This window comes from Oryctolagus cuniculus, chromosome 18, assembly GCF_964237555.1.
Source record: "Oryctolagus cuniculus chromosome 18, mOryCun1.1, whole genome shotgun sequence".
In the NCBI taxonomy this organism is placed as follows: Eukaryota; Metazoa; Chordata; class Mammalia; order Lagomorpha; family Leporidae; genus Oryctolagus; species Oryctolagus cuniculus.
In genome coordinates, this window is record NC_091449.1 from 47890007 (window position 1) to 48178364 (window position 288358).

The 288358-nt window shown below is 41.8% G+C and overlaps 2 protein-coding genes across 4 annotated transcripts; one reads left to right on the plus strand and one right to left on the minus strand.

Annotated features, from left to right (window-relative positions):
• Positions 1-50684: 50684 nt before the first annotated feature.
• CDH11 (cadherin 11) lies at positions 50685-215016 on the minus strand. 3 transcript variants are annotated; one of them, XM_051846856.2, is made up of 13 exons: positions 214765-215016; positions 148166-148287; positions 101861-102259; positions 96611-96905; positions 93951-94070; positions 91941-92108; positions 87757-87944; positions 80836-81089; positions 72960-73096; positions 72006-72139; positions 71655-71772; positions 54256-54507; positions 50685-52009 (listed from the first exon to the last, which is right to left on the minus strand). In XM_051846856.2, exons 3-13 carry the CDS (start codon positions 102086-102088, stop codon positions 51513-51515), a joined length of 2391 nt encoding a protein of 796 aa, XP_051702816.1. In that variant the 5' UTR covers positions 102089-102259; positions 148166-148287; positions 214765-215016; the 3' UTR covers positions 50685-51512. The 3 variants fall into 3 exon arrangements, with proteins under 3 accessions (XP_051702816.1, XP_069919408.1, XP_069919409.1); XM_070063307.1 differs by lacking the exon at positions 214765-215016 and adding an exon at positions 214133-214351; XM_070063308.1 differs by lacking the exon at positions 148166-148287.
• Positions 215007-237209, plus strand: LOC127491317 (collagen alpha-1(I) chain). The gene is made up of 6 exons (XM_070063309.1): positions 215007-218690; positions 222318-222518; positions 223024-223076; positions 231844-231916; positions 233735-233856; positions 236228-237209. Exon 1 carries the CDS (start codon positions 215157-215159, stop codon positions 216108-216110), a length of 954 nt encoding a protein of 317 aa, XP_069919410.1. The 5' UTR covers positions 215007-215156; the 3' UTR covers positions 216111-218690; positions 222318-222518; positions 223024-223076; positions 231844-231916; positions 233735-233856; positions 236228-237209.
• Positions 237210-288358: the final 51149 nt, after the last annotated feature.

Below are 288358 nucleotides of genomic sequence, written 5' to 3' on the forward strand. Positions count from 1 at the left end.
GGATGACATATGAGAATTTCTATGTTGTATTATGAAGCAATTAGCCAGAGGTCATTCTTAGATGGTTCACATTGGTGTTTGGGGTTCGTACCCCTGGATGATGCCTTCAGGAACCATACAGAAGTTGGTATTCCTGACACACACTAAGTTCATCTAAGCTCACCACTGCACTAACAGCAAACCAAAGGATAACTGATGCAGCTGGCACACACCACTTGAGGGCAGGGAGATTTTCGAGTATGTGTTTTCCCGGCACTGGAGGATTTTTAAGAAAGAATGGAGGATGGCAGAGGTGAGGAAAGGAGTTATATAAGCAGGAGCATCGCACTGCAATCACTCCAGTCTTCTGGTGAAGACGGTTCTAGATACTTCTCTAGCACTCTTGTCTTTCATAAAGAGCACATCCTTATTTGGCTGTCACTAGCCAAAGTAATTGAGGGACTTACTTTCTCCATAATCACAGTGGAGACCCAATTGTCAATATAGTAGTAACAATCTTCTCATTATTGTGCTTATAGAGAGCAGACACAGATGAGGGTCTCAGTTAATAGCTCACAACATTCCTCTCTCAGAGGTTCTAGTTTTTTGTCTGTTTTATAAAAAAGGAAATTGAGTCTCATAGAGACTCATGGCCGCGTGGCTAGTTAGTGGCAAAGCTGGGGCCAACTCCGCTCTGTCTTATGTCTGACATTGGACACACTGTCAAGCTAGAGAGTGAGGGTAATTGGCTTTAAAAGCAAATAGGATACGTGATTGAGTGAGGGCACTAACACTGATGGGATTCTCACTCTAAACTCCCATGTGCTAAAGGCTGCTTTTGAGACAATTTCATAGGATCCTGAAGAGCAGGTGTTGTGACTTCTGACTTAAATATGAGGGAAAACTGCTGTTCAGAGAGGCCTAGTTGCCAAGGACATCCTCATGGGCAGAGCTGGAGGATTTCATCACGTGCTGAATCCACGTTTGGGGAAATGTACCTCATACTTACTCTTGCTATAATTAGTCCACCACAGGGTCAGTAACACCATAAAGCATGCTGTGCATCAGAGAGGAACTAAGTTTGGGGAACATGGGGAAATGCGAGAAAACGTCTGTCTCTGTAGGGTAAGGTTTAGGCCAGGTTGGCTTGGAGAGCAGAAGCTTCTGCCAGAACCAAGCTGAGGAGAGGAAGTCTACAGCGAATGCTTGCTAAATACATGAAAATTAAATGAGTCAATGCACAAACAGATGGCTGCAGTAAGGGGTCAGGTGCAGGAGTGTCCCAATGCTCTTCCGAGAGTTCCATTACAACTGACTTCAGAGAACAAGTGGGTGATTCTCCTTGCAAGAGCAGGCTGAGAGGAAGCCAGTGGCACAGACACACGTCCTAGACAGGAGCTCAAAGAGGCATCTTCCATACGTCAGGACCCTTGATATTTAGGCGAAGTAAACTAATCTCCTTTCTGAAGAGTGTTTTGATGATATTAACCAATTATCTGGGGCTGTAGTACAAGAAGTTGAAAGAGAAGGGAGCAGAGCATCGTCAGAAGTTGGAGGAAGAGAAAGGAAGAGCTTACGTACACTGCGTCCTTGCTTGCAGCTCAGGCTACAGCAGGACTCCTCGCCCCAAAACTCTCGCAGATGTTTAACTCATGTCTTAATGATTGATGGGTTAAGGGTGGAGATTTGATCTAATTGTGGTGGCTAGGAGGTGGGGAAACTCTTTGAGTTATTGGGACATGCCCTTGAAGGGGGTTCTTGCAAGGGCTTTTTTAAAAGATTTTATTTATTTATTCAAAAGTCATAGTTACCCAGAGAGAAGAGAGGCAGAGAGAGAGAGAGAGTTCTTCCATCCGATGGTTCACTCCGCAATTGGCAGCAACGACCAGAGCTACACCGATCTGAAGCCAGAAGCCAGAAGCCAGAAGCCAGGAGCTTCTTCCGGGTCTCCCATGCGGGTGCACGAGCCCAAGGACTTGGGCCATCTTCTACTGCTTTATAGCAGAGAAGCTGGATTGGAAGAGGAGCAGCTGGGACTAGAACTAGCGCCCATATGGGATGCCAGCGCTTCAGGCCAGGGCGTAAACCCACTGCGCCACAACTCTGGCCCCAGCAAGGGCTTTGATTGAGTTCAATTCTTCCAGGGTCACCATGAGGGCAGGGCTCTACACCTACCAAGAGCAGCGGACACTGGACTACAGGATGCTTGATCCTGTAGCCCCCATCTGTAAGCTGAAATACACCTTATATTTTCAAAGAAGCACCTCTAGGCTATCTTAGATAAAGTAACAAAAAGCAGACTAATATACTTGGTGCCAGCCGTGGGCCGTGCCTGTTGCATCATGACCTCGCTGATTTGTCCAAACATTTTAAGGAGAAGATGTGTTTTGACAAATGAGGCCACCGGTGCACAGTGATTTTGCCTTTGTGCATGAGCAAGGAAGCGGGACTGTCTGACATCACTAATGTGCTTTTTGGGGCTGTCCACTCCTTCTCAAGGTGGGGGTGTCCTAACTCTCCATTTCTTGGCCCAAGCAGACTTCACTCATTTTTAATTCCTTAGAGATCTGAGCAGAGGCTGGAGACAGTAACCCTTCACAATCCCTTAGGCCAATAACATGGAAGGTGGGCATGGGATTGTGGGGAGCAACCCGGACTGGACTGAGTTACTGGAATTAAGACTTATTCTATGCATCTGCTCTCCCACAATATGGCGCTGGGAGAGGAGAAAACAGCTTCTACGCAGCTGCCTCTTGCCAACTTGAGTGATGACCTCCAGGAGCTGATCCTGCTCCTGATTGGAGGAGAGCAGCATACTCGGCGTGTGGGCAGCCGAGTTGGGATTGGTGGAAGAGGACTATAAAGGAGGAGAGAGACAACATGCACCAGGAACATCTAAGGGGAACATCTATCCGAATAACACCTGTGCAGCCCCCGAGAGAGCCGGCCGGCGGTGTGCCGCTCCCCCGCGGAAGTGGGGAATGTGGCAGGGGGAACCGCCCTTCCACGGAGGTGGAAGGGATGGTAGCCAACCCGGGAAGAACCAGCAGCAAACCCGGGGAGGGCCGAGCAGACAAAAGAACAGCGCAGGGTCCTATGTCGTTCCTCCACGAAGACGGGAGCGACAGGGATAAAGCCCAGGAGGGGCCTTTGTGTGTGCATGATTAGGCAAAGATCTGAGAAGGAGGTGGTGAAGTTAGAGACAACGGGTGCCATTGCTTGCACTGTGAGAAACGCATAGCCAGATGTCCTTTCAGGATTGTAAAGCCGCTCGTGCCTCCTGGGCCCCTGCGGCACCAATCACCCTGGTGACCCAGAAAAGAAGCCTTCTCCTCTGTTCTCCTCTGCTGCTGCTGGACCCTCCACTCTGATCTCTCTGGCTGTGGCAGCAAGTCCAGCACCAAGAGCAACTGATGAAGGTTATTGCCCATCCTAACTTCCCGTCGTTGCCCTCTGAGTTAGCCCTCCTGCATTTTTAAGATACTAAAATATTGTATGTCACAGCATTTTCTTTAAATAATAAATTTACAGCAGCGAAATTGGAACAGCCTTCGAAGCACATTTCTGGAGATGAGCCTTGGCTTGATGTATTACAACATTTAAAGCAGGAATTCCGCACACAAAGGACTCATCGGGACCTGAAATGATTAGATACGTATGAAAAGGAGCAGCAATGGGAAAGGCAGGCCCCTTGCTGACCTTCGCTTCCCACAGTCAGTGCTAACCTTGTTCCTTTTTAATGACACCCACAGCTCTTGCCTAACGAGAGTTTCCCCACTATGAGCTTCTGTCAGGAGAAGAATGCGCCAGAGCAACGCTGGCTCCTGTCCACATCTGGGGACATCCAGAGGTGCATTCTCAGAGCACAAAGAAGGGCAAACCTCAGAATGACACATGCATCTTTTCCAAAAAGGGATGTTCGCTATTCCCAATTTGAGTTTGTCTCAAGGGCAGAATAAATCATTGGCAGGTTGGCATAAAGAATAAGATTCTTCACTCCTGATTTTATAGTGTTGGGGGCAACTTCAGAGTCATAATTCTAAATGGCTCTCTTAATTTATTTTAATGCACTGTTCAGACGTAGGGAGGGAGTGGGCATTATTACCAGTTTGCTGGTGACACTTCAACATGAAGGTGGCCCTTTTGAGCAAATTATGGTTTCTTAATTCCATGCTATCACATTTTAAGTCACCTTTGGAATTTTGTAATAACCTATAATTGATTGGTTTAGTGAATTACATCCTAATTGAAAATATAATGTCGAGAAGCTATTTTAATCAGCTGTTATACAGACATTTAACAGTCGAGTGGCTGTGGACACAATGAAGATAAATAAATAACTGAATAAATAAGTACATAAATGATTTTCCTGCTCTGTCTGATGATCAGGTTCTGTTTCAGCGCGTGGAGTTGTGAGCTGGGGTTTAATGGGTAGTTAAACAAAGACTAAAAGGGGCACAACTCACATGACTTTAGTTGCAGTCCAGAAAAAGTGGCTGAGTTTTTACCCAAGTCATCATACCCCATTGAATTTTCCTTATGCATTTGCCCAGCTGCTGTTTCAAAAATACGGTCTGCTGGACAAGGCCGAGTTTAGATTTAGAATCATGGGTTTCATAGAGAGTGAAAGAAGGATGCTTCACACAGGAGTCTTCTACCTCATTTGGAAGCAGGGTTGGTGTCAGAAAATCTGTAAAAATCATGCTTCGAGGTCTGCTTTGTAAATGCCTGACTTCTCTGTTTAGAAAACGATGACTGTTGTATATACTAAGAGTCTTCAAAAAGTTCATGGGAAATGTATATTGTAAAAGATGGATTTTTTGCATCAAAATACACATTTAAAATTGTTTTTAATTTATTTATTTTCATTTACTTGACAGGCCGAGAGAGAGAGACAGAAAGACAGAGAGAGAGAGATCTTCCACCTGCTGGTTCACTCTCCAAATGTCCCTAGCAGCAACAGCTGGGCCAGGCTGCAGCTCGGAGCCCAGGAACCAAGCCAGCTCTTCCACCTGGATGGCAGCGACCCAGGTACTGAACCACCACCTGCTGCCTCCCCGGATGCACATCGCCAGCAGGAGGCTGTTGCAGAAGAGGAGCAGCCAGAATTCATCCCAGCACTTCGATGTGGGACGCATGAATCCCAAGCAGGGATCGAATGCCACACCAAATGCCCACCCCATACACCTATCTTTTAACTGAATTTCCCAAGACCTTTGTGAAGTGCTCTGTATATTTGTCAGAAGATCCAAATCCACAGTAAAATGTAAAATTTACTATGTGTAAACTATGCTAAGTTTAAAATAAATGAATATTAGGAAGAAAAACATCCAGTTTACTTAGATTCTTTTTCTTATTAGCTATTTTGATGTGGTGTCTTATTACACAAAGAAAAAGAAGTCCTGATTAAGAATGCCACTAACAGCTAAGAAGGAGATAGAGGTTTTCTGTTACTTTGATTTTTTTTTAATTTTCCAAGAGGTGAAAAGAAAAAAGGAAAAAAAAAAGAGGAGGGAGTGATAATAAATCCCAACCTGTTTATCACATAGTTAAACAGCCAATTATACTGTTAGCCCACAATGGCAAACTTCTCTCCCAATACTGCTTAGCTGTTCCTTGTTCATGGCACTAATTTTCTTCCAATTTGCCACCATCTCATAAAGTTTTGTCAATCATAAGCATTTTTCAGGAGTTTGAAATGGCAAGTTAATGGTTTACTCTAAAAGAGACAAACACCAGGGAAAAACAGCTGCAGCACTTCCACATTGATGCAGAGCGCGGATGCAATGAAGGAGCAAGCAGGCAATTACAGAGAAGGGAAAGCTCACTGAAGAGAAGTCCAACACCAGGGCTCTCCAACTCGTAAACCTATTGTTTTCTGTTGCTCAATAAAAATCCCGGTGGCTGCTGGCATTCCTGCTGGATGCCATCAAACTGGCATCTTCAAGCTGAACACAAAGGAAGTCAAGGCAGACACAGAACACCATGCACCTTGGGCACCGGTGCCATTCCTGTAAGATGTTGAACTCAAGAGCAAAAATGATGTGTGTCCTGAAAGAGGAGGGATTGAACAGACAAGGAGGAAAAGGTGTCTTAGAAGCATCCTGCCCAGACTGTTTTGTCTCCTCTACAATCTGGAGAAGGAAGAAGTGATACATGCAAGCTGAACACTCATATTTAAGTCTCTGTATTATAAAGCTTGACTTACCTAAAATGGATTGGCAAAGAAGGGTGTGTCTGCCACAATTGCCAATAAAATCTTTGTCTGCACTTCACTCTGTGTTTTTTCTGAATCCTTGACAACAGTGGGGCCCTTGCCTGATAGCATCAATTAAAAACCTCCTTTGATGCTCAGTGCACATTTTGCAGAGCCTTTGTATTAAATCACTTCACTTGGCTTAAGACACATTGCCTTTCCAAACCTTTCTCATTCTTCCAATCATTTAACGGACCATGTATGTGTGTTATGGTACTAAGATCTCTTCCTTAACTTCAGGACTATGATTCCATCCCTCCCCTCCATTCCACTGCGTTTGGCTGACATAGGTGAAGAAAAAAAAGTGTGGGGGAGGGGAGGACAGCACTGTGGCATAGCAGGTAAAGCCACCTACAGTACTGGCATCCCAGATGAGCACCTGTCCAAGTCCCAACTGCTCCACTTCTGATCCAGCTCTCTACCAAGGCCTGGCAAAGCAGGGGAAGATGATCCAAGTGTTTGGGCCCCTGTAGCCATGTGGGAGACCTGAAAGAAGCTCCTGGCTTCAGATCAGCACAACGCTGGCAGTTGCAGCCATTTGGGGAGTGAACCAGCGGATAGAAGACCTCTCTCTCTCTCTCTCTCTCTCTCTCTCTCTGTAACTCTCTTTCAAATAAACAAATAAATATTAAAAAAAAAAGCCAGTGCTGTGGCATAGTAGGTTAAGCTGCTGCCTGCAGTGCTGGCATCCCATATGGGCACCAGTTCGAGACCCTGCTGCTCCACTTCTGATCCAGCTCTCTGCTTTGGCCTGGGAAAGCAATAGAAGATGGCCCAAGTCCTTGGGCCCTTGCACCCTCCCCATGGGAGACCCAGAAGAAGCTCCTGGCTCCTGGCTTCAGATGGGCACAGCTCTGGCCATTGCAGCCAACTGAGGAATGATCCAGCAGATGGAAGACCTTTCTCTCTCTCTGCCTCTCCTCTCTTTGTGTAACTCTGACTTTCAAATAAATAAATAAATCTTAAAAAAAAAACAAACTGCCCATTTTGCTCTTATACATGCACATCTTTTGGAAGGGACATTTCCTGGTTGTTGATCAGAGAATAAAATCACAGGAGAATAATGAAAACAAAGCTCATTCCCACTCACTGTGGAAGTGGAAGGCAGATGGTCAAAATGGCTGAGTGATAAGACGTCCAGCTCCAGTGACTGCATTGCCAAGGCTTATCTTCTATGGTGGGGGACTTGGGGAGAGAGGGGGTGGGTAGATAGGAACATAGATCTATGGATAATTTATGTCATTGATTTTAAGCAGAATCCTCAAAACTAAAATAAAATTATTAGATGAGCAAAACTTTCCCATGGACAACAGAATAGAGAAATTCAAAAAACCAGGAACCTCTGATTCGACACTTTACACTGGGGATATTGAGAACAGAGGAGTCCAAAGGATGAGCCTTCTAATGCACGTGACATTACATATGCACACATGCAGGACTGACATGAACAAACAAAGCTCCTCCCTTGAGAATGTGCTCTGTGCCAGTCCCCGTGCTCCATGCTGGTGATAACGTGATAGATACGACCACTGCTCTCATGGAGCCTACAGGAAGTCAGAGGCGGTAGTCACTGGATAGCTAGCACAACAGGATGTTTGACTTTGTGTTTGAGTGTGAGAAAAGTTTATTTTAATTTTCAAAATTCAAATATCATCATCATTTTTTCTGATTATGGAAGCAATATATGCTCATTCATAAACATGGTGTTACAGCATGCGTGCTGCTCTCCAACCTTGTTTCATTTAATAGCACAAGGAGCACATTTTTCAATGTCAAAGTAAGCTTTTTGTCATCAATTTTAAAATGGCTTTGTGCTACTCCATTGCACGAAATAACCATTTTACCTGGTTATAACTTCTTTATCTCTTTAAGTCATAATATCCCTATTTCTATCACACTTAAATTTTTTTGTGTGATCTTACGGCATGATTAGGAAACAAATTTGGCTAAATATTTGAGGCCATTTTGTTAGCTATAAACACATATTGGTTATTTTGGTTTGTTTGTTTCAAAAATAATTCAAGATTTTCCTTCAAATAAACCTTGATAAATCCAGGTTCTACCAATCAAAAGGCACATTTTACTTTGTTTTTATCTGTCTGAAACACAATCTCCTCATTTTCAAAATTAGCAGTCTTCTATTACAAGGTTCTTCCAAAGATAAAAGTTTTCAATTCAAGCAGAATATAAAGTCCTCTACCAGGCAAAGTAAATCCACCAGTGGGTGTTCTTTGCTGCCGTTTTTCCGTATGAGCATCCATCACATCTTTTATAATTCCTTCTATACAATCTCTGATTTTTGTCCAATTAGTCTCTCATCACTGTACATAGGCTTAAAATGCTAATAAGAACTTTATGTACATGAGGTCAGTTGTCTTGCAATGATCTTCAGGTGAGTACCACATCATGGCCATCTCACAGGTGAAAAAGCTCAGAAAAGCTAAGTAAATTGTCTAAAACAATCCTGCCTATAGATAGAGCTCTATGAAGACACACAAACCAGAAGGGAAAGTTATGGTTGAGACTGGAGGGCCAGAGCCAGTAATCTAAAACACCCGCTACACTGCAGTATGAAACGTGGGCTCAAAGAGCTCAGTTCACTACAACAGCAGATAGTGAGAACCAAGTACAGATGATCATCCCGAGAGTGGTGAGGATGTAATTAGATGGAATACGGGATGGCTGAAAGTCATGGTATGTCTCCAAGCCTTGAAGTGACCTGACACTGTGATGATGTCACTTACAACTTATTAAACATATATGTCAAACTCCAAACTAGAAGATTGAGTTAAGATGAATCACTACAACTCAGCAGGATTTCAAAGCTACCAGCTCTCCAAATGAGCCCTATGTGAGCTACATTTGTGATTCTGAAACAGTAATTTCCATTTCAATGTGTTTGATTGGAAATTCCAGTAAGAAAAGAGAAGAAACATAACTATTTGTCATTCTTGTTATCTACACCCTGCCTTTGAATTTATAGAATTTTTTGGAAAAAAAAAAAGTTCTTCCAAATATATCAGTTGCCTTAGAATTCTTTAAGGAAGACAAATGCTGATATGATACAGTCATTTGTATCTGCATAACTTGAAAGTAGTACATCTATTTTGAATATTATTAAGAAAAACAATATATTACGGCAGAATACAACACAAGGAGGAAAATTTCTTTGCCATGCAATAACTTCTGCTCTGACAATACATTAAAATCCAGTGAGAAATCTCTAAGGAGTGTGGTTTGATGGGCTGAGGTAGAGGGAAGCCCAATATAAATAGCTATTAGTATATGAGATCACCCACCAGAGTTATTTTCAGAGGACTAAAATGGCTAACCCCGGTCCGTCTGACAAGAGAATGGAGGAGACCCTTCACAAGGTGTGTGTGAGCAGGGTCCTCAGGGGGACCCCATGCTCGTCCTGCTGATGCAGTTTCCGAGAAGCTGGAGAGAGCCTGAGTTCCAGAAACCCGGTTTTCCCATGTCTCGCACAGTCATTATCATCAAGAGAAGCCTTCACGTCTGATTGCATTTTAAGATGTCTGGTTAGCACTGATATGAAAATTTCATATATAATTCTGATTTCTTTTATGATGTACATGAGCCGACAGAAAAGCATCCTATTAATCTGGAATTTCTTTCCTTAAAAGAATCTGCTAAAAAGATCAAAGTGATCATCGTACTGAGCTGTAGTGGGTGGACTTTGGAATTCTGTTATTTCCCACCCAGTATTGTCTTTGCTTGACACAATTATCATTGCTGTGAAGATCCAGAGAGAGAAGTTAGAAATAATTTTTTAAATTCATTTATCTATTCAGTCATTCAAATATGTCCTCTATGAAACAACTATTAAGAGCTGAGTATACAAAGATAATTAAATCCTCGTTTAGTCTCTAAAGGAATGGAAAGCTCCATGAATTGGCCATTACAATACACACGATTAGTTCTATCATTGGCCTGTATGTATGTATATGTGTACATATCTGAGAAAAATGATAAAGGTTATCTTTTTAAAAATAGAGGATAAGAAGAGATAAGATCAAGAACCAGAGAGTCACTGAGGTTTTGGCTTGAATGAGCCAAGCTTCAGTATATCAAGACAAGGAAGTATGTTAGGACAGATAAAAGGAAGGCATATGTCACAAAACAGCTGGTGATTCTGAGAAAACCTTTGCTCTAAAATATGATGCTTCCTGAAAATAGAAAAGGTTTATAAAAGCAGAACTTACTTCTTTGAGTTGTGAAGACATAAGGAAATATGTATAAGATCCAAGCAAAATACCTAATGTGTTATGCATGACCAATTTTATTTATTTCACTTGCTTGTCCAGGATTCTGCAACTTGTCTAGCCAGTTGGCCACATGGTGAAATGAAGCATGTAAGGATATTAAAAAAATTTTATTTATTTATTTGAGAGGTAGAGTTACAGAAAGAGGCAGAGGCAGAAAGAAAGGTCTTTCTTCCATTGGTTCACTCCCCAAATGGCTGCAATGGCTGGAGCTGGGCCAATCTGAAGCCAGGAGCCAGGAGCTTCTTCTGGGTCTCCCATGCGGGTGCAGGGGCCCAAGCTCTCTGGCCATCTTCTACTGCTTTCCCGGGGCCATAGGCAGAGCGTTGGATTGGAAGAGGAGCAACCGGGACACAAACTGGAGCCCATAGTGGATGCTGGTGCTGCCAACAGAGGCTTAGCTTACTATGCCACAGCACCGGCTGCAACATGTAAGGATCTTTACCCATAAAGAGCCAAGTTCTTTATTTTCTACTGACTCTATATAAATTTAAAAATACATGGAAGCTCTCTATCAAAAGGAATCCCTTTCTATCTTGTACTCCAGCCTTAATTTTCTCACCTGCTTTCTACACCCACCCCTGGGAACTTCCGAGTTCCATAAACTGCTCTTCCTGCACGTGTGAGACTATCCCTTCTATTTCCCTGTACTTCAGCTGCATAAGTTCAGTTCACTTGAAATAGCTTACCATTCTATCCAATTTGTGAAACTAATGGATCCGTTAGTTGAAAAAAATATTGTCTGCAGTTTTTCCTTTTAAAATAGTACTATGGTGGAAGTCTGGGTTCTGCTACAATTCATATTCTGAAACTAACCCTCCCCCCATGTAATAGCATTAAGTGAGAACTTTCAGGGGTAATTCTTGGAGAATCATTTGGGGATTTAGAATTATGAAGGGCAAAAAAAAAAAAAAAAAAAAAGAATTATGAAGGGCAACACAAAGAAGATGGGGTCCTCTGAGTGGGCTCAGTGCCCGTAGAACAAGGACTGATAATGCTTGTTTCCCCTTCTGCCACATGCGAGTGCAGTGAGAAGATGCTGTCCAGAAACCAGAAGGTGGCCCTCACCGGACACCAGATTTGTCAGCAATTTGTTCTCAGACATCCTAACCCCCAGATTGGTGAAAAGTGAATGTCTGTTGTTTATGAGTCACCCAGTGGCTGGTATTTTATGATAGCAACCTGAAAAGACTATGACAGTTGTTATTACCCCAGTACTTTATAATGAATCAGTACTTACCTACCGTGTCTCAATGGTCCATTGGTTATTTTTATAGAATCAGTATCTATTGCTGTTTAACTGTGGGAAAAAAAAATGTCATAAATGCATCTACTTTAGAAAGGAGGCAACAGAGTCAGAGCTATAGAGGATAAACTAGAATTAAAACTTATGTCCAATTGACCTTATAGCTTGTACTCAAGTACTATTTGCCTCCCATAGCTCTAAAGCCCAGAGACTTTTGCCAGTAACTTGCCTTCCCTCTCATTGGATCTTCCCACATCATACTGGGTCATGTAAGCTACTCATGACATCTACACTTGTGTGTCATATATTTAGAAGACTAATATGCTGAGAATGCTGCTTTTTCATTAGAAAAGTTCTTTTCATATTTAGGAAATAATCAGTCATTATAAAAATATGAAATTTATGTCTCTCCTAGAGCAATGCAGCTATTTAAGTTAGCAGGTAACTTCTCTAAAGGAATTTTAAAATCTGAGTAATTATGTGTCTAAACCCAAAGACTTCCATTTGAACAATGGAAGTAAAATAAGCATTGCACATTATAGAAAAAAATGCCATTCCTGAATGCATCACATGGCCAAACTCCATCTGCCATCCTCATAGGAGAACCAAGCCTAACAAATCCTTTGAGTATTAATTCTAAAATATTATGGGAAGGAAGCTGGAAAGTACCATAGGTACCGAAGAAATTTCTAGAATTTTAAATATTGAAGGAACCCTTTAATGTCATCTACTCCGGTACCAAAACAGGACCCCATCCTGTTGTTACAAAGATAGTTTTCTAGCATTTTCTTAAAAGTATCCAGATACAGGTGACCCCATTACCTTCCACAATAGTGTACTTGATTCATCTGACAACAATGTAGTTAGCAATATTTCTATTGAGATGAAGGTTTCCTCTCTCAGTTCCAACCTTGCCTGGAATGAGTGTGATTCCACTTGATCAGACACACACCAGGGAGAGATACAACAAGGGGAGCATCATTCTCCCTTTTCTGACCCCCAGAATTTTCTCTGAAGTGAGGTAATTTTCTCAACTATTATTCAGGAGAAGGGATTTGTGGGATGATTTAGGATGAGAGAAGGTATGGGGCTGAGGAGGGTGGTGAGGAGGACTTGAGAGGATATGACTTCAATAAACCTTAAAGAAAAACAAAGTGATCACAAGTCTTTTACAATTATGTGGATAATGAAGAAGTTCAGTGACTTAAAAGATTTGTGAACCCAGCACAGATGTTTTATGGAGGTGATTTTCCTTATAGGCCCACAGTGATGAGGCAAATGGACATTCAGAGAAACCACAGTGCTGGTGAGGATGATGCTCCTCCTGCAAGCACATGCATTTAAACTCCTTTCTAGTCTTCCACGCATAAATGTTTAATTCTCCAATTTGCCATCAATCAACGAGCTATTTTGGGAAGAGTCTGTGGACTAAAAAAAAACCACCCAGTGTGGTCTGCCCAGACCTCCAGATGCACTCAAGGCACCCAAGAGCTTCTAAAGAGCTGATGTCAGGTTGGGGACCTTGATTAATGACTCCCTGGGACATTCTGACACCTTTGCATGGATGCGGGAGATAAGAGCCTGGCCCAGACTGCCAGAAAGCCCTCCTTTGGAGGAGGGAGGTCAAGGTCAGAAACATCAGAAAATCCACAGAGAAACGTAAGGCCCAGAGTTTCCACTGAGGGCAGTCTGTTGGCTTGCAAAGGTCAGAATGAGAGGGAAAGATAATTTTGCAGGACTGGAGGAGAAACAAAAGCCAAGACAGATGGTGTGAAAGGGGATACCGGAGACGAGAGGGAGAACCCACAGGTGACTGAGGCAGGAGATGCCTGGGGATCTGCTCTGGAATGCACGATTTGATTTAACAGAAGAAAGCCTGGTTTGTGTCACCAGCGTTTGGGCCTGCTTGCTTGGAAGGGAGGTGATCTAGCCATTGTAGGACTAGATTCAATTACAGGGCTTTTTGACAAAATGCATTTCTATGTTTTCAATAACCTGAAAACAATATTCTCTGTGATATGTTTCTACACAAATGAAAACTCTCTGTTCTCTTACTTAAGGGTGTAACTCAAGTCCAGGACAATGCTGTCACTGACAAACTCAGACAACTTCCAGAAGAGGAAGGGCTGGAATGTCTCCTTGATTTCACCTCTTGTACTTCCCTCCGATCAGAGACCTTCGCTCCACGCTGCTTAGTCTGGACTTTGTCACTCTTAGCATGGATTATCCAAAGGGCCTCTGGCTGACTTCCATGATATCTGCATTAATGTTCTCATGGCTCATCTGTAAAATCATTGATCCTCAGAAGTTAACAAAATATGAGGCATATGTAGGTGAATCAGACTGAGAAGGGAGAAAGGGGACCATTCTTTAAAATTCATGTTAACTAATTTTTTAAAAAGTTTACATCCATCCACAGATATATAAAATCATACAATTATGTTGATGTTTACAGTATAGGTGTGTGTTGGTGTAGAAATATGGAATCAGTCTCTCTCTCTCTCTCTCTTTCTATCTAATCTAGACATCCATCTATTATTCTATCCATCCTATTGTTCTAGTGTACTGTGCCACTTTACATACTCCTCCCCATCATTCTTAGATATCTATAAGAAGGACCATGATTGTAGGATTAGTTAAAGGTTACTCCAAGGTTTAAGCTTTCAGATCTTTTACATGTTTCAAATTACTTACCAGAGGATTATGTTGACTTTGCTGTCAGAGGACTGGAACGGTAAACACTGGATCTCCATCAATCAATTCATTCATTCCTCCACCATTTAGTAATTACTTATTTATAGGCTAAGCATTTTATGAGATGTTGGGCTTAAAATGATCAAAACGGTGTCTTTCTGAGTGGTTCCCAGCTTATTAGAAGATATAGCCAAATAGGAGGTCAAATTTCAATGTAATGGGAAATTTTTTATAGCAGGGGGTATCAAGATACTTACTGTCCACCCTTGAAAAGTTCACAGCAGCCTTTCTTTATATGCTAAATGAGATATGCAAAAGTAGAAATTGATTTTAGGAAGTTATTATACTTAAAGAAACAAAGTCACTTAACAAAATAAATGATAGCAGTAGATAGTTTAAACCAAACAGTGCAGTGTATGACCCTTCCCTTGAATACGCACATTTACGTTGTTAGACTCGGCTGAGCGATCAGCATCCCAGGTGAACCTACAAACGGGTCTAGGTAGATCCGAGACTGCGGGAAGGAAGGCAGCTCTCACCACACTTAGGAAGGCAGGTAAGCCAGCTGCACTTTGCACGTTCTGAGCTCTGGCCAGAGACCCATGGAGGGTAAGAAAATCTCTTAATACAACACATGGTAGTAGAAAGCCTATGGGAAAGGAGATTAAGATGTGTTGTTCTGCCATTAAGCCCCAGGAAATGCAAGTTAAGATCCACCTCTGATGGATCCTGTATGAGAGGTGATGAAAGAGACACAGACTACAGCCACCAAGCTGTCCAATGACCCAGCTGCTTCCAGCTTGAGAATAATCCCTTGCATGAAAGACTGGGGAGGCAGGTGCTATCTCACCCCTACGTAGGAGACACCTATTGGGGACTCCAACCTGGTAAGGTTAAGGGAGGCAGGGCAGTCAAAAGCCAGAAATAATAGAAAAGCAGTGAGAATGGACAGCTAAGCCAAAGGCTCAGTTTCATGATCTGGGAATGGTGGCTATAATACGCCCCTCTGGCTAACAGTCACCAAGGTCAAATGATGACTTCTGTAAAGCCCACCTCCCCACACTGCAAAGGAGAGAAAGCTGCTATCTGGCAGCCCAGCTTTGTGGCCACAAGGATGGTGCCTTTGCGTGGCTGATTTAAACGGTCTTGGTGATGTTCTCTCTGAATTAACGACTCCTGAGCCTCCAGCCCCACTTTGTTTTGTCTCACCTTATCCTACTGAAGCAGGAGATGGCCCAGTCCTCCCTCCGAGACTCTCCAGCTAGGAAGCCACTGAAGAAGGAAGATTCCTGACCCTAGGGAGCTGAACTACTACCCGCACCGCTACCAGACAGCCGTTCTCTCTTCCCGAGGGAATATAGCTCACCAGCAGCAGGCATTCTACAGCAACAGATCCCTCTGCCTTGGGCTTCCGTGCGGCCGGACAGGATACTCAGATAATTGCCACTCCTGCTAAAGATACGACCCTGAGCTTTCAGATCCTGGTAGAAACACGGAGAAAAATGAGAAATTAAGCTTTTGAGGAGCAACATGATATGGTTGTGTGAAGCACACATTCTCTGACCATAAAAGAAAAACACACACTGGCTAACAAGGCTGTGAAATTATTCTCAGCTTTCCTGGTAATCAAGAGCCACCAAATTAAAATAAGATTGTGCTCTCAAGTTAGCACATATGAGTGAGTGAATAACTGAATGAATGAAAGGAAAACACCCACTGCTGGTGCAAGTGTGGGGAAATGGGCATCCCATGTTCTGCAGCCCAGGAAGGAAAACTGTATCACCTAAGCTAAGCAAGACTCATTTGAAAAACTGAAAGTATATACTGTACCTATTACCTCTAGGGTTTTATGCTAAATAAACCACAGAAACATATGTTTGTATTTTTATCTCAGAATCCTTTCAAGCACAAAAAATGTTGGAAGAACAGTTTAGGTTAATCACTGTATGTTCTTAAAATAGCACACAAAGCATGCAGCCTTTACAAGGACAACAAAGATACATCTGTGCTTATTAACATAAGAAGATATTAATAATATATTGCTCAGCAGAAATGAGACTGTAACCTATTCCATTCAAGGCAAACATGCATAATATATTTGTATAGACTCTCTAAGACAATTCTAAACATGTACATAACAAAAATGTGTGTCAGGGGATGGCACTGTGGTGTAGCAGGTGAAGCTGCTACCTGCAGCACTGGCATCCCATGTGGGCACTGATTTGAGTCCTGGCTGCCCCACTTCCAATCCAGTTTCCTACTAATAGAGGATAGCCCAAGTGCTTGGACCCCTGAACCCACATGGGAGATGTGGATGAAAAACCTGTCTCCTGGCTTCAGCCTGACCCAACTCTGGCCATTGTGGCCATTTGGGAAGTGAACCAGCTGGTGGAAGCTCTCTCTCTATCTCTCCCTCTCTCTCTGTAATTCTGACTTTCAAATAAATAAACAAATAAATAAACAAACCTTTTAAAAATTTTTAAAAAGATATATATCATACTTCATTCTGAATGACGTAGAATCAGGTTTGTTTAAACGTTTTTCAATGTTTTAGAATTTGAAATAAACACATATCATTTATGTAATATAAGCATTTCTTTCTTTTTTTTTTTTTAAACAGGCAGAGTGGACAGTGAGAGAGAGAGACAGAGAGAAAGGTCTTCCTTTGCCGTTGGTTCACCCTCCAATGGCCGCCGCGGCCGGCGCGCTGCGGCCGGCGCACCACGCTGATCCGATGGCAGGAGCCAGGAGCCAGGTGCTTTTCCTGGTCTCCTATGGGGTGCAGGGCCCAAGCACCTGGGCCATCCTCCACTGCACTCCCGGGCCACAGCAGAGAGCTGGCCTGGAAGAGGGGCAACCAGGACAGAATCCAGCACCCCAACCGGGACTAGAACCCGGTGTGCCGGCGCCGCTAGGCGGAGGATTAACGTAGTGAGCCGCGGCGCCGGCAAGCATTTCTTTCAAAAAGGAAAAAGAAAGAACATTTTGTTGACAAAAGCAAATTAGTTAAAAACCACCATTTATTTACCTGATGCTAACTGCCAGAGATTAAACTAAAGAATTTACATGCCTTGTCTGATGTCAGCCCCCCAGCCTCTCTGAAGGCAATAACATTCCTATTTACACGTGAGTGTGTGTAAGTCAAGCAACTTCATTGCTCCTCATCATACAATTAAATTATTTAAAAAAAAAATCTAGCAGCCCATTTAGGAGTGAGTGTCTTAGGCAGCCTGGTTTTGTCCCAATTCTCATCTAGGAGAGGAAAACAGAAAGGAAGGGAAGGGGAGGGAAGGCAGGGGAAGAGCTCTGCATTACGGAGACTCTATAGCAGTGACCCATGACATTTAAACCCTTTCTTGGAATAAAGATTTCAATCCTGGTTGCATAATATGAAGGCACTTCACAAAGTCATGGAAATAGGATTTAAGACAAGTTTGAGGATTCTAGTTCTGCCTGTTCTGCCTCCAATCCAGCTCTCTGCTACTGTGCCTGAGAAGACAGCAGACGATGGCCCAAGTGCTTGGAACCTTGCCACTCATGTGGGGGACCCCGATGGAACTCCTGGCTCCTGACTTCTACCTGCCCAGCCCTGACTGTCACAGCCATTTGGGGAGTGAGATCTCTTTCTGTCTCTCCCTCTTTTTGTCACTCTCCCTTTCAAATAAATAAAATACAATCTTTACAAAAAGACAAGTTTATTTTGGTGCAAAAAGAAACCATGCACACTTTTACATAATCTATATTTTCCATACTACTACAATCATCTGGGGACTTCAAAGTTACAGAAACCTGTGCCTCAGCCTCAAGAAATTCTAGTTTAACGGCTTGAGAATAAAATCCAGGCATCAGTCATTTTTTTTTAAAACGAAGTTATGTATTTTAAAGGCAGAGTTGCAGAGAGAGGGAGAAACAGTGAGAGAGAAAAAGAAACAAGAGATCTTCCATCCACTGGTTCATTCCCCAGATGGATGCAATGGCCAGGTTGAAGCTAGAAGCCTGGAACTCCACCCAGGTCTCCCACATGGCTGCAGAGACACAAAGACGTTGGCCATCTTCTTCTGCTTCCCCAGGTGCATTAGCGGGGAGCTGGATTGGAAGTGGAGCAGCTGGAACATTAACTCGCAATGCCATAGCACCTGCCTGAATCAAACATTTTCAACCTTCCTGGTAGGACTGATGTGTAGCCAGGGATCCATTTCATCAGGCTATCATTTAACTCGCAAAGGCTCTGTTCACATACTGGGACCAATATCTCATAGAGTAGATGTTATAAAAGCTTTCCTCTCAAGATGTACTCCATATGCAGATGTCAGTGACTTATGCTGACACTACTTCTGCATTGGATGTTATTGTACACTTGCTTCCATTTCCCCCTGACTTCTCTTTTCAAGAGCCAGACAATTCTCCAATGACATCTGGAGACTTTAGAATTTTAATCCATTGAATATCTTTCTTAATATTAATTCTTTGCTTGGCATTTCAAAAGGCTTGGATATTTTTATGACTTTTGATGTTTTATATATGACTTTCTGAAGGGTTTTGGCTGATTTCCATTGTCCTCAATACATCACAATTTACTAGTTCACCACCAATTAAATTCATCAGATGATTCCATTTTCTGTCTTTGGTGACTACAGAAGATGACAATATGCCATCTAGTTCCTCACGTCTGATTACTTTAAGCTGTCTTACTTGAGAATTTTATTGACAAATGAATCCTTTTTAATCAGAGATAATTTTCATTATAAATGTGATGTATAAATCTCTAAGAATTCTATGTATCATTTTATTTACTAATAATTTTAAGTATTTTCTGTGAGTTTACTTTTTTAATATTTTCTTTTTGGTTTTATTTAACTTTAATGAAGTTTTACATTTTATGGGAGATAAAACTGTTGAGTATTTTTTAAACTTCTCATCACTTCAAAACTTGCAAGTATTTTCTCCTCCAAAGACTTTATAAAGTGTTAATTTTATTTTAATTTTCTGTGCTTAGATTATTGTTATATAAGCCCCTTATCCATCAGGGATTTAGATTGATATGTAGAAGCAAAGGATTTATTGAAATTTTCATTCCCTCAAAGATTAGCTTATTTTGCAATGCCATTTCTGAAACGGCCCCCTCCACCAGTCACACAATGACAATCTGAAGCCACATGGGAAGGTGCACACACAGCCTTTCCCTTCTATCTCATTAATCCACCTGTCTAATTTTGTACAGACACTGCATTGTGTTAATTTTTCTTAGTGTATAATATCTGTTCCTATCTAAAAGAGCTAGCATCCTGTAATTCTTTAAAATATTTGATGCAGGCAGGCACCGCGGCTCAATAGGATAATCCTCTGCCTAGGGGCGCCGGCACACCAGATTCTAGTCCCGGTCGGGGTGCCGGATTCTGTCCTGGTTGCCCCTCTTCCAGGCCAGCTCTCTGCTGTGGCTCGGGAGTGCAGTGGAGGATGGCCCAAGTACTTGAGTCCTGCACCCCATGGGAGACCAGGAGAAGTACCTGGCTCCTGCCATCGGATCAGCGCGGTGCGCCGGCCGCAGCGCACCGGCCGCGGCGGCCATTGGAGGGTGAACCAAAGGCAAAAGGAAGACCTTTCTCTCTGTCTCTCTCTCTCTCTCTCACTGTCCACTCTGCCTGTAAAAGAAAATAAATAAAATAAAATAAAATAAAATAAAATAAAATAAAATAAAATATTTGATGCAAAAACATTTTATAGAAATCTTAACTTGTTGCAGAGTATTCCCTTTCAGTGTCTTATCTAGGGTTACACAGGAGGGGCTTTGGAAAGTTCCCAGAAAATGTGTATGATAGAAATACTTTCCACAGATGTAAAACTATTAATTGCATGTTTGCAAAAACTTTTTGAAGCAGCTTTGTACATTAATTTGTGGACAAGGATATGTTAAGTATATGGTTTTATGTAGGACTATTATTAAAATCAGCTGCCTTTCAAGGATCAAAGCAAAGGGTGATGACCTTGTCTGTCTCTGCTCAGGACTCAATTTTTGAAGTGCCGCCCCCCCCCCCCCCCCCACCGAGGTTCTTGCCTGCAAGACAGAGTTATGAAGAAAATTCAGAGCCTTTTTTTTCTGCTTCTGACAATGACATTAAACAAACAAAGCAGTAGCAAATCAATGACTGGATTTAGATTTCACCTGCAAACAAAGCAGGCGGTGCCATGCTAAGCTTGGGTGCAAGATTTCGCCTTGTGAACAAGGAAAGGGTTGAGGTGATTATGCAAGACATTCACGTCGGGGTGCCAGCCTTTCTCCCTGCTCAGTTCAAATATTATTGCTTTTAAATGTCAGCACATCACCACTGTAAGCACACATACTTATTAAAACTTCTCTTTGCTGAGAACTTTTCCTGGTGGACACCTTGGAGCATGATATATCTTTAAATTTTAATCAGAACTCTAGGCACAGCTATTAATTGTAGAAGAGAAACAAACTTAAATTGAGGCCATACTGTCACTGTGGTACTGTGCTAGGCATAGCACATATGGTGCCACATTTCGAAAGAGAGGTTTCTAAATTCCTTTTTTTACACGTGATGAGATTAAGTTTCTGACTCAGGATTGATGTGACTTTTATTTGTTTTCTCACTTTATGTTTATTTATTTAACAGGCAGAGCAAAAGAAAGAGAAGGGAAGGGAGAGAGAGAGAGAGAGAGAGAGAGAGAGAGAGAGAGAGAGAAATCTTCCACCTGCTGCTTCACTCCTCAAATGCCTGCAACAGCTACAGCTGGGCCAGGCCAAAGCCAGGAGAGGACTTGAACCCAAGCACTTTGAAACAGGATATGAGTGTCCCAAATGGCAGTTCAGCCCACTGCACCACAAGGCCTAACACAATGTGAGGTTTACTGGACACTCAAGCCACTGCCTGGATCAGCGGCATCTTTAACATCCTGGCATTCCCGAGAAGTCTTTCTGGGCCAGGTTCCGTTCATTATCAGACGTCTCTGACCACTGAAGAACAAACAAGGAACAGGCATAGGGTTTCCGATGCTGGTTAGGACACCTGCTTCCCGATTCGGAATGCCTTGGTTCAGTTCAGAAGTCCAGTCCCAATTCCAATAGCTCCTGAGAGACAGCACGTAATAGCTGAGGTAGCTGGGCCCCTGTCATTCCCTTGAACGGTCTGGACTGAGTCCTCAGCTCCCCGCTTCAGCTTAGCAGAGCCTCAGCCCATTGTGGGGAGTCGGGGAGGAACCAGCAGAAGCTCTAAGAGCTCTTTCTCTCTCTCTCTCTTCCCCAAATAAACAACAAGTAGATAAAAAGCAAAATAAAAGTGGAAAGGACATTCTTTATATCAATCTAGATCCCATTTACTTACACTTTCTTTTCTTTTAAAAATTTATTTATTTATTTGAAAGTCAGAGTTACAGAGAGGCAGAGAGAGAGAGAGAGAGAGAGAGAGAGAGAGAGAGGCTTTCCAACTGCTGGTTCACTCCCTAAATGGCTGCTAAAGCCAGAGCTGGGCCGATCTGAAGCCAGGAGCCTGGAGATTTTTCCTGGTCTCCCACACAGGTGCAGGGGCCCAAGGACTTGGGTTATCCTCTACTGCTTTCCCAGGACCATTAGCAGGGAGCTGGATTGGAAGTGGAGCAGCTGGGTTGAACCAGTGCCCTAATGGGATGCCGGCACTGCAGACAGCGGCTTGGCCCACTATGCCACAGTGCCAGCCCCTGCCTACAATTTCTGACCTTAGGCTCCTACACGAGTCTTCTGCAATCACAGGGAAAAGCACATCCTTCCTTGCCCAGATGCAGCTCAACAGCACTGGAGGGACTGACTTTCCCACTGAGTGGCAGACTCAGCATTTTGGGAGTTGGAGAAACTGGCACCCTCTCTGCCCTCCTCCCAGTTAGGAACCCAAGTTGAGGTTGTCCTTATTCAGAACTGAATACTACCAGTACTGAAGAAATCCATTTTTTTCTCCTTTCACTTTCAAGACTTTCACTGAAAAATTCCTGGACTTCAGCCTTAGCCGAGGGGAAGCGGTGCCTTCAGCATGCGTTTCTATCCTCAGTGTGTTGCGAGAGCACGCCACCTTCCAGCTTCCTGGAAAGTGGAGGGAAGTCAGAATTTTAATCATCATTGCCATGTCTCCTTTGCAACCTTTCTGGCATAGCCTTTCACTGTCTTGTTTGATCTACCTTTGAGTCCTTTAGAGTCCCTGAGAGATGGAAGGGGTGACTTGCCCCTTAGCTGGTCCTCCTGAAATCTCATTTTTTTTTTTGGCTCTGTTTACAGGGGAGCTAGAGATCAGGCCATTCAAGGGTATACCCTCTAATGAGTGTCTGGAGTAACAGGATCGGGTGGGGGATTTGATGTCAGGAGCTATCAACGTCCAATCAGTACAAAATTATTTTCTGACTCCAGCTGACCATGCACTTTTCTCTGCAGCTGCAACTTCATTAAATAGAGGACTGAGTTTCCAACAAGAAAAGGTCAACATTTCCATTTGGGCATTCAAACATCTCCAAGATGGGTTTGAGGCCTTAGTGTTCTATTGATTCAGCCATCCCCATGCTGAGCACAGAACTTTGCCCAGAATAGATGGGCTCTGTCAGTCAAAGCTCACCAGTGGGGCTATTTATTTTCAGTCTGACTCACAGGGTTATCAAATATTGAAGCTGAAGGGGACCAAGGTAATTCTACTTGAACATAAATTTGCAAATGGAGCTTTCATACTGAAATGGAAATTCGTGGAGAATGCCCTGAAATGATAAAGTTTTTTCTACCTTCATTTGATCTGTGTGTGTTTACCAAATAATGCTTAAACATAAAAAAAAAAAAAACCACTAAAGTGGGTGTCTCCAGTGGAGACATTGATTCGTCTAAACAAAACTATTGTAGTTAGGTTCCAAATGACATAAAAGTACAACACATCATTGACTGGGGAAGAGGTGGTTTCTGATTGGGAACATAACAGAAATTGGTGGTATTTGTTCCTGGGATAACGTAGGATCTTGTCCTTACAAAAGGCATAGTCCATCTGGTAGTAGCATTTCTAAGTTACATTGTGAATGATAGCAGCAACTCAAATAAATTTTATTCCCTGCTTATATAATTAATGGCATTTAATTGCATTCTTAGATAATGCTCTTAATTTAAAAATCTATTTTATATTACACATTTAAATTTCTTCTTTCAGTAAGTAAGTCTTAATATAATCTTATTTATTAAGTTGGTAGTATGATCTCTGTATTATTGGAATATAATTTTTCCTGTAAATTTTCTTCTCATCTCCACAATGTGCATTTTTTCCTTGAATGAATCACATTCTCTCCTCACACTTATACTTAAAAGATATAAGCCTTCTCCAAATTTGCCTCTATCTTTCCATTCCAAGATAGCTTAGTTTAATTTTAAATATTTTGAATTAGCAGTGAATATACAGAATCTTCATTACATCAAGTGATTTGATCACCTATAGTCAAATCATTCACATCCTAAGGGTATTTGCAAATATTTTATGCAAAACTTTCACTTTCCTCTATCAATGTGTTTAGATCTTGACATCTCTACATCTCCAGCATCTTAATTCATTTAATAGATTTTATGGGTTTTATATGGAATGAGGCATTGATTGCTCTTTCTTTAAGCATTCTCATTCCTATTTTCTTTGTACTTTTCTTAGAAATGTCCATGTTCTTTTTTTTTTTTTTTTTTTTTTTTTTTTTTTTTTTTTGACAGGCAGAGTGGACAGTGAGAGAGAGAGACAGAGAGAAAGGTCTTCCTTTTGCCGTTGGTTCACCCTCCAATGGCCGCCGCGGCTGGCGCGCTGAGGCCGGCGCACCTCGCTGATCCGATGGCAGGAGCCAGGAGCGAGGTGCTTTTCCTGGTCTCCCATGGGGTGCAGGGCCCAAGCACCTGGGCCATCCTCCACTGCACTCCCGGGCCACAGCAGAGGGCTGGCCTGGAAGAGGGGCAACCGGGACAGAATCCGGCGCCCCGACCGGGACTAGAACCCGGTGTGCCGGCGCCGCTAGGCGGAGGATTAGCCTAGTGAGCCGCGGCGCCGGCCAGAAATGCCCATGTTCTAACTTTCCTGATTCAGGATTTAATACCAATGCTGATATAAATTATCTATACATCATCTCCTACATGAAAGATGTGTCACTATATAGTGAATCTTTACTGGTGAAAAATGGGTATCTGCCCGTGTGAAAGTTCTGTAGCAGCAAAAGGAGGCAAACCTGAGCAGAGGAACTCATCTTGTTCCTGCTGCATGGCTGAGTTATGTGAGTTACAGTGGCAATTGTTCCTCCAGACTCTATAGCTGGAAGCTGATCAATACTAGTATAGTGAAGAGGTATTCCCGGGAAACCCAAAAGATGGCCCTTCAGGAGCCAGTCCGTACTCTTCGGCAGCTTTTCGTTCTGTTGAAGGAACTTTTTGAAGTCTCTACTTGCCTGGGCAAAGCTTGTCAACGTGGTGACCCTGGCACATCACCCCCTCTGTTCTCCTGGCGATTTCTTTCTTCTAGGTCTGGGTTAGTACCTTTCTCTGAAAGCTACAGAGGGCCACAGAGACAAGGCCAGCCACGTCTGTGAAGAGTATGCTGAGGATCTTATTAGAGTGAAAGGAAACACAGCTTGGTTTTCTCCTCCCTGGGACACAGACCATGCTGGGCGGACTCTATAGAAACAAGCCAGGTTCTTCATCCCGGTTCTTTCCTGCACAAGTTGACACTTTTTCCAAGAATATGGATAGCTGGAGTACCCGCTCTTTTTAGGGAACACTCTCCCAGCTCCCCAGCACCCAGTTTCCCATTTTGTTGATATGATACAAATAGATAGATAATAAAATAAATTATTAAAGGATAATGTATCCTTATGATGGACTGTTAGGTAGCCATTAAAATGGTGCTTATGGGAAATTGGTAGCATAAAAATATATATGAAATACCATTAGAAGAAAGATGCAAGGTGAAGAAGTATGATCCGGCCACGCCCAATTTAAGAGCCTATAGTAGTACGCAGACACCAGCGCATTTCTCAAAGCTTCAGTTACTCATTCGTGCATCTCCATACCTCAGAGTGATTCAGGTGAGGCTGCGCGGGTTCTCGAGTTCTGCTCCAGAAAATCTTTACGCCAGTTGTTTTTTCAGCATGACTAAAGAGAGAGCAAACCTTGCACAGTAAACGGATTCCCTACCTTCATCTTAGCCCTCCATAATTATTGCTAGCCCAGGTTTATTGCCTTTTTTTTTTTCATATTCTCATGGGTTTTGGATATGCAGATCAAGTTCAGCAAACATTGTCGGGGTGTTGCTGATGAAGCTGGACATGAGAAGATGTGATGGGCAGGACCAACTTTTTTTATTTTTATTTATTTATTTTTTTGACAGGCAGAGTTAGACAGTAAGAGAGAGAGACAGAGAGAAAGGTCTTCCTTCTGTTGGTTCACCCTCCAAATGGCCGCTACGGCTGGCGCTGCGCTGATCCAAAGCCAGGAGCCAGGTGCTTCTCCTGATTTCCCATGCGGGTGCAGGGCCCAAGCACTTGAGCCATCCTCCATTGGGGCAGGACCAACTTTAATAAGAGGAGTCGCAGGAGAGATTCTGCAGGAACACTGATGAGGAATTTTTTCATGTTTCTCCCTTTTGACTGGAATAATAGAAGGAGTGTCCTAGAGGTGTTATTATGGAAGCCCAGTCTTTAATAAAGGTGACAATATGAGAGCAAGCACCCACTTATTACTCAGGTATATGCCAGGAATATTCTGCAGCTGAACATCATTGATAAGGTTTTATTTCCGTTCATCTCCTGAGTAATACCCTGCAGCTCATTCCATTAATTCTTACCTAGAGACTCTGGCATCCTTTCTTTCTCTGTGTCTTGGTATTTATCTTTCTAAGAACTCCCATACGCGCATAGGAATGTAAATTGATGCAGAAGTCTTGCAAAGCAATTTAGCATTAATGGATCAAGAGTCTTAAAAATGTTCATACAGGGTTATTATGAGCCAGCAATTCCACTTCCAGAAATCTATCCAAATGAAATAAGCTAAGACACGAGAAGAAATAAATGCATATAAATATACTTGCAGAAATATGGTCATCACACCATAGTTTCCCATTTTGTTGATATGATACAAATAGATAGATAATAAAATAAATTATTAAAGGATAATGTATCCTTATGATGGACTGTTATGTAGCCATTAAAATGGTGCTTATGGGAAATTGGTAGCATAAAAATATATATGAAATACCATTAGAAGAAAGATGCAAGGTGAAGAACTGTTCATAGAACATGATCACAGCCATGTATAACCTGCTTATAAAATGGGCTAAACAGAAAAAGAACTAGACTGGGAGGCAACAGGGGGAAATCGTTGGTAGCTGGATTTTATGTGGGTTGTTTTTCCCTTTGCTTAGTATTCTAGGTAGCCCTGAATGAACAGAATTTATAATATTTGTAGTCAATTTTTTAAAATGTCTTTTCATCAAAAAAGTTTCTCTTGTTCCATTCCCAGCAATGTTTTGTGCAAAGGCACACAGAACAGATGTCTCCAATTGTTTTTCTTCATTATCAGAGTTGGATCCTCATAAATTTCATGCTTGAAATTTCTCAGCCCACACATGCAACATCAGACACAGAGGCCGACTCTCCCCTTCTCACCCTCACCTCCGCCTCTACAGGGTCATTTCCATGCAGCCCACCCACAGAGCACAGAGAGGCTGGCTGTTTTAACACACAATAAACATACATATTTCTGCAACTTGTCTGGTGCTCCTAATCTTCATGACACTAAAAACAAAATCTGAGTTTGTCCAATACATGGTGTCAATACACAATCCAGCTGTCACCCTTAGCCTATCTGAATGGATTGTTTGGCATGACCCATGGTTTGATGGCCCACAAGAGTCACTGTTAGCTCATTTTGGACGTTGCATTGTAAGTCTTCTATGATCACAGCAAAGTTTTGCTTCAAGATTCCCACAAATGCCTACAATCCATACTTAGCAATGGCAGTGCTTTCTTCTCATCTCAAATGTCCTCTTTCTAAAATTTTATGGTGATTGTTACTGCACTTATCTCTCCCATGCACTGTTGACCATGCAGCACGAGATCTATTGCAGATAACTGAGATTTCAGCAGCCTTGAGCTGCTACTAAAACAATCATTATTGGATGTTGGTCTCCTTTGTGACTCTCTCCACTCTTCCTCCCTCTAGAAGAACTCCAGCATTTGCAATATCATTTTATACAATTGATCAATCAATTAACAGGAATGTGCCTCCCAAGGGAAAAGTATAGTGCCAAATAGTTGGGATTTCTTGTGTATAATTGAGGGTAGTGATGGAAAATGGTGGATTTATAACACGGAAGGTTTTAAATTCACTGCAAAGGGTTTGTATCTCATAACATGAGCAGTAGAGAATTGTTGAGAATATTAAGGGCCAGATACAATTATTTTTGATTCCAGAAAGATTTTTGTTGCAATATTGTGGTAAAGGATTACTGGTGGTAAGGAGATAGTCAAGAGGGTGCTCTAGAAGTCTGTTCACATGAGAAAATGATTGGTAGTTGCTACAGAGAAGATTCTAGCTTAAGGTAGAACTAGAATTTGTTGAGCAGTTATATAAAGGAATGAGAAACAAGAGAAGGGCCAAATAACCACAGATTCTAAGACGAAAATTCACTGTGGTTGTAAGCAAGGATCAGTCATCTGATAAAATTTAGAACTCGTTATTGGGGCCAGCGCCGTGGCTCACTTGGTTAATCCTCTGCCTGTGGTGCCAGCATCCCACATGGGTGCCGGATTCTGTCCTGGTTGCTCCTCTTCCAGTCCAGCTCTCTGCTGTGGCCCTGGAAGGCAGTGGAGGATGGCCCAAGTGCTTGGGCACCTGCACCCGCCTGGGAGACCAGGAAGAAGCACCTGGCTCCTGGCTAAGGATCTGCGCAGCACTGACCGTGGTGGCCATTTGTGGAGTGAACCAATGGAAGGAAGACCTTTCTCTCTCTCTCTCTCTCTCACACTGTCTATAACTCTACCTGTCAAATAAAAAAAAAATTATTAAAAAAATTTAGAACTCAAGAAAAATAATTAAAAGGCATAAAAGCTGAGCAACCCAATGAGTTAATTGCACACTAAGTTGAGTTCTTTTTCGCATAGCCTGAGTGTTGATCATGACAGTGTGGCTTAAAATGTATTGTCTTTCATCCATTATCTTTCTACAATGTAACTACACTATCCCCTGAAACTTTTCTCCCCTTGTTCTATCCCAAGAGCCTCATTTCTTTTCAACTTCAGACTATTCCCTTATTTTTCACCTCAAAAGCTCCAAAGAACCAGATTGGCCATATGGGCTCTTCTTTGGAGGGAGGAGGAGTTGAAACTGGGCAGCAAGGATAGAGTCTGATTTTTGGGGGGCAAATCATTGCATCAACTTGGTTCGTCATACAGGTTTCTGGTCTTCAGACTTCAGTTCTAGTCTGTCCCCTGGAACTAGTTCATATTGGCAAGTCTTTAAAAGTCCTGCAGTGATCACCAAAATTCTCCAGTCCTCTTAGAACAATGATTTTTTTTTTTTTTAATCTAAGAAAAGCAAAAGATGTGAGAGTACAGGCACCCACCCATAGACAAAACATTCTTTTCTGCCTACATCAGAATGCTCCTGAGTAAAAACCACGTGGAGACAAGTTACCAGTCTGAAGAGCAACTGCACAAACACACAAGGAAAATGCACGTTTATCAGCCACATTAGCACGCTTTTCTGTACCCTCACTGGACACACACACATGCCAGGTGGACCCAGGGGTGATGAACAGATACAGCAAGAAAACATTCTCTCTCACATAGAGACTAGAGGGGTCTAGTCTAGTCTAGTCAAGATACTCTTGCCATTAGCATCTTTCCAATGTCCATTTCCGTAGTTTGAGCATTTAGGCAAATCCCCCTCCAGGAAGTGTTGGACTATCTGTTCCTTAGACTACAAAACAGATGGACTGCAGTTTATAGTTCAATCAGGAATGCAAATTAAAGTCGTTGGCTTGTTCTTAATGGGATTAATGGGAGCGGAGGAATACATCCTGCCAGCCAGAGGAGCTTCCTGGTATTGGCAGGAGGCCCACCCTATGTTAAATACACATAGATGTGCCAAGTGGACAAGTCTGCGCCTTCTGGGATTTCAGATCCACAGCACTGACTGAGAGAATGAAACACTTGGTGATGCTTTTGTTTACTAAGGTTACTAAATGTTTTGTGCTTTTATATTTTCCTTTATTCTATTGAGGTGTAAGTGATCTATAGTAAAATTAATGCTTTTAAAATGCACAGTTTAGCTAGTTTTGACAAATAGTCACAAAATCTTCACCATAATCGAGATATAGAAGGAATTTCCACCACAGTCCTTAGTAATCAACTTCTCCCCTCATCTTCAATCTTTGGCAAACAGCAGTCTGCTTACTGTCTCTATGGTTCTATTTATGAAGAAGGTAATATGAATAGAAGCTCACAGTGTGTAGCCTTTTCAAGCTAGCTCCTTTCACTTAAGAATAAATGCATCTGAAATCCCCCATGTTATAGAGTATCTCAATACTTCATTTGTCTTTTAACGGATACATAAATTTGTTTACCCATTCCCCACCTAATAAACCCTATAGGTTATTTCTGGGTTTTGGTGATTATGAATAAAGTCACTATAACCATTTGTATATAGACTTTTCTGTGAATACAGGTTTTCATTTTATTTAAACATCTGAATGAGTATGTCTAACTTTATAGAAACTGCTTGAAGAGTTTACAAACCATTGGTAATATTTTGCACATAACCAGCAATGTATAAGATTTCCAGTTGCTCCACGCTCTTACCAACATTTCATATTTTTTTCTGGTATTCCAATTTTTATGTTACATATTAGAATATGTTTAGTGGTTTTCATTGTGACTTTGATTTGCATTTCCCTAATAACTAATAATGAAGGATCTTTCATGTGTTTATTTTCATCCATATATCTTTAGCAAAGTATCTGTACAGAAATGTTGCTCATTTTTAATACAGTAGATTTTTTATCATTGAATTTAAAAGTATTATATGTTTTCTAGAGTCTTATCAAATAAAGGATTTCTATGACATCATTTTATGTTTCCAACAATTTATTTTTCAGAGAAATTCTTAACTTTGATAAAGTAAAATTGGTCAAGTATTCTCCTTTAAGGAAAATCTTTGACTAACAGGAGAGAAATATTTTTTATATATATTTTCTTTATACCACTTCACAGTTTTAGATTTTTTTAAAGATTTATTTATTTATTTGAAGGTCAGAGTTACACAGAGAGGAGAGGAAGAGAGAGGAGAGGAAGAGAGAGAGAGATCGAGAGAGATCGAGAGATCTTCCATCCACTGATTCACTCTCCAGTTGGCCGCAATGGTTGCAGCTGCACCGATCTGAAGACAGGAGCCTCCTCTGGGTCTCCCACACGGGTGCAGGAGCCCAAGGATGTGGGCCATCTTCTACTTCTTTCCCAGGCCATAGCAGGGAGCTGGATCAGAAGAGGAGCAGCTGGGACTAGAACCGGCGCCCATATGGGATGCCAGTGCTTCAAGCCAGGGCGTTAACCCGCTGCGCCACAGCGCCGGCCCCGTTTTAGATCTTATATTGGATGTATTATCCCTTTTGAGTTAATTTTGGTAAGAAGTAGGAGATATGAATTGAGGTTCTTTTTTGCATATGGATAATTTTCATTACAGCTGAGTTCTTTATCTTGTCTTGATTCACTTACTCCTGTTTTTATTTACTCAATAAAAAACTGGATGTTGCGGAGTATACGGCAATCCCAGAACCAATCCTAGTGAACAGGGGTGGAGTCTCAGTGCTGAACAAACTCCCTCATACACAATGTGCTGAGAAAGGCCGCTCCAGTTGTGCCAAATAGTTGTTCTTTATTTCTTTAAAGGTATTTATTTATTTGAAAGTCAGAGTTACAGAGAAAGAGAGAGGGGGAGAGACAGAGAAAAAGAGAGAGAGACCTTCCATCCCCAAATGGTTCACTCCCCAAGTGGCCACAACAGCCAAGGCTGCACCAGGCCAAAGTTAGGAGCCAGGAGCTGCATCCAGGTCTCCCACATGGGTGCAGGGGTCCAAGGACTTGGCCCATCTTCCACTGCTTTCCCAGGCACATTAGCAGGGAGCTGGCTTGGAAGTGGAGCAGCCGGGACTCAAATCGGTATCTATATGGGATGTTGGCATAGCAGGCAGCAGCTTTACCGGCTACACCACAACATCAATCCCTGTTCTTTATTTTTATTGTTTTCTTCTCATTTTTCCTTCTTCTCCTACTTTTTCTTCTTTCTATTATTATTGTAATTATTACTATGTTTAAATGTTTAAATGTCATTTTGACCTACAAAACCAGAAAATTTAAAACCTGGTAGGTCTCTTTTTATTTATTTTATTTTTAGCAGTATATGTCAAAAATATGTTTTACACATGTTTTGTTTCCTTTTTCCTTAAATTATTTGTTTGTCTTAGAGTTCTAGCTGGAAAAGATAAACATGATTTCTACACATAAATATTAAGACTTGAAGGCATAAATTTTGGAAGAATTTATGAGAATAGGATCCATAATAAATTATTATGCAGATCAACTTACTGTGTCACTTCCATCCAAAACTACTAAAGTTAAAGTCACTGAGCAGCTATAGGTCCAAGTCTTATAGAAAACCAATTTGAAATAAGCTTCCAAATGTTCGCTTTGTTAGCAGTTTGTAAAAATTAATGAAACTGCCTGAAAACACAAGATGTACTAATTAGATATGTTCTGCAAGAGTCAAAAAGTCAAAGTGCTTACATATTTTGATATTAAAATCCCATGTGGTTCTTTTTCTACAAGAGAAAAAAATTAATTTTGCCAAAATAGGCTGCATTGACAAATTCTTTGTTCTGTTTATAAATGCAAGTACTTGGGTTTCTAATACAACAGCTGGCACTCACATCCCTTCATCTGGTTTAAGTATTTAGGACTGGTAGGAAAAAGTGATGTACCCTTATATTTTAATCTAAACCCCATGATAAACATAGACAATATCCCTAATCAATTACACTATCTCCCTAAATATTATCTATAGTAATATACTATATAATAGACTATATATTATATAATAATATTTATTTATATATTTTAATATATAATTATATAATATATAGTATATAATATATAGTGTATTATAATATACTATAGTATATCCCGAAATATTACCAGTTACATAGTGCTTATTATCTTCCAAAGATATGAATTCTGTAGACATTCCAGACACTGAGAACACATTTTTCTTATTATTACTGCCACTCACTAGCCTTCTAGGGTCACCTGGAGGCAGCTTAACCCCATCCCATAGGAAAATGTTTGGAACTGGTAGCACTAAATGTATCCAGGTAGGTCTGTTTTCTAGTTAAACAAGATCTTGACCTTTGACTATTACCAATATGAAATGATTTTAAAGCATTTTCACACTTAAAATCAAATTGTCAGTACTTTTTGATAACTGAGGTGTTCATATCTAGAAACAATGCGATGGTTGTGACGTGACTGAGGAAGAGGCAAATCTATTATGTCCCTCTTTATTCTTTTGCAAAAGTAAGACACTGTGCTTAGAAAATGCAAAAAAATTTATAGATAGATTTTTTTTTTTTTGACAGGCAGAGTAGACAGAGAGAGAGAGAGACAGAGAGAAAGGTCTTCCTTTGCCGTTGGTTCCTAAAACTGTTGCAGTAAAATATGTCAGAACTTCTATCTGCTTGACATTCCTGTCTTGTCTTCCTTATACAAGCTTTTCTTTAAGAAACCTGTTTTGGGGCCGGGTGCTGTGGTGTAGCTGGTAAAGCTGCTGCCTGCAGCACCAGCATCCCATATGGATGCTGGTTTGAGACCTGGCTGCTAATGTGCCTAGGAAAGCGGCAGAGGACGGCCCAAGTGCTTGGGCCCCTGCATCTATGTGGAAGACGCAAAGCTCCTGGCTCCTGGCTTCAGATCTACCCAGCTCCAGCCATTTCAACCATTTGGGGAATAATTAGCCAGCCAATGAAAAATCTCTCTCTCTCTCTCTCTCTCTCTCTCTCTCTTTGTAACTCTTTAATGGCTGGGCATGCTTGGAGCTCCCACACTTTGTGTGACTAAGCCTATTCCATAGCAATGCTCCAAACCCTACTCATGGGCTTGGTCCTGGGATTGCCATGTACTCAAAGCAACCAAGTCTTCCCTTGGATTCCATTGGCATCATCAAGGAGTAAGTCCTCTTTTTGTTCTCTGGTTTTATAAACTTCAATAATTATGTAAATCTGGAACTGTATTAGGCTGAGATAGTTTCATGTGGCAATTCTCAGATATTTGATATTTGATCCAAAGTGACTCTAATTGTTTCTGTAAAAGTATTTTCAGATGAGATAAACACTTAATTTTTTTTTTACATCAAGAACAATCTACCTGAAAAACAAGACAGTCTTATTTGCAATGGCTTCGAAAAGATAAAATACCTACAAATAAACTCAACCAAAGAAGTGAAATCTCTATGCACTGAAAACTGTTATAATTTGATGAATGAAATTGAAGAAGGCATCAATAAATTGGAAATAACCTATATTAATGGATTTGAAAAATCAAGTTTGTTAGAATATCAACCCTACTCAAAGCAATTTGAAGATTCACTTCAGTCACCATCAAACTTCCAGTGACAATTTTGACACCAACAGAAAAAAAATCATTTCTAAAATTTGTATAGTCACAAAAGATACCTAAAGCCAAATTGATGTTCTTAAGGGAAAAGTGGTTAACTAATTTTCAAGAAACCCAAGAAGAAAAAATAGGGAAAGGTATTGATTTATTATTTATTACTTAATATTTATGCATTTTAATAAGTGGTACTGGGAAAGTTGGATATCTATATTTAAATGAAGGAAACTGAACTTTTATCTAATACCACAACATGTATCAACTTGGGATGGATTAAAGATCTAAGCATAGGACCTAAATCACAAAGCTTCTAGAAGAAAATACCGAAGAAAAGTTCAAGGACCTAGATCTTCACAGTAATATTTTTGGATACCACACCAATGTTTCAGGCAACAAAAGCAAAAATAAATAAGTGGGACTACATTAAACTAAAAAGCTTTAGCACAAAATAGAAACAATCAAAGAAATTAAAAGATTTAGAGAAGATATTTGCAAACCATGTATCTGATAAGGGGCTTTATTCAATGTATATATGGAAATCAAATAAATCAGTAGCAAAAAAAAATACAAAAGTCCAATTACACTATGGGCAAAGACCTGAATAGATATTTGTCAAAAGAAGACATACAAATGGCCAGAAGGAATATGAAAAAATTCTCAATATTATTAATTATCAGAGAGGTATAAATTAAAATCACAATGAGATATCACCTTACACTATTAGAATAGCTAACATATGAAAGATGAAAGATACTAAGTGTTGGAGATCAGGGATCCAAAGTAAATGAAATCCATTCCCCATGCAGAGACCTGCCCTCCTGTACTGCTTGCAGTTATTCACTGTAACCAACATATGAAAATGACCCATGTGTCCGTCAACAGATGAGTGAATAAAGAAATTGGGTAATACACACATACACACACACAAACACACAGACACACACCCTGGAATATTATCTAACCATAAAAAAGGAGATACTGCCATTTGTTAGAACTTGGATGAAACTGGAGAAAGTAATTCTATGGGAAATAAGCCAGACACAGGAAAAAAATTACTGCATGATATCCCCAATCAGATGAAATATTTTTAAAATGTTATGTTTCTGGCCGGTGCTGTTAAGGCCATGGCTTACAGTGTTCACATATGGTATCACACATGGGTGCCAGTTGCTCAACTTCTGATTCAGATTCCTGCTAATGCACCTGGGAAAGCAGTGGAGATTGGCCTAAGTCACTGGGTCCCTGCACCCATGTGGGAGACCCCGAAGAAGCTCTTTGCTCCTGGCTTCAGTCTGGACCAGCTTGCTCGTTGTGGCCATTTGGGAAGTGAAACAGCAGATGGAAGATCCTCTCTCTCTCCCTCTCTCCTCTCTCTCTCTCCTTCTATCACTCTGTAACTCTTTCAAATAAATAAATAAATATTTTAAAAAATGTTAAGTAGAATAAATAGAAGCAGAGAGTAGGATGGTGATTACCAGGAAGCAGCAAGGGTAGGGGTGGGTGGGAGGAGGGTATGGAAAGAAGTATGTCAAAGGGTACAAATTTGCAGTTAGATAGGATGACTATGTCTAGCAATGCAGTACAGTTCGGGGATTACAGTTAACATTTTATTGTGCACTGAAGATTTGATAAAAGTTTCTAGGTGCTTTTTACACACACACACACAAATAACTATGGATACTGGATAAGTTAATTTGTGCTAATCATATATATGCACATATATATACACACACACCAAAAAAACCCATATGGTTCTGTCAAAGTCTGTCAGCAGACCACCTTTGGGCCTGGACTGCAACTCTTACTTGGGTCTCCAGTCTATTGGGGTATGTTTATCTATACACAACTCTATGGTTCTCTTTCTCTGGAGACCCCTGAATAATGAAGAGGCCATCATTTACCCTGCATGGAAAAGGAATAAACAAACACAGAAGCACAGGAATATGGATGTATGTGTACCTGAAAGCAAGCAGTTTGTAAACATCAACTGTTATCTGTGTGTGGTGTGTGTGTGTGTATAAATACTCAATGCTTACATCACCACCACTCTTGTCTAATGACATGTCATAAGCATTTTTTTAAGATTTATTTATTGAAAGGTTGAGAGAGAGAGAGAGATGTTCCATCTGCTAGTTTACTCCCCAGACGGCTGCAATGGCCAGGGCTGGGCCAGAAAAAAGTCAGGAGCCAGGAACTTCTTCTGGATCTCCCACATGGGTCCAGGAGCCCAAAGACTTGGGCCATCCTCCGCTCTTTTCCCAGGTGCATTAGCAGGGAGCTGGATCAGAAGTGGAGCAGCCAGGATTCAAACCAGCGCCCATGTGGGATTCTGGCAGTGCAAGCGGAGGCTTAGCTTTCTATGCCATAGAGCTGGCCCGATAAGCATTTCCTATGCCTTCATATTACTGAATTATTTTTAAATCATCATTTTAAGGGCTACATATTAGTCACATTGAGAATGTGCCATTATTTTTTGAATTATATTATGCTGTTGGATGATTTTTTTGTATCTGATACCTTTGACCAGTTTGGTGAATACACGCGTTCAGGTATTTTTCCTAAGGACTATACCACTGGGTAGATAGATTATCAAATGTAAAACGACTGTGCTTGTAACTATTTGGCTCAAGTTACTCATTGTCAAACTGATTTTCTGAATAAATATAGCAATTTACACTTCTTCCATCAAAACACTGAACTGTTTGCTTCTCTGAATTCTTGCCAATACTAGTACTATAATTTTAACTATTTTTGTTTTTATCTTGGTTTTGTTGAAATGTAGCAGTTGAAATGTTATCTCAATTTACTACACATTTATTCAGTAAAGGAAGAATTACTGAGATGGGGTGGGGAAGATCTTCCGTCAGCTGGTTCCTTCCCCAAATGCCACAGTGGTCAGGGCTGGACCATTCCTAGACCAGAAGCCTGGAACTCCATCCCAATCTCCCACGTGGGTGCAAGGGCCCAAGCACTTGCACCATCTTCCACTGCCTTCCCAGGTGCATTGGCAGGGAGCTGGATTGGAAGCAGAGCAGCCAGGACCCGATGGGATGCTGGCATTACAGGTAGCAGCTTAACCCTACATGCCACAATGCCTGCCCTCGGTTACAATTTTCTTGAAATATATACACAGTTCTTCTGCATTGTTGCTAGACAGTTTACTACACTTTTGTAGTTTGTTCATCATCTTTACTCATTTGTCTTCTTATTATTTTACATAGTACTGCATTATTATTAATTTATATGAGCTATTACGGATGTTGAGTCTGTGATATGTGATCTCTTTTCCTTGCTATATTTCAGGCAAATGCTTTCCCAACTCTCACTCTTGCTTTTCTGGGGGCAGATACCTTTATTCTTTCTGTTCCCACTGCTTGAAATATCTTTACACCAGATGTCTGGGGGATTATCTGCTTGTCTTTTCAGGGTTTCACTCAAAGATAACCTTTAATTGAGACCTCCTCTCGTTGGATCATATATAATATATACTTTTTTTCCCCCAAAAATAATCTTTTTCCACTTTTGCTTGATTTTTCTCATCCCACTACTCGTTTTTACTGTCATTAAAAAGTGCTTATCGTCTGTCCTTTCTCCACACTTGAAAAATGTATCAGACTACTTTCACTAAATACTAATTAGACCTGATTCTCCTTGTATTTTCTTTCTCCATTACTTCCATTTTAAAAAGGCTGCCAGAATGTTTTGCATTTATAGCCTTGAGGATGTTTGCCTTGCAAAAAGCAGCTATAGCCTGAACTCAAATAGTTTTTCAAATTCTTTTATAAAAATTAAATCCAGTAAACAGATAATAATAGTGGGAAGGAAGAGAGTGGATGTTCCATTTCTTCTCTCTAGTAAGAGAAAAATGGTATGACAGGCATCCGATGGAACTGGCCCACAGCACACTCTTCGGGAGGATCCCTTGGAATTGGGCAAATGCCAGAGGAAATGGGTAGGTTGGTATGTGCTCAAGGCAGAATGTTCTGTCCTCTGCATTTGACCTCTGAGAGGGACTTCATCTAAATGTAGCAGGCTTGACTGGGGATCCATAGGAAGCACTTTGATGGAATAATGGTGTAAGCCTCTTATTGATCATTTCCAAACATAAAAATACCTTGCATCTCTATGAAATAACTAATTGGGTTATTATAGCTGCATACTTACTCATCAGGGCACAAGGAAATCAATGGCAGCAAATAGATGAAGTTCCTGCCCTCACTTGGAGCATGTTCCAGTGGGGATGTCTATTTGGTGCTTAAGTTCTGACACAGATGTATAACTAAAACCTGTAGACGAAATAGGCATATTCATTGAATGATACAGACTTTCAAATCTTAAGATGAAATAAATACTTTGTATAGCCTTATAAAAAGTGAATACATTGAATTTTTCAGAAAAGTCTTCCCACAACAAAAACTCGAGGCTCAGACAGCTTGCTTGGTGAATACCAACTGACAAAGTGGGAGGGATACACATTCTACCTGAGTACACCCAGAAAACAAAATAGGAGCAAACAGTTCTTGAGGAATCTGAGGTCAGAATCATTCTGATACCACAATCACACAAAACCTGCCAACACAGAACCGTCCATACCTTTCATTAATATAAGTGCAAAATCTTCAATGAAATTTTTGCTGATCAAGAACAGTAAATTAATATCATGACCAAGTAAGATTTATCTCAAGAATAGAAGTTTAGTTGAAATTTGAAAGTCAAGCAATGAAATATTTGTACTACCTGACTCCAAAATTTTGCATAAACCAACATTAATACATTAATTAGTGTTAGATTAATAGAAGGATAGGTATATAAACCAATGTAACAGAAAAAGAATTCCACAAATAGACATGCATATACATGGTCAATTGATTTTTACCAAAGATGTCATGGTAAACCACCAGGAAAAGGGAAGAATTTAAATTTTATTTATTTACTTATTTTAATTTTATTTAAAAGACACACACACACAGAGAGAGAGAGAGAGACAGGGTGAGATCTTCCACCCTCTGGTTCATTCCCAAATGCCCACAATAGCCAGAGCTGGCCAGGCTGAAGCCAGGAGCTAGGAATTCATCTGAGTCTCTCATGTGGGTGGCAGGGATCCAAGAACTTGAGCCGTCATCGGTTGCCTTCCAGTTGTGCATTAGCAAGAAGCTGGACTGGAAACAGAGGAGCCAGCCCTCAAACCAGGCACTTTCAAGTGGCAATTTAACTAGTGAGCCAAATGCCTGCCCCAGGATAGAATTTTTTTTCAGGATAGAAATTTTAATACAATACCTATTAAGGATAATTTTAAAAGAATAAAGAATGAGGGTAGTATATTCTGACCATTATCAAACAATACACAAAAAACTTGAAATTTTTATTATAAAACCAATAGAAAAAAATCAAAAAGCAAAGTATCACAAAGGATTCAACGGAATAATTTTTCAGTATGTGTTACTAAAAACACACAGATATAAGATCCAACATCAAACTGCAAAAAATGTTTTAAGCCAATGTTAAACAACATGTTATAATCTTAACAAAAAGAACTTCAGAGAAATCCAAAACCAAAATAACCTAACATTCTTCAAAATGGATCAGAGGACATCACATAGGAAGGAACTTTAAAAAGATCATGGAAAATGACATCAAAAGAAGTTTATTTTGGTGCCAAAAGTTTTTTGAAATTCTTACATACATGGTGTCTTCTGAAAGCTCACCAAAAGAATGTATTTTGAAAAAAGCCACATGGATTTCAACTTTTTTGCCCTGAAATATACTTATCTTTTAATTCCATCTTCCATGATCTTTTTGAAGTATCTGTGCATTTAGTTATGCATTAGATTCTTTTAGAATATTATTAAAATGAGCAATGTTGGATTTCACTAGAAATTCAATAGATGAAAAAATATGACATTTTAAAATACTTGGACCATCAAAACTATGATGATGTCCTGCTGTATGTAGTCATGTGCATTTTTGGTGAAAGTATCAGAATAAATAATATTTCTAGGAAGAAACTGAAAATGTGCATTCAAAACCCCAGAGAAAATGCACTTGGTACAGTGGTCTAGATTCTGCTTGAGCTGTCAGAGTACCTGCTAATGTGTTGGAGAGCTGCAGGTGACGGCTCTGGAACTTGGTCCCAGCCGCCTACATGGGAAATCTGGTGGGCACTTGAGGAGTGAATTAGTGTACAATCTCTCTCTGTTTCTCTCCCCCCACCCTGCGTCTGCCCTTCAAATAAGAAAAATATTAAAAGATATTTTTGAAGCCATGTATCTGGCATATTATAAACAATGCTTCACATGCTTGCTTCCCAATTCTGCTTCTCAGAATTTCATTTTTTGGAATTCATCCAAAGGAAATAATCAGAGCTATACACATTACCTTATGTAGAGATACATTAATTTAAACATTATATATTACACTGTGAGGAAATCATCTATTTTCCATTATAATTATAACTGCTTGTTTCTGTGTCCTTTGTAATTGCAGGTTTTAGTTATATACCTGTGTCAGTAGTTAATTTTCCATCTGAACATCTTTAATAGAACCTAATTCGTATGAAGAAAGAGATTCGGTTCACTTTGCTGCTATTTTATTCCCTAGAACTTGATGAATATCCAGCTTACAATAAGTCAAGTATTAACTTCATAAATACTTGGCAACTTAGTGATTAAATAAATGGTGTTTCATCCACAAAATATAACACTGAACAGCAGTTCATATAAGGGTTCAAAATACTTGTCTACACTAAACACGCATCTGTGCTGAGTAAAACATACAATACATAAGTGTATGAGCAATAGGAACCGATCGATAGTCATTGCTTAGATTTCAATATTTCCATATCCTAGAAAGGAAAGTTGAGGTTGGTATTCAGAAACCAGTTTGAAATTTAAACCTGGAAAGGGGGGAGATATTTGCCTGCTGGAATATTTCTTCACGACTGAGCAGATTAAGGTTTATGCCCCTTTTCCTTCCTTCAGGAGCCTGCTTGCCTTTCTTTGGCTGCAACAAGTCTCCGTGGGCCAATGAAAAGTTACGACTCCATCAGCACACTGTGGGGGAGAATTATCAGTGGATGACTGTATAAATTATTATTCACAGTGGATGTCTTCGGATAACAAAGCGAGCAACATCAAAAATTACTCTAGAACCACAGACACAAAGTGCTTCAGGGAGACTAGAGCAAGCAAGGTGTGGCCACCGTATTTGTTAGTTATACCCATAAGAAGCATCCTGTTTCTGTTTGGTTATAAAACACAGAGAAAAATGGATGGCTCCGGGAAAGCTGCATCTCCGGGACTTCAATCACCTTTCCAGCAAAACCACAAAAGAAATCATTTCCATTGGCGCCCCGGCTCACTAGGCTAATCCTCTGCCTGCAGCGCCAGCACTCTGGGTTCTAGTCCTGGTTGGGGCGCCAGAATCTATCCCAGTTGCTCCTCTTCCAGTCCAGCTCTCTGCTGTGGCCCGGGAAGGCAGTGGAGGATGGCCCAAGTGCTTGGGCCCCTGCACCTGCATGGGAGACCAGGAGGAAGCACCTGGCTCCTGGCTTCAGATCAGTGCGGTGCACTGGCCATAGTGGCCATTTGGGGGGTGAACCAATGAAAGGAAGACTTTTCTCTCTGTCTCTCTCTCGCACTAACTCTGCCTGTCAAAAAAGAAATAATAATTTCCACAGTCAATGGTATCTTGAAATATTCTTTATTTGGAATTTTATCCGCAATACTGAACAATTCATGGTGAAATCACCGTGACTATTAAAGGACCCCAATCTCCATAATGGAGTAGATCATCGGTTAATTTTTCACTTGGTCTTTGACAGTGGGAGTGATGTGCATCATTACAGGTAGGAGCAGATGTTCAATATTTAGCAGAATTACCGGTACTATGTTAGTTTCTGTTTTATCTAGTCCAGGTTTAATAACCCATCAACGTTAAAACAAAAATCTATTGTGTTAGTTAGAAATTCACTCCATGGCAAGATTCTGCATAGCCTTGTGGGTCATTGGAAAGGGAATTTGAAGCTTACTTTCGTCCAAACACTGGACCCTTGAGCAGTAATGTCTGACAGAGTCCTTTGTGAAACTCGCCGAGATCAGCACTCCCTTCACCCAGAGTCTCTTCTTCACAGAGGATGCCTTGCTAGTGGGGCTCTGTGGATGCTGGAGCGGCTGGAGGGACATCCCTGTTCAGGGTTATGATTGCTGATCAGTGACTGCCTGGAGTGCCTGCAATGCTTTTGTCCTGGGAGACCTTTACACTGTACCCCTACAATCTTTCTTGGTTTAACATCACCACCATTAATGAACAGGACTAAAATGACAAGTAGAACAAAAAGTCTCATTCAACTAAAGCCATGAATTAAAACCCAAGTGTTGGTAATGCTTATTGACCTTCATTCATTCATTCGTTTAGCAATTATTTATTGAGCCTCCAAGATACACATTTTTGCAAGTTCTGGGTGTGAAGTGAGCCTCATGAAACTGTTAAGGAATCTCCATGATGGTGTGTGTGGAGACACGGTGCAAACAACACACAGATGCATAGATATCTATTTAGCAGAGGAAAGTGGGACGAAAGGGGAAAAAATGAGATGAAGGGCTAGCCAAAGTCTCAGGGACAAACAGCATTATTGCATATCAGGTCATCAACAGAGGGTTTTCAGAGGAGGTGGTATTTAAATCAAGCAATGGTGGATTTAAGGCAAAAGGCATGTCTGTATCTAAACAGAAAAAGTACCTAGAACAGACCCAGTTGCTAGTAACTCTCTTAGAAGCTCAGGTTTCTTAGAGTCAGTTCTTTAGAAGAGCCAGATTTTCTTTGGATACCTTCCTCTGGGTTCTTTGCCTCTGGGGGCACTGTAGCTTGCCTTTTAGAGCTGCAGTTCCCTGACTCACAAATGGCCTCATTGGACTCCATCAGTGTTGCCCAAATTCTCAGGACTCACCCGAATTCACATTCCTTTCCTGCCCACACCAACACATAGGAGTAACAGATACACTGCCTACTTAATATGTAAAAATAATTAAATGGCTCATAAACAAAGATAAATAAAACAAAACCTTGTATTTTGACTATGAGTGGAAAGCGTTCATCGGGCATGAAAGGCAGCAGAACAAACCATCAAAAAGAGCTCCAAAAATGTGCGGAAAAATGGAATGTAAATGTTTATTTTGGCACAAAAACAATTTTGAAATCCTTGCACACTGTTTTCATAATAAACATTTTCCACTTAATAGGAAAACAGTTTGCATCAAAAAATGTTCTTGGACCACAATAAGCTTCTACTTCAGTTCTTTTTTTATAAGTATTTTTGGAAGTATCCTCATAAGCAGGAAGAAAGCTACCATTAAATTATAAATATATCTGCTGCTAAAACCTTCAAATTTGAGACCTCATCTTCCTTTCAAATGGGGATTTTTCTGTGGTTGGGCATTTAACCCCATCAGAATGAGTAATAAAAACACTTCTAAGAGGTCGGTGATTACCTACGTACCATTTTCAGTATACCACCGTCTGTACTGGGCTCTGGGATTTATTGTGAAGAGAGTAAACAGTTGTTCCCATGGGGTTTATGTTCTGGTGAGAAACCAGACTGTGCATCAGTGAAGAAAGCTTTGCAAGGACAAAAATCAGAAAGAGATTTGCACACTGCAGAGGATGGCAGAAGTGCAATGCTGTGGCCAGGCACTGGGAATCTGCTTTATTCTGAGTGGTCAGAGAAAGACCGAGCTATGGGGAAGTAGATTCCAAACAGTGGCAGAACTGTGGGCACATTATGTGCCCTGAAATTCTTCTACTGAAAATGTATTCTGACTCAGTGCTACTTAAAACTCTTTCTTCTAACCATGAGAGATGCAAAAATGCATATCCCAGACCTCTTCAAGATGTTTGGTTCTTTACTGGCAAGTAAGAATGCGGGGAAATAAAGTGAGACTGGGAGAAACTCAGAGGTCACTGTCCTCACCAGTCTAAAGGCTAACCTGGGGCAGGCGGATCCAAGCCTTCTTAAGAAAAGCCGACGCAGCCTTTAACTTGGAACTTAGATCTGAGACGGTCTTCCGAATCCTTTCCAGATACGAGAAAATTGGGTTTACAGTAAGAAAAAGCCCCAATGATAGTAAAAACAACAAAGGCATTCAATTGTGCAGTAAGTAGTGCATTTATTTTTATTTTCCTATTCTAAACCAATCTTTTCTGGAATTCTTGGAGGCATGCCAGTAGAGATGAAATATTCCCACTGTACAGATAAAGAAAATAGACTCACAAAAGTGATGACCTTCCCAAGGCTAGCAAGCCATCCAGATGATCTAATGCCACCTCAGTGATCAGCTCAGTGCACTGGTGCCCAATTTGATTTCTGTGTGTGTTGGAAGAATATCCAGGCTGGGCATCGATTCATGTCAAATCTAAATTCAAAGTATCACAATAGTACTATCAAAATGTGGGGAAGGAGTGCCGGTACGGGAGGGAGGGAGGGAAGTACCCAGATTAATTCTTACCTAAATATATTTAGTAGGTCTGAATGCTATAATACCTACAATACAAAATGAAAAATGCATTTCCCCTTATCTATACCTCCCTAAATTCCTAACACTAACATTAACTCAGCACCTACCCCATCCTGAGAATCTGAGCTTAAAAAACAAAGACATTGGCATCCCACAGGAATCCATTTGCAAATCTTGAAAGTATGAACCAATTTGCAAAGTCAGTTTTATCAAACTGACCACTATTTACTAATTCATGAGAAAGGCCATTTGAAAATTATATTTCCAAGCATGACTATTTCTTCTGTATCCTAGTTAATTTGGGACTGGAAAGGGGGAAGGAGAATATTATCATAGCATAAAATAAGCCCCGATTCCCTGAGTGCTAAATGATGTAAAAATTGTGGTTAAATTAAACTCATTAGAGTTGTTATTAAAAGAAGTAATATTCTAATGAAAGCATATGTAGGAGCTTTAAAAAATTTGTGGAAAAATGGAGTTGAAACACAGTGTGCATTTTCCATGAGTGTTTTTAGGCCCCTCATCTCTCATCAAATCTAAATATTGTTAAAGAAAAGAATATTTCTAAAAATGGTCAGGGGTGGCATCATGGTTTAAACAAATGAGCAAAAGTATATATAGAATATGAAATTCCTTATACAAAGGATGTCAAAGTTTGTGCAGCTCTTGATAAGGTCATCAAATTCAAATATAATTTGAGAAAAAATCTCTATTCATAGACCATTCATAATTACAGGAATTCATTTGTCATCTGAAAATATCTTTAAAAGCTATTTACCTGTTTCTTTGCCAATATAACACATCTTTTTAAAATTTGCATTAATATAAAGAGAACAGATTTCATAAGTACAATTCTAAGAAGATAACCATGTTTCTCTCCCTCCCTCAATCTCCCTCCTTCCTTCCTTTTCTTTTTATAAAATTTTTGCAAAAAGATAATTTCAATTCACTCTATAATCACAGGCTTAATGTATCACTAAGCATAATATTCAACAAGTACAAACTAGAAAGACCACACACTACATCTTATCGTCAAACCTAACCGACTTTGTTGTCCAGATAATCTTTTTGTATTTTATTTATTTTAATATTTAGAGGTAGGAAAACTGTGGATCAGTTCTCTACCAAAACTGTGGCTCATCAAGCCATTCATATGTGTCAGGAGAGAGCAAATTGGTTACTGAAAGAAGTGGTTAGAAGAAACAGGAGGTATGAGGTAATAAATGTTTCCCTTACTTTGGGGAAGCATTGCCTGGGATTGGGAGAATAAAAGACATTAGCAAAGTAATCACTACCTTCTGGGATCTGGGACCTGCGAATGGCTCCGACAGGTGAACTCATTCGGTCACCACCACTAGCAGTGCAGGAATTGTTAGTATCATTGCACATTGCAGACAGCGACACTCAGAGAGGTCAAGATCATATTTGAAGTTGAGCAGCTAGTAGTGTGGGAGCCAGGCTTTACAGAGGAGGGCGTGGGCTGCTATGCCCCATATGGGACAGACTGTTTTTTCCTCTCAAACGGAAGTTTTGAGCCTGTGTAAGCTCAGCCTTGGACCAGTGTTCTCTGAACCTCTGAGAGATGATCAGTGCTGGCTGGCTCTTTCTTAAAGTGATGAAGCACAAAGGAATCATATTTAAGTCACCAGGAAACAGAAATCCTGGTAAGAAGATGGTAACATCTGATGATGAAGAATGATGAGCTAAGTGAGTTTTCAATTCTTACCGCCAAGCTGAGGCTCCGTCCTCAACTATGTATTGTTTCCCCACAGGCTTCATCTCCTCAAAAGCCTGGAACCCCAACTTGTCTTTGCAGGGTTAGGCTGGGTCTTCAGGGCCTGATGAGAACTCATGGTCAGGTCACATGGCAGACGGTCACTTAGAGTAATAAACTGAGCAGGCAGAGTGTACATCCCCTGCCAACATCTCAACACCACTGTCTCAGGTCATCACTGATTGCGAGGAAGTCTCGTTACGCTTAACTGCTTTAAGTTTAAGCAATATGTCTGCGGACCACCATGGAAGAAACTGGATTCTTTCCCATTCGGCTTTGCCGTCGTTTCCCGTGTTTTCTCTGGACAGATGTTTAACTTTCTCTGCTCTCAGTGTCATGTGGAGACTGGAGCACACACTTTATCTTCTGATAGAAACAGAATGTGAATCACATGTCTAATGCTTCATCCCCATATAGTATGAGATCAAAAAAGGCTCACTAATTGAAGAGAAAAATTAGTGAATTAATTAATATTCCCTTCCTATCTTTCAAAGCATTTGACATACAAGGGTAAGGTTTATGCTTATTAATTAGCATTACTAATAAAACTAAAACCATCATTACTCTTCAACACCAAAGGGACCTCACTGTAGAAATACTCTTTTAAAGTAGGGTGAGAGCAGTGAGCACTCAATTCGAAGACACACCATCACGCCTGAGCGTTCCAATCTCATTTGATGACTGCCACTCTCCAGGCCCCGCTCCTGGTTTCTGTAGTCAGCTCAGTGGAAATCTGTATTTCTGATTATCTACTTGACAGTTCTCATCTGGCTGTCACACAAACACTTCCCACGTACAATTCCAACTCAAATTCAATTCTACTTTTCTCCCGAATTCACTTCTCTGGATCCACAATCCCAGGCACCAAGGTCACAGCTGATCTGGCTTGTCAGATAAAAAGCCCAACTGTAATCTGTCAATAAATCTTGATAATTAGGCCTTGTCAGTATAGTTTTACTCACTCAACAAACACTGTGCATCTGCTGTGTTCTAGGCACAAGGTTAAGAACTGGGCACACAATGATGCACAAGAAAACAAGATCCCTGCCCTCTTGGAGCTCACATTCTGGTGCAGCAGTCAAACACACAAACACACAAAGAAAGTTGGTAAGAAAAGTAACTTTAGAAGGTGCTAATCGGTCGGCACCGCGGCTCACTAGGCTAATCCTCCGCCTTGCAGCGCCGGCACACCGGGTTCTAGTCCCGGTCGGGGTGCCGTATTCTGTCCCGGTTGCCCCTCTTCCAGGTCAGCTCTCTGCTGTGGCCAGGGAGTGCAGTGGAGGATGGCCCAAGTCCTTGGGCCCTGCACCCCATGGGAGACCAGGAGAAGTACCTGGCTCCTGCCATCGGATCAGCGCGGTGCGCTGGCCGCGGCGGCCATTGGGGGGTGAACCAACGGCAAAAGGAAGACCTTTCTCTCTGTCTCTCTCTCACTGTCCACTCTGCCTGTCAAAAAAGAAAAAAAAAAAAGAAGGTGCTAATCAACCAACAAGGGGTGGCCTATGTTACTTGGAAAAGGGGACACGATTTGTTTGCGTGAGAAATTTAAAGGTGTCCAGTGCTGCTGCAGCATAGCCTACCAAAGCGACAATGAAGATGAAGCTGGAGACGTCGGCAGGACATTCGTTATGGCAAATAATAGAGGAACTAGAATTAAAGACTTTGGGAAGCAAATCAAGAGGGTTAAGCTACAGAGTCACATGACCTAAACGATGCTTTCAAAATATCTCTCTTGCTTCTTTGTGGAAGTCATTAGGGGGCAGAGAACAGTGAGGAGGCTTTGTGAGTCCTGTGGATCAGGGATGCTGATTGCCCAGACCAAGCTGCTGACAGTACAGACAAGGCAAGCTTTTCTTCTTCTCCATCGCCATAGCTCTGAATTATCCCAGGTCCTCATTAGATCATGCTTTGACCTTCAGAAAATTCCCTCTTCTGACATGTTTCTGGGTTTGCATCTTCCTAATCTGCCTTTTATGCTCCCTGCCAGACAGAATTTTCCACTCTTTTGCTCAGAGATCCCAACTGCTCAACTTATATGGTCTTATAAAAGTTCTCACAGAAGGGTGAAAGATGTAATTCAACGCCAATGGCCAACGGCCAAATACTTCTGACCTGGTTCCATCTGAAATATAGAACACTCTCTTCGGGCACCATGCCTACGTACTTTTAATTTATTCTACAAGTGCTCTTTTTCCCCCATCGCCCCCAGGAACCCTGGCCTATAAGTTATGACTTAGCAAAACCTAGGATCTGTCCAGAATTGCTCCAATTGGCTGAACTCTATTCGCACTCAACATCTTACTATCTACTATAACATCTTTTATTTATTTTGTTCCCTTAGATCTGAAAATATCCTGTTGCCTTGTCTGGGGAGGTGGATGGGCACACACATGAATAGGGGATTGCAAAACCAAGAGGATAATATGTTGCTACGGGGTTGGGAAAATTAAAAGGTATCAGGGAAGGAGGCAATATTCATCCTGTATTCTCGAGTAACTGTCATGGGGACAATACAGAAAGTTTTTGATGGATGGATGAATGAATGAATGATGACAATAAACAATACCAATTGTTTGAAGACAAGAAGAACAGAGCACCATTCCTTCTTTTTGCTGCATTGTTATTTTAAAGCATTGAAATTTACATTGAGATAAGGAAGAACCACTTCAACTAACATTGCTTTTAAGGTCATACATTCCAAATGAAAAAGGACTCCACTAGTCGGGAAAGACATTTTATTTTCAAGCTTCTAAGAGGATTCTACAAACAATAGAGGTTTAAGGTAAAAAAAAAAAAAAGGAAGAAAGAAAAATGAAAAACAAGTATTTTTAAACTATTGAAAAGTAGACAGCCTTTAAAAAAAAAGTTAAACATAAAAATGTGAAAATGTAATTGTCAACTCTAATCCAAATACATTCCTAGAAAAAAGGATCATTCATGGTGACGGGTTACTTAACAACTGTATACTTGTTTAAGTGCTATTCATATTCTTTTTGAGTTATTTCTTCATTTCAAATTCAATTGGAGATCTGTGCAAATCTAGCAAAATATTCTTTGGATTACAAAACCTATATAAAAAATGAACACAACCTGCAATTATGGAAGCACTGAGAATGTGCAATCCTTCACTAAAATGAGAGTCTAAAGTGACATTGTCCACACAATTTGTTCCATTGAAGTGTTCAGCCCAATTTGATTTAAATGCAAAGTGAAATGGAAGTGAGTACTTCACATAAACATTTATCTTTGTATGCATTTTGACCAAGTCATAAAAATAGTATGTAGCAGGGAACCAAGAAATGCTTCACAGAAATCTTCACAACAAAGTAAGAAAAGGAAAGATAATCTAAAAATTGTCTGCAATCCAAGAGAAAGCATGTGCCCTGTGTTCAGAGGGAAAGAAGGAAAGCACTTACAGCAGGACCTTGTAGGGTCTTTCCCCAGTATTGCTACGTTTTGTCCTTTGGCCAGACACAAATCCCAATCCCCAGGAAGCTACAGGGGGCTGCAGACGACTGCAGGTAAACTCATGGGTCAAATGGCCTTGACCCTCAAAATCCCACATGGTCCCCGCCCTCATCCTGAGCTTATGGTCCGAAGCATATCCTAAAACAGAGGTTTCAAAATGAATTGCCCTTTCTGTTATCAAAACTTAAACGTCCACATTATTTTAAGAGAAGGTAAAAATTACCGGAGGAAAAATGAGCCGTTTTAACTCCCAGAGGTTTAACAATAGCCTGGCAGAGTCTACGTAAGGGAAAACAGAATAATATTGGCATCTGGGGAACATTTATATTTGTGACTCTTCACTCGCTCTAACCCCAAATGCTCAGTGTGGAACATCAAAATCTACACCTTGGAGAGTAAGAGTTCTGATAATTTCATTCCCTCGTGGATCTGTCTCTCATAACCACCAGATGACTGATATATAAGATAAATGCATATTGTACAACACATATTGCAAAATTATAGACGGATCTAGATCTCTGGCATTCTTCTTTTGTAGATGTGTGCCAAGAGAAGCCAGGAGGCCAGCGCTGAGAATGTACCCAAAGAGGCTTTACATGATGTTAACAGAATCTGGTCTGGAAACACATTTGTCAAACATATTTGATTTAAATAAACAACAAAAGCAGCAGACAGACAAAAACAGATCATAAATAGGGTTATTAAAAATCACAATCAAATTAGCAATATAAATGGATCATGAGAAATCCTTGTTTGTCAATGTTAAGAATCAAACCCAGAATTAAAAAAGAATCTGTTTTTTATTTCAAAGGTTGCTTCTTATATTGAAGCTCATATTAAAGCAACAGTACAATGTTCATAAAATATAAGTGTGATGCCGTAACATTTTCTTACATGTCAGAATACTGATATTTGTATGTATACTAAAATAAGAACTTTAAAATTGTACAAATAGATACATTAAAAATGACATAGAAATAGGGCGCTTCTCACTGAAACAAGACAGTTATATCTGGCACGTATTAGTTTAAGATGAAAGTAGAAGCAAAAAGATTTACAAGAATCAGCAGTAACAAGATTGATACTCAAGAGACAATTGTACCTTGTATTGTACATACATTGTATGGGTTTAAGCTGGCTGAATATTATATATTTCAAGTTTAAAAATGCACTACATAGAGAGTGTCCATAGTTTAAGGCGAAATTACAGCTCAGAACTGTTGTCCTTTCTAATTTTGTGGAAGCTTCTTTGACAAATTAAAATAAAAAAAGAAGAAGAAAGACTTAGATGTCCGTAACACATAAACATTTCCCTTCATTGTGAGTTCTCCATTGGACTTCTCCTTCACATAGGTATTTTGTATGCCAAGTGGTTTTTCTCCAGTGAAGCTGATAAACAACTTCAGTATTAGCCTTTTTGTGAGAAAAGGTACTTCACAGTATTTACCACTTTGATGTCCTTGCAGTGAGATTAAAGGTATCCTCTCTGTAAAACTTTGCTTGTTTTAAATGAGCCTTTCCTTGATTTAAAAAAATACCTGTTTACACATCTTCTAGATTCTTGAGAATGCCAGACACAGTTCTTAAGGCCAAATTTGTATCGTTATTGTTAAGAATCGTCATCAAAAGTGTCTTTGGAACCATACAAGTCTGCTAGTTTCTTAAAACGAGGTCCCCAGTTCTGTAGATAGTCATAGTCCAAATCTGAATCTGTGGTGGCAGACTCTAAGGAGCTCAGGGACCCGGCCACTGAGCCCCGACCTTCATAGCCATAGATTTGGATGGAGTCATAGGGAGGGGCGGTGGGGTCGTTATCTGCCTCCTGTATTCTCGTGTTGATGAAGTCGTCCACATCCACGCTGTTGGGTGCTGGCCGGAGGCCAGGTCGAGGCATGTACTGATACTCGGGCTTTATGTCTTTTCGAGGGATAAATCCGTTGATGCCATCGGGATTCTGAAGGGTGGCGATGTCAAAGGCTTCTGTGTCTTCCTCCCCACCCCCTTCATCATCATAGGTAATGATGTTCTCACGAACATCTTCTTCCTCAAAAACGATGAGCGGTTCTTTCTTTTGCCTTCTTAGAGTCACAAACAGTACTACGATGACTATAGGGAAAGAAAAAGGAGTGAGTACACATTAAGGAGGATCATGCTGGGTTCTGTTCCCGGAGGAAATGTGCGTGCAGTAAACCATGACACACTTCATACCTGGAACCACTATAAGCAGTAAGAAAGAGCTTGGCCTGGACTCTCCAAAGACAGATGTGTGGAACTGACCTCCACCTGGCTCCTCCTCTGCAAATGCTGTGCTGAGAATATAACATCTAACTGCTTGGCAGGAAGGAGCTTTGAACCTGTGAATGAATCCTGACACTAGCAGGAAGTCATCTTCCTAAGAACTAGGAATATTTTCAACATGTTCTCTGCAGTCTCTTAAAAATGGCGAAAGCCAGTTCCAATGTGTAAAGGAAGACAGTTGCCTTTCCAAAGGTCAAGGATGAGAACTTTCAGATAATTCAGGACCCACCTTCCTGTACGAGGTGATGGCTTAGCTTCTGACCAGAGACCTGGGGAACAGCATTGAGCCTACTCGATCTTAACAAGAAATGTCACTGTAAGGGTGGGTGACTCTACTCGGACCACTACATAGGAAAGGAGACATTCATGAAGACTTCTAGAACGTCTTCTCCTATTACTTTAAGGGAGGGAAACAGCATCAGCTGAAACCCCAGGTGCAGCTTCCCTGAGCAGGGAATTGCATTCAGGTTGGGCCATCTTGAGGAGTGAGCAGAGTCATTTAAAAGGAAAGCTCAGGCCCCATTTAATTCTTTATCAATACCCTCTGCACTCCACTGCCCCCAAGTGGCGTCCATGATGTTCCATTAGAAGACTCTGCTATAGCCTCAGCAAGTCTGAAGAAACAACATGGCTGTGGCTGACTTTGGCAAGTGGATTGAGAGGTCCTCTGGGTCCATGGTCGCTCTGAGATGCAAGGATGGGTGGGAGCAGAGGGGGAGAACGGGGCGAGCGTGCACTTGCCTTGGACTTTCTGATGTTCTAGAACTCTGTGCCTTGTTCTTGGCAGTACCTCCAAGTACCCACTCCTCATTTTCTCTTCCTCGTGGACTTGTTTCCTATCATGGACAAGGCTATTGGCAGCTGCTCCACATATGCACTTGGCCCTGCTCTTCCTATCATCGTAACATTTATCACATGGTTTACACATCAGTTTCTTTTGCTATTCATTCCACATGGCTCTTCATATTCTGTTCCTTCTGCATGTAATATCCATCTGTGCCAACCCCTTTCCTCCGTTGGAAAGCTTTTCCAGCATCAAACATATACGTCACAAAAGATGTCTCTGATCTCCCCGGCAATGTCAGGTGCTTTCTACTGTGTGTCTGCACCACCCTTCTGCACCACTTTTTGTTCATAACCCAATCACATCACTCAGCATGTGCTTCTGTGTATTTGTCCATGCAAATTTGCCTCAACAGACTGCAAACTTATTCAGCACAGAGGTCTTTTATAGATATCTTTATCTCCCAAGCCTAACATAGGGGCAGGTACCCAGATGATACTCAATAATTATTGTTGAGACGAACTCACTGGTCCCTTTATAGAGTTGTGCCCCATTCATTTACCCAATGGGGAAGTAAGGATTGTAGGGAAAAAACAGGTTTGATGCCAGGCTTACTTGGTTTTGAAGACTGGTTTTGTCATTCACTACTCTTGAGACATTGGAACAAATGATATAATCTTCCTGACATGGTTGATGCCATTACTATCAGTACAGAGCAGAACACAGATGTGATGGAAGTGAGCAAGGGCGATCCTTAACTTGCATAGGCGGGAACTGACTCCCAGCGGTCCCCACTTGCTGAAGCAAGCACACAGATATTACATAAGATAATCGGAGGAAAGGTCAAGGCCCAGCTACAGTCAGAGGGACTCTCACCCAGAGCCTTAAATCCTCCATGGGATGGTGACTCTTTGCTTCTGTCTAACTTGAGGGAGACAAAACTCTTGCTAATAAACTAGGTGTCTACCTAAATGTCTCATCCATAAAACCTTTTCTACTGCCCTTGCAGCAGAAGCACCACATGGCTTCTGCGACACAGTACGGTGATGCGTAGCTATGTACTTATCCAAACCTTCTCTTGATGCTGCTAGAACTGCTTGTTAAATTAACTGCTCTCCTTATTATACTAGAAAATGCCCTAGAGCAGGCATGCCCTTTTCTTGTCTTGAACTGGATCCACAGGACACAGCCTGGTCCTCTAACCAGCCTGTACTTGAGAAACAGACATTTCAAGGACACAGATCTGCAGGTGGCCCTGAAGATCCCTTACCCAAGAGAATGACGATGCAGGCAAGGATGGCGATCAGTGCCCCGGTGCTCAGGCCGGCATTCAGGATATAAGCCTCGGCATTACAAGAGAGCAGCGCCCCATTCACGTCGCAGCCACAGACTTTGATGGTGAGGGTGTTGGTGCTACTCATGGGTGGGATCCCACCGTCACTGATGACTATGGGCAGGAGATACAAATCCTGCTTCTGCCGACTGAACCCTCCGCGCCGGGCGTAGACTCCTGCAGTGTTATCTGTTGGAAAAGAGGAATAGCTGTGCTCTGATATCAAGACCATACAAATCACACTTGCATTCAGCCTGGCACCTTTGAGGGCACTTTTCCCATCACAAAGACCAACAACCACGATCTTCCTCATTTGTTCTTTGATCTAAGTATCTATAGAAGACACCATCACGTGGCATGACAGGACTACAAGGCAATTTCTTTGCTTTTTGGAACAAAATTCAAAAATCAGCTCTTTTTTGTTTGGTCAACACCAAATGCCATCATTGCCAATCTCATCATACCATGTGGTGGTCCGGTACTGTTCCATCCACCAAATGCCACAAGAAAGCAGGAACTTCAGCTACACACACTGTGTTAGCAAAAGATATGATTGAACATTTAAGTGAGTATGAGGAAAAAAAAAAACAGAAAAAAAGCCTTTAACATGTTCATACTTTCCCTTCTTCAAGACGAGGCTTTTGTAATTTTTTCTGTGTGTGTGTGTGTGAGTGTGTGTGTCTGTTGTCGTTGTTGAAAAAATTCCAAATTTACCTTTGCTCCTAACCAAACTATCAGCACACTAACGAGTCCAAAAGGCAATATCTTCTTTAAAGAGGAAATGCTTCATAACCTTTGGAGCAGATTTATTGTGTCATTGAAATCCAAACACCATCAGCCCTTCTATGAAACATGTCACCCCTTCTACTTAACACGATTCTCCATTTTGTCTGCTGCTCACAGAGCACAACCTACTCTATAAAGTGGACCACCAAGCACGTCCTCAACTACCCTTGATCTTGCCTTCCTGGCTCCCTTCTTGCCTTTTCCCCCATGGACCAGTTCAGCCCCATGAACACAACTCACTTCCATTGCCCAAGCACTCTGTGCTCTTCCATGTGCCTTGCATTTTTACCTATTGCTCTCCTGATTTTTTTTAAATGTCGTTCATCATGACATTTGAAATTCTCAAGTCTCAAGATGGAATGCAAAAATCACCTCTTCAGGAAGGCGTTTTTAGACAACTCCCATCACCTATCTCCTTGGTGACCCATTGCACTGTACGTTCCAGTAGAAATAAGTCTCCCACTCTTCTGTCATTATTTGTTGATATAACCACATTGACCTCTATGAGACTGTGAACTTCTTGAGAACAGGGGATTTTATCTGATTCGTTTCAGTCTCTGCGGTGCCAGACACACAGCAGACATTCAATAAATATTTGTTGAACAAATGGTACAACTGTGTTCTGGGGAAGGTTTAACCACAATTCCAGATGTTGGCTTTCATGTATTTCTCAATCTTTTGTAACCTCTGCCCCCAAAATACTTCCTCATCATGTTTTCTCTAACAGCCAAAAACGTTTTTCCAGGATGTATTTTCAGAGGAGAGGGAAAGCACATGGATATTTTAAAACAGTAGAATTTTTTAATATGTCCCATAAAATATGCATTTATCTACCCAGTGACCATCTGCTATGCCCTCTTTTTTGGTTAAGAATATCAATGTACAACAATATGAATATTATGACCAACATCATGACAAAATTGTTGGCAGGCGTTAAATAGGCTGACAGTACATGGATCAGCTTCTGTAGTGGGAAACAACGTTTTTGACCCAAAATGAAATTGATATACTTTAGGTTCAAGAAAATGTAACTTTCTCCCCTTATTCCCTGTGACATTCTACACACACACACACACACACACACACACAAATACATGTAATTGAAGAAATTTGTGGAAAATGGAATTAAAAGATAAATTTTACTGCAATTTTTTTTTGAAATTCATGCATAAATGGGGTTTTCAAATAGTTCACAAAAAGTGCATATTATGAAAAAAATGCATGGAATTCAACATTGATTTGCACCAAAATAAAGTTCTTGTTTTAAATGCATTTTCCATGATCTTTTTCAAATGCCGTCTACATGAGTCAGTTTCACTTAAGGATAAGAAGATGTCCTGAGCATTGTGGAAGGGAAGCTGTGCACAGTCATTGGCTTTGGTAAGACAGTGAGAGATTCACTGCCAACATCTCCACCAAAATAAGGCAGAACAGCCAGCCTCATATCTATATTTTCTGAAGTCTGCATGATTGGCATATATTGTTCCTGTCACTGGAGGAAATATATAGATATACCATAAAAAGTGGTTTAAAATATGAGCAAACTAGTCAAACAAAATTTAAGTGAGAATTTTATCACTTGATTGTTTTTCCTATTCCAGGCTACACCATTATTCCATACTAAGCAATTATTAAACAATTTACATAGACATAATAAATCATCTTGAAACACATTATTTTTCTTCTTACAAATTGTTTTGTGTTCAAATAAGATTTTCACAAATTCAAAGTTATAAAATATGTATACTTCCATTTTAGTGATCTGAAATGTCTTAGTACTATCATGATTAAAAATGAAGGTTAAAAATTTAAAGTAGAAAAGCAAATTAATTAAATTGTTTGCTCAAATACAACTTTCTTACATGGATGACATTCTCAGTAGATCATTTACTTAGCTAAACGATCAGGTCCTACTCTGTTCCCATGGTCTAATGGTTGGAGGGAATTTGGACAGAGTGTTTTTGCTTTTATAAACTTATGGGAGCCATAACTTAAAATCTATTCTTCAAAGCGTCATCTATGCAAGACTGTACCTCCAGATCACTGCAGGTCAGCCTACAGATGAAGATAACTGAAAATCAAATACTAATGGCCAGGAACAGGGCAGGAGCATGTGAATCCAAGATGTTTCATATAACAGCCGAGTCCTCTTAGACACACTGCAACTACTCCATAAAGGCTCATCAAAGTCTCTGAGTGATAGATCAGTGAAGCTCAAAACCCTTTAAAAAAAATCTGCTCCGGTAAAATATGTTTGACACATGAATTTTAAAATCAGCTCAAGAGGTGGAGAAGAGAGACTCAGGGTCTCTTCCAGAGATATTAATTATATGCTTTAGAATGAGTCATTTTCCCATCGAGAGCCACACTTGCTCATTATTATAATCTGCTTTATTTTTAACTGACACACAAAAACTGCATATATTTATGTTGCAGTTCAAGTATACATTATGCAATCCCCAATCAGGATAGCCATATATACACACTTCATTTCAAACATTTAATATTTCTTTATGGTGAAAACATTTAAAATCTTTCCTTATCCACCATGCTTTCTAGAGATGATACTGGAACTAAACAACACGGCAAAAGCCAGTGGTTGTTCTCTGTGCAGTGCTTCCGAAGGGATTCCTTCTACCAGATAACTGAGCACTCAGTCCTGAAAGCCTCAGGGATAGTGTACTGGTGAAAGTGCTAGGTTAGCAGACATGACTAACAAACTGCTAACACATGGATGGCCTCTGGCACTTGACTTAGTAAAATATTCCCCCTTCAGATTCAAGTTCTCCAGCAGCAGTGAGGAAGGCACGAGCTTTCTTTAAGGAGGGGCATTACTTTTCTGTTGATTGTATTTTGATTGAAGCATACTTATACACGTTTACGAGGAACAATGTGATGTCTTGATGTATGTATACAATGTTTGGTGATCAAGCTAGAATTATTAGCATATCCATCACTTCAGATACTTATCATTTCTTTGTAGTGAGAATATTAAACACAGGAAAGACCTTCCCGAGGATTCAGTATCAGGTATCCTGGCTTTGATGGTCTTTCTTGTGATCCACTCTGGTTAACCACCAAGGTTATTCACAACAGTCATGAACATTATGAAAAAGCAATCTAGACACACAAGTAAAAGTCGAAGCAAACTAACAAGAATGAAACCCTTTACTAGGAACCAATTTTGCATCTTAAGTTTTACTACAGATATTTTTTGACCTAAATTATTTTAAGTATCCATTCACTCCCCATCTCTCTTTGAGAAGGTTCCCTTACTTTGAGCATACGAGGGGACCACAAAAGGTTCATGGAAAAATGAAATTAAAATATCAGTTTATTTTGGTGAAAAATTTTTTTCTGAATTCTACACATAGTTTTTTTTTCCCATAATACTCATTTTCTATGAACTTTTGCAGCACTTTTCTATACATTATTCAAGTTAACGGATGGCCCAAGAAACAAAGAAATTTAATGAGACGGATTTCTAGGGAATTGTCTGATTGGCTCTACAATTGATAAGATGAATAAAAAAAAGCACACATAAATATTGTAAAAATTTGCAACAGCAGATTCCTCAAATCATTCTTCCATATAAAGACTTGAAAGGAGCAAACCACTTGCTTCTTGGGTTCAAACAGACCTTAATTTGAATCTTGAGTGTTCTAAGTATTAATTGTCTGACATTACACCTATTAAGTAAACTTCTTGAGTTTTGAGATCCTCATCTGGTAAACTTAATTTTTAGGGTTTTATTTGTCTCTGTTCCTAAAGGTACTTGGCACAGTGCCAGCCTGTTGGAGATGCTCAGTAAATATTAATTCTTTTCTGGAAGCTCTCTTCTTCGAGCAGTAGACTAATGAGGAAGAGAAACTTTTTGGCAAAGAGAGGAAAGTGAATTCTTGGAAATGTTGCTGCAGCTTTGAATGCAATTGCCAACACAGAAGGACTTGTCATCCAGAGGTAAGAAAATAGTTCACTCTCTTCAGTCCTGGGCAACACATTTACAATGATATGAAATGTTTTCCAAGCACCTCAGTTTTTCATCTTGACACTCAGTATTCTCATCCCTGGACAGACATGTAACCAGTTCTATTTTTCCCCACTAGGCAAAAATTTGCAAGCGAGGTCATTAATTCTAATGTATGTCGTGCACAAATTGTAGTGTTTCTATTAATGAAAAAATAAATTCAGATTTCAAATTTCATTACTGCAATCTGGACTCCTAATCACATTCTGTTTTTACCTGCGCACATTATCATTATGCTAACAAAATGTAAATGTTCCTGGTAATGATTGTCTCCATGGAACCAGTTTGGGGATGCAAATATAAGGATCATGATGATGATGCTGGCCAGTGCAGGGATACATAGCATTTGACATTACAAGGTAATGCAGAAATTGCTCTTGATAATTAGACTGCATTGGGAGCCAATCTTGCATAAAACAATAACAATTGGGAGCAGAGCAAGATGGGCAAAATATAGTCATAGACCCTGCTTATTAAAAACTTAGAAATAACAAGGACTTCAGTGAAGGACTAGTGCATTCTTCTCTCACCATGATGTCACAAGACAACATTGACCTGTTACATTGAGGACATTAATCACTCCTGCAGTTTCCCTAAAGCTCTTAAGATGTTCTTCCTTGCATCCTCAGAAACTAAAGGGTTCCCATCGCTTTGAAGCTGATTGGAGTCACTTCAGCCTCTGAAGACAGGTTACAGGTTATGTCTGTTTGGAGTTCTCAGGAGACTACTGAAGATTTGGAGAATCTAGGCTAAGCCTTCCTCTCAGGAGATACTTCGTTCATTCCTGACCCAAATCTACATACTCTACTATTTTTCGCTCAAACCTCAGAGACTAAGTACATCTATTTAATCTACAAAAGCTTCTACATCTGTTCTCTTCTCATTAAAGTGATTCTTAATTCAATACTCCATAATTTGGAATAGTATTTCCAAATTTTCCCTATAAATTTATATGATGCATTACATCAAGTATTGCAGCAGCGAACAGATAGTATAGCCACATGTTTGTTTTATGTGGGCATAAAATTCTAACCAAAACTCCAGACTGAAGGAGTCATTTGAAGGAAGTCAGTATGTGACATTTTAACTTAATAAAATTGGAAACAGAAAAGGGAAAGGAGCCAATCATAAAACAAGAAAAATACAGAGTCATCTTTTGTATCCCAGGTGTGGCTTATTCAATGGGCCAAATTCACTGCAGTACTAATTTCATTGAGCCTCTGCTTCAACAACATCTGTCTCAGGACAGCTCCAAACTACTTCTGTCCTGGAAAACAAAGTCAAACTCTGGAGGAAACAGCCCCATATGCTGGAAACAACAGGTAGTTATCCAGTCATGAGCAGAATAACCTTTCTTAAAAACTTTTTTCCTCTGAGTCCATTCCACTTTCCCTGTTATGATGGCAAGAGTTGTCTCATGATAATGGACATGCACACACACACATGCACACACACACACACATACACACACCCGGGGCTTCAAAAAGTTCATGGAAAATGCGCATTATCCTAATTCCATTTTGTATACACTTTTAAAATTATCCTCAACTATGTGTGCACTCGTGAATAAATCAATAATTTAAATATGTGTGTGCACTTCTCAGAAGTCTTAGTGAGGGCTGAAGCTTTAGTAATTTCAAAAAGATACATGATACACAATTAACAATGACATCATTTGAATGTATAATCATCTAGACATCTTTTATACTCATTTCAGTGTGTGCACACTGAATTTTAATGCTTGATGCCAGTGTTTTGCATCCTCAATCTAAGGAACTTTGTACATTTAGAAGTGTTTCTTGTGTTGACAGAATGAATGGCTGAATGATATTCCTTCTGACACATCTCACATCAATCTGGCCTTTTGAAAAAGTCACATTTTACAAATGTGTTAGCTTATAATCAATATCCCTCTCCATCATCTCATATAAAACAACTGATTTATTTATTTGAAAGAGAGAAAGAAAGAGAGTCAGAGACAGCAAGAGAATAAATAAATGGATCTCATATGCTGGTTCATTCCTGGAACAACTGCAAGAGCCCATTACCAGGACTGGGAACTCAAATCACGTCTCCTACATTGTGCCAAGGATTCAACTGCTTAAGCCACCACCATTGTTCCCCAGAATCTGTGTTGGCAGAAACCTAGAGTCAGGAGCTAGAGCAGAGAATTGAATTAAGAACTCTGATGTGGAACATGAATGTCTTAGCCAGTGTCTCAACTGCTGGGTCAAACATCTCCTCCTTACTCCTCACTCTTGAACCTAAACCGATCAATGTTGCCCGTATTTATTTTGTGGACATTGCTCCTGATAAGTATCCTCATCTTTTCATGTTATTCTTATTTTCTTATTACTTATATTGAGTTAGACTCAACTGAGCAACATTTATTGAGCTATTGAGCTGTGAATGTGGGCAAACCTGTTCTTTAATACTTTTACATAATTATCTCAAGGAATTTTTCCAACTACATTCAGAAAATAGAATGGTCCTTATTTTATTGGAAAATAACTGAAGAATAAATAAGGAAGCCATTCTTACAATAACATAAAAATATAAACAAGAGTAGGAGTCAAACTCCTCTAGGTTTCATTATATTTTATTGTCACAGAGCTGATCTTGGAATACTGATATTATTGCATGTCAGTAAAGCTAGTTCTTTTTTATCAAACTTCCTCAACATCATTGGTTATATGAATGAACTCCATTATAACTTAGAGCTAGAGCCAAACAGACTCAGGTTCTACCTTAAAGAATAGCTCTTAGAAGATTAAGAATTTTAATGCAGAGAGACACATAAAAAAATCAAAGGCAATAATTTAACACTGCTTTTCCACAGTTGTTACATATTCACATAAGTATTCACACATGTGCATGCACACACACACACACACACATACACACCCACCCTTCAAAAATAAAGCAATGTGCAGGAGGCAAAAAGTAATTCATTATTTTCCTGATATTTTGGAATGAAAGAAATGTTACAATGCTTCCATCCTATAATAGATAAGCTTTAATATTCTAATGGAAAAGATCGGTTGCCTCAAGATCCTGAAAGCTAAAGTGTTTCCCAACTGAATTAAGGAGATACACACTACCAAGGGAGGGGGTGATCACCTTCTCTCAATTAGGACCTTTCGTATCGTGGGATCTGCAAAGTAAAAATGCAATCATGAAGAGCATGGTAGGAAGAATGGTCCGTGTGCATGTGTGTGAAATTCAGGCATATACATATGAGGCATCTAAGTTGGTACTGTTTGCATTAATAGAATTTCCATTATGATATTTGATCATATTTCCTTCAATCAACTTTCCCTTCGGTGCACTCTGAAAATAATTTTCTCCTTGGTGGTAGGGAACAAGGGAGAAAAGAACACACTGACTATGGATTTCTTTTTAGTGTAAGACAAAGAAAAGTATCAAGGAATTCAGTAGGATACAGGCAATTGCAGTCATTAAGGTAGTTGTTAACTCAGACCAGAAGAAAACTTGAACGGTCTCCATCAGTCAAGATCCATTTCTTTTTTGTTGTTGTTGTGTACAAGAAGCGGGTCCCCCGAAGAATGGTGTTCTTTGTGTGACAAACTGCAGCAATGAATTTCAGGCAGAAAAGGAACATAATTATTTACACAAGTGAAAATGGCAGGGCATTGAAATACATCTGCCATTTTGATCTGCCAACAAAGCATCTTCCATATTGGAGCAATTAAGGGGAAAAATTTGTTCCACACAAATCTGTTTGGCTGTCTTTAAATTGTAAAAGTGAAAAATCAGAAGCATATTTGGAAGCTATTTGATGCTGCTCATAAAAAAAAGGAAATATTCTTAGTTTAGGGGGAAAAGATGGAAAGAAACAAGGACATTTGCCAAGTGGTTTAATCACAGAGAATCTGTCTTGGCTATTCTTACTTAGTCAACCTGACTTTCCACGAAAATATCATTTGCTTGTTTGTTTTTTGTCTTTTTAAATAGTACAAACTTAATTATGACTACATCAAAGCTCATATGATCAACAACTTGGTCCATCTTGGGTAAAATTATACCTGCAAAAATATATCTGAAGGTCATCTCTTCCTAGTTTTCAACCACAGGCATTCATATAACTTTGTGGAAGGCAACAAATGCATGGATGGAAGGGATGGATGATGGAACATTGACTTCCTCAGCACATTCTAGCATAGAAAGAGGTGGTGTTGTTTTCAGCCTGTAGATTATTTCTTATGATAATCATTTTCCCATATAATTCATTCCTGGGATTGCTGAAAACCATTATATGGTATGAAGTTTTTCCTACCTACCATTCATTCACACGTTCCGTAAACCTTTTTATGTCAGTATTGGGATACTACCTCACGCAGCTCATCTTCTACTGGGAAACAGATGGGGAATGCATATTTAGAATGTAGAGTGGAAAGAAAATTAAGAGAAGTTACTACAATGTTCTGAGAGCACAAGGAAACAACAAGGCTTCAGCTAAGGGACAATCTCATTTATTTTGAGAGTTTAAGCAGGAGGAATAGGTGGGGGAAAGATATCCCAAGTGGAACAAAAGTAGGCACAGGTGGGAAGATGATATATATTGAGACAATGGACATTATTGGGAGTTTCTGGGGCTTAGTGTTTAAAGTAACAAGAGAAAGGAAATGAGAGAGGCGAAGTGCACAGGGGCAGATCATGGAATATCTTGTTCACCAAGCTATGAAATTTCAGTTAAATCCATAGGAAATGGAGAGTCAGAGATTTGTGAAAAAGAGGGCTTCCTTAAGTATGTTTATTAGTGAAGACTGAGAGAAATGGGGGCAAAACTGGGCAAAAGTCCACTGTTGGGAGACCACTACCTAGTCACAGCTTCTCTGTTGATACTTTGTAATAATCAGTCCCAGCAGTGGCTGTGCTTCATAATGTAACTGATTTTGCTAGAGATGCTTTTGGAAACTCCCTGACATCAAGGAATAGGACTTATTCAGTGTTACAGCACAACATTTAGGACATTTCCTGGCACATAGTACATGACAACAGCCAACCTTTCCGTGATTATGGGAGATAGAGAGAAGATATTATGACAAGGGAACTGGAAAATACCTAGTTTTTGTAAAAGATATATTGATACTAAAAATAAGGAAGAAACATCAAAGGTAGGGAAGTCGAATGAAATAGGGATCGTGCTTGCTTCATGATGTATAAGGGGATACTCTTTTAATTTGCTGACTTGAGAATCTTGATATTTTTATAAGAGGCTTATTGCAAGTTCTTAACATTTCCCTACACTGTCCAAATAATAGAGAAGTGTTCTAATAGCCAGTTATTCCCAAGATAGGATAAACCTCCCACTTCAGTAGAGATGAGCATTGTAAAATGTGCATCTGTGGAGTTCTGGGATCCAACTGTAGTGGGAGCTTTTGGCATTTCAATGTCTTTTTTCTTAAAGTAGTAACTCAACTCATGAATTAAAAATGGTATAATAATTGACTTTTTTTAAAAAGTAGTAATAAGATCAATTACATGTCAAATATTCAGGAACAAAGATCAGAATTTTTCTCCTTTTAAAGATGAAGAGCAAAGTGAAGCATTTAATCACTAAGGCTTGTCCTTTTTTCTGTAGTTTAACAAATGATTATTTGGAATAAGAAGTTTGGAAATTAAAATTATAAGGTTCCCTATTAGGATATTTCAATTTACTTCATCAAATCATGTATACACACTTACGTATGTGTGAAATGAATGACAACATGATAGGAGAGAAAGGAGAGGTGGGAGGAATTAGGATCACTTTGTCATCCTAAGACACTTGGACCACCCATAAAGCAACGTCATGTTATTTGAAAGTGAATTGGATTTGCTGTAAAAGGGTATGTAAGCCTTTAGGACAGCCAATAGAAAAAGTACAAAAAGGAAACATAAGTGATACACTAAGAAAGGAGAGGACATGGAATTGTGTAAAATATTCAATTGAAATCACAACAGCCAGAAAAATACAAATTATAAATTAAAACTACACAAGAGCATCCAAAATATAAAGTAGCTAGTCATAACTTTATAATAAATGCATAGAATTAAAATCAAAACAGCTGGAAAGCACTCCTGATAGAAATAAAGGAACTGATTCAAAGGAAAGTCAGGCCACCTTTCTGGAAAGAAAGAATATTTTAAAATTTTAGTTCTTAAATTAACACATAAATTTTAGGAAAACCCAATAAAATTCATAAACATATTTACCAGGAACCTGAAAAATAATTCTAATTCACATCTGGAGGAAAAAGAAATTAAAAGATAGAAAACAGTGATAAAATGAGACTAATGATAAAAAACCATGTCAGGTTTTAATATCTATATGCAACCATTAAGGAAAGATATGATACTAGCACTAGTATCAGAATAGACAAAATGAGAAAAATAGAAAACCTGAAAACAGTAATCATATGTCATGCAGAATAAAGACTGTATAAAAAAGCAGCTGGAAACAACTGATTCTTTCATAAATGATGCTTATGAAATGGTCAACAAATGGGAGATGTATAATTTATATAAATAAAAGACTGAAATGGGAAAAATACATAATAGGAAGAAAAACAGATAAGTATTGATAAATACTTCAGATGAGGGAAGTGTTGCTAAGGATAATATGAAATACAGAAAAACTGACACAAAAAGTGCAACATCTCCACTTAACAGCATAATGAGAACTGAAAGGACATACATGTAGTAGATATGAAGGTCAAAGATTAATAACTCAAATAGATGAACAGATTTTACAACTAAGTTACAAACTGAACATATATAACTTAAGAAATGGGCAAAGGCTGGGGTTGGTGTCATGGTACAGAGGGTTAAGCCATCAACTGTGACACAACAATCCCATATCAGCAATGCTTCGAGTCCCAGCTGCTCCACTTTCCATCCAGCTGCCTGCTAATACACCTGGGAAAGCAGAGGAAGATGGCCCAAGTCCTTGGTCCCCTGCCACCCATCTAGGAGACCCAGACAGAGGCTCCTGGCTTCAGCTTGGCCCAGCCTTACCCATTGTAGCCATCTGGGGAAATGAGCGAACAGATGGAAGATATCTCTCTATCTCTCTCAAATCTGCTTTTCAAATAAAACAAATATTTAAGATAAAAAAGAAATAAACAGGGAAAAGCCATGTAAAGTCAATCCATGAGTGTAAAAAGGAAAAAAAAGAAGTAACTAATACTTATTAGAAGCACCTCACTTTACTAAAAATGAAAAGAACTGGAATTTTAAAATGTTATTAATTTTCAATTTTCAACTTCTTAGTGATTAAAAAGTAATATTGCTTAGAATTTGATTGGATGTCAGAAAAGGGGACCTCATTATAAATTAACATAATACTTTATTGACAATATGTTTCTGATCTAGTAATTCCACTTTAGAAATTTATCCTAAAAGAATAATCAGGTAATTGGCAAAGGTGTATGAAAATAATGTATTTACACACAATACCAACTAATATTTTACATCTTTATGGTGGCAGCCAGGAAGATAATCAAAAAACATTGCCATAAATATATTAATGCATTAAATGTGTATGCCACGGGGCAGGCATTTAGCTCAGGGGTTAAGACTATAGAATCTCCTATCAGACTGCCTGACTTCAAGTTCCTGCTTTTCTTCTGTTTCAACTTTCTGCTAACACACACCGTATATGGAAGCTGGTGAGGGCTCAAACACTTGGGTTCTTATCGCCAGCATGGAAGACAAGGCTGGAGGTCTGGGCTCCTGGCTTTGGTCTGGCCCAGTTCTGGCTGTTGCAGGTATTTGAAGAGCTAAGGAGCAGATGGAAGACATCTCTCTCTCTCAGTCAGTGTTTCTCCTCTCTGTCTGTCTTTCCTTATTGCTGTGCCTTTGAAATAAATAAAAGTAAGTAAAATTGGAAACTGGAAACTGCATATAGATTATGAAGATGGAAAACAATGGACATGCATTGTACAACTGCATTTCTTTAGAGAAAGAAATATATGCAAAGAAAAGCTCTGGAAGGATACACCAAACAGCAGTGATTATTTCTGGGTAGTATATTATTAAGTTGTTTTATTATACTTTAATCTTATTTTTGCTTGTTTGTATTTTCTAATTTTCCTACAAGGAATATGCATTAATTATGCAATAGAATAATATTATAAAATTCTTTGCAAATATATTTTACTACAATCATTATGGCTGTGATTAAAATGGAAATTGAAGTAGTTTGCCCTTCTCTGTTTTCACTTACTCTGAAATCCTAGATTGATTAACAGAATTTCAGAATTTTTCTCTTCTGAGGATTATTATTATTTGACTATAGGGCAAACAAAAGCTTTTTAAAGATCATTAACTAGAAAAGACATGAGCTTTACATGCACTGTATAGTGTGTTTATGCACCAGACAGTATCCTAAAAATACTCCAACTTAGTTTTTTAAATTTACTGGCAGGGTAAGTAACCCTGGGCAATTCAGTGACCCTGCTGATGTCTCAGACTCTTGCCTCATTTGAAAATGGGATAAAAATAAACCACAGGCCCACCTACGGGTCTGTTTGAAAAATTAGGCAAAACAATAGCTCTCAAAAGGTTTATAAACCAGTGAAGAGCTAAGATAGGAAAATGGTTATGCCAGGTCTTTTTTATTCTTGCATGTTTCAATATATTATTTGTTTCTGAGCTTTTAAACATGCCATAAGTCTGGCATTTTCAAATTAAATCTATCTTAAAACCTGGGTGGACTTGTTAGCACTTCAAACAGCCAAACAGTACCATTCCTGATATTAATCGCCAAAGATGGACTTAAATGTTAACAGTCATCCAGTGTTCTACTTTCCTGTTGCCTGCTGAGTTTACTTTGCATTTGAAGTTGTACAATGAAGTAAGATAAAAATGCAATAAAAGGCTTAGATGAATTAAGATGGCTTTTCTTCTTATATTTTTAAAGATGCTGAATGCTTATGCTGAGTTTAGGCAAACACAATCCTGATTATTTACTCGGCATAATGGAAGTAAACACTCAAGGAGAAAGCAACTTGATGCTTTTGCTCAGCATGATATTAACCATTATCTCATGTTTTCTATGGAAAACAGTCTCAGTTGAGAAATTTGGTAACTCAGTGGGCTATTAATAGGATGTGGAATGTGATTACTCCTTTTGGATTACTTCAATATGTAATTACTTTTAGGAGCTAATAGAAAGAAACTCTATTAAATGATAATTATAGGACTGTATTTGTTTTAAGGTTCTGTAATAGCTCTAAACATGAGAGTTTTTATTAATGGTTTGCCATAGTTAATAAAGTATTTTTTTAAAAAAACTTGCAATTCCCTACTAAAGTAGTAGTTCAATAGCAGGAGTCTTCTCGTTAGGGAGAGAGTGGGAGAGGTAGATTGAACTATGACTTGACTAATCCATAGTAAAACAAGCCCCTTGAAAACAGACGCATCTTGGAATTATTGGGATAAGGGAAAATACTTATACCCTCCTCGAGAACAATGTCTTAGTATAATGTTTTCAGAGGTTACCAGCAAGTAAACAAGATTACAGATACAAAGAGAAAGAAGATGAGGCCAGTGATGGACAGGAAAATTGGCAAGGTGAGGGAGTCTAATAAAGCCAGGTGTTTACAGGAGGTGTCCTATAATGAATATGGATACTGCTGAGAGTATAATCAGGTTCATGTGCTAGGAACTTGGTTTTGGGGTGCTGTTACTGGAAGGTGGTGTGGACCTTTAAGAGGTAGGGCCTAGTGGGAGGCCCTTGTGTTAACCGGGACATTCTTCCAAGGGAATCACGGGACCCCATTCAGCTCTGTCCCGCTGCTCCTTCAAGATGCAGTCACCTGCTTGCTTCTGCACCCACTGCCACCATTGCTACCTGGACTGCGAAGTGTGACGCAGTCAAGGGGTGGCCCCTGGAGAGCCTGTGCTTTGTCATTTGGACTTGGAGCCTCCAAAACCATGAGCTAAATACACCTCTTCTTCTTCTTAACTATCCCATGTCAAGTCTTTCATTGTAGTTATGTGACATTAATGCACACTTCACATGTGAGTTGGAGGTTATGACACATAGATGAAAGTTTTAGAATATTTGAGAGAATAGATAACGACATCTTCTCCAGATGTTGTGCTTAGGAAACAAGAAAATCTGTGAAAGTTCTCAGCACATAGGAAACACTCGAAGTGTAGATATTTAAGGTCACTCGATCCACTCTGTCCTTTTACAGACAAGAAAACCACTGCCAAGAGAGGAGAGGCCAACACAATATTGTCCACAAGTGAAGGGTTAAATAAACAGTGTTCATATCCTAGCTCTGCCACTCAATTGTAGGGCTTTGGACAAGAAACTTAGCTTCTCTGTACTCTACTTCCTCATCAGTTAAGAGGTATACTCATAGCATCAACTTCATGGGATTATCAATGAGGAGTAAATGAATCAATGTTTATAAAACACTTAGAATTCACTTGGTACATAGTAAGTACTAAATAAGTATTTGTTAAATAAGCCAATAAAATTATAAAGAGTAACAAAAAGAAAATGGATAATACATAAGATTCATACACAAGATGTATGTGAGAATACATGCATTTTGTGTACAATTGAAAAAAGCACCTCAATGTTGATAAAACTGAATATAGTACAAAATAGATTGTTACAAGCATTTCTTCAGCAAAAACAAATGACCTAATTCTATGCTGGGGCAGTACAGAAGTCTATCATGGATTAGAAATTAACTTGAGAAGCAGAAACTCCAAAGTGAGAAAGGGATCCTCATGAGCTCAAATACAAATGTACACATATCTTAGAAAGCATTATGCTACCTTGTTCAGTTTAGTTCAATACCCTCTTACTAAATGCTCCCTACCTGCCAAAGTTTTCTTTTTTAAAAATTCACTATTAAAAAGGAAATTTTTGTACTACTTATGTGTACCACCCCAGATGTGGGTGCTTCTGGTTGAGAAGTGCCTACACACCTTAGGGCTTTGCAGAGTTATCTCTTGAAGTGGTTTGGCTCAATGTGTACATTAAGCCAGCAGGTTCAAGAAAAATTTTAGCTGAAATACAAAATTAAAGAACACTGATTCATGTTTCCATTTAAAAATAACAGGGTTCATTTACAAAGCAAATCATGGGTTATTTGGTAGGGCTCCTTTAAAACTCATGGCTCTACATAGAACTGCCCTCATGCCTCAGCTCTTAAGAGCAAATTCATTGTATTAAGGAAGATTTGGAGGAGAAAAGCTTTGTAACACAGTGTCACTGTGTGTGGCTTGGCCCATAATAAAACACTCAGATCAGTGCAAAAACTACTAGAGTATGTCAAATTGTGTCCCCTTAAAACCCAGGCAGTGTGGGGAACACTTCTCTGTTTGTCATCAACACTGTAAATTACAATGGCTAAGCCTGTGGCATACAGCCTCTGAATGCCTGGGAGTGAAACGAAGGTCTAACTTCTGGTTTGGAGTATGTCACCCAATAGTGCTATGCCTCATTTTCCCCATCTGTAAAACGGGAATGATACTAATAATGCTTACTGAGAGTGTTACTAAGGTAACCAAGGGACAAAGTATGTGAAGGATCCTGTCATGGTGCTCGGAATATAGCATCAATGACAGTAGCAACAGTTATAGGGAATCTAATAAACAAAACTTAATAGATTTAGTTTAGGTTAGGTTCCCGTAATCCTATTCTGAGTCACTGGGAAAGTACATAACTAGTACATAACTAGCATGGGGCTAATGAAAACCCTTCTCGGCAGAAAGCCCTCCTTTTATTTCCATGCTAAACGATGGCATTTGTCTCCTGTTTTTACAGGACTGCATTGTCACGGGCTTATGTGGATAGTGTTGAATAAAGAATAATGAAAGAGCAAAAATAGAATCACAAGATTTCTTCCTTGTCCCTGAATCTCCCACCATCTTTGTCCAGGGACTGTATCCATATGAGCCTACGTAACAAAGAGATCTCCTTCAAAAATCTGCAAGTCCAGCACCTTCCTGACTCATGAAATGAGGAGCAGGCATAATATATACTTTTATAATTTTGAGAATGATTTAAAAATGCTTTGTGTCATATCTTCATGCAGCAATTCTGCAACTACCCTTGGGTATGAAGCTATGTACTTAGCCACAATGCAGTAGCACCATGCATGGAAGGGAAGGCCAGCTGCAAAATTACATTGCCTTACAAAGTTGAGATAATCTCTTTTAATACATCATTTCATATCAATATTCATAAGACCATGCTCTCCACCCCCAAGGATTTACCAATCTCTTAAAAAAAAGATAAATGGAGTTGTTTGCATATTGACCCTGTAATCTTCCCCACTTGGTTTTCCCACTGCTTCATGAATATCAAAATCAATAAAAAATATGTATCAAGTCAGCCCACAAGTCAAAATAGAAGTGGCGTTATCATTTCTTGTTTGTTCTTCAACAGGAAGGCATTATTAAGATTAGTGAAAATATTTGTGCTGTGCAATATAAAAGCCATTTGTTTTCCATTTCTACTTCTCTGAAGCATAGTAACCTTAGTACGAACCTCTGTTGTCTCTGACTGTGAAATTTGGATTGTGAATGATTTCAGGGGGTAGGCTGAAGATAAATCTTGGTCCATTGGCTGTGTCATCCTTGTCATCTGCACTAATTGTAACAATTGGCTGAAAGAGAAAGGTGGCCCATAAATAAATCATGCTGACATTGGCATATCATTTATTCAAAAATTTCTGGCTGGATAAAAGGCCTGATTTTAATTAGAGAATGTAGTTTCAGAGCAAATCTAGGGCTTTGAAACCTCCTTGGGCAGTGAGAGGTATATCCATGTGATGCTCTCAAAGCAAACTCTATTGCCAAATGGACTGCTCACAGCCAGAGGAGGGGAAAGCATCGTTACCTGGTTGGAAAGTGGCTTGGTCTGATCACTCTCACAGATGAAGCCTTCGTAAGGGGCAGCAAACTTGGGAGCATTATCATTCACATCAAGGACCCTAATGGCCACTGGGACTTTGGCTTCTTGGTGCCGGTTGTCTGGGAGGAGAGAATGCAGATAGTGAACAAATGCCGGGTAAGGATTCACATTGGCTCACGTTTACTCTTGGGAGTAAACTCCAGTCATGTATTTGGGCAGTGCAGGGGTAGGTGCTGTTGGTATAAAAGCCATCTAAGGATTGACGTGCACCAATTCAGTGGGAAGGGAATGTCCTGAAAAACAATCAATATTTGACCAGCACAAACTATACTACATTGTCAACTCCACTAAGCACTCTGTAGCCTTGCAATGGAACCTGGCTGTCCCAGAGAACAGTTGATCATAGTGGTTCTCAAAGTGGGATCCCCAGAGCAGCATCTGAGAACTTGGAAACGGGAATTCTCAAGTTCCCACACTAGATCTACCAAATCACAGGCTCTGGAAATGGGACTCAGACGTTTCTGCTATAAAAAGCCAACCATGAGATGTGTGAAAAGCTTCATGAAAGGACCAAGTTTGAGAACCATTGGTCTACAGATAAATAAGAATCTACAAGTCTTGGCTCTAAGCTTACTCCCCTGGGTTCAAGAAAACCTAGTGAAAGGATGGAGTGGGAAATCCTTCAATCCTTCAATAATGGTGCTGCCTTTCAACTATCTGTTGTCTTGCCCAGCCTGTACCCAATTCTGGTAAACATAATGAAGACATCTCTATTTACCTATATATCTTCCTAAATAGGTAAGCAAAAATAATATTAATGACCGAAAAATATTTTTAAGACTAAAAAGTATCTATTTCAGCTATTTCAGGATGTAGAGAGAGACTGAAGGATTAGTATTTGGTCAAATAGAATCAAAACCCTTAGGAGACAGTGCTTACGGATTTCTGCTGCAAAGACAGAGATGTTGAGCCAGGCGGTTTCCTCTCTATCCAGAGGTTTCGTAGTTTTAATAAAACCATCCTCTGGATTAATAGTGAAAAACCTGTCGAGGTCAGTATGACGATCGATTGAATACCTAAGCAGAATGCAAATGAGGCAATTAGACCAAGACATTGGCAGCAGCTTAATATTTGAATACTTTCTCCTTGCTATATTTAAAGCAACTTCTTCAATGAATCACTTGAGCTAGGTTTTCTTTTTAATCAAATTTACTTTTCAAACTTTGTACATGAATCTATTACAGAAATAATTTTTGCCACACTGGAATTCTTTATTCAGTACAATGAATGAAAGAACTATTTAGCATATTTGATTGAGAAGTATAATAACATGTTGTATATTTCTCCATATTTACTACAATCACCCATCTTCTGAATATTTATGAAATTGCGTTTGGGAAGCATTTGCCTTGCTCCCAAACTACTCAGAAAGTCACAAATGTTTCAAACCTTTGCCAGATTTTTGCATATGAAATATTAAGTAAGTTCAAGTTTATCTAAATTTATCATCAAGAATCACTTATAGCTCTAAATATCAGCTTTCTCTATATTCAAAGAAAAATGCTAACTATTTTGAATGAATGTGTTTATTTGGTTTTAGGGATTCTCCAGTAGCATAGTTCTGAATTCTAGGGTGCAAAATGCAACGCAGGGTTGGCCACTAATTTGTATGGCTTTGTTCCCATACTTTGATGTTTCCAGGCTGTAACAGCATAGCTCAAAGGTTTTAGCTACTCCTGCCCATTATAAGTTTATCTTTTGCCAACAGAAGATGAAAGAATTCCCAGAACATTCCTGGGGGCTGTGTTTATGGCAAGATGAGATGGGAGACGCGGGAAGAAGAGTGACCTTCATTGAGGTGCATGCCCACAGAGCCCGGAAAGGGACACATAGTGGAACCAGGTGTTCATGGGTCTGCCTCTTACCTTTTCTCTCCACAGAAGCTCAGTATGGTTATGCTAATTAGGGTAGTATTCTGAGCTCCACAATTGACTGGTTTCCTGCTCTTAGGGGTTTTGGCTGCATTTTCCTAAAACACTATGTCTGAAGGCCATTTGGGGTCAAAAATCAAGGAATTTAGAGGCAGCAAAGGCTGTGGATATCAGTGGGCTCTTCCTCCTATATTGACAAAAGATGAGAGTTGCACTTGGCCCGTTTAGTTTATGGGATGGCAATATTGGAGCCCAGATCTTTCAATCCAAGATCATGTTCTTTTAATGAAAAGGGGACCATCCATCAAGTCACATTCACAGTATACAAAACATAAATTAATCCAAAAACACAGGACATGGGATGATGGGTCCCCTTCCCCACAGATGTCAGTAGGGGCTCAGTGACAGAGTTCTTAGTAGATTGGCATTATGTGGAATGAAGGAAAAAGAGAAAAACAATATGGCTTTTTCCTGACACGAAAGAGCTTACTATCTAGCTGGAATGGAAACACATACAAAGAAAGAAAGATTATTAATACTCTGTGTGTTCTACAGATGGTGGGGACATGAATTATGGATTTGGGAAGTCCTAGGGGGAAACTCATACTCTATCACATATAATCTAAATGATAATGGAAAACCTGCTAAGATCTGGAACTTGAGCATATTTATTTCTTAAACTGAAGTACTAATAGTATACGACTTTTATGTTCTCTGAGAAAATTAAATGAAATCCTAGTTGTTCATGGCACAATGCGGTGTCTCATACAGAGTGTGATTACGATCTCCCTTGTCATTGGTGCTCCACTGTACACTAAGAACAGGTCACTAAAGCTCTCACATGTTACAGTGTGGCTTGCACCCTATAGCCAGTGAGAAATTATGTCGGGCTTTTGAGCAGAGAAGCAAATAAATGGAATCAGGTTATCAGAATGATTAATAAGGTAGATGAAATGGTTTAAACGAGAGTGGAAGTATTGCACATCAGGGTGACTACAGATAATGACAGTATACTTTATATTTTTTCTAAAAAAAATCAAGAATAAAAGAATTTAAATGTTTTCACCACGAAGAAATGTAAAATTTTTGAGAAGATAGATATGTGTACCCTTATTCAACATCACACAATACATACATGTATCAAAACCTTGCATGATATACCATAAATATGTATAACTTTATTGTACCAGTTAATAACAAACAAAATTTTTTTAAACATAAGAATGAATGCAGGAAGAGGATACTTAAAGATCTGGTATAATTTTTTATTACACAAGGATAATTAGAGAGTTAGATATGGGTGACAGAGGAAGTGGAAAACTATATGATACAGAAGGTACGGGTAGGATTCTGGATATGTGGATACCTGTGGGAAGCAGGAAGGGTCTTAGATAGTTTCTACTCTGTGTGTCTAAGAGAGGGAGACACTTGGAGTTAGAAAAAGAAAATAAGTTTGGCAGAAAGGAGACATTTGAATTCAACTATGTATATGCTGCAATGCTAAGAGCAAAAGATTCAACTCTACTACAGGCAGGGGTGTAATTAGTTGTTTGTTTTATAAGTATATCATCATAAATACGGTTCAAAAACATGCATGAATGTGTGAGCCAGTGAAGGCAAAAAGAAATGGATGAAAACACACAGCAGGGACTACAATAGATAAAGAATTAGAATCTGGGAGAAAAATCATCCTAGCAGCAGAGAATATGGAACACTGACTCAATTCAGTTACAGTGCAGGTGAAAACCCTGGAGCTGAGTGGACATAGAGAAAGAAAGGACAAAGTCAAAAAGCTGAGACTTAGAAAGTCCCCATTGCGTAAGCTGTGAGCAAAGATTAGCGGAGGCCCTGGCATGGCATTATCTGGGGCATGAAGAAATCAGCAACATGGAAGCAAAGGGGAGGGAATATTTCAGGAATGAAATGCTAAACAAAAATATGCTTAAGTCTATGAGGTCTCAGAGAAAAATATCTGCAAACTGTCCAAATAACTAAGAACTAGGGTGACATGGTAAGGCCTTACCTGTATAGTCAAGGACACAACTTTCCTTAGAGGGGAAGAGAAATAACCAGGAAATTAGGTAGTGAGGGTAAGAGGTCTATTGAATAAAAAACCTCAAGTGGTCTTTCACAGTTTTTCTGGAAATTCTAAGCACAGGGACAGAAGTGAGCAGAGATGGGGTTGGCTCAAGTAGGTATTATGCTTGCTTGGATAAATAAGGATATGGAAATCGCCTGCATACAGAGAACAGTCACTGTTGAGAACATGATCCGAGTAACCGATTGCAGCTGTGGATCCTTGAAGACAATGAGGTGTGGAGGAAATGACTAGCTGCGTCATGTGTTTTGACGTCATTGCTCTTCTAAAAAGTTGCTAAGGCACCCAATATTCTAGATCAAAGATAGCTTAATTAAATTCACACCGTGAACATTTTCAATTAGTTTAAAGCCGTCAAAGAGGTCCCCATTCATTTTGTAATGTATCTTCCTGCCCAGAGAGAACACAGTAATCAAAACTTCTTGGAAGGCTTTCTATTAGTGGCCACTGGGTCAGAATGAACTCACACTAGACAGTGCTAAATTCAGTCTCCAATACTGACAGTCTTGAGGCTCTAAGGAAGTTGCTTCCTCTGAGTCTCAGTCTTTCCATCTGTTCCGTCCTACAATAGTCACAGACTCAAAGGCTATCTAAAGGGGCCGGCACTGTGGCGCAGCAGGTTAAAGCCCTGGTCTGAAGCACCGGCCTCCCATATGGGTGCCAGTTCAAAACCCAGCTGCTCCACTTCCGATCCAGCTCTCTGTGATGGCCTGGGAAAGCAGTAGAAAATGGCCAAGTCCTTGGGCCCCTGCACCCATGCGGGAGACCTGGAAGAAGCTCCTGGCTCCTGGCTCTAGATTAGCATAGCTCTGGCAGTTGCATGGCCAACTGGGGAGTGAACCATCGGATGGAAGACTCTCTCTCTCTCTCTGCCTCTCCTCTCTATGTGTAACTCTGACTCTCAAATGAATAAATAAATTTTTTTTTTTTAAAAAGGCTATCTAAAAGAGTATCAGTGAGGATTCACTTAAGTAAAAATGAAATACCTTATCAAGGCTGAGAAAATGCTCAATAAATAGTAACTCTTTCTCTCTCCCGAACAAGACAATGTTCAAAGATCCAAAAGCAACAGAACAATACTTAATAGCTAGGAAATCCCTTAGCACTGTCACCATTTTTAAATACAACTGGACAAACTCTATTATCAGTGATTATTTTATATTCAAATCCATTTGCTTTTCATAGATAACTCCTATCACAGACTGGATACGTGTTCAATGAAGTGTTGTTGAACAACTATGTGAATGAGCTGTCATGATTTTTATCATGCATCAAACATTTTTATACTCAAAAATTGTGAATTTGAATTTTATTCAGATTAAGTGTTATTTTGCTTATCTCCATTTGATAAATATTTATTAAGCATTCACTATGGGTGTGTATTCTGTAAAGGTTCAGCTAGCAAATATTTTAGGCTATACAGGAGGCAAGGTCTCTGTCACAATTACTCAACCCTGCCCTTGTAGCATGAAAGCAACACAGGCAGCCATAGATAACATTTTAATAAATAATGTGACTATCTTCCAATAAATGTTTATGAAAATTAATTAAAGATAACTCATAGTTCCTGATTTCAGAACTGACTACAAAGCTATGGTTATCAAAGCTTTGTGGTATTAGTATATGGATAAGAATGTAGATCAATGGACTAAAACAGTGGTTCCAAAGATAAACACATACACATTATTTTGTATCTACACACAAAATAATGATATTGGGCACCACCTTCATGACATATATATCCCAAAATGGAACAAAGACCTAAATGTAGAGCTAATACCATACGGCTTCTTAAAAGAAAATACAGCTGTATGTACTTCTCCATGATGTTAGATTAGTGACATGCTCTTAGATATGACACCTAAAATTAGAAGCCAAAAGAAAAAAATTGAATTAGATTTATTAAAAGTATTTTGCACCTCAAAAGATGCTATTATGAAAGATATAATTCATGTGGGGCCAGTGCTGTGGCATAGCGGGTTAACGCCCTGGCCTGAAGCGCCGGCATCCCATATGGGTGCCAGTTCTAGTCTCGGTTGCTCCTCTTCTGATCCAGCTCTTTGCTATGGCCTGGGAAAGCAGTAGAAGACGACCCGAGTCCTTGGGCCCCTGCACCCACGTGGGGGACCCGGAAGAAGCGCCTGGCTCCTGGCTTCAGATAGGCGCAGCTCCGTCCATTTCGGCCATCTGGGGAGTGAACTAGTGGATGGAAGACCTCTCTTTCTGTCTCTACCTCTCTCTGTAACTCTGTCTTTCAAATAAATAAAAGAAATCTTATTTAAAAAAAGAAAGATACTACTCATGGAATAAGAGAAATATTTGCAAATCATACACCTAGTAAGACTTTAGCATCCACAATATATTAAGCACTCCTATAATTCAACAATAAGACAGATAATCCAATTACGAAAGTGACAATGATTGGAACAGACATTTCTCCCAAAATGTACAAATGACCACTAAACACATGGGAAGATGTTCAATATCCTTAGTTGTCATTAAAGAAATATAAATCAAAACCATGAGGACATATTTCACACCCAGGATGGCTATAGTCAAAAGACAAACAATAGTAAGTATTCTTGAGAATGCAGGGAGATTGGAATCCTCTATGCTACTGATGCAAATGTGAAATGATGCAGCCAACGTGGAAAACCACTTGACCATTTCTCAGCAATTTAACCATAGTCTAGTATCCAGAATATATAAACACATAAAACACACAAATATTCTGGATATATGGCAACTTACAATCACTCCACAATAAGAAGACTGATGATCTAATTTAAAATGGACAAAGGATTCGGATGACTCAGTGATTCTAATTCTAGGTAAACAACCCTCTCCCCACAAAAAACGTAAATTCGCACAGAAAACTCATATAGGAATGTTCATACCAGCTTTATCTATAACAGCCAAAAGTAAAAACAACTCAAATGTTTACCTAACTGATACACAGACACACTGAATATGGTATATCTATACAATGGAATGATATCTAGCAATAAGAGGGAATATTGTTATATTCTGCAGCATGGATTAACTACCACCACATGCTAAGTGAAAAAAATGCAGCTACGTAAGACCACATATTGTGTTATCTCATTTATATGCAATGTCCAGATTGGCAAGCATATACAAACAAAGTAGATGAGCGGTTGGTTACTCAGGGCTGGGGCAAAGCAGGAATGCAAAGTGACTGTTAAGGAGTATAAGGTTTCTTCTGGGGGTAATACAATGATCTGGAATTAAACAGTCTTAAACAATTCTGTAAAACATTCTACAATACGTAAACTTTCAATAGGAGAAAAAAGAACAAAGAGGAAAGGAGTGTGAGAGGGAGGGAGGGAAGGAAGAAAAGATGATGGTGTCTGAATTTTGCCTGAAATTATCTTTTGTTGGCTCCTTAGCAACTATCCAGCCCCCCGCGCATGTGCCATCTAGTGAGGACAAGACACCATCCAAGGTGTCACTGTGATGAAGTGTGCTGTATGGCAGGAGGTGGGAGCCAGTGGGGAGGGACATCTGATCTCTCCTGAGTCCTGGAAGAATTCTCAGAGGAGGTGATACCTAAATGCAGATGGAGACAATGAGTGCAATATAACAAAGTAGAAAGACAGAGAGTTCCAACTGGAAGGAAGAACAGGTCAAGGACAAGGTTCAGGAGAGAGCAGACGTGCTTTAGGGGGCGAGATTCAAGTAGTGCAGTTTGAAGGAGATCCTTAAACCAAGCAAAAGAATTTAAATTATTTGGAGAGGAAAGGCAATGTGGAACAGTTCAATAATTGATTTTTTTTTTTTACTTTTTAAATGGAGATATAATGTGATGCTTAGATATGCATTCTGTAAGGGCTGTCTGGTTACATGACTGAGAGAATGGTCAGTTGGAGACTGCATGCAGAAAAATCATGAGGAGGAAGATGCAGGGATTTAGGCAAAAAAGGATTTAAGAGAGTGGCCATGGAAACATGAATGCCTGCTAGAGTCTGATCCAGTACATGTTTCAAGCAATAATGAATTTCTATGCTGTAAATGTCTCAAATCTGTGGTCCAGAAACTTCTCAGTCTCATTCTCATTAACCTCCCATCTTCAATATCAGCTTCATTGGTTAATGACCCAAGCTGGGGACTGAAAGGAGGAATCAGGGTTCTACTCACTTTTTCCAAGTTAATAGATAGATAGATAATAAGGAGAGTCCTCTACATGTGTTTGGCACTTTGTTATCTCTTCAAAGCACTCAGCAGCAGTTGGACAGAGCTTGTTTCCCTACCCCCCCCCCCCCGCGACTACTAGCTGGGTCACCAAGAGTACAGGTCACTCGGTCTTGCACAGCCCCAAGTTGCTCTCACTTTAAGGAACAACAATTCACATAATAATAAAGTTGAGGGGAAGTTGGATTATAAGTCTAACTCATCTAGTAGAGGAACTGGAGCATAGGAAGGGGTTCAGTGAGCTCTAATTGCCATAATGATTTCACAGTCTCTACTTATAATTCATCACAGGTCCTTGAGACAGAAATGGCAAGCTAAGAGTTATATCACCAAGTAGATATTGAGAAATAAATGCCAAAGAGAAACTTTGTGTCCTGAACAGTAAATCCAAACCTTTGGTAGCTGAGGTGAAGTCAAGCTCATCGGTTATATAATGTGAATCTTGTTTACATTCCACTGAACCTAATAAACTTGAACTCTTTTAAAACTGAGGGATGTGCTGTGTGCAGGCCTTTGTCAAAATCTCTGCCTATAAAAGTCCCCATCCAGGCCCTTAAAATAAATCTGTCTGTACCTTATTGGACTGTTGGCAGCATCAGGGTCTTTGGCATGTACTCTTCCAACCACAGTGCCAGCTGCTGCATTTTCTTGGACTTCATGTATATAACTTGGGGCCAAAAACATGGGGGGCTCATCAGCATCTTCGACTGCAATCTTGACCGTCACAGTGTCCTTGAAGGGCCCATTGCTGATGAACTTCGGGTCGATGTGCACATTGGCTGCCTCCACCTTCAGACTATATGCTCTTTTGGTTTCAAAGTCTACGGGCTGGCAAGAATGAAGAGAAGTTTGACAACCAATTCCTTGAAAGAATTATAAAAGAGAAAGACCTGATTGTTTTATAGGGCATAATGAATAGTTCCTCAAAGAACGAAAATCAGCGACTATTCAATATGCAGTTACCAGAATCATTTCATCAGGAAATCAGACAAATCAATTTCTGGAACTTGGAATACGCCTAATGGATAATTCTAGGAGCATAACATAAGTATAACTACTGCATTGTCTAAAAAGAACCTAACGAAACACCAAGGGTGCCCAACCAGTCACCGAAAATTACCTAAAGAAGGTAATTAAAACACTAGAAAAAAAATTCTGTAGCCCATTCTGTAAAGTATTAAAAATTTTGCCAAAAAAATACCAGAAAATTTGTCACAGAATCACTTGCCTCATGTCTGTTCCCCGACTCTCCCACACACAGATGCATCTAGCACCCAGCTTAATCATACTAACCCCTCAATTTTTAAGGTTCTAACAGCATTGTGTGGCCCAGTGTCTGCGACCCTGATCCACAGTGACATACTTGATGACTTAAGGTGGTTAGTGGCCAATTTGGATAGATGGAATTATTTAATGACCTTAATTTACTCCTTGACAAAATTACTCCTTTTCTAATTCTCTGAATCCTATGCCCTCCAAGGAAACCATCTCAGAATAGGGCTAATTTGTAGCATATATCTTATGCTTCCCAATCTTCCTTTTGGGAGACCATGACACAATGCGGTAGCTAGCACGTAACGACATCCTTTTGTCTTGACTGAATTCATCCTTAGGTTACCTTCTGTTTATGCTAAGTGATGAGACCATGAGGATCACACATCATTTTAAGAAGAATGTGTATGTGTGTTTAAATAATATATACATCATTACTCATATATGTATCATTAAATACATATACTTGAATGGTCTAGGTAAAGAAAAATAAGTATAAGCAGTACAGATTTGACACAAGTATAAACAGTACAGTTTTTTACACAGAAAAATAATGAGGAGTAGCATCTGAATGACTGCAGTTATAGGAAAATGTATGGTAAACACTAACTCCGACTGAGAGGATATACAGTGAGTCAATCAGCAAAGGGTGAAAAGCAAGATTGCAGCAAACAACCCACCCCTAATTCCAAGGAAGTCACTTTCTAATTCGCACTCTGGATGCTGCTGAGTTACCAAATGTTTGGCGAGCGTTTGTTTTTTTAAGGCGAGCATCTGCCTGCCGTGCTGTCTTCCTGTGTCTGGAAAACGCTTATTTTGAATGAGCATATAATTATGTGGCTAAGTCCTGACCTAATTCTTCAGAACCCCAAACGGAAGATGATCCCAGTTTCAGGAATCCTAAACACATTCAATGTCCTTGGCGCTTTGCCATCACCCTCCCACCTCCATCTCCTCGGGAGTCAGAGAACACCCGGTTTTCCTAGAGCTCTATCTGCCCCCAGCCTCTCCATCATTCTGGAATACAGCGGCCACTTTATCCTTGGCTGGGTTATTGAATGGTAGAGAGGAATGATATTTATAGACTAAAGACATGACTATTTTTGAGATCAGGTAATTTGTTATCAGCAAAGGTGGAATGTCCTCGTCTCAGGCAAGCTGCCTCCACAGAAGGCTTGGGACTTGGTTTAGGCATATGCCCAAGGACCCAACGCTGGGCTCCTGCTGCAAAGCTCAGCAATTGTTATGGCTAGTGCAATCATGCTGTAGTCTGATCAATACATTCCACACGTTTGCAAAGGCTGGGCAGGAATATCAAGTGTCTACTGAGTTTTCTGGAAGTCAGCCCAAGCCTCATTGCCCTGTGAAGCCCTCCTCAACAACCCCAGGCAGATTTGTGAGGGCTCTTAGCTGCCCTTCTGCAGTGTCTCACTTTTCTCCTCCTCTAGGTGGGAAGACTCCAAAAGGAGCCTTTTGAATCTTGTTCATCTTTGCCTGCTCACCGTCCAGGAATGACTATCATGTTTTCTCACACATCAATCACCCTGACTGACTAAGCAGGGGTGAGGCATTTGCCTAGAGTGTATCCCCTTCCTTCTTCCAAAAGGGATTTGAGTTAGTTTCCTTAGTGAACATTTATATCCATGATATGAGTGCTTGAAATAATGCCAAATGAGGCCACATGCTATATAAGCCGTAAAAATCTTAATATTCCCTCGTTTACTAATCCGGCCTTGGAAAGTTCTCCCTGAGGGATTAATTCAACAGAAAATCAAAACAAATAATCTTCAAAAATGTATGATTTTTGTTGGATATAATAGAGGGTTATATCTAATCTGGGAAACTGCAGACACAAAACACCAAATCCAACTGTGAGATTTTATTAAGGAAATAATAGTCCATCAATAAGATGGGGTGTTATGTAGCCATTAAAAATGATTATGTACATTACATAGCAGCATGTAAAGCATTTATGATCTGACATTAAGTTGACAAATCAGATCACCTCACAATTGCTACCCTGTTCAATATTATCTTTCTACATCTATATACATGTAGACAAAGAATATAAAGAAAAAATCAACCATAAAATAGTTTGATTAGAATAGGGGATATTTAAAATATAATGCTACTCTCATACTGTGTTAAGAAGAGTTTATTTGATTGAAGATAAATAGCACAGAAACTATGCTGGGAGTTTTCTGTGCTAAATGGGATTCCCACGTGGTCAGGAGTGTTGCAACAGATCAGATTTTCCTCCCAAGTCCACCAAACCCCTAAAAGAATCATAGTTTTTTCTGGATTTTTCTTCAGCTAATCACATAGAGATTATCTAAATATCCCAGAGACAGGTTTTCTCTCTCTTATATACCATTAAACTCTAGCACAGTGCCAGAACTCAAGAAATGTTACCTTATAAACTATTCAACAAAGACTCTACATACTAATTATTTCTTGAATTCTTTTGCTTCACTCCCATCCTATCACTTTATGCCTTCTTCAGTTTTTTGAAATGTACCCTTTGAATTCCAACAATAGTTTACGGCTCATCCTAGGTCTATCTCAAGATCCTCAAGAAGAATGTACTGCAGTCTCTTAAATGTGTTGTTTCTGTTGACACCAGTCTCTCAAGAACAATTTTTCCTTTCCAATCTAACAAATTCCTCCTCATTTCTCAAGACTCAACGAGCACAGCCCACTCTAAGAAGTCCCTCATCACCGACAGTCAGAGGTCTCACTGTACTTTATTGCAGTTGGCTTTCATCTTGGGAGCAATTTTGCTCCCAGTCACCCCAGGGATATTCAGCAATGTCTAGAGTTATTTTTCAATTTTATTTTAAATTCAAATTTACTAATTTATTTTAGAGGCAGGGATGAGGGAGCAAGAGACATATTTCATCTGTTGGTTTACTCTCCAAATGCCTACAGCACTCAGGGCTGTGCCAGGAAAAAGTAGGGAGCCAGGAACTCAATGCAGGTTTCTCATGTGAGTGGCAAGAACTCATCCATTTAAGTCATCACCTGCTGCCTCCCAAGGTGCACACGAACAGGAACCTGAAAACAGAAGTGGATCTGGCACTATTCAGGCACTCCTTTAAGAGATGCTGGCATTAACTCCTACACCAAACGCCTGCCCCTAGAGATAATTTTTGTGATTTTGCCTGGTGAAGTGGGGTACAGCATGTGTTTATTGACCTCTAGTGAGAAGTCCGGGATGCTGCCCCACATTCTACAATGCACAGAATAGTCCCCCACAAGGAATTATTCAATCTACTGTGTCAACTCTGCCAAGGCCGAGAAAACCCCCTCTATCAGTTGTCTTTTTACTTAACTATCCTGATAAACTTTAGATTTCCAGCTCTAAGAAAGAAACTGCCTGACAAATAAGAATTCAACAGCTCTCATTAGGAAAGTTGAGGAGTAAATTAAAAAATGAACAAAAACATGGCATTAAAGAGCATCTTAAAATACAAAAATATGGGGGCCAATGTTGAGCCGCCATCTGCAATGCTGGCATCACATATGGGAGTGACTTGAAGTCCTAACTGCTCCACTTCTGATCCGCCTTCCTGCTAATGTGTCTGAGAAAGAAGCAGAAGCTGTCCCAAGTACTTAGTACTTAGTACTAAGTACAAGTACTTAGTACTGCATTGCTGTGGGAGACCCAGATGTATCTCCTGGCTCTTGGCTTTGGTCTGGCCCAGCCCTGGCTGTAAGGAGCATTTGGGGAAGGAACCAGCAGATGGAAGATCTCTCTCTCTCCCTCTCTCTCTCTCTTTCTCTTTCTCTCCTTCTGTCTCTGTAACTCTGATTCTCAAATAAATAGACAAAACAGAGAAATCTTTTAAAAATACAAAAATATATATATGAAGTCTTCAAACCCTTTTATATTACTAAATTTTATTTAATGACACCATTTAAATTCACTTCTGATTTTTTTTCCTGCTGAATGTTTGAAACTTTATGCTACAAATTTAAGCAAATGTTCTTTTACCAAGTACATAAAATCTTATGCTATTTTAAACCAAAATTTCAGTGCTTTAATAGAAGATTATTCCTTTATCTGGAATGCAAACACTGAATTGGGGGAAAATGCACAAATAAATCATACACAGAGAGTTCGATTGATGTGTGAGTTCCTGGGGGGTAATTCAAGGTTTCAGGATTTTTTTAGTCAAGGTGTTTATGCACTGAATACACTGAAAGCAGGTGACAATCTTAGCATAACCAACTACCCAATTACTAGAACAGCAGAGAATGGGAGGCAGGAAACACTGGTGTCAGTGTTCGTACTTCAGTGTCAAACAGAAGGGATCTTAATATTAATTAATGAGGAAAGTTGACAGCTTGAGGCCACACACAATTCACACAGCCACTTTTCAGGAGAACAAACCAGGAGGAATGAATTCTCCAATCTCATGTGGCAGATAGACTCAGTGATACTATTCATTGTCCTGACATAGATTTGTTCCAGTATTGAGAGCATGCCCCTCTTTCCATGTCTATTTGCTTTACTCTTTTATGAGCATCACTTCCTGACTTCTCTTTTTCCTGTGCTGCCTAAATACCTTCTCCAAGGTCATACTTTTTTTTTTTTTTTTTTTTGACAGGCAGAGTGGACAGTGAGAGAGAGAGACAGAGAGAAAGGTCTTCCTTTTGCCATTGGTTCACCCTCCAATGGCCACCGCGGCTGGCGCATTACGGCCGGCGCACCGCGCTGATCCGAAGGTAGGAACCAGGTGCTTCTCTTGGTCTCCCATGGGGTGCAGGGCCCAAGCACTTGGGCCATCCTCCACTGCACTCCCTGGTCACAGCAGAGAGCTGGCCAAGATCATACTTTTAAACGTTGTGGAAGGTGATCTGTCTAAAGCATCTCACTATTGGTTCCCTTGACTCAAAGATTCCTCCCAACGCCAGCCTTGCTTTCTCTCACCCTTGCCTCTTCTGCTACTGACCTCTGCCTCTTTGATTCCTCTAATTAGTTTTATCAGTATTATAGTCCAATCTTTCCCATCACATCAAGGATTTTAATATCCATACTACAAAACCAACTTGAAAGTGAATGCTTGGCTAAAACCAAGGTAATCCCAGCATCCAATTCAGATTCAATGCTCCATGTAGTTAATCACAGACAGGTGTTGATTCGTCTAGAGGTAGATCACAGAGGGAACCATTTTAGAATATACAGTAATCTTTTCTTCACTTGAAAATGAGTTGATTTGGTTCTTCTCTACAAACCCTTCCAGACCCAGTTACTTCCACAATGTCTCGAGATAAAAGTTTTTCCAGAATATCCCTTCAATTCCATGTCTTCAAACTGTGAGTTGTGTCATGGTAACTGAGTCAAAGTATTTAATATGAGTTCCAGTCTTTTCAAAATTCAGTAGAATGATCATTGCCCACTAGATAAGACCAAAGGTCTTCAAAGGATTTGTGAAGAACACAGAGGATGAGAAGCTATGCCTGGATTTCAAGAATTTTTGCACCAAAATAAACATCTTTTAATTCCATTTTCCCACAAACCTTCTGCAGGACCCTCATTAAAAATAAATGAGAGAATGTGTATAAGATGTTTGTTAGGCTGCATCTGTCCAATAGTTAGTATTTGAGTAAATGCTGGATTTTTAAAAACACAACTAGTTCAAATGACAAACTCCCTCACTGGAATCAATCAATCCTAGGGGCATGCTTTTAATGACAGTCTGGATGACAATGAGGGAAAATCCATTATTGTTGTTGTTTCCCAGGGTTCATTTTTGAAAGAAAAGCAAGCAAAACATGGGTTTCAGTTTCACCAAGGGTTTGGCAAAGCAGTGAACCTCGGGTATTTGAAGTAAGAGAAGGTTTTGAACAGACTGTTTTACCAGACTCTGCTGGGCAGGGCTCAAGGGGGAGCTCCAGAAATGATCTGATCAGCGCTTCTCCTCCAAAATCTAGATGAATCTAACTGTCTCTCCTTCCGGGGAGAACTGGGCCATAATATATTGGAACTCACCAGCCATCTCAGACAGGCATTGCTAGCCCTTGTCAGCTCCTGCTGCAGTAACTAACGAACAGGGGTAGAGTTCAGCGACCTCACCAGAGCACAGGGCTCCACTGCAGCATGCAGTCAGCTCCCAGCTGAGCGCATGCTCACGTCTGACCTGTCAGATCCCAGTTGCCTTCAGGGTCACTTGGGCAGAAACCACACCACTGACATACGTGGCCATTCACCCAAACTCACCTTTTTCAGCTTCACCACACCCTCTTGTGTTTCATAGTCCGTTGTGATTTCAAACAATTCCATACCATCCCCATCAACGATATTATATGTGACTAAGCCATTTTCTCCAATGTCTGGGTCTTTAGCCTTCACTCTTCCTACTTCCTCTCCAGGGACAGCTGCTTCTGACACAGACATCTGGTATACACCTAGAAGAAGAAGAGATCTATTTTTATTTTCCTTTTTATTTGGCAGCTGTAAAGATTTTAGATTTCATGGGGTCCCATTAAATTTCTCAATGGATTTGAAACTGAACTTTCTATTGATTGAGAACATGAAAAAAGCGAATGAATGGGAGGACGATCCCACATGGCCTCCTTGCCTAAATAGTGTGTTCCAGAAAAGATGATAAAACAAGATTAAGGTCCTGGGTAAAATGACAGTGTCATCGGCCACATAGAAGGAAGGGAAAAAAATGCTGTTACAGTTTCCATCAGGATTGATGGAGAACCAGGCATGCCTTCATCTATTCAAACAAATGAGACTTCTTTCCATGTGCTCAGGATGGTCCAAGAGTTAATTCTAAGGCTCACTTACAGTTCTGTCAAGGATGCACACGCACACACACAAATTTATCTGTTTAAAAGCTACAGATAGCGCTATGTTTATTTAAAAATGGAACACAAATTTTATCTTTCAAGGTCTGTATTTTCCAGCTCTATATTTGCTGCATCAAGCACTACTTCTCTAGAAAGGTTTCCCACAGGGATTCCCTTCCATTTTTGTTATATGTATATTATATATATAATATATTTTGTATTTTAATACATACAATATAATTTTGTTATATATTATAAATAATAAATATGTATATGGTCCCCTTTATGTATATTATATATAAGTATATAATATTTACTGGGAATTAACTGGGTAGGTATTGGCACAGAGGCTAAGATAGTGCTTGGGTAACCTACATCGTTTATCAAAGTGCCTGGGTTCAAGTGACAGCTGTACATCCAGTCCCTGCCTCCCATATGGAAGAGTTTGACTAAGTGCTGGCTCCTGGCTTTGCCCTGACCCGATTCTGGTTGTTGTCAACATTTGGGTAGTGAAACAGTGTGGATGAAATCTTCTCTCCCTCTCTCTCTCTCTCTCTCTTTCACACACACACACAAAATCATTTAGAAATTATTTAAAATAATATTTATTGGATATGTAATACATACTACCCAAGTCCCTAGAGATAGCAATTGACAAACAAATCAATTCTTCCCTTAATAGGGCACATTGAAGAGAAAAAGGCAAAAACAAATGTATACCCACTCTGATCACATTGACAAGAAGCAGAAAAAAAGTAAGGTAAGGGATGTAGGGAAACAAAAGACTAAGTGGGTAACTGTGTAAATGTGTGACTGTGTTTGATGGTGTATATGTGAATGTATGTTGAGCTGTGTAGTAGATGTGAAAGTGTGTGTGTGTATGTTGTGCATAAGCATGTGTGTGTGAATGTGTGAGATATCTGTGTGAGTATATGTGTGAGCATGACTGTGAGTGAATGTGTATGCTTGCACTGAATATGTGTAGGTGCAAAGGAGAAAGAGAGACAGACCTTACTTTTGAATATGGTGATCAGAGAAGACATCCTTTAGGAGAAGGTGTGTGAATTCCTCCTGAAGGTTCTGAGCAAGACAACTATGAGAATATCTGGGGTTGAGTATCACAGGGCATGTGACTGATAGAACGCTGTGCCTACCCAGGGAAAGCAGTCACTCCCCATCTTTTGTGGGACCCTATGAGAATTGATAGTTGCCTCATAATCCTTTATTTCAATGCTTCCTTTGTGCAAACTGTTGTCTTTCACTTCCTTTTAGGAGCTATTGTGTGTTACAAGGGACATATTTAGTTGCCTGCTTTGTTCTCTCATTTACAAGAAGAGCCATCTCTCTGGTAATAAATCCATAAGTTCTAATGAAAAAGAAAGATTTCCATGGTTAACACCTTATACTAATGGTACCAGCATCATTTATAATCACACAATACCTTTATATATTCCTATACACACAAAAACATATTTGTGTTCAAATTCTGGCTTTGTGACATTCTTTGGTCAACATACTGCATTTTTCATGGAGGCTAATTCTATCTGTACGATGTACACTGCTTTAGAGATTTACAATAGTAGTGATTATCAGTTAAATGGTGGTAGTTGTAATAATGGTTATTAGTAACAACCTTTCAAAATCAGCTTTTCCTTTCTGTTGCCTTGGCAATACTATACGTTTTGCAGCGCAGTCACAATCTCCCAGATAACAATGGCTAATGCTGCCTAATAATTTATATCAGGGGCTGGCACTGTAGTGCAGCAGGTTAAGCTGCCATCTGCAGTGCTGGCATTATGAACCATATGGGCACTGGTTCAAGTCCAGACTGCTCAGCTTCCAATCCAGTTCCCTACTAATGTGCCTGGGAAAGCAGTGGAAGATAGCTTAAGTCCTTGGGCCCCTGCATCCATGTGGGAGACTTGGATGAAGCTCCTGGCTCCTGGGTTTGGCCTTGCAGTCATTTAGGGGAGTAAACCAGTGAATGGAAGATCTAAATCTCTCTGTCTCTCCCTCTCTGTCTCTATAACTCTGACTTTCAAATAAATAAATAAATCTTTTAAAAAATCTGTCAGTGTAAGATCTTAGACCAGTTTGTTTCATTCTAACAATAATCGTATTAATTAGGAACTGTAGAAGACTGCATTTTCCAAAAATGACCAAAACAACATATTTGACAGTCCTTCCATTGAAGGGCGATGTCTACATGAATTCCTCTTAACTTTGGGCAGGACGTGATTACAGTGGAAACTAGACGCTGTGACTTCTGAAGTGAATTAGCAACAAACAATGGTTTCTTCCTGGTACCATTGGGGCTCTTGGCCTCAGAATCCAGCCCTGGAGAGGCCCAGAACCCACACCCACTTGCTGGGCATGTGAGGAAGCCATCTTAAGTCTGCCAGCCCTAGTGAGAAGTCCTCAGCTGATGCTGTGGGAAACCCAGACCAACTCTCTCCTTCAAGCCTTGTGCAAATGCTGGACTCATGGCAAAAATCAAAGATGATTAAGGTGTTTAAACCACTAAATTCCAGAGTTTGCTACAGAGTAGTAAACAAGGGATTCAGGTATTATCCAGATTAGAAATGAGAATGCTGAGGGAGAGAAATGTTAACAAATGACTAGATTGCATCACCAGTTTCTGGCAAAATACCTAGCAAGGCAGATTTTATGCTTCCAGAATCAGGAGAATTTTTATATTTCCTTTTTCTCCCACAGCCTCTACTCCAGTGACGTTTTTTGGTGATGTTATTATCCTGTTTGGGGGCTTGTTTTTATATAAGAATGCTCTTTTGAGTAATATAATGGCTTAGTGTTTTCTAATTATATTTTTCATACCCAGATAGATTATTCACTTAGGACAGAGGCACTCAAATAATGTGGGAAAATGATTGTCTCACAGACTGGCCAGTGGAAGGAGGGTTCAGCTCACCCAGCTGCATCAATATAATCATATAAATTAAACTTCTTATACTGACATTTCAACTATCAACATAATATAATGAATAGTAGCATAATACGAAACATATCACTGAATAGAGAGAAAATCTTACTGTTTCACCTTGGTCAAGTTACACAAACCTTCCCCAGCCTCCCTTCTTGCTTTTGTGACATGCACAGAATACTTGCCTTGGCCACCTCACAGGGATTTTTATTGCCAGAATCAGAGGAGATAACATATGTACAAAATAATATGAGTGAAAATGCTTTGAAAAACTCTATGTAAGATATTACCCATCCATAAACAAATACAGGTATATGTTTTATAAAGATGAAATGAAACTTATCTATAGTTCTATGAATAAGTATTCTTTTTCATAAGTATTAATTCTTGAGTAATATATTGTCTCAATTGTAATTGAAAATACTAATTTACCTTCAACTAACCTCAAATGTATGACGCGAACACTGAAGCTCATTGTGATTTCTTTGTAAGTCTAATAGTACAAGTAAAAACTATAATAATTAAAATGGGGGGAAAATGGTTTTAAGAGCCCCCAGTCGTCTACATTTTTTGTTTCTGAAACCTGAATAAGCAGGAATGGCCAGAGAAGACAGGGAAGTGGCTGCAGCTCGGTTGAAAAGTGAAAGCCAAGCCCACGTACTTACTCTGCGGAAACTTGGGCGGGTTGTCGTTGACGTCAGTCAGGGTGATTGTCACTTTGGTTGTCCCTGAGAGTCCGCCCATGTGCCCGCCCATGTCCTTGGCCTGGATCACCACATGGTACTCCTCCTTGGCTTCCCTGTCCATGTTGGGAAGGGCTGTCCTGATGATACCTGGATAGTGAGCAGGAAGCATTAACCACTTTGATTTATAATAACATTATAATAACAAAAGAATAGGAGACATTCAGGAAGCAAAGTTGAATAAAACAATCCATGCGCTCAGGAGCCATTTCATTAATTTTCGTTGTTTTACAAATTTTAGGGTACATGAAGGTAGTAGCTTCATTCTTCTCAGAGATAATGATACTAAAGACTGAAATATTTGAGTCCCCATGGCAGAGGCATACATGAGCTAAACCTACACTTCTGGACGTCAAGCAGACTCTTTCTGAAGTCTACTCCTGCATGCAAGTCTTAGAAACATCTCTACGGTCTACATCAGTACTAAGATGGCACCTATTTCATGCAATGCATTAACATATTAATAATTTTCGAAAAAAAGGGGACCAAATGAGTTCCAAAAATACACACAATACTTTAATGCTTTATACATATTCTTACTGTATACTGTCACCTATCACTGATGACAATGGTAAATTAATGATTCAGTTCTACATGATCCCTTTATACTGCCTCATGATTTCCACGAAAACGACGCTCACTTAAATCTCTTGGGAACATGTGGGAGCTTCTTTCTCTGTAGATACGTGACGCTTATAGCAAAAACATGAAGAAAGCACTGTGGATGCCTCATTTCTTATCACTTTCTTACTCCCTGAGGTTCCTATGTTTCTTTACGAAGCCTGGAAACTCATTTCTCTTGGTAGGATCAAAGTGGTGATTCCTAACCATGAGTCCCTGAGGAAAAGCAAGTTGTAAATTTTAACATTCAAGAGTCTAGATGATATTCCATGTTTAACCTTGGTTAACCTAGAAAGGCAAATTATAAATGCTTTTGATGAAATAGCAAGTAACTTTATAAATTAGATTCTGAAGCAGGGTAGCTACGTATATATATATATATATATATATATATATATGCATATGTGTGTGTGAAAGCTGTATTAAGAAAATGAGCAAAATTGGTATACCATGTGCACATATACACATACATATGCATGAGGCATCTTCAAGAAGTTCATGGAAATGTGTATTATGAAAATAGTTTTGTGCTAAATAATAACTCAAAAAATTTTGCACCAACATAATACTTAATTCCATGCTTCATGAACTTTCTGAGGTCCCCTTGTGTGTGTGTGTGTGTGTGTGTGTTTGTATTTGACAACTTTTAACTCTAACAATAAATGCAGATTATTTGTAGCTGTCTTTCAAAAATATAGGACATGGTGTGGAAAAAACTAAGGATCCTTAAGAAAATATTGGGTACTAGCGGTTTCAGATAATTTCAATGTTTACTGTAGTTGAGAGTTGAACTGTGTACAAATTTAGTGAAACATTTTGCTTTGGGTTGTTGTATTTATTCAATGTTTTGGTTTGCAGAGCCTTCTTTTTGAATGCTAATGTACACTGGAACTCTATAAGCACAGTATAAGGGATGGGGGAATGTGCTTCTCCCAAATGAACTTGAATGTTAACAGCCTCCCCTAACACCAATCCTTCACAGTGGGGGCTGCTAGTTTTTATACCAGTGTTCAGCTTCTATTGTATTTTCACTAGAGTTCACAGTTTCAGATATTTTTGACATTAAAGCTGAATTTTAAGATTATATTTGCTATTGTGCATTGTAAAGTATGGGCAGAAACAACAATATTTGCAATATTGCCAACTCTAGACAAGGGGCATGCATAGGGCCTAATATTCACACTATCCCTGTAAGATGTCCTCTTATTCCATATTTTTTTTTAAGAAAATTGAGAACCCAATAGGCTTAGTGAGCAGGCTTGGACTCCATATTCCCACAGGGTCACAAATCATAAGGATGTTCCACAGTACCTGTTTGTGCCTCCACTGAGAAGTAGGGTTGTCCTTCAAGGATACTGTACACTAACTTGGCGCTATTTCCATAGGTAGGATCATCTGCATCCGAAGCTGTCACCTGGATTACCGATGTTCCTTGAAAATGGAATAAATTAATGAGCCATATCCCCTTAGCTTTTCAAGTTACATTCTTATTTACAAAGTTCCATTTTAAAATTAAACTCTGAAGACAGCCCTACAATTATTCAACATGTTCTCATTTTCTAGAGTTGAGATGCAAAACAATCTTCCTTCTTACCTTCTTAAAAAAAAAATACAGTTCCCATAGTTTAAAAATAAACATTAGATATTCACAGTACGCCGTACTATTTGGTAGTTAAAATAATAATATGAACATTATTGTAAAAACATTCCAAGACCCATGCAATTGAAATGTTCAGTATATCAAATAATTAAATAAAAATCTTCCCAAAGAGTATAATAAATGGTAATTAATGATGAATTGCTTTTCATGAAAGGACAGAGTGCAATCTTCCATCTGTAGCAGAGCAATAAATACATCATTTTATTGTTGCTTTGCATGCAATAAAATTGCTGCTAATACTACATTTTAATTAATTTATGGCTATAAATATTGTGCAGAATGTTGTTCCCCACTGGCATGAAAATTGTATCTTCCCACCTCTAAAGGTCTGGTAGCCACCAGCAGACATCTGGTGAGATCTAAGGCAAGCAATCATGGTTCAGAATAAAGGGAAACTATGGAATGGAAGGAAGATGGGATTCTATTTTCCCTTAAAACAAAACAAAAAAATATCTCCTGTTCCTTGCTGACTATAAGTTAGCAAGCCTCTGGGACATGACCTATTGGAATTCAGATCTGAGAGAGAAGCAAGAAAGAAAAAACTAGCAATCATTGACTTTCTCTGTGCCAGGCATTGTTTGGGGTACATTCCTTATATCCTGCCAGCACCCCTGTAGCAGGCATGTTTTGCATCCTTTGGACTTGTGAGAAATAAGATGTGAAGGCTGGTAAAGTTTTTAATGTATTTAAAGTTATTGCCAGAGACAAGACTATAACACAACACAGCACTTCACGAAACCCAAGTTCTTTCTGTGACATTTCAGCAGAGGGGCAAGGGAGTCCATTTATGCAGACTCTGCCTATCCCCTAACTGATAAGGTTGTCAGTAATACTCCTGCGGTGTAAAAGTAAATATCGCTTTTTTCTAATGACTTTCATTCTTTATTTCATGCAAATAACCTTTTTCAAGTTCTTCCTGAGTGCCAGGCATTATCTGTGTGGGGAGCAACTCGGACTAGACTAAGTTACTGGAATTAAGACTTATTCTATGCATCTGCTCTCCCACAATATGGCATTGGGAGAGGAGGAACCAGCTTCTACGCAGCTGCCTCCAGTTTGACCAATGAACTGCAGGAGCTGCTCCTGATTGGAGGAGAGCAGCATACTCGGCGTGTGGGTAGCAGAGTTGGGATTGGTGGAAGAGGACTATAAAGGAGGAGAGAGACAACATGCACCAGGAACATCTATCTGAAGGAACACCTGAGCAGCCCCCGAGAGAGCCGGCCGGTGGTGTGCCGCTCCCCGGCGGAAGTGGGGAAAGTGGCAGGGGGAACCGCCCTTCCACGGAGGTGGAGGGACGGCAGCCAACTGGGGAAGAACCAGCAGCAAACCCGGGGAGCGCCGAGCAGACAAAAGAACAGCGCAGGGTCCTGTGTAGTTCCTCTGTGAAGAGGGGGAGCGACAATCTGAGGCAGTGGAAGTTTAGAGAGGAAACACCATCAGGGCATGGCTAGAGAAATTAATGATTTTTATATGTAATTTACTTCTAGAACTCCACTAAGTTCTTTACAAAGATTTATATTTTATATTTTATTTGTTTGTTAATACGAGGCACATTTCTCAAAAGATCATGATTATAGGCATTCTATGAAGTCAAATGAAAGTAGCTTCCAGGAGAAGGTGCTCATTGAAGAAAAACTACAATGTTATCCATTACCAATGTGATGTGTCTTCAGGCATATTGAAAATACATACTTATTTCTGAATTAATAAATGGTGACACAGTGGTTATGTGTGAATTCTGGATCCACTGGATAGCTCAGATGACTATGGACACATTATTTAATCTGTTTATGGTTTGAGTTTCCCAGATGTAAACTATGGCAACTGAACCTACCTTATTGCAAAAATTAACCTTTGGAAACATTAAAATTAAATAAAATAGTGCATAAAAATCATGAATTAGTATGCTCCTTATGTAGAACAAACATTAATACTTCTACTACTTATTAAGCCTAAGTATGTCCTAGTGACTGGATGACCAGAAATCGTTATTCCCCTTTTACAGAGGAAGGGACTAAGACTAAAGGAATGGATATAACTGGTTCACACAGCTAATAAGCATAAAGACCAGGTTACTCAGATTCAGTCAAATTCTTCCCACTCCACTCTTATTCATGCTTTACAAACTCAGATTTTAAAACCTGAAGGTCATACTAAATATTTGAAATTGCTGCATATACAATGATTTTGTTTGTTATTTTTTTATGACAATGTAAGTTCTACAGCCTGATTTGGAAAAACAGGTACAAGCCCACCCACTCACAGACATCCAGTGGGGAATTGGAACAGGTCTCTCCCACTTACGCACCCACATTGGACCTCTCGGGCACGTTGGCATGGTAGGTCTCATGCAAGAATTCTGGAGGGTTGTCATTAATGTCCTGGACTTTGACGATGAATTCTGATGGTGGCTCCAGTGGCCGGTTAGTGTCCCTGTCCACCGCCTGAGCCATCAGTGTGTACTGGGCTCTCTCCTCTCGGTCCAACGTCTTGGTTGCATGAATGTTCCCTGATTTGTCATCTATCACAAAAATGGTTCCAGCTCCTTCACCTGAGAGAATGTATTTAATGTTCCCATCACCAGAGTCAATATCGGAATGAAGCTGGGAAAAGAGAAATCGAAATTTGTTATTCCATGGGAAATGCAATAGGGAGATAGAGACTCACACACTGAGAGCTATAAATGCTGTGTGAACATGCATGCACACACATATACATACCACAACAGGCATAGTTCCACTCTCATTTTACAAATGAAGAAATAGTCTAACAGAGTACCATTGTCTTGACCAAGTTTACACAGTTGGGGAACAGTAAGACTAGGTTTCAAAAAAAAATTTAATTCTAAGAATTATATTCTTCTCCCTTCTCTGCACACATACAAAATATATACACATATACATATTTGTTAACAGCTACTTTGAAACAATTGTAGGCACATTTATAAAAATATAAACAAATATGCACTGCGTAAAACTCCCATTCCATTTTCCCTATTCAGACGTTACCATTATTGCCAGTTTCTTGTGAATCCTCTAAGAGACATTATGTTCTATGAGCATGCAAGAATATTTATACAAAACATGCATGCCATTAGCTTATTCTTATACAACAAAGTTCCATAGTGCACACATCATTCTTCTGCTCACTGTTTTCCTTTCACAATAAATTCAGGTGACTCCCACATGAGTAAAGACAGGTCCACCTCATGTACAAATGTACAAATGTGACCACTGTTCGTTTCAGCAATCCTCTTCCCAAGGACACTTAGATTGCTTGTAAGCTTTTGTTATGATAACAATTGAATTGATAAGCGTTTCCCAGAAGACCTGCTATGTGTCACACATAGTACTAGGTTCTGAGCATGTGGTCTGCCTGAAAGAAGCATTCAAACTAACCCTAAAGGATCAGAATCCAAGTCCTTAGACCCCAGAAAGAACAGTAAATATCCTTGAGTTTTTCACCTCTTTGACAAAACCTAGAGATGAGATAATGCTGAACTAATCCAAAGGAAATCATCTTGGTGCCCTAACAGCCACTCCTACCCCTTTCTGTGCTAACGTGCTCTGTGCTTTGGCAGTTGGACATTCCCCGAAGACCACATCTGATTTTCCTGTAGCAATGAACTCCCCACCCTCCTGTGTGGCCCAGCCCCAGTTTCTGCAACTGTCATCTGCATCGCCATCATCATGCCATTTGTGGGAATAAACATTGATTTTCGCTGCCCTCTTAGGCTTCAAGAGTAGCCTTGAGTCTACCCACTCCATTAGAAAACCCACTGTAAGCTAAAATGTTTTATTCAAATGGCACTTAAAATAATAATTATTAGAATTATTGTCATTTAACATGATAAAAGTAACATGATTTTACTAATACATCTCAATAACATTATTAAGGATACTGTAATTATTGTTATGAAATCAAGACCTAGGGAACTTATTCAATCACAAAGCATGGTTGCTCATATCGCTTTTAGAAATTTTCATATCGTTTCGATTTCCAAAAATATATCTAATTGATTTTCAGAGCTTCAGTGAAATGTTCAATATTCTAGTTTGGGGATACATGTAGGTACAAACTACGAAGACTGTTTGTTTATCATCCATAGTGTTTCTCTGGGAGAAAAAAAAAAAGGCATACTTCCTTCAGTATTTGCTATTCATAGCAAGCTTTGTATAGGCAACAAATTATGGCTAAAACAGTTCTTATGAATAAGACAGTTTGTGAGTGAAATATAAAGTTGTTTGAGAGCCTAAAATGGACAAGCTGAATTGCTCTAATCTTCCTACAAGTCTCCTCAATGAAGGCATGGTGCCTGCTCCCAAATCCCTGAACAACTTGTGTTTGTCTGTTTTCCATGCTTCAGACTTAGCAAAAGTTACGGACTCAGTTTTGTGAATGAGTAACAAAAATAAACACAACGCTGACTTTCAGGGAATTCCCTAGACAATGAAAGTTGCTGGGGGTTTTCTTGTGTTACATATCAATTTGGCAAATTTCTTGGGAATTAAACAGATGTATTTCACAATCAGTCCAATAACTGAAAATTTTACAAAACATACTCCTCATTATTTTTTCTACCTTGTTTTCAGATTTGAAAGGTGAACGTAAATCCTCTTTTATTCTAACAAACATGATTTATATAACTGACAATGATATTTATTAGATTCCACACAAAAAGCAGCTTGGGAACCACTCAGGGCTATCAAGGGATCTCACTGCTGAGGCTTACACAGGCAATTCCTAACTCCAAAACTGATGACTTCCCCTCTGTGTAGCACAGCATGACACAAGCTGTGTTTCCTACAGGAAACTCAAAACTCTAAGGTTTGCCAAATTTCACTTTTTTCAGGGCATCTTAAAGCACTCAACCTAGAAAGTCATCAAATCAGAGATTGTTAGGGAACGATCCAGCTACTCCATTTGCTCTATTTATGTGGTACTATCTCAGCACTATTTTGAAAGGAAGATCCACAGGATAAAACCACCTTATTTCTTTTTCTCCCATCCAACCTGACATCAGACTCATTCTCCCTTGCCTGGCTTTTGAATACTGCATACATTGAGTGACGCCAGGGTGTTCCTTTATTCTCTCCCAATCGTCTTCCCCTTGCTTTTGCTTTTGCCAGGATCCCTTCTGGTAGACAGAACAATTACTTGCTCCACAGTGGTGCCAAAGTGGTTCTGCAAATCCTGCAGCTCCACCCTCACCGCTGCCCAACATTCCCACTGCTTCCCACTGAGAAAGTCCCTAAGGTAGAAGGTTCTGTGTTCTCAGAATGATCCATGCACAGCTCTCCCCATCACTGAAGCCACATAGTCCCTGCAACTGCCTATGTCTCTTCTCTGGGCACACAGCCCGTCTTCTCCACTTTGGGAATTCTAATACCAATTATTTTCCCCTGTTTCCATTTCCTAAGTCTATTTTGCATCTTCCCATTTTGTGGATAAATTAGTTAAACTCTTATTCCTTAGGCATCTTTTCAAGAATACATATTCCCAACCCTAAATAATATTATTGAGAGTCTAACATGAACCCCCTCCAAGGGTGCCAACCACATACACATGGGGTGCTATTCTCATGTTGAAAAAATATTGAAATTCATGGGGCTCAGACATGTACACCCCTCAAATCTACTTTTGCTCCTTTTCCTATTCACTGGATAACTTGATCATATTCCAGGCCACAAGTTACTGCCATGTTCCTCACAAAACCTTCCTCCATGTTTCTCAAATGTTACCCTGTACACAAATAATCACTTGATAATGAGTTTCTTCATTACCCTACTTCTCATTTTAGTTATTTATAGACAGAGTGTTGTCATCTGTAGGTTGCCAAATGCCTGCAACAGCCTGTGTTGGGTCAGAGCAGGAGTCAAGAGACAGGAACTCAATCTAAATCACTCAAATGGGTGGCAGGGATACAACTATTTCAGCCTCCTGTTACATGTTAGCAAGAAGCTGAAGTAGGGAACCATAGCCAGGACCCAAGCCAGACATTCCAATATGAGAAGTGGGCTTCCCCAGCCATGCCTTAACCACTGTGCCAAGTGCCTACTGCAATCCTGAACTTCTTAAGCTCAGGAGTTATCTTATCTTTGTTAATACCTGCCTATCACTCCATTTGTACATGGTAAGATTTCCTTTCTTGGGGCCAGCGCTGCAGCATAGTGGGTTAAGCCACCTCCTGCAGTGCTGGTATCCCATATGGGCACTGGTTCGAGACGCAACTGCTCCACTTCTTTTTTTTTTAATCTTTAGAAATTTTGGTGTTTCTTTTTTTAAAGAGATTTATTCATTTATTTGAAAGGCAAAGTTACAGAGAGGCAGAGAAAGAGAGAGAGCGGGGTCTTCCTTCAGCTGGTTCACTCCCCAAATGGCCACAATGACTGGAGCTGGGTGGATCTGAAGCCAGTAGCCAGGAGCTTCTTCTGGGTCTCCCACATGGGTGCAGAGGCCCAAGGACTTGGGCCATCTTCTGCTGCTTTCCCAGGCCATAGCAGAAAGCTGGATCAGAGGTGGAGCAGCCAGACTTGAACCGGTGTCCAACTGGGATGCCGGCAATGCAGGCAGCTGCTTTACCAGCTATGCCATAGCACCAGCCCCAATTGCTCCACTTCTGATCCAGCTTTCTGCTCTGAGAAAGCAGTAGAAGACAGCCCAAGTGCTTAGGCCCCTACATCCGCATGGGAGACCCAGAAGCAGCTCACGGCTCCTGGCTTCGGATTGGCCCACCTCTGGCCATTGCACCCATTTGAGGAGTGAACCAGTGGGTGGAAGACCTCTCTCTCTGCCTCTGCTCTGCCTCTGTTTGTCTGTAACTCTGCCTTTCAGATAAACAAATCAATCTTTAAAAATAGGTATCATTTCTTATGCTTATATACACTTATCTCATTGTGGGTAACGTAACTGTCCTCTGAAAGACAGCTGTTTGTACATCATGAATGAATGCAATCTTTCAAACATGTTTTTGACTCCCTTTCTACACTTGCACCTTCTTGGAGGGATACACAGTGAATGCAGAACCTGAGTAGTGTTAAGAATCCGAAGCCTCCCCAAATGGCCTTTGCCATCACTATGACAATGAGGACAACAACACATCTTTGTGATGTGCATTTGCCTATCTCTTCAAATCTGAGCTTAGTACCAGCACCTGCAATGCAGTTTGGAATCTATTGAGGGAAACAGAAAAATCAGAGATATGTGTGATGAAAAAAGGAAGCTAGGAAGTAAGAGTCATCCAAGGTGAGGTGAGGGTGTGGTCAAGGACACGACCCCACTGTCGAATGGCTAAATAAATTATGAGCATTTCCTTCAATAGGCTCTTACCTAAGCATAAAAGTGCAGATTTTGTGGCACAATGGTAAGTGGAAAACAGAAGCTATCTCAACATGGATAAGGCTGAATTTATAAGCAGACCAGAAGGATGTGTGTACAATGACTTTGATATTTTGCTGACAGTAGACCATTAATACTTTCCTTCTTAGAATTTTTTCCCATAGGCTACTATTCCAGTGGTAGAAAGGGATAAACAAAGACTAAAAGGAGGTAGCATTACCCTGCCCACAAGCACGGGGTCAGGTCCGGTGTACTCCTCTATCACGAAGAACTGGTTCCAGACCCAGCCTCTCTTGGAGCGCTGCAGCACCTGGCCCTCCTTGCCCTTCTCATGGTGCCCATGGAACGAGGGCCGCAGGTGGCTCCGCCATTCTGGGCTGAATGCCTGGCTGTGGCACAGCATGCCCAGGCACACCAGGGCAGCTTGTAAACAGTAATTCTCCTTCATTTTTGGTTATGTGGTAGGCACAGGAGAAAGCGGCTGTCACCCCTTCTGCAAGCCGTGTGGCGAACCTTCCAACTGTGGCCTCCAGATGTGTCACACAGACTTCTCTTGGAACAGAATGTCTCCACTTGCTGAGCACATCACGTCAGGGGTGCCCACTTCCCCAGTCAGGTTCTGCAAGCAGAGGGAGAGAGAGGTTAGACTGACTTCAGACTCCATCCTCACCTCATTTCAGCTCTATTCAGTAAAAGCTTAGCTATAGTATCTGTTTTACTACTTGCCAGTTTGGGACAAGGTAGCTTCTTTGAATTCAGTTTGCTCATTATCAAATGGGAATCAGACTCATACATACTACAAGGTCATCACGGGAATTAAATGATTAATGCCTGTAAGTCTTTTAGCACAATTCCTAACACAAACAAATGTTCTATATTTATCTGTTATTGTGATTGATCAGGAATGTGCTTTGATATGTTTTTAAAAATTTATTTGTTTGAAAAGCAGAGTTACAGATACACAGGGAGAGATATAGAGAGAGACAGATCTTCCGTCTGCTGGATCACTCCTCAAATGGCAGCCAGGGCTTGGCCAGGCTGAAGCCAGGAGTTAGGAGCTTCTTCAGGGTCTCCCACGTGGGTGCAGGGACCCAAGCACTAGGACCATCTTCCATTGTTTTCCCAGGCCGTTAGCGGGGAACTGGATTGGAAGTGGAGCAGCCAGGACTCACACTGGCACCCAGAGGGGATGCTAGCATCACAGATGGTGGTTTCACCAGCTACACCACAATGCTGACCTCTTGATAGGTTTTTGTAATGGGAAAATGGTGCATTATGGGAGCTCAAGAGAGGGGACGGAATGTAATAAGTACTGAAGGAATCCTTCTGGAGGACAGGATGGCTCAGTTCAATTCTAAGTGAGAATTACCATAATAAGAAGGAATAAGAAGCTGGGGCTGTCATCGTGGTGCACTGGCTGCCACACCAGCATCACATAGGCATCCAATTTCATTGTGCCAGTTCAAGTCCCTACAGCTCCATTTCTGATCCACTTCCTGCCAACATGCATGGGAAGGCAGCAGATGATGAGCCAAGTATTTGAGCCTCTATCATCTGAACTCCATTTGGTCTGGCTTTGGCTTGGCTCAGACCTCAATGTTATGGCCATTTAGGGGAATGAACCAGAAGATGCAAGATATCTCTTTCTCTCTCCCTCTCTCTCTCTGTCTCTCTCTCTCTCTCCTTCTCCCTTCCTCTATGTTGTGCTACCTTTAAAATAAATAAATAAATCTTTAAAAAAAAAAAGAAGGGAGTGGGATCAGTGCTATGGCACAGAAGGCTTAGACATGGCCCACATCCCATACGGGTACCAGTTCAAGTCCCGGCTGCTCCACTTCCAATCCAGCTCCCTCCTAATGCAACTGGGAAAGCAGTTGCAGATGGTCCAACTTTCTGGACCGCTGCATCCCATGTGGGAGACCAGAAAAAGTCCTGGCTCCTGACTTAGGTCTGGTCCAGCCCCAGCCACTGTGGTCATTTAGGGGAGTGAACAAACCAATGGATGAAAAATACCTCTCTCTGTCTCTCCCTCTCTCTGTAACACTGCCTTTCAAATAAATAAATCCCTCTTTAAAAATTTAAAAAGAAGGAAGAGAAAGTGATGCCATGCAGAGGCAAAAACACAGAGGTCAAAAACACAGTATGTCTCAAAACCTTCAGCATGAAGTGGGGGGTAAAGGCAGGCAATGCATGTTGCTATAAGACAGCTTGGAACAGATCCTGAGAAACAATGGATAGTTACTAAAATATGTTGGAGAAATATAGATGAAGTTACTGCTGACACATTGGTGGGTCAGTGAAGGTTACAGTGATCATGTAGGGCTATAGTGTCAATTCAATGAGCAAGATTAGCTCTTGTCTGGTCAGCGGTTCAACAAAACCACTGAAGATCCTCCAGGAGCTTGGTAGTCTCATAAAGGATACTTGATAAGTTCTCTCAAACCAGAAGAAGTAAAATATCACAATATGCCCCAGCAGCTGGTTCAACAGTCTTCTTGGCGCAGACGTTGCACATCTACTCATCAGTACAGAGGAGGAGTTTCTAACATCTTCGCCTTTCCACACTCCTTATGGGTTTCTGAGCACGGTCATTCCTGCCCCCTCCAGCACTCTGGTTCTTCTCTCCAGTCTTCAAGTTCCTGGATTTAAGCTTTCTGGTGATGAAAGCTTAATTCTCCCCTAAGGAACCTCCTCGCTCCCTCTCAGGGAGTCCCACACTTTCTTCTGGAAACTCACCCATTCTCTCCAGAATGCCACTCAGATACCAGTCAGAGCCCTGGTGTCTGGAACCTGACTGCCTCACAGACACCCCCAGTCCCAGTGGGAAGGAATACCAGAAAATTCTGTGCATGGAGGAGGACATGTTGATAGTGAGGTGACACCTTATTTCAGCACCGGTGGTTCTAAATGAAACTAGTGAGCTTTGCACATTGTAGGAATAACCCCCATTAATGAATTCTTTGCTATGTGGTTTGAAAGAAGTGGTGCAGGGAAGAGAGGAGCAGGAAAGGATAGCATGGCTCTTGTTAAAGTGGACAGTAACTACATGTGGAGGTCAGACAGGCCAGAATCGGACCTCCACTTCTGTATCATACAATGTGGAGGACTTGGGGCATGTCCATCAGTCCCTCCAAGCATCGGTGGTATCACATGAACTTTGTGTCCACACAAGGCTGAACACATCATGGGAGTCTCCACCTGAGCTGGGGAAATGTTCTACAAGTGGCCTCCAGCACCATATTCTTGGTTAGAGTTCCAGTGAGATTCTGTGAGGTATTTCTTCAGACTCATATACTGCCTCCTTACTAGACTGGAAGCCTCATAATGGTTAGGATTGTTTCTTAGTAGCAATTATTATGTCCAATAACTAAACATATGATTTGAACCACATACTTCAGCTTCATACTGGATGTTGCCTCTACAGAAATTTAAGAAAAAGCAAGAGAAAGGAAAGAACAGATGGTGTGGCAGGAATCCTGCCCATTTTGTATCGTGCCAAGTATTAAGTGTTCATTCACATGGCGATAAATTATTCTTGCATATAAACTGTGAAGTGTATTTGAAAGAAAGGGTTTAATTAGAGTTGATATCTCTGCACCTCTTACTTCTGGCTGCCATTTTGCTGTAAAGCACAATTATTTCTGACACAGGAAGTGCTGAAACTAGATGACAACTTTTTTTCTCTTTATAAAAAAATTCTTGCTTAGTACTAATGAATTTAAGAGTTTCTGCGTGACCAATTAACAATAATCTTCACCCTTTGTTCAAAAGAAGAGATTCTCTCTTCTAATGGAAAGAATACAAAAAATCAATTTGCCTTCACTTTATTTATTTATGTATTTATTTTCACTTTATTTGAAAGGCAGAGAGAAACACAGAGAGACAGGGAGAGATCTTCCATCTTGCTGACTCAATCCCCAAATGTCCTCAACATCCAGGGTTTGGCCAGGACATAGCCAGGAATCTGGAACATACTCTAGAACTCCCATGTGAGGGTCAAGGACCAAAAATTTTGAAAAATCCCCTCCTGCCTTCCAAGAAAGTGCATTAGCAAGAAGCTGGATTGGAACTGGAGGAGCTGTTATATATATACCAGGCACTCTGACAGGGGACATGGGTATCCCAAGTGGCATCTTAACTGTTGTGTCAAATGCTTGCTACCCAAAATGCTCTTAAAAGTAATTAATCAAACTCACTAATTTTAAGTAATTTAATATCTACATATAATATGTAAAGGTGTTTTAATGGTTAATATTAGCTATGTACAAGAAGAACTTGAGGACATATTTTTGTTTGTTTACTTTCAGAACGAACATCTATTTAGCAAACGATTTTTTAAACCACTGTTCTAAAAACTTTACAAATATTAACTCATCTATTAATTTCTATATCAACCTTATGAATGGGCACCATGGACAGTCTTACTTTAAACGATGCAGAAATCAGTGGCCCAGATAGATTAAGCAATGTGTGCAAGGCTTGGTTTCTGGAGATAGCGGGGCTGACATGTGAACTGTTCTTACCTAATGAACAATACCAGCTCTTGGTGTTTGTATTTGAAGTTCAGAAGGAAACAGACATTGTAACTAAAAAATAAATGGTCGTTTAGAAGCCACATAAAGGTAGAAAGTAAGCTAATATTGTAATTTGATACATACTAATAATATGACTATGATGAGTATATTAATAAGCATTAACATTTATCAAGTGTTAACTGCCTAACACTGATGTAAGGGCTTCTCATGAGTTACTGTCAAATCTTTACAATAATTCTAAAAAGTATTGTTATCCCCACTTCGTAGTAAATAGTTTGAGGCATACAAAGATTAAGTAACTTGCCCAAGATTACACAACATGTTTGCACCCTCCATGTTTTGTTTCACAGACGGCATTCTTAACCCCTACAATTCTACCTGCACTGCCTCTCAGAGAGAAGCCGCAGATCAAATTAGAAATACATTCCTGTGCACACACAGTAGCCTTATTTACTTTATTTGAAAGAGACAGAGATGGGGACAGTGACAGACAGACAACCAGAGAGACACAGGCAGAGATAGACAGAGATCTTCCACCTGCTGGTTCACTCTGCCTGTGTCCACAATAGCTGAGGCTGGGCCAGGCTGAAGCCAGGAACCTGGATCTCCATTTTAGTGAACCACATGAGTGGCGGGGACTCAAGTACTTGCATTACCACCTGCTGCCTCTTGGGGTGCACATAATAAGGACAGGAGCATGGGAAGTGGAGCCAGGACACCATCTCTGGCCCACAGATATGGGATGCAGCATCTCAAGCAGTGTCCGTCAAACACTTGCCTCTAATTTAAGTTTAGAGAGCACTAACAGGGATGAGGGAGACTATGACAAAAAGTATCAACCAACCTGAAAGAGGAACGGAAAGGAATTCATAACAACAATGAAAGAGAAGACAAATAAGAGGTGATTACATCTGCCTATCAGTATCAGAGTACAACCGAATCCCTATGCAATGCAATACACAGCAGTTCATCTTTGCTTTTTATTTTTAAAGCTCTGTTTCAAAGTTGCTTAATGTTTAAATTAAAGAAAGATATTCAAGGAGATTATTTTTATTTTCTCCTCTCTTTTTAAAAAATGCTTCCAGGCCCAGCACTGTGGCATAGCAGTTAAAGCCACCACCTACAGTGCTGGCATCCCATATGGGTGCTGCTTCAAGCCCTGGCTGCTCCACTTCCAATCCAGCTCTCTGCTATGGCCTGGGAAAGCAGTAGAAGATGGCCCAAGTTGTTGGGCCCCTGCACCTACACTGGAGACCCAGAAGAAGCTCCTGGTTCCTGGCTTTGGATCGGCCCAGCTCTGGCCATTGTGGCCATTTGGGTAGTGAACCAGTGGATGGAAGATTTCTCTTTTAATCTCTCTCTCTCTCTCTCTCTCTCTCTGCCTCTCTGTAACTCTGCCTTTCAAATAAAATAAATAAATATTTAAAAAAAAAAAAGAAAATACTTCCAGGATCTAGAGAACTGATTGATGTATTCAGTGAGACAGACTTTGCAGGAATCTCCTATGAAAATTAATAAGAGACCGCCCTCCTAAGAAGACCTTGACGTTGGTAATAATCAGGGAAATATATCAGTGGTCTAATTGGTTTTAATAAAGATCCCCCAGGGCAGTTCTTGAACAATCCTTCCATTAAAGCACTTTTCCAGCACTATGCCTGGATACCTAAGCACTGAGGTTTCACTAAAACATACAGGAAGACTTTATTTTATGATGGGAGCATATTGCTTGGAGGGGAAAATAAATGTTGTTGAAAGTCACAGGAGTAATAACATGACAGGAAAATGGATTTGCAAAACCACCAGCTCTAAGTGGAAGGCTCACCCTCTGTCTGGAGAGCAGAGAGTCCCTCTTAAGCTACTGTGCCTTGAGCATGTAACTCTCTTGCTGTGCCTGCTTTTGTCTCCGTAAAAGAAAATGACATATACGGGTGTTTAAGTATATGTGGACTCCTGCTGGAAATTGTTATCAGGGAGAGAAAGAAAGATGAAAAGCATAGCAGAAAGCAGCTTTCTCCTCCCCACAGAGCTGCAAGGACCAGTCAGGCTGACCCGTTTTCACTTACTGGTAGCTAATTTACAGTTAAAGACAGGTTATCATTACATTAAGAGTATTGTCATAGCCCACACCAGAACTCAAAACCCCACTCTGTCCCCTTGCTGGTGAGCTCAGGGGCTCTGCTCTCTTTTTCAACAAACACAGCTTTGTAACCAATCGGATTCTATTATGCAAATTAATTCAAGCATATTTTATTCCCAGTTCAGATCTCATCACTCAGCACTGAGCTGGTCTCTCCTTTCAAATCAAATCACAGGAATTATGCTATGTCTGTGGAAATCACAGAGATTGGGGGAGAGGAAGTAGTACAAGAATTATTGAATCAAATTCCTTCTTCCTTGATTTCCACTCTTAGCGCATGGCATAAACTGGGGGTAATCAATGCTTTTCAGGTACAAAAAAAAAAAAAAAAAAAAACGCAAGGACCATGGAAAGGGTTATTGCATATACGCTGTTTCATTCTTTGATATTGAATCCAAATGTTAGAGTATGCAGAAATTAAGGCCGCTTATCAATAACCAAGACATCCTCTGAACTTGGGTGGGAATTTAAAAACTGCTACCAGTTAAGTCTGTACTTGCTTCTGGAGAAACAGAGCACCATACAGCTCTGGAAGTGGAAAGATCATTCACTACCTGTGTGCCTGGTTAACCTGGGACTGAACCCTGTTTCCATCACTTACGGGCTGCATAAAACTAAGTAGTAAGAGCAAGTACTATGCTAGCTCAGGTGCTTGATTTTTCTGGTACTAGGCTGCATGCTCAGTGCTTGATACACACCATTTCATTGCGTTTTCACCAAACCCCATATAACTATCACTCAGATTTTATCGAGGAGAAAACCGAGGCTAAGAGTGATTAAGCAACTCACCCAAGCATGCCCTGAACTGTTGGTGACACAGCAACTCAAGTTCACTTTTATATGACTGTTAAACCCAACCTTGGCTTTGAGCTGTTACTTAACTCCCGGACTCTGGCAGTCCATGTTCCTGGTGTTCAGCATAAGAGGAGCGCGTGATTCATTGCCAATGAGCAACTCAGCATTGCATTTCATACCAGACATAATCTTTGTAGATGTGAATTCCACTTATTTTTAAGTATATATAGGCAGCCTTTATAATCCTAGGGTCTCATGACCACAATCAATTATAAGAATCCAAAATAAGGCCCCAAGTTTCACATCTGTGGAGTCTTGTAGTGATTATTTCTCTCTTTGGGTAATTAAATCATCTTCAAATGATAAGATGATAAAGTACAATATGTGCAATGAAGAATTTATTATTTGTGCTGTATTCAATTTTTAAGAAATGCTTTTTCTCACTGCAATATTTTTAAATGTTAATCATTAAGGTGAATAAAATATATCAACACATACAGGAAATAACACTGTCTGTAGTGTCATCATTGGCTATGAATAAATGCTCTAAATGAATGTGTGGGAAGAGATCGATCTTACTTTCAATTTTTCTTTTGCATGAGTTAAAATACCTGAGGGAGTATCAGGGCAAAGTAGCAATGATAAACAGATGGTTAACATAATGTAATGTCATTTGTAGTAACAAATGCCTATACGTAAACCTTCCTTTGTCTCGGGGCTGTAAATATGTATAAACCTTTTTTTTAATTTGCCCAGCCCTTCATTCAGCAGTAATTTTCATGGTGCTGGGCTTAGGTGGGACCTTGGGGACATCAGGATATCAATACACCTTCCATCTGTACACTATCTTCAAACAAGGGTCAGACCGTGGTCTAAGCAGGTACATGGTGGTAAGATGTGACCAGTGCAATCATCAATACATTCAAGAGCACGGAGGAATCAATGACAATCCTTCTGCAGACAAACCCTTAACTTATCAGTGCTGTCTCCCCATACCGGCCTACTGCAGCTTTTTCCAGATTAAGAACCATATATTCAGCCTCTCCAGAGCCCGGAGCCTCCATGCCCACTCTGAGATGAATATGCCCTTCCCAGTGACAACCAAGCCATGTGCCAATTGTTGATTGCTTCAAACTGTGCAACCTGGCTCAAATGATAGTCTAGGCAAACCAGAGCCTCTTGAGAACCCGAGTGAAAGATAACAGGAACCCTCTGCAGTTAGGGAGGCAGCTGAAGCAGGAGCGTTGCGAGGCACCTGAGCAAGGCCGTAACCACTGTCTGTTCGTCTCCCTCTCTCTCTGTTGCTCAGTCTAATAAATAATAATAAAATAACTTTTTAAAGATTTATTATAATTACTTGAAATACAGAATTACAGAGAGAGAGAGAGAGAGAGAGAGAGAGAGATTTTCCATCTGCTGGTTCATTCTCCAAATAGCCGCAACAGCCAGGGTGGGCCAGTAGCCAGGGGCTTCTTATGGGTCTCCCATGTGGGTTCAGGGACCCAAACACCTAAGCTACCTTCCACTGCTTCCACAGGCATATTAGCAGGGAACTGGATCAGAAATGGAGCAGCCGGGACTCAAACTGGCGCCCATATGGGTTGCTGGCATCACAGGCGGAGGCTTAACCTACTATGCCATAATGCTGACCGTAATAAAATAACTTTTTAAAAATGAAACCAAAGAGAGTCAAATATGGTTTCTATCCACAAGCCACATAAATTGCTGAATGCACGCCCCATGCTCTACAGATCATGGCTGTCAAGGTCTGTCTACTGCAGTTTCCATGGGGCTGAGTACTACTAAGCTCACCTGCAGTGTCCATCCTCTGGATGACAATAAGCCTCCTGCACACGGGCTAACATGAGTGCTTTCTGTTAGCATCAGAACAGCCAGCCTAGGATAATCAAGAGGGAAATGGAAGCTGGTTCTCTGGTCATGAGAAACCAGAGCAGATCATTTGTTCAGATCTAGAAAATGTCATATTTGAATTTCCAAGGAAGTCTGGGACATTAGAAAGAGCTCCAGACCACGGTCACCACACATGTGTTCTGGAAGAGGCTCTGCCACTGAATTGCTGTGCAACCTCAGAAAATGCAGTTCTCTCTCTGCAACTCAGTTTCTCCTTTTTTAAAATGAAGGCTGTGGGAGGAGCCTCTCAAGAGTCTTCTAGGGCCGGCACCGTGGCTCACTTGGTTGATCCTCCGCCTGTGGTGCCGGAATCCCATATGGGTGCCGGGTTCTAGTACCAGTTGCTCCTCTTCCAGTCCAGTTCTCTGCTGTGGCCCGGGAAGGCAGTGGAGGATGGCCCAAGTGCTTGGGCCCCTGCACCCACATGGGACACCAGGAAAGGGCACCTAGCTCCTGGCTTCGGATTGGCGCAGCTCTGGCAGTAGCGGCCATTTGGGGGTGAACTAATGGAAGGAAGACCTTTCTCCCTGTCTCTCTCTCACTGCCTAACTCTATCTGTCAAATTAAAAAAAACAAAAACAAACAAACAAAAAAAAAACAAAAACAAAAAAAAAAAAAAGGAGTCTTCCAGGGCTGCAGAAGCCTGAGAGTCTGTGCCGTGCCGAGAGAGAGTGGCCTTCCCAGATGGAGGTTTTCATCTCATTTTGAAGGTTTAGGGCCCCGATGGCAGGACCACTCCGTGTGCTACAGCATCTACTACACCATGTACTACTACACGTACTATGTTAGTACTACACCACTCCATGTACTATGCCCCACTTACGTAGGATTTAACAGGAAAGGACACTTAGGGTTGGACAGTGCAAACCTGCAGACAAGCCCAGCGTCAGGAATCACACTTCACCAGATGACCCACGTGAATCCACTCAGGATTTCCCATAAGCAGATGGAAGAGGCCTGAGCTGTCAGGCATGAGCAGGAGAAACGGAGGTGAGAGCGGCAGCCCTCACAGAACAGCTAAGAGCAAGGGCAGAGGAGACGGAAGGCGCTGGAGGGCCAGCGCTCAGGAGTTAGTCCTCACTGGACACGTGAGCCAGGCTCAGGGCGCTCAGGGCGCTAGGACCGCGTGAGCCAGGCTCAGGGCGCTCAGGGCGCTAGGACCGCGTGAGTCAGGCTCAGGGCGCTCAGGGCGCTAGGACCGCGTGAGTCAGGCTCAGGGCGCTCAGGGTGCTAGGACTGGTCTCAAAGCAGGGGTGCTGTGAGGAAAAGAGGTAAAGCATACAGAAACTCTTGTCTGGTCCCTGTCACGGGGCACCTACACATACAGCGTAACCTCTGTGCGGACGCGGCTCTCTTCCTTGGTGCTCTCTACTGTAACAGAGCGCGTGGCTGGCGTGTGGCAGGTGACTGGGAAGAAAAGGAAGAGATGTTGTTCCCTCAATGAAATTTCACAATATGGGGCAGATTCAAAAAGTTCATGGAAAATGTGCATCAGGAACCAAAATAAAAGCATCTTTTCATTACATTGAAAGCTATCTTAATCATTTACATATTGATTACATATTAATATTCAGTGAATCTTTTGGAGTTCCTTGCTATAAACTGTAAGCACCAGTCACCATGCAACAAGGTATAACCCTTATAAAGGGCTCCAGAAACCCACTTTCTGTTAGAGTAAACCAAAAAACCAGTATTATAGATTGCTAAGACTGTCATAGAAATGTCTGAGGGGGGACCAGAGCTGTGACGCAGCGGATTAATGCTCTGGCCTGAAGCGCCAGCATCCCATATGGGTGCCGGTTCTAGACCCAGCTGCTCCACTTCCGATCTGGCTCTCTGCTGTGGCCTGGGAGAGCAGTGGAGCATGGCCCAAGTCTTTAGGCCCCTGTGCCCATGTGGAAGCTCCAACTCCTAGGCCGGTGCTGTGGCTCAATAGGCTAATCCAATTGCTGCGGCGCCGGCACACCAGGTTCTAGTCCCGGTTGGGGTGCTGGATTCTGTGTCATTGCTCCTCTTCCAGGCCAGCTCTCTGCTGTGGCCCGGGAGTGCAGTGGAGGATGGCCCAAGTGCTTGGGCCCTGCACCCACATGGGAGACCAGGAGAAGCACCTGGCTCCTAGCTCCTGGATCAGCGCGGTGTGCTGGCCACAGTGGCCATTGGGGGGGTGAACCAACAGAAAAGGAAGACCTTTCTCTCTGTCTCTCTCTCTCTCACTGTACACTCTGCCTGTCAAAAAAAAAAAAAAAAAAAAAAAAAAAAAAACTTAAAAAAGCTCCAGCTCCCGGCTTCAGATCAGCACAGCTCCGGCCATTGCGGCCAACAGGGGAGTGAAAAAAAAAGAAATGTCTGAGGGGATGAGGTGAAGTAGATCACTGTTGTCCAATAGAAATATGAGTCATATGTAACTGGGAGTCTTCCAGAAGCCACATTAAAAAGTTAAAAATGGGAAAATTAATTTTAAAGATAGATTATAATTCAGTATACCCTGAATGATAGTACATTACTATGGTATCAATATGTAAATGATGAAGAGAGCTGACTGAAAAATTCAGCTGAGTCTTAAAATCCAGTCTGCCTTTTACACTGAAGGCACATCTCGGTTTGGACTGGACACACTTCAAGAGCTCAATGAGGACACGTGGCTCCCAGCTACCACCGGGAGACTCCTCTACTTAGAGGAGTCTGGCGTACCTGGAAGGAGACTTCCCGGAGGCATTGCAAATAGCTCAGGTGAGAGGTCCCATGAAAAATCACACTCTGAGCTTGGAAAACAAGCCTCGAATGGATGAGAGGGCCATTCTAGAAACCGCGCAGGCATAGAAGGCCTGAGAACTGGTCACAGACAGATAGAGGAGGAGGCTGGGTTGTTTTTCCAGCCTCCCTAGGAGAAGGGGCTGATATGGGAGTAAAGGACATTTGGACTTGAACTTTTTAAATTTCCTGAAGCCAGAGGACAGATGCCCGAGTTTCAAGTTTAGAGCAGAGTTAGGCTCTAGAATTCCACCTGGAATGGACACTCTTAGTGCTGTAATTTTTGTCAGCTGTTTAGAGATTTTGCTGCATCATTGAATTCTGTAATCTCAGAATTGGATGACACTGTACAGACCTTCACCTAAGCCTTTTATTAGACAAGTGGGAAAGTAAGGTACAACTATGCTACTGAATATTCAAAATTAAAGACAAAAGGAACAAAACCTAAACCCCTCACTCTTCAGAAGAAAAACAAAAGGGAAGAAAAAAACATCAGCAAGTGAAAGATAATTCAGATAGCATTTGCCCAGCCCTCTCACTCCAAAATCTGGTTTAAAAGCAATTTTGCACTTCCAACCATTTCTATGGAAACGACCAGCTCCAGTTCTGGAAGAGAAAGGACATGGGTAAGGCAGGACCTGAGAGAATTCTTTCAAGATTATCAGAGAACTAGGCTAAAGACAATGGCCTGCGCTTTCCCCCTGAAATCTGATGTCTTCCAGAGAACCACTCTCCAAGTCTGTTTTTTAACACACAAACAAGGAGAGGAGGCATTGTCCTAAGGCAGCCTTACCAAGAACAAGAGCTCCCTGTGGTCTTTAGAAACAAATACTAAAAGGAGAGGCAGTGTCTCAAACCTCTCCTGCCCAGAAATGCATCCTGTGACCCCAATTCACTAGGTCCACCTACCTGAGCTCTACTTAAATCAGTGTGGACAGTGAGAAACGCAGGACATCAAGATGTTTCCAACTGTCAGAAGCCTGATTTCTGCCAGAATGTGGACGGGCTGTTCCGGAGGTCTCAAATCCTACTGTGCCTCCCCAAATCTCCCCCATCACATGGATTACACTAAACCCTGCAGCATTTTCAAATGGATTTTTAAAAGATCGACTTATACTACAGAAGGTATCCCCTGCCTTTATTTTTAGGAAGCAGACACCCATGATAGCCTCATAAGGAGCTCATTGTTGTTTTGAATAATCCAATCTTTGAAACCCAATTCTTTTTTTTAAGGTGTATTAATGTCATTCATCAAAAGTAATGGATTTTTTTTTAAAAGTTAAGGATAAAGGAGAAGAGGATGCAGCAAAGCAGTCAAGGATCTTGGAGACGTGTGCAGAACATTTTCTGAGGCATATGCTGGACACTCTAAGACAGGCAGGACTTTCAAAGGCAACGTTAAGTGGCTTTTGTGGGTCTCAGATAATATGGTGCACTTAATTAGATTTTCCATAATCCCAGGTTAATCCTATTGTGAATTACAGACATGAATTTTGACTTGCCTGGCAGTGACAGTTATTACTACAAATGCATTTCTGGAGAAAAAAAAAAATACCTTATTTTTAATTCATTACCAAAACCATTACTGCAGCCACCCTCGGTCTTCCCGTTTCCCTGCTCACAGGTACAAGTGGCCATTTCCATTAGCCTAGATTACACAGTCCTTGTATAAAACATAATACAGGGCGCTTTCAGTAATTCTCTGCCTCTGATTATGTCTTCCTCTTCTCAGGACACAGCAAGTTCTCTAAGATTTGGGATGAATGCTAACATCTCACTGAATTCCTTGGTACTGGTACAATGAAGTAAAGAGCTAATGTGGTTTTCGCCCTCCTGCAACTTAAAATCCATACCACTGTCTCTTGACCCTGACTGTGCCTCATCATTAACTGTAGAGCTTTAAAAATGCCATTGCGCAGACCTTATTCTGAGTCAATTAAAATCAATGAGACTCAAGAATTAGTGTTTTTTAAGCTCCTAGGTGATTTCAGTGTCCATCTACGTTATCCAATAAGATAGCAACTAGATATATGTGGCTTTTAAAATTTAAATTAAATTAAAAATTTGCTTTCTCAGTGTACTCTTACTGATCCCATTTCAACTGATCCATGGCCTTTCAACCCTTGCAAAAAGTCATGTTAGTCAGTGTTGGTCTTAGGTATGAAAATTGTTATCTAAAACATAAAAGATGTTCAATGAATAAAGGTGCACAGTGAACACCACGCTAGGCATTCAAAGATCTGCCAGTATCTCACCGTGAAACAGTCAGTAGCCTAGGCCTCAACTTTCTCAACTGTGAAGTGAAGAGTTAGGCAAGATGGGTGGATCTGAAAAACATCATCAGCAGTAGACCCTGAAAATCCAAGGGATGTGGGACCATCGTGGGTGGGATGGATGAACTCACTAGACCCAAACTCCCTAGCAAACAAGATATAATAAAATGTTTCTTTGAAATACAGCTTTCCTGCATTTAGAGAGAGAGAGAAACACTTCTGATATCTTGATGCCTAACCAGCTCCCAGTCTCAGTCCAGTGGCCGGTTAGTAAATTCCTGCTTTAATGCTCACAACATCCTAGCACAGGGAGGAAGCCTCTGCTCAGCAAACAAACTGTGGGACCACTGACCACTGACAACTCACTTCACCTCTCTTCACATCTGCTTCCTCTTAAAATAAAAAATAAAAAGAGAGGACGAATGAAGTCTGACCTCCCTGGCTCCCAAGTTAATTTGAGGGTTGAGTGAGATAATGGATTGGGAAGCTCTTTGTAAAAGCACAATGCAGGCTACGCAGGTGAAGAGAAGGATGATGGAATGTAGCGAGTAGTGGCAACTTATATTTCTCTGGGCAATTTAAAGAGTTTAGGCTTGAGCAGTATGGGTTGTGGATAAATGTAAATTATCTTTTATTATTACAGAAAGTATTTGTGATTTCTTCCTTTGCTGTGAAAAGCATTTCAAACAGCTCCCCTTGATGTACATGAGCATCCTTTTTGTTTGCCCAAAAATCCAAAGGAAGGCTAGAGCATCAAATTGTGAGGATTCTGACCACAGCTGTAGCTCCTTGGCTAGGGGAAAGTGTGTGTGTGGTAGGGGGTGCCGGAGGGTAACTGATTCCAATGAGAAAATGCGTTATATAGCAGAGCCACAGACTGAGTGAGGTATAGGTGGAGTCCCTCTGGAGAAACTCATGGCCTTTCAACTATTGATGACATAGGATGAGAATGGAGATATCAAGAAGGTAGGTGAGGCCGGCGCCGTGGCTCAATAGGCTAATCCTCCACCTTGTGGCGCAGGCACACCGGGTTCTAGTCCCGGTCGGGGCGCCGGATTCTGTCCCGGTTGCCCCTCTTCCAGGCCAGCTCTCTGCTGTGGCCCGGGAGTGCAGTGGAGGATGGCCCAGGTGTTTGGGCCCTGCACCCCATGGGAGACCAGGAGAAGCACCTGGCTCCTGCCTTCAGATCAGTGCAGTGCGCCAGCCGTGGTGGCCATTGGAGGGTGAACCAACGGCAAAGGAAGACCTTTTTCTCTGTCTCTCTCTCTCACTGTCCACTCTGTCTGTCAAAAAAAAAAAAAAAAAAAAAAAAAGAAGGTAGGTGAGTGGGAAGAGGCAGCGGTCAAAGCTCTGGTGCAGATGATGTGGAACTTTGGCTAGATGGGGTTCTACAGGTCATCTTTTCACATCATTCATTCTCCACTGAATCTCTGCTTAAAACAGCCAGTCCATTGGTGAGTGTGTCTATCAAAGAGTTGTTATCCACTGATCAGCTTCTTTTTAATGACTATCAACTAAGTGACAGACACTGGGTCACATTTTTGCATTCATTCTGATCAACTATTTCTAGCATTTCCCTGACATTGATATTATTGCCTCCACTGCCAAAATAAGTTAACAAGGGCTTGAGCACTTTCGTTTGTATTCAGTTTATTTCGTTTATTTAGCTAACTTTCAAAATGGGATTTGAAGCTATATAGGGCCCACTTGGGAGCTCTTGCCTTGCTAACCTTGGACACTGCATTAAGGCCTACTTCTCTGTAGTTCTAAATTTTGTTTTTAGAGCAGCACAACTCAGTTATTAATTTTTATTTTTTTTAAACAGTATGTATTTATTTGGAAAGCGGGTGGGGCAGGGAGAGAGAGAGGGAAAGGAAGGACAGAACATGTGTGAGAGAGAGATTTTCCATCTGAACAACCAGGGCTGAGCCATGACAAAGCCAGCAGCCAAGAACTTCACTCATCAGTTCTCTGTGATGGGTGGCAGGAACCCAAGTACTTGGTCCATCATCTGCTGCCTCCAAGGCACATTAACAGGAAGCTGGATCAAAAGCAGAAGAAGGTCACGATCCCAGGCACTCTGATGTGGGATGTGGGCATCCCAAGCAGCAGCTTAACACCCTGTGCCACAACGTCTTCTCCATTATCCTATACAGAAACCACTTACGAAATATTTATGAAGTCTAGGATTTTTACAATAGTAAATGCTAAGAATTTTTGCAAAACATGTTCTTCGCCCTTAAGATACTTATACATTGCCGAAACGTTTAGAGAGTAGACATTTCCAACAGGGTCTTGCATTCCCCTCCTCAAACATCAGCAGTTCCTTCAGAACTTGCTTAGATCTGCTCTCATCTTTCCCCAGATTTTCCACAGTCTGCCCAACTCTTCCAAATAGTCCCTGGATGATTAAATCATGATTTTCAAACTTCTCTCCTATAACACTTTTCACATTAGAACAAATTTTTGCTCTACATTGCTTCCCTGCCTAGCTATCCAAAGGATGTGCTAATAAGTAATAAAATGCAAGCCACACAGGGAATTATAGGATAGCAACCAGGTGATAAAGATCCTCAAACAAATGGAGCCAGCCCAACAGGACACAACTCTGTGAGATCTCATGAGTTAATCATTGTCAAAGGGGTTGGATAAGTTGCTCAGGGAATAAGTTAATGTGGTTATGGAGGCATAATACCACCCTAAGATAAGAATATGCATCCAGAGATAGGTTTTGCTGGTTCCAAAATGACTTCCTGGAAGGCTTAATTTGCAAACTATGGAACCAAGTGCTCTCCTGCTTTATTCCATACAGGTAAGCCTCTTTGGACCCCTGATGGCCCCATTCAACCAAGGAGTTGATGAAGAATAGATAATAAAGTAGTGCTATGTGCAAGCCATGGACTCTGCCAACAATGATTTATTGCTTTCCTGGTAAGACATTCACAGCAGAAATCCCCACCCTTACCATTTCAGGGATGGCTGCCCCTTGAGACCATAGAAATAGGAATTGTTTTCTTAGGAGAGACGATATTCCCATTTCTGAATCCAACCATGACACTGTCTTGGATTGTCAGTCTAGATGTTCATCCTCCAGGATTTAAACTTCAGCATTCTAATCTAGTCCACACAGCCCTCACAAGGCAGGGAGGACTCCCCACTTGAAATACAGTTAATTTCACAATGGTACACACACAGAAGATGGCTAACATTTCCAGAGCAAGGCAGTTCATTAAAATTCAAGATAAATATAAACATTAAGAGAGGTCAAGGACATTCAAAATAGCAAAACTACTTCACAAAGAAAGATTGGGGCCACATCTAGAAGAATCTGTATAGAACTTTAGAACACAGACATGGAAGGGAGGCATTCGGGGGCCATGTTTTCTATATTTCAAGTGTGTTCCTTGTTCCTGGGAAACCCATTGACTTGCCCTTGTTGCAAGGTGTCTGGCGCGTAACAAATCTTCCCAGGCAGACGAATCTATTAATTCACAAGCTGGGATTCTGCTCCCGCGCGAGGTTCACTAGTCCCAAGAGAGCAACAGAGCTGGGGCCGGCGATTCTGGCCTCCAGAGTAGCGGTCAACCAGATGCTTCTCCATCCATACATGCTGTCCCTGTGGAGCCCCAAGATACCCCCAGCGGGCCCCTGTAGACGACATCACCAGTCAGCAGGAAGTAGCCAGACTCATCGTTGCCCCCTTTCCTATCATCAAAAGGTCGGGATGGTAGCTTTGGGATCCGCAAGGAGAAAAGGCCTATACTTCCGGGAATGGAGAGTCCCTACCCGTACTTTCAGGGAAGAAAAGTCCTTGTGAAGGTCCCCACGGGTGCCTGAAGGTCAACCAGTGAGGATCAGACCTGCCTCAACCTTTAACCCCCATGCCCCATATCTATAAAAGAAGCCCTCCCAACCTCTGATGCGCGACTTCCCCGGTCCCCGCTCTGTTGCTCTGTTGGGACCTGTGAACCTCACCCAGGAGTGGAACCCCAATAAAAGTCTGTGGATTAATTGATTCGTCTGCCTGGGAAGATTTGTTACACGCCGGACACCTTGCACTCATCATGACTGCTGCTCTGCTTAGAGGTCAAGTTTAACTGATTAGAGCTGTGAGGTTCTACCTAAGCCACACTAGATTTTTCTTCATGGAGTTTACTCCTGCCCTTGGCATTTTTGCCACTGTTGGGAGCCCTACTCCTGCCAGAGCATAGGAAATAGTAAACAATGCTGGCTATGATATCTGTGTATGACCAATGGTGGCTATGAACCATTCAGGTGGCCATTCTTTGGATCGAAACAGATCAAAGACTCTGGGATCTTCATAGTGTCCAGCTACTCCTCTGGCACGCACACACACACACACACACACACGTAATTAGGTCTCACTTCTTTCCCTTCCTCTCCCGTGCAGTGGAGATAGCCCAGTAAGTCCCAGAACTGAGTCTCTTTACAGGAAGCTGCTGAATCCTGCTTTACATTGCATGGAATGAACTGAGCCCTCTGCAGCTACATAATATAAATCCCTTTCTTATGTCAATATTTCACTAGCCTGCATGACTCCCTTCAACAGATGCCCACCTCACAGTGCTTGAGTAACCATTAAATTCTTGCCTACTGAATATGCAACAATAGGGATGAGCCTTGAGGACATTATTCCAAGTGAAATAAGCCAAGCCCACAAAGGCAAATGCTGCATAATTCCATTTATATGAAGTATCTAAAATATTCAAACTCCAAAGGGGACTGAGGACAGGGAAATGGAAAAGTTACGAATTCACTAATCAACAGGTATAAAGTTTCATTTAAATAAGAAAAGAAAGCTACACATCTGCTGTATACTATCGTCCCTATAGTAGGCAATACTGGATTATACACTTAAAAAATAAGTGTATAAGTGTAAGTGTAAGAAGATAGGTCTCTTAATACAAACAACAGAGGCCTGCATTGTGGCATAGCAGGTAAAGTAGCTGCCTGTGGGGCTGGCATCCCATATGGGTACAGGTTTGGTCCCAGCCGCTCCACTTCCAAACCAGCTCCTTGCTAATATGCCTGGGAAGACAACAGAAAATTGCCCAAGTGCTTGGGCCCCTGCCACCCATGTGGCAGACCTGGAAAATGTCCTGGCTCCTGGTTTAAGCTTGTCCCAGTGATGGCCATTGTATCCATCTGGGGAGTGAACGGTGAATGGAAGATCTGTATGTGTGTCTTTCTCTAACTCTCAATTTCAAATAAATAAATAAATCTTCAAATATTATATATATGTATATGTATGTATGTATGCACGTATTCTTGGGTTGGTGCAGTAGTAAAACCTGCAATGCTGGCATCCCATATGGGTACCAGTTCGAGTCTCAGCTGCTCCACTTGCAAACCAGGTCCCTGCTAATATGCCTGGGAAGAAGGCAGAAGGTGAAATGAAATGAAATGAAATTTTATCCCTGCATCCACATAAGAGATCTGGAAGAGGCTCCTGGCTCCTGGTTTCAGCCTGGCTCAGCCCTGGCCATTGCAACCATTTGGGGAGTGAACAAAAGCGGAGATATCTCTCTGTGTGCTCTCTTTCTCTGCCTCTGCCTCTCTGTAACTCTGCCTTTCCTTCTTTTCTTAAGATTTATTTATTTTATTTGAAAGGCAGAGTTACAGAGAGGCAGACAGAGAGAGAGAGAGAGAGGTCTTCCATCCGTTGGCTCACTCCCCAAATGGCCACAACAGCAGGATCTGAGCTGATCCAAAGCCAGGAACCTGGAGCTTCCTCTGGTTCTCCCACACTGGTGCAGGGGACCAAAGACTTGGGTCATCTTCTACTGCTTTCCCATGCCAGAGCAGAGCTGAATCTGAAGTGGAGCATCCAGACTTGAACCAGCGCCCATATGGGATGCCAGCACTGCAGGCGGCAACTTCACCGCTATACCGAAGCTCCGGACCCTGTAACTCTGCCTGTCAACTAAATAAATAAATAAATAAATCTTTTTTTTTAAATAAGTGTTCTTACTACTGTAAAATAAATTTTTCCAATGTAAAAGGATATATAAAAAAGATCTTCCTGCTGAGGAGTAAAGGTTTAAGTGTCATACAGGATCCTAATTGGAAAGCAATGCTACCTTAAAGTGAGTGGAATATTGACTGTTTGACATAAAGCAGGCAGTGTATTGGAGGGACTGGAAGTGTCACTTTGAACAAACTCAGTGTGAAGCATCAGTGGTACCCAAACCAAAAGCCAGAGGAAATGTCCCCAGGGCCATAAGCAAAACAACCAGACATTTTGTTGAACAGATTTAAAAGAAGCAAAGTCTCCTCCAAACAATTACAAATCAAAAACTTGGCGCTGAGATTGAACTTGGAGCAGACAGATGAGAAAAGATGAATTTCTTTTTTTCTGCAGAGAATAATAAAGGTCTTGATGGAAATGTGATTTTCTTTCTCCTAAGAAGCCATCCTGGAACAAGAAAAGCATGATGAGGAAGAAAAATGTGGCTTCCAGTAGAACAGTACAATTCTTTCACTTGTAAGTGCAAAAGAATTTTAAATCAGTTCCTTAGTGAGCAGAGAGAATTGAAAGTTTATGTGAGAGACAATTGTACATCATGTATACTGGTTAAATGGATAGCTTTAGAGTAAATTGCTTATCCTTATTCTATTGTCTGCTCTGGGTTATCCTCAGTAGACTTCCTTTTGTTAGCTTTTCAATGTCCTACACAACAAAAACCTTCAGTTTTTTTTTTTTTTTTTTTTTAAGAGAGCCTTCACCTCAGTGGGAACTCACCTGACACAGTCAAGCTTGTGGTATATCTAGCTGAAAAAACTATGTCACAAATATCCTTGATAAAACTGTCTTACACTGACTCATTTCTTGGGGCTGGTGTTGTGGCAAAGTGAGCTAAGTTGTCACCTTCAATGCCAGCACCTCATATCTGGGTGCTGCTTTGAGTTCTGGCTTCTCTGTTTCTGATCTGGCTTCCTGTTAGTGCACACGGGGAGGCAACAAAGGACAGCCCAAGTCCTTGGACCCCTGCCACCCTTGAGGGAAACAGATGGAGCTCTGGTTTCCTGGCTTTGCCTGGGCCTCCCCTGGCCATTGCAGCCATCTGCAGAGTGAACCAGCAGAGACTTGCTCACTCTCTCTCTCTCTTTCCCTCCCTTCCTCCTTCCTTCCCTCCATCCCTCCATCCCTCCTCCCTCCCTTCAAATAAATGTTTTTAAAATATGACTCCTTTCTCTAGAGTTGGGTACCATGTTAAACCAATTCTTGCTTTGTTCAAATGAGCTAGGCTTCCAGGACCTCATTATAACCTTGGAAAACCATTTTGCTGTAGAATAGAATAACTCCACTCCTAGTCATAAGATTTTGACGATACTGACTTGAGACAAGAAAGCTTGGATAATGGGTCACCCTCTACCATATCTATGGTAACAAGCTTCCCAAACCTTAATAGGCAAGCAGTATGGGGCCTGCATTGGGGAGTAGCGAGTTAAGCTGCTGCCTGAGATGCCAGCATCCCATACAGCCACCATTTCAAGACCAGCTGCTCCACTTTCAATCCAGCTCCCTGCTAATGCACTTGGGAAAGCAGTAGAAGATGACCCAAGTCCTTGGGATCCTGCACCCATGTGGGAGACCCAGATGAAGCTCCTGGCCTCAGCCTAGTCCAGTCCTGGCCATTGCAGCAATTTGGGGAGTGAACCAGTGGAAGGAAGATTTCTCTGTGTGTGTGTATGTGTGTGTGTGTATGTGTTTCCCCAGCTATATCTGTAACTCTGACTTTCAAATAAATAAATAAATCAATATTTTTTAAAAAATAGGCAAGAAATTAATTTGTGTGGAGTCTAGAAGAGCCAAGTTTAACAAACCAAAACACAGTATCTCTAATTTATATAAACAGCAATGATTTTTAGTATAGGTATGCCCTCATACAATTTTTGAGATGCATGTTGATACATCAAGAAGTGGGTGGAAATTAAAAAATAAATAAATTAAATTTAAGAGATTTAAAAGATAAGCTTATTTGGGTCCATGCATAATTTTTTCGTAATAGGCATTTTTCATGAACTTTTTGAAGACCTCTTATACTACACTAACACAGCTGCTTAGTGTATGAAAATCATATTTAACTGGAAATGCTATATTTAGTCTGGCAACATTACTGGAAATTCATCTGTCAAAATAATGAACTGGACTAGGTAAGTCAATCTTCAAGCTCCAAGTTATTTTTATGTTACTTTTTCCAAGGAAATTGCTAAATTTTATTTTTAGCTTTTTGTATTTTTCCCAAGTTATTTTTATTCTAAATTCCAGAATCATTTTCTTACCAGCTTTCTCTGTGAATTCAGAATTCTCTTTCTTAGTTTTCACAGCAATAACGTAATTGGGTAGTAGAGACCACTTTTGGGGATATACCAACAATTTGAGAACTTTTAACATCAATGTAAGTGAGGTCAGAGGAACCAAAAGAAAGATATTTGATTTTCTTGGAAAAGGTAGAAAAGCCTTTCAAAATTGACAGGTGACCTACAATGTAAAAGGCTTAAGGATAAAAAATATTATCCAAGGTGATAATTGATGGAAAAATTAGGGGAAAAATGTTTTCTTTCATCCTCCACATTGGCACTGATTTTCAGAAAACAGCTAATACTCAGCTTTTGGGTGTTAGGAGCATGTACCACATGGGATCAATGGGAAACTTTCCAAGTCTTTTCAGAATGCAGAACTCACAGATGCATCTTCATACACACCCAAAATTTGAAGAAATGCATTCACTGACCATGCTCTGAGCTGGGGGTGGGAACCTGGTCTTGTGCTAAGTATAGGCAATAACAAGAAGATGCTGTCGTGGTATGAGAAGACAGACTAAAGGCTGAGTCCACAGAATGGGAAGAAGTCCAGAAAAGAGGTAAACATAAATATGATACTACAGGGGCTCCAAAGGGGGCCTCACGGGGAAGAGAGAGCTCAGAGGGAGTTACATCAACCAAGATGTGAGGAGTTAGATGATGAGGGAAAATTTATTGGGTAAGCTAGCAATTCTGAATTTAGTCTTGAAGCATAGAATATGACAAATGATCATGGTGAGAAGCAAAACAATTCAGGTGGAGAGAATCACATGAGAAAACACCTAGGACAAAAAAATTAAATATCGTGTTCAGGGAAGCATATGAAATTGAGATTATGAAAGCACAGGGGTTATTCAGGAAAGAGGAAAGAGACTGGGCAGAAAATGTAGACAGATAGTAGACTACACACACATGCATAATACAAAATAATAAGTAAAACTAATGTGAAAAATAATAAGTAAAAATAGCTTTTTACTCTTTGGATAATGCAGGCAAAGAAGGTGTTTGGATTGATATCTATACTGAAGCATGCAAAGATGAAAAGATAGTGAGTAGAAACTCAGTTAGATATACAAAAATAATCAAATGTCCATTATTTTGATGTTCTAAATTTAAAACAAATGTATAGCTAGTTCAGTGATTCAGCTTCCTTCTGGATGTGTTAAATTCTTAGAAATTAGAAGCAGGATGCCTATGACTCAGAAATAGGATGGATGTGTGACTGCTGTGGGAAGAATACTTCTGCCCCACCTTCAAGAGCTGGTGGAAGGGATTGGAAATAATGGAATAGGGAAGGAATATTGTATTGCATTATTGCATTCCTACAAAGGTAGAATTTGAGTTAGAAGCATGGATACTATTTAACCTTTATAGTCTTATGAAGTAGGCAAATGAGACAGAGAATCAAAGAAATTAAGTTCCCCAAGTTCTGACATCAGATAAAATAGCTTAACCTAGATCTGACCCCAGCTATAAGGAATACACCCAAACACACGTACGACACATTCCCTAAATCCCCAGGAAAAACAGTCAAAGAAAAGAGGCTCATGATATAACAGAGATGATGCCTATGCAAAGAAGGAAATTAATTTCATTCTGATTTCCCCTGATCTGTACTGTATGTACCAAATCACAGCCCTCTTTGCAAAATTAAGGGCATTAGTTATCTTCACATTCAGTCGCAGAGGCATTATACTTGCATGCAGACATTCCTAGCTAAGATGAAGAATATCAAGTTTTTACAAAATCATTCATCAAGGGGTGAGACCTAACCCTGATTAGCGTTTCAATAAGAAGGCTGGGACTAAATAGAGAATAAGCACATGATCACAGCAGCAATTAGGCATCTTCTAGACAGCTAAGCTTTTCTTCAGACCAATCGCATTTGAGCAAATGAGAATTTTGTTCCTCTCCCTTTCTCTTTTTTTCTTCCTGCTGTGAAATGAACTGCCTTAAATAACTGATGAGGTGACAGCAAGCCTGTTAAAGGAAACGTTTGCCCATTAAGTGAGGCTTAATTAAACAGAGCACAGGCTAATCGTTCTCCCATCTAATACGTGATACACTCTGGTTAAAATCACCCTGCATGCGGAGGATGGTCTGGGAGAACTGGGAGGGCATCCCACCAGTAAACTGGCAAAAAATCATGGGTAGACTGAGAAATTGCAAGACTACTTGGCAAAGCAATGGATGAACTGGAGCTGTGCACATGCAAATAAAGTTAATAAAATATTAATAAATATTCATATCTGTCTCCTGGTTATTCTCTTTGTCTTACTCAGAATGATGTAGCTCCATTCACTGTGCCCGAAATATGAGCCATTTGGGGCAAATGATGAACGGTTTAGCACCAGTACCCTGAGGCAATTTGAAATTTCTAAGAGTGTATCATCAGCTGCATGAAGAAGGGATTCTAAGAATTTTGTTTATCATCTTATCTCCAGTGGGTTACAAGATATAAGATGCGAAAGTAGCATTCAATGAGTATTTGTTGGATGAATATGTGGAAAATGAATATGTGGCCAAAGGGATAATCTTAAAAATAGTGTGGATGTTATCATGGATTCAAATGCATCTCTCAAAAAACATGTTTATGCCCTAACTTCCAGTATCTATGAATGTGGCTGTATCTGCAAACAAGGTCCTTGCAGATGGCCAAGTTGAAACACAGTCAATAAGGTGTGCACTAATTCAGCATGATCGATATCTTTATAAACACCAGAAATTTAGACATAAGGAGGACCACCTACAAACCAAGGAAAGCTTGAGGCTACAAGAAACTAAGGAGGAAAGCACAGGATAGATTCTTCCTCACGGCCTTCATAAGGAACCAACTGCAGACACTCCAACTTCAGACTGGCCTCCCAAACCACAAGATGACACGTTTCTGTTGTGTAAGCTCCCAGTTTGTAAGATTTGTTACTATGGTAACCTCAGCAAACTAATACAGAGAAGGCAAAGTGCGGGCTGAGCCAGACTTAGAACCAGACTTTGTGATGATGTTGGCCATCATTTCGTCATCCTGCACATGATTTGAACCCGGCAAGCTATTGGGAACTTCTAGGTTCAAAGTCCTTGGGTTCAAAACCAATCTGTGATCTTCCTTATCATGTGGCCTCATTTGAAAATCCAGGTAATACTGTAGTGCATTTCCCCTCGGGTTCTTGTGAAGACTGAAAGATAATTCTTGTGAAGGGCTGAACACTGTATGGCAGGCGGAGAGTGCTCACTGAATACTACCTGTTACTACCAGTACTAAAGCCTTGGCCCCTACACATATTGGTGTTGAAGCCAGTTTTACTTTTCTCCCATTTGTTATTGAAACAGGGTGGACGTGGCTATATGTGGACTACTGAGAGCAGGATGAGAATGTAGTTTTTGGAGTCATGTAGGTCCTTTACTATCTGAGGAATATGGCCAGGAATTCAGACTATACACACTGGTTTTAATAGGTAGTCTTCTGCTCCAACCCCATTTACCCCAAATCTCCAAGAGAATTATCAAGAGGAGGCACTGGGGCGGGGGAGCAGCGCTGTAGCATGGCAGGTAAAGCTGCTGCCTACTACGCCTGCATCCCATATGGGCCCTGATTCACATCCCAGCTGCTTCACTTCTGTCCCAGCTTCCTGCTAATGGCCTGGGAAAAGCAGCAGAAGATGGCCCAAGTATTTGGGTCCCTGAAACCCACATGAGAGACCTGGATGAAGCTCCTGGCTCCTGTCTTTGGCCTGACTCCGGGCCCTGGTTGTTACGGCCCCCTGGGAGTGTAGCAGCTGATGGAAGATCTCCCTCTGTAACACTGACTTTCAAATAAATAAATTTTTAAAAAAAAGAAAAAGGAGGCATTGAAATCTGCAAAGACCTAGCTATGTTGGAATTGACTTTAGAAGTCTGAAGGTCAGCAGGGTCAGTGAAGTGCAGGGAGGTGAGGCTGCAGAGCTGAGGTGGCAATGACCTTCACAAGGCCGCTGGGGACTCAGATGATGAAGATGATTAGAGTTTCAATGACAAGCCTCAGGCTGAAGACAGAGTACCTGTCAATCACAGCAGCCATTAGTCTACAATTAGGAGGATTCTTCAAGCGCCCAGGGCTGTGTGATCATTATCTTATTTACTCTTCACAGCAACTTAAAGAGGTAGATATTACTACCTTTATTTTACCATGGAGGGAAGTGAGGTTCAAGCAGTCTTGGGTAATTCTGAGGAGCACACCGGCACACCAGTAGTTGCTATTGGTAGTTGCTATTCGGATCCAGGGAAACACAGGCTCCCTCAGCTAACCATCGTGCTCTGTTGCCTGTAATATCCACAGCATTGCCTCTGCCATCAAGTCACTCTTAATGGGCAGTTACTAACAATGAAATCAGATGAACACTGCACTATTGTCCCCATCTGCTGACAGTATACAACTACATACTTAAAAGGCATAAATGCTCTTTTTTTTTTAAAGATTTATTTATTCTTTGAAGGTCAGAATTACACAGAGAGAGGAGAGGCAGAGGGAGAAGAAGAGGAAGAGAGAAAGAGAGACAGAGACAGAGAGAGAGGTCTTCCATCTGCTGGTTCACTCCCCAATTAGCTGCACTGGTCAGAGCTACGCTGATTTGAAGCCAAGAGCCAGGAGCCTCCTCCACGTTTCCCATGCGGGTGCAGGGTCCCAGGGTCCTCCAGGGTCTTGGGCCATCTTCTACTGATTTCCCAGGCCATAGCAGAGAGCTGGATCAGAAGCTAGAGCAGTCGGGACTAGAACCAGCACCCATATGGGATGCTGGCACTGCAGGCAGCGGATTTTGCCACAGCGCCAGCCCCCATAAATGCTCTTTGAATATCAGCAGGATGTGTCCTTAATTTTCTGCATTGTTTATGGAATACCTGCAGCAGAGCAATTGCAATACTAACTCATACTCTATAGCACTTTGTAATTTGCAAAAGGCTTTCATGAATATTAGCTCATTTCATACATCAGCAGACAAAAGTTAAGAGTTATTATTATTATCCTCATTTCTTTGATGGACAATGAAGGGATAAGTCACACATAGTCTTTAGTATTCAGAGATACTAGGGAATATAAAGGCTGCTATTGATAGTAAAGCTGAAGCGGAAAAAGCTGCCCCAAGAAAGGAAAACACACTTTGCAGATGGGAGAGGGCAGCTTCTTCATCAGCCCCAAGTCAGCTTCCATTTGCTCCATGTTTGGATCCAGGAGGACACAGCTGATGAATAGTAGCCGATGGTGATAGCACTGGCTGACGGTTACCGGGTACTTCTTTCACGTTGCAAACTGTAGTGAGCACTCCACTGATTGCTTCTGCTCATTTGCACATGGCCCAGAAGGCTTGTACTTAGGTGACTCCCATCTTACAGATGAAGAAGGTGAATCTACCATGGGATAAATAACTCACCGAAGGTCCCACAGCCATGAGACTGTGACCTCCTCGTCTTAAAGGCTTCATTTTTAACGACTGGATTTCAAGGTGGGCTGCCCGAATTCTGCAGTCTCTTTAATAACTACATGCTGCAGTCTTCCCCTCCTCCATGCCCACAGTCTCTTGACTGTGGCTTGATTCAAAGGCGTGGCTTCCTTCTTCTCGGGATCCCACAGGCATTGGATCCAACACTGCACCTGCTTTTAGGAAGGTGCCTGCAATGCTCCTTTTCCATACGGACTGAGGTTTTCAATTAAAGAGATTGATTTTGTGCAAACACCAGAGCCCATGCATACAAATGTGCTGATGGAGACAGCTTTGAAGTCAGAAAGAAGATGCAGACCAACCTTGTCAGGGTCACAACTCACTGCTCATCACAACTCAAGTTGGGGGGGGGGTTCCCTTTAGTTCTGCATTCATCGTGTCCATGGGCAACTTTGGGAGCTTTATATATTCTCCCGAGATAGACCTCTTGCCATTTTTAAAATGATTCCAAAAAGCAGACCCACAGGAAAGCTACAGAGATACTATCAGCCAAGGCGATGTCACAGGTAATTAGTACCCAACTCCAGTGGGAGATTAACTTTGAAGGCAAGAAGGATCACTTGAATGCTTAAGTCCCAAACTGCTTGCAAGCATCCATCACCTGACTTTCTGCCTGAAATAACCTGGAACAGAAGGAACTTGAGTCCCGGAGACAAAGAGCAGGTGAAAGATGACAAGGCAGACAGGGACGTTTGATGGCACAATTTTGGGTGCAAAAAGAAAATGCTGAAAGCAAACAGACTGTGACCTTGGGTTTCTGTTCATTAGGGAGACAGAGTAGAGACATTCTAGGGGAGTGAGCCAGTCCCGTCACAGTGGTCCACTCTATATGCCATCACACAAGCGAGAAAGCAGGAGAGCTCAGGCTGAGGCAGGGCCTGCTGTTAGATGTGAAAAACTACATTTTGGATGTAAAATAGTAGTTCAGTTTCCTCCGCTTGGTCCACTTACCAGCTGTGCTGCAGCAGGCATATTTTCAATCCCTTCTGTTTTCTCATGTGAGAAATAGAGATAAAATGCCCCCTGCACGGGGGAAAGCAGGAGTTAAACAATAAGAGAACAGAATCCACTACGTGTTTGACGCATGAGTAACTTTCTTCCCCTTTGCACTGTTTCCTCCTTTTTCTACTCCTGATCCATGATCGTCTCTTCTAACTAGAAGCATTGAGCTTTTTTTCCTTAAGCTTGAAAACCTCAGATCAAATCTTCAACTGTCTGTTGGCCCTCTCAGAGCAGAAAATACCCAATGCCAGCCTCCCACATATGTCATTGCACAGCCTCGCCTCCGGACAGACACTCTTGAGGTGAGGAACTCTTACTAGCGACTCACATGTGGGGCTGCAAAGGGTGGCTGTGGTTCCTGTTGTTGTAATCTTGTAATGGGAAGCCAGCGAAAACACATTAATAAGGGAGGCTGGCGCTGTGGCGTAGCAGGTAAGCCACTGCCTGCAGTGTCAGCATCCCATTTGGGTGCTGGTTCAAGTTTCAACTGCTCCACTTCCCATCCAGCTGTCTGCTGTGGCCTGGGAAAGCAGAAGATGGCCCAAGTCCTTGGGCCCCTGCACCCGTGTGGGAGACCGGGAAGAAGCTTCTGGCTCCTGGCTTCAGCCTTGACTGACCTTGGCCTTTGTGGCTATCTGGGGAGTGATCCAGTTGATGGAAGATCTTTCCCTCTTATGTGTTCCTCTCTGTATTTAACTCTGATTTTCAAATAAAGAAATCAGGAGTCAGGAAGGAAAGAAGGAAGGAAGGAAGGAAGGAAGAAAGGAAGGAAGGAAGGAAGACGTTTGCTCCCAAAGAAGTACATAAACCAATTCCCAGAGCCTTTGAATACATTACCTTGTTGGCTACAAAGCTTTGCAATGTGGTTAAATTAAGAATTGTGAGATGGGGACATTATCCTGAATCATCAAAGTGAACTCAGCATCACCGCAGGGGTCTTTATAAGAGGGAGGCAGGAGCATCAGTGACTGAGATGGGCAGAGAGAAGCAGCTGCTGGAAGAATGTGCTTTGAAAACAGAAAAAGAGGCCATGAGCCAAGGAATGCAGGAGGTTGCTAGGATCTGAAAAGAATAAGAAAATGGATTCTCCCTGAGGGTGACAGAAGGAACACAGCCCTACCAATAAGTTGATTGGAGCCCTGCAGACCTGTTTTGAATCTCTGATATCTGAAATGCTAAGAAAAAAAGTTCTGTGTTTTACACTACTTTATCACAATGGCAATAAGCAACAAACACACCCATTTAACAGTGAGAAAACTGAAGTCTGATGGAGTTTCATCACTCAGCCACAGTCCCGTAGTCAGCTCATAAACACACTGAAAGGAAGACCACGAACCTGTCCACATCTCTGCTCCTGCGTGCTGTGCCACACTGCTTTGGAGATACAGCAGGACAAAACAACACCACAGGGTAACAAATCCAAGTCCTTCCTCAGTCTGTGAACTAGTCAGCACCGTCACTGTTTCCTCCTGTCTCTTTATACAAAAACAAAGTGTGGGCACGAGCAAGTTACTCTCCTGTCCAAAGACAGAAGCAGACGGGAAATTCCAACCCAGGTCAGCTGGTTCTTTCTACCGCATGCTGCCAGCCCCATATACTCTGCTGCTTCTGTATTCTGCAAGGCATTTTGATAACAACCACCCTTCTGGAGAGAGGAGCATGTGTCTGTGGTAACCAGGGGACAGGGCCATCGGAGCCCGCAGAGAGGCTGTGCCTTGACCACCTAACAAGCTGATTCTCGGGCCATGCAACACATGTTGCAAAAACCCAGCTGTGACCTTGGACTTCATCAGTCACTGAAAGCTCTGTCAACACAGCCTCCAATTTGGAAACACCTGGGTATGTGGAGTGGTGTAGACCTGCACCTTGCAATCACTGTCACCCTGACTCCTGTGTGACAGGCAGTCATCTAGACACATGAGAGGGACCACATCTCTTAGTCACCACAGAATCCGCAGGGTGCAGGCATTGATTATTGGATAATTACAATCATCTCCCTGCTGTTGACCACATTTGACAAACGATCACAGAAATGTGGACGGAGCGATCGTTAGCCCAGTAAGTGGCAGGTACAAGATCAGAACCCAGGCGTTGCCACTCTTGAGTCAGGTTGCACATCCAAACTCTTCAATGAGGGAGAAACAAACACTATGAAACGGGCAGGGATATATTTCAAGATGTATTAATTTTTTAAAAGGAAATGAATTGCTCTTTTAACTCCATGAAAGCTAGCAAAACTGCTAAGAAATGGGGAAAGAGGGCATCTGCCATTTAAGATTTCTGTTTCCTAAGCTCCGGTTCGTTCTGACCTGGAGAAGATCTAATTTTATTTACACTTTCTGAATGCAGCCCAGCAGTGTAGACTGCCGGGGCTGGGCTCTGGCGGGGGATTGCAAACAGAGCTTTTGTTTTGATCGCACTGCTTCAGTTAATGCACGGTGACTCCTCCACAGGCAGTTTCACTGTCTGCTGGGGAAGAAAATGTCCCCGTGAAAATAAATTAAATGCAGCGGTTTTTACAAATACCGAGTTGGATTCCCATTCTGTCCAACAGGATGGGAATTTGACCCATTATTTCCACTCGTAAGCTGAGAATGACATCAAAAGCACTGTCGCAGACCACAAGGGAGATAATGATTTAAGGGACTTGAATCTAGACATGGCCTTTACAATGGAAATGTGTGTCTATACCTTCTACAAAGGAAAAGACCAACAGCACTTCCTTCCTTCTTTAATGGACAGGACATCTAATTCTAAGCCTTGATTCTAAACGCCCGTGGATCTCACAGCTCTATGGTTTCACTTAGCAATTCCTCCTGCACTGGGCAAAAAGGATGCATGAAAAACTCTGGGGAGAGACAGGGTCCAAAGTGGAGGTGGAAGCACAGAGGGAATACCTTACATATCAGGAAAAGAGAAGGCAGCATTCCCTGTGCAGCCTGGAAAGCAGAGTTGGGCTTGCTTTTCTCCTGAGACGCACTCCACCTCTGCAGGTGCACGCACACACATTTGCAATGCCCAATCTCTCAGGGATGCTATAAGAACAAGTCAGAGAAGAAAGATGAGGGCACCATCCAAGCTCTAAAGCCCTCAGCCGAGACACATCGTTTCCACTGTTGCTACCATTCATGTGTTCACAACATAAATGTCCACCTTTTCTGGGCTCCAACATGGTGGGATGGGACGCATCTGGACACTGGAGCCAGGCAAAATATCAGCTCCATTATTCCCTGGCTATGTCACTTCCTGAACAAGGCACATACTGATCTGACCCTGAGTTTCTTCTTCTGTAGAATGGGTATATGCCTCCCTCCTTACCACAGGAAAGATGTCCTCGATAAGCACTGGTCTGCTCCAACTAAGTCCAATTTAAACTAAGTCCAATTCTCTGCACATAGAATGAACTTTACTATCACTTGGCTATGTAGAATTCACAATGAAAATAATGGCAATTTCATTCAGATATAATTCACATAGAAAGTCTCCTTTCTTAAGTTATACAGTATTTCTTAATATGCTTGCAAAGTTCTGCATTGATCAGTCGCATAACTGCCATTAGCAACTGCTGTTTTATGACATATTTTACTAATCAACATACTGCTGTTCTTCAAGTTGTGATAAATCTTCTCTAAGTCCACACTGAATTACTCCTCAATGCACAGTCAGCAACAAAGCACTTGCCTATCCCTCTGGAGCTCCAGGATTGACAGCTGAAACCTTACCAAATAGATGGAATGTTCTTGGAGGGTAATAATCATGTTTCCTGTCTTTCTTCCCCCAGCAACTCAGAACACACACAGTAGGAATTCAGGAAAGGCATAGGAAGTAGCTGATTGGACATCACCACATCTTCCAAAGACCAGCACGTTTGTCACCTGTCTGCTTCTCTAAATGCCAATGCCTCCACAAGCTGTCATGTTCCATGATTATTCTCCCCAAAGCATGTGCTGTTAATTTTTCATCTTAATGAACTGTCCAGTTAAGTTTAGCAATGGGAATAGTGATAGAAGCACAATAAAAATGGCTCATGCCTTGCTATTGTCAGAAACCTTCTCTCTACAACACCAGCACATAATTGAAATAAAATATCTCAATGGCTGCAAACACCATTTGTCAAGAATAAACTGGAGTAAGTGCCATTTCAAAAATTCATACCAACAGGCTTTATAAACTTAGATTATTGGAATGTTCTTCCAACTGATACCTACTCAAGCATTTAAGTGCATGGCTATTATTCTCTGTGTTTGCTTGAGTGGAATCGCTTTGGGTACCAAGCTCCATGTCAGCCCCAATTTTCCAGAGTATTACAGATGCATGGGCTCCCCTGCTGGGAGATGGGTCAGGCAAGTCGGAGCAGGCCCGAAAGGCCCATGTTAATGCACAGTTGAACACACAGAGAAACCATTATGCAGCTGTTGACTTCCCAAGAGCGGAGTGCTCCAGGAAATGATGCCACTCAAATCTGAGTGATGGTCCAGGAGGCACCATCACTCAGGAATAGATGCAGAAGCTCCTGCTCATCCCAGCCATGTGAGGCCGCCCAGGCTCCAGTCCCCCGAGCCAAGATGTTTTCTAAGGCAAGCACCCCAACCATCATATTCTTGTCGACCCATCAGGGAAACATTTAACGCTTATGTCTTGGTTTAGTTATTCATTTGAAAAATATTGTTGTTGCTCCTACTAGTGTGAACAGCACTGCTTTTGACACTCAAGACATAGGAGACAGCAATACAGGGCAAGTCTCTGAACCTCCAGGGGCTCAGAATCTCATGGAAGAAACATAGACAATTTAAAAGTCAACTGTGAGAGGTTCAGCCTTTTGGTGCAGTGGGTTAAGCTGCCACTTACCATGTGGGCATCCCATACTGGAGTGCTGGTTCAAGTCCTGGCTGCTCTGCTTCTGATCCAGCTTCCTGTTAATGTGCTTGAGAGGCAAGGGAAGACGGCCCAAGTGCTTGGGCCCCTGCCACCCATGTGGGACACCAGGATAGAGTCCCTGTTTCCTGGCTTCAGCCTGACTCAGTCCTGACTGTTGTGGCCATCTGGGGAGTGAACCAGCACATGGACGATCTCTCTCTCTCTCTCTCTCTCTCTCTCTGTGTGTGTGTGTGTGTGTGTGTGTCTCCCTCTCTGTTTCTATAATTCTGCCTTTCAAATAAATAAATAAAATTTTAAAAGTTAACTATGAAATAAAAATAGACTATTTGGAAGTCATGAGAACTTCCACGAACCATTAGACAGAAAAAGATGAAATGCAGACTGACTGCAGGGTGGGAGGCAGGTGTGGCTCTGAGGTTGGGAAAGACCTCTGAAAGGGGGACACTGAGGAGAGGATGAGAAGGAGACTCCGAGGACAGAGAATGCCAAGTTCCAGAGGCTGGGAGCACCTGGGTCTACTCAGGAGGCAGCCAGCCCTCAGCACAGCGGAGTGGATGGGAGAGGGAAGAGCTAGGGAGTGACAGCAGCAAGGGAGCGCTGATGGCAGAGTTAGACTCTGGGGTGTCATTCGAGAGGTTTAAATAAGGACTGTGGGCAATGCAAGGAAACCCCGCCCCTCACCCCTCCATCCTACTGAAAATTAAATCCAGACCTCTGTCCCTTCCATCTTATCTTTTCCTGTCAACTTCTGATGCTAACAGGAATTCCCACTGGCTTCCTATGGACCTGAGGCCAACCTCTCAAAACCCATTCTGGGCAGCCATCCCAGCCCCTGCTCTCCTGTTCCAGCTCGAGCCCCTTCCGACCCAGACTTCACACTGGGCCTAGGAGGAAGGAAACGAGGAGTCCCTGGACAGGTGAGGGGACAGCCACTCAATGACGCAGCTGCCAATCCCCAGAAGCCGCCTTTCCTATGGAAAGCAATCATCAGAACTCAGATAACGGGGAGTTCTCTTGTCCCTCTGTCCATTTCAGTGCTGGGGTAACTAGAATGCTCTTGGAGACACAGAACCTGCACAGAGAAATGGGAGTATCATCTGCCTTCAGAGGAGAAGTAATGGAAAGTGCGTGTAACCAAACGTCCTTTTCTGTCTGGCTCGTGGCAGCACCCTGGTACCTAGCACAGTGCTAAGCATCCAGTGAATAGGCATTCAATGAACACAATGAAGATATAAGTGGATCTGGTCTATTCATGCACAGACAGAAGAAGGCTTGTTGCAGAGGACTCAATAGAGTTCGTCGCAGGTTGGATGCTCCGGGAGACTTACTGTGAGCCCAAGTTTCATGTGGGGATGCTCGTTAGAGGGTGCGGTACTCTCGGGAACAACATCTGGGGAAGGATAGCAGGGTCAGATACAAAGAGAAGGCGAGGTGTGACGCAGCCCAACAATGACCACCCTGCAAGGCCGTCTGGGGCAAAGCTGATAATTAAAACTGATTCCTGGTAGAGCCGAGAGAGCCACACCACCACGGACCAGTTCTCCCACGTGGGATGCCCTGGGAAAGGACATGACTCGAGCTGAATTGGAAGTTGCAAGTGAAGCAAACCTTGACGGGGCTGAGTGGGGCGTCGTCTGCCAACGGCACCCCCAGTGCCTGGAATCGCCAGTGCTTCCGTGAGGTGGAAACCGGGTGGTACAGCACAGTGCTCAGCTTGGGATCCACTGTTTCCAACAGGTCTTGATACTTCCAAAAATGTTGTAGAAAAATGGAGCAATATCTTGCTTAATTTGAGTAGAGTGCTCTGTGCTTTGAAAGAAAATTGACACTGGTCTCTCAGGAGGAAAAAAAAATAGACTCGAATCCTGACTCTGCCAAGTACTATGCACATAGAGGACAATGGTTATTTCTCAAACCCCATAACCTGTCTAAGCCTCAGTTTATTCTCAGTGGAATAGGCTGAGTAACACTCACTTCAAGGAAACATAATCGACAAGGCACAGGGGAGCTCCGTGCAAACTTTAAAGGGTGTTGCAGATAGTAGGGGGTGAGGATGCTGTCCTTTTTGGAAAAGTAGCCTTGGCCTAACGGAGTCTGTGTCAAGCTCTAAGCAGCACAAGGCTCCCGCAGTTGAAGATCATGTCTCATTCCTGTGAAAACCGGTTCACAAAGCACACATAGGTGCCCTACACACTGCACTAGAAGATGTGGTATTGAGCATGATGCTGTCTTCCAAAACCTAACTTGCAGAGTTGAAAATGAATACATGGCAATGCATTGACAGAGGGACATCAGTGCCAACTTCTCCATGAGGCTCAGCAGGTAACACTGCCTGGGGCCCACAGCACCTCCAGAGGGTTCACAGGGATGTTTTAATCTCATTTAAACTCAGAAGGAAAAATGAGCTTTTAGAACAGATTACATTCATGTTCACACCAAAATAGTTGTAAAGTATCATTTTTTCCATTTTTCTTGTATGGAAAAAGAGGCTCATGAGGGTAAAACTCCCCAGTGCCTGTGGAAGTGATAGTAGGACCCTGAGGAACCAAAGCCTTCCATCAACAGGGCAGAGAAGTGACAAATTATTTCATGGGGTCTGAAAACCCCACCCAGGGGAGAGACTTCTGCTCTGCTACCAAGACAAATGGGGACACAGAAGAAAAACCCGTGAGAGATAAGTAAGATGTGAAGTTCTGCAGTGTGTCCAGGCATCATCAACGTATGATACGGATTCGGATGGAGAGTTGAATAGGAAGATGGCGGGGGGGGGGGGGTGCTTCTGGAAACGAGAGTGGGAGCTGGGTTATGTCAGCTTTACGAGCCAGGAAAAGGACTTTCCTATTTATCCTGTGAGGGACTGCAAGCTCCCGAAGCTGGGTTTGAAGCTAAAGCAACTTGATACAATTTGGATTGAGAAAAATCATGCTGTGGCTCAGTGGAGGACTGGGGAACAGAGCACTGAGATGGACATTCTCATGACCCTGACCTCCAGTCCCCCTGGCAAGTACCGTGTGAGCACAGGCTGCTGGTTCTGTGTGTGTGTGTGTGTGTGTGGCGGAGGCGGGGGGGGGGGGTGGTGCAGGAGTGCAGCAGATGTGTAGGGTCCAGCTTAAAATCCTGCAAGAGAGAAACTACATGAGCAAAAAATGGTGTGACTTCCTTTGGCTGAAGAATAATGTAAATTTTCTTGGAGTAATGAATAAATTTCTCTGGGTCCATTTTTTAAGTGGAAATTCTGAAGGAGTTGAGAGTAAAGAGATCCAAAATAGTGTCTGTTATGGACACATGGGGAAATCATTTAGAAATTTCCATCGAAAGAATTCATTTAGAGAGATATCATATAATTGGAACTTCTAAAAATTCCTTTTCTTAAAAAAACGGTGGTGGGGCCAGCACTGTGGCGCAGCGAGTTAACACCCTGGTTGAAGCGCCGGCATCCCATATGGGCGCCAGTTCAAGTCCCGGCTGTTCCACTTCCCATCCAGCTCTCTGCTATGGCCTGAGATAGCAGTAGAAGATGGCCCAAGTCCTTGGGCCCCTGAACCAGCATGGGCGACCTGGAGGAGGCTCTCAGCTCCTGGCTTCGGATCGGCACAGTTCCAGCCGTTGAGGACAATTGGGGAGTGAACCATCAGAGGAAAGACCTCTCTCTCTCTCTCTCTCTCTCTCTCTCTGCCTCTCCTCTCTCTGTGTAACTCTGACTTTCAAGTAAAATAAATAAATCTTAAAAAAAAAATGGTGGTTGGCATTTGGTCTAGTGATTAAAACACTGAATAGGATGCCCAAGTCCCATGTCAGGGTGCCTGGGTTTGATGCCTACCTCTGGCTCCCTGCCCATGCAAAACTCTGAAAGGCAGTGGTGATGGTTCAAGAACTTGGGTTCCTGCCACCCACATGGGAGACCTGGCTTGACTTCCCAACTCCTGGCTTTGGCATGGGCCAGCCTCAGCTGTGGAGTGAACTGGGGAATGGGAGCTCACTCTCTCTCTCTCTCTCTCTCTCTCTCTCTCTCTGTGCCTTTCAAATAAATATTTTTTAACATATAAAAGCTGTTGCTATGGTAGCCCAACAGCATTTGGAATAGCACTTAGATTCTAAAATTCAGAGCCCTTGAAAAGATAAACTCGATGTCCCCTCCTCAATTTTTCTAAGGCTTCCAAATGGAGCCATCAGCCAGGTGTCGGCTGTGACCTTTGAGATCTTCAGCAGATGCAGCACGTGGGTGGTGGATTTTAGAAGGCTTGTTAAGTTTTCTTCCCTGCTCTCTCTCATTGTCTTGAGCTCTGAGTGCCCCACGGGCACAGGGTAATGTGGGTTACCAGCCTCCAGAGGAAACAGTGATTCTGTGGCCCAGGGATCACAGGGGACCTAAGAAAACAAACCTGCAATAGCTTGGTTTTCTCCTGAAACACTCCAGGGACAACTGAACCTTCCAGGTGGACCCAACTCAAGGAAACCGATAAACTCAGAGAGACGTCAGGGAATACCCAGACACACAAATGTGTTTCTTGAGAATAGGAAACTGCAATGGCCTATTCTTGGGTGCACGTGTAGATTTAGAACAGCAGCCAGTAAACATGTGTTTAAAGTATATGAATGGACTAATTAATGAATAGCCAGGAAACGATTTCTTAGAGAGTCTACCCCACCATTCTCATGTTAATTGCTTTCTTCAATTAAGATTGTGATTGTCTAGTTGTCAACCCATAGATCCTGAGAACTCGGTCTGCAAAAAGCATGCCCATATCTTGGCATGGAGCACAGAAAAGTGCCATGAATTCCTTCAGGAATTATTTGATGAGTCAATGAATGAATAATTGAAAACAATCCTCTTAGGCCCAGGGCACATGGCTGCAATACCATAACATACTGTCTGATTGAGTTAAACCCTGCCTGTCACAGTATTCAAAGTCCCTCGCACCTCCAGTCCGAACTATCTCTCACCATGCAATGCACAGAGGATGTGCACAGATAACTTGAGCAGCGCTCAGAAGCTTTGATCTTTAAGGGGAGGCAATCCTACACCAGGCTTTGAGATGGCGTGTTGTCTTTTAACAAGCAGAACAGAGATAATGCTCTCTAAGTGGCCAGTTGTAGGAAATGAAGTGATTACATTTCAACTGCACTGTTTGTAACCGTCCTGGAACACTGGACACAGAAGCCAGGTGCAGAGAGGACGCTCACATGTCTGTGACATTTGCTCTTGCTAAGTGCTTGAGGAAACAGCAAAACTGATTCCCCAAAATCAAATGGCCTAAAGAGATGGCCTTCCATCTCTACTCTGGAGGTAGATTTGCTGCTCCTGGCAATGCCGTGCAAGTAATATGGAGGGGAACATATTCTCAGCTTCAAATGTCTCTGGATTATCTTGCTGTTTGTGTTGGGAAGAGGAAGCTTGCCCATGTCTGTGGGTAACTGATGTCCAGTGTACCTTGGCTTTGGATTACATTCATAAAAAGTATTGCATGGAACATGGAAAAACGATTTAAAGAATCAGTGACTACAAATGAAGGATTCCTAAGAATTAACTGTACAGTTTTTGCAACTTTTATGTAGGGTTGGAGTATTTTAAAATTTTCTTAAAAATGTTTTTGACCCAATGAGTGTAAGCAAACCAAACATGGAGAAAAAATTAGAAACAGTTTATTTTTGAAAGCAAAGAGCACAGAACGGTATTTATAGTTGGTTTCCATCCATGTGCATATCCAAATGCGGAGGAAGTAACTCCGTGGATGTGTTTGTAACTCACCCACTGAAAGGTTGCACAGAAATCCAAAAATAGTGATTGATTCCAGGAAAAGAAATTGAGGGATTACAAACTGAAGGAGATTCAATTCTCTATAGAGTTCCTTTTCACATTTTGGATTTTAAACCATCTTTATATAATTAGCCACCTTGTCTATTTAAATAGAAATGAAAATCATCAAATTTTTCATGGGGTACTCCACTAGCCGTGACAACTCCTGTAGTGGTTGTTTTGTTTGCTTCCTGATCTGTTCCTGGGAGTCTATGCCCACAGTCTCACTTGACTCTGTCTAGCACAGGCAGCCCCCCTGCACCCCTACAGATCTGCAAAATTGTCTGGAAGTACCTCCACACCAGGGTTATTTGTCTGCCAGCCTAGGTACATTACAATAAGGGGAGATTTTAGAAGGCATAACCTTAGTTTCATTGTTGTACTGACTCATCTGCATTTGGTTTCTCATTATATTCCTGGTCCAAGGCATAAAATAGGAATGGTTCTCAAGAAATGGTTGATGCAGTAGACTGGATAAAGAAATTATGGGATATGTACTCTATAGAATACTATACAGCAGTAAAAAACAATGAAATCCAGTCATTTGCAACAAAATGGAGGAATCTGGAAAACATTATGCTGAGTGAAATAAGCTAGTCCCAAAGGAACAAATATCATATGTTCTCCCTGATAGGTGACAACTAACCGAGCACCAAAAAGGAAACTGTTAAAGTGAAATGAACACCATGAGAAATGGTGACTTGATCAGCCCTTGCCCTGACTGTTGATGAACAATTTAATACGTTATCCCTCTTAGTATTTTTTGTTTGTTTGTTCTATTTAATACTATTGGTTGAATTCTGTAATTAATACACAGTTATTCTTAAGTGTTGAAACTTAACTGAAAAGTGATCACTGTTAAATATAAGAGTGGGAATAAGAGAAGGAGGGGATGTACAGTTTGGGACACGCTCAAGCTGACTTGCCCCAAACAGTAGTTAGAAACATACCAGGGGATTACAATTCAATCCCATCAAGGTGGCATGTACCAATGCCATCTCACTAGTCCAAGTGATCAATTTCAGTTCACAATTGATCATAATGATAGGACTAAGAGTCAAAGGGATCACATAAACAAGACTAGTCTCTGCAAATACTAGCTGATAGAATAAAAAAAGGGAGAGAACGATCCAACGTGGGAAGCGAGATACACAGCAGACTCATAGAATGGTGGATGTCCTAAACAGCACTCAGGCCTCAGAATCAGCCCTTAAGGCATGCGGATCTGGCTGAAAAGCCCATGAGAGTATTTCAGGCATGGAAAGCCAAGACACTCTGGCAAAAATAAATAAATAAATAAATAACCTAAATGAAAGATCTCCGCGAGTGAGATCCCAGTGGAAAGAACAGGTCATCAAAGAAGGAGGTACCTTTCTTTGAAGGGAGGAGAGAACTTCCACTTTGACTACGACCTTGTCTAAATATGATCAGAGTCTCGGTGAACTCAAAAGGCTTCCATAGCTTTGGCAACTCATGACAAGAGCCTAGGGTGATCGCTGATGCCATAAACAAGAGTGTCAATTTGTTAAATCAACAACAGGAGTCACTGTGCACTTACTCCTCATGTAGGATCTCTGTTCTTAATGTGCTGTACATTGTGATTTAATGCTATAACTAGTAGTCAAACAGTATTTTTCACTTTGTGTTTCTATGTGGGTGCAAACTGTTGAAATCTTTACTTAATATATGCTAAACTGATCTTCTGTATACAACGAGAATTGAAAATGAATCTTGCTGTGAATGGAAGGGAAGAGGGAGCAGGAAAGGGGAGGGTTGCAGGTGGGAGGGAAGTTATGGGGGGGAAGCCATTGTAATCCATAAGCTGTACTTTGGAAATTTATATTCATTAAATTAAAGTTAAAAAAAAGTCAAAATCGGAACACTGTCAATGTATTGCACAAGTTTTGATTAGTTCAAGAAATAAAATGTTTCCTTCAATATGTGCTTTTATATGAAAAAAAAAAAAGAAATGGTTGATGAATGAAAACATCTAGAGCTCTGATTTCCTCTACCTATATTTGCTTCTCATTAAGCGTCTATTTGGCTTCCTACTGCTGAGTTAGCCACAACCAGGTAGATCTCCTTGAAAGTCCAAGTAGAGATTTAGAAGCCAGCCACATCAAGATAATTTTAATAATTATTAGCCTCCAACTTTGATAAAACTAGAAGTTAGAGAAAGTAGAAGACACACACTGATCAATAGGAGGCACTACAGTGCTGTGCTTCAGCATGGGGACCCTGTGTCTACCCACCATTGGCAATGTCTTATTTTCTATGAATCTCAGTGCCCTCATCTATAAATGAACCATGGAAACTGCGTTAGACTTAGAATGTCAGTAATATCAAAGACAATGATGAATGCAGAGCACACAGCATAGTGCCTACAAGTGGACATGCTCAGTAAACGTCAGCTGTCACCGTTAGTGTTGGGAGGAGCCTCTGTCCTTTGCTTATCGTTAGCTACATAAAGCAACCTCAAGTTTGGTTCAGGTTTTTCCTTTAATGTTGATTTCAGTCAGGGGTATTGTGTTCATGTGCCTAGCCCACAGAGTTTCAGGTAATCATTAGTTGATCGTGGTAGTGACAGTCACATTGCAAACGCTTATTTTTGCTGTTTTATTTATTTGGACGATAGAGAGACGGGTGGAGATCTCCCATGCACTGGTTCATTCTCCAAATGTGTACAATAGCCTGGGCTGGGCCAGGATGAAATCAGGAGCTGGGAATTCAATACAGGTCTCCCATGTGAGTGGCAAGGACCCAAGCTGCCTACCTGAGTGCAGTCTAGCAGGAAATTACCATTGTAAGTGAATCCAGGATCTAAACTCACACACTCCAGGAGGAGATGCAGTACATGCCAAATCCCTACCCAGAGTGACAGTCATATTTTATACACCGAAGAGCTGCAATGTGCGATCAACAAGTGAACTTGAGTGTCTGTTTATGATTCCGGTGACACTGACTACAGATATCTGGCCTCCTTCTCCATAGTAGCCTACATCCCAAAATAGGAAATGTGCATTAACAGACAGACCCAGCAGGCACAGAGGGCTAGAAAGCCGGCTGCCAACATTTTGAGCTGTCAGGGACAATGCAGAGCCGGGTGGAAATGCCAGCACAGGTGAGCTGCCTTCCCAGCAGCTTCCTAGATTGACTTCTATGCAAATGAAAGATAATTGGGTGACCTGTGACCAGCAGCCCCCGCTGATTGCTACTCAGCAGGGTGCCAGTGTGTGTACACTTCTCTTGATCAAAGGACATGTCCCCTTCACTTCTGCAAGACATTTACTTCCAGGCCCTAGTGCCCTATTAAAAGCCCAACAAGGCTGCAAGACTGAGAAGCCCCATCCTCTGTTTTCACAAGTAATTCCTTCCCTGCTCTGAGAAGTGTGCTGAGGCAGGCCAGATGTGCCAGGAAGGGACACTCAAGCTCGATTCCCCTGGAAGTTAGAAAGAGCGCTAATGCTGGGAGCCCAAGGCACTTCTTCACCATGGCATCACTTGTTCAAAGCGCTCTCTCTCTCCCTCTCTCTCTCTTCCCCACCCACCCATTTATCACTACCTCTATACCCATCTCCCCCACTCCCAACTCAGACTTTGACTGCTGTATACAGAGATACGTGGCTGTAAGTTCTTAAGGAAGGGAGAGCGCTCTTGCACTTCCATCTGTAATTGCAGCACGTCCTAGGTAGTTACCCAAGAAACACTGATCCTGAATGGATTTGGCGTCAAAAACACGAAGTTGTTGGTTACTTTTGTCTTTCCAAAACCTGAAATTATGATAACCAGCAAGTCCTTTCCTTCCCCAAGACACGAAATTCCTCTCCATAAAACAAAGAGCTTAGCCAGCAGATCTAAGGATTGTTCTACTGGCAACACTTTTAAGGGTACCACAAGCACTTGTATATTCTCCCTCCCTATTTTGGAATAAAACCTATGCAAAACTCTTCAAAACAGGCTGTTCTTCACTTCTAGGTGAAAGAAAAAGGAACCTAGCAGATTTCCTAGAAGTGAAATTAAATTCAAGTACTTTCTGTTTAACTTTTGACTCGGTTTCATTGGTACCTTATTCTAATTGTCCCTATTATCTAGAAAAATAGGAAATGCCACTTGCACATCCTATTGAAGAATTCAAAGAGCTGATGAAGTGAAGAGGCCATTTGGCTTGGCAGAAATGAGGTGATCATCATTCACAGCCATATCCACGGAGAGATGTGTTTCATCTGCTGAACCAGGCTTCATTCAGCACAAATGAGGGAAAATCTGTGAATGTAAGAGGAGTCAGTCCCATGATTTTCAAAACATACTGGTGCATTTGCAGAGGAGTGGCGTTTCGCTTCCTCTGTGAGTGTTTTCCTTTTGTTTATCCCCATGATAAATAACAACAGGAGCACAGGAGAAAGAGCTGGGGGCTCTGCAAGCTGAAATTTTCTCCCCAAAAAGATACACATTCAAATACGAGTGTAAGTTACAAACAATTTATGGATTTCAGTTGCAGGGGTACCTTGCCTATCTGTTTAACATGAGTTTAGCTGCAGAAAAAGCCTCTGGCTTGATGTAGAGGAAATGTCTTTTGTAAAAGACATGATGTAAAAGATTTATTCACAGAAAGGCAGAAGAGGAGAGTGGTGAAAAATAAAAAAAAAAAAAAACACAAAAAACAAACAAACAAAAAAAAAACAAGCTCTGGCTAAAGTAAGACTTCCCATGGTCACACATTCAGGGATAAATATTAAAGCATATGACCTTGGGCAAGTTACTTACTTTCTCCAAGAGTTTTCTCATTTTTAAAATGTTGGACATTTATCATTATTTACCAAAGACCTTTTACATGAGTCAAGGAAAGTTGTATCTTTAAAGACACTATGAGCTTGATCCATGGTAAGAAGGCAATATCTGTTACCTGTCATTATTATCACTGTGGTTACCCACTATACTTCTTCCTAGTCTTCTATTAAAAATACACTGATAGTCTCTACTGCTTGCAAGTTCTGCCCTCAAGAATCTTAAAGTCCATCTGGGAAGAAAGACAACTCAGTAGATAATGATGACCCAGTGTGGAATCGAAGTAAACAGTACTACCATTTACTGCCAAAGTATTGTGTAGGAGGCATCCACAGCTTAGCTGCTTAGTCTTAGGAGATGAAAGAAAAAAAGAAAAGAAAGAAAAAAGAGAAATAGAAAGAAAGAGGAAGGAAGGAAGGAAGGAAGGAAGGAAGGAAGGAAGGAAGGAAGGAAAGAAAACCCATATAGTGAGACCCAAGCTAATATATAAAGTAAGACTGCTTGTGAGGAAAGAAAGATTATGCAGATTTGTGGAAATGAGGTTGTGTTCTGTGGGTAAATCTCACAGTGGATACCCGTAATGAAGGTTGGGTAGGAAGACAGAGAAGCTAAGAAATGAGTTTGGACATCAAAACAGGGCCACCATCATCAAAGGGCTCTAGAGGCTTGTAAAGGAGTTCAAATCTCTGTCAATGAAAAGGATTAAGTGGAAATGTTATATAATACACAGACTTAGGGACATGGTAGAGTAAGGGTAAAGAAGGTGAATCATGTTGGAACTGACAAGGAAAAAATAAACAAGGAGAAAAAAAAGGCCCAATAGGTGGTAATTTCAGTAATACTGATGCACAGGGTTTGGCTTGAATTTGGGTGGTGACAGCAGGAATAGAGAGATGTAAGATAATTCTAAAAGTCAGCAGAGAGTAGGACTGACAGGAATCAATTGCTGTTGGAAGTGAGGGATTGAGAGACACATAGGATCTTTCCCATGCTTCTCATCTGGGTGGTTTTAATGATGTCAAATGTGTGACACAGAACAAAGTGCACGTTTAGGTGGGAAAATAATGCTGTGAATTTTGCTTATTCTGGACATCCACATAGGGATGAGCTGTAGACACCTGGACAAGCAGATGTTAAACCCCAAATGTAGAAAGCCATGCTGGTAGAAAAAATTCTTCTATTTCCATCCAGATATCTGGATGTCCTATGAAAACAGCTCCAGTTACCACTGAGCAGGTGGAGAAGATGAAAGGATATGTAGACTCCTAGAGGCTAGGAAGTATTGGAGATCCTAGGTTCAACCAACCACCCTTGTAGCCCAGAAAAGAGCTCATTAACCTAAGGGTACACAGACAGTGCACGGCAGAATTGGGTCTGAGAGTTGAAATCAAGCCTCCTGGCTCATGGCCTCTGGCTCTGACCTATGAGGTCTTAAAGGTTCAGCCTCCAGAAATTTCTTTTCCTTTTGGAATGTAAGGTGGTTTGTTCCTATTTTAAGAATTCTTGTCAAAAGAAAGGAAAGCACAAAGAAGCAACATGGCAATTATCTCAGCCAGTCTGTCTACCAAGCCCTTGAAAATAATTGCAATCCTTTTAGTTGTTGCTTTGTCCTCTGCATTTTCTATAGTCACAGAGATTACCGTCCCTGCGCTACCACATAACAGGTGTTAAATAAAGAGAACTCAATAGCAAAAACACTGAAAAATTTCATTCTTCAGAGCCCAGGACGAAAGGCCTTCCCTGCCTTCCAAGTTCTGCTTTGCATTTCTGAAGGCTCAGTCAAGCCAAGGTTGAGGGATGGACTAGGAAGGCGCGGTTCCCACCCTGACACTCACAGTGGCATGCAAACTGGTCCGCCTTACCTTCTTCACCCATTGGATACTTGCTGCCAATTTCTATAACACACTCCACCCATCTGATTGGTCACTCAACAAATAACAGGAATGAATGTCACGGAGCCACTGAGCCAAAAACACAGTGATTTCTACAAAGAAACAAAAAAGTAAAAGCATGATTAGTATCCGAGACGTTACATCCAAAATGGGTATACACAATTGCATAATACAGAGTTTAATCTTAGAGGATAACAGTCCTGTTGGGTAAAGACAGCTACAAACAAATTGGCACAACTGATAGACAACAGGGGAAGTACTTGTCATGGATTGGGAGGTCCCTGGATGGTGTGATTAACCACAAGTGCTTGGTACTTTGATTAAAAAAAAAAAGATAAAAGCAGTTGCACACTCAAAGCACACAACGTGCTGTGTACTTCACATGCATTTTCTCCAGCACTGACAACAAACCCAAGGAGTAGATATGAAGTCTCAGAGCCAATTTCTGATAAGATGTTGAGTCCAGGGCAATGAATTCCTTGCTAAAATGAAAGAAGCACTGTTCTGGAGCTGCAAGGGCGAGGGATAACACTGGTGGCGGTGGTGACAGGAGCTCTCATCTCCACTTCAGGAGACCAGAGCACTGGGCTGACAGAGCTGCAACTCTTTTCAAGACTGAATTCTACGCACTCTGGTACACTGCACTCTGCTGTTCTGTGCGGTGATTTTGTTCTGCCTGGATTTTGGTTTGATTCATTTTCATATCTACCAGTGTCTAACACATTCCCTAGCCCAGAGCAGCTGTTCAATGTATACTTGCAGAATGAATGAATAAACAGGAATAGGGAATGCCTAAATAGCTGTCGTCTTTAGAAAGTGAGGCACTGAACCAAGGAAGGCGCTGGCTGGCAGAACTTGCCCACATGACAGCACGAAGGAGTTCCTGAACGTCCTTCATCTGGAGAGCTTCTGCTTTCTAGGACCATTCCAGCGTGTACCATGGGCTTAAGCAGCTCTTTTCTTTGACTTTTTAAAAATTCCGCTTTGTTTCTTTCCAAATTCACTTTCCCTTGTTTGTCTTGCTTCCATCTAAAAGCCCGCCACAATCAACACCATTTTTAAAACAGTAAACAAACAAAAATCTTGCTTAGTGAAGAACAGGACATGGATTTTAAATCTACTGAAGAATGTTCCTAACATTTGGTTTTGGTGACTATATTAAAAAGAAGAGGGGCCAGCGCTGTGGCGGAGTGGGTAAAGTTGCTGCCTGCAGTGCCGGCATCCCATATGGGTGCCGGTTCAAGTCCCAGCTGCTCCACTTCTGACCCAGCTCTCTGCTATGGCCTGGGAAAGTAGTGGAAGATGGCCCAAGTGCTTGGGCCCCTGTACCCACATGGGAGACCCGGAAGAAGCTCATGGGTCCTGGTTTCGGATCAGCATAGCTCCGGCCGTTGCAGCCATCTGGGGAGTGAACCAGTGGATGGAGGACCCCTCTCTCTCTCTTTCTCTGCTTCTGCCTCTCTATAATTCTGCCTTTCAAATAAATAAGTAAATTAGGAGGAGGAGGAAGAAGAGGAGGAGGAGGAACTGTCTTCATATATGCAATTCCTGAGATGCCCAGGACAGAGCAGCACAAGGAAAGCTTCTAGATGCACTTGTCATCATGGAGAAAACCACACAGAGCGTTCATATAACACATAAACCAATGAGGAAGGACCCAACCTTGCCTTAAGTTACAAGTTGCAGATGGTCTCCAAGAATGGTCCTACCAACGAACCATGCCTTCTGATATTCATGTCCTTATGCAGTTCCTTTCCCTGTGAATTTGAGCCAATCAGCAAAGAAACAAAGCAAATGCAACACTCTATGAGATATGGGGAAGGGGCCTGAATCCTGGCAGTTCTACCAGGCAGAGCATTGGTCCAAAAAGGATACTTTTTGAGTTAAGGTCTAATGGCACTTGCCTTGCTAGGCTTGGACTTGGTTGGGTCCCATTGCCCCTTTCTTCCTCCCAGTTTCTCCACCTAGGAATGGGAATGTCTATCATTTGCATGTCTATCGCTGTATTTTGTAAGTACACAACTTATCTATCTTCACAGAGTCACAAAAATAAGAGTCTTGGATCAGCATGAATCCTACTTTGAGTCATACAAATACTGATTTAGATAATTTTTAGACAAAAGTTCGAAATTTAGAGTTGATGCTGAAACAAGTTGACAATATGGGAGTTGCTGGGATTGGATGAATGGGTTTTGAACGAAGTAAAAATATGAATTTTGTGAGGCTAAGGATGGAATTTTATGAATTGAATGTTTTTGTAACACAGAATTCATATCCATAAACCCCAATGTGGTATCATTTGGAAGTAGGCGCTTTAAGAGGTAATTAGGTCTAGATGAGGTTATGATGGTGTAGCTTCCATTACAGAATTGGTATCCTTGTAAGAATCAAAAAAGAGGGACCAGTGCTGTGGCACAGAGGGTTAAAGCCCTGGCCTGAAGCACCGGCATCCATATGGGTTCCGGTCCTAGTCCCGGCTGCTCCTCTTCTGATCCAGCTCTCTGCGACGGCCTGGGAAAGCAGTAGAAGATGGCCCAAGTGCTTGGGCCCCTGTACCCACATGGGAGACCCAGAAGAAGCTCCTGGCTCCTGGCTTCAGATCAGTGCAGCTCCGGCCGTTGCGGCCATCTGGGGAGTGACCTAGCAGATGGAAGACCTCTCTCTCTCTCTACCCTCTCTGTAACTCTTTCAAATAAAAAAAAAAAAAACTTTAAAAGAAAAGAATCAAAAAAGAAAGCTCTTTCTCTGAATCTGTCTCTCAGCAATCTGAGGATGCAATGAGAAGAGAGCTGTCTGAAAGCCAGCAGGAAAGCCCTCAACAGGAACCAAATGTATTGGCTCCTTGATCTTGGACTTTTTAGCCTCAAACACTGTAACAAATAAATATCTATCATTTTAGTCACCTGGTCTATGGTATTTTAATTTATTTATTTTAACGATTTATATATTTATTTGAAAGGCAGAACTACAGAAAGACTGAGGCAGAGAGAGAGAGAGAGGTCTCCCATCCAATGGTTCACTCCCCAAATGGTTTCAACGGGTGGAGCTGGGCCAATCCATAGATAGGAGACAGGAGCTTCTTCCGGGTCTCCCACTTGGGTGCAGGGGCCCAAGAACCTGAGCCATCTTCTACTGTTTTCCCAGGCCATAGGAGAGAGGTGGATCAGAAGTAGAGCAGCTGGGTCTCGAACCGGCACTCATATGGGATGCTGGCACTGCAGATGGAAGCTTTACTCGCTATGCCACAGTGCCGGCCACTCTATAGCATTTTATTACAGTTGGCTGAGCTGACCAATATAGAAATATGGTAGACTGTGTCTTGTGCTCTTTGAATGCTTGCTCTGGGAGAATAGAGCTGCTGTTTCAGAAGGCTGAACACACCTTCATGTCCTGGACAAACTTCAGCCAGCCACATGGAGAAATAGAGACGCCCTTCATCTCCATATTTACCCAGAAAGGTGAATGAAGATGCCATCTTGGACAGTCAACTCATTCAGACATTCATGTGACACAATCATCTGACTTTATGACATGAGAGACTCTAAATAAGAACCAGCTAATTTAAGTCACTCAACTCGAAAAAATTGTAAGATGAAAGAGTAGATCATTGTAAGTCACTAACTCTGGAAGTGAAGCTATGATTTAGACATGGTCTAAATGCGTTCCCTAAGACTGCATGGGTTGGGCGCTTGGTCCCATGTGTCAGCAGGGGGAGTGGGGGAGAGGTGAGGCCTAGACGGGAAGTCATCGGGTCAGGGAGGGCCCTGTCCCTGGAGGGAACTGATGCAGTTCTCTTGGAACCATGGGAAGATCTTCAAAAACAGCTGCACCAAAGAGCAATACTGATCCTTCCCTGGCCTCTGACTTCCTGCCTCACCATGTGATCTCTCCCTGTTCCATGCACTCCCCCAGAATGCTAGCCACCATAATGCAATGTAGGAAGGGGTCCACGCAAGAGCTAGCAACATACTGTTTGGATATTCAGCTTCCAAAACTGTGAACTAAATGAACATCTTTACTTATATATTGCCCAGGCTCCGATATTTGGTTACAGCAATGGAAGACTCATTAATAAAGATGGCATGTGACTAAGCAATAAATAACTGAAAAGTTATAAGCAGACACTTTCAGAGGGTTCACCAACACATTCTCTTTAAATACATATTAACACTGAGTATTAAGAACCCACCATTCAAAGGGCTAAGACTCTTGCTGAAGGTGTGCATAGGCAATGGTATTCAAGGTCGGAACAGAATCCAGCAGTCAGACTTCATAGCCTGTGTTCTGCTTTCTTTCTCGTCTCCAGCCTGTTAAAGCAGCTGGGTTTTTTGGTCAATGTGTTTTTAAAAGTTTGTTTCTTAAATCTATTTAGAAAAGAAAAGAAGAAGAAGAACCTAATTGAACTCTCTCTACTTGGCCTTTTCTTCCCTACCACATGTTTCCTATAAAATGCCTTTTACCAAAAGCCTGCACATCCAATTAAAAGGTTCAGAAGGAAAACAAAAATCAATGGTGAATTGTCTATGAATCCTGAGCACTACAAACATTTTAGAAAAACGTGGGCATGAGTTCTCTGAAAATTGATGGCTTACAGCTATACCATGTTTCTCAGAAAAGAAAAAAAAAAGCAACCATAGGAAATCAAAGCTGTTTTTTATACTTTAAACAAAGTTGATGCATTTGAAGGGGCTGTGTAGGTATCCAGTAGATGTTCTATTGCTGCAGAAGCTTTCTTGATTGGAATATTCATTTTTCCTCATCCCTCTGATAACTGAGAACTCCCCCATACCCAGAATCAAGGGTTCCTTTTGAGCCACAGAACTCGGATCCAACCTTGCTACATCTATCGCCTGCCTGCTCTCAGGACTTCTCCCATTCATGTATTTGCTAAGATCTGTGTTTCATCACACATGCCTTCTAGCTCAGAATCACTGCCCTCCAGCAGCCCCCTATCTCCCTGTGCATGGCTTTCCACTGAATAAGTGGACAAGCCACTAATTCATAAGCGCACAGATGCTCCATGCTATATATTATTTCAGGAAGATTGGGAAACCAGGAAAAGGGACACTATGAAGCCCAGGGGTAAAGTGGGTGAAGAAAATGTTTGATCATGGCAAAGTCCAAGAAAACAGTCAAGGAAGGCGGTTATTAAGAGTACATGTGAATTAGATTTAAATATATGTGAATGTGATTGAAACAGTCCCCACTCTACCAATCCCATCAATGCCCCTGCCAGGTCCTCAGACCTGTACACACTGAGTACACACTGTGTGCACTGTCCTGGTATAGGTGCAACACAGGGGTCACGAGCTAAAAGGGAAAAAGCCGCCATTGAGGGAAGCAGCATAGCCCAAGGATATAGCGACAGCTCTATTTTACAGATGGAGAAACTGAGACTGAACAGTAAGTGACCAAGTGTATATAGCAAGGAAGTAGCCTGGCTGGGCTAAATCACTCTTTTTACCAGAAATAAGAATCCACAATTTTTCCTGCTTCCAAGGGCAAATCAAGCCAACTGTCCGGCACACAAGCATAGATAATTTCCACGTTTAGCTACAGCAACAAAATGGGGAATTTCAGGTGTTTTGAAACAGAGTCAACTAAAACAAACAACTATTACATGTTTATATATCACCATTGTATAAACAGATGAAATACTAGGTTTTTGAAACTCTCATTGGAAGAAGAAGAATTGTCGCCATGCACTTCGCAGTTATCTAGAAATCCAAGCTGCATGGCTGATGCTGCTCTGTGCTTTTCTCACTCTGCAGGCAGGAAAAGGGGTGACACAGAGGCCACACGTGAGCAGTGGGTCCTGGGAGCCCTGCAGACAGGGACTTCTGTCTCTTTTGGATATCATGTGTTTTTGACATTGTTGAAGGAATGATTAGACTCAACTAATAATCATCATTGAGTGTTTTTCTTCGTGTTACTGCCAAAAGTTCCAGAACCATATGGTGAAACATATTTTGTAAGATAGGATTGTAGATGATGAATTTCTTTTGAGTTTTTAGAATTTCTCTTTTTTTAAAAAATTATTGAAAGGCACTATATATACAAAGAAATGCACATAAGTATTCAGATAAATGAGCTTTTTGTTTTCTGAGCACATTCATAACCAACACCCATAACCAACACCCTCTCCAGTTCTTTCTTTTAATGTGCAAAAGAGTATATTGCCATTTACATGGTAAGATTCAAAATTTTTTTTTTAATGGAAGAAGCAGTACTGAATGTGAGAAACCAAGACCTAATTTCTAGGCTTTGACTCTTCCCAGCTGGTATGATTTGGGTCAAAAAAGAATTTTCTGAGCCTCAGAAAATGGGGGTAATAGCAGTTGTGGGGATTTACTGTGAAGAGTTGTGAAGATAAATGCATTCCATGCCTTTAAAATAAATAATATTCAATAGCAGTGATTATGAAAAGATACACATTGTGCTCTTACAATTGGGCAAGTTTTACCTCTCATTGTGTATTTATTATTCATGAAGCCCTATGGTATATGTGTAAGCGTGTTTCGTTTTGTTTTGTTTTTTGACAGGCAGAGTGGACAGTGAGAGAGAGACAGAAAGAAAGGTCTTCCTTTTCCGTTGGTTCACCCCCCAGTGGCTGCTGCAGCCGGCGCACTGCGCTGATCCGAAGCCAGGAGCCAGGTGCCTTTCCTGGTCTCCCATGCGGGTGCAGGGCCCAAGGACCTGGGCCATCCTCCACTGCCCTCCCAGGCCACAGCAGAGAGCTGGACTGGAAGAGGAGCAACCGGAACAGAATCCGGCGCTCGAACCAGGACTAGAACCCAGTGTGCCGGCGCCGCAGGCAGAGGATTAGCCTAGTGAGTCGCGGCGCTGGCCGTGTAAGCGTTTTTATAAACCCAATATTGATATATTTTATATATTAATATTCAATCACTGTAAGTCATATTAATCTACAGGCATTTTGCATACATCCTATATTTCAGATGAGAAAACCGAGTCTCAAAAAAGTTCAGGGATCCTTCAAAGTTTACTGGTTCAGCCTGAACCTCAGTTCCCACTGGGTGGTTAAGGGCTGCCAGCTGCCCACGGCTCTGCCTGCCCTGCAAAAATCCCCAGGCTGGCTCCTCGCTGCCCTACAGGGGATGACTCCAAGTGTCTCACTGTAATTACAAGAAAACAACCATAAAGAGTTTCTGGGCTCCAAATGGATTTGACACAGTGGCCCTTTAAATCAAACTCTTAACACGATTATCTTTATTTCTCTTTAGTCGTTTTTCTAAGTAAGTCATGCCTTTGGAGGCACCTTAATACAAAGTGACAACCTTCGCCGTTTTCCAAAGCGCCGATGGACGGGCGTAGAGAGAGTCCATTGTCACCATGGTAATTACTGCACAATACCTGACGGCCAATGGACAGTCAGGAGGCTCAGGCAGCAGCTGAATCCGGCATTGTCCAGGCCCGATAAAAAGATTAGCGGGCCTGAAAAGCCGGGGAGCGGGATCTCACAGCTCTCTCGCAGGGTCCTGAAAGACCCATTGTGCTGCCACCATAAATTCTGGGTTCCCCGGGCACTTGACAACTGAAGCCAGGGACAATAGAATTCTTGTGTCCAACAAAACACTCCTTGTCCAATTCCAGTCTTATCAGCCGCATTTACAAATGTCTTTCGTTGTACCCAAATAATTCCCTATTAGAAGGGCTATTGGGAGCAGAACTAAATAAATATTCACAGCCTTTGTAATATCTTTGGGAAATGAATAAACAAACAGTCATCTAGCATATGAGCAAACCTGCTACTCTCTACATTTTTTCCTATTTCTTGCTCAAATTACATAGCTTCACTTTCCTCCTTTGCAATACTGGAAGCTCCAGGTTTATTTGCCATCTACTATGTCTATAATGTCCCTGACTTTATTGTCATGGTGCTTCTAATGTGCCTTTTTAAACAATTAATCTTCCCAACACTACTGGGAGGGTCTTGGCTTTATTCCATTCCTAGCTTCCCAAAGTGGAGGGTATGAGGTCTCAGAGAAGTCAAAGACCATATCCATGATAAACAAGCTACTTAGTAGGAACCGGAATTCCAAACTAGATTTCCCTGGCTCCAAAAGCTCTGCCCTTCCCACTTGGCCATAATAATTTCTCCACCGCATGAATGGGGCTGGAGTAGCGGTAAGCAGTTCCACTGTGAAAGCTGCACATCCGAAATGAGCTGGTCCCATTGTCATGCAACCTGGGATCACCTGGGATAGATCAAAAAGGAACAGCCTTCCTCCAAGACAGGGCATGCCACTTTTTATTCTAAAATGCTAGTGATCTTACTTTTTAGCTTTTGGGAGATTATTTTTTGGGAGGCAGGTGGCAAGCAAATACAAATAAATATAGGCAAGATGCAAGAAAGCTGTAGGGACAACTGTAAGGCCACCACAAAACACACCAAACAGAGTGAGAGGAAAGGTTTATTGTGGGGTGGGGGAAGCCCGAGGGGCCGGCAAGGGGGTAGGGGTGAGAGAGTAAGAGAGATAGAGACCAGGAGCATAGGTCCTGCTATACTTTTGCGGGGGGGGGGGGGGGGGCAGGAAAGTAGGAGCATTGAATCCCATCAGAGTGGGGGGTGGAGCTGGCACCTGTGGTTGGGCCATCTGGTCACCTGGTTTCTAGCAATGGCGGCGGGGGCTAAAGCATAAGATGGTGTCTCGGATCTAAAGTGCACCACAGACAAGACCATGCCATCTTACTAACAACATCCATCCAGTCTACTGGTAAGGGTTAAATGTGCTCCAAAACAGCAAGTACTACTTCTTCTGCAGTTTATTTTGTTTGTCGCCTTTGTGATGAATAATACATCTCAAACAATTTTAATGTAATTCACATGGCAAAGCAGACACACCTTCTTTTTATTAAGATTTATTTATATATTTATTTGAAAGGCAGAGTTACACAGAGATAAGGAGAGATAGGGGGAGAAAGAGACAGAACGAGAGACAGATCTTCCATGCACTGGTTCACCCCCTAAATGGTTGCAGGGGCTAGGGATGAACCAGGCTGAAGCCAGGAGCCTAGAACTCCATCCAGGTCTTCCACGGGGGTAGCAAGGGCACAAGCACTTGAGCCATCTCCCACTGCTTTCCCAGGCAGATTAGCGGAACTGAAGCAGCTGGGACTTGAGCCAGCACTCATACAGGATTCTGGTGTTGCAGGTAGTGGCTTCACCCACTACACCACAACACCAGTCCCAGACAGTCCCTTTTTGAGGGAAGTCACCAACTAGAAGGATGGCAATTGTCACATAAAGTCTCTGACACTATTAAGATTCTACATGGTTTCCTATTGGGTCAGGATATGTCTATGCTCACTAACACAGGTCATGTATCCCTCACCAGTCTATTCCCAGCCTCACCTACTGCCCCAGGGAGTCTGCTCTTCTCTGTGCCTGTGTCCACAATGCTCCCTCAGCTGAACCCTCCCATTGACTGCTAGTGTAATTTTGGTAGCACTCCCTGGTGTGAATTAGTTGCTGGACTCCTGTGGTACACTGTGTTTCTCTTAGTCTCCCTCCAGGGATAGCACCCATCATTATTATCACTGTCTGTCTCTTCTAACTTTGCATGCCAGGAACTGTGAGCCATGTGAGAACTCATCTTTGGTCTGGCCTAGGTTAATCCACTCTAAGGCTGGCTATTTGGGAAAACAGAGGAACGGTTGTAGTTAGAAATCAATCACAAAAGTAAATATATAAATACATATACATATACATTAAATTTTAGAATATTGAAAAGAGCCATTGACTTTTTATCTACTGCAGTGTCAAATGACAGGTGGAATTTGTAATTTATTTTCAAGGGCTGTAATGATGTTCTCAGTTGGCCCACATTATTCAGCCTTGATAAATGTAGGTTTGGGTTGTTTTCTAAAACACTTAAAATAAGCAAAAAATAAGTCAAGTGGGCTATCATTTTTTTTTTTTTTTGACAGGCAGAGTGGACAGTGAGAGAGAGAGACAGAGAGAAAGGTCTTCCTTTTGCCGTTCGTTCACCCTCCAATGACCTCCGCGCTGATCCGAAGGCAGGAGCCAGGTACTTATCCCGGTCTCCAATGGGGTGCAGGGCCCAAACACTTGGGCCATCCTCCACTGCACTCCCTGGCCACAGCAGAGAGCTGGCCTGGAAGAGGGGCATCCAGGACAGAATCCGGCACCCTGACCGGGACTAGACCCTGGTGTGCCGGCGCCGCAAGGTGGAGGATTAGCCTAGTGAGCCGCGGCGTCGGCCAAGTGGGCTATGATTTTGCAAATAATTAGTTATTAACAAGGAAAGACTGGAAAACCAATGGGCATTTTCCAACTGTAACTAAATGTATGTGTTCATGAAAGTTGAGTTTGAAAAAGTGTAATCAACAATTTCCAAGTTCTTCACATGCCAAGCAAAGCATCTGACCATCTTGGGGATTCAAAGCAGTCATGGATATATGATGCTGACTTCCAGCATTTCTACATACTTAGAAGCTGGGTGTTATATACACAAGTTAATCCAAACAGGCAACGATGATTGCTAACATTTACTGAGAGTTTGCAATGTGTCAGATCCTGGGCCAAGTACTATATCACTCTAAGTTTCTATTTCATGAAGTCAATTGTGTAATGATCTTATAGTCAGTCTACGATTTCCTTTATTGCATATCCATGATACATATAACTAGAAAAGCTGAGTTAAGTTGCCTTCCATCACAAGGCTGCTAAAAATGAACTCAGGATCTAGACACAGGCAGGTTTATCCATAGCAATTCACCCAACAGCTGTCCTCAACAGCATTCTTCAGATACAAATTAGGTCACTAATTTGAGGACATAGTCCAATGATTTTAAAAACAGTGACTAAGGACAATGTCACTTTACTACATATTCAGAGAGAGCAGCCACCAAAGGAGGAGTGAAATGCAAAAAGTAACAAAGCCTGGGATGGTAACTTTGACATTTTGTCAAATCTAGGCAACTTCTAGACAAGTGAGGAGTCAATTTACTTGCAAATTTCTGAAGATATAAATTTGCATATTCACAAAGTTAGAGAAGTATTGCGCGCACAGACACACACAGTGTAGATTTTACTGTGTGCCAGAAATAGTTGCAGCCTGCTACTAACTTCTTATACTAAGGAAAGTAAACTGTACTGTCCATAGCAATCTGATTGATTTACTATGTAATAGGATAGAACTTTCTCTGGAACTATTGTGCTCAGAAAGAAACAAAGCAGGTTTTCTTAATTTCTCTAAAAATTAAGTAAGGCTGTCCTTTTGCCATTTAAAATTAAGAGAAAATGCCATTTCATTATTTATCATTTCTTAGATGGTTATTCTGAAGACATAAGCTGTGAAAACTCAAACTGTCTACAAGTCCCCCAAGGGCCAGAAGCTTATATGTCTTCTTGCACACTGGATATCAGGTAAACAAGGGCACACACTAAATGCTCCAGAATGGTGTTTGAACAAGTCAGTTCGCAACTAGACGTGAGTCCCTGGCACTATAGCTTCACCAACACACAAAGGATCCTCAGGAGCTGCAGGGGGTGGTAACATCATTTTCTTCAGGCACAAATTTGAATTCTGCCACAGAGGGGCTGCCATGAGCCTGAAAGAGACTCCAGTGGGCTCCATGCATCCTCACTAACCCTCCTTACGTCCACCAGCTTCAGTCACGAGCACACGCGAAGCAGCCCAGTGAAACGTTTCCCTTCAGCTTGCTCTACTTTATGGGTGCATTCCTCCCTAATAGGATTTGTACATCCTTGAAGATTCTGAGACATGTCATTGCTGATAGCAAGGAAACTTTACCTACGCTGGTGCCCCTCCATTTAAATCTAAAGCACTGGAGTCTACACGCTATCTCAAATGTCCATTTACCCTTTCTCTTCTTTGTAAAGACTTATTTATTTATTTGAAAGTCAGAATTACAGAAAGAGAGAGAGAGAGAATCTTCCATTTGCTGAGTCACTCCGCAGGTGGGTTGGGCCAGGCCAAAGCTAGGAGCATCATTTGGGTCTCCCACGTGGGTGCAGGGCCCCCAGCACTTGGGCATCTTCCTCTGCTTTCTCAGGCCATCAGCAGGGAGCTGGATGAAAGTGGAGTAGCTGGGACTCGACCTGGTGCCCATATGGGCTGCCGGATCTGCAGAGGGTGGCTTAACCTGCTGCTGTGCCACAACGCTGTCCCCTTCTTTTCACATTTTTAAAAATCCCTCCAGTGGATACAAATAACATGTACTTTTAAGAACTGAGAATGAAGATAACAAACATTGCCAGCAGTTGGGCAGAGCTGGGTAGTTAGTGTGGGAGTGACAAACAGTCCTGCTTGTGCCTAAAGAGGCCTACAGGCTCTCCCACTACAATATTCACTAACTCTCTAGCCAAGCCCATTGGGTTAGATTTTGAAAGACATTTTCTTTATGCTTGCTTGACTTTCATAACTGCAACTGTTCTACATCTTTATATCATATCTGTAAATGAGTCCACACACACACACACACACACACAAATTGATTGTCCATCTCTGGAATTATTTAAACTATCTTTTTTATCCAGTAAGTTTTAAATTAATTTTGGCATTAAGTATCCAGATCTGGTGGAAAGTAAGGTTCTTTCCTACTCTGAGATTACGGAATTTTATGATGGGAATAATCAGTTCTCCCAGATGCAGCCAGTTCCTCTCCAGCTGTGTTCTGGTTACACTCTGGGAAACACTGAGCTAGAGCTCCTACCTCTCTGGCACTCAACACGTGTCCGTGACTTCAAGAACTCAAGCCTGATATCACGCCGAGGGGCAGCTTGAAAGTGACAATGTATGAGAAGATTTTGAGGCTGGGGTGGTGGGTTATGCTTTAGCTCTTGGTGTGATGTGCAGGCACACCCAGATTTCAGAGTCTCTGAAAACATGGTTGCCTCAGAGAAAGCCCAGGGGACTTGCCCAGGCAAACCACACAGGCATGTCATCCAGCAGGCAGAGAGTGAGAGCAGAAGGATCAAGCTGGAGAGTCAGATGGATCTCGGCAGGAGAGGCAGCCCCTGCTGGGGTGAGGAACTTGAACTCCAGCAGGCTGGTTCCTATGTGGGGCTCTAAGACTTATCAGGAGTGTGGCTTACAGTTCAGTTTCCTTCCCTGTAAAATGGGCATCAGAACATCTCACAGGGCTGCACGGAACACAAATGAGATAATATGTACAAATTATGCCCGTTTCTGATTGTTATTTACTGTTCATTAAATATTAGCTGATATCAACATTAAAACATTATCACTGTTCAGTTAAAAGATTCAAGATAAAGAAATTAGTGTAATGCAAGATACAACAGGGGTCTAACGAGTTGATAATTATTATTGGCATTAAATGACAATGAATCAGCACATAGGGAAGTACCTTCTCAACTTCCTTCCATGCCTGATATCAGCAAAGAGAAAGTCTCTATTTGTTCAGAAGATTTTCTGAACAAAGAGAAAGCTGTCTCAGGCTCAAAGAGCATTCAGCTACATTGTACCCCTTAAATATCTCTATGTTATGGCTACCTCATATTTATGACAACAGGCATTGGTTTGCCATCAATGAGAACAATAGGCTTTCTTCAAATATATCTTTAAGAAAAGCAGGGTCAATAAAAATATTAAGGAAATAACCATGTAGATGATTCCTAGATATAACAAGACAAAGCTTGAATTACTAAAGGATTAAAAACACTGATCCAATGCCTTGCAATTATTCTATGGACAGAGTTTGAGGCCCGAGTGGGAAGCAGATGAGGAGCGGAACGGACAGTAGCCTACAGCAGCTTCAGCAGCCACAGACCCTGCCACCCCCACCTCAGTCTCTGCACCGAACTTTTGTTAATATCATGCATCGGATCAGGTGTGTGAGGGGACAGCACGGAATGACTGCATGCCTCTTCTAAGGACAGAAAAAGAATTATAGGGAGAGACCAATGCCTATCCTGACCAGGTGATGGAGGGAGCAGCAGAGTCTATTAACCCTCCAGGAAACTAGGTCTTCTAGAAGAAACTAGGTTGAAACCTCAGTGAGCCCACACTCCACCTTGTGTCACTCCCTAAACTCCATGCCATGTGTTTTACATGTATCTTCTTTAACAACAAAGGAACTTTAAAGACATTTACAAAATCCATTGTAGTGCAACAAATGACAGCACTGTTTTATGTGATCAGAATGTAAAGACAGGATATGAATTAACCTGGGGCTGGCATTGTGGTGTAAGAGACAGCAGGCAACTGAGACACCAGCATCCCATATGGTCGCCGATTTGAGACCCGACTGCTCTATGCTTCATAAACTATCCTTTGTCCTTTAAAGTGTTGGTTAAATAGTACTTCTTGAAAATCAACCTTCTAATTTTACACATGCAAACACACACACACACACACCCCTCCCTGTCGCATCATCTCTGTCAACCATTCATCCGTTCAACAAGTGTTTTTGGAGCTTCTGCAAAGTGTGAGGCACTGGTCAAGTCACTAGCATACCAAACAGACAGCATTGCCATATTACGGAACTTCCCTACAGCAAGTAAGCAAAGTAATAATGATAATAACAACAATAATAATAAACAGCAAAGAAGTAGACAGTAGTAAATGACACATAGTAGGCTTTAAACAGTTCATAAAACAAAGTGGATCACAGCTGCTTCTTAGAATCCCTTTAAACCAATGCACACACGCCCAGCACGCAGTAAGGACGGATGGAATGAGAGGCACCACCTACTAATTTACAAACATCCTGTTATTTTATGCATCATTCGCATTGACCATCACCAGTTGCCCTCAACCCTCTATGCGATTATGAAGAGCAGATCTCATGGTCTGCACCACACACTACAGTATCTACTATGGCACAATCATACGCATTTTCTCCAAACTATAAACACGGGGACCCAGGCTGGAGGTTTGGGACCATCACAAATCCCAGCATGTTACAGCCAAATGAAAACTCGGCAGTCTCCCTGATGCAGTGGTCTCACTAACTGTGCTTGGCAGAGATCGGGTGTTCCTAGAATACCCGAAAGGCTGTGCTGGAGAGTAGAGAGTGTCAGGAGGAGGGCTCTCTGGGATGCCCATTGCTTTCTTCTTCCTCCTATTTAATCCACAGAAGCCCTACTTGATCCATTTTCTGTGTTAAGATTGATAAGATTTTATCTGCATGAAACTTGAGGAGTAAGGGGGAGGGGAGGACAGTGACTCCAGGGGTTAAAGGACTCCTTTAAATTTTTAGAAAATCTCATTCTGGAAGGATATACATAGGTTTAGATAGAGGTAGATGTACACAGAGCACTGGACAGATGACTAGACGTTGTTAGAATACAGAGAGGAAGTGAATAGATTAATGTTGGAAGTGGATAGGTGTAGAAAGGGGATATTAAAACATAAGTGGGCTATGCTTTCAAGGGAGGCAGAAGGTTTTTTTTAACCCAGCATTCCCTCTCGAGAATGCCGCCTTCTCTTCAGCTCCGGTCACTCACTCATTCATTCACTTATATCCTAATTACATATCAAGCGTTTCTATGCACTAATCTCTTTGGCAATGATGAACACATGGAATCGGGGGTCTTGTTAAAATAAGATAGGAGAAGAGATGGAGAGAAGGAAGGGGATGGGGAAGGACATGATAACTGGAAGCTAAAGTCGTTTCATGAGTGGGGGTCCTGAAACTGCCTGCCTTCCCTCTCCTCTCCAGCACGCAGTGGGGGTGCGCTATCCAAAGCAAACACATAGTGGCAGAGGGAGCCTGTGAGTGAGAAAGAGCAGGACTCCCAGAATAAGACATGACTAAAGAGAGAGAGAGGCGGGATGACGGCATGATTGATCTACGACACTGTCTATTTTTAGTGACCTAAGGAAGACTCTCTTCAGTGACCTTGCCAAATTATGATGCAGACAGAGTTACTGAAAGCTCTCTCAACCTTCTCTGAGAAGTCAGCTCATTACCAGATTGCTTCCGCAGACACATCGCCTAAAACCCTGTAACCTCATTACCGGAGCGATCCTAACAGGGCTGACCTGAAAGTGAGCAAATGAATTTACTACAACAGTTCCTGCCTTTCAAGCTGTTTTTCTTGAAGAAACTTGAAAGACCAGGTTATGTTTCCTGAGCAGTGAATTTTAATCTTTTATTGCTTTGTTATTTTGTCTTCTGGTTAGATGCCACCCTATTTTCAAAAATGAGGACAACGCTCTTAGCAATTAAAAAAGATGCTTGCTTTCAAAGTCATATTAATTATTTAAATTATGAAAAAGAGAAAAAGAACAAAAAGAAGAATTCTGATAGTGACTAATTCTAGGTTTCCAAAGATAGAGCACTAAAGCTTTAACAGGCTGGGTCACAATGGAATCATTGACTTGAAGTCAAGGACCTTGTAGGTATTGTGATTCTTTTCATAATCCCATTCTATTTCGTGAAAATTGCCAATGAGAATTATATCCTTATGTTCACATAAAGTCAGAACTGCCTCATTGTAGTGGGTGAATGTTTAAGTCACACACAGCACACACTGTGCACAGAATAACAGGCCTTCTCCAAAATGCAATTCTGTGAATTGCAAAGCAACATGAAAAAATACTTTGGCCTATTTCAGTACAGATCATTATGAAATAAAATCTCCACTACAATGGTACTAATGTAAAAATATGATCAAGTTGAATACTGGAAGGAAAGAGGAAAAATAAGAACAGATTATGCGTCCGCATGAATGAATGACAGGTGAGGGTTTTCGTCCCCCCCTTTTTTCTTCCCATTTCTTATAAATGGGAAATATTATCTGCTCTAGTAACAAATGTACTATCTTGCACACTGGACACCCAAGCCAGCCACATCCAAAGAGCACTAAAGCATTGATACCTGAGCACAATCTACTACCTTCTTGTGCAGTCAGGAGAAAAACTACTGTGCTTAGAGATGCCAAAAGAAGGAGACCGTTTATTCCAAAATAGAAACAGGAGAACAGTTTATGATGTTAAATGACTGAATCATCGAAGTGTCAAATTAAATATTGATACCAACAATTTGAGTTTAAAATACTCTCTGGTGTTGGGAAAATCCAAGAAGGAAGGTCAGTATTGTCAGGTGGCTAATAAGAGCGTAAGGAGGCGATCCTCGGAGTCCCCCTTCATCTCATCCAGTTCATTCATCCAAGACGTGGCACTCACTACGGACAGTACGGGTGGGACTGTGCTGGAAATGAGGGACAGGGTGAGGAACAACATCAGACCCTTTCCCGGATGAACTCACATTGCACCCAGTGTTGCCTGAATCCATCTCACGCCTGAAGAGCACTCCCCAGGAGAACTGGAGATTTGCTGCCGAGCTCAGGACAAACTAGCCAATACCGAGGTAGTGTGCCATGAACAACCCCACCAGCCGTAGATGAAGGTTGCCGAGTTCAAGCAAGGCCCTGCACCATGTGGCCACGAGAAAAATCTGTTTGCCGCTTGGAGCCTGAGTGCCCTCATCTGAATAATCCAGTGAGTCAGCACAGTAGCTTAGGAAATTAGGAGCTCTGTGGTTCTATGGAGCAACAGACTCATCTGTATGTACCTAGGATTCTCACAGAGCTTACAATAAACCAGACACCATGGAACATGGAGAGGACAGAGGGTATGCCCACAGGAAAAAACACGAATCTAGTGGGAAAGAGAAGTAAGAAATCCAAGATCCTGGTGATTACACGCTCCATAGGGAAAGTTTTAGAGTCTGACAATCCTGGGTTCAAATCCTGCCTCTGCCTTGTAATCCAACAAATGACTCAATTCAACTCCATTAGCTTCCTCTTTGGCAAAATGTCATCTTGAATGCTTAAGTTGCAGGGTTGGTGTGAAGACTAAAGAGGGAACGTACAAAAGGCACTTGGCACCACCCCTAACACACAGTGAGTGCTCAATAAACTTTATCCAAATTAAAGTGAATTAATAAGAATACTACTGGGTGTCAGAAACTGCCACTAAGACTAAATGTTGTTCACTTTTCTATTCCCAGCACCTGCCATAGGTCAGGCACCTAGGAGGTACTCAGTAAACAAATAAATGTTAACTCTGATTAACTCATACTGATTAGAGCTCTGATTGGCAAATATGCACATACAATTACTTTAAAGTAGCAAAAGGAATTGGTTATTCCAATATAAATACAGTTTCTTTGGGGAAAGTATTTTTCAAAATGCAGGGAAAATGATGAGACAGACTCCAGGATTTGCTGGAAAAACCAACTTCCCACATGGCTTGTGCGTTTGCAGAGGCAAAAGCCAAATGAGTGAGTCACAGCTCAGCAATGCTAAGCAGGGGCCAACTGAAGACATGTGCCATCCTCCTAACTGTCCCGCCTGCACTCTTCATTCATCCAACGAACAGTCTGAAAGGTCCTTTGAGTAACTCCCCAGTGCTCTTTGGCGGGAAGGACGCAAACAGAGCTGACAGTAAAAGCAGAAAATGTGAGAAGCTGTGCTCAATGGAAAGTGCTCCCAGGGTACAATGTGAGGAGGTCAAAACAGAGAAACCAGCAGGGCCATGAACTACTCCATACAAAGCCACAGGACTGTTTCCCTAAACGTAACATGGAAAGTGCCAGCTTCATTTAGGTAGCTGCATGACAGACACACACACACACACACACACACACATAAATACGTGGATACACTCACACATGCCCACACTCCAAGGAGGTAGAAACAACTCTAAAATAACAGTCTACTCGGAATCCCAGTGAACACAACGTTATGATGAGCAAGGGGTTACGTAGCGGCTCTCTCTGTAACTAGGTCAGGCACCAATTGGTAGTCAACTCCACAGACCCAGGAAGATTTAATGAGGAGGAGGCCAGACAAAGACAGAAGATGGAAATAGTGCCCCAAGCGTGTGTCTTCAGACACCAAAATCTGGAAACAGGACCCTGTCCCTGCCATTTCACTCAGAGATAGATCAGAACAAACTTTCAGAAACTCCTAACATGAGGCCGCACAATCCAGGCCAAGCTGTTGAGCCACAGCTCTGGCAGCAGAGACCAAGCTGGAGCATAAACAAACCTGGAATCAAAAGAGGATCACGACCCGGGCAGAAAGTACAGAAATAGCAAACATGTAAGAAGTCAGCAGCCGTTATGATCCGGGTAGGACGTAAATCAAACGGCAATGCCAACCTAATTCTTGTGTCCACAAAAAAGTCCCCTTTGCCGGCTCTCTGTGCCTCCATCCCCAGCCCTCATGTGTGCTGGATAGTGGACCTGGCACCTGCCCTCAGGCTGGCAGATGGAGAGGCCAGGCTTGTTACACCCAGTGCCTACTCACTCCACCAGCACGAAGGTCACGGAGCAGCAGCTGGCCTCCTACAGTCTTCCCGGGGAGGCAGGATCCAGCCTCGGCAGTGCCATCTCTAACAGGCACCCTCTCCCTTCCATCTCAGGACACCTCGTACAGGGACACCAAGGTTCCACAGGGCCATGAGAGATCTTGGCCCAGCTTCGTTCTGCACAGCCAGAGACACAGCCTCCCAGGAAAGCCAGAGAGGCGGCTCCAATCCCTGGCACTGCTGACAGCCCTGTGAATGAGCCACTGTGGTGAGACACACACCCACTGCTAATAAGTCCCACACAGACACAGGCCAGAGAGGCAAGGACAGTGGCTGCTGCAGAACAGGCAGGGCAGAAGCAAACATGGGGGCTGGGCAAGATCCGCAACAGGCCCACCTGGGCCCAGAGGACATCCAGCCCACAGGGCCTGGCGAGCGGGCCCCAGTCCAGCAAAGAGGGCTCAGCAATACCTGTCTTCTCTCCTGCTCTTTTGCTCAATTAAAACGAAAATGGCAGCCAAAATTTAAGGGCATTTTAAACAGCAACTTCTAACATTTATAGTCTCATTTCATTGTTCTAAAGAACATTTTAACATAGAGACATGAAGAGCCAGATTTTCAGAATAGAGAGACTATTGGCAATAAAATAATCATACATGGATGAAACAGGGTACATATTTGAGTTAGAACTTTGAATGCAAGGTGAATTCATTTATACTATTGTACTATGGGTTTTGAAGTAGTAAACAGAGTTGACTCGGGGAAAATTGTGTGGAGGTGAAGTTACTGAATCTCTGCAGATCTCCAGGTTCTCATCTCTAAAACAGTGCCTCCCACAGAGGGGCTCTCATAAGAATCAAATAGGTTAATTCATGTGAAGCTGTCAACACAAAGCCAGCCCTTAACAAAGCTTGGCTACTTTGCTCATTAGCATGACTGACCTTGGCCAGCTGAGCTGACCCTGGAGCATCCCAGGTTCCAGTTACCATGCTGCATCCCTTGAGTACAGCCACAGTTATTGAAACCCAAATAATATATGGGTGTGCAGACCAAACGGGAGGCAAAGCAGAGCAATTTCACTTGCTGAAACTTCAGAATATTCACAGTAAACAAGAAAACAAAGGATCCACGTCTTCAATCAATTTCTCTTGCCTTTGCCCCCAGTACCCAGAAGGGAGAAGACTGTCGATGAGCAAGTATATTTGTAAAATATTCTTAATTATTGCGTCAAATACTGCTTACAGCGATGACTGCATTTTCTGGAATGCTCTTAAATTTTTTTTTCTTTTTTTTAATTTTTTTTAAAATTTTTTTAACTTTTATTTAATGAATATAAATTTCCAAAATACAGCTTATGGATGGAATGCTCTTAAATTTTGGACCTGTGCCCATGACTCGCTTATGGGATCCTATCCCTGGCCTTGAGTGGGAGGCGAGTCCTTCTCCTTCCTCAGAGCTTATCTCTGCCACTGAGAGGTGCAAGCCACCTGGTACCTTTTATTGAAATGCAGGTTCGGCTCCAGCAGATCTGAGCCAGGGTGCCCAGGTGATAGGCTGCTGGTGGTTCAGGAAGCGCTCAGAGGGCACAGCCTTGGAGGAGGCTGATGTCTGGGATGCAGGGAAGCGGAGCAAACACCTGAGTTTCACTCTGGTGTGTCTCTTTGATGTAGGGTTGTTTTCAAACAACTTGCAAACTCTTTCATTATTCATGGGAAACACTGTTGTTAAATCTGCAGCTAAGTCCTTAGACCCAGAGGCGGGGAACATTTGCTGTTCTGTTTTGTTCTAAATCAAACAAATAGAAAAAAGCAAATACCCATTGACTCCTGGTGACTGCCCTTTGGGGAGCTCACTTAACTTTCTATTCCCCCTGTTCCTGGCCTGGCTGGAAAAGCAGGGGTAGGACTGCCACAGAGGGTGGGGCCGTGCTTTGGTTGGCTTTGCAAAATTATCCAGGCCCCAAGTGGAACGGTTGTTGATGAGAAAAACCAAAGTGCCGGATCAATATACTGGTATTAACTGTCTCTCACTGCCCTTTCATAAAACTCCAGGAAGGAGCAAGAGCTCAGAGTTTCGGACTTGGGAACTTGGGATTCAGATGAAACTTCCATCAATTCCAGGCTGTGTGACCTCAGGCAACTGCGTTAGCCTCTCTGAACCTTGGTTACCCTACCTGGAATGTTATCCCAACAGTGCCCGTCTTGCAGGATTGTTGCCAAGACAATTCATTTACACATGTGAAAAATACATGAAAAATTACTTTTCCCAAGGCTCAAAAAATCATCTAGGAAGTTGAATATTTCTGAGACGTTCCACAGGTGCACCCTTGTATATGAATTCCTGTGTTTCCAAGTCTAAGCCTTTCCCAGAATGTGTGTGTCCAGGCAGATACATATGTTCGTGTGTGTGTGTGTGTGTGTGTGTGTACACAGACAGAAAGAAGGATGGTAGGAGAAAAAAAAATAAATGAAAATGGTTTAACAGGAAAAACAGTGGATTAGTATAGTAATAAAGAACACTAATAAAGATCCATATTCAAAAGTCTTTTTCTTTATAAGTCCTTAGTAATTATTGTACAGAATAATTCAAAAGTGATTAGAACAATCTTAAATCATCTCCTATACTTAGGTGAAAGAAAGAATATTTTTTATTAAAATGTGTGTACTTGAAAATATTCTTTTGAATCAAATGTTGAGTCCCTCAACACGTGCGTGCATACACACACACGTTTTTTCTTTGCCTCCTTCCACTCCTAGACCCTCCAGCACTGTGTCCTACACACAGGGATGCTCACACGTATCTGCAGGCTGGTTCCACAGAAGGAGAAGCGTGTGTGTGGCTGATAATCTGCTCATCACACCACCATTTGGAGGTAAGTGTTGCCAGCCGGGTCCACCAGCCAGACTAGAATAAAGAGACAGGGGGAAAAAAAAAAAAAAACCAGGATTGAAGGAAATGGGAACCAGCCTTGCCTTTAATTTTCACTATGGGGAGAGGCAGAATATCAGACAAGCTTTCTTGTCTGTGAAAGAGATACAGCAACTCAGGCAGAGGATTAGGGAATCCACGTGGCACGGTGGCTTCTCTGATGATTCTGAACTAAAGGCCGTCCCCACTCTGCATGGGGGGGAGCGTGGGGCTCTCTCCATCAAATCCTACTTATGGGACCATCTGTGTCCCTGCCCGTGTAAATAAGGCCCTCTGCTCTCACTCGAGCATTGTTGCAAATTGTCCTCTTCTTGATGCTATTGCTCAAGGCTGTGGGCCACTGCAAAGGACCCTTCTTTCATTAGGGATTTTCCTGTCTAAACAGGATTTATGATGATCCTTTGGCAAGGATCTTTGAATCACTGGCTTTCACAGAACAGCCAAGAGAGTATTTCAGGGGAATCCACCTCGAACAAGCACTGCAGCCCTGAAGATTTATCTCCTCTGATGAAATGGGCACAGTTAACGCTGCCAGGATGCTGCTCCTGGACAAGGTGCTACTGCATAGCCGGTGCAGATGGCACAGTTTTGGATTCAACAACTGTCTACCAAATACCTATGGGACCTGGGAAGCTGATTCACCTCTCTGAACAATGCATCTCCTCTCTAAAGTGTCGCTCCCCCTCTTCGTGGAGGAGCAACACTGAACCCTGCGCTGTTCTTTCGTCTGCTCGGCCCTCCCCGGGATTGCTGCTGGTTCTTCCCGGGTTGGCTACTATCCCTTCCACCTCCGTGGAAGGGCAGTTCCCCCTGGCCACATTCCCCACTTCCGCAGGGGAGCGGCACACCGCCGGCCGGGTCTCTCGGGGGCTGCACGGGTGTTCCTTCAGCTAGATGTTCCCCATAGATGTTCCTGGTGCATGCCGTCTCTCTCCTCCTTTATAGTCCTCCTCCGCCAATCCCAACTCGGCCGCCCACACGCCGAGTACGCTGCTCTCCAATCAGGAGCAAGTCCTACAATTTATTAGTTGAACTGGAGGCAGCTGTGCGGAAGCTGTTTACTTCTCTCCCAGCGCCATATTGTGGGAGAGCAGATGCATAGAATAAGTCTTAATTCGAGTAACTTAGTCTAGTCCGGATTGCTCCCCACAGATCCCCCTTTCTTTTTATTTTTTGGCGTTGATACGCGCCTGTCTTCGGTGTCCCGCGGCACACACTCTGCTCTACTTGCTAGAGTTGCCACAGGCTCTTACAAGTCCTATCCATCAGGCAAACCGAATCCGGGTCCTCTCTTCGCCATGTTGTGAGGAGGTTTTTAGGCGCTGATGCGTGCCTGTGTTCGGTGCCCCGCAGCGCATGCTCTGCTCTGCCTGCAGGGGACTTACAAGACCTATCAGGCAAACCGAATCCAAGCCTTCTCATTGCCTTATTGTGGGGGAGACTTATTAGTGTTGGCTCGTGCCTGTCTTCGGTGACCTGCGGTGCATAAGCTGCTAGCTGCCCGCAGGTGCTCATCGCCTCACTTGATTAGGCAGACCGAATCCAAGCTCTCACATTGCAGTGTTGTAGGGAGGCCTTTATTTCTCTATTTCTCTATCTCCGGGCATTCCTATTTCTCCCATTTTACTTCTATCTTCCAGCATTCCTATTTCTCTTCTACCTCCAAACTTCCGTTTCTCTTATCCCTGCGGCTTTCCGGCGCCTCACCCCGCCGGCGGTTCCCGGCTCTGCGCCGCTTCAGCCCGCGCCTCATCTGCGCGGCTCGGCTTTGCTCGGCTTGGCTTCGCGCGCTCCGCGGTCTCCACGCTTAACCCTTTCGCGTCTGAACCACAGCCTCGCCAGCCCCGTTCCCTATCTACTCACGCCCCGTGCTCTCTCTGCACGCGGCGGCTTCCGCGAGTAACACAGCGTAGCTTACGTGTCCGTCACTAGCATTCAATCTAAGTTCCCCGGGCTAGCCTGGCGAATTCAACCCAGCGTACGTCTCCGCCCCACGGTTTGGCTTCCCGTCCTTTGCTCCCCGGGCTAATCAGACGGATCCCAATCTGGCTTACGTCTCAGCTTCTGGTTTCAACTTTTCGCCCCCTATTCCCGGGCTAACTTGAGAACCCCAAAGTGGCTTTCGTATCCGCCTCGGCCTGCCCCCCGCGGCTTCAATTTCCCTAACATTTTTCTCTACCCGGTATGTTTCCCCAAGCTTTCCTCCAACGATATTCCTCCCTCATTTCTCCTGGCCTCTCCCCACAGTCCGCGTCCGAGTCTGTTTGTTCTAGCTTTCACTTTCGCTTTCGACCTTAAAGATTTCTCCCAGCTTCCCCCCGTAGTCCGTATCTGAGTCTATGCCTAGGCTTTCAATAGCTTCTTCCGGCACCCTTTTCGTCCGGCTTTTCCCTAGGCTGTTTGCTAGTCTCTCTCTCTGGTAATTTCCCAGTTCTTCCCGTTTCTTTCCCTCCTAAATTTTTTATCCGTCCTAGGTTTCCTATCCGAGTCACGGCACCATTATGTCGCTCCCCCTCTTCGTGGAGGAGCAACACTGAACCCTGCGCTGTTCTTTCGTCTGCTCGGCCCTCCCCGGGATTGCTGCTGGTTCTTCCCGGGTTGGCTACTATCCCTTCCACCTCCGTGGAAGGGCAGTTCCCCCTGGCCACATTCCCCACTTCCGCAGGGGAGCGGCACACCGCCGGCCGGGTCTCTCGGGGGCTGCACGGGTGTTCCTTCAGCTAGATGTTCCCCATAGATGTTCCTGGTGCATGCCGTCTCTCTCCTCCTTTATAGTCCTCCTCCGCCAATCCCAACTCGGCCGCCCACACGCCGAGTACGCTGCTCTCCAATCAGGAGCAAGTCCTACAATTTATTAGTTGAACTGGAGGCAGCTGTGCGGAAGCTGTTTACTTCTCTCCCAGCGCCATATTGTGGGAGAGCAGATGCATAGAATAAGTCTTAATTCCAGTAACAGTATAGTCCGAATTGCTCCCCACACTAAAGTAGACTTGATCATGTGTTCTCCTTGGGGATGTCATAGAAGTTGGTGAATGCTAGCACCTAAAACCTGACTCATGGGTGTGACTTGCTACAAGGTACCTATTTATTTTTTAAAGGTCTCACAGTGAAGAAAAAAAAAAAAAAGAGCAGCGTTGATGGATCATTTCATGCTCTGCCCTTGAATGGCTCTGTGCTGCTAGGCTCAGGCAAAAATGAGATTAGTGCACCTGTGCCTCCCAGAGTTTGCCAAAGACCTGCCATCTCCGCTGAGGGGGCAGTAATTACATTTTTAGCAAGAGGAGCACAGATCCTACCTTACCACCCAGCACTTGTTAAACTCAAATTTTATTTGCACCAATTCGAGACAATTTCCCTTGATTTATCTCTCATCGGTCTCTCTTCCAATTCCTGCACCTCAGCTCGAAAGGCATGTCTCTACTTTTCCTTTTCTCTTTTGCAGGGTGATGTCAACTAGCCAAAAAGAAGACACTCCCTTTCTTGGGTTTACATGGCTGCTGCACCACCTGCAACAGCCATCAGTAACCTCCATTAATGACCCACAGCCTGAAAACACTGAGGTTGGGCAGAGAAAAAGAGACAGGAAACCTTTCCTCTCACCCAGCCCATCATGGGAGCTTGTGACATTTCGAATACCTACCAACACTGGGACAGGGAGCTCTGGTCAAGCTCATTTTTTCTGCACAGCAACAAAAACTTGGGGAGTCTAAATGACTCCTCAGATGTCACCTAAAGAGTCGGGGGGGGTAAAACCCAGTTTGCCCAATTTGTGCATATCCCACACGCTTTCCAGTGCATCATGTTATTTCTTAGGGAGGGAAAAAATAATAATCTCTTTGATTTTCACCCATTAACAAAGACTGCAAACAAAGGTCACAAAATAGTAATGATACCCACATGTCTAACTCAGGCTCAATCAATCCACCCTATGAACGTCTGAAAATCACTTGATCTCTTTAACATGTCAGTTTCTCATCTGAGGAAAAGGATGGGTGTCAGCACTTTGAGTGATGATCACACAGGCCTACAGTGAGATAAGGAAGCAGAGAGCCCGGCAACAGGAAGAAGCTTGCTACATGTGTGTGGCTTCCTTTCCAGATTCAGAAAAACATATTTTACTGTAAGACACATGTGGCAGGAAAGCGGGATGTAAAGAGGATAATGACTAACAATGGAAATGAGTGCCTTGCTTTGTCTAATTATAAAAGTGGCACTAGAATGTGAAAACACAATGGCAACTGAGAAAAAGAAAAGGAAAAATAAGATTAACAAATGCTACATCTCACCCACACAAATCTTAACATGTTCTTTATAGTCAAGACAATGACAAAATGAATTATGAGGTACCTTAAAAGGAACTGCACATGATTTACAATCAACATAATATGCTTAAAGGGAGAAATCCTTTTAAATTAAATATTAAGTCATTACACAGTTATAGAACTAAGTAACATCAAGTTTCACAAATATGTGATTGGGATCTGTAAAATGGAATGAACATCATAGGGTTTTCTATTCTGTTCATCCTCAAGACTTTATGGTTTCCTACCTCTTCCTATCAAAGAAAAAGCAGACTCTTCTCAAATATTTTCCCTTCATTTTTGGCTTATCTGAGCCAGAAATGCATCTTGCACACTCTCTGTGTGCTTAACACCTGCAGTGACTTGGTTCACAGACATGGAAACACAGAGATGTTCAGTGTAAGTGTCTCCGAAGCAGAAAGTGGCAATTAGGATGATTCTTTGGTTCTCGGACCATAATCACTCTATCCAGCAACCTCTATGCCGTGCCACCCCGTGAGATGCATTATCACTGACAGCAAATGATGGCGTCCTCTGCTCATTCTGCTGGAAATTTATTTTCTATACTCCGACAATACAGAAAAGCAAAGAAATCTCCCTGACATACTGATGGTGAAATTTAAAGAGAATGAAATCTGTGATAGTGTTTGTCTATAAGACCATACAGTTTCTGGCCCTTGCTCTGCTGTTTCCATGTGCAGAAAGAAACAATTCATAGACCCCTACTCATGAATAAATGTGTACATATTTATTGAGCTCCAAACCTCCTGCCTCCCACTGGAGATGTGATACATTAGTGTTCCCAGTGGTCCGAGGCCCATATAATATACCATTGATCACAGAATATCGTCAGTAGTAGTACTGCCATACACATCACCTTGTATTATACCATTCCCCCAACAAGGCACAGAGAGGTCCCAAAGGAAATCAATACCTCCCCTATTAAAAATAATTGTCCCTTGTTTCACTGGGAGGAAACTGTTTTCCCCCTAGAACGTCCCAGACTTTCTAGGATGGCATATTATCCATCTCAAAACATAGAGAATTCTAATCCACTTGTCATTTTGGTCACCACGTCATCAGGTATTCATCAGGCACTGCTTTCTGCCAAGCTTACACTAAAAATCCTGATGCAGGTGAGAGAGCAACACAGGTGCTTGTGTTGGGCTCCTAGAGTCTGTGACAGAGGCTGAGTCTAGATAGAGTCCCCATTCCCCAGGTAAGAAAACTAAGGAAACAACACAGAACGAATGCCATCCAGGGTCTTGGAGCAGAGGCTGAACTAGAACTTAGGGCTGCTGACTGCCTATCATTAAGCAATGTGCAATCCACATATTTTGGTCTTCAAAATCACTAACAATTTAGAAATGAACACCACGGTGGATGTGAACTGTGGTATTCACCTGGCCCAACCTGCTGTGTTGATTCCTAGACCAAGAATGTTCCGAGTTATGGGAAGTTACAGAAGTCAACCTCAAGAATTCTGACAAAGCCTTCTGTGGGCAGTTGCCTTAGGCAATTAACTCAGGAAGCAACTTACTAGTGATGAGCAACTAGTAACTCAGGAAGCAACTAGTAATGAAGCGCTACATACAAAGAGATACAAGGGCACATGCAGAGGATCTCTTCACTGTCAGCAAAGTTTGCAATCCAAGCTGTGACTACTGATAGACAGCAACAGGTGAGGAGGCACCTGGTGCAGGGTAGTTGGTCAGCAAGAGCCTCTCTAAGAGACAAGAAAAAATTTGCTATGGGAGAAGAAAGTGTATTTTTCTTAAGTTATCGTTTTCCTATGTAATTTATTTAAGTAAGTTATCTTTTTCCTGTGTAGTTTACTTTGGATGTTTTCACAGAGAAAACATTGATTTTTTTTTCTCAAAATGTTTGCAAAAAAGTATTTATACATATGTTTATGTGTATTTGCTTTGATTCTTGTGATGAATTTTGTCTCATATTGTGTGTAGGTACCTGCGTGTGCACACATGCATACATGTGTGCCTATGCAGCCATGTGGGTGCGTTCTAATCAGAACCCAGCTGTGAGTCTCCCAGACTATGACTGGGTTTTGATGCTTAGACTGCAGCATGACCTAAACATGAAAAGTCATTTGCCGCACGATGCCTGTCTATCTCGCTTGATCCAACTGATCCTTTGCCCTGCAGAGAGCACGCCCCGAACACATCAGATCGATTTCATTCTCTGACTATGCTGGCTGTGTTTCTGTTTCTGTCATTTGTACAGCTCATGCCCCTGAAGGTCCTCAAACAACTTGCCCTCATCCACCAGGAAAACTGTGTCTTGGTTCCTAAACTACATCTCCTTTTCTTTAGGCATCTCTGCCTGTTTCATCAAGTGAATTAATTGGTCAATCTTCTGGAAACCTCTCTTTCCTTTGTACAACTGTCATCTCACTTTGCGTTAGGACTATCAATAACATTTTCAGGTTGTATTCATTGATTTTTTTCTAATTACCAGAGAATGTAGGCTTAGTGTCAAAACATTAGAAAATAGTGTATAAATGAGGAAACAAACATTTCCCGCCACCATATTTTTCTTTCAAACACAATTGAGATTTTTATTCTGCTTTCATACCTGGCTTAATATGTACCCTGAGTATTTTTATGCATCACCACTAAAGAATCGTTGGGAGCCCTGCTTCTAATGGTTCTATAATTGCTTGTCAGGATGTACAACAAACTACCTAACCGTTCGACCCCCTACTTTTGGGCTATTTGGTAGTTTTTAAATTTTCCTATTACAAGTAACAATGCAGCAAACTTTACTGTGTATTAATCTCTGTCTACATTCTTGCTTATTCTTTTCAAATGGATGCTTAGAAGTGAAATTGCTGGGTCAAAGTGGTGATGTTGTAAACTTCTATGTACATATTGTAGATTATCTGCCAGAAAAAGATGTTTTAATTAACATATGCGCCAGCATTATAATGAAATGCCTATTGCAAACCCCTGCCTCATCATAATAGCAATAACAGATTTTTTTTAACACAGCATAAATGCATTGCTTGGACTTCTCTTTCTTTGATTAGTAGCAAAATTGAAATCTTTATGTGAATACTTGTACACATATATGAAATACACTGAACATTTCAACAGCTGTCACAAATATTTAAGTTAATCCATCAGAATGGGTATTGAAAACAGGTACAAACATCGAATGATAGCTCTTGGATGAGCCATTTAGGGCAAGGGCAATCAAACAATGATACGCGCAGGGTATGTAGCGGGCATGTACTGCTGCAGCCATGCTGCACGGCCTATCCAAACAATGGCTTACTCTGATTGCCTATCAAAGTATAAGGTTATTTGTAAAACACTATGTCTGGCAGATCAGCACTGTGGCGCAGTGGATTAAACCACTGCCTGCAACAGGCATCCCACGTGAGTGCAGATCTGTGGACACTCTGCTTCCAGTCCAACTCTCTGCTAATGTTCCTGGGAAAGCAAATGAAAATGATTTAAGTGCTTGAGCCTCTGCCACCTATGTGGGAGACCCAGACAGAGTTCTTGATTCTTGACTTTGGTTTGGTCTCGCCCCAACCATTACACCCTTACAACCAAATCATAACTAAGGAAAAGCTTCTCTTGATACAATACCCCAACAAACCATCGATAAGAGACGACAGGGCTGGAAGATGTACATTATAAAAAAAAAAAAGGTGCAAGCATGAGTTATCTAGGGTGGCTAACATCACGACAAGGGAAATTAGCAGCATTATGAGCCTGCAGAGAAGTAGTATTAGAAATAAACATAAATAAATAAAAAATTGAATCTGAAGTAGGTGATGGCTCTGATCCAAGATCCAATTGTCAAAGTTAAGAAGACAGAGGGAAACTCTACAGCAATGGTTTTCAATTGGAAGTGATTTTGCTCCTGAGGAGACTTCTGATAATGCCTGGACACACTTTTGTCAAGACTGGGGAAGGGATGTTACCTGGCATCTCAAGGGTACAAACCAGGGCTGCTGTAAAACTTCCTATAATGCTCATAGCAGATCCTTACAGTCAAGAATTGTCCTGCTCCAAACTGTCTGTCAATAGCACTGAAATTGAGAAACCCTCTGTTACAGGATAGATGACTCCATTTCTTCAATAGATTGGGATGATAAGTGAATCTATAGATTTAAAAAAAAAAAAAAAAAAAAACCTCGAAAGGTACTCTGAGATTAACAAAAGAGGAAAAGTCAAAACTAAATGGTACAATTTAGGGATGCAGGCATTGGCAGCAAAGAAGTCATCGTCATGGACGTGAAGGGAGCAGCGTGACAGCCTCTGGGAGACTCCTGAGTGTTTGTAAGGTTCCACCTTGGCTTAAGAGTGTTCACCTCGCAGTAAAAATTAATTCAGCTACACAACTGTGTCGTTTCCCATGATAGAGCCAACAATAATATAATTTAAAATAATATTAAGCAGAAATATAAGGTATTTTCTTCCCACTTCAGATAAGATTTGAGTATGTATAGTTATTGAATAATGAAAGTATGGGTGACTCATCTGAATGCACAATTTCTTTTTCCATGTTTCCCACAGGTGCTGAAAAATTATTTCTAGGCCTTCCCAACCCTGTTGCCTACTGCTAGAGATTACTCTCCAAAGCCCAAGAGGCCAAAGGACCATGGCAGAGAAATTAAGGGCAGGAGCATTGAAATCAGAATACCTGACTTGCTGCCTTATCCCAACTTAGTCCACTTCTCTAAACTTGAGTTTCCTCTTCATCCTCTGTAAGATAAGTAATTATACCTTCCTTGTGCAGTTGTTGGGAGCATGAGCCAAAGAATGCATATAATTGGACCCTGAAAATAGTTCCTTTTATGCAGTTTATTTAGTTACTTATCATTGATCCCATGCCTATTCATCAAGTGCTTAGCAAGTGTTAAAAACAGTCCCAGAGGCCGGGGATAGAGACGTCCCATCTCCAGCCTTTCTTCCTTCCTCCAGGAGCCTTCAAGCCTATTACTGTGGAGTTTCTCAGTTCTGTTTTATTATTGGGATTCACCACTCAGGCGTCGCGGCTACTTCCGATTTAAACAGAGAGAACCAAAGCTCAGAAAACAACAATGCATATCCATGGCTACATGTCTTACAACATTCTCAGCACTTGCTGATTACCAGGTCCTCAGAAAAGCACTTTCCATTCATTGTCTTACTTAATGCTAAAAATCGCCATGAGCAAGGAGGGTGCTTATCATTATGCATCTTTTTTTTTTTTTCAGGGATGAAAATAAGGTTCTCAGATATCTTTACCATTCCTAAAAGCCATACAGCTGGTAAATGTCAAAAACAAGATTTAACTCAATTAGCTTTAACTTGAGACCTTGTCATCTAATTTAAACCCCAACGCGACTTGTCGTGCTATTTTGATGTTGCTTTTAAGAGACTGAAACCATTACCTTCCTGGTGGGGCGATTACCTGTTTTAAAGGCATTATTTGCCTGTGACATTGATTCTAAAAATCTCTTCTGAAGCTTTAAGTCTATGAGATTCTCTAAAAGGAGCTGTGGTCTAAAGGAAATTGCTGGCTCACACTTTCACACAAATCGGTAAAGCTGACAACTTAAATAAGTGGAGGCATGCAGCTGGCGCAGAGGGCCACAAGGTTGTATTTTACAGCAGTGGTTCTCAAACTTTATAAGGCATCTGTGCCTGCAAGGCTTTTTAAAACCACTCCATATGTTGCATATTCAGAAAGTTTGAGGTAGGCCCAGGAGATGGATCCCAAAGCATGATGGTACTGCTGTTGGTCCAGGAGACACATTTTGGAAGCCATGTTTAAGTGATTCTCTACTGGTTCTGAGATATTTGGTGATTACGAAGTGCCTACCTGCAAAGAGAGCTGTGGTGTGGTGAGGAATGGGATAGTAAAAGTGAAAACTTTCTTAAAGTGGAAAAGACCTGGATCAGCACTATGGTGTAGCAGATAAAGCTGCCGCCTGCAGTGCTGACATCCCATATGGGCGCAGGTTCGAGTCCCGGCTGCTCCACTTCCAATCCAGATCTCTGCTATGGCCTGGGAAAGCAGTGAAGATGGCTCAAGTCCTTGGGCCCCTGCACCCATGTGGGAGAACTGGAAGAAGCTCCTGGCCCTGGCTTCGGATTGGCGCAACTCCAGTCGTTGTGGCCATGTGGGGAGTGAACCATCGGATGGAAGACCTCTACCTCTCTCTCTCTCTCTTTCCCCCTCTGTGTCTCTGTAACCCTGCCTTTCAAATAAATAAATCTAAAAAAATAAAGAAATAGATAAAACCAAGTGAAAAAGGCCTAATCCGGCACCTCCCAAGCATTAGGGAGCCTCAGAATCAACTGGAAGCTTATCGGAGTAAGAAGGCCTGCCTTAGAATTCTGGAAGCTGCTCTTCAGACAAGCTCCCCAAAATGTTGAAGCAGATGGTCTGCAGGCCACTTAGAAAAACCTTTGTAAAACAAAGAAAAGAGAGGCTGGCATTGTGACACAGCATTGTGGGGTAGCAGGTAAGGCCACCAGCTGTGACACCAGCATCCCATATGGGTGCCAACTAGAGTCCCAGCTGCTCCACTTCTGATCCAGCTCCCTGCTAATGCACCTGGGAAAGCAGCAGATGATGGCCCAGGTCCTTGGGCCCCTGCACTCACATGGGAGTCCCAGAAGCAGCTTTGGGATACTGACTTCAGCCTGGCCCAGCCCTGGCCATTGTGGTCATCTGGGGAGTGAACCAGCAGATGGAAAAATCAATCTCTCTCTCTTACTCTCTCTTCCTTTCTCTGTGTGTAACTCTTCCACTCAAATAAATAAATAAATCATTAAAAAAAAAAGACAAGATCCAAAACATGGAAGGCATTAAGTCTCACAGCCACAAAGCCAAAATTTGATCTAGAAATTAGGTGTCCCACATAGTTGTATACCCTTACATATTCCACAACAGAAAAAATAGATAGATAGGTAGATAGATAGATGGATAGAAAATGCATTAAAATTTGAAAGCTAGGGGGACAAGCGTTGTGGCTCAGCAGGTTAAGCCACTGCTTGGGAATCAGGAATCCCATTTCTGAGTGCATAGGTTGAGTCCCTCTCACTGTTCTGATCCAGCTTCCTGCTAAAGCATCTTGGGAAACTGCAAATGATGACCCAATATTTGGGTCTCTGCCACCCATGTGGGAAACCCAGATGAAGTTCCTGGGTTCTGGCTTCAGCCTGGCCCAGTCCTGGCTGTTGCACTTTGGGGAGTGAACCAAATGAAAAAATTATCTTTCTCCCCCTCTGTCACTCTGCCTTTCGAGTAGATGAAAATAAATAAATAAACATTAAAATTTTTTTCAGGGAAACATCTAAGTCAAATATTTGACGTTAGGGACTTCAGAGTGAATTTTAAATGAGAAAAAAATGATACCATTTGAGATGAAAGAAAAGCTTAGACAAGCACACTCTCGAATCTTTCAATTTCAAGCAAGCTGCAGAGTTAGGTGTGAATTGGAAATGTCCCAGAAGATAGATACTAGGTAATCAGAGCTATTACATTTTGCACCTGACTCAGGTATTGCTCCTTGTAACAATAACAGCAGCAGAGACTGAGCAATTTCAATGTCTTAATCACTTTCCCTTTCTTTCTGAATCCAGGGAATTTAGTCTAATTCTTCAAGTCCTCCCTCAGGAATTGTGAAGTGTTGGCTACCATAAAGAATACACAAGTGGTTTCACATAAGACGTGTTTGCTGAATTTCGGAGGACTATGTAATTGAGTTAACAAGTTGTAGGAAATATGTCCACATCTTGGACTAGAACCGAGGATCTGACCATGAAAAGTATCAAGCTGCAGGAACTGGACCGTTATGCAAATCGCTCACCACATGCTACCATAGTGAGCAAATTCCCTGCTCTTAACAGTTTGATTAGAGTCCATGGAAATAATGGAAATTAAAAAACCCACTGTTGGCTAAATGTAAAGAGGGCGATTTATGTAAATCAACTGCACTAAGTGAACTCTTTGCAACACAACTTGTTCTGCAGGATATCCTCAGAACCGATCCACAACCGCTAAGGTTGAGAAAGTGAATGCTAATGAATTTCTGTCAATGCTATTTAACTGGGTCCTTCTGGCCAGGTATGCACTCTTATTAGTCTGTAGTTTAATATACTAAACACGGAGCAACATGCAGCTGTTCCCTGACACAAAGCAGACCGCTGTTTTACAGGACTCCTCACTTTGAACTTGCTGTTGCCATTTCTTTATTTGTAACAGTAGTTAATCATCACTGAAGAATATTTTGAAAATGTAGGAGTTTCAAATAAATAAAATTGACTAAACAAATGATTGATGCCATGGCCTGAAGCCCAATATTCTTCCAGAATCTATATGTTGGAACCTAACATCCTGTGCAACAGTATTAAGTAAAGACTCTGCCAAGTGATTAAGTCAGAAGGACTCATTCATACTTGATGAATAAGATCACACCTGCAGGGAAGGGGCTGGAGGGCCTTGCCCTCCCCCTTCTGCCATGGGAGGGCCCAGAGAAGGCACCATCCATTAGGAACCTATTCTAAGGTATTTTTAATAGGAAATAGAACAACGGGGTAATGAATAGGTAATGCTGTCACTGAAAGATAATTGTTTACCGTGGCAATTTATTTCCTTCTCAGGACATTCTTTCAAAGTAAATACTGTGGTTCACATATGATAGACACTAAGTATCTTCATAAATATAACCAAAGGATGCTCAACTTTAAGTTGCCTGTATGTAAAGATGTCCTCCAAGGGACAGTTATTTACCATGATTTCACTTTTCCTGCAATAAAACATGTGATGCACAACTTTTAGCAGCAGTATGAAAGTACAATTTATATACCATGGAAATTACCTGGGTGAACCTTTTAAAAAAAATAACTGGAATTAATCACTGTGTATGCTTTGTAAAGCCAGATATCCGAAAGAAACCATACGAAGGTTCTGTATGCAAATTCAAGAAAAACCAGAGACCAAATGCCTTCTGGTATTAATTTATAGTCCCTCCTTCTGAGTATCAAAGTATGCATCTTATACTCCCAGGTCAGAAAGAGTAGTAGTAGCATTTAAGGCTCTGTCATATTTAATGAAAAAGTCAAGCTCTCAACACATAGTTCAAAAACTGGAAATGACAATTAGGAATTCGATTTCCACTTTTGATAAACTTTGACTACTTTTGTCCTGTTCATTCTGCTAAGATGGGGTAACATATGCTCCAATAGACTGCCCTTATTGAACTTGTTGCTAAAAATTAAGAATGAAAGCTTTCAAAGTGGGCAATTGTGCACATCTCAAGCAGTAGCCTTGCCCAATCCAAGAGACCTAACCAGAGTCTAACTCTGGGCTGCAAGTCACAAGCTGCAATGCCCTAGGCAGGGATGCAACCTCAGGGATGAGGTACTGTATTCCTCACTGTTAAGATAATAATAATAATTGAATTAGAAGATGATCAAAAGAAGATTTTAGGCATTTAGCCAGACAACTGATATATCTCCAGGTCATTTTTTGAGACATGTTATTTCATTGTTAAGAAAAAGACATGCTGCATTTTATTGAATAGACATTTATAATCAAACTCTACAAAAGCCAGAATCTGCTTTCAATAAAGAGAGTTTGGGCATTACCAAATAATGTAATGCCATTCAGTGTTTTAGAAACACAAAGTGTTTTTTAAAATGCTCTTTTACCCTCCAATTCCAATAGCCCTTGAGAAAACTTGTTCTTAAAACTATTAAAGAATGGTAAAATCACTAATTACACATGGATTACTCTCATGACTTCTCCTTTTCTCTGAGGCATGCTGTGCTTTAAAAAAAAGAACTTGTTACTGTTGGTTATCAGCACTTCATGTAACATTTGATTCAAGTAACACACAGCATTCCAGTTCTATGTATTCATTATGTCACTAAATTGCAAAGGAAAGAAGCCAATTCTAATGAATTGTAACCATAGTTTCTTTTGCGTATTACATATTAAAGTGGGTAGCACTTTAAATTATGGTACACAAAACAGCATATAATTAATTCTGAATAAAAGATAATGTATTCTTACTAAATACGAGTTATTTTAAAATCTCTTAATGAAGAACTAAGCATATGCTGTACTGCTGCACTGTGAAAATGTTTAGCATATGCCGCTAGAGCCAACATTTTGCAATTATTATTATATTTATTTTCAATAATAATATATTATTTTAAGTGAACACACAAAAAACCTTAATCACTAACATTCCGAATGTGGAAAATATATGCAAATTACAGGAAACTTTTTGGCTCCCCATAAGTTTTCACTAAATAACTTTTTGATGACATGGTGTGATTGCAATTTACAATAGAATGAGAAAAATGGAAAAGACTGTTACTTTTAAATCACAGAACATATGCACAATGAATTTTAAAATTCAGATTGGAGATAAACATTTCTATTCTGAAAGCTAACATGTTCTAAGTTTTCACTGAATAGCAAAGCTGAAATCTAGACCTTAACTTCCGCTTGATTTAGCATTGGACTTCCAACTTTCTTTCTGAGATTGTATTCCTGCATTTAAAAGAATGCGTCCTGAAGGTTCTACACTCTCACAATTAATGTGTTCTATCTTCCAGCTGTGTATGAGCTGGGGCCCTCATTCTGCCTCTAATCACCATTACCATGGATATCTTTATTACCATGACCAACAACAAAATAACAAATTTTGCTCCAAACCCTTTTAACTATTCTCTTTCTAGTCTTACATTGATGACATTTAATGTCCCAATCCATACCAAGCCACATGACCACAGGCAAACCACTCTTCCATCTTGTTACCCTTAGAGGTCATAGTTGCAAAATGACTATGCTGGGTCCTTTTATTCCCGACAGTTCTGCCACCCTTTTTCCCAGCCCTTCCTGGGGTGCCAACAGAAACACACGATTAGAATATGCTTTCCATTCTTGCTTCATTTACATTTGGAAAGAAAAATGTGGACAGCAAAAATGAACTGCACTATTGCAAAAGCCTCAAATTAAAACCAAAATATAACATTTATTTTTAAATCTCAGGTTTAACTTCTGATCCAGAGGTCTGATGACTAATTCAACAGAAACAGGTTAAAACTAGAAGAAACCACTATTTAACTCTTTTCCAAATACTACAGGTTTGGGGATATTTTAAGTTTATTTCAATTCAAATATTAATATGGAGTAATGAAAAATTGAAAAACAATACAAATTAAAAATTGAATTAAAAATTAATCATCCCTGCATGTTAGCTGCTGTCATTTCATGATTGCTTTCCAAGCTCTGTTGTGTGTAAGGATCTAGAAAGTAAAACTCAGACTAAAGAGATTATTCAGGAACCTATCTCTCACCTCATAATGTTTTACTCTTGGCATATGTCACATAGCTAGGATCTCTCTGTTAATATTTCCAGTGAAGGAATTACAGCCCATCATAAGAACATACCATAATTTATTTAAGCAATGTCTTCTTGCTTTATATTTGTTTTCTGTATTCTTTCCTGCTATGATATTTTTGAACATCTCTTTTTTAATATTTCCAGCTTTTTTTTCTCCAAAAACTGTGATGACTGTAGCAAAACCTCAGCAGAAATATCATAATTACTTCAAAAATAACTTTAATGATTTATTTCCCTTCTAAACATCCTTTACTTTTTTACACATTCTTTTTTAATTTCTTTTTTATTTGTTTAAGAGCCATAGGGTTAGAAACATGGAGGGGGAGAGAGAGAGGGAGAGAGTCAAAGAGAGAGGGAGAGCAACCCATGCCCTGGCTCACTCCATAAATGCCAGCAATGGTCTTAGCTAGACCAAGGTCAGACCCAGAAGCTGAAAAGGCTTCCTTGAAAGTAGCAGGAACCCATTGCTTGTGCACCACCATTGCCTCCTTAGTCTACATGGGCAGGAAGCTGGAGCTGGGACTTGAACCCAGGCATTCCAGTGTGTGCTAAGTGCTCACTCTGCTATGTACCCTTTTCATACTTCAGCACAACAAAGTCCCCAGGTTCCTGTACCCCTTCCAACTGCCTTTGTTACAATAGAAGGTAAATATTTATTTCTACATATTTTTTCCACTCTGGACTATGTCTTTCTTATGGAATATTTCATACAAACTAAATCTCATAGCCCCAGTTCCTTACTTACTGTCAAAAACACATATGTTCACTGAATTGACTAATGCATCTTAAAAATGATGTATCAAGTTCTGCCATCCTTGTCCATAGAATGTAAATGCATTTTTTGCCCAAGTAGCCAAGATTCTTCTTTATTATTTGCCTTTGTTTATTCCTTGACACATTCCACAAAAAATTCAAGGCAAGAGATCTCTCCCTAATCAATTATGCTTTCTACTGCTGTTGCTGACATGGAATTGTAAGGGACAAAGCTATTTTATCAGATGGCATTTTAACTGTGTAGCATGAAAGGAAAAAGACAAAGCCCCAGTCCTATCACCTCCTCAGGGAAGTCTTTCTGGGTCACTTTATCAAGAATACTAGACTTCATCTCTGTTATCATTACACACGTTTGTTAATTTCCTTTATGCAAGACCTCACAACCTGAGATTGTCCTATCAAGGATGGAGATGGCAGATTCTCTGCTTTTCACTCACTGTCTCCAACCCACAGCAATGTGATTGGTAACACTGGCACCCCTCAGAACCAGAAAAGTTCTTACAGGTTAAAAAGTTTAGCTTCCTTATTTAAAAATATATGTTAAACAGATGCCCCAGGAAGGAATATTACTTACCTAACACTTCACTAAAAATGATATAATCTGGGTGAGCATACAGAATTCTGGACTCCCAGACTGGTGTTTCTTTCACAGCTGCCCAGTGAGGGCTACTTCTGATTTCACAGAAGAGAGAAGGAAGTCCTCACTCATGTTAAGCCCAGGGAGACCGAAGTCCTTTGGACAAAACCGATAGAAGCATCTCTTCTTGGCTGTCATTGGCACTATGCATACCTATAATATAATACTGTCTGTATAATACTGTCTTTATACAACAGCCATTCTCACATCAACCTTCATAACAATGGGGCAGCCATTGCTAAGGACATGAAGATACTGAAAAATGTGGCCACAGACATGTGGCCAAGTCCAGACCATACGCCAAGTGTCCATTCACCATGACCAAGGATGTGCCTCCTATAAAGCATCTCAAATGACAAGTTCCTCATCCCATTCATGCACAGATTCCATGGATCACGGCTCTACACTGGAACACTGAAGTTCCTCTTCCTCATGAGATACTTCCACAAAGGAAAAATAACTAAATAACAAGAATACTTAAGTCAGCCCTACAGTGATGTGATGTACTTTGTAACAAATTGATGGGACTTCCACTAATCACAAAATCACAGTTTTCTCAGGAGTTCAGGGGATGGTATCGAAGGCCTAAAACCCATCTCAGATTCTACACCTCTTCACTCTGCATTTCTGATACCTAAAGACTCTTAGTAGCATAATGACCTAGTCCTTGGCATCCAAACCCAAAGGCTACAAAGGGCAATGCCTTCTGAGTTACAAGACAGACATGTTACAAGTGATGGAAGTACTCAGAACTCAAGATCCACAGTGCTCTGACCCCAGTAAACCGAATGGTAGTGGGGTTCTGAAAGCAGCAGCAGCTGGGCCCACCTAGCTGTCCTCCTCTATCTGCAGTCAGTGTGAGGAAGAGGCCATGAGGAAGTGTGTCAGAGCAGAGACTGCAGCTACAACACAGTCATCTAACTTCCTTGGCAGAGTCACTGTGTCAGATCATGGCTACTGAAATAGGCTGCTATGTTTGGGTCCCTATTTGAGTTAAGCAACCCTGGAGATGTGCATATATACATACACACACATACACACACACACACACACACACACACACACACATATATATATATAAACACACACCTGTATAAATACATGTGACACATGTATGGTGCACGTGCATGTCTGTGTGTCTGTTTACTCTTGGGTTATTGTGAAAGGAATTAAAGTCTCTTGGGGAGAAATTCTAGCAGTATGAATTTCCAAAAAATCAAGCATTTATCTAGACATGGATATATTTTTGTTTTGTGGTGGTTTTGAATGTCTGGTGTATCTGGTTGCTATGGGGACTAGGAAACCACGAGCTACATCGCCAGTGACAGTGTACCTTCCAGTGAAGTCCTCGCAACCTTACTTTTCCTTTCCTAATTTCTTTAAAACATCCCTTTGTTGTAATCTGAGTGCACCACTGGTATTTATGAAGGTCATTTCTAGTTCTCTTAAGAACTTCAAGTATGTATATTTTCCTGGGCTCTGTTTCCTGAGTAGAACCCTAGCTGTACACATCAATCTGTACAAATGGAAACTTTAGAAAATTTCTGACTCAACAAAACGGAAGAAGCTATCCCATCTCATCACAGCAGCAAGAAACGCATTTAACTTTCCTGAATGACAGTTGTCTTCTTACCTGTATCCAAAGGTCAAATTTCAATTGCTCCAATAACTAGAATGCTAGCTCCCAGCTTGCAATTTTTTTGACAAGTGCTTGTCAAAAGTAATACACAGTAGTCTATTATCATGCTTCAATAAAGGCATTATTGCAGAGGACCATGTGTTTGATATCTTTGTAAAGCCTCTTCTCGTTATTGCCTTTTTCTTCTTGTTTAACAAGAAAAAGTCAACTGGGGGAGGGAAATGTATTTTTAAGTTTTCAAAATATTATTTTTTGCTGGAGAAGTAATAATAAGTGACCTAATGTATTTGTTGTAAAAAATAAGGACTTGGACTTCAAAGGGAATTGGGTTCCCAACAAAGTGATGCTGGAGAAATTAGGCTGTTTCCTTTAATGTGAAATGTAGATCTGGTCTACCTATGAGTTACTGTGAACGATGGCCGCTATATGGCCATGGAGCAGTCAGTCTTGCAGATTGATCCTCATTCTCTGGGGTAGGAATTCTCAGCTTCAGCTCTATTGTGACTTCATGCTGGACCATGATTTTCTAAGAGCATTTTCCTGTAGATGGCAGGAGCTCCGTAGGATTGCTTGTCTCTACCCACTAGATGCCAGTGGCATTATTTCCCAAATTGTGATAAAAACCAATGGCTTCAGACCTTGTCAACTATCTCCTAGGGCAAGATCAGCACCATTCTAGGGGTAGAATTATTGTTAGTAGTAGAAATAGCATTTGCCTTTTGTTTTTCCAAAAAGCCTTAGATACAAGCTCCGTGAATACAGCCATGACATCAATCCTATAATAAAGAACAGAATAGCTCCATCTCCTCACCCCACAGGGAAAGCTTCTGACCCTCTCTACAGTCACTACTGAGGACTTTTGGTTAAGGAAATTAAGATATACATTTTAAAACAGAAGAAACTCAGAATATAAGTCTGTGAACTAGTTTCCTGCATGAGTTAGCCTAGGCAACAAAGCTCTGCTGGAATGATAATCTAACCAGAAACCATCATAAGGGAGCATGTGAGACATGCACACCCAGCCTAGCGTTGCCTGGATTTTTGTTTCTCCTTCCAAAAGACTGAGATGGCTCAACACAATGGAGAAAACAGATTGCCAAAAGAGATCAACTGGGGAAGAGAAGGCCATGGGACTGGTAGACCAACAGCTAGAAGACCCAACCAGGCCAATGTGATATCAGCCAAGAACACGAATAATCGGGTATTCAAGAAAAAACTGTCTTCAGCTGTTCTCACATTTACTCCCTCTTTTCCATAGGCTTCCTTTTCAGATGCTGCTATGAAATGATTCTATGGTCCAATTACACGACAGGTTCAAACAGCAAGAAAATGTGGAAGCACCTGGCCAGAATGACACTCCTCTCTGGATCTGTGATACTTCAAATTCCCCTGCTTTGTCTGTGAACTTTGGAGAACCGGAGCTTTGCCTTGTCATGTTTAACATCCCTTGTAACAGGATCTGTCAGGGCCTGGATATAGTAGCTGCTTCTCTAAGGCACGTGGTTGAGATAATGAATTGGGTAATGGAGAGTGCAGCTCACTAAGAAGCAAAACTAGTCCAATCCTGTTCTTGGCCCTGCTACTATTATGCTTGTGACATTGGGATAATATTGTATATTTTTCTCAATATCACGTCACAGATCTATAAAAAGTAAAAAAGAATAAAATGACCCTAAAGGTCATTTTCAAATCTTTAATATATCAAAGATATAAATCACTAACATATATATATAAATTACTAATATATAAATTACTAATTTATATATAGTTATATATAACTAATATATATTAATAATAAAATATATAATATATATAACTAATGTATATTAGTAATTTAGCATATATGCTAATTCAGATATATAGTATTTACATATAATATATATTTAGATATAGCATATATACGAAATTACTAATATATAAATTATTAATATATTAGTAATTTAGGCAAAGCATATGAAATTAAAGGGATGCTATATAACCAACAATTTATTTTCTACTTATTCTGTCATTCATTCATTTATGCTTTCAATCATTTTTTCATTCACCTTTCCAGCAGAATTGGACACCATGAAATAGGAAGCGAGATGATAATCCAGGCCTCATGGAACCCCCAGCTACTGGAGAATCGCACAGAGGCAGCTGCATCACACTGAGTTCTATATTGGAGGTGCCATGAGTTCCTTCTTCCAAGGAAAGTAAAAGTAGAGACACAGACTAATGAAAAGATAGAGAAAATCTAGGGCAGCCAAATACGAATTCACTCTTCCATTAATCTATCTTGCCATCTAGCAATAATTCTCAGCACAAAATGGTAAAATTTTCCTTTTCTGTCACAACCCCTTTGTCAATCACAAAACTGAACGCATGACCCACATTGGGTCCTTCAGAATATTCACAGGACATGGCAAACAGCACCGAAGTTGGACTGGGCATTCAAGCAAGGCAATCTCAGTTATGCTTTGGAATTTTCTGATGTACTTGCATAAAGATAGCTCTTGCTTGTTTTTGCAATGTGAAAGCATCAAAGATGGGCTCTGAGATATTCAGTGTTTTTGTCAACTAGAAAATCTCCTAGGAGCCGTAGACTATGAAGCCAACTCTTGACAAGAAGCAGATATAAGTAGATCAAGATATGTATATATACTGAAGAATAAGACCCCCAAATTTTTTTCTTAAAGTCTTCTGATCTGTGATTATGTAACTTATTACCACTACAACCTACCTTGTGCTAAACACAGAAGAAAGATAAAGTAATAAGACCTGCCAAGTCATTACCCTCATGAGGCTCATGTTCACGAGCAGAGTACAGGAAATGTTACAGCTGAAGTTCAGAGGATCCCATACAAAGAAAGAGGCGAAGAGAGAATCAGGAGAAATAGGATGGATCCTAGAAGAGAAGCACTAAGGGATAAAACTTTGGCAGAGGCAACTGGAAAAAATGGACTTACTCAGAGAGAAAGATCAGAAATAAAATCAACAGTAACAGGCAATGGACTGCAAAGGAGGTCTCAAAGATGGCTACTCCCAAGGTTTATGTTGGTTCACTTGCCTCTGCCTGGATAACTGGGTGAATAAGTTGACATTACTCAAGTAGGTAACACAGGACAGTTACCAGATTTAAGAGTCTACAAAGTGAGAGCTGAAGTGCAGCTTGAGCAGTGGCGATGTTCAGATAGTAGACGATGGATGCACCTGGCGAATCATCCCAGGCAATGAGCATAATACGAGGACAAAACGGGAGGAAACAGTAAGGAAAAGGGTCCTAATAACTGATGATATTTAAGGAGAAAAGCTGAGCTTATCGGCAACCAAGAAAAATGAGAAAACGTTTCTCTTCCTGAGAAAAAGAAGTATCTTAAGAAAAACTGCAAGACAGTGGATGTAAGACAGCTGGAACGAGAGGGCAGCCAGGGGCACGCTCCACCAGAATAGCATTTATGAGTGGTATCCAAGATGGATAGACAATTGCTTTGCTTAATGCCCTCTGAGAAAACAATTTTATGCCCTTCCACTTATGGCTAACACCTCTTAAGAGAGCAGTTCAGATTTAATCTTAATTTCTCATCTTGAGAAGTACCTTTAGCTGATATTTTATATATAGTCAGGGCTGAAAATCTGATAAGTTCTTCCTCAAAGCAATCCCTCACATTTCTGTGAACTACATTCCTCCAGGCATCACCTCAAAACAGTTATCTGATACTCAGAGGAGCTATGTTCTAATAATGTTTTACATCATAACCAGTTATGTACTCAAACTTGTTCTCCACATCCATTGGCTTCTCAGAACCCCACGGGGATCCTGCTCTCCTACACATCGCTGCTAGGACACATCTTCCCTGATACAAAGGCACTGAGCAACCATAAGGGCTGAGCACAAGCAAGCAGGTAACTGTGAACATTAGAGGCTCGGGCATTGCTCTGGGAGAAGCCCTGACTGCACCTGTGATGCTGCTCACGGTCCTTTTCCTCCTCAGGAGCTTCCTTCAACATTCACAGGCCCAAGTCCCAGGAAAATTGTGGGGATTCCACGTCAGCATTTTTAACACTTTGTCCTTCCTTCCTCTATTTATTCTTTCTTGTCACTTTTATTCTTCCTTCTTTCCCTCCTTTCTCAGCCCCCTACTCATCACTTCGTAAGCCCTTGATAATGGTAAACATTACCACTGCTGTGTTCCCGGTTCCTGTGAGCAGGACTCCCCAGCAGGGATAACACAGAGCGTGATTATCATTCGCAATCCTCAGGGTCACTTCCAAATTCATCCCCTTGCCATGTTTTACTAGGCACACTTACACTATGAAAAGTATTTTGATCATTTCTCTATTGTGATTGTCTTCTCCTTCAAGCAAATATAAGATCTATCCATTTTATAGCTTTTACACATGATACTCCTCTGTGTTCAGTATAAGACTATAGACACAATAAGTGTTTAATATAGTACCACAGCCCATGTGGTCTGCATCCCTAGCCTTGCCGATTAACAGTGTATGATGGACGATTAACTGTAAGATGGACGGATGGATGGACAGATTGATGGACGGATAGATGGATGGATGGATGGATGGATGGCTGGACATGGATGGATGGATGGATGGACGGATGGATGCATGGATGAATAGATGGATGGGCAGATGAACAGACAGTTGGATGGACGGATGGATACATGGCATACCTATAGTCTAATGGATTGGTTTGTTTCAGGGACACCTTTACTAATGCTGCAATGCACTGTTACTTATGCACTGTTTGGAATTCTATGCAGCTCTATACTCAAAGTACCGTCCAACTTGCTCTAGTGAGTCAACAGAGGAACAGACTGTGTGGGAACGTTTCTAATTGGGGTCTTTTTTGCAACCTGTCCATACATCCTCCTGCCTGCAGATTCACTTACTTCCCTTTTGGGAAACCCCTAAGGGATAATTCTGCTTTCTTTTGTTCATGTTGTTGGGTAAGGACCCTTATAATGACTCTGGGTTTAGCCATATTGCCAATATTAGCCTATTACCAATGGGATAAAGACAAGCATGATGCAAACAGAGCAGTAAAAGCATCTGTACATTGAGATTTATCCTTTGGAACACATGATCTTGGGATATTTCCTCTTTGAAGCCAACCACCATGGTATAAGTCAAACACAGCTCCATTTAGATGTCAAATTCCTGTTCAGTTCCACTTGAGCTCTCAGCTGCCAGGAAGTACTAGTTTTCCTCCAGCCCTTATCATGATTCCCTATGTCTAATATCACATTTTTTAAAAAGTGCTGTCTCCACTAAGCTATGCCTTAATTGCAAATCCCAAACAAATAAATAGTTGCTGATGTTGTATGTGAACTAATAAGTAGTGATAGATAGCAAGATACCTTAATGAACAATTTTCAGTTTCCATGTTTTTAGAAAAGATTCTTCTTATTTGAGAGGGAAGGAGGGAGACGGAGAGAGAGACAGAGTTGCTACCAGCTGGGCCACCCCCCAAATGTCCACAGTAGCCAGGGGTGGGCCAGGCTGAAGCTGAGAACTCAATTTTGGTCTCCCACATAGGAATCAGAAACTCAACATCTTGACCTATCCCTACTGCTTCCTAATGTCTGAACCAACAGAAAGCTGGAATAAGGAGCCAAACCCAGGCATCAAACCCTGGCCACTCGGATGTAGGATACTGGCATCTTAATCACTAAGGTAACACTGGCCCTTAGTTCCAGGTTTTTGTTTAAATCTACATTTCCATATAATAGGGAAGTATATTTTCATAAACATAGTGGGCGGGACTATCCATTTTATAGCTTTTACACATGATACTCCTCTGTGTTCAGTATAAGACTATGTACACAGTAAGTGTTTAATATTTGCTAACTGAACTATGATATAAATATTAATTTTCCCATAGAGATGTAAAACACTGGAGATAAAATACTGTATTTGACAATATTTTAGGAATCTCACTTTATAATTATTTTTTTGTTCATGAATTTACTCATTCAATCATTCCTTTGCAGGCTTTAGCATATACAAGACTCATGAATCATGAAATTTCCATGAAACTCTCAAAAGAATACAGAAGGTAAAGAGACAGATGCAGCAATGTTTTTTTCCTTCTCTTTCTCTTTTCTCCCTTGCTGTTTAAAAATGACAAACAATGAAAGAGCATGCATTCATGCCAGAGGAGCTCCATACTTTAAGGTCAGGTCCTAAAGCTCGTGTCAGTGAGAGCTCACCCACTCTTATGAAAGCCAGGATAGTACCTAGCTACAGATAAGAAACACTCCCATCTTGGCTACCGATTTTGCACGGCTCCTGCTGTCGGACATAACTTTGGGGTGGAGATGCAGAGATATAGCAATGGGACAAAGAAGACTGCAAGACAGTGGGTCAGCAGCAGTGGTTCAAAGGCACTGAGACTGAGATGCAGATGTGAGCTCCTTTCTCTGTGCCCTCTCCTGTTCTCCCTCTGTCCAAGGCCTGGACATGTGCATTCACATGGTGCCTACCCAAATGGCCCAAGCACCAGCACACATCACCCTGGGATTCTTGTTCCATTGAAACTCTCATCTCACATAAATCTGATTTCATGGATGAGCGTGACATTGAAAGCAGCATGGTTTATCATCTATCACATCTTTTTGTTTAGCTTTGGACCTTACAACCCGCTAGGGACTTATTTATGATATAAATATGCATTTAATGGATCGTGTATGAAATGTGACTCAACAAAGCAGTACATGAAACAATGTAAGAGAAAGGTCTATAAATTCACCAATGCCAGGTGTTAACACAGTTGTTATGTTAATGCTATTATTGTTATTTCCTCATCATTGTCCTCATTATCATGATCACCATCATTACATGGTAATGGGATTGTAGAAAGATGTCTAGATGAGGAGACAAAATATGCAAACTCTAAATTCAAGTTCACATCTTAGTATTTGTATAATAATAGGCATCTCACATAATCTGTCTTACATTTCCTTGTCTAAAAAATAACAGTGATAGTACAGGGTTGTTTTGACTGAAATTAAACAATAAGACAATATGCCCAAAATAAAATATCCTTCACAAATAGTAGTCTTTTAAAAATATTTATTATTTATTTATTAACTTATTTATTTGAAAGGCAGAGTGACAGAGAGAGAGAGAGAGAAAGAGAGAGATTCTATCTACTGGTTCACTCCCAAAATGATTGCAACAACCAGGTCTGGGCCAGGTTGAACTCAGGACCAGGAACTCCGTATCAGGAACTCCATCCCACAAGGATGGCCAAGGTTAAAATAATTGGACCATTTTTTGCTGCCTTCCCAAGTGCACTAGCAGGAAGCTAGATTAAAAGTAGAGCAGCTGGGACTCAAACTGGCACTGTGATATGGGATGTTGGTGTTGCAAGCAGCACTTAACTCACAATTCCAAAATTCTGTCCCCTCAATAGCAGTGTTTTTAAATTGTTGTGTAAATTTCTCCTTATGAAGCTGAGATAACTACAAGTTGTACATGACTACTGAGCACTTACATGTGTCTATTTCCATCTGAGATGTGTAGTAAAAACACATTCTGTATTTTGAAGATGTGGTATGAAAAAATAACTTGAAATACCACATTAATAATTTTATATTGCAAATAAATAATTTATAGTTATGTTGTATTATGTTGAAACATTTTATATATATTGGGTTAAACAAATATATTATTAAAATTAATATTACTTATTTGTTATTTTTTACTTTGTAATGTGTCTGTTAGAAATATTAAAAATATATTTGTGACTTACATTTGTGGCTTTGTATCATAGTTCCTCTGTACAGCACTGGGTTGAATACTTATCCTGAAATTTCAATTATAAATATGAAAGCTCAAAAACAAAGGATTTTGGGGAGGAAAATTGGGTTTTTATTATCCTCAGAACTCTGCAAATATGAGTCATGCTGGGAAAGAAAGCATTATTTGTGTCAATTTCTTTCAAAAGTAAACCATTTTTCATAAGCAATGGAATGCTTCTCCCCCTTAAATCCAGGTGGCCAGGGCAGCAGTCTGGCATAGTCGTTAAGATGCAGCTCGAGCATCCCATACTGCAATGCCTGAGTTCAAGTCTCATCTCCATCCCAGATTCCAGTTTGCTACGAATGCATACTCTAGGAGGTGGCCAGTGATGGCTCAAGTAAATGTGTCCCTGGCACCCATGAAGGAGATCCATACTGAGTTCCCAGTTCCTAGCTTTGAACCTGGTCCCTGGCTGTTTGTGGTATTTGGAGAGTGAACAAGCAAAGGGAGATTTATTCATTCTCTCTCTCCCTCTCTCTCTCTCTCTCCCTTTCAAATAAACAAATAAATTTATAAATAAAAAAATCTATAAATACAGGTGAGGGTTTGGTACAGAAGAGAGGCAGCAGCCTAGTAAATGTTAGTGCAGAGAACACGAAGAAATACACAGATCTGGATACCAATCCCACCTTGTCACTCACTAGCCATCTAAACCACAGTATGATGCACGAACTCAGTGAAAACCCACTTCTTCCCTATGGCACAGAAGTACTAATACATGTTGAACCCACAGGCTTGTAGCTAGCATTCTTTCAATGCTCACTACATACTTAGTACTTAGTAGGTGTCTTTATAGTTCCAAAATTACTTGGGAGGAAACTGAAGCATGTAATACACACATGAACACACCTGCTTTGAACCCTGTAAGAACTGTTCAATGCTTTAGGAAAATCTACTCAGAAGTTAGCCTACACAATATGAAGCTGAAAGAATTCTGACTTATACTAAGTGTCTGAGATCTTCCCAGTACTGCCTTAGACTACCTGGGAATGCTAAGCCCACCTTGGCAGTGTGGGTATCAAGTCACACTACCTTTATGTAAGGTAAAGCACAAATTCTTTAAGACTGCACTATTTATAGAAAGGTTGCTTTTTGGTTTTTTGTTTGTTTCTAAGGGGCTCTGCAGGGCACTGGGAATTCAGGCAGAGGCTGAATGAAATGTGGAAGGAGACTGGGGAATGTTCCCAGGTGAGAAGAGCCTGCTGCCAGCAGTGGTCCCTAGGAGATTCCCAGTGGGTGTGGTTGAGTCCAGCACACTAGGTGACCTTGATCCATGTCCACACAACACAAGAGGACCTCACAGGATGGCAGTCACATCTCTCTAACTATCCGATGTGGCATCTCTATAATAGACATGATTATTTCTGATAAACTAATTTCTTGTTCAATTTGATATGAAAATTAAAGCTGGATTAGCACAATTGGTCATATCTAAAAGCATGTGAATGGCACCTTCATTGTCCCCTTACAATAAACCCAACTGAGCCTTGAAAGGAGATGCGAGAAAGCAGGTCACGTTACTGTCTTCCAAAACCACTCTGCTTCATGTCCAACTGAGCCCTTTGTGGGAAATCATTCTCTATGGGCCAAGCTGAAACGATCACTCTCACTTTCTCAGGAAAAAATATCTTCAGGAAAAAAATGGTAATCAAATCATTCACCATGCAAATGTAAAAACAGAGGAAGTGACACTAAAGATAATATCAATATTTTCAACATTAAAGAAAGACAGACAATCCTGGAAGAGTGATGCTATTTTCATGAATTTACTCAATTTACCTTCTTTCCCCAAGCTCATCTTTTTTGCTTTGTTTTAACATCTGTCACTTTAAATGAGCTGAGGGACAGGTTTGGGGGACTCTGTGCCAGCACTGAGAACTGAGTTTCCAAGAGCCTACCCTCAACATGGTTTGCACTGCTTAACTAAAACTGTGACCTCGAGGAGCTGCGGTAGGAGGGGAACAATGGTGTATTCTCCGGGCCAGAAGGGTGACCAGAGCTTCTTGGGCTTTGTGAGCAGAGCTTAGCTGCCCTTCCCCAGCCCTCCTGTGTGGAAGCAATTTTCACTTCTTTCTTCTTCTGTGAGAACAGGACACTTGATTCCAACGAGGGAAGTGAGTTCCTACTTGTCCACAGTGGGTTCCTTAAAAATGAAGGGGTTTAGGCCGGCGCCGCGGCTCACTAGGCTAATCCTCCGCCTTGCGGCGCAGGCACACCGGGTTCTAGTCCCGGTCGGGGCACCAGATTCTGTCCCGGTTGCCCCTCTTCCAGGCCAGCTCTCTGCTGTGGCCAGGGAGTGCAGTGGAGGATGGCTCAAGTGCTTGGGCCCTGCACCCCATGGGAGACCAGGAGAAGTACCTGGCTCCTGCCATCGGATCAGTGCGGTGCGCCGGCCACGGTGGCCATTGGAGGGTGAACCAACGGCAAAAGGAAGACCTTTCTCTCTGTCTCTCTCACTGTCCACTCTGCCTGTCAAAAATAAAATAAAATACAAATAAAAAAATTAAAAAATGAAGGGGTTAATAAGCAAACAGACCCATACAGAAAGTCTCCAAAAAATATTACAGCAGATAAAGAAATAGAAAACACAGACAGGCTGGCGGCTTTTGTCTACTTAAACATTGCCAGGTTGGTGTTTACAGGTACATTTGTTTTGGTATCAGCATAGAGTGCTAACGCGATGCCATTTATGTCTGCCTAAAGCCCAGTTCACATTACTCCTTTATTTCCTAGAAACACTGGTCCTTTGTAACATGCATCACAGAAGCGGGAAAGCGACTCTCTTCTCCCACCTTTGACAAGCATCTTACATGCTCCTGATGCTGCATCACAGAAAGTAGACACCCCCATTGAGGGACTAAACCCGAAGGTGTGAGTCTTCTCTCAGTACACCCTAGAAACACACTGTGAACCTTGGGTGCAACATAAATGTGCTGCTGTGGCATTCTGGGTGGCATCTTTCCTTCCTCTGCCAGGGCTGGACAGAAGCCACAGTTTCAGGAAAGAACATGGATCTTGGACACACAGCCTTTCTGCCCAGCACATTCTTTTAAATATTTGAGTCGTATGAGCATGTCACAGAAAGAGTAACATTTTCTGTGTCATCTTCACATTATCCTGGGCAGGGAGAAAGCCCTGAATCTGTCAATCTTGGATGCATTAGAAAAAAAAAATCACAGGAAAAATTTTCTGGATGTTTCAGGTCTTGAATTCAAATTCCTTTCCATTTTCTGCTGTGTGATCTCATGCTCCTGTTTATAGGAATGGATGGATAAAGTGGAATTACGTATAGAAATCTCAGTTCCAAGCACTCAAAACACTTGGTAAATATCCGTGGATAATTAGCATTAAGTATTCGGAACACACCACCTGGAAGCATCTGTAATCAGTCTGCCTTATAACAGAGCAGTGGAGAATATCTATCCGCTCAAATCCCTGCGCATCCACTTACTCACTGCATACCACCGGGGAAAGTTGCCTAACTATACTTTCCACATTTTATAAATGGAGATAATTATAGCTCTTACTTCATTGATGTAGGACTGCAGACAGACTGGGATAATTCATGGAAAGTGCTGAGCGCAGAGTGTGCAGAGTAAACGCTCAGTACACATCAGCTATTAGCATAACGCCACCACCCCAGCTCTGTGTTCATCATCTCTGTAAGACCTTCCTTGCTGGTTTTCTTGTTTAGAGTTTCATCCCCTGGCTATATAGATTACAATCAATGCTGGTCCAGAAGTCATGAAATCAAGTATTTTTTTTAAAGATCAATTTATGTATTTGAGAGAGAGAGAGAGAGAGACAGAGAGAGAGAGACAGAGAGAGAGATCTTCCATCTGCTGCCTCACTTGCCGGATGACAGCAACAGCTAGGGCAGAGCCAGGAGCTTCATCTGGTTCTCCTCCCTGAGTGGCAGGAGCTCAGGTACTTGGAATATCTTCTGTTGTTTCATCCAGGCCATTAGCTGGGAGCTGGACTGGAAGTGAAACATCCAGGACACTAACCAGCACCCACAGGGCATGCTGGGGTCACAGCTTTACCTGCTATCTCAGTAAGTCGAGTTTTAAAGTCATCATGCTCCTACTCCAAATCCTTCAAGGCTCCCTTGGTCCTAAGGAATAAGGTCCAAGCCAAGTTTCAAGTGAGGTGCTCCACAAAGGGTTCTAAAACTGTACCTCCTGCAGGCACACCACAGCCCCTAGTGCTGCCCTCTGAACAAATGCACTCCATGCACTCACGTCCCAGTGTTCTTGTTTGCTGTCTCCTTCCACAGAAGGCTAAGAGGCAATGGTCAGAAAGTGCCAGGGCAATTGATTTGTGGAAGATCTGGGAGTCAGACCATTTTAGATCTGGAAAGAACCCAAAAGGCCCCTTTACAGATGGGGAAACTGAGGTCAACTGGCTTTTCCCAGGCATTTATCAGTGACACCAGGGCTGCACTAGCTGATCTGTCTACACAAGGTGGGAAACACAGGGTGGCCTATTATGGAAAATTTGTCAGCAACTAGCCGCAAACTTGCTGAAAGGGGATCCTTCTCCATTTTGAGAAATGGAACGGAAGCTATGGATCCAATAAGGAAAGAACACAAGACATGCTTCTCCGTAAGTGGAAACTGGCTTCCACTCGGGCTTGCGATACAGGTGTGAGTCAGGTGACGGGGAGATAACTACCTGAAATGCTTCTCCACCATCCAAACTTCCCCTCCCTTCAAGGTGTGGCCTCTCAGGTACATCGGTCTCCTGGTCAATGCTCCCAGAAGCACTGCCAAGATTTACTGAGGTTGAGGAGTCTCTGCAATGTTTTACAGTAGGAATGATGATGAATAAAACACAAAAATCACCAATGCATTTCTGGGAAGGCAAGTGTGCCAAGCTCTAACTGCTAAATTGCAATTTTCACTCCAAGATAATAACACTAATAGTGACACTTCATTTATACAATGCTTTTTAAGTTTGCAAAAATAATAGTGAAATGAAAACTGTCTCTTATACAACAGCTGTGTCTGTATTTGATGCATGTAGGAGAATGACATAGTTCAAGACAGCTCCCTTTACTGTGGTGATACTTCACAACAAAGTGTTGTTACAATTGTTTGCATAAACAAACCATACTATTCAAATTGGCTGTAGAGTTTTCATATAGTTTTGTTGCTACTGCTAAATAAATATTTTAGAAACCTCTTAGATGTGGCTTTAGTACATACTCAGTGGAAAGCTGGTAATTACCAACTGTCCAACCATTCTCACCTGTGTATCTTTAGTCATCCTTCGTTGGCGGTCTGAGTTTGTGTCCATGGTGACCAGGTAGGGAGTATCACACAGAAATCAAAATGCATAGTTCCCGGAGTCCTGTGTAGTTGTGACATCTAGGTGAAGTCTGAGCAAGGAGCTCTTTCTAGCACAAAATTAATGTCCTTATTTAGTTCAGCTAACCCAGCCTGATAGACAGGCTGCCAGCTCTCAGAGGCTCTGAGTCACCATGCTTCCCTGCAGACTGGCATTCCCTGCAATGGGGATGCTGACTCCCTTTGAAAGTGGGTCAGGAGAGCTGTCCTGGGATGGGAGGGGTCCTGCTCCAGGGGAAGTTTTCATTTGTGCATTCCTGTTGCCCAGATTCATCCAACTGTATGCACAGTCACCTAGTCCAACACAGGCCACACAGAAGCCAAGATCTAGCTTTTAGTCATTTTTCCACTATTATGAGAGGTTTCTTGCGTGCACCCGTCAATGTTTGCAGAGTTCCTACGTATCTGAGCTTTTTAAATGTTTGCATTTGCTTCATGGCTAGCACCCATGGCCATTTCCCATCATAACCTATTCTGGCCACTACAAGAGACCATCTGCCATCCACACATCTCCCTGCTATGCTATTCGCTACTAACAGATCAAGGACACAAACCTCAGAGCCACTTTAGCTCCTTACCTGAAAGTCCTCCAAGGGACTTCCTGGCCCCTGCATTCTTTCCCCATCCTCTGAATTCTTTAACCAGTCCACAGAGAGGAAGGCCCAACATTTGAAAAGCCCACAAAAAGCCTGTACAAACCAGTTGAGCTTCCCCCACCCCCAGCCCACCTCAGCCTGTTCGAAACTATGAAGTCCCAGCTTACAGGGGAGGTGGGCTTTCTGCCACGTTTGCCCTATGCATGTATTGACAGTTAGCCCCTCTCAGGTTTATTTTCCCTTTTTAATGAACCTGCTCTGGCTGTGAATTTGTTCCCTCTCTGTCCTGCTCTTATTTCCTTGTACCTATAGTTCCCTTGGAAGCGCCACCCCATCCACAGAGCTATAGCATTAGACTCTGTCCAGATTCCGACACCTTGCTCAATTATTGCTCAACCCAACTGGACTACTCCATGTTTCATAAAGGCCCCTTCTGCTCTGCCCTTGCACTATCCAACTATCAACATTCTATCCAGCCTGCAGGACAAACGCAACAGCCAGATGCTTCACTCACTATTAGTGGATATGGTTCCTCACAAGAGTCTTACAAGGATCTGTGCAGAAAGAAAGCCTTTGTGGGTTTCTCAGTTGAAAGCAACAGAAGTGGACCCTGGACAACATAATTTTGACAACAAAACCAGAGAAGCAGGCTCAGAAAATCACCAAAAACATCAAGATCCGGGGCAGGCAGAACCAAGACCAGATCCTGTTAAGGAACCTGATGACAGCACCACCACTGGCACTCGGGGCATGTGTGGCTACAGATCACTGCACTAACTTTGTCACCTTAGGGAGCTGGGTGCTGCTGCAGCTGCTGCTAGGATAGTGAAATGAGTTCTCAGTGGACAACGATTATGCAAATATGCCGTGTGTGCATGTGCGTGTGTGTGTGTGTGTGTGTGTGTAAGATTCTGAGTGCATCCTGAAAACACTAGCTGACTGGTGTGGAATGGATGTGCTAAGTTCCAGAGGAGCAAGGGAAGGGACCCCTAGAGCTTCTGGCTCTTCTTTCCATCTAGAATCGTATTGAGATTTATTCCCCAAACGCAGGACAGTGGTACTGATGCTTAGCAGCCAAACAAAATGAGCAAGCAGACAAAACGACAATGACATGAGTAACATGTAAGATGTTGTCTTCCAGGGTGCCAAATCTCTGAATAGAGTTATTTTGCATGCTTTAACAAGACACTGTCTCTGCTTCCATCTGGGTATTTCTGTTGCTTTGTTCTTGTTTTACCAAGCAAGATTGGTGGCAGAGGAAATCAGATCATAGCATGACCCTACGAGAAATGGGAGATATTCTGGATAACAGACTTAGGGTCTAAATTCTGATTTTTTTCATACACTGTGTCCATGGACTGAGCTTAACAATATGAAATATAATAGTGATAATAGAAGCAACCCCATTCCATGCATGCTTCCAAGCATTTCATATGTTAATATCACTTAATATCAGAGCTTCCGTATGAGGTACATATAATATTAACCCCGGTGTGATAGGAAAATTGAGAAATGGATGAAGAAGCTTTCACAGCTGGTAAGTAGCAGGGACAAGCTTTGAAGCAGGGCAGCCTGACTTCAGAGACTGTGCTAATGCCATGGAAGGTGCCTTATCATGTCCTATGTGCTCAGAGACAGGTGGGAAATGTGACTTAACAGCAGCACATAAGGAAAAGCAAATAAACAAATAAACTGTGGAGCATAAGTCCTCTGGGTGATGTGGCTGGCAATAAAAGCTAATGTAATGTAGCCTTAGGCTGCAATAAAAAGAAGTGTGTAGAAGGGAGTCGGTAATCTAGACTCTAGCTGCCTAGATTTCAGTCTTCAGTTCTTTCCTCCAAGAAAGGCTGGGGAGAAAAAAAAAAAAAAAAAAAAAAGGAATGGGATGTTCAATCTGGAGATGTCAGAAGTGGGAAGAAGGCTTCCTGCAAGAGAACTACTGGAAATGGCAATGTGGAGGGACCACTGCTGCTGTTTTGCATGACACCAAAGCCTTTATCAAAGAAGATAACCTTGAGTTTGACTCAACAATAGTGAAGGTTCCCACTAACTCAGTGATTTGCATAAGGAAGTAAAGAATTCCACAACGTGATGTCGCGGCCATCCCCAGGATATGGGAACAGCGACTGTATCACCTGGTGGCTGGTTTGTGTAGTCTCCAGTGTTTCCTTGTACCATACAGCACTGGGACTCTGTTATTCCTTCCCTAAACCGTTCTTGATCACTGAACTGCATGTAACTACTTCTGCCTGTGCCTGGTTTGTTTATACTTTATTTTCAGGATGTAATGTGTTATCCTGGTGCTTTTAAAGGAAGACTTAGTATTTGCTGCATTATTGATACTGTCAGCTCCCAGAGGGAAGGCCCTTGTGATTTGATCAGTTCTGTGTGCACAACTCAGAGCCTTTCAATACTTTAATTACAACAAAACGGGCTTGAAATAAATTCCAAATCAAACCCACCAGAGGGACCTGTGCAGGCTTTGGGGTGGAGGTAAAGAAATTTTTCTCACTCTGGTCTCTGTGGAAACTCAGAGTGGAGGTATTAATGGTAGGTGACTAAAAAGCAGGACAGAGCTGAAGTCTAGGGTTAAATGCAAAATATCATCAAAGGGCATATCAAATGACACTGGACTGACCATGAACTTTCAAATGGATAAAGACTCATATAACATCTTGCAAGGATAAAGACTCACATAATCTTACAACAATCTGTGCGGAAACAAAACCTTTTTGGGTTTCTCAGTTGAAAGCAACAGAAGTAGACCCTGGGCAACACAATCTTGGCAAGAAAATCAAAGAATCAGGCTCAGAAAATCACCACCTTCAAGAAGCTGAACAGGCAGAACCACAGACTATATCCTGCTAAGGAACCAGGTGTTGATGGCACCACTTATGTATTACAGCTTAACTACCCAAGGACATGGTAGGTAGGTAGATAGGTAGATAGATAGATAGAGTTGAACTCTATGTGTGCGTGTGTGTGTGTGTGTGTGTGTACATATATTTAATAGGTACATCTATTAAAAGCAATTAATTAGGGGCAGGCATTTGACCTAGCAGTTAAGATGCCTACATCTCATACCAAAGTTCCTGGATTCAAGGCCTGATTCCAGTTTCCTGCTAATGTGAAGTCTAGAAGCAGTAGTGATGGCTCAAGCAGTCAGGTTCCCGTCACCCACGTGGAGACCTGGATTGGGATCCTGACCTCTAGCTTTGGACCATGTGCATTTTGGGCATTTGAGAAGTGAGCCAGTGGATGAGAACTAACTCTTTCTCTCTCTCTCTCTCTCCTTCCCTCCCTCAATATTCCCTTTCAAATTTAAAAGAAAAAATCATCCATTTAAAGAGCAGTTTTGGATGTACATAGTAAAAATGATTAAATTAAGAGGCAAGAGAACTTAGTTCTGTTCCATCTGTCCCTAAATTATGTGTGATCTTGGGAAAGTCCCGGTCCCTGGACCCTCCCTCACCTGTAAATGAAGCTGCACAGGAATAGCCAGTGTTCAGTTGATGACTTTAGACCTGACTCCTGACTGTTCTACTTCGTAAAAGGAGTCCATAGTCACCATTACAGGAAGTAGGGATTCCACTCGCTTGAAGCGGTTAGACTGCAACACAGATTCTTGGTAGCACAGCACATAGTGAAAGGGTTGATGACAAAATAGGGTGGAGCAGGAGTGACGGATGAGGACAGTGAGAGGTCTGGAAACTGAAGCTCCGAAGACCTGTTGAAGCACTGCATGGTGGGAAAAGCCTGGCAGGGTGGCTAATCTTTGATTTCCACACTAGGGTCTGAATCCCTGCTGTGCCAGTAACAAGCCGTGAAACACTGGGAATCTCTGTTTTACTGGGTAAGTTGATGACCAACATCTTCCCAGCTCATAAGCTGTGTAGGTTTCATATCATACAGAACGTCCTTAGCATAGCATCTGAAACTAGCTCAATAAACACTTGATTTTAATTCTGATCTACTACCAGCTGCAGATATTTGCAGGGCTGTCAGGAGAAGGAAAAAGTCATGGGAGGAAGAAAGTTCGAGGACTGGGAGCAAATGACACAAGAGGTCTATTTTAGCTCCTCCTTCATTAAAATGAGGCGTTTTAATGAACAGAGTTAATGAATCACCTGTTCACCTCCCAGGTTCCCGGAGAGGTAGTTAGCAGGCTGTCATCAGGACATTTAGAATGCTGTAGGATTACTGGCAAAAGGAAAACCTGCTGAGAAGGGAGTCAGATCCAAAGATCTCAGAAACTCCTTTTGGGAGATTTGGGATCTTGTAGAAACACAGGACGAAGCAGTCAGTTCAGTTCTTCTGTCCTGCTGCTCTAGTGCGGCCAGAGAGGGAGGTGCCTGTGAGAGGGGCACCGACCAGAGTGGGAAATGCCTAAGCATCTGGTGCCGGAGCAGGCGTGGAGCCCACCCTCCATTCTTTTCTGCCTGGTAAGCTGAGAGGACTGTTTTGCCTTCTGGAAAATGGAGGTGATAGCGCCTCCCTCCCTGGGGTGAAATGAGGTACTGGGTAGGCCATTTTGTGCTTATGAGGGTCTTCAAAAACTCCATGAAAATGTGTATTAGGAAAAAACCATGCATGAATTTCAAAATTGCTAGCACCAACATAAGCTTACATTTCAATTCCATTTTTCCTCAGACCTTTTACAGTATTTCTATAGTAGGATTCTAGGAAGTTGGCTCTCACCCATTCTGTATTAGTCAGCTGTTTGTTACTACAGTGAAACACGGGAGACAAGCTGCTTAGGGAGGAAACAGAGGTCCACTGAGCTCACAGATTCAGAGGTTCAAGTCCAAGTTTGAGTGGCCCCATAGGTGTGGCCTCTGAGAGGGCAGTGGAGGGCAAGGGCAGAACATGCATGGAAGACCACAGGGTGAGCTGGACAGCCATGGAAGCTGCTGAGTCCAAACAGGCTTTAATAACCAACCCTCTTCCAAGAACTAACTTCCAAGGGCATGCTCCCAATAACCAAAGAAGCTCCTGCTAGGCCCCACCTCCCAGACACCTTAAGTGGATTAAGTTTTAATTTTCCTACTCCCAACTCATGACTTTGAGATTTAAACATATACATGAGTTTGGGGGCCTGGTCATATTCAAAATACAAGACAAACAGAGCAGACAGTCCTTTTCATTGCTAGGCACACATAGCAGGGAGCACTGGCCTGGAGAAGGAACAGATGACACAAGGGGGCCACGGACGGGAAAGACAGGACCGACTGGAAGGTCCAGGAGCACTGGACAGCAAAGACCGGCTGCAGTACTGGGTGGGGAAACAGTGTGATACCATTAAGGGCACACGAGGGTGTGGGCTCCTAACACAACACCAAATAGCTGTGCTTTTGCCTGGGTCTGGGCAAGACCTCAAGGCAGGGCAAGGGCACTTCAGAAAGGTCTTCTCATGAGTTAAAACTGTCACTGCTCAAACCCCTGAAAATCCCAAACCACACTGACCTGCAAACCAACAGGAGCAGCCTTGAAAGGAGACAATTTATCAAGAGACTAATTATCTTTAAGCATGTTGGGAATAGCAATGAGCCCCTTTTAGGGGATGAGTGTCTTCCTACTGCAAGCTTAGCAAACATAACCTCAGGGTAACTTACCACGGCAACCCCTAGGACAAATGAACAGAGGGGGAAAAATGCAAAGGTACAAAGGAGGCAGGTGCTTTTCAAAAGCAGTAATTACCTCCAAATCCAACATCTCCACTGCTTGTTGAATATTTTCAATGGGAAAGGGATGGGTCATTTAAACTTACGCAGTCATTCAAGAAAGGCAAGCACTAATAACTGTTCATCCCTAATTGGGAGCAGTGACTGTTCAATGCAGGAATTTTGGCCAAATCTTTGCTAAAAGGAACCACTATCTTTCCCTGTAGCCCAGGAAGCAGAATCTCGGTATTGCCTGAGTGCCCATCCTGCACCAGACATTGCACTAAGTTCTCAATTTATCTTCATCACTCTCCTAGGACACAGATATTGTTATCAGTCCCATCTCCCCACACACCCTTTATTTTTCTTACAGAAGAGGCCTTTGACTCTCTTACTCTCGGTCACAGACATTGGAAACAACAGAGCTGGAAGGTAGCAAATTAAACAGCTGGGCAGGACCAGGACTTGGATAAGGTAAGCACAGTACAAAATAGAAAAAGATAACAACAAAAAAAAAAAACAACCTCAAGAATCAAGATAAATAATATTTAATGTGTTTAAGATTAAAATTAATGGAAAAATCTGATTGGCAAAAAAAAAAATCAAAATTTTCAATGAAGTCAAAATCAAAATGTGCTTTGGTTTCACTCGCCTGATCCTCTTCCCAGCCCTGCTGTCTCAGGATGACGCGTGCAGAGCTGAACAACTGGCCCAAGCCTCGCGAATGATGCAAAGCAGCCTGAACAGCCCAGGGTGTACCCATGAGTAAAACACTCCCCCGGACCCGCAGCTGGGATGGGCCCCCAGTAACCTGGTCAGCCCTGCCCAGCCCTGTTACGGAAGAACACGTAGCAGGGACCCCGCTCTAAATCCACAAGAATGCACTCACGGACGGACAGGGCCTTGATCAGGTTGGAAAGATTTCTATGCCTCATAACCAGGACCAGAGAGGAGCCTCCCACTACCACTTGGCAGCTGGTTTGGTGACTGTCACAGTGGGGACAAAGCCAGGCCTGAAGCCATTTTCTTCAAGAGAATTGCATGTGCAGAGATAACCCTGATTTGTGACAATCAATCCAGGGCAGAGGGCTGTGGCAGCAGGATTTCTGGGAACTAAAGGGGTGGCAGAGGAGAAAGGGGAGGCTTTTTTCGCCTTCCAGCACCAGGCAATGTTGACAATGAGGCTGTACTCATTCACAGATACTGTCTGAGGCGTACTCACGGCCAGCACACATGGAGTGAGAGTGTGGCCACTGTTTCCTTAGGCCGGGAAAGCTGTGTATAGCCAAACTTCTAGCTTCAGCCCCTAAATGAGAGAGGGAGAGCAGCAGAGAGAGACAGACAGACAGGGACAGAGCAGTAATTGTCCCGCCATGAGAAAAGCACCCTCAGCCTCTTTCTTCCTGCCGGCCTGCTCTTCACCCACATGCTCCTGTCTCACTCACTGTGCTGTTGCAGCCAAGTTCTCCACCCGAGCAGGGACCTGGGACTGCACAGCCTCTATGCTTTATCTCAATGAGAATCCCCAAACTCTGCAACTGTCTGAAGACTAATTAAACCAAATAACAGTGGATTTTGCCTCTGGTTCAAACAACATGCATTATTCACAAACACACAGAATTGTGTTAAAGTGTCCAGTGTGAGAGAGCACTGGTTCACACACGCTTTGTCCTGCTTCCCTCTGTGTTACTTAATGCACCCTCCATAAGCCATTTGCACTGAGTCCTTCTTCATCACCTTCTGCGCGTTCCAACAGAGCTCAGGCTGCAGGGAACTCCACTGCCGAATGGCCAGGGGGGCGACTGTGCTCCGTCGGAAACATACAAATACGTATCCCCTTAAGACAGTACTTATTTTTATTGGAGCTTTCCTCTTAATTACAATATGGCGTAATTCTTCTTGTGAACTCTCAAATTGATATACAACAGTAACATATTACATGTGTGTAATATGTTACATAGGTAACAAATGTTAACAGTTACATATCAACAGGAACAAATATAAATTTGTGCAGCCTGAGCTACGCACTTTAATCATATGCCATCATTTCTGTATCATGGAGGAGGAAAAAAATCAAATGATTAAACTCCAGCGCCTGAGTACCTATCTTGAATTAAACTTTACACTCTGCCTCAGTTAGGCTTCCTACAGCGATATCAAGAATGGTTGCAAGGTAAAGCATTCACTCTTCTATGGTAACTCCATGCCCCAAAGTGCTTATCAAAGCTCAAACCGCTATTTTTTTTTCCCCTACAAGTTGTAAATGTCTTGCAGATGTCTTCAAAACCTCTTGAAAGAACTGGCAGTCATATCACTGCAATGTCATTAATATTTTTGTTTATTCACTCTGTTCACTTTGGAGTCAGAGTGAGGCTCTTTCTGCCAGAAAAAAGAAAATCCAGAAAATCGTCCCAGATCACGTTTATCCTGCAGTCCAGCCCCCACGGGGGGCTAATCTGAAGTTACAAGATTTCCTAACTTTCTAGTAAATTCCGAGGTAGGCAGAAGAGGCGGAAGGTAACGGCATCTCCCCACTAGAAGGATGCTAATCCTGACAAACTGCTCAAGTAGTAGCCTGAACCACAGCTAGATTGAATTCGTTTTCTCCTGAGAGGACCAGACAAGGCTGATGGTAACAAAACCGCTTTTCACGGCGCCCTCAAAAGCAGATGGGCCCCATGCACAAAGTTGGAGAAGGGCGCCATTGCCCTCTAGTGGCCACAAGTGCGATCTTCCGCGAAGGAGTCCATTTCCAGAGACGCACAAAGCTTTCAATGTCAGGGTAAAATTATAGCAGAGAGATGTCTAATTCCCCTCCTGGCGTGTCTGCTTGAGTCCTTCCTGCTCGGAGAGGAGGCCGCGGACGGCTATCGCTGTAATCCTGAAGGAACAGCTTCCTGATGTTCCCGCTGGGGCGTCAGAGTAGGCCCAACTTCCTAGAGCGTTAGCATCTTTCTTCTTTTTTAAGAGACTGGTTGATGTTTCTTCTTTAATCAAGGAAATCACACATTTATATGGACCAAAAATATATACCGTGTGTGTGACGAATCCTTTGAATCAGAAAAGCTGACAACTCCCAATTCTTGGAAAATACAGAATGAAGGTTCTTGATAGACTAAGTAAATTTTGTGAAACCACAACCAGTTTTATGAGGGGGGGGGAGGGTCGTCTCAAACACATTTTAATCCCTTGAATCATTGGCTAGTGAATTTATCTAGCGCTCACATTTGCTAAAACGGAAAAAAAGTCGAGAATTTGTAGTCACCCTGCAAATTCGACGATTGAAGAAGAAATGTTTGCTGCCTACTTTTAAACTCCATAGGCCACTGTTTTACTACCATTAATTAATACGAGGTATGCCTATGAGCAAAGTGAAAAGGATCAATATTTGAAAATAAACCCAAATGAAATCATTATTATTGCTGACCATCTACCTACGGTAGTGTATTGAGAATGGAGGAAGACGAGATCTTGTTTAGACGGTTTTGAAAACATAGATTTAAATATAACAGATCAAAGTTTACACCAACTGTCAACTTCATAAGTCACAGGCCTCCACAGGCAAGGCTCCAAGACCCACTACGCTCCTGGGAGTGTAGCTGTGGCGTGATAAATCAGGCCTTGAGGTCACAGCCATGGCGTTTCCCATATGAGGTCCCCAAACCAGAGTCTTTACAAAGCAGCCATGTAATTCTATTCAAAGTGGAAGAAAAACCATGAGTTATGAAGACAAGTGCAATAAAAGAGCATGAAATTGATCCGTATTCCCCCAAATCACGACATGGTTCTCCCCCTCTGCCCTCCCCCCAAAATAAACACACACACCCACAGCCATCACCCCGGGAAGGAAATATGTGTTCTGGGTCCAAAAAAAAAAAAAAAGAGCTGTAACTTTTAAAAAATTCTCAAATTAACAAAAGATTGCATCTTAATTGAAAGTAGAATTTAGGCTTCTAGCAATTTTACCGTCTGGTGTTCTGATAAGGATGCTGAACATAACGGGGACTCTGCAGTGTTATCAAGATGGTCCAGCACTTCAATTAGAACTGGTTTAAAAGCCTATTTTTCTAATACGCAATAAACCCAGTTTGAATACATCTATATGTCTGGGCCTCACCAGACTTTCCCATTTCAATCCTTCCCATGCATTTTTCTTCCTCCTAGAGGTGGGGAAGCCAGCTGCTTCTTCTTCTTCTTTTCTTTAATGTTCTAAAGTGATGTCTATGCAGACTACAATATCAACTGAAATAATCACAGTCATAATTATAATAAAGGAAAAGCCGTTCCGTGTATTCACATGATGGTCTCGAAAGCAAGGTGGGAAGCTAATGACCACTGCAGCAAAGTTTCCTGGCCTCCCAGAGGCCGTGCCCTGGTCTCTACTGAGAGCTACTCACATTCCTTTGTACAGGAAGGAGTTCGGGTCTGAACTGAAGCTCCCTTCCAGGGCCCAGTGGCCAACTCTGAAACTTGGACGCGGAGCCTGTGTTTTAGGGACTGGAGTGGCTGGGGTTTCGGAGCCCCTCTGGTAGTGGCCACAAGTCCGTCCCTTTGTTGTGTAACTTTTATTCCTTTGTGCTACGCGAAGAAGACCAGGCTTCCCGCAGCTGGGGTTGGGCCCCTTCGGTGTCCCGGCGTCTGCGCCTCCGCACTCCTAGGAAAAACCGTTCCAGGATTCCTGAAGATCGGCCGTCTTCAGACTCCAGCGCTCAGCGGCCAGCCTCGTGGCTGTGCTGATGGGATGCTGGGGAATCCTCGCTCCTGAGAACACTTCTGCAAGCCCACCCCCCGCCAACCCGGGCACCCCGCGAAACCTTGCGCGCCTGGGGCAAGCCCCAGCGATCAGCAAAGGGATCCATCCTGTCGCCGGCTTAAGCATCGTGCTTTTCCCGGGATTAGACCGAAAACTCACTCAGTGCGTCCTCTGAAGAGGCTAGGGATGACTGGGAGAGGAGAGCAGGGACAGACTGCAGAGCCATCGGACGAGATTTCTTTAGGGAAAAGAGGAGGGGCAGACTCTGGGTCCAATCCACCCCCTCAGGCGGCAGGGCTGCTGCCACGACCCCCTCATTCCCACCCCGCGGCGACGGCATTATTAAATAATTAAAAGATGCGAAGCTTTCGTAGTGGCGCGGTGGCCCGTGAAATTCCTGCTGCATTATCAGCAAAAGCAACAGGGTTTCTTCTCGCATCCAGAAAACCTTTCACCCGGGAGAGGCAGGCGTCCCGAGCCCCGGCTGGAAAGCAGGGCCTTGGCGACAACGGGCTGAGCTGCGCCGCGCGGGCCTCCAGGACCCCACTTTTCTCTGGGGATTCCTGGCTCCCAGGGTGAGGCCGTGCTCCCCCCCACCCCCGATCCCGCCCGCTTCTCGGCTCCCCGCACCTCCCGCGGACTCCTAGTCCCTGGCAAGGCTCCGGGAGCGGGGCCGTGCGCGCCGGGGCTGGAGAGGCTCGGCGCGCTCCGAGCGCAGGCGCGGGCTCCGGGGACGGTTTGGCTCGCAAAGTTGACGGTGGCCCCGGCGGGCTCCGCCGAGCGCAGGCCGGAGCCGAGCCGAGAGTGAGCGGCTCGCGGACCTTACCCCACGCTGCCGGGAGCGCAGCTCCGCTAGGAAAGTGCGCGAACTCGCCGCTTCACGCTCGGGCCCTTGCTATGGACTGGGCTTTCTCGGCAGTCTCGACCCGAGGCACCGAGCCCCGGGGACGCTCGGCGGGCATCAGCAGGCAGGACCCGGTGGGAACCCCGCACAGCACGGTCCTGTAGCGGCTCTCGGGGAAGCGGCACCGCGCGGACGGGCGGGTACCGCGCGGGAGACGACTTTCCCCAGAGAGAAGACGAGAGGGCAGGCGACGTGTCCAGGACTCGACTGCGCAGCCTGGAGCCCCAGCCGCGTGCAAACCCCCCGTGCCGCGGCCTCGGCGCAGACCCAGAGGAGGCCCGAGCGGCGCTGGCGGCGGAGCGCACATCTGGCGCCTCTGCGCTCTGTTCTGCCCGCGCCCACCGCTGGCTCCCTGCTCCCTCCCCGTGTTCCCAACAAATCTTCTCTCGGCCCCCAGCCCTTTGGGCTGCGCACTGGGGGGAATCCCTTTAGAGTCAGACACCAGAGCCCCCACCCCACCTCCCCCGCGCCAAGACATTCTCCTCCAGAGAAGAGCCTGCTCCCCACTCCGGGAAGCCCCATCCAGGCAAGAAGGGACCCGCGGCGCGTCTCACCTGGGGCCCTCGCGGGTGGACGAGACCTCCGGGCCGTCGGTCCCTGGCGCAGGGCGCGCGCACCGGTGTCAGCCCCGGCCCCAGTCCCGGTCCCATTCACAAGTCGGCGGCGGCTGCTGCGAGCGGCCCCCGCGGCATCTGCTCCTCGGCCCGCGACGCTCCCCTCAGCTGGCGGCGGCCGCGGAATGAGCCGCCGAGCGCGCTAGTGGCAGGAATGAGAAACCGGGGGGAGGTGGCGGGCGGGCGGTGGGGGGAGGAGGGAGGCCGCCGCTGGGAGGGGAGGGGAGGGCGGGGGGCGGAGAGGAGCCGCGGCTGCGAGACGCGCCGAGCCGGGCCTGGCCGCGGCTGCGGGGGCCGACCCCGTGCGCGCCCCTCCCCCAGGGGCCACGGAGATGCCACCCTGGGGACCCGCAGCCGCCCCTCCCGCGCCGGGTCGCGGCGCTCCGGCTCCCTTGGGGCTCAGACAGAGTCTGGAGCCGCTGAAGTTGGGCTCTGGGGACGCACAGCCAATCGGGGAGGGCGGTGGGGGAAAGCCGGTGAGGGGCTGGGAGCCCCGGTGTTCCTCGTCTCTCCCAAATCCGCTGCAGCTGGGGAGGCTGGGCCCTCCTCTCCCGGCCCGGCCAGGTCCGCGGGCGGAGGGACGTGGGAGAGGCCCCGGGGAAAAGGGCAGCGCGTTCTCTGCTCTCACACCCGATCACCCCACGTCCCGAAACGCTTCCGCGGGGACCGCTTCCGCACCGTCTCCACCCAGCCCCCCAGCCCTTGAAATGGTGCTGGTGGCGCGGGTGCCGGAGGAGCCGGGGACGGCGGCTTCGGACTTGGGAGAGCTCGGTCCCCGCGCTCCTGCAGCTCGCCCCGCCTCTCCCTCAAGCCGGCGCCTCAAAGCGGGCGCGGAAGCAGCTTCGCCTCGGGCCGCCCCGCCAGCCCCCTCCCCAGGGGTGCGTTGGCCGCGGTCCCAGCCACAGGGGCCGGGATCTCTGCAAGTCCGGTCACTTGTTGCCTCCCCCAGCCCCCGCAGACCCGCCGCGGCGCTGTGGAGTGCGCGGTTCCGCTGGAGCGAGGGCCCGCGGGGCGCGGAGCCCGCATCCGTCCGCGGTCCCCCAGCTTCCCCGCTCTCGGAGGAACCCGCTACTGAGAAGGGAGCCCCCCCCACCCCAGCCCGCTTCCGGCCCGCGGAGTCTCTCTGGGCGAAAGGGGTGCCGCGGTCGGGGCTTCCGAGTGGCGCCAGGGACTGGGCGGGGCGCTCGTGGCGCGGGGAGCGGCGCTGGGACCCGCAGACCCCGCGGGGAACACCCGTGCCTGCGAGGGTGCTCGCGGTCGGGATAAGTTTCCGGCTTGGGAGGTGACGGCAAGAGAAGACGCCGAGAGACGGTGAAAAGGCGAAGGAGCCGCAGGCGAGGACGGGGGAAAGGCGGAGAGAGGGACCCGCAAGAGGGCAGGATGCGGAGGGCGTGGAGGGAACGCGGCCCTTAGAGCGCAGCAGGCGGCAAGGGCGTGCGGAGAGGAGCGGGCCCGGGAGTTCGCGGAGGAAGAGGCCTAAGATGGAAGGGAAAGCCTGGGGGCCTGTGCGCTTGAGGAAGGGGCCGGCGAGGGGGCGCGGAGAAGGGCGGCCGGCCCCCGCCCCGCGGCTCCCCGAGCGCGCAGCTCCCCGGGTGTCCACGCCGCAGGGCGAGCCTGCCTCCTGCCCGCACCCCTGCCCCACCGCCCACGCCTCTCCCAGAGACTCGGGATCCCTCTGGCTCCGAGTGTGTCTGCCCTCACCCCGCGCCCACAGGACGCGCCTGTCGCCCTCCGTGCGGACCGGGCCTCGAACTTGCCCATTTCTTCTCTGGGGGAGGAGGGCGCTAAGGTTCCAGCAGCCCTTACTCCCGCACTACGCCGCCGCTGACCACGTCCGAGGTGACAGCCCTCCGGGTCCCCAGCCCCCGCACGTCTGCCACACACGCGCTCGCGCTCGGCGCACAGGAGAGCTAGGGGCGGCCGAGCCTGCCGCTTCTGCCTCCTCCTGTGGATCCCTAGCCCTGAGCCCCTTCCACAACTCCGTGTGCTTTTCTGTGGACCTCTTTGGCCCTGTCTCTGAGTCTGCTCTGAGCCCTAAAACTTTGGCCCTCCTGCCTGCCCCATCGCGGAAGGGAGCAGCGATGGTAATGGGGTGCCTGGGTGTAGCCATCTGTACGCAGCAGTGAGGTTTCATCCCAGAGGATGGAAGAGGGGCCACTCCCTCTCAGAGATCTTCCGGGTTTGCTGTTTGGCTCGCTACACACTTGTCTGGATTTTCTTGTCCTTCCCAGGTGAGCATGAAGCCGAGGTCAGTTTAAGGACAAGGGCAAAGATCCCCCGGAAGTGAAGTGGTTAGAAAATCCCTCTATTCGTGAGGAAAGACTCCTTAGCTCCATTCTGGAGGCAAAGCCACGGAGGAACCTGGTCATGTGCGACCTGACATTAGGTGGATTTACCCTCTGTCTTCTGTCCCGATTGCAGGCGGTTAAGACAACTCCTGTCATGAGCAGAACTAGCAGATTTTAAAAAGTAGTTAGAAATCGCTTGGTGGGTTTACACCAAATCAGATGGCATCGTGTGCTACCAGCGGTCAATATTCCTTCGTACAAAGCGGCAAGTCCATGCCTAGCATTACATTAGGGAGAATAGAACATGTGTGCCCACACTAAGACATGTATCTGAACGTTTTTACTCTCAATGGCTAAAGCCTGGAAACCATTCAGGTGCCCATCAACTGGTGAATGGACGAACAACTCGGTGTGTTCACACGATGGAGTAATATTCAACAGGAAAGGAATTCCAAGGCTTGTTACATCAGGAATGATCTTTCAAAGCGTATGCCAAAAGCCAAAATCTGTGTGATTTTATGCTCTGTAATTGCATTTATGAGAAACGTCCAGAAAAGGCAAGTTTGTAGAGAGAGAAGGCAGGTACCTGGTTGCATGGGGATGAGGGTATGAACAAGAATCTGCAAAGAGGGTGAGAGGGAACTTTGTTGTGTGATGAAATTTTCTAAAACTGATAGTGTTGATGTTGCACAGATCTATGAATTCCCCAACAATCACTGAATTCTAGCAAAAAAGGCAATGTTTCCCGCTTGCATACCAGAGTATCTGTGAGCTGCAGCTAAGCCTCAAGGGGAAACTTTCTGTAAGGCAGTTTTAGAGAAAGAAAAAAGTAAAAACAGAATTCTAGTTCTCATAGAAAGATAACTCTACTTGTATTCAGCAAGTTCTATTTTGGCGACTTCTTTGGAGAGACTTCTAAGTGTTAAAGCAAGTTAATTTCCCCCTTTCACTCTTCTAAGTGATTAATTCCTAGGAACTAGAGTTAGGCATTCCAGTTCGTGACATTTTAAACACACCTACACAGACACAGTACAAAGTGCACATTTCAGAGGGTTTTTTTTATGACTATGTTAGGATCTGTCTTAGAAATCCATATCAAGAACTTGGGTGTGGTATTGTGCGGTTACAGTTTAGATCTTAAAAGCAAAAAGAAAGAATAGGGAAAAAAATAACCCACTGACAGCTTAAATTGAAAATTCATCTTAGACAGGCAGTCAAAAGTTTGGGTGTTTATCTTAAGTTTCCTCACCTTGCCTTCGCCTCCTTCTTCAAGGGAGGAAGCCAAGGTTCCTGGCTGCTGTGGAGCCAGGATTCAACAGCGCTTATACTTCCTGCCTATCCCAATCCAGACAGAGCCAAGGCTCAGACAGCCCTTTCTTGTCTTTGTCCTTGCCAGCACAGGCTGATTAATTTCCTGTCGGTTCCTTCATCAAAGTAGGAGGCTCTCATCTCTTTGATGCGCCCCTCTTCAGGCTCAGAAGATAACCAGGCCCTGCTGAGGGATTCCAGTTTCCACTCCGAAGCTCCATGCTCCCCAGGCTTCTCAAAGCTTCCTGCTCTGGAGATATGCTTCCAAAGGTAAAGAGTGAGGCCAGATCCAAGCAGGGTTTCCTCACATTGCAGTGGTCTCCAACTGTGCCTTCCGCAGGCAGAGGGAGAGAATTGAAAAACAAGTCATGAGAACACCACTTCTGAGTCAGACACTTCACAGGGAGAATCCCACCATTGGGTCTGCAGAGGAAAGTGGGCAGACCACACACAGATCGGATTCAGTCTGATTCCTGGCTCTGTCACGTACTAGAAAAGACTTCATCTCCATGAGATGTGGTTTCTGTATCTGGGACATGGGGTCTGTTATCTGTGCCTAGACTGCTGCAGAGATTCCATGTGCCACAAACCTACAGCAATAAGTACTATGCTTGGATTGTAGTCTCAGTAGGTACAAGGTAGTGACTACAATTATTAATTATGAGATCTGATGATTGTCACACCTTAAATGACCTGAGCTAGAAAGGAGACATGTTACAATTATGAATTGGAATAATTATGGGGATTAATCTTATATTAAGTAGGGGTCATAATAACACATCTGGCCAAGAATTGTATGGCAGTTGAAAATTTACCAACATTGTTGGCCAGCGCCCCAGGTTCTAGTCCCGGTCGGGTCGCTGGATTCTGTCCCGGTTGCTCCTCTTCCAGTTCAGCTCTGTGCTGTGGCCCGGGAAGGCAGTGGAGGATGGCCCAAGTGCTTGGGCCCTGCACCCGCATAGGAGACCAGGAGGAAGCACCTGGCTCCTGGCTTTGGATCGGCTCAGCGTACCGGCCATAGCGGCCATTTTGGGGATGAACCAGCAGAAAAGGAAGACCTTCCTCTCTGTCTCTCTCTCTCACTGTCTAACTCTGCCTTTAAAAAAAAAAAGGAAAAGGAAAAAAAATTTACCGACACTGTAAGACTTGTTTTGGGTTATACAAAATTAGATGTGCCAGCCTTAGGACAGAGGTCTTGTCACAAATTGATTGGATCACTTTGGATTAAGTCCGTTTATCTGAGGCTCAATTGTCTTAGCTATACATGAGAGCTTACCCAAAGTGAGCTCTGGGGAGGATCCTTCCAGGGCTAAAATTCTAGAGTCAGTGTATTACCCTTCAAAGCATCTTCAAAGATACAATCCCCCTCTCTGCCCCTAGGCTGACTAGAGCAACCACTATCTGATTGTACCCTTCTCAACTCAATGCTATCAGTATTTCCTTGTCTTTCCCCTGTTGTCCGCTGCCTGTTCCCCAGGAACAGTGATGATATTCTGGTTTTGCAAGAGTATTTCACAATGCTCATGGCAGATGGAATTCAAAGATAAGTTTACTTTGGTGAAAAATTTTGAAATCCATGCATAGTTTTTTCATAATATGTATTTTCCATGAACTTTATGAAGGCACCTCATACACATGGGTTTCAGAAGCCTTTCCATCAACATAAATTTCTATTGTGATTATATTTTCCATGGACTTTTTGAAGTATCTTTCTATCTACATCCTCAGCATGTAGCTCAGTGTCTGACATAAAGAAGTCCAATAAATATTTTTGAATGAATTAACAAATACTTTTGAATGAATTAAAATCAGTACCTTGATCAAATATCACAACAGTACTATGTTATGAGTGATCACACCGCTCATTGGCTTCAAACAACACTTATTAACTCTAATAGATCTATAAGTTGGCTGGGATTGTCTGGTCCAGACTGGGTTGAGTTGGGGCCACTCATCTGGGCTTCCTGTCTTTCTCGTCCTCCATCCTTGAACAAGTTCTTACGACAATGAAAACCTTCACAGCCCCTTTAGGCTTAGGTTCAGAATTGGAAACTGTGTACTCTACTTATTCCATTGGCCAAAGAATGTCACATGGCCAGGCAGAAAGTTAAGCAATGGAGAAATACAGTATTTTTCATTGGAAAAAAATCTTCAAAAAGAGTTGCATGGCAAACAATATGGGCCCAGGGAAGGATGATGTGACAGGATCACTAATGTAGCAGTCCCCCACAGACAAAAAGGGGTTTCCATCATCCTCCACTCTGGGCCATGTTGGATTTTTGAGTTCCGTAGGTCACAGTACAATACTCAGGAAGATTAGAGACAACACAGAATCAGAATACACTTAGAGTCTCACACAAAATCATTGTCATTGTGCATTTCCTTTACATTGAGGCTCAAGTGGGAAGGAAAAATGCAAGCAGTAATAATAATGTAACAATAGATATCAACAGTTTTTGTTCAGCCTGTTTGATAGTCCAGAAGCATTTACATATAAAGGTAAGAATCCTCAAAATTTCCTTCAAGTATGCATTATTGTCCCTAAGGAAATGATATTCACTGCCCAGTCTAATAAAACTGGTGAGTAGTGGAGCTGGGATTCCACCTGTGGGTATTTTCTCACAAACTGTCCCACTGGCATGCCTTTCAGTGGAAAAGCCCATGCCAATGCTCCAGATGCAACTGTGGGGTACATGGCAGAGGGCATCTATCAGATTCCTAGGAACAGTGCCTGGCACAATGAGCAAACACATTTCATGGAAGGGTAGAAGGTGAGAAGGTAAATGGGAAGGGAGGAAGACAGGGAAGGAAAGGCTATAGAAGCAGGAAGGTAGGGAAGAAAAAAGGAAGGTACAAGGAAGAAAATAAAAGCAATGCTGATCTATTGAAAACCCTTGGCATATTGTGCAGAAACCTGTGCACCCTGAGGGTCATGCATTACCTGCCCCTAATGGTGCTGAGAACATTACCTCCTGCCCATCCCCTTTCCACAGCCTGGAAGGAAAAACGAGCTGGCCCTTGCCTATTTTGCTTCCAATCTCTCCTTAGATCATTCTCTACTTTTTTTTGCTGTTGTTCAAACACAGGTGTGCTCCAGATTCAAGATCTTTGCATATGCTGTTCCCTCTGCCTAGAACACCCTTTCTCTCTTCTTTCTCATGGTTTGTTCCTTTGCTCTGTTTGTCCATCTGCAGAAGCACTCACTCAACACTACAGTCCCCTTCAATCACTTTTTATCTCCTTTGAAGGTTTTACTCTTGTTCATAATGCATATATCTATTAAAATTCTATTAACTCTTTTTATTTGCTTACTTTTATTGATCATCTTATACCACTAGGACACAAGCTTCAGGAGGGAAAAATACCTAATCCCTCTTGTTCACTGATGTATCTTGAGCATCCAACACAGTGCCAGGCATATGGTAGGCACTCAGCAAATATTTGCAGAATGAATACATGAATAGTAAATTCATGAATAATGTTCACTGAATGAATGGACCCTGAACCAACAGCAGATGGGTCTTAACATGGTGCCAGTGCCCTTTATTTGCAAAGTGAATTTGATAGTACCAATTACTCACATTGTACAAAAATCATTCTTTGATTTACTAAAGAATTTATTGGGAAACTACTTAAAACAGTGCTTTTAAAAATAAAATCCAGTTTAAAAAATGATGTCATATCAACAACTTTTCTAACATTTGAATTCCCTAAAATGAAATATACAGGTATTCACAATGACAATTCTGCTTCCAAGTTCTGACTCCAGTTTGTTTGCTGTCTGGACTGGCTGATTAAAACACCTCACAGAAGGCTACTTCAATGTTCGTATGTGCATATATTTACTTTTTTTTTGAAATTTGTGAATAGACACATTTAAATGTGTTTGCTTTCCAGGGGAACCACTGAAAATGTATTCAAGATGTACTGGCTTGCTTTGCAAGTGGTCTACACTTCGGACAACAGGATTTAAGAAAGCTCTGTGCTCCAATTTTCATAACCATTAACTATCAATATTGGGAAAGGGAAGGCAGGAATCATTCTTGACCAATGAGAAACCATTTAAAAGATTTTTCCTTCTTCAAACTCCTCTACAAGGTAAGATAGTTGACCTTGCCCAGAACTGGCTGTGAGAATTTAAGTGCTTTATCTAATTGTTTGTTTCCCTCTCACTGCTCACTAGCCTCTTTGGTAACTAAGGGCTAATTGAGGTGTTTCCCTGAAACTCAAGGTAGTTCAAAACCCATTGTATTTTTATACACAAGTGGTTCAAGAGCTTTCTTCTTGTAAACAATATTCCAGAGAAGACATTCTATTCTGGTTGACAGTCACCCTAGTTCTGGGTCTTAATCCGTGATTGATTCTCCATTGTACAGAATATTGTTCTGGGCTACACGTAGAATTAAAGAATAACATTTTTAAATAGCTCTTCATTGAATGCCTGTTAAGTGCTTTCATTCAAATCCTTACGACCACTCTACAGAGTGTTACAATTGCCCATTTTATAGGTGAGAATGGCAAAGCTCAGAGAATTGAACATCTTACTCAAAGTCAAACAGCTCACTAATAAATGAATAATTAAATGTCATTTCATTGCTCCTAGTTTATAATGGAATATAACTGGAACCCAGTTTCTAAGGGGAATGGTAAAGACAGGTGAGTGAAGTATTCTCCAAAGATATTCTTTCAAAGTTGAGAATTAAAGTATAAAGAAGTACTGGTTGGGATAAGTGTGGGAACAGAACCTTTCATTGTCAAGGAATAGACTGTGTTAGGGCTCTGGGGCACAATGGGATTTGGAGTGTTTGAGAATCTAAGGAAGAATCCATAGGGCTGATGTTTAATGAGCTTTGGGAAAATATAAAGAGACAGACAATCTAGAAATTTATAGAATAAGAAAAAAATCCTGAACTGTATCCCAAATGCAATGGGCAATTACTGAATTTTTAATTGCTGTCATTTTATTGTTGTTTTAAATGAGAATGATCCAGTTATATTGTTGATAAAGAGGATTGTGGGTGGATGAGCACTGGACTGATACAAAGGGAGTGTTGCACTTACCCAGGAGACAGGGGCTGCAGCTCGGGCTTGGGAGTGGCAGACAAGAAGGGTACAGGTCCTATGTGTGCTTGGGAAGTGGAATCAGCATTGTTGGCAAGGTTGGTTGCAATAGGTGAGAAAGAGAAAGATGTCAAGGACTGTTCTCATAAGACCGCTCCAGGCAGTTGAGTAGCAATTGTAAGTAAATGGGTACTTCTTTATTGACTTGGAGAAGCCGGAGCAGGACCAGGTATTTGAGTGTGTGAGACAAGGTTCCCAAACCTGAAGCTTGGGGAATACCTGTGGGTACCAGGGTGCTCTTCTTTCTTGTGCCACAGGTATCTTCCCAGGTCAGGAAGCCCGTGTCCTCTGATGTACAATTAGTTAAAAATATAAAGTACTCACATCCAAGGTGTTTGGGCTCTGGATTTCAAACTTCTCTTTCTCTGAGCCATTTCAACCTTTTTTTTTTTTTTTTTTTTTTTTTTTGTCTAAAATGAGGAGTCTTCCACGTGCCAGTTTCCCTCTGAAAGCCCATGATCACTAACTATGGCCACTCCAGGGGCAATTTTTCAAAACTTTATCTGAAGGATATTGATCCTGTGTCAGTTAGAGTTTTGTCCTGAGACACAGATGAAGTAGGAAGTGGGGCAGTGATAGTGACATACACAGGCAGTCCGGTCACCCAAGAGTTCATTGCAGAGGTCAGCAAGGTCCCCTCATGTTGCCACTCAGAACCATCCATCAGTGATTTGTTGCCACTCACAGCACCCAAGGGTTTTCACTTGTTCCCCTTTCCTACCTAAAATATCCATACTGGGATTTACTCCCTTCTTTCCTTTTCTCTTTCTGGAGACAAAGTAGAATTCCATGGCACAAGACAGGCTTGGAAGTTGAGCTGCCCAAGTTTGAATCCTAGTTATGCCTCTTATTTGTTATGAGCCTATGATTTCCCTTGTAGGTCACCAGTTTCACATCTTGTAACATAGTCATAACATTTGTACTTAGTTCTGAAAATTACAGTGAGTTATGAAGACAATACCTAGACTTCAGTAAATATTGAATGTTGTTTTCCCTCTCCCTCCCTCCAATCTCCTTTTTACTTCTACTGTTCATTACCCACCATCTTTTATAAGGAAGCTAAGGAATCATATATTTCAGGAAAGTATCCCCTCACCTTTTCCCTTCCCACAGATAATCCTGTCTATAATTTTAAAATATTTGTTTATTTATTTATTTGGCAGAGTGACAGGAAGAAAGGGAGAAAGAAGGAGAGAGGGATGGGAGAGAGAAGAAGGGAAGGAAAGAGAGACAGAAATGAGAAAGAGAGAGAAAATATAATTGACAAAATATCTTGGCATCTGCTAGATCTCTCAAATGCTCACATCAGTCAGGGCTGGGACAGGTCAAAGCCAGCAGCCCAGAACTGCACCCAGGTCTCCCATATGGGTGGCAGGACCCAAGCACTTACACCACCATCTGCTGCCTCCCTGGTGCATTGCAAGAAGTTGGGTCAGAAGGAAAGTAGTTAGGACTCTAACCAGTCACTCTGATACGGGATGTGGGAGTCCCACATGGCGTTAACCCAGCCCCCATAATGTTTACTGATTTATTTGAAAGAGAGACAGAGAAAGACAGAAAGAGAGGGAGAGAAGGAGAGGGATAGGGAGAAGGTGAGAGAGAGAGAGAGAGAGAGAGAGAATATTTTGTATCTACTGGTTTACTTTCCAAATGACTATAACAACTAGGTCTGGGTCAAGCTGAAGGTGGTATCCAGGAACTCCCTTCTGGTCTCCCACATAAATGGCAGAAGTCCAAGTACTTGGACATCATTTGCTGCCTGCACGGGTACATTAGCAGGAAGCTGGATAAAAAGCAGAGGAATAGGGTCTAGGACCAGCACTCGAATATGGGATGCTGGGATAACAAATGGGTGCTTAAGGCCGGCGCCGCGGCTCACTAGGCTAATCCTCCGCCTAGCGGCGCCGGCACACCAGGTTCTAGTCCCGGTCGGGGCGCCGGGTTCTAGTCCCGGTCGGGGCGCCGGATTCTGTCCCGGTTGCCCCTCTTCCAGGCCAGCCCTCTGCTGTGGCCAGGGAGTGCAGTGGAGGATGGCCCAGGTGCTTGGGCCCTGCACCCCATGGGAGACCAGGAAAAGCACCTGGCTCCTGGCTCCTGCCATCGGATCAGCGCGGTGCGCCGGCTGCAGCTCGCTGGCCGCGGCGGCCATTGGAGGGTGAACCAACGGCAAAAGGAAGACCTTTCCCTCTGTCTCTCTCTCTCACTGTCCACTCTGCCTGTCAAAAAATAAAAAAAAAAATAAAAAAAAAAAAAAAACAAATGGGTGCTTAACCCGTTGTGCTGTAGTGCTGGCCTCTTGCCCCTATAACTTGGCCTTACTCTGGTATATTATCTCCATTGCTCTAGGTCTCTAGATCTCATCTTACTGCTCTGCAAGAGACATATAGAGCTAAAATTATTAATATTTCTTTGCTGTACCTAAGGTAAATGGGCCTGTTGTAGGCATTGATTTCCATAATTGCCAAAGAGGTTGCTGGAAGAAGGAGTTCTGGAAGAATGAAGGTAGAAAAAGAAAAGGGGGAATCATATATGTCATGTAAGCTTCTCAAAAAACTTATATAGAATATAAAGAAAAAAATACAGTAAAACCAGAATCCAGTAATTTTCCCAGATTGCATTATTAGTTCTCTACTATGTGACATGCAGTCATCGTTTAGTCATTAGTACAAGCAATCGTTGATTGACTAAGAAGTATTTACCAAAAGAAGCAAAATTTACCACGTGTATTTACAGTCTAAAATGCTCTGCTCACTTAGCTTTGCTTGCATCAACAGAAGGGGAAAAATGCAGCCAGACAGTCTAATTTCTTTAAGTCAGATGAGTCACAGAAGCAAACATTGAAAGATGTGCTACAAAATAACCAATCATCAGATAAAACTCTTTGATGGGGCAGATGTATAAAATGAAGTGAGACTATTTTTTAAGCTAAACGTTTGCATATTTACAGAAGACTGTGGTAGAAAAAGTAGAGACATTTAGCCACATCATCACTTAAAGGTAAGTATGATTTTAAGATATAAAGGCAAGTGAAAACAGCAGTCCTCAGTCTTCTCTATCCATTGATTCCCGAACTCATTCCTCATCCTCATGCCCAATACCTAGTAATTGTTTTTTTCCATGGAAAGCATCTTTGATTTTATCTTTGATTAACCATGAGGCTTTAAAATATGCATTTCTTTTGTTTTTTCAGTGTCTGTCTTCAATATTGTGTCGTAAATAAAAAACATCAGCCCATGCGCTTGCCAGTGAATATAAGGTGGTGTCCTCTTGCATTTCATTGGTAGGTGTCATTACACCCATTTTGCTGATGCAGAAAATCAATGCTATGTGAGAAGCCATATGTTCCGGGTCACACAGTTTAGCCTTTATGGAGCTTACAGCTCTGTGGGTATCTTTCCTCAACCCAGTATGTTTTGATATTTCTCAAATGCTAACTGACAAGCATCCAGTCTGATTAGATGATAACTTCCTGTAAATCAGACATTTAGCATCTTACAATGTATTTATTTCCTGAAACTAATTTCATGGAAATCCATCAAACTCCACCTGTCTTCAAATGTCTATGTGCTGTGACATCACCATCTTTGCACACACATTGTTCCCTTTGATTAAAATAAGCTTTCCCCTTTAAGATCCAGAAATTTTTTCCAAAAATTTCATGTTCATGTATCTGATTCTTTAGGAATATTTTTCCAGTATTTCTTGTCTCTCTCTTCCCATCACCAATATGGACCAGTATCCTTCCTTTGGGCTCTGTGCACCCTGTGCCTAATTCTGATACAATATTTGACCCATGATTCTCAACATTTTCTTCTCCCACGGTTCTTATTTATTTCAGGGACATATTTTATACATCTGTATATCCCTAGTATCTATTATGGATTTCAGCAAATAGACTATATCAATGAACATGAAGACAAATAAGAAATCACTAGAATTCCATTATTGCTTATGAAGTCCATCACCATTCTAAGCGGTGATATGTAGAATCAAGTAATTCTCATAACATACATGCAAGATGGACACTAACGATAAGGATCTTTTCTTACCAGAGAAACAGAGAGAAAAGAACATGTAGACAAATACATATACAGAAATCATAGAAATGGGGATTTTGCTAATCATTTATTTGATGATTTTCAACTGGAAGAAATTTACGATGTATCTAACTGCATTAACACATACGTGATGTGAATCCTAGGTGGCTCTCTGTATTCTGTCATAGTCTGTGTTAGAGTCCTCAGCCTTGATGTCGCATCTACATTCAGGACACTGAAGAAGTTCTCAGAATGTGAGTCACATGGAAAATGATTGGAGGATGTAGACTTTGGAAAGAGGATGCTCTGGGGACACATGATCACTGTTCAAATAGCTAAAGGGCTGTCATGAAGGAGAGTGATTAGATTCATTTTGCTTGGCCCCAGGGGGTACAAAACTGGGATTAATGGCTGGAAACTTGAGGAGAGAGAACGCTGCTCAGACTGAGGCAGGTTTTCTATCAAGAAAGGTCTCTGTTGCTGGGTTGCCTGCCTTGGGGAATAGGGAACCTTGGTTCACCTACAGCAGGGGAACTCAGACTGTGTCTGCTTGATAGGCATTGTTGTCTTTCACAGAGGGGATCCTGCCTTTGGTAGGAGAGGAATTTACAGGGCCACCATGATCTCTACTAAGTATAAACTTCAAAGAAAATGGTAACAAACTAGGATACTATATGCCATGAACAAACGTGTCTTTCTATTAATCTTAATTGAAACATTAACAGCAATAATGTTAAAATTAATTTTAATGACACCCCTTCCCATAGTGTTAGTAGTAGTGGTTTTCAGGACAGGGCCTGGGTACCAGGTCCATAATCTCTCCACAAGACATTCTGCACACCCTGTGTCATTGAAATGGCCCAGCAGTCCTGAATGGCTGATGTTATCAATCCCACTTTGCAGTTGTACGGGACTGAGGCTTTGAGGGAGGTGAAGCCATCTGCTTATGGGTAGCCAGACAGTAACATTCAAACTCATGTAGATCTGACCCCAAACCAGTTCTTTTTCTGTTTTACAGAGGGGCAGCAGGGGAAGGGATGAGGAGAAGACAGAAGCATATAATATCTAGTCCTAGGGTTAAGCCAGATTTATTTTGGGAAAAGATGATATTCTTCTTGAAACTTTATAAAGTTTCTTGATTCTTTCTGAGATGAATCCATTTCATCCTGAGGCCACAGCATGCTTCTTAGGAAGAGACACTTCACAGTTGCTTGAGATGGCTGGCGCCGTGGCTCACTAGGCTAATCCTCTGCCTGTGGTGCGGGCAGCCTGGGTTCTAGTCCCAGTTGGGGCGCCGGTTCTGTCCAGGTTGCTCCTCTTCCAGTCCAGCTCTCTGCTGTGGCCCGGAAAGGCAGTGGAGGATGGCCCACGTGCTTAGGCCCTACACCCGCATGGGAGACCAGGGGGAGACACCTGGCTCCTGGCTTCGGATTGGCGCACAGCCAGCCGTGGCGGCCACTTGGGGGGGTGAACCAGCGGAAGGAAGACCTTTCTGTCTCTCTCTCTCTCACCGTCTAACTCTGCCTATCAAAAAAAAAAAAGTTTCCTAAGAACAGACCAACTGATGCATATGGTGCACAAATATCTTCTCACAAAGAGAAATTGAGAGGATCTCAGGTAGTGTACGATGTAGAACTTTAAAATGAACTGGAGGATCAACAAACGGTGGGCAGATTTGGAAACGCCATCAGCATATCAGAAATAACAAAACTAAACATATGTATGAAAGCAAATGATTGTAAGCTCTGATATAGTCTCTTCCCCAAGAGATTTAAGAATCCGAGATGGGTGCACTAATGTACAGAAAATAAATCACATGACAGAATTCGCCAACCAGTTTTCAGAACCCACCCCCACTGTGAAGCCTTTACTCATTTTTCTAATTCCCAAATTTCTTTATCAATCTCCTTTAGAACTTCTGAATCCTGCTCTTTTATTACTGGATTTTTTTCTTTTCAATGCCTTCTTTCCTTTCCCAAAAATCGCAGGGTGGGCTGCAGTTTGGAGAGAAATGCCAGCTGGAGGTCTTCAGGACCTTCACTTTGAGACGCATGGTGAATTCCAATGTGTCGTCTTTATGGTTTTGGAACTCCAAGAATGGTGATTGATTTGACCATTGATCCTATTTTCCTAACACTTGAGTTGTCTTAGTGTAAAGTGGAGGTGATTTGGAGAAAACAGAAGCTTATTGTCCCAACCACTTGCAAAGCAATGAAGACAGTCACTCACTGGAATTCCACCTAAGGGGATTCCTGCATGTACTTTGAAGAGAGAAATAATATGCAGAGTGAATGAAGAACATCAATAAAACCACCAATAGAGAAAGATGCTCCCTGAATGGTTTGAGGATGAAAATTTGGGACTGAGCAACCAGGTACAGCTAAACTGTGCGGGGCTGTTACATCACACAACTCGAGGAGGCCTCCGTGGCATCAAAGCAGAGGTGTGAACTTTGAGCAGTGGAATATCTGATGGAGAAAATCTGATTCATAAAGATATGATGCAAGGTCCCTTTTCTATTTATTTTTATTCCTATCATACCTTCAGTAACTTTTACCAAACTTGATCTTGCTTTTGTGAGACTGGATTGTTTCGAGGGCTATTAAAATGGTACTGGGTTAGTAATGTGAGTTTGTACAGGTGAAACAGTGTCTCTTGAAGCTAAAACTAAACATGGAGAGGACATTTGGGTTGCATGTAGTTATGAGATGATGATGTCTAACTTTTGGGACTGTTAGAAGAATTAAAACAAATTATAAATATGTGAAAGTAGTAGATTCTCAACACATGTTTATTAACTTGTAATGGGAAAGCAAATGTTATCAACTACTCATGAGAAACATGATGAAGTTGGTAACAATGAGAACTCAGAATGGGTGTTGTGTGGGGGGGGGGGGGTGACTATTGGGATTTCATGTGGAGACCTGTAACAATGAGAGCATCTCACGAATGAAGAGGGGACTTGGTGATGATACAGATGGCTTCAACTTGATAGTCTGTGCACCACCTCTGCAACAGGACCTGCCTAGTCGTAGGGAAAGAGGTCCCTATTTCTGTCTCTCTTTTCCCCCACACCTTCTTGGGACATATTATAAATCTGTGTCTTCTTGCCTGCTCCTTTCTTTGGATACCCACAGCCCTCTTCAAATATGTTAATACATGAAATTTTGCTCCAGCCAAATCTTTTGATTGCCAAGAAGTCATTTATCTCTCTTATATGATTTTTTATACTGGTCCCTTATTTTATTCTATTTTTTTTTAATCCCAGAGTTTATTGTTGCTGCTCTGAGTACTGGAGACAAGAGAACAGCAACTTACTATGTGGGTGTGGGAGTTGGAGTCCCTGGCTTGCTAAATGCCGGTGTTGCTCCTGTGCTGTGGCTTGCTTGCTTGCCTGCTGTAACGCCATGACAGGCTTCATCCTGAACCAGGATGGAGGCAGGCCGGCTTCTTGGAAACAAAGAACACAAAACATTTCCTGGAATTTATGGCCCATTGTTTCCCACCATTTCCTTTGTGTAACGTTCCTGCCATTTCTTTTTGTGTGACGTATAGCCCTGTTACATTTAAACAAACCAATAAAGATGCTAGGTTTAGATACTTGCCATATAGAGAATAAGGAAGTAACACACGTATGAGATGATGTGCATGCTTGTTTATATGAGGCTATAAAAACTTCTCCTGTATGTAGGAGGGGGCCTTTTGCGTGTGCACTGCCGGAAGGCTGTGTGTGGGTAGGGGGTCCCAGCCGGCTGGTAATAAATAACCTTCTGCTTTTGCATCGTGACTGTGCTTTGTGTTTTGTTTGGGAAATCGGACACTACAACTAAAACTCTCATAAGTATAAGTTTCTTGGGAGAGGGGCTGGCGCTGTGGTTTGGTGGGTTAAGCCACCACCTGCAGTGCTGGCATCCCAAATGGGCACCAGTTCGAGGCCCAGCTGCTCCACTTCTGATCCAGCTCCCTGCTATGGCCTGGGAAGGTAGTGGAAGATGGCCCAGGTCCTGGAGCCCCTGTACCTATGTGGGAGACCGGGAAGAAGCTCCTGGCTTCGGATTGACTCAGCTTCAACCATTGCAGTCAATTGGGGAGTGAACCAGCAAATGGAAGACCTCTCTCTCCCTCCCTCCCTTCCTCCCTCCCTTCCTCTCTCTCTCTGCTGCTCCTTCTCTGTATAACTCTGACTTTCAAATAAATAAATAAAACTTTTTTTTAAAAAAATGTTTCTTAGGTGAGAAATCTTGCTTTTGTCTTTGCATCCCCAGAAATTCTAGGACAGAACAAGGCACAGACTAGAAGTTCGGCAAACAAGCAAGTTTTTCCCGAGGTCCTTTTGATGTAAGAGACTCTATCACATTTCACACACTTCTAGCAACAAAAGATCTGCTTTATTCTTGGAGTCTATTATTGTTAAGTACATTTTCTTGGGTTCCAGTAAATTAAAATTTGCAGCAACTTAACCTGTCTCTCTCTAAACACATTTGTAATATTTGCCATTCTTTCCTTTGTTGTTCTCTGTGTGACATGTATCATTATACCGTGTTGCATTTCTTACAGAGAAAACTTACTGAAAGTGTATTTTGAAAAACACAACATCCTTTATTGTTATGGTCTATAGCAATTAAAGCTTGAAATTAGAATTAAGGATTGTGCATTTTGATGCAGGCAACCATATAGAAATATTAACATTTTTGTAAGATTTTTCTTTGCAGGCACAAAGTTGTTATTAGAAAATATAATACTCATTTTTTGCTTGATTAATTACAGCAAAGGCATAACAAAATATGTATTGTCCATTAGTGCATGCACTATTTGTAAAATTATGAGTCATGGATAAGCTGAGGCATGAATCCAAAACATTCTGTCAGAAATTCACAGAGTAAATATGAAACTTGTTTTTTGAAACCAAGAGAACTTACTTAAAACATGAACAAATGCCTTGAGAAAAATCCACAATTAAAATAGTCTGAGTTCTCCCAGCTTAACAAGTATGCACTGGATTTATATATGTATAACCTAAGAAGACACCCTGATAATTGTATGTAATACACAATGCTTAGCATATAACAAACAATAATAGTTACTCTTTTCTGAGGATACCTGCTTTAATCATCATGACAGCCTTGCAAACTGGGTAGTTTATTACTATTGATTATTTTTGTTATTGAGGTAAAACAATCAGTGAGATACAAATGTCTTAGCTGTATAACTTCATATTTTTGATAAGCATGTGCATTTGTATACTCAGCACCTCAGTTAAGGTAGATAACATTTCCATCACTTCAAAGTAGGTGCTATTTTCGGAAATGAACCAGCAGATGGGAGCTCACTCTTTATCTCTCTCGCCTTGTTTGTCACTCTGCTTCCCAAATCATATACACATACCTGTATAAAATATGTTCATTGTTCATTTGCATATATGAAAAACAAGGCCCAGAAGAATTAAATAATTTGCTGAAATGCATAGCAACTCTAAATAGCAAACTGATGGCCCAACCCACATTACTTGTCATACTATATTAGGACACCTAAGGCTGTGGACTTCCTTTTGTTAAAAAGATTCTTTTAGAACATCTATCTAGCTCTTTACATTTCACAAGGGTTTTCTACATTTTTGATTAACATATGATAATTGTACATATTTATGGGATATAGTACAACAGTTGAAGACATTTATATAGCATGTACTAATCAAACCACAGTATTTAGCATTTCCATCTCCTTATCATTTTTACACTTAAAAAGAAAAGAGTTTGGAGAGGAAGCAGATTGGAAGTCTGAGTGGAACTAGCTGACACCTAACAGTGTTTTTCAAAACTGCTAATCATTTGAATATTTTAGTTTTGTGAGATTATTCAAAGAGATCTGTGTCCCATCCTTAGGAATTCAATTCAGTAGACTGGAGTATGGATCTACAATCTGATTTTTTTATTGTTTTGCTCTCCGGTGAGCGTTACGGTCACCATGAATTTTCAGGATAGGTTATATAATTCCATGTCACAAATTAACCAAACCATGAAATATAAAGGACTTAACACATTCAAGTTTATTCTTACAAATCTGCCAAATGGGTTACCTTGAAGGGAAGATTTTCTATTTATAATCACCATCCAAGATGCTCTATCTGACACTGATGCTGAAATGTCCTTGGAGCAGGTGAAGAGAAGAGTTGAAGCATGGGCACTGACTCTTAGATCTTTGTCAAATCCATTGCTCAGCATGCATCCCATGGCCCTGCCTGAGAAACGTGGAGGAGGGACATCGATACTTGGAGAACAGTGAGTATTTTTGCCACAGTTTTGTTTTCAGAATTGTTGATCTCTAAGCCTCTTTCCTCCTCTGGAAGTGTGTGGATCCTACTCATCCTAGATAGCTTTAATCTGCTTCTGTAGGAAGTACTTCCACTGTGACGCTTCTGTCTTGCCACAGAGTGTTTTTCCTTGTTTTCTCTTTGACTAGTGTGATGTAATGCTGGCATGAAAAGTGTGAAACGATCATGTTGCCGCTGACCATCCTACTGCCACTTTTCTCAGTTGTTCTTCCATTCCTTTGATTTAGCATAATGTAAGTTGGTCTGAGCCAGAATGCTATGATTCCCACCTGAACTTGCTGCCAGCTGGATCCCAACATAGTGCCTGCTGGTATGTTAGAAGGCAGGCGCTTTAAGGTTCTAGACTCCAATGGTTACGAACTGACTCTACAATCATATTGCCCAGCTTCAGCTCTAAGTGCCATTGCTTACGAGGTGATGAGTTTAGTAAGTGACTTCACCTCTCTGAACTGACTTTCCTCTTGAATAAAATGGGGGCAATTATAATATATACCTCCTGGAGCTGTTATAAGTATTAAAAGTGATAATCCACATAAGTGCTTAGCCTGGGGTCTGGCATATAAAGACCCACCAACAAACTTTGCCTACTTTTTATAATGGGATATCATTAAGATGGCTGACCTGTCAATATCTAATAAAAAGAAATTCCTCTACTGCCTCATCCAGAGAAATACATTTTACCATCATATGCTGAGGGGGACGCTTTTTTCATGCCTCCAAGTTTATCAATTTTAATTCACTTCCCCACCTTCTAGTAGAGCCAACTTTGACCTTTCAACTTTGATGATTTTAGGAAAGCTAAAATGAAATTAACAAAATGGTATTTTTCTATCAATGACAGTGTAGCCACTGTGGTAGGGTGATGAACAATAACACATCTCTCCTGCTCTGTCTTACATGAAGCTGTGTGTTATCTAGCAATTGGAGGATGTTAAATCATGCAACATAAACTTTCTTCTCCCAGAGTGGCAAGTGAGCTATTTTCAACTTTCTGTTGTGACACTGTTTTCTGGGTTGTGTCAGCACTCTTATTATCAATTTACCTCTTTGCAAGCTGTGTTCCTCTTCTCCCAGAGTGTTCATTGAGATCTCCTTCTTGCCATTGTCTAGGTATTTCCCTAAACGAGCTGTATGGAATGCTAATCTGATGTACTTATAGGAGGTGGATTGCCCCTGACAAAAGAGCCCCTTGTCAGATATGAAAATACTGCAGGTTCCATTTAACTCTGACATTCACAATACAGATTTGTGTATCGGTATACTGAACGAATCCAGCATATACTCCTAGACTTTCTATAGCAGTGTCTGGTTAGCTCTGTCCCACTGATCACCTATAAAACTTACTTAGATATAAATAGTTTATTTTCAGAAAAAGGGATATTCCAAACAAAGAATGGCGAATTTAAGCAGGAAATTTTCCTGCTTTTAGATTTAGAAAGACAATAGCAAAGGAGCTATTTCTAGATCTGATCTGGTTTTAAAAAGCCAATGGGACCATAAGCACCCAACTCTAATCTGTTTGACATGGCTGGGACTGGGGCGGGGAGAGTGAGGTACTAGTTGCAGGTGTCATGCCTCTTAAAGAGATAACAAAACAACCCTCAAATAGTATTTAAATGAAATATTTTTTAAAAATAGATACAATAAAATATTTTAAAGTAAAAAATGCAAAATTATATGATGAACAAAGTGGCAGATTTTAAAGATTCATTCATTTGAAAAGCAGAGTGACAGAGAGAGAAGGAAAGACAAAGAGAGAGAAAGAGATCTTCTGTCCATCTGTTCACTCCTTCAAAAGGCCAGTCCAAAGACAGGAGCCAAGAAACCCATCTTGGTCTCCCATGTGGGGACAGGGACCAAAGTACTTGGGCCATCTTCAGCTCCTTCCCAGGTACATTGACAGGAAGCTAGATGGGAAGAGGAGTAGCTGGGACTGGAACTGGCACTCCAATACAGGATGCTGGTGTCACAAGTGGTGGCTTACCCTGCTGCAACACAGCAATGACTCGGAAGTGCCAAATTTCAAATAAGGCAGGATCAATTTCTCTATTTTCTTCTTTTGAACCCACCTGTAATTTGGCTCTTTTTAAAATTCTTTTAAAAATTGCTTATTAATGCAAAGAGAACATATTTCATGTATTTCATAGGTACAATTATTAGAAGATAACCATACTTCCCTTCCTCCTTCTTTCCTTCCCTCAAATACTGCTATTGTTTATTTCTTTATTTAAAATTTTCATTTTTCATCATTAATTTTTGCTGAATTAGTTTCTGATATCTTAAGCAGTGTATTGAAATATCATTTCTCTTGGTTTCAGAAGCTCCTGAAGCCCTTTAAATGCCATTGTCATCTACATACCCATACCATCACTCCAGTTTCAGTTCTGCTGCTTGATTCCTGCCCAATTACAGCTGAGGACTGAAGATGAAACTCTTTCAGTTTTGGACAGAGTTTCCATACAAACTCAAGAAAAATGGCACTCCTATATTAATAGTTCCACAGCACATCATAGCTCACCATGCATGAAAACAGCCCCAGTGTGCATCTATGGATGGACAGAAAAATAAAATGAAGGTATACACATATGAGAGAATTGTATCTAACCAAAAAATAATTAAATTCTGAAATATGCTGCAAAATGGATGACCCTTGAGACATCATGCTAAATGAAGCCAATCACAGAATGAAAAATATTGCACAATTTCACTTATCTGAGGCATCAAGCATGGTCAAACCCATAGAAACAGAAGATAACATGGTAGTCACCAGGGCACTGGGGGAGAGGCAAACAGGTGGCTGTTATTTAAGGAGTACACAGTTTCATTCTTGCAAGATGAAAAATGTCTGGAGATTGGTTTCAAAGTGTTATGAACACACTAATAGACTCTAATGTTTACGCTTCAAAATGGTTAATGTTGTGTATATCTTATCACAATTTTTAAGTTACAACATTTAAAAAGAAATGAGAAGAAATGGAAAAGGCCAAGGATATCATCAAAGGCATATAACCCAAAGTAGAGTCAGAGAATGGAGGAGAATCAGAGAGCCAGGAAAGGGGAGTGAGGAAACAGCTGGGGTCAGCAGCCTCCATGAATTCCTGCCTCAAGACCTCTACTTGTTGTTGGAATCGGCAGCATTGAAAATGGGGTTGAGGTATAGTCTTTCAACTTCTGATGCCTTTTCTGGCTCTTCTTCTTCTCCTTCGGCTACTTTCTAGGGAAAAAAAAAGTCTTTAAATTTAAGATATATTTTGATTAGAGATCCCATCTGTTAATGCACACCTTCACAGTGCTGATGGACTGGCCAAGACGTGCAGCACATTTTGGATGCTTTTATAGAAAAGCAGAGACTTATTTTTCTAATAACTCTTTCATCTGCAGCATCTAGTTTTTCCATTAGGAAAACTAAAATAGCTTGTGGAATTGCTTTTTTCCTTCTACAATAACAGACACTGCAGTGAACTAGTCACTTTGGGACATATGTAGAATATGATGTAGACACAATGAGAAAATTTTCTCTCTACTCCACGCCCTTTTGTCAGAAGGACATTTTGTGACTTCTCCTTTATGTTTCTGGGTCACAGAACATCTTCCCTTGTGTGAGTGGAAGAGATAATTCATAACAACATATGTGGAGATAATGGACTGTGATCTCTTTGAGGGCAGATAGTATCTATAAATAATTTTAATAACTCACAAAGAGCCTTGGCCATAATTAGGTTCTAAGTAAGCATTTTTCTTTATGTATGTTTTCTTTCACTGGGAAAGACTAGATAATTCTTTTTTGTTAGAGGTGGTGGGGGGTAGACAGTGAATATCAGTCAGGGTTGGCTAGATTAAGCTTTGATAATAAAGATCCCCCAAACTCTATTGACTTAGAAAATGGGACTGCATTGCTTTCTCATATAATATGTCCATTGCAGGTCAGCGATAGCTCTGCCCTCTGTCACCCTTACTTTGGGATACATGCTAGAAAAATAACCTTCCTCTGGTTGTCATAATCAAGAGAACAAAAGAGCATGAGGAGCTAAACTTCTGTTGCTCAAAAGCAACACATTTGTGTGGTGACATTTCATTGGCCAAAGCGATTCACATGGTGCCTCAAGTTCAATGGGGGTCGTTATGTATAATCTTTCTGAAGAGATGGTTCTTGTAACATCAGCAATAGCAATAACAAATGGAACTGGCTACTGAATAGGTAACTGAAGAAGTGGAAAGAGAGCTACTATCACTACAAGTTTCCAGGAACTGTATACATGTGTGCTGTTCTCATTGTCTCCACCACACCATTATGAGACATGTGTTGTTCTGTTTTCCTTATAGGCGAAGAATCTCAGTTTAGGCTGAATCAGTGATGTACCTGAAGTCACTGTATTACTATGTGTTAGAGTTGGTGTTGTACTCCGTGTTCCACTGACTCCAAACCCATGCTCTTCCCAAGAAACCAAGTAATTCCCATGCTCACATGTAGTCACAGTAAGTTCTGAAACATCTGTTAAACCATTTCTTCAGTGATGCAATTCAATGAGGACATACATGTTAGTTGGCTAGGCAGGTAGAAAGCATAGTCATATAAAGATGGGAGAGGAGTAGGTGTTGGGCACTGCGCTTTAGATCCCGAGATATTGCTTCTCACACTTGAGTGCCTGTGTTCAAGATTCGGCTATGCTCCCAGTTCCAGCTTCTCACTAAGGTGCACTTGAGTGACAACAGGTGATGGCTCAAGTAGTTGGATTCTTTCCACCTAGGTGGGAGATCTGGATTGAGTTCCTGGCTTCTGGCTTTGGAATGGCCCAACCATATTTGTTGTGAGCATTTGGTCAGTGAACCATCAGATGGGAAATCTCTGTTTCTCTTTCCCTTTCTTCCCATCTCTTGCACTTCAAATTAAAAGAAAGTCTCAATAGGCCGGCGCCACGGCTCAATAGGCTAATCCTCTGCCTACGGCACCGGCACACTGGGTTCTAGTCCCGGTGGGGCACCGAATTCTGTCCAGGTTGCCCCTCTTCCAGTCCAGCTGTCTGCTGTGGCCAGGGAGTGCAGTAGAGGATGGCCCAAGTGCTTGGGTCCTGCACCCACATGGGAGACCAGGAGAAGCACCTGGCTCCTGCCTTCGGATCAGTGAGATGTGCCGGCTGCAGCGCGGCGGCCATTGGAGGGTAAACCAACGGAAAAGGAAGATCTTTCTCTCTGTCTCTGTCTCTCACTGTCCACTTTGCCTGTCAAAAAAAAAAAAAAAAAGTCTCAAAAGATGGGTAGAAATGCTTATGTTTTTGGTATCAGGTTAATACTGGAAAAGCAAGGTTACTTACTCCAGGTCATGCATTTCCATATAAAAAAAGCTCACGAGTCTCAATGGCCATCAAATTTTAGGTGATCACACTCTTTGAAGAAAAAATCACTATATCTGAAGCATTAGAAATGAAACTAAAACATTCATTTCTAGAAGTGGCTGTAGAAAAGTGGAAATTAATAATAAATTCATCAGTTGTACAAGCCGAGTATATGAAGGCAAGGCATTCATATCAAAGTAATGGCTGGTCAAGGAAACCAAGTTGGCGTACAGGTAGATTTAACCATTTGGGAAAGCTACACCAACATCTTTAAAATCTCAGAGAATTCACACCCTCCCATGTGCCACCATTCTGTTTCTACCCTGAGGACATTGTTAGAAATATATATATATATATATATATATATATATATATATACATGTATTTGTACAAATGCTTATCACACTGTTAGTGAGAAGAGTGAATTAAAAGTGAAAAAAAGTCTATTTGATAATGGGCAAATAAGTGGGTAAAGTCTGACTTACTGTTTGAAGGTGAACCATCCCATTGTTCAAAGACTCATTTAGGCAATGTTCAAAATAATGTGTGAAGGTGGTTTGTAGCTTTCATATTAAGTGAAACAATTAGGGTATAAAGTAGAATCTACTTTAAGATCTCCACTCTATAAGGCAAATGTACAGAAAAAGCAGAAATATGCACATACATGCAGAAAATTAGGAAGAGAATATGCATGAATATTAAATATACTCCAACGTGGTTTAGTATGTATGTATATAGTCTGTGTGCCCATAAACAGTTATTACATTCATTTATTTACCCAGAAGGTATTTATAGAGAGATTACAACTATGTAGACATAGTTCCAGGCACAGCAGTGAATAAAATCAACCAAACATTGGGTTAAGCCACTTCCTGCAGTGCCAGCATCCTATGTGGGCACCAGTTGAAGGGCCAGTTGCTCTGCTTCTTATCCAGCTCCCTGCTGATGCACCTGGGAAAAGCAGTGGAGGATGGTCTAAATCCCTGCACCTACGTGGGTGACCTGAAGGAAGCTCCTGGCTTCTGGTGTCGGCCTGGCCCAGCCCTAGCCATTGTGGCCATTTGGGGAGTGAACCAGCAGATGGAAATTACTCTCTGTCTCTCCCTTCTCTCTGTAACTCTGACTTTCAAATAAACAAATCTTCTTAAAAGAGGCCGGTACTGCGGCGAAGTAGGTAAAGCCACCACCTTCAGTGCCGGCATCCCATGTGGGTGCTGGTTTGAGTCCTGGCTGCTCCACTTCCGATGCAGTCTCTGCTATGGCCTGGGAAAGCAGTGGAAGATGGCCTAAGTGCTTGAGCCCCATGAGTTTCCCATGAAGGAAGACCCAGAGGAGGCTCCTGGATCCTGGCTTCGGATTGGCACAGCTCCCGCCATTGCAGCCAGTCGGGGAGTGAACCAGTGCCTCTCCTTTTCTCTCTGTGTAACTCTGACTTTGAAATAAATAAATGAATCTTTAAAAAAAATTTTTCTTAAAAAATTCAACCAGACTAGTGTCATGTGCTACTTATGTAATAATGGGAGGAGGGAATGTGAAAAAGAAACATGTTAGGGGATTAAAATTTCTTTGGTGGCCGGTGCCGCGGCTCACTAGGCTAATCCTCCGCCTAGCGGCGCCGGCACACCGGGTTCTAGTCCTGGTCGGGGCGCCGGATTCTGTCCCGGTTGCCCCTCTTCCAGGCCAGCCCTCTGCTGTGGCCCGGGAGTGCAGTGGAGGATGGCCCAGGTGCTTGGGCCCTGCACCCCATGGGAGACCAGGAAAAGCACCTGGCTCCTGGCTCCTGCCATCGGATCAGCACGGTGCGCTGGTGCAGCGCTCCGGCTGCGGCGGCCATTGGAGGGTGAACCAACGGCAAAAGGAAGACCTTTCTCTCTGTCTCTCTCTCTCACTGTCCACTCTGCCTGTCAAAAAAAAAAAAAAAAAAAACAAACTTCTTTGGTGAAAACTAAAAAGAAAAGAATGCTATTGATGAAGGGTTATTCTGTGTCTGTTAGTCATGGGAGATTTCTCTGAAAAGATGGTTTTGAGTGGAGGCCTGAAGAAAGTAGGGTAGCTTTTCAGGCAGGTGGATGGGAGCAAGCTTTCAGCAGAGAAGAGAAGATGCTAAGGCCCTGTGGTGCTTGGAGGCCTCAGGGCACGAAGGAAACAGGTATGACTTGAATTCTGAGGACACAGGAGGTAGTAAAAGGAGAGATCAGAGACGTGGTGGTTGGTGGTAAGGGCCAATCATGTGAGTCTGACTTTTTACTAAAAGAGATAAGAAGTCACAGAAGGATGCTGAGCTAAGGTGTAGCATGGTCACTCACACAAGAACCATACTGGCTGCTGTGAGAGAAAGTGCTTGGGAGCTGGATGGGCAAAGCAGAAACAGGGAGAATACTGGTCGCTTAGGACTAGGAGATGGCAGTGGCACAAATGAGGGACACACTGAGTTTAAATGTTCCTGAGAGGAACCTGACAGGGTTTGCTTACGAATTGGAGATGGCATATGAGGAGTCAGTGACAACACCCATGGTTGTGCCCTATAGAGCTGGTAAGATAAAGTCGCCACTTACTGAGGGAAGATCAAGAATGTAGAAGGAGCTGATTCAGGGGTAGGAGGGGCCGGAATCTGTTTGGAATGGATCGGTTTTGAGATTTTTCTTTTGTCAAATACGCAAATAAACATGCCAGTTCAACATTCAGAGTTTGAGTGGGTTAATTTAGGGATGAAAGAGTACTTCAACACAGAAAGAGGTCCAGGAGTCAATCCTAGGCAGTTCACTATGTAGAGCTGGGGAGGAAGAAAGTAAACCAGAAAAGCAAACTGGGAGGTGGTGACCAGTGAGGTAGAAAGAGAACTGGGTGCGTATTGTCCCAGCAGCCAAGATGTGATCTGAATGGTGAAGAGCACTTATGTCAAACTGTTACTGATGTGCTGTGTGCTAAGAGGTCAGGTAAAAGACCACTGCACCTGACAGAAAAAAATAGACAGGGGTTTCAGTAGAGGGCCAGCCTCATAGGAATTGGTACAAGGGATAGTGGGAAGGGGAGAAATTAAGGCAGTAAATGTGTATCTAGCAATTCTGTCGTCAAGGAAAATAGATATTGGGTCATCATTTAAGGGAGGTATAAGGTAAATGAAGTAGTTCTGATAAGACAAGAGATATCACAGTGTACTTTCGTGGTGGTGGGAATGATAAAGGAAACAGGGAAAGTTGATATGCAGAAAAGAGAGAAGGTAAATGAGCTGTTCTTGGCTAGATAGAGAGGGCCCAGGGTGCAATAAGAGAAGTTGACTTTGAAGCAAAGAAAGTTCATGCATTGTAATTTTTGCACAGATACAGGAAATTTGCCATATATGATGATGGATGCAGATGGAACGTCTCTTCTGACATAGCTTCTATTTTCTCCGAGAATAGAAATCTTGTTCTCTTTCCAAGTTGCACAGTAATAAATCATAGAATCTTCTGGATCTTAGATCCCAAGGTATGTTCTTTCCATGGCACTACAATGGTCTTGCCTAACCTTCTTCAGGGCAAAAATATACAATTCTTCATTTAGTATTAATATTAAAAAGAGGTCATTTTCCATTTACCAACACATATTGTAAACATTTTTTATTTTTTAAAACTTTGTTTACATTTTTATTTGAAAGGCCAAGTGACAGTGATATTTTTATTTTAAAGGCCAAGTGACAATGACAGAGAGAGAGAGAGATCTTCCATCTGCTGGTTCATTCCCTAAATGTTTACAAGAGCCGGGGTCAGGACAGATGGAATCCAGGGTTCTGGAATTCATTCCTGGCCTCTCACATGGGTGGCAGGAACTCACAGACTTGGGCCACCATCTGCTGCCACCCAGGATGCATTATCAGGAAGTTGGATTAGAAGCAGATGTGAGGGCTGGCGCCGCGGCTCACTAGGCTAATCCTCTACCTGCAGCGCCGGCACACCGGGTTCTAGTCCTGGTTGGGGTGCCGGATTCTGTCCCGGTTGCCCCTCTTCCAGGCCAGCTCTCTGCTGTGGCCTGGGAAGGCAGTGGAGGATGGCCCAAGTGCTTGGGCCCTGCACCCCATGGGAGACCAGGAGAGGCACCTGGCTCCTGACTTTGGATCAGCATGGTGCACCGGCCACGGCGGCCATTGGAGGGTGAACCAACAGCAAAAGGAAGACCTTTCTCTCTGTCTCTCTCTCACTGTCCACTCTGCCTGTCAAAAAAAAAAAAAAAAAAAAAAGAAGCAGATGTGAGACTTGATGCCAGGCCTTCCAATATGGGATGTGGGCATCTCAAGCTTAATCCACTGAGCCACATCACTCATCCTAGAAATATTTTTATTGGCCAATGAAATCCATTTAACTTTTACACATATAATAGTAATCCCTTAATGAATTTCCTAAACATTCCAAATCTAAAAATTAATGATAATAACTGTTAATAATAGCAACCCAGTACATGCACCCATGCCTTTGCATTCACTGCTGTTGTATGGAATAGTTTCACCTAACTTTGCAGCTTCTCTGACCACCATTTATGAAATAACTATCCTGATTTCTAACCTCTAGGACTTCCTATTCCATGCCCCAGTTTATTTTTCCCCTATCATTTTACAGCAATAAGCACACTATGTATTTATTTGTTAGTCTTTTTTTTTCCCATCAGAAAATAAGCTCCAAGAGGAAAGTCTGTATATTTCTGTTTTGTGCCTTGTTACAACATACTTATCAAGAGTAGAATCTTGGATGTATTAGGCAACTGATCCTTATAGAATAATTTAATAAACTGGAATCCCTGCATTCAAGAAGCTCCTGGTCTATTGGGGAAGACGTGAGAACAAATCCACCAGCCAACCACCAACCGATCAACTAATCAACAACCATGAACTCACCCAGCAGCTATTCACACATCCACTAAATGGGTTCTATTGCACTAACATGAGACACAAGAACACTCTAGAGATGGATGCCTGAGACTATCTTAACAGCTCCACCAGCTCACCCTGATAAATCTAGGACGGCTTGTTAAGCTGTCTAACATTCAGTCCTGCATCAGTGACATGGGCTCAATAGATTGTTTTGGGAATTAGATAATCTCTGTAGAACCCTTTACACATTGCCAGACACACACATCAACATTGCTCCATACATATATGTACAACTTCATTATACATGGGACTAATCATTGGTGCAAGTGTTAAGATACCCTTGAGATGCGAGCATCCTATGTCTGACTCCCTGGGGTCAAGTCCTGGCTCTGCTTCCATTCCAGTTTCCTGCTAATGTGCATCCTGAGGAGTAACAAGCGATGACTTCATTGCTTGGAGCCCTGCCATCCACATCCACTTGGGGAACCTAAATTGAGTTGCAGGCTCCTGACTGGCCTGGCTCAGCCCTAGCCCCATATTCTGAGAATTTAGAGAGTAAAACGGCAGTTGGAAAATATTCTCTCTTTCTCCCTTCTCTCTCTCTCTCTCTCTCTCTCTCTCTCTCTCTCTCTCTCTCTCTTTCCCATTTAAAGTTTTATTATACAATAATCCCCAGCCTCTAACATTTCAATTTCACTTTACCACAGCGTGAAAGCAATAAACACACTGTAGAAATAATACTTTAAATTTTGACTTTTGACCTTTTCCTAGGCACTGTATTCTTTGATGATACTGACAGCAGCAGAGAGCCACATTTTCCAGTCAACCATGTGATCAAGAGGGTGAATGACCAACACTGTGGAGTACTGGGCTGCTGAACTATGCTCTTAGGTAGGTGAGGCATATTTGACTTACGATATTTTCAACTTAATGATATTTTCAATTTATAGTGCATTTATAATGGTATAACCCTGCCGCAACTCAAGGAGCATCTGTATATAAAAAGTGCAAGATACTGTAGGGGCCCGGATGAGCTCTGGCAGGAGAATTTAGGAAATCAAAACAGAGACGAGCCTGAAACTCTAGGTGCTCTGTAGACATTTATTGAACACTGAAGAAAGAGTGGCTATATGGAAAGACTTCATTCCCTTAAAACTTTTATGTCTGGGAGATGTGTCATTGTTCTCCTTGGTCTCTGCTCATCAATCCATGTTAAAACTGGAGTGATCAGTGCAGGGGCAGAACCACTGCTCCAGCCATCGGGATGTGACTTGATGAAGTACATTTGCATCTGTTTTCTGCTATAATTTTCTTCTTGTTTCACATGTTAGTGGTTAAAATCAGGGAAGTTTAGAGTTACAACATAGCTTAAATACATTATACAATTAAATATAACTACATTAGCTTTGCCATCACATATTCCGTGGGTGATTTCTAAAATATCAAAACTTCTGTATGCAGTCAATGATTATTTTTGCTTCCAAAGAAGGGAATGTGATGCTTTCTTCAGCTTAATTATACATGCATAATACATAGAATATTGGGTAGACCTTGATTTCCACAGAGTAGGCGCACAATGGAATGAGTTCAAAATTATAAACTGCAACAGTAATCTGTTTTTTCAAACAATATGCAAATTGTGTCAAACAAAGAAACAAACTCAAGTTATGTCAGTTAATAACAATTGTCTAGGAAATGTTGAGTTATTATTATTCTCTATTAGTTCTACTTGCATTCATGTTAAATGAATGAAAGCTGAATTAAAAGGTGACATTTGGGCTATTTCCTCAAAAAATGTGATTTCTCAGTCTTTAAATACATTTCCTTTGCTTATGTTTTCATCTAAGCAACTTTGCTACTCTAATGTTCTTTAAAATTAAATTTGTTCTTTGGTTCGTTCCAATGCTTAGTGAGTTAATAACTTTATAAATCATAATTAACTACAACTTTTTGTTCTGTTGCCCTTCTGAGTTACTTTCTTCTATACTTTTTTTTTCTTTTCTCTTTGTTTGCCATGTGTATGCTTCACCTGAAGGATGGATATACCTCCTTTCTAGGTATCACTTTTTTTTTTTTTTTTTTTTTGACAGACAGAGTGGATAGTGAGAGAGAGAGAGACAAGAGAGAAAGGTCTTCCTTTTGCCGTTGGTTCACCCTCCAATGGCCGCCACGGCTGGCGTGCTGCGGCCGGTGCACCGCACTGATCTGAAGCCAGGAGCCAAGTGCTTCTGGTCTCCCATGGGGTGCAGGGCCCAAGCACTTGGGCCATCCTCCACTGCACACCCGGGCCACAGCAGAGAGCTGGCCTGGAAGAGGGGCAACCGGGACAGAATCCGGCACCCCAACCGGGACTAGAACCCAGTGTGCCGGCGCCGCTAGGTGGAGGATTAGCCTAGTGAGCCGCGGCGCCGGCCCTCTAGGTATCACTTTAACTGGAAATGTGCAACTATGTCGTGAGTGATATACATGTGAAGGTGTGGATGCAAATGCATTCACATACATATATGAACAGAAAGGTGTAGATGAAGGCAAAATTGGCTTCCAGAGAGCATTGTTGTTAACAGAGTCTCCTCTACTTTGTTGGGTGTAATTCCTGAAACATGTTGACTCCAGTATTCCATCAGAGACATCAATAAAAAGAAGTCAAATAAAGTGTAATGAATTTTCAAACACTTCAGTAAAGCTTTAAGGTGTTCAAAGAGAGATTCCAAAGGCCTTAGACCTTAGGATTCTACTTAGGGATCGGGGGTGAGCTTCATTAGGATGCTTCATTAGGATTTAGGGACAAAGGGATTCTTGCAAATGCCTCTTTCTGCATTGTATCACATCACACAGATCTTCACTGAGGGCTTACCTATAAAAAAAACTGTGGTTTTAGCAAGAAGGAGTACAGAGACAAGTGGTTATTTTTTTTTAGATATTTATTTATTTATTTGAAAGTCAGAGTTACACAGAGCAGAGGCAGAGAGAGAGAGAGGTCTTCCATCCGCTGGTTCACTCCCCAGTTGGCCACAACAGCTGGAGCTGCACCGATCCAAAGCCAGGAACCAGGAGCTTCTTCTGGGTCTCCCACATAGGTGCAGCGGCCCAAGGACTTGGGCCATCTTCTACTGCTTTCCCAGGCCATAGCAGAGAGCTAGATTGGAAGTGGAGTTGCCGGGTCTTGAACCGGTGCCCATACGGGATGCCGGCACTGCAGGCAGCGGCTTAACCGGCTATGCCACACTGCCGACCCCGAGACAAGCGGTTATAATTAAGAAGGTGTAGACCTAACTATGCAAACTATTCCTCAACTTCTGGAAAATCCCCCTTTCACAAGCATTTCTGTTTGCCTGTATACCAACATACAACTCCCCACGTTGTTTTTATGCCTAAGACATGCTTAAATTTCTTCCCTAAACTTCTGCCTTCACCTATACTGTTTATAACAGGTTTCATTGTTGTTTTCAATCTCATAGAAATAATGTAAGCTACAGCCTGGTGCCCCCAGTTTTTTACAGTTAGTTTACGTTTTACACGTTGGTTGCTCTCAGGCCTTCATGTCCTTCACATGTTTTCCATCTCTAAGTTGTGAGGACAGGTATCCTTTATTTCCTCAAAACTTCTCTCTCCTCTCAATCTTCACCTCTCCTGGCTCATTGTGTTGTATTGCAAGAGACATCTCCATCACATCAGGACATCTTCTATTGTGACTTTCTAATTGATGCTGCTACATCCACAGCCTCCAGTGTTCTCCTTCCCCTCAGAGCCACAGGGCACTTCTCTAACCTGCGGATGGCCAGGGAAGATCAGCACCTGGAGCAGCTACTTTAGACCTACATTCACAAAGATCTTTAAAAAAAAAAAAAAAAGTAAGACTTAGGGCTGGCTCCATGGCTCACTGGGTTAATCCTCCGCCTGCGGCGTCAGCATCCCATATGGGTGCCGGGTTCTAGTCCCGGCTGCTACTCTTCCAGTCCAGCTCTCTGCTCTGGCCCAGGAGTGCAGTGGAGGATGGCCCAAGTGCTTGGGCCCTGCACCCCCATGGGAGACCAGGAAGAAGCACCTTGCTCCTGGCTTCTGATCGGCATAGTTCTAGCCGTGGCAGCCGTTTGGGGAGTGAACCAACGGAAAAGGAAGACCTTTCTTTCTGTCTCTCTCACTATTTGTAACTCTACCTGACAAATAAATAAATAAAATCTTAAAAAAAAGTAAGATTCTCTTGACCCTCAGGAAACTCCATCTGGTTTCACCTGCCCCCGTGGTCTCTGGTCTGATACTGGTTTCCATCCTAATAGCTCTACAAATAGATACTCATCTCCAAAACCGTTATGATGGAGAATTTACTCAAGTACTTACTCTGCCTAACTTTCCCACTCTACATTTTCGTTAAGATGTTGAGCCTTTCTTGTCTGCATATCAAAAAATGAGTCTGTAATTTAAGCCCTGAAGATACCAATCGTGAAAATCGTCCAAAATTACTTTTTTTTTATTTTTCAAAGTGGAAGCAATTCAACAGTCTAGACTCAGAAAATTCAGATAAATATTGTTGTAGATAAGCATGAAATAATACAAACCCAACACTTCCCTGGAAAATTCTTTCTTCTGAGGTAGTTAGTTGTACTAACACTGATATGGAGAATGCCTGGGTTCCGGTGCTGGCTCTCTCACAAGCCTAAATAAGTAATCTTAAATGACTGTCTGGCCTTCATTGTGATGTAATTTTTCATACTTTTTGAAGGAAGAAGCATTTTTAAAATTATTCATCTACTAACTCCTACATCATATCATGGGCTGCTATGTTAATTGCAAAGTCATGGTGCAGGATGGGGAAGAACGCACAGCACTCTTATAAACCACATCACATTTCAAGGTTTATGTGGGATCTCAAGAAAATGAAGTATGAATTTCTTAAAAACATGGTAAATGTTAAATACATTGTAGTTATTATCATACACAAGTACTTAATCTATTTGTATTAATGTATTAGAGCACATCATAAATTAAATGTCTTCATAAAATCAAAATCGAATACATTAAATATCCATTTTGACTACATTGATTTTTAAATAGCAAAACTTTTTCTTCCCTCTCCTGAGACAGGATGGAGAAGATTGCTTCTTTTTGAAATCTGTATTAGGTATAGATCATAATATGTTAAACTTAGAAAAGGCCCACAATTACCAACAGTTTACAGCAAACAAACATTATTTTCTCCCAGTCTGTGCCGCCATCACTTACTGAATATGGGCTATGGCAAGCTATTTTTATGCCAGATTCTAGCTAAGAGATAAGATCTTATTTGCATAGTGCTGCTTTTGTGCCATGGGTACATATCTTGGGACCACACGATGACAACACTTCTGCTGACATGTGTACATGTCACTTCTGTTGACATTTGGTGATGGAGCAAGTCACAGGACTCAGGGAGAGGACAGTAAGGCAGAACGCGTAACCTTTCCTGGGCGGATAGAAGAGAGACTTGAGAGCTGCACATCAAAAGAAGCACACATCATGAAGTATGGAAGGAGAGTATTACAACACGTGCAGTTTTCTTCTAGTTGAAAATATTTTGGCATTAAGTACCAATACTGGGGTCTCTACTCTGTCATTAACTCACTGCATGATTTAGAACTATTTATTTAATGTCTTCATCATAAAGTAATTAGAGGCCAGCCTCCTTGCTTACTTTCTGAAACTGGTAAGAGGAAGATGTTAGGGAATAAAATTATCAAAGTGTTTTGCAAATCATACAAAACCTAAATAAGCAAAAGTCCAGGAGGATCCAAGAATCCAAAGCCAACATGTTCATTCACTCCACAGACTGGTGATTGTTCTGGACAAGGATACCTGCTATGTCATAATCATGCAATATCAGCAATATGAAAAAAAAAAGTAAATTAAGGTTTGTCCCACCATTTGTATCTACAAGGAGTTATAATTTATAGGTGACTACATTCAAAGAGATGTCCAAATACAAATAGAGATACCCTTTTAGATGAAAAGAAAGTCTACTCTTTCTTGATTCATATTCAGATCTGGGTGTGACCTAGACACATGTTAAAGACAAGTTTGGCTGGCGCCGTGGCTCACTAGGCTAATCCTTCACCTTGCGGCGCCGGCACACTGCGTTCTAGTCCCGGTCAGGGTGCCGGATTCTGTCCCAGTCGCCCCTCTTCCAGGCCAGCTCTCTGCTGTGGCCAGGGAATGCAGTGGAGGATGGCCCAAGTCCTTGGGCCCTGCACCCCATGGGAGACCAGGAGAAGCACCTGGCTCCTGCCATGGATCAGCGCGGTGCGCTGGCCGCAGCACGTTGGCCGCAGAGGCCATTGGAGGGTGAACCAACGGCAAAGGAAGACCTTTCTCTCTGTCTCTCTCTCTCACTGTCCACTCTGCCTGACAAAAAAAAAAAAAAAGACAAGTTTGGCCACTCAGGGTTTTTTACTATGTACATGGTACAAGTAATTTTTTTTTAGCAATGATACTAACATGTCCTGAGTTCCTATCTGTCCCCAAACTGGACTTCTATAAATGCTACTTAAGGGGCATTATCACTTAAATAGAATCATCTTCCCTGGTCTCCTCGAGGGTTGGGTGCAAAAGCCAATGTCAGAAACAAACAAACAAACAAACAAACTCAATGTCCAGGAGTCACGGCCCCTGCATGTGAGCTCTGCATTTGTTTGCAAGGAAACGAGCAAACACTCAGTGATGCCAAAGTACCAAACACTAAGCTTCTTGTCTCATAGTTCTGGATTTGAGAAGTCTGATGGAGGTATTGGCAGGTTGAATTCTCTGTAGAGGCAGTAGGAAAGACTGTGTTCCTAGACTCTCCTAGCTGCTGATAGTTCCTTGGCTCATGGCAGCAGAACTCCGGTCTTCAGATGATGGACTCCTCATGTATGTTTTTCTGTTAAAATTGTCCCTTTTCATACGATCCCCAGTCACATGAGATGAGGGCCCAGCATAATGACTTCATTTTCACTTCAGATTTCATCTTCAATGACCCTATTTCCAAATAAGGTCACAACCTGCGGTACCAGATGTTAAGACTTCAATATATGAATTTCTGGAGATAAAATCCAACCCCTCACAAGGCCTACCTCAATTTGCTGGGTGATTTTAGTTAAGTCATTTTTCACTCTCTGTGCTACAACGTTTTTCTCTCATGTGACCTCTCTTTGCCAGAAGATGTCTGTAGGCTCTGTGAGCTTCAGAACTCTAAGACTCTTAGCTACTGGACCCCAATTAATTTCCCAGAGGCTAAAATCAAATGAAGGGACCAAAAATATTTGATCTGCTGAGTCAAGACTACTCAAGAATCTTTGTTCTCCTTAGAAGCCTTTGTCTAGGGAGAGAATCGTAAAGTGACTAAGTTAAAAGCGTCTTTCATGGTCAACTAGAGGAACCTTCCTTCCCAGGAAAGTGGTTTTCTTGTCTTTGGTTAAGTGTTTCCAGCAGCAAGAAACTCATTACCACTTAGGCTCTCTGCTTTGTATTAGGATGGGTGGACCAGCCAGACATTCTCTCTGAAGCTGGGCCAATTGCACTCAGCCATAGGTGGAAATGTAACCTCCTGTGAGTAGACTACGTCATTTACTCAGAGCCAGTTTCCGCTTCCTTCTCTACTGACGGTCCTTATTTAGATGCTTTCAGATTAAATATTTGAAGCTGCAATATCCAGAGAAAAAGACAGCTCAGATGTCATTGACTCTTTTATTATTCATGCAACATTTCAGATTCTTCAGTTCCCACTCTTATCCACACAACAGCAAACGTAATGGCCCACCCTATGCAATAGCTGAACTTCCCATTAACTCAAGAAGAAACTCTATCTGGTAAACACGAACTATGACACTTTCACAGCAGTTACAGAAATTTGAAGAAAAAATACAGATTAATTATGACATGCTTAGAAACCATTAATCTGTGTGGGTGCCAATGAAGTAATTATTCAAACCCACACATTCACAAAAAATATGAAAGATTATCATGAGGAATCTGCATACACACACTTGAGAAGTTTATTTCTAAAATCTGCTATGATTTATACACCCACGTTGTGATAATTTGAGTTATGTATTAAACACATGCTTCAAAAATACCTGTCATTATAATATGCTTTACACAACAATGTGTTATATTTCTTGCTGGGAATTCATTATTCATGTATATTTACAGGACATCCAAATGTATCAAGAAATGTAGCTGCATTTATTGATAACAAATGAAATTAATGAAGCATCTGTGAATGAGACTTTAATTGGCTGCTACCTGAGACTTAATAAAACCTTAAAAATTGATTAAAAATTCATCAAGATGCTAAAAAGGAGATTTCTTTTAAAAGGATAAGAGGGAAAGAAAATCAACATGCTTCTACTTTTCTTCCAGTTCAGGGTACCGCTTACTAAAGACTTTAATATGGATATGACATTGCAATGACCTACAAAATAAAAGCAGTCAGGATCTAGCCTAGGCAACCTACCAAGAAAATTGTGGCATGGGGTGTGTGTCTGTGTGCGTGTGTGTTTGTGCGCATGCGTGCTATGAAATTGACTATGATAGCTTCAAGGCAGCACTAGAGGTGAGACAAAAGAGAGATTACTGGAGAACAAAAACACAGAGCACAAAGAATGTTAATTGTGGTATTATTTAAAACACCATATTATAAAATCTCAAGGAATCCTAATGAATCAGAGGATTTATTTGAGTCTAACAATGGCTAAGTACTTCTTAAAATGAAATCAAGAGAGATTAGGAAAAAAAGAGAGAAAATTAAACAGTCCATCTTGAGCTTAGAAGTCAGGAAATAAAGATGCATTGCATGCCAGGTCAGTGGAGAACTTGAAAACTTGTTCTGATTTCGCCAACATATTAAACTCCATACAAAGCTGAGTTTTTGTTTCACAGTCGAGTCATTAGGCTCCACCCTTGGCAATATTTTCTCAGCCCCTAGCTCTGCACTCTGTTATTTATTTTCCTTTCTGCCACAAAGAAATGGAGACTTAATAAAAGCATATTTTATTTCCAATCTGCTATTTCATGGTTCTTGCACTGATAATCATTACTTCTCTTTATTGCAAAACAATTTCTTTTTTAAAAGGCATGCATCTTGAATGACCATATTTATGTGCTGGCTGTTCCCTAAACAGCAGCAAACTTCCCTTTAGCAACTCCGGCTTTTCTCTGTGGGTTGGGGACAAGGGTGGAGTGAATGATTGATGGTCTTATTGGTGAGCAAGGCTCCTGGTTTGACTCCCTAAGGCCAGAGCTTAACAGCCTAAGCAGAAAAGAGGGTTGATAAATTACTCAAATATTTTTTCCCAAGTTACCCTTGAAGCCCCACAACCCTAAATAGATATAAGGACAGATATGATTTGATGGAGCCCAAATCTAGTTCGTACTCCCACTCCCCTCTGAAGCAGAATAAAGTCCCCCTTTGCCACCTCCTCTGGAATGTGCTTGTAGTAACTCTCAGGAAATACGTGATCATGTCTAGGATCCACTGGGGAAGCTGTAATGTTTCCTGTTCGTATTTTAGTTTCCTCACCCGTATGGCTGCCCGTGAGTAATTATTCAAACCTACACATTCACAAGAAAATACATGAATTCCCGTCTTCATTTGCTCACTGCCAAGTAAATGACAATCATGTTACCCTGCCTCCATGAATGAATGGATGTATAAATAAATCAAGATCAGAGAGAGATTTTGGCAATTTGTCCCCTCGCCACAAAGATAGCAAGTGACTGAGTCGAAATTCCAACCCTTGTTGGAGGTCTCTCCGGGGATTTGAACTAAGGGATGTTGTGCCATAAGGTTGGAAGTGATGAAAAGGAGAAGACATCTGTGCCAGTTGAGGGCATTGTACATTTGCTTTATGCAGTCCCTAGAGCAATCCTTAATTTACACTGTCAATAAGCATAGTAGACAAATTCATTTTAACTTGTTTTTCTTATGTTTGTCAATGTGTACTCCTGCCTGGCCATCCATTGATATTTTAGGGTCAGATAAAAAGGGACAGATGAAAATACCAATAGAACCATATCTCAAGGATAGTCCTTGGGAAAAAGACAGAAGACACATCAGATCACCCTGGAGTGTTAAATTTTACTTTTGTATAATTTATAATCCTGTGTAATTGAGTATACACACATGAATTTGGAAGCTCACTTAAAAGAAGCCATGAGTTTCTATATTTCTACTCATTTGTAGCCAGGCCTACTTTTGATATCCTTACCTTGGTAATCAAAAAAGAATCTCACTCCCTATTTACAAGATAAAACACATTCCAAAACAAGGACAACCACCACAAAAATCACCCTGAACTGTATTTCTCCTTATGTTCCATTAGTAAAGATAACATGTAAACAGTTACACCTTGCTTAGAGATATAATGAAGGTCCTGAGAGGCTGGATTCCCTACTTTGACTTATCTTTATCAAACACTTTATCATATCTAGTTAAGAATACATCTCTAATGAATGAAAAACACCTATAATTCAGACCCCTTGATCCCGTTTCATTGGAACTGTATCCAGCGTATTAAACTTACTTCTTCACTTGAGACCCATAATTCCATGACTGACATTGATCTTTACCCCACAGCCAGTAGCCTTAGTTAGAATGCTGAAGGGCACCTTACCTTCAGTGCATCCTGCTGATACTTTAGACTCCAGCATCTCCTTCATCCACCATTTTAGCCAACTTCAGGTTGCTATGTTGGAACCAGAAAGGTATCATTGAAATGGGACTGTGCACATTTTTCTTGCTTGCCTACAAACCTCAAGTGGATCAACCAAGTCCTTAGACTCACCTTTACCACTCACCCTTTTGTTCCCTCCTCTCGAAGTCCTAGTCCCTGGAAGCTGTCTTTCAGTACATGCTTCCTCCTATCTCCCAGGCCTTTGTTCATGCTATTTCAGCAATCTGGCTTGTCTTCCCTGCCTTGCCAAAGAAGGCCTTCCCCTTCTCTCCAGCGTCAGCTCACATCATCTCCTTCATGAGGTGATCTCAGTTTATGTTTTTAGCATGAAATAAAATTGCACATTTGTGACCCCTCTCTAATCTCTGTCATGGCACCACTATCACCACATTGAATTTATTCACTTAAGAGTTGGTTCCTTCATTACACTGAAGTCATCTTGGAATCATGGTTTGTCCTGGTTTCTTGGTGCCTATCACAGGGTCTGGTAAGCATCAAATAAATATTTGCTGAATAAATAAGCAAAAACGCAATTCATTTTCCCAATTTCCTGTCATCTATCTCAGAACAACCCTTTCAGACACTCTAGAAAATTATTACCATTGTCTCAGATTTTGCAATAACTCAGACATCCTGTCTATAACACTTATTAATCATAATAACTTTGAAATAATTTCTCTGTGCAAATATTCAGGGTCTCATCCATAACTAAGTGAAATACAGCCTAAAATAATCAATCATTATTTTCTAAACCAAAGACCCTGTAATTAAGGAGTCCATCAATGTGCCAACAACTTGTGGGTTTAGAAATTAATTTTTGTTTGTTAAAGGACCCTAAAGATAATGTAACATGGATCCATTGTGAAATGAATTAATAAATTGCTTGTCTTATTTCACTTGTTCTTTTATATTTAAATCCTGTGGGGAAGTAGCACAGTCATGCAGTTCTATTCCTGTAAAATTAAAACAAGCTGTACATTTTCTTGCAAAGTCAGAAGAATCATTCTGTTTGATTCTAAGACATGGGGAAGGAGGAAGTGAACACATAAATATTTACATCAGTTTATAGGTGGGTGATTTCACTTAGTTCTCTATTGAGTTTGATCTTTCAACTAGCAGGTATTGAATGTCCTCCATATGTCATGCACACATTGCTACTTTTCTTTTGGAGATGATAAAATCTGAGGTCAGATGACAAAATCAGTGAATGAGTCTGAATTACTCCTGGGCTCCCTAATTAATAACTTTCAGCGCAGGAATCAGAACCCAAGTCTGTCTCCAGAGCCCATGGACACATTTGGTTCACACACATTTGATTCCAAGGCCCTTACTTGACACATTGCTTGAAAACTTTTCTTTGGAGTAGTTGAAGGAAAGTCTGCCTTTCCTATTAAATACCCACTTGGCATATAAGTAACACATCTCTAGCTTAAACAGGACTTGGTGATCATCTTATCCCATCCTTTCATTTGAAAGATTAATGAATAAGTATTCACTGAGTATATCTATAGGTTATTTATTTATTTAACCAATATTCATGGAACACCTACTCTATGAAACACTGTGCTAAACACTTGTGTTAAAACATTAAACAGGACAGATTTGTTCTTAAGCCCTCATGGAATTCTAAATTTTCCTTAGAGTAATTGGATGAGAAGAAGTTAAACAGAACGCCCTTTGAGCTGTCATAAATGCAGGGCTTATGCAGTGAAATCACACTGGTAAGTTATGGGTATCATGGTTATTCCAAGGGCAGATTTATTTGTGACTCAGATTAGCATCAGGGAACTAAGTCTTTCTCATAAAGACCAGAAAGATAAAATACAACAGTGATTGGGTGGAATGAAGAGTATTCCAGCTGGCACCGTGGCTCACCAGCTAATCCTCTGCCTTGCGGCGCCAGCACACCGGGTTCTAGTCCTGGTCGGGGCACCAGATTCTATCCCGGTTGCCCCTCTTCCAGGTCAGCTCTCTGCTGTGGCCAGGGAATGCAGTGGAGGATGGCCCAAGTACCTGGGCCCTGCACCCCAAGGGAGACCAGGATAAGTATCTGGCTCCTGCCATCGGATCAGCGCGGTGCGCCGGCCACAGCGGCCCCTGGAGGGTGAACCAACGGCAAAGGAAGACCTTTCTCTCTGTCTCTCTCTCACTGTCCACTCTGCCTGTCAAAAAAAAAAAAAAAAAAAAAAAAAGAGTATTCCACTTAGAGAGATGGAACAGACAACATTACAGAGTTCTTGTCTTGGCCCTGACCCACGCTTCCTGAAAAGCGAGGTGCTTCCTGAAAAGTGTCCCGTATTACTCTGTATGTAGCCCTGTGGAGGCATGCACTCTTCCATGGCTGGTAGGTGAAGTGTGTGCCACTTCTCCTAGACACAAGCATCTTGAGGTTGGGAACCTGGTCTTCCTACCCATCGGGGAACATCAGGAACCCAGTAAGTTCCCAACACTCAGGTTAGCAATGAATGAATGGAAACATTTGGCACACATTTTGGGGGCAAGCAGGTTTTCTTTGCAATGCTAAATTACATAGTGAATATTAATGAGGGTATCACCAAAAAGGAGGAATTGTATACATAGACTAAGAGGGGCTCTGATATTAGAGAGTCATCAGCTGCATGCAGATCAATGTGGAAACAAAGAGTGGCAGAACTGGGAGTGAGGGGCACAAGAAAAGATAAGTTCAGGTAGTAACTCCAGGTAGAAATTTCCCCATGACAGTGGTTTTTAATGGATTTGAATAGTTCTCTTATTCATGGAGAGTTAGCATTTATATCAGAAATACAAGTTACATCTCTTAAAGGGCTATCCTACATTTAAGAACATGATATTGTAAACTATGCAGTTCTTAAAAGATTCATCTGTTTAATCAACAAATATTTTAAAATTGTTTACTGCTTGTTAAATGCTGGTAGACAGAAGTAGTTATGACTAAGCATTTAATTCATTTTTCATTAAATATGTTAAATGTATCTCAATATTGCTAACTCTCCAGGTATTGTTCTGGATGGATGTGTATATTGTGATGACCCTAGGTCACAACAGGAGCCCAGACTGGACAAAATTGATAGGGTTACCTTGATACCTTGATTTCAGAATGTTACTTTTTTTTTTTTTTTTTGACAGACAGAGTGGACAGTGAGAAAGAGAGACAGAGAGAAAGGTCTTCCTTTTTGCCATTGGTTCACCCTCCAATGGCTGCTGTGGCCGGCGCGCTGCGGCCAGCGCATTGCACTGATCCGAAGCCAGGAGGCAGGTGCTTCTCCTGGTCTCCCATGCGGGTGCAGGGCCCAAGCACTTGGGCCATCCTCCACTGCCCTCCCGGGCCACAGCAGAGAGCTGGCCTAGGAGAGGGGCAACTGGGACAGAATCCGGCACCCCGACCGGGACTAGAACCCGGTGTGCCGGCGCCGCAAGGCGGAGGATTAGCCTAGTGAGCCGCGGCGCCGGCCATCAGAATGTTACTTTGGACAAAGAAGCATCTTGTCTAGATGTGCCAGATGTTACCATTTCTCATTTAATCTTCTCATCATTTCTCCCTATGACAACCAGATTTATCTTCCAATGATCATTTGCATTTTAAAATTGAGATTGTATCCCTGATTGTAAAATTGAGATATGCTCATGATAGAAAGTTTTGAAAGCAGAAAAATCTTCAGAGCCTGGAGAAAATCATTGTTTATGTATTATTGCATGTCCAGGTGTTTTCACACATTAAAAACAAATGTAATGCACTCATTAACACAGACCTTGAGATCCTTTCATTAAATTTTTTTAAAATTTTTTCTTGGTTTGATAACTTATTTTTAATGAATTTTTTAATTGGTAAATGAAATCTTAAGTGGTTACCATTTAGAACATTATTTTGAAGTCTATATACATGGTAAAATAGCTAAAAGTAGCTAATTAACACAATTAATAATCAATTTCATATGTGAACATCAATTTTTAAATGGCTTTACATAATGACACTGCATGTACTAAAGCCCCTCCTATTTGTTGGAAACTTTCCTAAACCACTAAATTTCATAATTTTAATCCCTACAACAAATCCATGGAAAAAGTTCTGCACTTTATGGTGAAATTGCCTTCATTTTGAAGATGGGAGAACTATGGCAATGGGAGTGTAAATTAGGTTTTCCCATGGTCAGAAAACTTGTGAGGGGAAGATAAACTAAGAATCCAGAAGGCTCCACTCAGAACTTGCGTCCTAACCACCAGGAGTAGCCAACTCCTGTGGGCAACAGTCTGTGTTGCTGATGAACTATAATACTTACTTATTTTCTGCAAAAATAAAACATTCAAATTTTAAAAAATCATGTAATTCTACAACATGGGTAAAAAACATCAGCAAACTACTAGATCTTCTACTCAGAAACAACTGCTTTTCTTTTCTTTTCTTTTCTTTTCTTTTCTTTTCTTTTCTTTAGATTTATTTGTTTATTTGAAAGTCAGAGTTACACAGAGAGGAGAGGTAGGGGGAGAGAGAGAGGTCTTCCATCTGATGGTTCACTTCCCAAATGACCACAATGGCCAGAGCTGAGCTGATCCGAATCCAGGAGCCAGGAGCCAGGAGCTTCTTCTGGGTCTCCCACAAGGGTGCAGGAGCCCAAGGACTTGGGCCATCTTCTACTGCTTTCCCAGGCCACAGCAGAGAGCTGGATTGGAAGTGGAGCAGCCGAGACTACAACTGGCACCCATATGGGATGCTGACACTGCAGGAGGCCTCACCTGCTATGCCACAGCGCAGGTTTCGTCCTATATTTTTTGCCTGTTTAATAATACATCCTCCAAATCTCTGACAAAATCACAAGTCTCCGTTCAACATGGGATAGGCTATCAGCTTCATTTTCTTTCCTTGAAGACATCCTTTCTGAAGCCCATTGGCCCCCTGCTCTGCTCTTTAAAGGCTCTCAGACTGTCATTTGAGAGATCTCCATCACACTGGGGGTTCTCACTGCCTTTATCCTGTTAGGGCTCTGTCATTTCCTGTGCCTCTCCTGTTCTTCCTTCATGACTGTCTCAGGTTGGTGGTGCACATCTTCCAGAGGTTTACTGGGTCAGGGTGCACAGCAGGTAATATTTTTAAGACTGCATGTTTCAGAATCTCTTCTTATAACTTTCAACTTGGGTTGCTGGTTTGACTGGATACCGATGACTAGGTTGAAAATAATTTTAACCTTAGAGTGTTGAAGGTGTTTCTTCTTGTCTTTAAAAGCTTTAGCTGGTGCTGGGTTATTATTTATGTATACTTTTTCCCTAAGTTTTTGAGATCATTTGCTTATCTTTATGCTCTGAAATTTCATGAGGATATTTTTTGATATTAAATATAGTAGGTACTCAATGTATCTTTTTTGATTTGAAAACAGTCAGTTGCTAATGGGAAATTTTCTTAATCAATTTTTAACAATTTTTTTCTATTTATTTTTACTATTACCTTTTTTGAAGCATCTATGTTTAAATAATAAGTCCTGAGCAATACCCTCTTATTGTATTCCATCCCCTACATTTCTCTGAAGGATCATCAACTCTTTGAACACTTGTAATTTTGCTACTGATACGGTATTTTTAATGTAGCCTATTTTTTCATTTATGAATTTTTTGAAGTATCTGGTTCTTATTTCATCAGTTCAATATCTCCTCTTATTTCCCCAAGGAAATAATCTAAAGCAATTATTCCCTCACAACTTTTTCCTATTTGCTTCAAGTGCACATTTTTTTTTCTATATGTACTTTTGCATCTGACCTGTCTCATTCCTTTTAGTGATGTTCCTGTTGATGTTGATGACCATTGGTAGTCAGTCACATCTGAAAATTAAAACTGGAGAGTTGATTAAAAGTTCTGTGTATGGGGTGGGGCTTAATTTATAGGATTCCCTGTAAGGGTGGTAAGGTAGGAAATATATCTCTTCTCTTAAGGGGATGTCCATTCTATGTAGTTGCATTGCATTGTGTTCTCTCCCCTTCCTGTCCTTTCCCTCCCCTCCCTTTACCTTCCCTTCCCTCCCCTCCCCTCCCCACCCCTCCCCTCCCCTCCCCTCCCCTTCCCATCTCATTCCCATCAATTTATATATTTACTATTCCCCTTTCTCTTGAGCTACTCAGTTTTCCCAGTAAAACTAATTCAAATTTCTTAAGATTATACAACTTTTCATCAGCATTACAGCAGCCAAGCAAGAAAGGTGACCTGAGTAGAAACTCACCTTTCAATCTGTGGAGATGCAGGACATGTCCCTCTTTCTGGGGCGATGCTTCATTAATACCTTCACCTGTGCCGTGTGGCCTGAGGCTGGAGTTTCTTGCTCACTTTCTCTGGAAGCATTTTTTCTGGAAGCATTAACTCAAAATCTTCTATTGTCTTTGGGGAGCAGTGGCTTTCTGGTACCACTGAGCGAATGAATGTGATTTGAAGATCTGAGCAACCTTACAAGGTCATTTGGGAAACCCTCCCGCATGCCGTCCCGCACCTCATTCTGCCATCTGAGATAATCGGAGTGTACGGCTTCTGAGTTATTCTCAAGTTCTCAGACAGAGTAGCCTCTCCTGCCTCCTTAAGCCATTTCTATTCTACAAAGTCTGTTTTCACTCTTTCATCTGCTTTCTGTCATCCCGAATATGTGTTTCTTTCCCCTTTCCTCTTTGATTTCTTCCTTTGTTATTCTTGCTTTTTTTAGACTTTTGCATCTTGCAATCTTTTTCTGTCATTTTAGTGATCTTTGGAAGAGACGGAAGATGAACTCATGAGTTCAGTCTTCCACCTTTAGCTGAAAGTCTAGAGCAACAATTCCAGGGAGGTATGATGATCCCATTTTACCAATTAAGTTATGGAGAGTTTGTAGCATACTTAAGGTCAAAAATTGAATGAGCTTATGAATTAGGTGACCTTCCCAAAGGATTACCTGACTTTAGCTGCAAGCCTGGGTTCCCATTGCTGCAGTATAATCTCTTCCTCTCTACGATCTAAACAACCCAACTACAGTCCATATTTGTGAGTCTTCCCTAAACATTTATGTCTAAAAAAAGATATATGTGATTTCCAAAGCTTCATGCTCACCTCTCAAATGTGTCCTTAATTTATTAAGTTGAAATCAATAAATAAAATATTGCATGTGAATGATGTAACGACTTCAGGCTAGAACTCCCTGTGATACTGCTACAAATCTTGGAGTGTTTCTTACATAAAACGCTCCTGCCTTGAACACACACAAAAGCCATCATTAATCTCCTCACTGATAAGATATGTTAACATCTCAGATTGATGCATAAATATTTGGTTGAAGCCTCATGCAAGCAGGGACCACCCAGCTTACCTTCAGTGGTTTCTCTTCCCATGGAAATATTCTGCAGTTTCCTTTCTACCTGTCTGTGTCTTTCTAATCCAGAAACAGAATTGTTTTCAGTTCACAGCTTCTCAAGTTCAGGATCCTGAGTCAGAACTCTATTGAGATTCGGGTTCTTCTATCTACTTTTGGGCACATTGTTGGGATTGTATGGTGTTCTACTCCATGTCCAAGGATACTTCAGAAAGTTTGTGGAAAAATGAAATTAAAAGATATGTTTATTTTACTACAAAACATTTTAAATTCATGGATGATTTTTTTCACAATATACATTTTCCATGGTTTTGAAAACCCTGTTATATAAGTGGGACCAATGTAAATTTCACAGCATTGTTTCCTGGACCGGAGTAGGTACTTAAAGTAATTTAATGAAAAAATTGAGTAAATGCTAAAATCTGATTCAGTAGGTATCAAACTGTTTCCTTTTGTTTACATTTATATCTTCTGTGATCAATTTTTACTATTCACCTTTTTTTTTCTTCCCAAATATTTTACTCTAGAACTTTAAAAACATACAACAAGGTTAAAAGAATTTTGTAATAAGCACTCGCATACCACCTACCTACTTTCTACCATGAATATTTTATTATACTCAATTTTAGAATCATCTATCTGTCCATTCATCCCTCTACCATTTATCCATCCATTTTTAATACATTCCAAAGCATATTGCAGATATCTACACATCCCCCTTACTACTTCAGTATGGCTATCATGAACCAGAATTTAATATTTATTTACACTATTCTTCATTCATTCAAAATGTGTGTACAGTGAAATGGAAAAATCCAAAGTATGCACTCATTGGGTTTTTTACCAAAAAATTTGTTTTCTGATCTTTTATTTTCTCTGGTAGTCTACGCATTTATGTAACTCAATAGATGTTGACCAAACACATCCCTTGTGATGAACATTAACAATGTCACACATTAATGTGATGTATGTTAGAGAAGGAAGTGACCTATACACATGGTAGAAGTATGGAATTAAGCATTCAGAAGAGAAGTGTTTTAAAAAAGGCTTTATCACTGAAGAAATTCCATGATGAACAAAAGCATGAAGAATGAAAAAAATATTCTATGTTTGGGGCAAGCATGTTGTCTTGTACACTTGACCCTAGTGAAAATATGCGTGTGCAGAGGAGGAGGGATAAGGGAGGGTTTTACTATTATTATTATTTCTCTAAATGATGTGTATTAAGCCAATTGGCACTAAATAAAGTATTTAATACTGTAGAACTGAGCTTAGGAAAAAGCCTGAATTTCCTCAGTGTTTCATTCTAGAATCCAAAATGACAAGCTGACAACTCAGACTTCAGTCTGCTTTATTTCATTGATAAACTGCTGAAATGCAACACTAATATATGTTTGACATCCGACTGCTTGAAATGTTTGAAAATTGACTACAAATTTGTTCCCAAATGTCTTAATATAAATATGTTTGAAAAAAATTGGGGTGATTATTTTAAAAAGTGAAATATCACTATGTGGAATGCCTTATTACTTAAATTGAACTATAAATGCATTTGCTGAAAACTGGAAAAATGAAGACATGTCAAAATTCAAGACAAAGCCTTAAAATGGCATGGAAAAGAAAAAACACTCTTTTTAAATGTGTGGATTTATTATTATGGACATGACATGGTGCAAACCTTGTCATCACTCATTCATTGACCCCATCAGGGCTGTGTATGTGTGTCCCTAACTAGGACACAGCTCTCCTAACTATCCGGTTAACTCTGACTTCTCTGACACTATTCCTTGCTCAGGATCTCATTTCAGGTAGCATCCTCTGCTTGGTCCTTCATCATAACTTCATCCATCCTGAGGAGTTTGGACTTGATTGTTCATTCATTCATGAAAAGTTATTGGGCATTTACTATCTGCCTTTCTTTTCAGCATATATTGCATCTTCTGTAGTAAGAACTACAATGTTACATTGCTATAAAATACATAAAAATAGAAAACAAACTTCCTGAGGGAGAAATTGATATTTGGTCATCCATTTGTTTTTTTTTTTTAAATTTTTTTTTTATTTGACAGAGTTAGACAGTGAGGGAGAGAGACAGAGAAAAAGGTCTTCCTTCTGTTGGTTCACCCCTCAAAGGGCCGCCACGGCTGGCACTGGGCCGATCTGAAGCCAGGAGCCAGGTCTTCCTGGTCTCCCATGCAGGTACAGGCATCCAAGCACTTGGGCCATCCTCCACTGCCCTCCTGGTCCACAGCAGAGAGCTGGACTGGAAGAGGAGCAGCTGGGACTAGAACCTGGTGCCCACATGGGATGCCGGTGCCACAGGCGGAGGATTAGCCAAGTGAGTCATGGCACTGGCCCCTTAATTTTTAATTTATAACACAGTCCCTGCATGTTATGAATATGTAATAAATTAGTTTTTCTTGCATTGATATCTATTATTCAGGCAGTGAATATTAAATTAGCTCAGAGAGTCAGGTGGATAATTGAAGATAGGGTAATCTAGGTAATTAATTTAGATTTTGAAGGGTAGGTGGGATTTAGATGAAACTAGAGCAGGGGCTAGAAGATCACAATGGAGAGAACTACATATGCATAAAACAAACCAACAATTATAATTGGACCCAGTATATTTGAAATAAGTAAAATCGATCTCTTTTAGCACTGATACATTTTAATTTCTTTTTTCCTCTTTCCAACCAGAATTCCACTTTTAATCTCATTCTTGCTCCTTGAAAAGAAAAGATCAGGATAACTAGTCAAAAGGATTTTTTAAAATCATATACATCCATCTACCTACTCATAATTCCATCAATTTCTCCCATTTATTCATCCAATTGCTTACTCATCTAGTCAACATTATATGATTCAACCTATTCTTATCCAAAAGAACAATGTATGTCCAACACATGTCATAAAGTCATAAAAATGATGTTTTCTGCCCCAAAGGTGAATGGAGGGTTGGAGAATAAAGTTAACTAGGGAACAAAGGATTGGGAGTAGGAGGTACAGATGCCAGGAGGTAAATGAGTCTACTTGTTAGTGGCAATTAATATATTGAGAAGTTTGAGAATATCTGTAACTACTACCCAATCATTTTTCACAAAGTGAGAAAAGCGCTATAATCCAAACCACCCCTTAAGATGGCTCTGCCAGACCCCCCTTTTCCCCCAGGAATTGCTGATGCTTGGGCATCAGGAATTCCCTGAAAGCAGGACTCATTATTACAATGGACCACCCGGAACCCCTGTAGGAATAAAGACCCCATTATTCATCTACCGTGTTGAAAGTACTGCTGGAAGGTATCCTGCATCAATCAGTCCTCTTTGGGGAGTGCCTTGGATGAAGAGAACTGCCTTGCCTACTCAGGACAGCATTCCATGCCTTGTCACAGGACTATAAAGACCTCTCTCTTCATTCCAAGTAGAGATAACTCCAAATGGCCATTCTGGATTTAGATCTCATGAAGGCATTTGAAGCCTTCATTGAGACTTCTTTGTACCTCTTCTTTCCCATCTAACGCGTTCTTCCTTATGTATATTTCCATAGGTGTTGTTCAAAGGGTGCTTGCAACATTAATCTTCATCTTAGGGAATAAAACTTTCAATTGAAATGAAAAATACAGGAGAGCTATCTAAGAAAAAGACTACTAAAATGAAGGTGATCATACCACACTACTCCATCCAATGTGGTTAATTGGTTAACAAGGAAACTAAAATCCACAGGAAATCTATTGATGAGGAGGATAATATATTGAACTAATGGTTTTATAATTTTTAATACACCTTCCTGTTTCATACTTTGTAACTAGCCAACAGTTAGTCCCAGGATGTCAGGTTCAAGGATGAGCATGAGGATTAGGGCTTGAGCAGCATCATTGTCATCGTTCCCTCATGAGTAGTAGTTTATCAAGGGAAATTCTTCATGTTTTCTATTTCAGCATGGGGACTATAAGAAGTTAGCTAGATTTTCCCAACATTTTAAAATCACATTCTACAGCACACAAAGATTTCATAACTGTTCATCCATGTTCACTTGCATCCTTCCACCTGTCCTTTCACAACTCTTGTTAGATTTATTTGTGGGAACTTGAATTCAATCAATCTTTCCTTGCTACCACACCCATCTCTATTTGATTTCTTCCATGTATGTTTCTGACAGCTCTTCAGGTTATCTATTACAATTTTTAAAAAGATATTTAGCAAGATAGATTGATCTTGTATTAGATCTTAAGGCTTCCAATTCTTAAATTTTAATTAAAATAAAAAGTACAAGCTAAAGACCTAGATACAAATAAGCAGTTAGAAAGGGGAAGGTTTGGAGTGGGCCTTATGGCACAGCTTGTTAAGCTGCTGTTTGGGACCTCTGAATCCTGCATCAGAGTCCTTGGTTCAATCCTGGCTACTCCATACTGTAGATTCATTCTCCTATTAGTGAACCCAGGAGGCTGTGGGTAATGACCCAAGTATCTGAGCTCCTGCCACCCATGTGGCATTGAGGTTGCAGGTTTGTGGCTTTAGCCTGGCCTAGTTCTGCCTGTTGCAGGCATTTGGGGAGTGAACCAGCAGGCAGAAAATCAGTCTCTCTCTCTCTCTCTCTGTTTTTTTCTCTTTCAGTGCGTGTCTGTGTGTTTTCTACCTTTCTGTCTGTCATTCTATCTTAAAAAATAATAAATAAATAAAGCCTTAGAAGACCAAGAGGAAGATTATATTATAAAACAGGAAACCTCAAGTTTACACATGCTTTGGAGATGGGAGGTATATTGTAAATCAGTTTTAATACTAGAAGACAATAAATGTTTCTGAAGATCACTAAAATCTGTTGATAGTGAAAAATAATAACTTGAGAAAGAAAATCTCAAAGATGAAGAGTCAGCTCAGGAGACAATCATGTTTAGGAAAGAAGCCTGGGAAAATGCAGAGAAAAAAGGCATAGTGAATACTAAATGTGTTTGAAAGACTGAACCTCAAGGAAGTAGAATTGTTAAGTGAAAAGAGTTTGGAATTTGATGTCTCAAGGACATGTGTTTACTATATAGATTCACATATTTGTTTTAGTATGAACACTTGACTCTCATTTTCCTTAATAAAATGGATATATAAGAGTTAATTCACAGGGAAGGCAGTGGTGCTCCATAGAGGCTGGTGTTAGTATGATGTTTTAGACAGGGGCCCAGACTACCACTAGGTTTCTCATTTGGATGGATGGATTGGTGCAGATGGATTTTCCTGAAGTGAAGAAACCGTAAGGAAGACTGGGATTGGGGAAGTTGCAATTCAACTTTAGATGAGTAGATTTGGAGTTAACTTGCATAATACCTAATTGGAGATGTCTGATTGTTGATTGGATACCTTAGTATGAATTAGAGGTCAAAAATATGGATGATGAGATACACTTGGAAGTGCCCCAGAGAAGTAAATTAATACAGACACCAGTAGGGAGTAGGAAGAATACGCATATTTGGGAAATAGGAAGAGACATTGCTAGGAAGAGGCATATTGAGCCTTTAAGGAAATACTGAAACAGATAGCATGAATCACCTTGAAACACAGGGATCAGAGAATAAATGCATAAGCAGAACAATGTGTAAGCGTGTGTGAACAAATAGGGGTGCAAAGGCTCTGTACGCCATAGCAAAAATACCAAAACAGGCCTCTCATAGAACACCAGTCCCATGAATTAATTCCCCAAAAGAAAGGTTTATATGGAAAGGTATTTTGGGGGTTGAATTAAGCTCTGGCAGATTCTAGAGTAAATCATTTTATTACGGGCTCTTGGGACTTCAGTAGTTTAACTCAATGTTCTAGAAATTGCTCACCAGGGGCCAGCGCTGTGGTGTAGTGGGTAAGGCCACCACCTGTGGTGCTGGCATCCCATAGGAGCGCAGGTTTGAGTCCCGGCTGCTCCACTTCCAATCCAGCTCTCTGCAATGGCCTGGGAAAACAGTGGAAGATGGCTCAAGTCCTTGGGCCCCTGCGCCTATATTGGAGACCTGGAGGAAGCTCCTGGCTCCTGGCTTTGGATCGGTGCAGCTCTGGCTGTTGCAGCCATTTGGGGAGTGAACCAGTACATGAAGGACCTCTCTCTCTCTCTGCCTCTCCCTCTCTCTGTATAACTCTGTCTTTCAAATAAATAAATAAATCTTAAAAAAAGAAAAAAATTGCTAACCATTTTCCTATTCAAATACCTTTCATCAAATTAGGGGTCTTCAGGACAGAATTTCATGACTATCCCTTGATCAGAACCCTCTAAAAGTCTGAGGTGCCAAACAATCAACAGAGATCTCAAAAGAAAAATTTCAAGTTAGAGAACTAATGAGTGAGAGAAGCATGGAAGGCAAGTGTAGGCTCTCATTTATGGAAGAAAAGAACGGGGATCATTGTAAGGGCACTATGCTCAAGAGAATTTTTATCATCTCACCTTTGATTTTGAAATAATTATAGTCTGCAGAAAGGGAGGTCTCATGTATAGTTTGCCCAATCTTTCCTAAAGGTTACATCTTGTGTAATTGTGACACAGTAGCAAAATCAGAAGGTTGATGTTTGGATAATTCAAAGGGCTTATTCAAATTTCACTAGTTATATACGAACTCGTGTGTGTGTGTATGTGTGTGGTTGTGCACAATCTTATCACATATATTGATTTTTACCACATATATTTTCATAACCAATGCCACCATATTCAAATATACATAAAGAACAGTCAGCACAACCCTTTGTGATATTGCTTTATAGCTACATATTAATCTCTTACTCCAATCCAAACACCTGACAATTATTAATATCTGCCTTATAATTCATTTCAAGAATGTTATATAAATGGAATAATACAATATTCAATGTTTTCAGAGACAGAGTAAAATCTTCCATCGGCTGGTTCACTCCCTAGCTGGCCACAACATCCAGGGCAGGCTGAAGCCAGGAGTTAGGAACTTTATTCAGGTATCCCACAAGGGTGGCAGTGTCCCAAACACTTGGACCACCAATTCCACTGTTTTTGCCTTTCCAGGCACATTAGCAAGGACCCCGATTCTAGACATAGCATCCAGGACTCAAACAGGCACTCCGATACAAGATGTCAGCAATGCAAGTTGCTCATTACCTTGCCATACCATAATGTTCATCCTTTTCTGGTATTTTTTTTAAGCTTGATGCCACCATTTTTTTCTCTTATGCCTGTTTTTCTGGGTTTCTTATAACAAGTAAAATGAATCTTTTCATGGTCCCTAAACCTCTCCACAGGTCAAGAAACCTTCCTATGAGCTGACATTGCGACAGTCTCAGCTGAGTTTTTGTGTGAGGCACGCTGGTGCTGAAGACCAGTTCCAATGCTGCCTACCCTTGTTACCTTTGTAGTTCCAATTCTCTGATACTCCACTTGCTCATCTGTAAAATGGAAATGGGAACTCCAATCCCATGGTGTTTTTGATGGGATTTATGGGATGATGTGATGGAAATATTCTGAAATGGAATAATGCTGAGGGTCCTAGGTTCTGGAAACCATGGATTGTGTTTAAAATGGCTAAAATGGTAGATTTTATGTTCTGTGGATATCACCTCTAGCAAAAGGGTTTAAAAACAGTGTTTAACACTGCACCACCTGGAATGTATTCAGTGGGTCTCATCAACTCCTCATTGGTTCCTGCCAGGAAGCTTGGACTTCATGACAATCACTTGGAAGCAAGTTGGAGTTCACAGAGAGGAAAATAAACAGGGGTAGAACCGAGGGACTTTCCACGTCTGCTGACCATGCTGACAGCATGCTCCCCGCAGCCACCAAGATCAAGAGGCATCTTGGTGTGTATTTTCCATGCCCTCTACTCCCTCCAGGTCCCTAGGGCTCTTCCTTCAGACAGCACTTCCAACAGAGCAAGGGTGGACAATGGGTTTCAGACTTTGGTGGCTAAACAGCTCCAGGAGCAGCTGGAAGATTTCATGTGGATGATGATTGTTCACACTTAGAATCACAAAAATAATATATGACATGAAAGCGTGGGAGAGGAAGGGTCAGTGAAAATAAACATCTTCTCTAGAAGACACCCTACAGCTGTGTGCTGCTGCAGCCCAGAACAGGAAGGTTTTGGAGTCTCCAAAACACAGAGCTGTGGTCAGGATGGAGAAAAGAGGACTCATCTACTTGTCCTCATCTCTTCATGGTGACCACAAGCCAGAAATTAGAGGAAACTGTCCTTAGCATTCATAGAAACTCAAAATTTTAGATTTGAGAGAATGGCTCTAAAGATAGAAGGTCAAACAAGAGGAAGTCGGTAGTTAACCCAGGGAAGCTTAAATCACACAAGGCGTTAGGGGTTCAGGTCAGGAAAATGCACGTTGGAATCATGGCTCCGTCACTCATTGATGACCTTGATAGACCACATGAGCTCTCAGATTCCCCACATTCTATTCTCTGGCATGGGGGTCATAATATTTACCTTGATGACTTCATGAGAAGAGGGGAGATTCTGAACATAAAGAGCTTAGCAGTGTCTGCTCATATGAATCCTTCAATGAGTGGTAATACTAACAGCAGCAACAGCAGCAATGCCAATCAGGTGGCATAGTTCAGTCCCCTGATGCTCAGTCATCTTTTGTCACTTTGCATCACAGAAATGGTCACAGCAAGACAGACTCATTTCCAGCTGATGTTTATAGGCATTGTTAACCAAAGCAGAGGGAGGGACACCTGTTATCTGGCAGCAAACCAGATTAAAAATACTTGTCATTTAAAGTTTGCAAATAAGCCCCTGTGGAATAATAACAACGATAATAATAATTATGTTGTTGTCAGTAGAAAGGTAGTACTTCAAGATACTTGTCCTGCTGCCAGGGCTTTCATTTTCAAAGAGAGATTATTGGAATAGATTTGCCAATAGTCATTATAATGTCCTTAAGCATAAGCCGGTCTCTGCCCCAATGATTACATCAACAGCTCCCCAGAATGTATTTCTGTGCCTCACCTTGAAAAGACAGATTATATCCAAAGATTAAAAGCAGAGGATGCCATCTGCTACTCACCCTAACAAAGGGGCAATTAAGCAGGCTCAGTATTACCCTGGAAATAATAGTCCTCGCGCCCACCAACACCACAAAAGGAGTGATATACTAAGCTATGGTATTAAGGGAACCTTAGGAAGGCCCCTAAATCTCCAAGGAGGTAAAAGTCAAACAAGACTGAGGTGAGCTAGATATAGGGAATATTAGACTGAGACGTGCAAAGGAGTGGTGACTGCAAGCTAGTGACCCAACATGATAGCAGGGACATGGTTGTGAAAATCCAGTCCTGTAGCATTTGAATCCTTTCGAAAGTGCTTTATGCCTGACATTAGGGCTCATTGAGTAGCACTAGGAACTTGGTATTGCATGCAGATCATAAATGGAATTGTCCGCTTTTATGTCTTCGCTCTCCAATTAGGGCTTCATGCATCAATTAATTAGGCAATTAGTATAAATCATCAGTGAATCTAAACTCTGTGTGCCCTGATAGGGTTGTGGAGGCAGGCCATATAGGGCCTGCTATTTCCATTCAACAGGAGTTAACAGTTCGTTATATATTCTTCAAGACTTACAATATGGCCTTAAAGTTAAAAATATCTAAGGCATCACAATTCCTTGGAATTAAATTTTAGCCTTTACAGGGCAGCTTGGTCAAATAATCCCTATTCTCCTATTTGCTAATCTGTCCTATGTCCTAATCTTCCTTAAGTCTTCATCTGTAGTATGTGATAGTAGTGCTATTCCTCAGTAATTTTGCTAAGATTCAATAAATGGGGGCCTGTGCTGTGGTGTAGTGAGTAAAGCTGCCGCCTCCAGTGCTGGCATCTCATATGGGTACAGGTTCAAGTCCCAGCTGCTCCACTTCTGATCCAGCTCTCTGCTATGGCCTGGGGAAGCAGTGGAAGATGGCCCGAGTCCATGGGCTCCTGCACCCACGTGGGAGACCTGGAGAAGCTCCTGGCTCCTGTTTAGGATCAACCCAGCTCTGGCAGCCAATGTGGCCATTTGGGGAGTGACCCAGTGGATGAAAGATTCTCTCTCTCTCTCTCTCTGCTTCTGCCTCTCTGTAAATCTACCTTTCAATTAAATAAATAAATCTTTTTTAAAAAAACATTCAATGAATAGATTAATCACAACAAAGAACAAGAAGACACTCAACAAATTATTTAGACAAAGTGTCTTCCTGTGTAAGTATATGGTGAATGGCATTATTTTCAACCACTTCATGATATACTTTATGAATGCAACATGGTTATTTAGCCAATCCCATATTTATGCACCTTATCATTACTTCCATTTCTGTTCTTTCAAATGATGCTAAAATAATCACTCTTATTTTTATATCATGAAACCTTCAAGACATTTCTGATGAATACATTCTTCAACATGTAGTATATTCAATATTGACCAAGATATCCTCTAAATGAGTGGTAGTGGGTGAATGGGAGTTGTCCAAGTAGAAAAGATATGTTTCTAGGAGGGAGGACTGTTTTGAGGAGGAGAATTTTCTAGGTGGTAGAAGTAATGTGTGTGAAAGTATAGAGATGCAGAGTCATGGATCCACCCTTTGTCAGCGTTAGAATGAGAAAAATGAGTCATGTGGTGTTGTTGGGCAAGAAGAGCAGAAAAGCAGCTGAACTGCAACCACTTGTAGGTGCTAAATGACTGATAAGCTCCTAAGGACTTGTGCCTTTTCAAACGACATGGCTTCATTACAACAAAACAGCTGCGCACTAGAGAGGATTTCTCAAAGCATGGAACACAGACCCCTGACAGTACTAAGATGGGAATATGAACACAAGCATTATATCTTCAAATTATACAATGTAATAGTGTACATTTTTCAGAAATCAGTCCAGTCACTGAATTTATTGGTGCTTAGTCTCTAATACCTGTCTAAAACTTTCTAATCTCTCTTTAAACAGAAACAACAACAAAATCCTCAAAAGATTAGTCCTCACACTTAGTCTTCAGGAAGTAACTTCTTGTTTCATTTTCATGCTATTTGTGTTTATATCATCTGCTTGTTGCAATTGCTAATATGTTCCTGATAAGAGAGGCACAAATTTCCTTTACAAACATACTTAAAAGGCAAATCAGTTTTCATACTGGAATTTTGGGAAATATCCAGATGGAATAAGAGACTAAATGGAAAAGTGTGAGAAATAGACCTTGCTTAATTTCTCCAGGGTCAGAGAACTTTGATAATTATAGTTTTAGTTTTACCACCCCAATCACTGGGAATGGCCAGTTCTATGCCTTGGTCTTGTTCAAGTGATTGCAGATGTTAAAATTAGCTTAAAGCACATCGGACTCTTGAATTGGCTCATGGAGCTCACCACCTGAAAACATTTGCCCTCAAAACCCCCCCTCACCAAATTTCCCTTGACAATAACCACAGTCCCAGGTGAAGCCAGCCTGAGCTCTGGGCTGTTTATTTAAAAAACCATTCCTGGACTAGAAATCAAATAACTGAAGATGTTTGGATCATTGGCATCTTAAATCCAATATGGAGACTTGTTTACCAAATTCAAAGGGTCACACCCAGCTTCTCTAGAAAGGTTGATAAATTCATGTTTATCAGGATTCTGTGCAAAATAAACCCCAGAATAGTTTTATTGAAACTCCAGTACTCTGTGAGCACCAATATGTGGCAGATGCTGGAAATTTGGAGATCAAATCCAACATTTCAGAAACGCATCTTTTTTGTACTCCAAAAGAGAGAAAATGAGCCCAGAGTTGGCCTAATTTCACTGGTTAGATTTTTTTCCCCTGAATCTCATAAATTAAACTACATATTTAGGAATCTTTTGCTCACATGGTATTTATAGTTTTCTATAATTCCTTGAGATTTTTGAAGAGTTATAGCTTTGTATTAGGCTTTCCAATTTTTTTTTTTCACTTTGTCTAGAGGCCCAAAAAGCTGAAAACTATCCTGAGAAACTGGTGGGGATTAGATGTTTTTAGGTCACAAGTTAAAAGATTCCTAATACTCACAGACATTCTATGTCTAGGAATGTTTGTTAATTCGAGCCCCTCTCTCTCCATGTGTATCTTTAATCTCCCAACCAGCTGTCTCCCATAAAAAGATATTTCTGTTTTTAGTTACAAATCTGTTTAGAGATAAAACTCACTCATAAATACACAACCACATGCAAAGATTTTTTTCTGCTGACAGCATAGAAATAACTCCAGATGAAAAATATTAAAGTTTGTTTAGAAATAGCAAATGCGTTCTACCTCCCTCAATGGAGGCCCATGTTTTATGAGTGTTTAAGATCTTCCTATGTCCCTGAATAAGTCTCTCAGCACAATTCTGTTACCTCTATAGTTTAGTTCTTCAAATAGACAAAATTCTCTGCCACATTCTTAAATGAGGAATTAACTTCTTGCAAAGGCAAGTATTGGCCCGCTAATGAAAAGAAAGATAACTAGGAAATAGACTCTTGTGCACTGATAATATTGTGCCTACAATTGTGTGAATGGCCTATTCAGCTCCTTACTCTTTGTTGCTTGTGGATTCCTTACTCTGGGAAGTATTAAGTGAGAGACTGCATTGTCTTCTCTTTTGATCTCCAATTTCTGTCAGCAGCATAGTATTTAATCAATGTTCAAATATATTATTTGCTGTTAATTCAGTTGGTATCATATCATTATATAATAAATTATGCAAAAATGAAAACATATTTATTCTTGGCTTCTTTCCCAAATTCTTCAGTGCTTAGGATGCTCTCATTAATTCATCACCACTCAGTTTAGTTAAAAAGAGCTGTGCCAGCTCTTCCTTCCCTGATTTGGTTGTTGTTGTCAGAGCTAACCATTGCCTGCTTTGTGTCAAAAGTCACTCAGTAACAAATGATACAGTTTATTGTGCCAATACATTGAAGAAAGTTGAAAGAAAACAGATTTCACCCAAACCTCATCAGCCATGTAAAGAAGTTGCACCTGGTTCCATTTCAGAGCTGAGAAAATGAAGGCTCAATGGATTTAAGTTACTAGAATTCACAAGACAAGCTCTAGACTATGTGACTCCAAATCATTAGCTACTCCACTGCGTGAAACTGTATCTTTGAAAGGCAAAATGAAAGGAATTAGTGCATGTGAGCTCTGTTTTTAAAAATTATTTATTTATATTCATTTTATTTGAGAGGCAGAGAGATAGGGATAGAAAGAGACAGAAACAGATCTTCCATCTTCTGTTTCAGTCCTCAAATGCCCACAACAGTCAGAGCCGGGCCAGGCTGAGGACAGGAGCCAAGAACTCATTCCAGGTCTGTGACTTGTGTGACAGGAGCTCAAATATTTGAACCATTCCTGCTGCTTCTTAGAGTGTTCACTAGGAGGGAGCTGGAATTGGAAGTGGAGTTGGGATTTGAGCTCAGGCACTCTGATATAGGAAGAAGGCATCTTACCAGCTGCACTGACCTCCCGTGCCCCAGTGAGCTTCCTGAAGTGTCACTTGGCAATTGACATTTGAACCACTTTCTCTCAATCTATCCTCACCAAAGTCTGAAGAGATCAGTATCAAAAGTCCTATTTTAGTTTTACTTTTAAAAATGTATTAATATAAAGAGAACAGAGTTCACGTGTTTCATAGATGTGATTCTAAAAAGATACTTCCCTTCCTCCCTCCTTCCATTCCCCCCTCCTTCTGTCACCTTTTTTTATTTCATTTAATTTCTGCAATAACATAATTTCAATTTACTTTATAATCACAGGCTTAATGCACCGCCAACCATAATGTTCAACAAGGAAAAACTAGAAAGACTGCTATTCCACAGGAGTATAGACAAGGGCTAAAAATAATAATCAAATCATAAGATGTTAGTTTTATTCTTTTACATTTTTGTATTCTATATTAACTGCCATATATCAGAGAAAATATACAATATTTGTCTTTCTGGACTGGATTTTTTCACTAAGTGTCTCCAGTTGCATCTATTTTGTTGTCATATACAAAAGTTCATTCTTTTTAATGGCTGAGTAATATTTCATAGTGTATATATACCACGTTTTCTTTATCCAGTCATCTGTTGATGGACATCTGGGTTGATTCCACATCTTAGCTATTGTGAATTGAGCTGCAATAAACATTGGAGGTACAAATAAATCTTTCATATGCTGATTCCATTTCCTTTGGGTAAATTCCCAGGAGTGGGATGGCTGGGTCATATGGTAGATCTATTTTCACAGCTGAGGAATCTCATACTGCCTTCTATTTTAGATCTCAGAAAAATGAAGGCTGAGATAACAGATGTAAACTGCCTTAGGACATAGGAATAGCTCACGGATGCATACTGCAGACAAATCAATATTTTGGGAAGCAGTGTCTTTGGTTAAGTTTTCTATTGAGCATCTTGGGCCTCCTAGCAAGCCAAATATATCTAGTACATGCCATGGAATTCTTTCATCAAGCACAATTTGCATCCAGCTTTCAAAGATGCAAAATACTCTGACCCACTAGCCCTGGTTTTAAAATATTTGTCTGTGGAGCTTCATACTACAGATTCATGTCACCACCTTCCTTCTAAAAAAAAAAAAACCTATTAACTTCCTTCTAAAAAAAAAAAAAAAAAAAAAAAAAACAAAGAAAACCCTACTCTTCTCCCACGTTTTTCATATGCAATTGATTTTCCCATATAATATCCTTCTCAATGTAGTAACTATTTCCTCCTCTAATTTCTCTTTTAATGCATGTGCGTGCGTGCACAGCATGGTTAGGAAGTGGTTAAGATGTTCATATAACTAACACACACAGAGTTTTCGAAATGTTCATAGAAAGTGATTATTACTAAAATGCTATGCATGCATTTTGAAAATTTTGCACTAAAACAAGAGTATCTTAATTCCATTTTCCATGAACTTTTTGAAGTATGCTTTTGGAAATACATGATTTTTATATTTAGATTTCCTTAACAAGCCCCTAACTGGTGTTTTGCTTACCATTGTCTGCATTATCTTCCTTCCATCCTGTGCAAAGCATGCCAGGGTGAATGTGATATTTCAAGAGCATGATCTGCTTATGCCAGACCTCACTGTCAACCAGACAAGGGCTGATTTCTGGGTCTCAACAGAGTAGGAACCCAGGAGCCTCTAGAGCCCTTCAGTGTTGCTCAAATCAACCTTGCCTGGCCTTATTCCTCATTCCTGCCTCTCTTACTCCCAGAGATCAGCTTGGTGGCCTCTGTCACCTTGCACTTGCTGTCCCTATCCACAAATGCCCTTTGTGGAGCAGGATCAGAGTAAACTTAGGTATCTTGATGCACAGTGCCTGCTCTTTCCTTATGGTACCTGAAGCAATATTTTAAAAATGGGAGAGTCTTTTAAAAAATGTTCTATGTGCTCATCAGAGTTGGGGGCAGCCCAAGACCAATTGCCATTTCCAGAGTTAGATGCTGCAAGTGAAAAATGAGCTGACAAACTTAAAACTCTTTGCAGAAACCACCAGGGAGAGGATCTGGCAGCTCGGCAAGCCGGGTTAATACCTGAATTACAAGGTGCTCATGAGCACCCTCAGTTGCAGGACTCGGCTGTGAACAAAAGCCTTCGAGGTGGGCCCCCGGTGCCTGCCCTGCCGCCACCTGACGGAGAGCAATAGGCAGGTGGATTCTTTTAGACTCTGCCATCTACCAAGCCCTGGGGAATTGCTTTTTTCTATTTTAGTTTTTAAAAATGCCTCTACTGGGTCTTTCCCAAGGTATGTGAGGGAACAAGAACAAAGGCTTCTAGCCAGGTTTAGCCTGGCCTCAAATCTACTTTGCTTCACAAATGAAAGTTCCTGTTACATCACTTTGTGGCAGTATGTCTGCCTTTGGGCTCCTTAAAATAATAGCTGATTAAAATTGTGAGTGCTGAGAGACAACAGAAATAGCATTCATTCTATTTTATGTCTGGCTACTTTACATTTACTTTATTTAACCCTATTTAAAAAATATTTTAACATTTCCAGTAGAGGAAATGGGTGAAAGGAGGGTTTACATAATTTGTTCAAATGTATGTAGTTGGCCAGTTTGTATAATTTATTCAAAGGCAGACAGAAGTTACTGTGGCCAGGGCTCAACCCAAGTCTTCCCTATATTCCAGCCTCAACTGGGACTTCCTATAACAAAATTGAGAGTCTGGAATATTTAAGTTTGGAGATCACAGAAGCTGGATTATGTGGATTAAAGCAATGCTGGAGGTGACCCCGTCAGCTTGCAGGTTTCTGTTTTGCAGGTTCAGTTTTCTCATCTAGGCTGACTCTGTAAAACATGGTTTCACTCCCCGACGGAACCTGCCATGCCGCCTGGTGACTTCAGCAGTGATGTCCAATACATCCCAAAGGTTTGGCTGAGAGAGACAATATTCTTGGGATATGGTCTGGGAACGTCAAGTCTCTTTACTCTTCTGAGGGTCTAAGTCTTTTTTTTTTTTTTTTTTTTTTTTACAGATAGTGTGAGAGACAGAGAGAAAGGAGAAAGGTCTTCCTTCCGTTGGTTCACCCTCCAAATGGCTGCCAAGGCCAGAGCTACGCCGATCCGAAGCCAGGAGCCAGGTGCTTCTTCCTGGTTTCCCATGTGGGTGCAAGGCCCAAGCACTTGGGCCATCCTCCACTGCTTTCCCGGGCCACAGCAGAGAGCTGGACTGGAAGAGGAGCAACCGGGACTAGAACCCAGAGCTCCTGAGGTTCTAAATCAATTCTGGAATAAGCCAGACCATCAGCCATCAGTCTCGTACTTGCAGAGTATCGCATTCTGTCCACCCAGCATCACCATGTTGTGCTCTGGAACTCTTCTCTGGGCCTGTCCCGGGAAACAGCAGAAGGGCAAAAGCCACACCAAGAAGCCAACGGCTGGGTTTGCAGTTGGGACGACATCTGCACATGCTTTGTTACTTTTGGCTGCCCAGGATGTTTGAGTCACATGCAGCCGTCACTCCAGTTCAAGAATCAGAGATGATTATCATAAGCCTGAAAAATGAACTTTCTTGTCACTCACAACTAACGTGAAGACCATGAAGTATATACTTTATCCTTTCTTCCACCCTTCTTCTCTCCCTCCACTTCTTGCAAAATTGTACTTGAAACTGAAAACTAAATGTGAGATATAATCTTAATAAGTATATTCAACCTTATTAAAAATAAATGGCTGGGGCTGGCGCTGTGGTGTAGTACGTTGGCCTTCAGCCAGTGGCTTCAGCATCCCATATGAGCCCGGTTCAAGTACTGGCTGCTCCTCTTCCGATCCAGCTCTCTGCTATGGCCAGGGAAAATAGTGGGGGATAGCCCAAGTGCTTGGGCCCCTACACCTGTGTGGGAGACCAAGAAGAAGCTCCTGGATCCTGGCTGCAGATCAACCAAGCTCAGGCATTGTGGCCATTTGGGGGAATGAACTAACAGATGGAAGACTTCTCTGTGCCTCTCTCTCTGTGTCTGTAACTGTACATCTCAAATAAAGAAATATTAAAAAAATAAAAAGTAAATGGTTTCCTTCTGCCCCAAGTAGGGTGCTAGGACCTCAAGAAAAAAATGAACAATAACACCAGCTACACTCTCATGGGGCTTGTAATCTAGGGGAGGAGAAAGATGTCAGCCCCCATAACACACTTGGGAATGTGTCCTTGCCTGTTGAGATAAGACTAGTAAAGGGAAAGAGAGTGATTTTGTGAATGCATAAAACAAAATCCCTGATTTAAATTAAGGGCTCTCCTGTGGAAATGTCACACAAGTTAACTAAATAGACAGGGTGTTGGATATGGTGGTGGGGCCAGAGTTTATGTGTGATGCATTTAATTATGAGAGGAACCTGCATGTTCCTTGCAAATGGCTTGTGGCAGAAGAGAAAATGGCTCATTTGAGAAATGGGATGAATATCACTACAGTAGGAACTTTGAAGCTAAGGGGAGTGTGTTATTAAATGGACTTTAAGAAAGTAGAAGCTAGAATGTGGCCATCAGGAAAAATATTCTGTCTTCTAAAAATATTTTTAATTTAGTGTATTGGAGAGAAAGAGAGAGCTCTTTCATCTGCTGGTTCATACCCAAATATAGGCTGCAGCTAAGAACCAGGAGCCAAGAACTCTGTCCAGGTGTTCTACATGGGTGGCAGGGATCCACTTGAACCATCGACTTCTGCCTCCAGCGTGTCCATGAGCAGAAAGCTGGAGTCCAGAGTGAGACTGGGGCTTGAACCCAGGCAGATGCAGGGATGCCAAGTGATGTCTTTTTTTTTTTTTTTTTTTTTTTTTGACAGGCAGAGTTAGACAGTGAGAGAGAGCCAGAGAGAAAGGTCTTCCTTTTTCCATTGGTTCACCCCCCAAGTGGCCGCTATGGTTGGCGCGTTGCAGCCAGCACACTGCACGGATCCAAAGCCAGGAGCCAGGTGCTTCCTCCTGGTCTCCCATGCGGGTGCAGGGCCCGAGGACCTGGGCCACCCTCCACTGCCCTCCCGGGCCACAGTAGAGAGCTGGACTGGAAGAGGAGCAACTGGGACAGAATCCGGCACCCTAACTGGGACTAGAACCTGGGGTGCCAGCACTGCAGGCGGAGGATTAGCCTAGTAAGCCGAGGCGCCGGCCGCCAAGTGATGTCTTAACTGCAAAGCCAAATGCCCACTCTAAACCATCTTCTTGCATTTGAGGGGTCTGTGTTATAATAGGAGGCCCAAAGAGAAGGTTTCAAAGTTTAGTCCGCACATGCTCAAGCTGACTTGCCCCAAATGGTAGAGTTAGAAATATACCAGGGGATTCCAATTCAATCCCATCAAGGTGGCATGTACCAATGCCATCTCACTAGTCCAAGTGATCAATTTCAGTTCACAATTGATCATAATGAAAGGACTAAGAGTTAAAGGGATCACATAAACAAGTCTAGTGCCTGCTAATACTAACTGATAGAATAAATAAAGGGGAGAGTGATCCAACATGGGAAGCGAGATACACAGTAGACTCATAGAATGGCAGATGTCCTAAACAGCACTCTGGCCTCAGAATCAGCCCTAAAGGCATTCGGATCTGGCTGAAAAGCCCATGAGAGTATTTCAGGCATGGAAAGCCAAGACACTCTGGCAAAAAAAAAAAAAAAAAAAAAAAAAAAAAACTAAATGAAAGATATCTGTGAGTGAGATCCCAGTGGAAAGAACAGGTCTTCAAAGAAGGAGGTACCTTTCTCTGAAGGGAGGAGAGAACTTCCACTTTGACTATGACCTTGTCTAAATAAGAGAAGAGTTGGAGAACTCAAAAGGCTTCCATAGCCTTGGAAACTCATGACTGGAGCATAGGGAAATTACTGATGCCATAAACAGGAGTGTCAATTTGCAAAGTCAACAACAGGAGTCACTGTGCACTTACTCCTCATGTAGGATCTCTGTCCTTAATGTGCTGTACATTGAGATTTAATGCTATAACGAGTACTCAAACAGTATTTTTGACTTTGTGTTTCTATGTAGGTGCAAACTGTTGAAATCTTTACTTAATGTATACTAAACTGATCTTCTGTATATACAGAAAATTGAAAATGAATCTTGATATGAATAGAAGGGGAGAGAGAGCGGGAAAGGGGAGGGTTGCAGGTGGGAGGGAAGTCATCGGGGCGGGCGGGGGAGCCAATGTAGTCCATAAGCTGTACTTTGGAAATCTATATTCATTAAATAAAAGTTAAAAAAAAGTTTAGTCCCCAAACCAGCAGCAGCAGCAGCATCACCTGGCAAAGTGCAAGAAAGACAAATTGCCGGCCCTGCCTAGAACATCCGGAGTCAAAAATTCTGATAGAGGACCTCAAGACCATGGATTCTAACAGGCTCTTCAGAAGTCCCTGATGCATGGTGAATTTGGAGGACCATGGTGGGGCAGACATGTGAGGAGAGAACTGGCTGCACCCTGTTGTGAGGAACAGAGTTGTCACAATGAAATTGCCATCATGAGGAGATCACTAAGGCTGATAGAGGTGGGTAGGTTGGAGAGGACTTGGGAGCCTTGGGGGGCCTACAGAGAGGAGAGTAGAAACTGATGTGGACTCGTATTTGTCATGGTTTTATGGGTGGATCCTTGTTTTTCCCTTTGCCTTATTGTCTTCAGCTGATTCCAACATGTATTTCTTTTGATTGAGTTGCATTGAGATTTTTCTTAAGTCAGTATTAGAACAAGGTAGGAGATCTATAAGGCATATATACATTTTTAGTTAACAAACGGGGATTATGCATTTGAGAATGATCTCTTGGTTCTGAGAATACCAGTCCAGGAAGGGCAACACTTCAAGGGCAGCCTAGTAAGGGGGCAATCTCTTTTGGAAATAAGATTTGCAAAACGTCTTTCTCTTCCCCAATCCAAACTGCATGACAGTGAAACATACTGTGGACTGGCCAAGCTAAATTATTAAATAAAAGTAAATGGTGTGAAACTACAATTTAGAAAATGGATTATTTCCCAGTTTGTTTCTGCTCTGGTTCGTTTTAATGCAGTGGGCTTTTTCTTTGTTTCTAGCTAGAATTCATGAAACAAATCCAGGTCCAGCACATTTTAGGTAGGAGAACAGCCAATGGTGAACGAGCAAGCAAAAGTAAGAGGGATATGTGGAATTTGATTGAAAGCAGCACAGGTGTGGAAGAGGCAGTGCTTTCAAGCTGATTGCGCTGAGAACACCTGTTCTACACACTGATACCTGAGTCGTATCTCCAGATTTGTAATTTAGCTGACTTATGGGATGTTCCAGGGATCGTTCTTTTCAACCCCTCCATGAAGGTTGAACAACTGTACTGATAGATCAGAAAAGGATAGGATATAAACATCTCTGAATATACTGTATAGTTTGAAAGTAACTTGTTTACAGAATTATCAACTCAAGCCATGGACTTGCAAATTTAAATTCCAGAGGCAAAGTCCTGAACTAGAAATCAAATCAAAGATCTGGTTTCAACACTGAGCTTTAAAATGGTTCACATCAGAATGTCATGAAAGTCTGTTTTGGAGGATAGCTGGAAATAACTCCGTATAAAAATTGGGAGGTCTGGCGTTTGGCACAGCAGTTAAGTCACTGCGTGGGATGGCCGCATCCCAGATGGAAATGTATAGGTTGAGTCTTGGCTCTTCCATTTCCAATCCAGCTTCCTTCTTATGCACTCCCTGGAAGGCACAGATGATGGTTCAAGTATTTGTGTCCCTGTCACCCATGTGACAGGCTCCTGGCTCCTGTTCCTCATCCTGTCTGTTGCAGGCATTTGGGGAGTGAGCCGATAGGATATTTCCCTCTCTCTCTCTTTCTCTCTCTCAAATAAAATATAAATAAATTTAAGAAAGAATTGATTGGGGTTCTGTATGAGGCTCACCTGTGTCCAAATCATTTAAGAATATTTATTGATTAATTAAATATATTGGACTCACCAGACCTACAGAATCAGAAGTTTTGGAAATGGAAACTCTTGTGTACTCCATACATGATTCTCATACACTTTGAGTCTTAGCACAGTTGATGTGATCAGCTGCTCATTCATTGAACAATATTAAGTACCTGTTATCTGTTGGAACGGTGCTTGGTTCCAGCTATGTAGTAGTGGGTAAGACCACCTTGGTTTCTGCCCACATGGATTTTTCATCCAAGTCTTCTCAATTTTCTACTTCCTTTCCTAACTTAAAAATCTGCATGTTGGTAAATTTGATCTGCCTGATTTACTTTAGCTTTGGAATTCTTTGTGCACGGGGTAGGTTCTTAGGTTTAACAGGGTTCCTGGCATGTTAACAACGCGGCCATGCATCTCACTGAACCCCAGGTAATGGGGTCGATCAAACCTTTACCCATTCACCTATTTATTCACTGATGATTGACCCCGGGATTCATTCATCAGTTTTGGAAAAAGCTTTATAATAAGAGAATATAATGTTCTTGATTGATTTCTAATCAAATAAGTGGAAAAAGTGGGATTTCCTGATGGTGAATTTAGATGGATCTGCACAGCATCTATGACTCTGGAACCTCACGCTACTTGACAACTTGATGGTCACATTCCAGACACAGAGATGCAAAGCCCAATGTGCCTGTTTATTTTGGCGAGAATACTGTCGTGGGCCCCTGATGAGAACATGCTGCTGGGAGTATCCGCTGTTGGGAAAACACAAGCATCGCCTGCAGTCTTCAGTGTGATTGACTTGCTCTTGCTTAATGACAATTCCACCCTTCCTAATGACCCATACCCTGCCGGCTCTGCTAGGAATGTCAATTTCCTTGCAAACAAGGCTCAGGTTTTATTGCCTCTTATAGCTCCTAACTCCTTCTGTTAATGATATTGGCCCTAATAAGGATTAAACCTTCTGACTCCTGGCAATGAGGACGGTAAGAACCTTAATGGTGCTGCAGCCATTTCAAGCATGTCTCTGTGGCTAATGTTGCCATTTTTGTGACTGAGACACTTTTGCAAAAAGGATGGTGTGCAATGTGGATGACCTTACCCTGGTGAGCTTCCCATTGAGAAAGAGGCAGTGAGAGCGCACACACACTAAATGTTTCAGATTCCATGAGAAGTTTTATGTTCATCATTTTATTCATAACAACCAAGGGTTAAAAGCAGGGCCCTTGTTCTTCAGATGGCATTTGAATATTGAAAGTCACTCAAGAGACAGAAATGGTGACGCAGACAACCAATCCGGCTCATGAGAATCTGGGCACAATGCTCTTCTCAGTCTGCCCATTCAAATCACCACCTAGCAGCCAGGGCATTGCCTGGAATTTGCAGGAAATGCCTAAGCCTCATCCCAGATGCACCGAATGAGAACATACATGTTACCTAACAAGGACCGCAGGTCAGCGTCAAGGGACGTGACAATGTGAGAAGCCTGGCGTTTAGCTTATACTACCATATCCTACTGTCTGCCTGCTCACTGACACTCATTCTTGAAAAAAATAAATAAATAAAAATAAATAAATAAATCTTCCTTAAGAAACGCTCTCTTAGGGACTGGCATTGAGGTGCAGTGAGTTAAACCGCCACTGGGGACACCACCTTCCCGTATCAACTCCTGGCTGCTCCATTTCCGATGCAGCTCACTGCTCTTGTGCCTGGGAAAGCAACAGAAGTTGGCCCAAGTGCTCAGGCTCCTGCCACCCTTATAGGAGACCAGGATGGAATTCCTGTTTCTGGCTTCAGCCCAGCCTAGAACTGACAATTTCAGCTATTTGGGAAATAAACCAGTGGAAGGAAGATCGATTGATTTACTTTCTTTCTCTCTCTCTCTCTCTCTCCCTCCCTCCCTTCCTTCCTTTCTCTCACTTTCAAATAAATAAATGTCTTTTGAAAGGAGTACCTATTCCTAAGGTGACCCCTGTTGATGTTCATGCTGACCACCTGGCTGAGGAAGCATTTGTCAGGTTTCTCCTAATGTAAGGCTATTCCCTCCTTTCCATTCGGAAGTGTTTGTGATCCAAAGCACAGCTCACACCAAGGGAGTAGCAAGCTATGCTCCGCCTCTTTGAGGGTGGTGTGCCTGCAAAAATTATTTGAAATTCTTTTGCATGGGAGATTCCTCACAGTGACTGATTGATTTAATGGCTGATTTGTATCCATATGGACTCACTGATGTTTGCCTTACACTCTGAGTTTGAATCCAGTACTACTTAATTTTGTTGCCCCAGTTGTCCTAGCTTTGGCCATTAGGAGCTCTTCTAGTTGGCTCCAGTGTCCCTGGACATATTCTCATCATTACTATTATTTTTGCCCTTAATTTCTGGTCTTACAAAATGCTTGAACTTCTGCCTATTTTCTGCCTCAGTCTTAGACTACCCCATTTTTCCAGGAAGCCCTGTTTTCTTTCATTAGGAGAACTGCATTAGAAACCACGTTCTGGACACTAACTGTGGTCATTACCATTGCTGTTCAGTTGCTCTTCGGTTTTCTCAGCTGGCAGAGCAAGGATACGCATGTGTACCTATTACTACTGTGGATTTGGGGCCAGCGCTCTGGCGTAGTGGGCTAAGCCTCCATCTGTGGTGCTGGCATCCCATATGGGCGCCAGTTTAGTCCTGGCTGCTCCATTTGCCAGCGAGCTCTCTGCTAATGGCTGGAGAAAACAGTGGAAGATGGCCCAAGTGCTTGGGTCGCTGCACCCATGTGGGGGACCCAGAAGAAGCTCCTGGCTCCTGACTTCAGATTGGCCCAGCTCCGGCCGTGGTGACCATTTGCTGAGTGAACAAGTAGATGGAAGACCTTTCTTTTTCTTTCCCTCTCACTGTCTATCACTCTATTTCTCAAATAAAAAATCTTTAAAAAAATACTGTAAAAGGCACATATCCATAAATACTTAGTTATAACCAGCTGGTCAATTTTCATGAATTCTAATTGAAATCTCCAACTAACATCCATTACCACATAAGCCATTCCAGCCTGCTCCTCTGCCTCTCTGTCATCTCCCAGACAACAGGGAGAAACTTGGCTAGGGCCATATACCACTGTTACCTTAGCTGTTCAATTCCAACACACATGTGTGGTGCTATAAGAATTAATAACTTATCTATCTCCTACAGGACTCAGCATTACCAACTGGGTTCAGCACTTAGTCAAAGCTCCTTCATTATTATCTTACAGATTTCACTCATTTGCAGACTTACTTGGGTCGCTGGTCTCCCTCTCCTCCCCCTTTAGAGAAATTATTCCATATATTTCCAAAATGCTTAGGTTCTTTGCTTACATTATTTATTTCATCCTGGGATTCCCTCAAACTCCTAAATGAAGTGGTTTTTTTTTTTTAAGTTTAATCTGTTAAGTTTCACTCTGCTGCAAGGTTCTACTGGTTTTGACAAATGCATGGTGTCACATAGCATGTCTATAACATCATGCAGCAGAATTTCATTGCCCTAAAGTATGCCCTGTTCTTCATTTATTTAATCCTAACCCCTTCACCCAACCCCCTGGCAACCCCTCATCTTTTTGCTGTCTCTGTAGTTTTGCCTTTCACAGAATGTTATGTGATTATATTCATACAATACATAGCCTTTGAAGACTACTTTTTTTCTTTACTTAGCAACCTGTATTTTAAGAGTCATCTATTTTTCTTGTGGTTTGATACTTTATTTCCTTTCAATGCTGTGACTATTACAGTTTATGGATATACCACAGTTTATTCACCTGTTGAAGGGCCTATTAGTTGCTTTTAGTTTTGTGGGAAATGCAATGAAAGCTGTAAATCATGCGTAGGATTTGTGTGCGTGTGTGTGTGTGTGTGTGTCTGGGACTGTGTCTTCAAATTACACTGGGAACTAGGAGGGGTCTCGAAAAGTTCATGGAAGGCATGGGCATTTGGTCTCGTAGTTATGTTGCCGTGTCTTACGTGAGAGTGCCAGGGTTTGACACCCAGCTCTGGCTCCTGATTCCAACCTCCTGCCAGTGCAGACCCTGAGAGGCAGCAGTGGCAGCTTCAGTGATTGGATTCCTGCATCCACATAGAGACCAGGACTGAACTGGGTTTGGGCCCATCTTTTTCAGGCATGTGAGGAGTGAAGCAGCAGATGAGAACTCTTCTCTTTATCTCTGTCTCTCAGTCTCTGTCTCTTTCTCTCTACCTCTCAAATAGATTAAAAAATAGTTCTTAGAAAATGTGCGTTATGAAAAAACTAAGTATGAATATAAAAATTTTTCACTATAATGAACAACTTTTAGTTCCTTTTTTGCACAGACTTTTTGAAGTGCTCTCATACACTCTGAGCTTCTAAAGGAATTTGCAGACTGTCTTCCAAAGAGACTGTGCAACTTTACATGCCCGTCACAGTGGGTAGAGTTCCAGTTGCTCAACACTCTCACCAGGATCTGCACTGTTATTTATTTATTTATTCTTATGATTTTTAATTCTGTAGTGACAAATGATGTTGGACATCTTTTCATACACTTACTTGCCAGCTCAGTATCTTTGGCGGGGTGTCTGTTCAGGACTGTGTCATTCTGTAAAAAAAAATCATTTCTTTATTGTTGAGTTTCAGGAGTCCCTTTAAATATTTTGGGAATAGCCTTAAGTATTTATAATGTGAATATTTTCCAAGTGTGGCATGTTATGTAATTCTTTTTATAATGTGTCTCACAGAGCAAATGTTTTTGATTTTAATGAAGCCCAATTTATATACTCTTTCATAGACTGTACTTTTTATGTTACATCTGAAAACTTGTAACAAAACCTAGTGTCAGATTTCCTCCTAAATTTTCTTCTGGGTCTTTTATAGTTTTATGTTCTACATTTAGGTCTATGATCTGTTTTGAGTAAAAGGTATAAGATATGTGTGCCGAGATTAATTATTTTTTTGCACGTGGATTTTTTTAGGTATGTGCCTATTTTCTATTT

What these genes read in the sequence shown, in the direction of transcription:
- CDH11 (XM_070063308.1), bottom strand. Translation starts at nt 102,088, where the DNA reads ATGAAGGAGAATTACTGTTTACAAGCTGCCCTGGTGTGCCTGGGCATG. An exon ending in GCCCGAGAGGTCCAATGTGG is followed by an intron (nt 94,071 to 96,610) that starts GTGCGTAAGTGG and finishes TCCATTTTCAAG; the next exon opens with GAACATCGGTAATCCAGGTG. An exon ending in TGTCTTTGCAGCAGAAATCC is followed by an intron (nt 72,140 to 72,959) that starts GTAAGCACTGTC and finishes CTCTCCTCCCAG; the next exon opens with ACAACCGGCACCAAGAAGCC.
- LOC127491317 (XM_070063309.1), top strand. Translation starts at nt 215,157, where the DNA reads ATGCCACCCTGGGGACCCGCAGCCGCCCCTCCCGCGCCGGGTCGCGGC.